Source organism: Pleurodeles waltl, chromosome 7 (genome assembly GCF_031143425.1).
Source record: "Pleurodeles waltl isolate 20211129_DDA chromosome 7, aPleWal1.hap1.20221129, whole genome shotgun sequence".
Classification (NCBI taxonomy): domain Eukaryota; kingdom Metazoa; phylum Chordata; class Amphibia; order Caudata; family Salamandridae; genus Pleurodeles; species Pleurodeles waltl.
The window spans coordinates 550,329,847-550,618,204 of record NC_090446.1 but is presented as its reverse complement, the minus strand read 5'-3'; the positions used below and the strand labels follow the sequence as shown (position 1 = coordinate 550,618,204).

General features: G+C 46.3%; 1 protein-coding gene across 1 annotated transcript; it reads right to left on the bottom strand.

The window, feature by feature from the left end:
- Nucleotides 1-46,912: 46,912 nt before the first annotated feature.
- Nucleotides 46,913-281,356, bottom strand: LOC138246924 (vomeronasal type-2 receptor 26-like). Its single transcript, XM_069201671.1, has 4 exons — nt 281,348-281,356; nt 278,631-278,858; nt 238,607-238,730; nt 46,913-47,832 (listed from the first exon to the last, which is right to left on the bottom strand). Exons 1-4 carry the CDS (start codon nt 281,354-281,356, stop codon nt 46,913-46,915), a joined length of 1,281 nt encoding a protein of 426 aa, XP_069057772.1.
- Nucleotides 281,357-288,358: the final 7,002 nt, after the last annotated feature.

The following is a 288,358-nucleotide window of genomic DNA, read 5'->3' as shown; positions in this document are numbered from 1 at the left end:
CACATTCCTTGGTGAGTAGAATAGGGAACCACCTGTCATATGGAGCCACCTGAACTTGGCCTTCAGGAGGCCGAATGTGCATTCGATCACCCTCACAGTCCGCCCATGGGCCTCATTGTAGCGTTCCTCTGCCGTTGTCCTGGGATTCCTCACTGGGGTCAATAGCCATGACAGGTTGGGGTAACCAGAGTCCCCTAATAGCCACACCCGGTGCCTCTTTAGTTGACCCATCACATAAGGGATGCTGCTATTCCGCAGGATGTAGGCGTCATGTACTGAGCCAGGGAACATAGCATTTACCTGCGAGATGTACTGGTTTGCCAAACATACCATCTGTACATCCATGGAATGATAACTCTTCCGGTTCCTGTACACCTGTTCACTCCTGTGGGGGGGGACCAAAGCCACATGGGTCCCATCAATGGCACCTATGATGTTAGGGATATGTCCCAGGGCATAGAAGTCAACTTTAACTGTAGCCAAATCCTCCACCTGAGGGAAAACGATGTAGCTCCTCACGTGTTTCAGCAGGGCAGACAACACTCTGAACAACACGTTGGAAAACATAGGCTGGGACATCCCTGATGCCATGGCCACTGTTGTTTGAAATGACCCACTTGCTTGGAAATGGAGTACTGACAGCACCTGCACTTGAGGGGGGATTCCTGTGGGATGGCAGATTGGTGATATCAGATCTGGCTCCAACTGGGTACACAGTTCCTGGATTGTGGCACGGTCAAACCTGTAGGTGATGATTAAATGTCGCTCCTCCATTGTCAACAGGTCCACCAGCGGTTGGTACACCGGAGGATTCCACCATCTCCTCACTTGTCCCAGTTGACAGTACCTAGGAAGGACAACAGCGACCACAGAGTCAAGCAACTCAGAGGTATGTACCCACAGCTACACAGAACACGGAACATAATCCAAAAAGTTGTCTGTAAGTGTGTTGGGTCCAGGCCTAGGTATGTGTGACGCAGTTGAAGCCATGTAGGCCCCTGAAATGGCAGCTGCCTGACCTCTAAAGTGGGACAATGGTATGTGAGGTAACTGCGCTGGCGTTGTACACCGTCGCGGTTGGCGGTCGAAGACCGCGGCGCAATGCTGCATTGGTTAACATTGGACCCTATGGGTCCCAGGAGCCAATGACGAAGTGCGCCGGCGGTGATGATACGCACCGCTGCGGACGTGACCGCTGCGGACGTGACCGCCATTTTCTATCTGTTCAATCACTCGATACCTGATCTTCGACAGGAGAGGACCTACAATGCAAGTGCTGCTGTGACCTCGATCTGGAAGAGACAATGGCACGTGCGTCTGGGGAAAGGGCCCCTGCCTTCACTGCACAGGAGTTGGAGAAGTTCGTGGACGGGGTCCTCCCTCAGTACACGCTACGCTACGGTCCTCCAGACCAACAGGTGAGTACATAGGGTGCAAGTTGTATGGGCTATGCCTGGGTGGAGAGGGCTGGATGTAAGAAGGAAGGGGGCAGAGTTCTGCGAGCATGAAGGAGTGTGAATGCATGCGCCATATGGCAAGGGCAGGGATGTGGGCCACTCACTACGACGGTGCAGTTGGTAATGACTTCTCTTCTTCCTCTGTACATGTCATGTAGGTCAGCGCCCACCAGAAGAAGGATATTTGGCGTGCCATCGCCAAGGACATCCGGACCCTGGGGGTCCACCAGAGACGGAGCACCCACTGCCGTAAAAGATGGGAGGACATTCGCCGCTGGAGCAAGAAGGCGGCGGAGGACCAGCTGGGGATGGCCTCCCAGCGTGGGAGGGGTGCCCGTCGCACCATGACCCCCCTGATGTTCCGGATTCTGGCGGTGGCCTACCCTGAGTTGGATGGGCGCATGAGGGCATCACAGCAGACACAAGGGGGTGAGTACACTCACATTCTCATGACTTTGCGTGCAGTGGAGGGGTCTGGGTGGGGGAGGAGGGCTGTGGGTTTCCCTAGGCCAGGGCGAGTTCCGTAGGCTAGGCCCCTCTGTAATGCAGGCCATGTGCCTCTCCACCCCACCTCTGTAGAGCACCAAGTACAGGTATACATGCCCCTGTGTCATCTATGTGGGCAGATGACACTCATAGCCATGTAGGCCATATCCCAGGAACTGCATCTGTAGAGGCCAATAGCACGGCGTAGTGCAGGTGGCTGCTGTGTCTGTATTGTCCGCCAACGGTTGCGGTAAGCCATGCACTCAACCTGTCTTTCTTCTGTTTCCCCACCCCTTTTTATGCTCTCCCTGTTCTTTTGTGCATCAGCATCATCAGGCGGAGGTACAGGGGCACCGGAGCACGAGGGAGCTGCGTCCCACATGGCCATGGAGGGCCACAGCACGGACTCGGAATACACCAGTGGGAAGGAGGGCGAGGGGAGCTTCACAGCGGTCAGCGGATCAGCAACCAGCGACACAGACTCGTCCTCCGATGGGAGCTCCCTTGTGGTGGCGGCACCATCTGTGCCCCCCACTTCTACGGGTACAGCCGCCACCCCCCCCTACCAGCACCGCCCTCCCAGCAGCCCCTCAGCCTTCGCCCCGTGACTGCTCATCCAGGAGGGTGGGCATCACCTTCGCCCCAGGCACCTCAGCCCCTGCCCCTGTCACCCCTGCTGCCCTCAGTGAGGAGGCCATTGACCTCCTCAGGTCACTCACTGTTGGGCAGTCTACCATTGTGAATGCCATCCAGGGTGTAGAGAGGGAGTTGCAACACACTAATGCATTCCTGGAGGGCATTCATTCTGGTCAGGCTGCCCATCATCGAACCCTGCAATCTCTGGCCTCAGCACTGATGGCAGCCATTGTCCCTGTGTCTAGCCTCCCCCCTCCAACTTCCTCCACCCAGGCCCAATCCCCTGTACCTTTGCCTATCCCAAGCACACCATCAGATCAGCCTGCCTACACACGTCAACACACAAGGGCAGCTCAGGCAAACATAGGCACAACCACATCCCACAGGCACTCACACAAGCATTACCCACATACAGACACGGCAACATCCCCTGCCTCCACTGTGTCCCCCTCCTCGTCGTCTCCGTCCTCCCTCCCAGTGTCGTCTACACTCTCACCTGCACTCACCACCCCCACTACCATATACTGTGTCTTCTCCCAGTGTGTCTGTGACGCCCCCTCCCAAAGTACACAAACGCGGGCACACACACACCCAACATCCATCCACCTCACGACAGCCTCCAGAACATGCACCTGCACCCAAAGCATCAAAAGTTACATCTCCTACAACCACCTCCTCTTCCTCCACTCCCAGACCCCCTCCAGCTACCCATCCCAGTGTTCGTCAGAAACGTTTCCTGAGCAACCTTGACCTCTGTCCCATCACCCCCCCTCCAATTCATAGGTCTCGTAGTAGCACCTCAGCCAAAAAGATTCCGGTACCAGTGGTGCCTGTTAGAGGTATGTGGAGTGCACCGGGCACCAGGGAAGCCAGTGTGACACGGAGCCAAAGCACTGCCAGTCCCCCCCCCTGTGAAGCACCAGAAGTTGGACAGTGGCCGACGGGAGAGGGGGAAGACACCTGCTGGCAAAGCCGCCCACAAGGGTCCCGGGGGGAGTGTCGAGTCAGCTGTGACTCCTCCCAAGGTGGTGAAGGGTCAGAAGAAGTCTCCAAAGTATGGGAAGAGCAGCACAGCGGAGAAGGCTGCCATCCTCCCCGATGCCCAAGACGCCACCGCCAGCCCCATTGTCACTGGTCAGGAGACCACCGCCGGAGTCTGTGCCCAGGAGGGCAGCACAATCGTCACTGGTCAGGAGACCATTGCCGGAGTCAGTGCCCAGGAGGGCAGCACAATCATCACTGGTCCGCAGACCACCGCCAGAGTCAGTGCCAAGGAGGGCAGCACAATCGTCACTGGTCAGGAGACCACTGCCAGAGTCAGTGGCCAGGAGGGCCCCGGCAGCCACAGCCCCGCTGGGCAATGAGGGACTGCCATGGCACACACCGCTGAACAGTGCAAGCACCGCTGAACAGGGCAAAGACCGCTGAAGAGGGCAAAGACCGCCATGGAAAGCACTGCTGAACAGGGCAAGCACTGCTGAACAGGGCAAAGACCGCCATGGAAAGCACCGCTGAACAGGGCAAGCACCGCTGAACAGAGCATAGACCGCCATGGACAGCACCGCTGAACAGGGCAAGCACCGCTGAACAGGGCAAAGACCGCTGAACAGGGTAAAGACTGCCATGGAAAGCACCGCTGAACAGGGCAAGCACCGCTGAACAGGGCAAAGACCGCTGAACAGGGCAAAGACCGCCATGGAAAGCACCGCTGAACAGGGCAAGCACTGCTGAACAGGGCATAGACTGCCATGGACAGCACCGCTGAACAGGGCAAGCACTGCCAACTCAAGCATCGTTTGCCCATGAGCGGGCTGGGCAGTGACAGAACTGGGACCGTCACGGGGAGCGTGATGCACTCTGGGCACCAGTCCCCCTCCAGAACCAGTGGAGACTGTTATCCACTTGAGAGACTGTTGCTTTGCAGTCCCCAGGATGGTACAGTGGGCAAACCACCCACTGAAAAGACTTGAGAGACTGTGGCTTTGCACTCCCCAGGATGGTACAGTGGGCAAACCACCCACTGCAAAGACTTGTGAGACTGTGGATTTGCACTCCCCAGGATGGTACAGTGGGCAAACCACCCACTCCAAAGACTTGTGAGACTGTGGCTTTGCACTCCCCGGATGGTACAGTGGGCAAACCACCCACTGCAAAGACTTGTGAGACTGTGGCTTTGCACTCCCCAGGATGGTACAGTGGGCAAACCACCCACTGAAAAGACTTGTGAGACTGTGGCTTTGCACTCCCCAGGATGGTACAGTGGGCAAACCACCCACTGCAAAGACTTGTGAGACTGTGGCTTTGCACTCCCCAGGATGGTACAGTGGGCCAACCACCCACTGCAAAGACTTGTGAGACTGTGGCTTTGCACTCCCCAGGATACATCAATGGGCATGGAGCCCCGTCGTGGATCTGGCGTGGTGCTGTCATCCAGCTGAGGTGCCCCTTTTCCTTTCCCCCTGAGAATTGTTGTATTTCTATCTGATGCCCCTGCACTGTTCTCTCCGTTTCAGGACAGGTATCGTGTGTGGGCCTCGCCCATGCATTTTGGGCCCAGTGGTCCACGGATATTGAAATGTGCATACCTGCACTACTAATTGTGATGTATATATTTGGAATGTGTATATATTTATGTATATATGAGCTTACTGTATTTTAATACATTACAATGGCTGTACTCATTTAGTTGGGGGGGGTTGGGGGTTGTTACTGTGATGTTTGGAAATGCATTATTGTGTGTGTTGTAGTGGGTGAGGGTCGGGTTGGTGGTGGGGGTGTTGTGTGTGTGTGTCCCTGACTTTTGCCTCCCCTCTCCCCTATGTCGTAGGTGCAGTACTCACCGTTGTCTTCGGCGGCGCCGTTGATGATGTTCGTAGAGGAGCAGGAAGACAAGAGCAGGGAGTATTTGGAGTTCCGGCTCCATGGTGCCCTCCTTCCTCGTGGAGTGTGTTAAGGTGAGCCTTTTACCATTGCAAAAGCTGTCTCCGCTGTGTTTTTATCCACGGTGTATCCGCCCCGGAAAAGCTGGCGGATTGGCCTGTTGTAATACTGTGGGCGCTACTTTGTCTTCCGCCTGTCTGTTGGTGGTGACCGCCGCTCTGCTTGTCTGTACTGCCGTGGAGGTCGGAGTGTTAAAGTGGCTGTCTATGTAGGCGGTTTCCACAACGGTCATAATTCCTTTTTTATCCGCCGGCCTGTTTGCGGTATTACCGCCGCTTTAACACCGTCTGCCAGGGTTGTAATGACCCCCATAATGTTGGTCTTTTCTAGGCCAATTCACAATGTCATGCAAGAGGATTTAAAAGAGTATTACTGCAGAACTACTTTTCTTACCCATTAAGGCTTTTGCGAATTAGCCCATCTGTGAAGAAATAATGGTATGAAGGAGTCAGGATTCTATCATGTGTTGTATTCCAATAGAATCTACTCTAAATAATATGAGAAACAGTGTTGCATAAATAAACTATCAAATTTAACTGGTGTTAGAAATGGGGTCTCTATCTGGCAATGGTTTGCGCCCAAGTAGGGACCCTCACTGTAGTCAGGGAGATACCCAGCTCAGATAACCCATGCTCACCCCCTCAGTAGCTTGGCATGAGTAGTCAGGCTTATCTCAGAAGCAATGTGTAAAGCATTTGCACATAACACACAGTAATACAGTGAAAACACTACAAAAGAACACCACACCAGTTTTAGAAAAATAGCCAAAATGTATCTAGGTAAAACAAGATCAAAGGGAGAAAAATCCAACATACAATTATAAAGAAATGAATTTCACAAGAATTAACTTAAAAATACAGTTCCTTGAAGTCAGGAGCTCAGTCTGGGGCAATCACAATGACGTAAACAACAAATCCAACACTTGAGGCTGGCTGCGGTGTCGCGGGCTAAATATGATGTTGGGAAGAGGCGCAAACAGTACTTTGGAAATGTTGGGCGTTGTGAGCCTCGCAATGAGATCTGGAGTGCGTCATTGCTGGCGATGCAGGCACCAGTTCCAGAGGTCTGTGCAGGGGTTGTCGGGCCCTTGGAGTCACACACGTTGCAGATCAAACTCCGGGCTGATGACGATGTCAGGAGCGTTGGCGTTGATGGCATCAGGGCTGGGGTGCAAAGCTGGGTGGTGCAATGTGCAGTGCCCAAAGGTCATGGTACAGTCAGCGGCTCGTGAAAGCATCCAGTGCTGTCGGGGAGACCAGGGCTGTCGTGTGAAGTGCTGCAGTGTGATGTGTGGTGTTTCCAATTCACGGTGCAGGCATCGGCGGCATTGTTGCTGAAGTGCTGTTGTCAGCAGGCCCAAGGCGGTGGTGCGGGCGGTGTCCACGGTTTATGATGCTGGAGTCAATGGCTCTGGTGTCAGTGGACCGGGACTGCAGTGTGGGATGGGACGGTGCAGTGTGTACCTCAAGAATGATGTTGTCAGGCCATGGTGCAGGTAGCAGCACCGGTGTCAGTGTGGAGCGTTGTCATCAGTGATACCAAGACTGCGGTGTGAGCAAGGCAATGTGGAGTGAGGCCCATGGGTCATGGTTCAAGCAGCTGCTCAGTGACGGCGTCAGGTGGCGCCATCGTTGAGACCAGGGTTTCTGTGCGAAGCGGGCACTGCTCTGTGCGGCGTCGTCAGGTCACGGTGTAGCCAGTTGTATCGTTGACGCTGTTGTGGTGGTTCTTCTTTGCAGCACAAAATACGCAGTTCCCAGTGCTGTAGGCAGATGAACCTGAAGTCTTCATATCCCTGAGACTTCCAAAAGGAGGCAAGCTCTAATTCAAATCCTTGGAGGAATTTCTCATGCAGTATACCCAGCAAAGTCCAGTAGTTGTCCTCTTTAAGGCAGAATCAGCAACTGCAGGCCAAACCAGCAAAGTACACACAGCAAAGGGGCAGTACTCCTCGTCCAGCTCTTCAGCCCTTCTCCTTGACAGAGGTTCCTCTTGATCCAGAAGTGTTCTAGAAGTCTGGGGTTTTTGGTCCACTATTTATACCAGTTCTGGCCTTTGAAGTAGGCAAACTTCAAAGGAAGGTCTCTGTTGTTCACAAGATCCTGCCTTGCCCAAGCCTGGCCCCAGTCACACTCCAGGGATGCTGAGTCTGCATTGTGTGAGGACATGAACAGCCCTTTTAGCTGCATGTGTCAACTCCTCCCTACGCACTGTAGCCCAGGAGACTCATTAGGGTATGTAGGCTTCACCCCAGCTCCCTTTGTGTCACTGTCTAGAGGGAACTCACAAACAGCCCAACTATCAGACTGATCCAGATGCGGAAACCACAGGCAGGCAGCGACACAGAATGGTTAAGCATGAAAATGCCCACTTTCTAAAAGTGCCATTTTCAAACAGACAATCTAAAAACCAACTCTACCAAAAGATGATTTTTTACATTGAGAGTTCAGAGACGCCATTCTCTATCTGCTGCCAATGGGAACCTGCACTTACAAGATAGGCAGTCCCCATGTTAAACTATGAGGGGGATAGGCCTTATAATAGTGAAAAATAAATTTGGCAGTATTTCGCTATCAGGACATGTAAAACACACTAGTACACGTCCTACCTTTTAAATTCACTGCACCCTGCCCATGGGCTACCTAGGGCCTACCCTAGGGGGGCCTTACATGTAGTAAAAGGTAAGATTTGGCCTGGCAAGTGATTACACTTACCAGGTTGAACTGGCAGTGCTAGACTGCACACACAGACACAGCAGTGGCAAGTCTGAAACATGTTTACACGGCTACTCATGCAGGTGGCACAATCAGTGCTGCAGGCCCACTAGTAGCATTTGATTTACAGGCCGTGGGCACACATAGTGCACTTTACTAGGGACTTATTAGTAAATCACATTTGTCAATCATGGATAAACCAATCACTAATACAATTTACAAAGGAAACATTTGCACTTTAGCACTGATCAGCAGTGGGAAAGTGCGCAGAGACAATAAGCCAGCAAAAACAGACTCCAGCATACCATAAAAACAGAAGGTCAGAAGTAAAAAAGAGTTGATAAATACACCAAAAGATGCCAGGTCTAACAACTGGTTGTATGTATTCTGTTTTACATATCACGCAGCATTTATGTTGATTTAAATTAGGGGTGTGACAAGTTTTTCTCTTGTGAAATGCCTGTAATTCTCACAGTTTGAATTGTTTTCTGGATTAATTAGATTCTCAGTTATTGTTTAACAAATACATATCAACTAGTGTTTCGTTGTAAGAGTTTTACTGCAATATTGGTCACATTGTTTTGGGAGAGTAGGGGAAGGATTTCTCTATGTCTTCGTTGTCAATGTCTTCAATACCTTCGATGTTTTCATTATCTTCACTATCTTCATCAATGTCCTCTTGATCAGGGTTGAAGAATGATGATGAGAAGATTGTGAGATTCAGGTAGGACATAAAGGCAAATTTATTCAGAATACTGAGATGACAACCATATAGGAGTATCTGAGTTTCAACATAGACCTGATTCACAGAGATGAAAACTTAGCATCAGTCCAGCCATGTTTTGTCATTTTGCACTGGGAGCCAACATCTAAGTTCATAGTGAATGCAGAGTTCGGCCACTTTTCTATGAGTGTGGTTCTATGATGCCCCATTTCAAGGATCAATATCTGGTTAAAAAAAAGGGGAAAGTGTATGCCTTGACTTCCACAGTAAAACTAATTTCTCAAACAAAGGAACCACATTTATTCAATCCGGTTTCCTTAAATTAATTCATATTTTATTTCTTTACAAAATCATCTACTATAATCTTTTGCTTCAATCACAAATTTCTTATGGTTTTTGATAAGTACTAGGTGCTCCTAAAAATAAAAACACAATGAAAGTTAATATTGTGATGCATAAAAGTGCCAATGTTATATACAATATATACAGAAATGTGGTTAAAAATAGAACGTGAGCTTCCAAAAGGCTCCTTCAATCCAGGAGTCCTGAAGTCACTGAGTTATTTAACATCAATCCACAATCAATTTTTTGTTGACATTTCGACCCTTTATACAGCTATAAATCAAAAGCGGGTCATCATCAGGACTGGAAATCTCTCTATTTTGGTAGCACCTAGAAACAAATAATATTTCTTTTATAATTTTTTGAGAACTTTTTCTCTAAAGAAACTTCATATTTAAGAAACATTTTCTTATATATTTGTTTATAGTAGAATATCACTCACCTATCAATTCAGATTTGTCTAATTTATTTCTTACATTTATTCCTTGATAGTGATTGCCAAAATTATTGATAGTCCTCCTAATAAGAAAATAAATAGGTTTTATGAATATTTTATTCCTTAATTTTATCAAGCTAACTATGCTGCAATATTCATCAGCAATAGTAGTGATTGAATAATATTGTTGAAAATTATTCTGTGTTTAAAGTTACTTACAGCGGTCAGTGACATCAATCACAATGCCTTACAAGTGCAATCTTGTTACAGAAGAAGCACCATATCTTTAGAGTATCCAGCATGTGTTAGAAACTCCCCGTCATCTCAGCACTCTGTTTATTTTAATTTGTAGCAACAGTAGTGACAGACCCTGAAAGAACACATAGGGTGAGGATCGTATAATCTATTCTTAAAAAATACATAGTCAACGAATCGTAGCAGCTTATTCTAAATTTACTTCTTAAATTCTCTTCTCTGCACCGGAAGACACCAAAGTGCAACCTTCCGTGTGCGGCCTCACCGGCCATTTAAATAGAAAGTGGCTTTTGTCATTTTACAGCTCGGCGAAGATGACACTGTGTCAATCCTATGCTTAAAGATTTTGCTGTACAAATGGCAAAAGACTATGGCCCTCATTCTGACCTTGGCGGGCGGCGGAGGCCGCCCGCCAAAGTCCCGCCGTCAGGTTACCGTTCCGCGGTCGAAAGACCGCGGCGGTAATTCTGACTTTCCCGCTGGGCTGGCGGGCGGTCGCCTTCAGACCGCCAGCCAGCCCAGCGGGAAAGAGGCTTCCACGATGAAGCCGGCTCGGAATCGAGCCGGCGGAGTGGAAGCTGTGCGACGGGTGCAGTTGCACCCGTCGCGTATTTCACTGTCTGCGCAGCAGACAGTGAAATACATGTAGGGGCCCTCTTACGGGGGCCCCTGCAATGCCCATGCCAGTGGCATGGGCACTGCAGGGGCCCCCAGGGGCCCCGCGACCCCCCCTACCGCCATCCGGATCTCGGCGGTCCGACCGCCGGGATCTGGATGGCGGTAGGGGGGGTCGGAATCCCCGCGGCGGTGCAGCAAGCTGCGCCGCCGCGGAGGATTCAATGGGGCCGCGGTACACTGGCGGGACCCCGCCAGTGGTGCCGGTCCGACCGCGTCTTTACCGCCGCGGTCGGAATCCCCATTGGAGCACCGCCGGCCTGTCGGCGGTGCTCCCGCGGTCCTCCGCCCTGGCGGTCAAAGACCGCCAGGGTCAGAATGACCACCTATGTCACTATCGAGCTTGGCGTGGATAACACTGTTCTCATCTTATGATTAAAAACTATGCTAGATAAGCAGACATTTGAGGTGAGCAAATCTAGATTGTTGCTGGTGTTGCAGTGTGCTTCTTACTAGAGCTGCTCTCCACCTAAATGTGGGAACTTCCCAGAGTTCTCCTTTGTTTTTTGCATATATATATAACCCAATCTAAAAATCTAAAACTATGTAAAACAGTAAAAGGGAGGGGAAGGAACTGGGAGGTTGTACAACACAATAAGTTTATTTCCTGGTTTTCCCCATTTTCTTCTTGATGTATCGCAACATCCTCCGGTTCTCAGCACTTTCCTTCTCCAATTTTTTAATTCTGGCTAAAATCTTGGCCATGTCCTGTCTCAAGTCTTGTTCAAACTGGCTAGCAACCACTGCAGCAGGTTGCTGAACTGGTGCCTGGGTCGTAATTGGTGCAGCTGAAGTGGAGGGCCTTGGTCCGGCTGTGGCGACCTTACTCCTGAAGCTATAGCTTCAATGTCCTTGTGTGGCTGCTGTGGAAGTCCACCATTGGCAAACACACGCCATTCCCCAGATGCCTTCTTACTGTGGAACTTCCTTCCCATTCGTGGTATCCTGTTTCAACCTCCATTATGTGCCGGTAGCGTTAAGCCCTCTTGTGGAACTCACGCCTCTGGTCTTGTGTCATATTGGCAGCTGAAATATGAGAAGGAAGCATCAGTATCAGCATAGGTGGAGGTTATCAAGACATATTATGTACACTGCAACTGCAGATTACACATACAGTCCACCACACATTCCTCAACATTGACTTACTCCTCATCTATGACTATTTCCTACCAGCCATCAACACTATCATGTATATGTCACTGGGATGACGGCAATCCATTGTGAACCAACAGGGCCCAGAGCTGATTGCACGAAATTGTCCATGATCAACATTTGTGTCATCAAACTTGTGAGGATCAAGTGCCCTAACAAATCTGGATTTCCTGTGTCCCTATACATAAGAGGGGTTGTGCATGCAATCCATCACCTCAACACCCCTGGTGAAATCCAAGGCGTGCCCAGTCATCATAGATGCAAGGTTGGGGCCATATGATAGTGAGTCTGGTAACTTCCCACTGTCTATTCTATGGTTTGGTATACCATCATTCATGTCTCCTGGTGTAAGACCTGGCTTGAGCAAACGTTACAAGGAGGCATGCCATTGCCCATGATGTGCCCACATGTACAACTGATGCAATGTTCCCAGAAAGTTTGGCCAAAGCCTGAGCTACACTTCAAAGTTGTAAACACATTACGGAACTGAAGCTCCCTACCCTATGCTACGTTGTGCTACATGTGTTAAACAACACACACATGGTGGCTGTATGGGTGCCCTTAGGCCCACAGCGAGTTTGGCACTGTACTGGGTGCTGAAATAGTATTCTAATATATTGCACATCATTTGCACATGCATGTCAGACATCATCAAAGGACCAGGTGCGCACACAGCATTACTCCATATGTATATGTGATGAGACCTTCATCACTCACAAATATCATGGTGGCAGGACCATGTTGTGAAAACTGCTGAGATCTGGTGAGAGAAGAATCATAGACTTTTCCCACAACCATCCGGAGCTGAGTTGCCTACTAATTGTGTACACTACTGCCTGTTGTACAGCACAATGTGGGCCTCTGGCAAAACCACAGCCTCATTATATCTGAAAGGTACTAAGGCACCTGTGGTGCATGTGTCTCCTACATGAGCTCCCAGAGACCTCTGCAGATATGACCCACATCTGTGCTGTGTTGTCAGTAAGTCCAAGCTATGTGTGGCCCACAGTTCTGACACTAGTGCTGTGACACAGTGTTTGTCAACAGGCATGCTATGTACATAGACAGCTGCCCTGAGCCCTATCATGGTAGACATCAATGAATAAGTGGCCAGCAATTACAATTCCTATTACACACAATCCTGTGCCAGCACACGTTGCCCCTTGAGCTACAAGCAAGCCATTCTCATTGTGCAACATTCCAACAGACATGATGTCAATATCCATTCTCCCATGATAACATATCATAGGTCTGGCAAAACCATATTTCATAGCATTCCACACTTCAGACACTTCAGACTGACTAACAGAAAACCCTGGATTAGCACACATGATGCACAAGATGACAGTTACTGGCTGCCTCGGGGTCTTCAAATCAGGCCACCTCACCTACAGTGTAGGGCGGAGGTCCACCTGCAAGACATTAATGGAAAACATTGCTTAGTGTAATTTGTACATGTCAGTTAATGGACAACATTGTTCACTGTCAACTTGTTAGGCTGAGTGAGCAAGTCATCCTAGTGGTAGATCAGAGCGACAGACAAACATCTATGATCAGTCAATCACACATAGTCTCAGATAATGTAGACGCATGCACCTACAAACCATCACTTTCCCTGACACTCCTGTGGTGCTTCTCACTGCACCATTTATATATGGCATTGTCATGCAGGTGTCTGTTAGCTCTACACCTCCATGACCAAATGGGACTGTTTGACACTGTATACTGCATCTGAGGGGCATGCGATGGTTGTTGCAATGGCTGTCCCATTGTAGCACCCATAGCATTTGAGCCTGCCGAAGTTGTTGTAAACATCTACCTCATTGTCACTGCAAACTGACAAACTACTGCACAGGGGCTGTGGGGGTATTCCAAAGTGTTGAGCAATGCTGTTATATATCCTTGTGTGAAGTAAGTAATATGTGTGTGCCATCACAAGGCACACACGTGATCAATAATGCTATCGGAGTTTACTCATGTAAAAATAGTTGTACCTACCTGCACATTGACTGAGTGAAATCATGGATGTATTGCCAGTAGTGCGTGGCCAGCCATTGTTGGCATGGTGTACCATTATTTGTTCCGGGAGTGATAAGAACATGGGCATAGACATGTGCCTCAACACAGACACACTTGCTCTGTGGTGCAAGGATGCATTTGTTGGTACAGGTTACTGAGTAATGTGCCAGTGATGAAGCAGATGTGTGAGGTGTGTGAGGCAATAGACATAGTATAGGGTGTATGTGATACACTATGGACAGGAAGAGGGAAGTGCTAGTAGTCTGGACCCAATGCATGGTCAAGCTCCCTTACATGGCCTTGGCCAATGACACAAAGGGGCCAATAGAACAACAGTGGTGCAGCACCAATTGCATCAATTCAGTCCTTGTGGCTCTCAGTCCACCCCTTCCCCCGCCATGTTTGCGCCTAATGAGAATTAAGGCACAGCATGATGCAGGTAGGGTCCAACTGCAACTATTTATTTGTAAGTGAATGAGGTACTCAGCAGGAGTTGCAACAGATCATCACCACTTCTGCTGAGTACATGGGGGCCCATCACAAACATTTATATGGCCCCATATCACATCTGCTCTCAGCAGCCATTCAGAGTGCATGAAAAATGGGATTTAGGTGTTTCTCATTTTTCCCAGTGGTTTACACATTTGCCTCCCAAACAGGTTTTGGGACCCCCTTCCATACATGATGCGTGGCGCAGGCCTCATTTGGTGCTGCTCAATACCGAGTTGCCCTTTGCATGCATCAAAACGCTTTTCAATAGTTGTGCAGGGAAAACGGTACATCTGCTCTGCATCGGCTTTATTATTGTATATTTGAATTGCAGGCTTAAGGTGGCGCTGGGGCTCTTCATACAGGTAGCATATGACATGTCCAGATCCATAACCATTAAATGCAGCACTCAACCGTATCTGCAACTGTCATGCACATGCAAAAAATGGACTTTGTATGGAAATGGGAGACTGTTCAACTGCTCCACCAATCTCTATGCCCAGATGATCCAGAAGATCTTGCTCCCTTGTAATGAGGTCTGCCCAGCAGTGCTTACATTGGTGGTCGTTCCTTCCTGTTCCAAAGACTCGTGTTAGGTGGTGGAGCACCTTGCCCCACTGCAGCCTTCTTACCTCTGTGGGGTAGCCTAGAATGACACGGCTACCCACTTCCAGCATCATAGGGAGGTAGTTCTGAACCAGCCATATAAAAACCCCCAGCTCATTGGCTGACATCCTCTCCATGCTCCCTTTCCCAGACATGCTGGACTGCAAATGCAGTTCCCCCCAAAAAAATGAAATTCAAAACAACTAACCCAACTACCCCAACAACTATGACAAACACCCCACAATACAGAGACAGAAACAGTACACTTACAATACAAAAGACAGGTTTAAAGACAAATAAAAGACAACACCTACAGGGCACAGCACAATAAACACTCAAAACCCTCCAAACACTCCAAAACTCATCCAGCACCAGCTCCATACACCCTCTCACGGTCACAGACAATAAGATTGTGAAGTGAAGGTGAACTCACTGTATCATGTATGCAGGCAGGATGTCCTGTTTCATCACTTCCTGGCTCTGTGCATCACATTTCCAGTCATGCGTCGGTTTTTTAACGCATGGTGGTCATGTGTCGATTTTTCCCCAATTTGTGTGAAATTGCCTGTGGACATGTGATAGATGTTCAGGGGCTAGGTGTCTTTTAGCTTAGGGGAATTGTATGGAACATGCGTATGCATGAAAAAGTTAGACGCATGATGGTCATGCGTCGATTTTTCACCATGGTGCGTTATAAGGTATGTGAACGTGTGATTGCCGCTCAGGGCCCAGGCCTCATTTTACTTATGTTGCAGTGTGGATTTTTGCATTTGCGTCATTTTTTAAGAGACATGACGGAACTGCGTAGATTTTTGCATTGTAGGCCTTGATTGCTCCCTGATTCACTTACCATGTCACATGTGCTGTGCTACAATGTTGTAAATGTGGTATGGCTACATGTGCGGAACTATCCAGTAATGCCATAACTGTGACATTAGTATATTGAATCCATAGGTTTGTGTATGAGTCTGTTGCATGCAATTACTTATTCCTTGTACATATGCACATGTGCAGCTACACTGTGTCCACATACATGTTGGCACATGTGTATTATGTGTGTACATATGTGTTTGAATACTAATTTGTGGGTGGACTGTATTGTTATGTCTGAGATACAAATGTACACATACTTGCAACACAATATATATGATGGCCTATGTCCAACACATGGTAAGGCATGTGTTAACAATGACAAATTATACTCAGAGTATGCAGTGGACTACGAGTGCATTGACATCACGTCACTCCATGCAATTTGCATGTGAATGTGGGTCCCCTCTGCCATGTGTTGTTGGACTTTACTTCATGGTGCGCTGCTACACGTGTGGCATTTGGTTCCCCATGCATCTTGGTTGCAGGAGATGTTATGTACACATACACATGTGTTAGTGAGTGTTGGTATATGCTGTGTGTGTGTAAAGACATGTGTGGTGTCATTTCTGTAACATATGACTCACAGTGGTGTGTTCATGGGATGTGAAACCTCACATTACTATCTTCCTGCATGCGTACATGTGCCACGCATGTTTCCGTATGTGGGAACACATGTGAAGGTCATTTCTTTCAGTCACTGATCTTGTGATTCCTATGCCCCTACTTTTGTGCTAGGTTGCCTTTTGTTTAGAATCCACAGACAGTAGCATGCCTGAGCCTTTATAGTGGTACATGTGTGCTGAGATATGTGTGCATGCCTCCAATTATGCCCTCACATTTGTTGGCATCATGTTTGTTATGACTGTCACATACAATGGCATACCACAGTGTAGCAGTGTTGCAGTATGGCATAGATGCCAGCCTACAACTGTAGTTTGTATGGCAACATAAACCCATTGTTGAATGTGAAGGGGCAAATCAATGGGGCTCCAGTTTACTCAGTCCCCTGTGTACATGCATCAGGCCCCTGACATTGTCATACATTAATGTAGCCACAGCAGTGGTGTGTGGGTTTATTGAGTGGGCACCTAGCCTCTTCATGATTGCTGCTCAGCAGAACTATACACTCTCCCCAGCAGAGAGACACACGCACAGTCGAGATCATACAGACCAGGATATCACATTTTCCTTTGCAGTACTTTATGTCAGCCTTCCCCTCTCATGTACAGTGCTCTGGGTGCTTGCACATGTAGGACATGTCTCATAATTTGATGTCCTTAGTTGTTTCCATTGGCAGCTTGTTCAGGGGTTTTGGGAATGTGCTAGGGTACAGATGGTATTTTCTGTCACTGCCTTTTGCCATGGTGGCATGTGATGGGCAAATACCAGGGAATGCTAGGGGCCAACATGAGTGATTTATTTACTGACCTGGCTACCCTCTCTGTACATATGTCAAATGTTGACATGTAGACATTGATTTGCTGTAAAGTCAGTATTGGTCTATGTGTGTACCTTCTCCATGTCTTCCTGCATGATTGGAAAGGTATGTATTGCCTCCAACATTGCTACCATTCCTTAGGCTGCTTGCACTTTGTACACATCTTCTACAGCAACATTGTCTGATCATACATGGACAGGGCGCAATATGTGACTTATATAGTTTGCAGATGTACACATCTCCTACTGCTGGCTACTTGATAGTTACCATTCCATTGACAGTATTTGCGAGATATTATGAGTGCCACGCACATATGACATTACACCTGCCACTGCACTTGTTCTGCTATGTGAGTGACAATGAGTGGTGTGTATTGCTATGTGCTGTGTGATATTGTTATACAGAGCATACTAGGTAAACCTTCTGACACATGTCAAGCACTGTTGATACTGGCAAATCCATCGTTACCTTGTCGCGCCGCACCACGCGGCGCGAGCCGAGCGTTCGGCACAAGCCGCGCGTTCGGCTCGGGCCGCGCTTCGCGTCTTTAAGACGCGGCGCGCCCCGAGCCTTTCCTGCACCCTACGAGGCCCCAGGGCTTACTTGGGGCCTCGCGCTGCTCTCTCCCTCCGTCTTGTTGGGGTCTCCTGACCCCTCTTACCTGTTTGGGCTCCTTTTCTTCTTTTTCTGTCTTCTTCCTTTTTTGGGTCTGTTTCTTACTCTGTCCTTTATGTCTTTTCCCCTTCCCAGGTTACCCTTGTCTTCCCAGCATTCCTCCTTCCCTATTCGCTATGGTTTCTGCTCCAGTCTATTCTATCTACTTTTCCCTATCCAAGATGGTGTCCTTTTTCTTCCTGTGGGTCACTTCCTGTTTTATGGTATTTAAGGGTGGTGTTTTCTTTTCCTCTTTGCGCTGCAACACTCTCTGTTTCAGTTAGTGTCCTCGCTCCTGATTTCCTAGCCTTTGGCTCTGGATTTCGCCATTTCTGTGTTATTACGTCAGTTCCTTTGATTCCTGTTCCTCTGTTCTTGTTCCAGGAATCCTCTGCGAATCTTCTTGGAGGTTTTTTCCTCTTCTTCTGAAGGGGTTTTTTCCCTCTGGCGCTACTTTCTCACAGTCACGGTCTGTCCTTGGCGTTTCCTTTGCCTACAGCACCGTGGCTACCAGAAAGAGTCGCCCCTTTTTGGGCCAAAGTCGAACTCTCAAGATCCACGCCTCAAGATCTGCAAACTCCAGGCGCAAGCAGCACGTGAGTCGTGACAGATTGCAGCGCCAAACCATCCCGACGTCTTCTAACACCATGGAAGACACTGTGGTAGCTGCTGCGGATCCGGATCAAGCTCTGCTAACTACAATTCAGCAACAAGCTCAAGAATTACAGCAACTACGCAGTGAGAATGCTGCGCTGCGACAGGCTTTGGCTTTCCGCAGTGGTGATGTCCCGACGCTCTCCGCCTCTACCCATCGTTTTTCGGGTGAACCAACCAAGCTGCGTGAGTTCCTTGATTCCTTAACAGTGTACTTCGCCTTCCGACCCACCCAATTCTCCCATGACAGAACAAAGGTGGGTTATCTCATCAGTGCCTTATCTGGTCCTGCCTTGGCCTGGGCAACCCCGATGGTATCATCTAACGATCCGGTATTGTCGGATTATTCCGCCTTTGTGAACCGCTTCAAGCTGATGTTTAGTCGTCCGGGATTGGAGGCTTCAGCGGAAGAGGCCTTATGCGATATTCATCAAGGTTCACAAGATGTCCTTCAATACATTACACGCTTTCGTCAACTAGCGGCAGAGACCACCTGGGTGGAACGTACTTTGGTGACTTTGTTTCGTAGAGGACTCAAAGAAGAAATCAAAGACGAACTAGTACATTCCACCAGAGTGGAAGATCTTCGTGGCCTGATGGATCAAGCCCTCTCCATCGAGTATCGCCTTCAGGAAAGGAGAGCAGAGAAGAGAAAGAGCAGAGGGTCTTTTCAACCAAGCACCTCACAAGTTTTTCCGCATCGTTCTGAGGAACCTCGCCCTCCTGTCAGAGACACCGAAGGAGAACCCATGCAGGTGGATACAACTCGAGGCCCTCTCTCCGCTAGCGAACGAGAAGATAGACGAAAGAAGGGTTTGTGTTTATACTGCGGTTCTGCCGGCCACATACTGCGTACCTGTCCAGTACGTCCATCAAGGCCATCGGGAAACGCCGCTTCCCGTCCTCTGTAAGAAGGGAGGGGACGGGATTAGCAGCTATACCTTCCATCAGTTCTTTCAATGACAATACCACATCCTTGTTCATTTTACCAGTAATGTTACAATTACCTGATGGCTGTCAAAAGGAGACTATGGCACTACTAGATTGTGGAGCTAGTGGTATTTATATGGATAAGAAGTGGGCCACCACTCAACAAGTTCCTAAACAACCTAAGGAGATTCCAGAACAAGTACACACGGTGGATGGATCTTTGATATCATCGGGTCCAGTAGATACAACTACCCTGATGCTGAATCTACAGATCAGTAACCATCAAGAACACATCTCCTTTGATCTTATAACTTCCCCCAACCATACCATCATTCTTGGAATCCCGTGGTTCATCAGACATAATCCATATGTGAACTGGGCTACCCGGACGGTTTCCTTGTCTTCACAGTTCTGTCACGAGCACTGTTTTGCTTCAGACAAGTATTGGTCGCCTAAGAGATCAATAATCACGGAGGGTACTACCGGTTCGACCATAAATACAGTCCAAGGAGTTCCTGAACACTATTTGGATTTTCAAGATGTCTTCCAAAAACCTTCCAAACCTGTGTTACCTCCACATCGAGATTACGATTGTGCTATTCCCTTGGAACCTGGCACTATCGTTCCTTTTGGCAGGATGTATTCCCTCACGGAAACTGAAAAGGAAGTACTAAAGGAGTATTTGGATGAAAATATTCAAAGTGGTCTTATTGTTCCATCGTCTTCTCCGGCCGGGGCTCCTCTCTTTTTCGTACCCAAGAAGACAAAGGATCTTCGCCCTTGCCTGGATTTTCGAGGCCTGAATAAAATAACTATTAAAGATCGTTATCCTTTGCCTCTCATAAGGGACATTTTAGAGGCAGTCAGAGGGGCCCAACGGTTTACCAAACTAGATCTACGGGGAGCCTATCACCTCTTACGCATTAAAGAAGGAGATGAGTGGAAAACGGCCTTTAGGACTCCATTTGGTCACTTTGAATACAGGGTAATGCCTTTCGGTCTTACTAATGCCCCGGCAATCTTTCAGAGATTTATGGACTCAGTATTCTCGGATCTCCTGAATCAGACAATTGTAATCTACCTCGATGATATTCTTATTTATTCCAGAAATCCCGAACTCCATTCTTCCCATGTAAAACAAGTCCTTCAACGACTCCGGGCACATCAACTATTTTGCAAACCCGAAAAGTGTGAGTTTAACAAGACGGAAGTCAAATATCTAGGATATCATTTAAGTACCACCGGAGTAGCTATGGATCAAGAAAAGGTACAAGCTATCCTAGATTGGCCTTCTCCATCTTCTATTAAAGAAACACAATGCTTTCTAGGATTGGCGAACTTCTATCGACAATTCATCGCAGACTTTGCAAAACAAACTAGCCATATAACTCACACTTTAAAGAAGGAAAATCTTATTAAAGGGTTTGTCTGGACTAAAGCTGCTGAAACAGCCTTTCAGGATTTAAAGAAGGCATTTACACAAGCTCCCACCTTAAGACATCCAGATACCAACAAACGATTTATTGTCGTCACCGATGCTTCTGAAAAAGCCATTGGTGCCGTCCTACTCCAACAACAAGAGGATGATGGTCTTGAACATCCTGTTTTCTATTTGTCTCATATACTCTCTATTGCAGAACAACATTACTCAGTATTGGAAAGAGAATTGTTGGCTCTGAAAACAGCTTGTATTGAATGGAGGCAGTTTCTGATGGGTTCCAAGGAACCTTTTGAAGTGAGAACAGACCATCGAAACTTACAATGTTTACGAAATTTCGTATGCCAAAATAGTCGTCAAGCTCGTTGGGCCTTCTTCTTCAGCCAGTATGATTTCTACATTACATATATTCCTGGCTCCCAAAACATTCTGGCTGATGCTCTGTCGCGTCGTTATCCAGATTGTACTCCTGTCCCAGCTCAACCCCTACTGGAACCTAGTAAGATCATTGGGGTAGCTCAGTCTTTTCTGGAGGAGGTACAACTGGAATACCCCAATCTATCTGATGATGAAATAGAGAACTTAAGGCCTCTTTTACATAAGAGACAAGGATACTATTATTACCACGATCTGTTATTCATCCCTACTAACAGAGTGAGAGAAAAGGCATTACAAATGTGTCATGATTCACCGGTTGCTGGTCATAGAGGCATCAAGGCCACACAAGAACTGTTATCACGATTTTTCTGGTGGCCTACTTGGAAGCAGGATATTGAAATATACGTTCAGGCTTGTCCCACATGCGCTCAAGTCAAGATTCCCCGAACCAGACCTACAGGATTACTCCAGCCCTTGCCGGTTCCGCCAACTCCATGGCACACCATCTCTACTGATTTCATGTGTTCGTTACCACTCTCAGCAGGAAACCGGGTAATCATGGTCACTGTGGACTCCTTTACTAAGATGGCTCACTTCACTGCCTTGAAAAAGCTACCTACATCCCAAGAATTAAGCCAGATATTCATCGAACATATCTTCCGTCTTCATGGACTTCCTCATACTCTTATATCTGATAGAGGACCTCAGTACATTTCCCGGTTTTGGAGGTATTTTTGTAAGACACTAAACATCGATAGAGCTCTGTCATCGGGCTTCCATCCTCAGACCAATGGACAGACCGAGCGTCTGAACCAAGGCTTAGAACAATACCTTCGTTGTTTTTGCAACTCAACTCAAAGCAACTGGAACACTTATCTCCCTATTGCTGAGTTCTCTTACAATAACTCAGTCCATAGTGCCTCCAAGACCACTCCTTTTTTCTGTTCTTATGGTTTTCATCCTACCTCTTTTCCTACTTCTTCTCTGTCTCCCACTCCCTTGCCCGCTATTACTCATTTTTCCAAACGTCTTCTACAAATCCATAGACTGATTCGTTCTAATCTCTTACACACCAAGAGATATATGAAGAAAGTAGCAGACAAGAAACGTATGGCCACTCCGGACTACCATCCACAGGATAAAGTTTGGCTTTCTTCTAAATTCTTACCCTCACGTCTTTCTCAGAACAAATTCACACCTCGCTATTACGGGCCTTTCCGTATTCTCCAGTTGCTTAATCCTGTCACTGTCCGTCTTCACTTGCCTCACACGTGGAAGATTCATCCAGTCTTCCATGTCTCCCAACTCAAACCTTATGTACCAGATCCGTATTCTCGTCAGTTTTCCTGTCCTCCTCCTGTCTTAGTGGATGATGTTCCTGAATATGAGGTTCAGGAGATTTGTGACTCTCGTCTTTTTCACACCCGTCTGCAGTATCTGATTCATTGGAAGGGTTATCCTCTCAGTGAATGTTCTTGGGAAGATGCATCTTCTGTTCATGCTCCTCTTCTGACTCAGCGCTTTCACCGTTTATTTCCCTTCAAACCAGGGCCTTCGGGAGGGGGACCTACTGTCGCGCCGCACCGCGCGGCGCGAGCCGAGCGTTCGGCACAAGCCGCGCGTTCGGCTCGGGCCGCGCTTCGCGTCTTTAAGACGCGGCGCGCCCCGAGCCTTTCCTGCACCCTACGAGGCCCCAGGGCTTACTTGGGGCCTCGCGCTGCTCTCTCCCTCCGTCTTGTTGGGGTCTCCTGACCCCTCTTACCTGTTTGGGCTCCTTTTCTTCTTTTTCTGTCTTCTTCCTTTTTTGGGTCTGTTTCTTACTCTGTCCTTTATGTCTTTTCCCCTTCCCAGGTTACCCTTGTCTTCCCAGCATTCCTCCTTCCCTATTCTCTATAGTTTCTGCTCCAGTCTATTCTATCTACTTTTCCCTATCCAAGATGGTGTCCTTTTTCTTCCTGTGGGTCACTTCCTGTTTTATGGTATTTAAGGGTGGTGTTTTCTTTTCCTCTTTGCGCTACAACACTCTCTGTTTCAGTTAGTGTCCTCGCTCCTGATTTCCTAGCCTTTGGCTCTGGATTTCGCCATTTCTGTGTTATTACGTCAGTTCCTTTGATTCCTGTTCCTCTGTTCTTGTTCCAGGAATCCTCTGCGAATCTTCTTGGAGGTTTTTTCCTCTTCTTCTGAAGGGGTTTTTTCCCTCTGGCGCTACTTTCTCACAGTCACGGTCTGTCCTTGGCGTTTCCTTTGCCTACAGCACCGTGGCTACCAGAAAGAGTCGCCCCTTTTTGGGCCAAAGTCGAACTCTCAAGATCCACGCCTCAAGATCTGCAAACTCCAGGCGCAAGCAGCACGTGAGTCGTGACATACCTAGGACATACTCTGTACATCAGTCTTCACATGTTTATCATAATTTGCTTTAGGCATGTGTCAAGACAGCAGATTTGTGTGACAAGTGTGCAGCTCATGTACATAGGGAGTGTAACACACTCTGCCAACATTCCACCCAGACTCATATTTGGTAGTTCATTGTTCCATAAAATTTTTAGATCCTGACAATGGGTCATGTGTTTGGTTAGTGATTCTGCACCCATAGCTGCTTAATTTGTCTGGCAGTCCATTGTGTGCCATATGTGAGGTAGAGTCCACCATGTGTCAGGGTTGTGCCCAATGACAGTGCCAGGACATAATCCCATGGATACACTGTGCAGGGTCAGCATCTGACATTGGTTATAATCCCCGGACAATTACTGAAGGTCGATGGTTACCTATGATTTCCCACCCATGTCACACATGTATCACGCAGGCAAAGCAGCAATCACCCTGAGTTGTGACAGTGTTTAGCTCCAACATTACTTAAAATCCATTTGTTGACAGCCCCTACTTTATGTGTGCCCCCTTGCATACATCATGGTGTTGTTGTGGTGAATGGGCTAGGAATTAGCACCTTCAAAACTTGACAGGACAATATGTAGTGGTGCATGGATCTAGGCCTTCAGGAGTCTCATGCCCGTGAACTGCGTGTCACTGATATCTGAAATGGAGGTAGTAAACTCTCTTACATCACAAACGATGTTGCTACCATACTTGTAACCTTTGTGTTACTTCTCTGCTCCCTGAGGTTTGAGTCACATTCCAATGGTAGAGGAGATTGAGTAGACAATGGAGAATCAGAAGCAAAGTATTTTATTTGTGCTATTTACACTGTGATGTTGGCAGTCCAGTGACTACGTATAGAGGTTCTCTAAAATGTGGAGAATCCTGCGAACTCCTGCAGCAGTGTTCTGTTGTTCCCCCTCCAAATTATCTGCTCCATCATTATCCTCCTCCTCATTGGGGACATCAACCTGATCATCCCAGGGGACATTTGTTCTGACACAGATGTTGTCGAGGGTTGCACATGCCAGTGTGATTTTGCATACGAGTGGTGGAGCATACATGAGGCTTCCTCCTGTCAGGGCAAGGTACTTGAACCTTGAGTTTAGGAGCCCAAATGTCCTCTCCACCACATTCCGTGTTCTTTTGTGACCTTCATTGTAGTCCCGCTCTTCCACCGTTGTGGGATTGGCAAATGGAGTCATAACCCATGGCTGTATGGCATACCCTTGATCCGCTGCAAAGGAGAGAGATGTATTGGTAAAGCTTGATAGTGGTTTGGAACATACCATGGCAGTTGTTAGTTTTAGTGGTGACTCAGACTTGCGTGTGGTACAGTGTATGTTCCTGTTCTTGTGAAATGATGTCATTGGACTGTGTTGATGAACATGACAATCTTGGGTAGTGGCTCAAGTACCTGGGAATTTTTGTAATGATCCCCAAATTATTCTTATAATTTAGATAAATGTGTTATTTAGTCCATATTTGAAGCAGTGGTATATTTTTAGATGGAACCTACCACCATCTTTCTCCACAATGGTGTCAGATGTTGATACACCATAGTTGCTTTACAATGCCAGACTGTGCTCTAAATGTTACCATGTGGCACTACGCATGCAGTGCAACACTTTGTGACGGCCATCAAGTGTATGAGAGCATTTATCACACATTAGTAGGATGATGTAAAGTGTTGTAGTAGTATCTCCTAGCTTCCAATACATGATTTCTCACAGACACTTTCTAAACATGCACAGTGCAGACTTTGGGAGGGGGTACAGCTATTTTTTTACATGGGTCCATTAGTACAGTGCATGTAAGGTCAGGTATGTCCTCTATACTTCTACAGAGTCCTACTATGGCATCCATGATTGTTACAGGTTTTTTTCACAAACTCTGCACTATAGTGGACCGTTTCTGGTATACAGTCAGACATGGTGATGTGATAGGGGCCAGTAGGGGCACATTTAAGGTGGCACTGGAGCAGGTGCTTCCCCAATTCTCATGATTCTGCCCCATGGTTCTTAATGGCAGGTAATTTTGTATTCATATGTGTGAGACACAATGCAGCAGACAAGTGTATGTGCACACTACAGGTTTGCAAGGTATGTGTAGATGATATGTAGTTGGTTGTGGCACCACTTGGGTGTCATTTGATTTAAGTTCTGCCAGAGGTTTGCACATCATGATGTACGTGGGACTGTGCCTATGGCTAACTTTCTTAAAATGGCAATGGCCTATGCCATTGGCATGTCTGGGCCATTCTTTGTTTGCTGTAATGTGTTTGTGATCTGTATTTAGTTGTCAACCTGTGGAAACTTGCAGTGGTTTGTGAGCAGCTTCTGTATGCAAAGGGGATTTGGCTCCACCTGTCGACACATAGTGTGCCAGTCAGGGTGTGGCTGTGTTATGTACATGTGGGTGTATGTGTTTGTGAAGTGCAATGAATGCGGTGTGGTGTGCCATGTTGCATATGTGTTGTTGCCTGTACATCTATGCACCCCTGCCCGTGTGTATTTAGTGTGGTGTTTGTCTTGTTTGTCCTAGATGGTTGGCGTGTTGTGTGTGTTATGACTGGTATGGTGGCTTACCTATGAGTAGACATTGCCATATTGGCCAACCTGGAACCACTCATTCGAGGGTGACATTGATTGTGACTGCATCCAACTTGGGCTCTATAGTACTCTGGAGGTCCTTTATGGCAGCCATGATTTTGCACAGTAGTGGGTCGTTTGGAGAAAGGCTCTCCAGTTTCTTTGCACCAGCAGCATCTTCTTCTGCAGCAGTGCCACGAGTCACCATGGCAATGTGTGTTAACCTACTGCTGGGGGGGTGGTGCCCTCCAGCACCACTTGGACCCCACTTAATCCCCACTTGTCAATGGGCGGTAGGATCAGCTCCGTTGGCCTTCTGGCGGCCCTCTCAATGTCGGCAGAGATTAGTGGTGCCTGTTGATGCATTATGTCCAAGACTTTCCCCCAGAGCCACCATGATAAGTGCAGAGTTCACTCAATGGGTGCTCCCCACCAGCATAGACCATCACATCAGGCCCAGGATGATTGTCGCCACATGGTAAGCCGCAGTTGCTTTAATGTGTCCCCGACAGGGCATCATCCTCCGTGATGCAGTTGTCCTTGCCCGGTCTTGCTCCACACCCCACCTCACTTACTTTTCATGTCAGCTATAAGGCATGGGGGAAAGAAACAAGCGTAGCCTCTTCTATTTAGGCACTGAGGGTCCAGAGGGGTCCCTCACAGAGGCAAGTACTTACCATCTGTTTCACACTGACCCCCTCCAAGTCTGTTGGTGGGCCTATGTGGGTCACTTCACTTCTAGGCACCTAACTGGATCGGTCTATTATCCGGTCCTGGGCAATCACCATGCTGGTATCAGAAAGCGACCTCGCTATGGTTCACTGTGTGGCATCTTGGAGGCCCATTTGCCAGTCATGCACAAGTCCACCCACACCTTTCCTTATTTGGTGTAATGTGGCTTGCGGTGGAAAGGGAGAGATGGACACCAAGGAGGGTGGCCAGGGGTCCCACAGGCTCATCACAGGGCTTTTGTGGTGCCATCTGCCATCTTTGTTAGCCCATTGCTACCCATGCACCACACTGCAAACAGGCTTGTTGGGGCCCCAGAAATTGCCAATAACTCCTCTGGCAGTTTGGCTAGGGCCACTGGATCCATTGTGGTCACCAGATGGCTCGGTACAGGCAGATTATAGGTCGGATGTAATGAATTGCTCATTTGGTTATCATGGAGCTGCCTCAGTGTGCGCCCAGCTTGGTTAGTGTAAAGCCACACCCCCCACCTGGTGATTTCTTAAGCAGAGTCCAGGGAATCTTCTTTGGTGCTGCCATCTTCTTCAATTTATCCATATGGATCTAGTAAAAAAAAAGGCAGTAGAAGAAGAAATGAAAGTGGTGCTAGCTCTTCTTTTTTTAACCTTTATATTTATGGAATATTATAAAAAACATTCAAGGCTTCCGTAGTCAAGTAGGAAGCTTCACTGTGATCGAACCAAGAAGTGAACCATAGCCTCAATATAAACTTGCGAGTCCTCTTCATGTACAGGAGAGGGTGTTTTATCTCATCTAATACATGGTCACATCCTCACTTTCCTGAAAACCACTTAAATCCTTGGTGCATCGTTCTTTCTTATGAAAGAGAGAGTATGTTTGCAAATATAAGAATGAAAATAGAATCTCTAGTGAAAAATAAACACATCACAAAAGTTGTTAGATTTTTTATTACAAAAAGATGTTAAAATCAGTTTAATACTAGTAAGTGTTTAAAAGAACACAGCAGTAACTTGGAATATGTAGAAACATGCAGAAGGATTATAACTTTTCAATGATTAATTGAGGAATGCAAAATATAAACGTTACCATAAATATATCCTTTCTGCTTGCCACTGTGAGCTAGGAAACTAGAGCAGAAAAAAAGAAAAGCAACATTTTGTTTTTGTTTAAACAGTCACTTTAAATGCGCTCAGGATAGAAGACCTGCCCTTCCCCTTCCTTGACAGCAGGCATTGTGACATCAGAACTCAACTGTAATACACATCACAAGTCACTGGTTATACAAGGAATAAAGTAATCCCTACCATATATCAGAAGGATTTGCAAGTCAAAAAGGAGATCCATAACCATACAGAAAAAAAAGGCTACGTTCCTTTATAAGGTTACGGGACTCTGAGGTGACTTGCAATATCCTTATCTTGTATGCCAGGGGTACTTTATCCCATATAATGCTTAGTCACATCATCACCTTTCCCACAAGCCACTTAAAACCTTGATGAGTAGTTCTTTCATATAGTAAAGAGAGAGCATGTTTGCAAACCTGAAGCATAATAATAGGACCTCTAGTGCAACATTAAACACATCAAAAACCTGATGGATATTTGTTGCATAGAGATATTTCAAACAGTTCCATACAAGTCAGTTTTGTCAGTGCCTCAGTAGTTTCGAAACCAATGAAGAATTATTCTAACTTTTCTATAATTATCTAAGGACTGCTCTAATAAACATTTTCTTTCTGCTTGCCACTGTAAGCTAGGAAAATACAGCTGAAGAAAGAAAAGCAGTGTTTCATTTTTGTTACTTTAAACAACTGTTCCGTGACCTGATCTTGCGCTCAGTAATTCACCTCGGGTGGGGGCTCTGGCAGCAGGTATTGTGACATCAGATCTTGACTGTAATAACTTATAACAGTTGATTTCTGGCATCTTTAGTTATAATAGATGACTGGGTGTGCCACAAGCCACTGATTATAAATAATCTCATTTATTATAAGAGCATAGTAACATATTCAGTAAACTGCCCCTTAATGTGTAACTTGAAACTACATAAGAGTGCAAGTCCCCTGAGATAGCGCTCTTGCTTTCTCAGTCCAGTGGGTGCTGCAGCTGTTGCTACCTGGTCCCTTGTGGCAGCTGCTTAATCACCTCTCCTGCCATGCTCTGCCACAGCCTCCAATTGCTCACTTGATGTATTGTTTGACACAAGTTTTATTTTCTATGATGTAACAATGGTTAACTCCCCAACCCATCAAGTGACTGCACCCTCTTATTGTCCCACGTTTGACTGGTGCAGTCCTTCTATACAGTCCATGTGTGGTATGCCTCCCTCTCCATAGTTTCACTATATCTCATGTGGTTTTTCCCCTGCAGCAATTTCAGTCTAAATGTTGCAGGAGCGACCCTGTGTCGAATCCTCACACCTCTGTCTGTCTAATGTCAATGAGAATCATTATTAGCAAATCTAGCAGCCAGCTGTCATGTATTGTCTTCTATCATACAAAGGAGTTTAAGTGAGAGGGTACCCTTAATTCTCCTCATAGTGGCTCTTCTGTCTTAGTTTCTCTGATTTTCTGCAGCCCTCCTCAGTTGCTCAAAGCAGTACTGATATATCACCAAGCTCCTGGTACAGTCAGCATTGAAGTCTCCCAAGACATCTTTCCGACTAGCTCGCATGTATGTTTACCCCCTGTCTCTTATATAAGTTTACCTTAATGTGAAGGTTCCCCAGGGGCCAAACTGCCACCCCCAATCTAAAGCCTAAAGAACTCTCACAAGCATCTCTTGTCTCTTTGTCTTGAGCCTGCACCAAGGTTCTCTACAAGTCTATTCCTCTACCTCAGTTGTGCAGAGAATTGGTGTAAATGCCTTGTCTTTATTTCAACCTCAGATATCACTGTGCCTGCCTGCTCCACTCCTGGGTCTTCGGTCAGGTCTGTGGAGATGCCTTTAGCTTACTTAATTGTGCACTACAAAGGTGGGAAAGTGGAAATGATGTCACATCTTCTATCTTGTTCTGAGTCTTTCAACCTCATCTAGCATTTGGCGGAGCGTGAGTCCTGCCAATCTCACTGCTCACTGACCTTATTTAAAGGCAGGTGAAGAGTATTGTTTACAGTGCTGGAGCCTTAACTGGCTTTCTAAATGGAAAGCCTTGGTATGGTTTACCCATGGTCACTGTGCCACTTTGTCATGCTAATAATCAATGGGCCTTGTTTAGGGCAGTCGATTGTCATTAGTATTTCCTGCCCAGGAAATATGGTGGTCCCAGGCAATGAAAATCATCAGTAGCACCCACAGGCAGGAAGAAAACTCTCTGTGCATCATAGACATTCATTCTTTTTCAAGAGAAAATCCTGTGTTGGTAGTCTAGTCTTGAAAAACAAAAAGGTTTGCTCACTGGGCTCAACAAACATGGTGCTTTTTCATCAATATTTTCATCCTTTAGTACAACTGCCAGTGCAATGGTTGCTCTTAAGGATTAGCGATTCTTATCAGGCAGGTAATCAGTTGCCTTGAAAGCTCTGATTTAAAGTTCTATATTGTTATTGAAGAGTTACTGTTCATATCTAAGTGCTTTCCACCAAAGAGGAGTTTGTAGTCGTTAGAAATTGCGTTGTTGGTTGACTTGGGTGTGAGGCCTGGTCAAGCAGCAACCACAATCCTAGTCATGGTAAGGCGTAAGCAAATCCTAAATTAACCTGTACTCAACCGTCTGATAGCTTGGGACAGAACATTCAGGTTTGTCTTATAGGCAATGTATAAAGAAGCTGCCGAACACAAACAGTAAAACAGTGAGAACACCATACAAAAGGATCCCACACCAGGTTAGCAATATAGAGCAACATTTAATAAATAAAGCAAGATCAAAATTACAAAAATCCAACCAGTACAACCAGAGTTATGAATGTTTAAAGAATAAACTGTAGAATAGCACATAAAAGTTGAAAGTATCAATCGTGGCTATCTGCTCACACTGGACAGGGTCAACATCAACAATTTAGGCAAACCACGATGGAGCGTGAGCCGGATACCGTCCCAGATTTGTCTTGCTGTGAATTTACCTTCTCCAGATATGTTAACCAGAGAGTACTTCAAGATCCAGGAGGAAGGTCCTGGAACACCAGGTGACTACCAACAAACGTGTAGACCCAGGCTATACCTTAGGCTCGCTAAACAGGAAACCATTCTCCCACTAGATCAGGTGATCACCAGAGGCGTTGCCAGTTCACTGGGCATTGGCCTGCTGCCATAGGCCCACAAAAGTAGGAAATTCATTCTGCTCCTTACAGAACTCCTCCCTGGTGTGACCCTCTTTCTGTTTCCCGTTGGCCAGCTCAGGTAGGTTTCCCAGGGGACAACATCCTCTTCTGTAGGACCCAGGGCATCCCCAGAACCTAGAGGGGGGGGGGGTGTGTTACCCCAGTCAGCCTCCTCCCAGACCTTGGTAGTTTCAGGAGTAGGTATTCCTCGTCCCCTGCCTTTCTTCTTTTTGGCAGGTGACTGGGCCATTCTTCTAGGCTCCAGGTTCTCCTCACTAACCTATTGGGCTGCCATGAACCTTGTGGTAAGACACACCCACTCAGACAACCCTGTCATCTCCAAGTGGGACATAAGCCCCACCTCCTTCCAGATGGTATGCTGTAGATGATTGTCATATTAAGGTATACATTGGAATGTTGCCTGAGTGATTGCCAATGACTGAGATTAATTCAAGCATTCCATCCATCACCTTATTGCTTTTGCATTTGATGTCCTAAGAGTGACGGGTATGCCCAGATGTGGGTCCTATGCTCACGTTGCCACTGCAATCAAGCTATATCTGGCTGAAGAACCCAAAATAAGGGTGAACATAGTCCTAGGTTGCTTAAATTCCAAGTCAGGTAGGACCTGGGATGGCACTTAGGGCTGGACTGTTCCCATTGGCATAGGGTCAAGATGGATTTGCATAACGCAGGTTCAAACTAAGGTGGCATTGTGGATGAAGAATTATAGATTGAGATGCGTCCCGAATGATTGCCAGTGGCTGATATTAATTCAAGCATTCTATCCATCAACTTGTTGTTGCAGTTGATGCCCTAAGAATGACAGGTATGTCCAGACATGGGTCCTGTGCTTGCTCTGCCACTGGAATAAAGCTAAACCTAGCTGAAGAGCCAATAATAAGGGCAAAACTTGTCTTAGGTTGTTTGTATTCTGGTTCAGGAAGGCCCTGGCTTGGCACTTTGGACTGGACTATTCCCATTGGAGCAGGGTCAGGATGGATTTACATATGGCTGGGTCCAAACTGAAATGACATGGTGGGCAAAATACGATGGATTGGGGTGCAGCTCTGAGCGATTGCCGGTAGCTGAGATTATTTCAAGTATTCCATCCATCACCTTGATGTTGTTGCAGTAGATGATAAAAGTGCGAAAGTGGGTCCCCGTGCTCACTGTGCCACTTGAATCAAGCTGTCAGGGTGAAACTGGTACTAAGTTGCTTGTATTCTGCCCTGGCTTGGCATTTTGGGCTGGACTGTTCTGATTGGAGCAGCGTCAAGACTGATTTGCATTTGGCTGCTCAAAAACTGAGGTGGCATGGTGGTTAAAAAATGAAGTATTGGAATGTGGCCTGAGCGATTACCAGTGGCATCAAGCATTCCATCCAACTTGATGTTGTTACAGTTGATGCCTTATGCCGAGCATGCCCAGACTTGGGTCCAGTGCTCACTGTGCAACTGAAATTAAGCCATACCTGGCTGAAGAGCCCATAAAAAGGGCAAAACTGGTCCTAGGTTGTTCACATTCGGTTCAAGGAGGTCCTGGCTCTGCAGTTTGGGCTGGGCTGTTCCCATCTGAGCAGGGTCAAGACTCAGTTGCATCTCGCTGGGTCCAAACGGAGGGGGCACAGTGGGCGAAAAACATGGGATTGAGATGCAGCCCTAGTGCTAATGGTTAGGATGAATTCAAGTATTCCATCCATCACCTTGTTGTTGCAGTTGAAGCCCTAGATCTTTGTCAAACAGACAAACGGCAGGCATGAATGGACTCACCCCTACCCTCAAGGAACCAGAGACCCTCCCCACTCAAAGGGAATCGGATCAACTGGTCAGTGACGCTCATGGTTGTCAGCTGCAACAAGTTGGTGGAATGCATTAAGGACTACTTGCTGTGAGGTCACCAGATGACATCTAATGGCAGCCATGCTGGCTCCAGTGTCTCTTAGAATCTCCACCCTCTGCCCATTGATGGTGACCCATTGCCTTTATTTCCTAGTGTTACTAGTCATGTGAGTTATTTGCACCATCTATCCATCAACCAGGGATACTAGGTTAGCCTTTATCCTTTCCCCTCCAGTAACTGGGACAATCTTCTGTGCAAGTGCTATACTAGCCAACCCAGTGACATCCCATTGGTGGGGGGCTATGCCCACTTGTGACACTTGATACCCCCCTTGAAGTGCCCTTCCCATTGGCACTCATAGCACATGGAGGGTGCCTTTCCTGAAGACGTATGGTCAGGGACCAGTCCTTCGTCTTCTCAAATGAGGGATGGGATTCCTGACCTGTGGAACTAGTTTTGGGTCCTTTGAGAACTCAGTTCTTACATTTGTCTCTTCCCTTTTCATCTGATGCCCACTCTTGTTGTGATCCCCCCAGATACCTTCTTATGGACCCTGGTGCTGAGCCAGTGGTATGCCTCCTTAGGAAGCTCCCTGGATTCAGTGAGTTGACTATCAGTCAGGTGTTGGAGCAGCTCTGGAAAACAATTACTAAACATGTGCTCTCTTGCAAACTGATAATACAGCCCTTTGTAATCATTCACTTCATAGCCCTTCACCCAACCATCCAGTGGCTTGCAAAAGGAATCTACTAAATCCAACCAAAACTGCTGGGGCAGCTTCTGGCTGTCCCTGAACGTCTGCCTGTACTTCTCATGGGTAAGGTCATATTTCCTGGCAAGGGCTTTCTTCATGGGGGAATACCTCAACTTGTTCACTTTCTCGAGGATCAGTAGGATGTCCCTTCATTCGCTAGGTATATGCCTCCTCAATCTTTCTCAGGGATCTTGAGCATCAATGAGGCTATTGCATAAGCCTCAAACCACCTGTCAATATAATCCTTCAAAATAAAGTCAGACATAAGACCCTTAGGAATATGAATCCTCCTGTCTCCTGAGGACACTGCAGGTTTGCTGCCACCATCACTGTTGGACTCTGCCTGTCTGGCTTCGATGTCTAGCTCCTGCAGGCTCCTCTCACAAGTCAAATGTTCCAAAGTAATTCTGTCCTCCATGGCTAATTTTCTCTCCTCCATGGCCAGTTCCCTTTCTTTCAATTTCAGCTAGGCCATCTGTAGTTTAAACTCTCTCCCCTCGCTCCTTTTCCCCAGCTCCTCTGTGAACAAGTGGTGAGGGCACACTACTCCCTGCATGGGAAGGAATCTACATTTCTGGGAGTAAGCCATCCCCTTCCTCAGCAGACTGCATTTCAAGAACTTCCTACAAGTTCTGCTCTGATCCCTCCACATCATCCTCCTCCTCCTGGTCATCTGTTGTAAATGGCAACTGGTAGGCCTCCACCCAAGCCCCCAAGGCCTCATGGAGCACCACCTTCTTGGTGCTCTGTTAAGCAGGCAGCACCCTCCGCCTGGTAAAACTCTGTGAGCTCAGCCAGAGTGTAGCTCTCCAGGTTGACAATCTCAAACTCTATCTTTAAAGGTGAGGTCACCGACATGATCATTCAGGCAGAGTAGGAATGCATTTAAAACAAAAAGGCCAATCAGGCAGAACTTAAAACTCAAACTGGCCTTAGATATGGGATGATAGTGTACATCAAATCACTAAATGGCACTGCACAAACACAAGTCCTATCCTTACCGCTGATCGCCAATGTTATAAATTGGGTTATTGGTTGACTGGGGTGTAAACACTGGTCAAGTAGCAACCATAATCCTAGTTGCGATTAGGCATAAGTACACCCCAAATTAACCTGTGCTCAATCTCCTGGAAGCTTGGCACAGAGCAATCAGGCTTAACTTAGAGGCAATGTGTAAAGTATTTGCGCAACACTTCAAACAGTACACCAGTGAAATCACCACAGAAACAGATCCCTGGTTAGAGATAAGAGCAAAATTTAATAAATAAAACTTGGCCAAAACAACAAAAATCCAATCAGTGGAACCGGAATATGATATTTTAATAGAATGAACTGTAAAATAATGCACAAAAACAGAAGGAGCAAACTGCAGCTATCTGGTCGTGCTGGACCGGGCCAAAATCTGAAGTTCAATATGTCCACGATGGAGCGGGTCAAATAGAGCCCCAGATTAGTCCATGGTGATATGGTCAAGTGGACAATTGATACGTTCCTTTTCAAATGGGTCTGTTCATTCCATTCTGTATTTCTTAACATTTTAGAACTCATGAAATTATTCGTAAGGCGCTTGACTCCATTCCATAAGACGCTTCAGCTTATTACACTGAGGTTACTTCAGCAATAAATTGTATTGAGTTTTTATGCACTTGCTCACACATATAGGGACATGTGGTGATATACTTTCATTTTGTCACTAATAGGACATTGCTTTGATCTGATTTTGTGTCAGCTGGTCCTAGCAGCATTGGCTTAGCAGTGGATGTATATTCACCATCTTTTATAATTTGCAACAGGATGAGCATCATTAAACCTCCAAATATGACCATGGATTATGAATATGTACCTTGTTAGCCTGTGATTTTTTTACCTTAACTGATTTCTATGCATTTTGCGTCTGAGAACGTATGAGAGTTGGCAGCACTTTTGGGTGTTTTAACTAGCACACAAGGGTGAGCACATTGCATTGTGCAATAAGGCTTGCGCTGCAGCATGTTTTTCAAGGAATGAAATCCCCAACACATAGATTTTCCTTTAGTTTTTGAACTCACAAGGGTCTACTATGCTGAGTACATTCACAATGGGACCTGTTCTTACCATCTTTAATAGTTTACCTGTAGTTGGAAGATGCTAATCATTACAGCATAACAATGTTACTACAGTTTTTAAATGTGACTAATGTTCATCCTTCGCTTCCTGTGTTGTGTTTCCTATGTTCTGTTTTTTTATTACCCTGAAGATGGGAAATTGGGGTCCCAAAATGCATAGAACTTTTTTCAATTTCTGAAGTTAATGGAACTCAAGAACTTTGTGTATCTACTTCCTTGTTTGTATATAGTAGCACATTGTGCATAACGCCAATATGTTTTGTTTGCCCACATGTCAAAATTTTTATGTTTTCATGCAAGGATTGTGTGACAAATAAATTAATTTAAGTTGATTAATGAATAAATTGTGTGAATTTGCACTATTGGCAGTGCACACTGGTTCCGATCCACTTGGGAGGTTCAGCTTTTGGTTAAGCAAGAAAATGGCAACTTTCTAAAAGAAGCTTTTTCAGAACTGCAATTTAAAATCCGACTTTACCATTAGCAGGGCCACTGGAATCATGTGACTGTGTGAAAATTTTTGCATAGTTATTGGCCTGCCATATTTGACGCCTAATACATCATCTGTTGCATAACCGGCAGATTTTATCAAAATAATTGTTTCTAGCTCAAATGGCTCAAAAGTTACTAAAACAACAATGACACATGTTGCTACACAATAAAATGTGCTTTGCAAACTAGACTTGTCACTTTTCTGTTGCTTATTGCTATGTTTGGCTTTTAAACTGGTAATAATAAGGTGCAACAAATGCTCATACAGTGTTAGCAAGTTAAAAAAATGATGAAATAATGAAGTAATTCTATTACAAAATGAGCCACATTACGCCGCATAATTTGCCTTTACTTGCTGCATAATCTATTCAGCCCTGTCACATAATTTGGCCCTCTGCTGCCACATAATTCCAGTGGCCCTGACCATAAGTTAGGGTTTTAAATTATGATTCAAGAGACACCAAACATGAATTGAAAATCTCTTCCCATTTGTAGATGGAAGAAAATGTAATAAGTAATGCCAATGTTATCCTATGGGAGAGATAGGAATTGCAGTAGTGAAAAATAAATTTTAGAGTTTTTCACTACCAGGCTGTACAAACATTTTAACTATATTGAACCCTTCCCTCTGGGCTATCCAGGGCCTACCCTATGGGTAACGCTTATGTATTAAAAAGGAAGGGTTGGGCCTGGCAAAAGGTTTATTTTGACAGGTCGAAATGGCATTTAAACTGTGCACACACACTCTGAAATGGCAGGCCTCAGACATGTTTAAAGTGCTACTTAAGTGGGTGGCACAACAAGTGCTGTAGGCCCAGTAGTAGCATTTAATTGACAAGCCCTGAGCACATGCAATGGCACTTTACTAGGGACTTACAAGTAAATAGATATGCAAATGGGTATAAGACAATATTACCATGTGTTAGGGAAAGAGCACACACAAATTAGCACTGGTTAGCGGTGGTAAAGTCGTCCTCTGTCTAGACTGCATTCTTATTTGGCTTATGTGTTCCAGGAGTGTTCTGAACCAGTATAGGTCTTATGGTGGTTAATCAACAAATAATTTTGTAAAAACAAAGGCATTGGTAGTGTGGCTTAATTCTACACCAAATTAGCAAAGGTGAGGATCTTCGTTATACAACCTTTTCTAACAATGTATAATATTACAAAACGACAAACTTCCACTGAATATTTAAATCAACCAGTTCACCATCAATAAACATAGGTAAGTAAGCCAGCCCTAATTTGAGTTTCATTTAAAAGATCCATTAAATTCTAAGATCATGCTTAAATGTGCCCAAAACCATGAAGTCTTGATTAGCTTGAGATAAGTATTGCTAGGTAGAGCACAGCAGAGTATTGATATCTCATTTGTAGACTCTCTCTCCTTGTTGCACCTCACTTAATTGATCTGAGCATCTGTGTTGATTTTACTTGCACGGTGCAATGCATTTTCCACCTTTGGAGACATTAATGCTTCTGTCCAGTCCTTTTAATTTGTCCTAAATGTTGCTTCTTCTCAGAAATCAACTGATTATTTGAGGAACTGGGTGGATCATGTGGCCAGGTGGTGATAGCTGCTATGGCATTTCTAGTTCCAGTGTTCCATTTGCACATACTTTATTCCAATTGTTTGAACATTGAAAGGCAAGTGCTTTAGGCTGGCCTTTTGTTTCCCACTGTTTCTTCTTTGCAATGAATGCATGACTCATTGTAACAGATTCTACCGAGGAAAACAACAACAACAATTTTTCTCTGCAAACAAATATACCATCAATGTCAAAATATTTGCAGTTTTCTTCTTAGTAAAGGGTCTAGCTACTATCATTAGGTAGTATACAAAATCCAATATTACTTTATACACTTCAGAGCTATTGAGATGTTCAGTTTTACACAGTTCAAGTTGATAATGACAATGTGCAGTAAAATCACTGACAGAATATACAAACAAAAATAGTGAGTGGACAGAATATTGTGTCAAAAATATCGAGCACCAAGAAGGTAAGTGCAATAGGTAAGTATAGCTTTACTATTCTTAACTCTACATCTACATACCTTAAAGATATATATATATATATATGTATATATAAGTGTGCAAGTAAAAACTATGAATGTTGTAAATCTCTCAAGTAGAGTGCTGTCGGCTGTAGAAGAGGACCTCTTGTCTCTTAGCCTGTCATTCTGCCCAACTGGCTGCTTTAATTATACTCAAACTAGGATTGACACATTTAAATTCATTAGAAAATTTAAATTAAAAAAGTGGTATCATACTAAGGTTAAAAGCGATGTGAGGCTAGATGTGAAGGACAATGGGAAAAGTGTGAGTAATTTATGTATTTCTGATATTGATCTGCTACATACAGCAACCGACCTATGTGAGGGGGTGGTTGCCCATGAGGATCCCATCTTAAATTTGATGGGATCAGGCATTGCCCTTGATAATACCTGCCCGAGCAATTTTAAGCCGAAATCCACCTTTTTACCTGCCATTCATTGTGAAGCACTTGATGTTTTAGAACGAACAATGACTAAACAATTGAAGAAATTGAGGTATGGTGCAATGAATGTAAAGAAGAGTAACTTATCAGGTGAACAGTGGCAAGCTCTCCGGGAATTGAAGGAAGATCATGCTATTGTCATTAGACAATCTGACAAGGGGGTCAATGTAGTTATTCAAGATACCATTAAATATGTGGCAGAGGGAATGAGACAGCTCAGTGACACTCAGTGCTATGAAGAAGTAAGTGGGGAGATGTTAAATTAATGAATGAAATATACTATGCCATGCTTATTGATTGGAGAGATCAAGGAATGATAGAATGGGATGAATTCCTGTTTCTTAAGTGCGATCATACAAACATTCCAATACTCTATCTCCTCCCCAAGATTCACAAGGAGTTAGTCAATCCACCAGGGAGACCTATAGTTTCGGCTATGGAGTCTCTCTTGGAGAATACATCAAAATATATTGATTATTTTTTACGCCCTTTTGTGGAGTCAATACCCTCGTATGTGAGGGATACTACACACTTCCTAAAGATCATTGATGACATCCACTGGGAAGATGATTTCCTATTGTTAACATTGGATGTGACCAGCCTCTATACCAGCATAGATCATGTCTTGGGGGTGAGAGCTATTAGACACTTTCTTCGAGCTAGGTCATTGTCTTTCTTTTTCCATTCAGAGATGTTGTGCACTATGATAGAATTCTGTCTTAAAAACAACCTGTTTATTTTTGACAACCATCTGTACAAGCAGTTACAAGGGACAGCTATGGGCACCTGTTTTGCCCCCAGCTATGCTAATTTGTTTATGGGCTGGTGGGAGGAGCAGGTGTCAGAAGAACTAACCCAATTTGAGTCTAATGTGGTCTTATGGTGTCGTTTTATTGATGATATCTTTGTAATTTGGAGAGGTGATGAGGAAGCAGCTATACAATTTGTGCGGGATTTGAACATTAATGAATACAATCTGAGATTTACTGAGCATCTGGACCCGAGGTGTATTGAATTCCTTGATGTAGAAATCGCTGTGAGAGACAATAAACTGGTATCCAAATTGTATAGGAAAGCAACAGCTGGTAATAACCTGCTATGTGCTCATAGTGCCCATCCGGGGACTCTGATACGCACCATTCCGTTTGGGGAGTTACTGAGAGCTCGGAGAAACTGTAGTGAGACAGCTGATTTTCAACAGGAATGTGAAGTCATGTGTGAGAGGTTTAGGAATAGAGGATATGGGGCTAAGGTTATTGACCAAGCCAGACGGAAAGTTGAATCTTTGAATAGAGCTGATGTCCTGTATGGGGCTAAAAGGGGTCGTGAAAAGGAGAATGACTCCATCAGATTTATTACAACCTACAATAATCAGTCATATAAAATACGCACTATTTTAAGTAAGAGTTGGCATATTTTACAGACTGACCCTCTTCTGACAAATTGGATCGAAGATAATCCTCAAATAACTTTTAGGAGGAGTAGATCGCTCAAGGATAATTTATGTCGTAATGACGTGACATTGGGAGGTCGCCCACAGAACACCAAAGTGGATGGTTTTGTTTGCTGTATGAAATGCAAAGCTTGTAAGACTAGCAATAGCTGCAAGACATTGACTGTTCCAGGAAGATCAGACACTTTTGTAATTAGGGGAAGTTACAATTGCAATACATATTATTGTGTGTATTGTCTGATATGCCCGTGCAATAAGTTGTATGTGGGCAGTACAATTCACAATGCGAAACAGAGAGTTCTGGAGCATAGACGAGCTATTAAAAACTATGATAAGAATTATCCAGTAGCTAGGCATTTCTATAACCAACACTTTGGCAATGAGAATCTGCTAAAGTTTGTAGTTATTGACCAAGTAAAGATCAGCAAAAGGGGTGGAGAACGAGAGAAGCTGCTGCGCATTTTAGAGTCTAGATATATAATAGACTTTGAGACACTGGAACCTATCGGGCTGAATTCAAGTGAAGAGTTGAGTATCCATCTAGGGTAGATATTTTGTATATATTCTTTAACATGAGGTGAAGGGGCAAGGCGGCCCTTTTTTTAGAATAACACTTTGAGTGATGGTGACATATATGAGAAAATTATTTTTTGTAAAAAACTTTTTTTTGGTAAAATTGGTTTAAGTGATTATTTATTGGGTTTTTTATTAATTACCACAGTAGAAGAATGTATACCTTTAATTATGTGGGTTGAAAAGGTCCAATACATGAGTTAGATCTGCTGTATAACATCTAGAGCAGCAAGATATTTTCTAAGGAAATCCTTTTGGAAGTATATATGCCCATTTGGGTGGTATGAGACTCAATGTTAATAATTCCAACATGGGTTCAAATATTCAATACATTCTAAATATTGAAGGTTTATAAGAAATACAGTGTTATCCTAATTTATGTATGCCCACTTGGGCGTTATAGGATCTAATGGTAGCAATTCCAATTTGGGTACTGATAGCTAATATATTTATAATATTTGAGACTATTTAAGGTTTATAAGAAATATATGGAAATTTAAAAATTTTAAATTTAAAATTTTGAAAATATTTATATTTTGTATACCTCAATGTTGGATTAACCAATTTTATAATATTGTATTTCTCTTTCAATTAGATTTTATGTGTTGGGTAATGACACCATGATGAATTGTACGATAGAATGTGAATTGATATTAGAACAAACTGGATTAACTTTGTGTAAGAATGGGGTACAAACTACTGTGCAAATTAGCTCTTTTGGACACTCTAAGATGGCCGCTGCGCTAAGTGTTTTATGGTTGTTGTATTTAAGAATTGTCTGTCATTTATGTTTGTGATTAATTTGTTTTTTTAAGGTGAGCACTTTAGCAGAAATCTATCCATGAGTAAGGCGGTTGCCGAAACGCGTTGGATGTCTATGCTGGAATAAATGAATTCAAGAAATATTTTCATTTTGGAGGTGTCCTGGTTCTCCTGATATTTTAAGGGAGTGTTGGAGGATATATATATATATATATATATATATATATATATATATATATATATATTATTTCTTCAACAGATGGACTGTTAGTCATCTGACGGCTGCACCGATCCCATCACGTATCTCCCAAATCTCGAAATCAATTAAATCCAGAACGCTCGTATTTAGTTCATGAGTTTATTTTCTTTTCTTGTGCAGGTAATCCAGAGTCCCAAGTAAGAATGTCTGTCAACGCGTTTCGGCAAAACGCCTTCTACTGGACAGTTTGGCTACTCAGCCAACGTCAATTTCATACAACTTTTTAGTCCTTCATTTGTTTCCATAACACTATAGTGTACTAAAAAAGCGGCGGCCATCTTGAAGTATGTAATAATAATTATTTAAATACAACACTTAATCAAAGGATAAACCTACATTAATACCAACTATCACAGATAAGATCAGAATTAAAATTAAAGAGTCCTAAGTAATAATTATTAAATGATAAATATAATAGGCAGAGAGACAATAGCTTCCAATAATACATAATGTTTGATCATATAAGAACAATACTTAAATAACAGGAAAAATGCCCGTATAAATATAAACGAAGGAACTATAATATCATATTTTTCAATTTTTAAATATTTACATTCTCATTCGTTATATGTATAAATAGTTATTAATACATAATTCATATCCTGTATTAAAATTATGTTTGATAGTAACTATGAGTATATTGTGATGCTATAGTGTACATCTAATGCCTATATAATCATCTGATTCCTCACTGTCCTTATCTGTATAATAGGTGATTCCATAGACACTCATGTGAATAGGTTGTATTAAAAACGAAGGCCTTAGCAAAAAGTGCAAAGTGCTGAAAATTTAAACTAATAATAAGTGCAAAAGAGCATGTAAAGTGCATTAAAGTGTTGCAAAAACTCCAATTGAAGCAACTAGTTCTATTAATCTCTTGGTCCATATTATAATCTATATATATTTCTATATCTCTATGGATGATATTTAATATTCTACATTCGCTAAGTTACAGGGAAATGAAATCAAACAGCCATCATCAATGGCACAGAGCAGATCGATATACGAACTTATTCCATCTAAATTTCATCAGACTGTAGTATGAACTCAAAATAAGGAAAGTTAATCAGTTATATCCACTTTACAAATTCCATCATGGCATGTTCATCTAAGTTAGTTATGATCTTCTCATCCATCTTCACCCAATGTAAGTAACATACTGCTAAAATAGCACTACTGTTTTTAAAGTTAGAAAACATAGGGAGTCTCTTTTTAAGGTATAACTAAAAGCAATAAGCGAAGTATTCTCATCTAAGATGAACGTGGAGCTCAGCATCAAGATTGTGCCCGAATGGGGACTCAGAGCCCAATAGTAAAATCATCTTGGATTCCATTTGTCTGAGCTCAAGCGTTCTATTGCCGCCTCTGGGATTGTTTTTAATATGTTTGATACCATAAAAAGCTAAAGTATCACATTCTCCTTTGTGTACTTCCCAAAAATGTTTGGCCAGAGGATAGGTTTTATCTTGATTTTTTATGGCTCTAAAGTGTTGTAGGAACCTAACTTTTAACTTATGAATGGTACTTCCAATATATTTTTTATGGCATCCACATTCAATGACATAAATCACAAATTCAGTGTCACATGTGATCCGATCTTTGATCTCACAGTGACGGCCATCAAAAGTTTGGTATTTATGTGTATTTTGAGCATACTTACAGGCCTTACAATGGCCACATTTCCAAAATCCCAAACTTTTTTGGCTCAACCAAGAAGTATTAGTTTTTACTGAAAAATAGCTTCTGGTTAGATAGTCTCCCAAAGAACGTGCTTTACGAAATGTTATGGACGGATGGGTCTCTATATGATCATTAATGATGGGATCGTTCTGTAAAACATGCCAATTTTTTTGGAGTATAGTTCTTAGTGAATCATGTTGTTGATTATACTGCAGGAATATTCTAGGTGCTGAATGTTGGAAATCATTGCTGGTCTCACTGTGTTATTAAAAAGTAACTCTTCTCTGCTTTTATTCCGTACTCTGTGTAATGCATCATTTAAGATTTTTGGAGGATAACCTCTACTTAAAAACCTGTCCACCATTGCCTTAGATTCCAAATCATATTGGTTCTCATCAGAACATATTCTGCGAGCCCGCAGTAGCTGGCTATATGGTATGCTCCATTTAAGTGCATGAGGATGCCCACTATTAGCATGTAATATAGAATTACAGGCCGTGGGCTTTCGATATATAGATGTCTTTAGATGATTGTTTTCTATTTTTAGTTGGACATCCAAAAATGAGATAGTATCTCTACTATAGATAGCATCTAGATAAATGTTAAATTGATTGTTATTCAAAACATTTATGTATTCCAACAACAGTTGTTCTGTGCCATCCCAGATAATAAACAAATCATCGATATATCGCACCCACAGTATCACTCTATCCATATAGATGTTATTACTTTCTGACCATGCCACCTCCTTCTCCCACCAGCCCATGTATAGATTGGCATAGGTGGGAGCAAAGGATGCCCCCATAGCTGTCCCTTGTTTTTGTAAAAAACTTTCATTATCAAAGAGGAACAGATTATGTGTCAGGCAAAATTGTAGCATTGATAAGAGCATATTAGTATGCTCCAAAAATTCAATGGATCGTGTTTGTAAGAAGTACCTACAGGCCTGTAATCCATATTGATGTTTAATGGATGTATATAGTGATGCTACATCCATGGTGACCAATAAGTAGTCTTTATGCCATGGGATGTCATGTATCTTGGCCAGAAAATCATTGGTGTCACGTAGATATGAAGATAGTTCTGTGACAAAGGTGCATAGAAACAGGTCCAGATATCGTGAAGTGTTCTCAAGTAATGATTGATTCATACTAACTATTGGTCTGCCTGGAGGATGGGTTTTGTTCTTATGAATTTTAGGTAGGAAGTAAATACATGGGATTTTAGGGTTGTCAGTTTTCAAATACATAAACTCATCATAATCCATCAATTGCTTTGTATACCATTCATTTAACATATCATGATATGTCCCTTGATATTGGGATAAGGGGCTGATCTTCAATTTCTCATAATGCTCTCTGTTCATCAATTGCCGATGTGCTTCCTTAGTGTAATCAATTGTATCCATGACAACAATGTTGCCACCCTTGTCTGAGGGCTTAATGATGATAGAAGAATTAGACCTCAGTGTGTTTAGATCCTGCCAATCTTGTTGCGTAAAGTTAGGTCTCATCTTTCTCGATGTCTTAAAAGAGCTCTTATTACGAAATTTGTCAATGTCGTTGATCATTAGCTCATGAAATATATCTATCAAATTGCCACTAGGTAGTGAGGGATTAAATCTACTCGACAGTTTTAGATTGCTTTTATTGTAAAGGTTAGTTGTAAATCCCATCTGATTAAGCATATCAGTGCTCTTGTTTGTATCATCATGTATAGAACATCTAGCTACATCGCTGTCATGATCCAGCTCATTGATAGCTATCAATTCTGAGCTATCAGCAATGTTAAATCCCGAGAGTCCAGCCCTCTGGTTGACGTTGTCTGTCATTCGGTTTATATCTTTATTTGAAAAACGCTTGATGAGACGTAGTTTACGAACAAATTTGTACAGTTCAATACGGGTGTTAACATAATCCCATTGTATATTAGGGCAAAAGCTTAATCCTAAATCAAATATACAAAGCTGATTGTCTGTCAAGGTACTATGGGAAATATTCACCACTGTACTCAAGTCATTCAATTTATTAGTTGATCCGGGATTAGGTTCTAATTTGATGGTTGGTTGCTTCTTCTTCTTGCCCCTCCTCGTCTTCCGCTTCCTCGGCCACGCCTGCGATTTTGCCCAGGAGGTGGCGTGATCATTTGCATAAGGCGCATTTCCCCCTGAAAATCCTGCTTGTTGCGCGGTATCTCGTCAGCAGAGGACTCTATTTCTGAACTGTCATCTGCAGATATCTGTTGTGCAGCACAATCAGCCCCACTCTTGGACATATCTTTGGTTCTTGCAATGTCATATTTTCGAGCAAATGTGTAGATTCTTCCATGCTCGTAATCCATCTTATCTCTGTTGAATTTATGTGCTTTACGTGATTTAATTTCCTCTTCCTTGTATTTAATCCGTTCTTCCATTTTTGTTAACTGATTAGAAATTTCTTGTTGGTTAGACATCTTTTCTAATTCTTTTGTAAGTTGTTCAATTTTAATAATTTGTTCCTCCATGCGTCTCTTGGCTTGAGTGATTAAGGTTCTCATAAGTTTGGTTGAGCAGTCTGCTGTTTGCATTCTCCATTCCTCCAATAGATCAGAGTCCATGTCTCCTAAGGTGGGTAAGATTAAAATACGTAGACCTCTAGGTACTCTACCACTTTCAATGTATTTAGTTAATGAGGTCATTTCCCACCATTTTTTAAGTTCAGAAATACGTGCTTTTTCTAGTTGCTGTATAATATTGGAGGTAGTTTGTATCTGAACCCCCATGGGTCCACTGCTGGTTTTCGAGTTGTCAAACAGCTCGGCTGCTGCTTGTTCCCACATTTTTCTCCGTTCAGCCATTTCACATAAGGTTTGACACTATCTCGTAGCTTGTTTCAAATGTCAGATATGTAACTCTTAACAAAGAGGGCAGAGAATAAGAATAACAGGTTATGGACCAAAATTCTATAAATCGGGACTCTGTGTAAATATAAACCTATTCACAGCTAAATACCGTGTAGCTTGTGGATTATTTCAGATTCTGAATATATATATATCACTATGGTACATACATGTAGAGTTATATAAAGTAAAACATTGGTTACCTATAGAAACATACCTTCACAATATTTTTGCTCTCAATATTCTTGACACAATATTTTGTCAACACAATACTTTTTCTCTTATATTTTGTCAAAACACCTGTGCAGTTTCATAGTCACAACCTAAGTACTAAACATTCCTCACTCACTAGAAAACAAACAGGTGCACACGAACAGTTGTTAGCATTTTATTTAACTTTTGTAGCTACCTTTGTTTTTGAAGTTAAATATTCCCGCGAGTTTCTCTCTGGCCTCCAAAATATTATGAACACTTTGGGGGCAAATATACAAAAGAGGAGACCCGCACTTGAGGACAAAATAGCAAAAATTTCAACAGCAACTAGATACTTTCCCTTTGTGCTCAGATATGCAGGAATAAATGTTAGCCAGACACTGACAAACACAAGCATGCTGAAAGTGATGAACTTAGTCTCGTTGAAGCTGTCAGGTAAGTTCCTGGCTAGGAAGGAAACAATGAAGCTCACGTTGGCCAAAAGTCCCATAAAGGCCAACATGCTGTAGAACCAGATGATGGAGCCCTCATTGCATCCAAGTACTATCTCTTTCATGGCAGGGCCTGTACTGTGTTCTGGGAACGAAGGGGATATTGCCAGCCAAGCAATCCCAATGGTCACTTGAATTGAAGTGCAGGTCAGAACCAGGTTGTAGGCTACCTTTGGACCTAAGAACTTCTTGAGATTGCTGTTGGGCTTTGTGGCTCTGAAGATAATGACAACTGTAATAGTTTTAGCAAGCACACATGAAACACACAGGGAGAAGATGACTCCAAAGATGATCTGTCTCAACATACAGGTAACTTCCATTGGCCGGCCAATGAAATTTAAGGCACAAAGAAAACAAAGCATAAGAGATACAAGCAGAAGGTAACTGATGCCACGATTGTTAGCTTTCACCACTGGAGTGTCCCGGTACCAAAAGAAAACCCCAAAGACACAGGAAGCATTTAGGAAGAAGAAAATAGACATTAAAACTAGGATTAATCCCAGAGGCTCCTCAAAGGACAGAAAGTCAATAGATTTTGCTATACATTTGTCTCTTAAGTCACTGGACCAGTGATCATCAGGGCACTTCATGCAGTCTGTAGAATCTAATAAGACAAAGAAACATTGAAACCTTAGATCTGTGATAGATAAAAAAATGAAAGACAGAACTGCATTATATATATATCACAATGACAGGCAAAAAGAAATAAAGAAATTCATGGGTTCAGAAAGCAGACTTTCTGTTATTGGCATAACGTGTGCTGTTCTATGTTGTGTAATCAAGTAGAATTACCTAAAAAATCTGCAAGATTACCAAGAATTACATGAGAACAGTAATTCTGCAATTAGAGCTATTTGTAGTGCAAAAATGCCCCTCACATACAAAATGGACGTAAGGATGTATTTAAACTTAACAAAAAGCACTAAATGCAGCAGAACATGAATAGGGAGCTCAAACTTGCTAAATCTGCTCTTGAGGTAGGATTTTCCTCCATCTTATATCTGGCATTGATTACTGTTTTCTTTCTTTCGTGCACCAGATGCAAGGATGCATTTTGCACTGAGAAAAAGCACTAAATGCAGCAGAAAAAGAATAACGAGTATGAATGACAGCTTGCACTCGCTATATGTTCTCTCACTGCAGGATTTTTCCCCTAAATGTACCCGTAATTACACAAGCAAGAGTAATCATGCTATTATCCTTAGTTCTGTCTCAAAGAGTAAAGCAGAATTACCAAATTTACTCTATTTACTCCAGTGTAATTGAAATTTGGCACAGGCCTAATTTCAATATGTGTTTTATCAGCATATTCACAGGCCCCAAACCTTAATACTGAGCATGACTATTATGATCCCAACTAGGATTTTGCATCAATGGACAACCAAATTATGCAGCAAGTTTATCAAAATAATGCAGCAATATTATGTAGCACATTCTCTGGTAGCATTATTTTTATCCACTTCAGCAAGAAGCAAATTTTGGGAATGCTGCAGATTATGTGGTATCCAGAAAGAATCCACAAACAGACAAGAAAAAGAACATAACACAATGGTATATCTCTCAACGCTTTGGTTCAATGAAAATCTCAGCTAAAATACACAAAAACTAAAATCACTTAAAGAAGTAGTGCTGCTAAGCCTGATTCAATCCTGATTTCTACCCAGTCTCTCTCTTTGGGAATTCTCGCCATAGCCTCCTTCTAAGTGCAAGACCTAAAGAGCCCAGAACATGACCGAATCAGGGCAATAACTCTAATTTGCCAGGAGTGATGAAAAACTAGGATAAAGGATGAATGAGTTAGACAACAGGCGCTCGCCCAAAACTCTGCCCTCATGAAGTGAAAGCTGTAGGAGGCTGAACTGGCTCGTAGTGTGTACCAAGGGGTACTTACACCTTGCACCAGGCCCAGTTATCCCTTATTAGTGTATAGGGTGTCTAGCAGCTTAGGCTGATAGATAATGGTAGCTTAGCAGAGCAGCTTAGGCTGAACTAGGAGACGAGTGAAGCTCCTACAGTACCACAAGTGTCATATGCACAATATCATAAGAAAACACAATACACAGATATACTAAAAATAAAGGTACTTTATTTTTATGACAATATGCCAAAAGTATCTCAGTGAGTACCCTCAGTATGAGGATAGCAAATATACACAAGATATATGTACACAATACCAAAATATGCAGTAATAGTATTAGAAAACAGTGCAAACAATGTATAGTTACAATAGGATGCAATGGGGACACATAGGGATAGGGGCAACACAAACCATATACCCCAAAAGTGGAATGCGAACCACGAATGGACCCCAAACCTATGTGACCTTGTAGAGGGTCGCTGGGACTGTAAGAAAACAGTTAGGGTTAGAAAAATAGCCCACCCCAAGACCCTGAAAAGTAAGTGCAAAGTGCACTAAAGTTCCCCAAAGGACATAGAAGTCGTGATAGGGGAATTCTGCAGGAAAGACACAAACCAGCAATGCAACAATGATGGATTTCCAGTTGAGGGTACCTGTAGAACAAGGGGACCAAGTCCAAAAGTCACAAGCAAGTCGGAGATGGGCAGATGCCCAGGAAATGCCAGCTCTGGGTGCAAAGAAGCTGCTACTGGACAGTATAAGCTGAGGTTTCTGCAGGAACGACAAGGGCTAGAGACTTCCCCTTTGGAGGATGGATCCCCCACGCAGTGGAGAGTCGTGCAGAAGTGTTTTCCTGAAGAAAGACTGCCAACAAGCCTTGCTAGCTGCAAGTCATGCGGTTAGCGTTTTTGGATGCTGCTGTGGCCCAGGAGGGACCAGGATGTCGCCAATTGCGTCTGGGGACAGAGGGGGCATCGAGAAAGACAAGGAGCCCTCTCAGAAGCAGGCAGCACCCGCAGAAGTGCTGGAACAAGCACTACAAAGAGGAGTGAAACAGTGCTCTCCCGAAGTCGCACAAAGGAGTCCCACGTCGCCGGAGGACAACTTAGAAAGTCGTGCAATGCAGGTTAAAGTGCCGTGGACCCAGGCTTGGCTGTGCACAAAGAATTTCCGCCGGAAGTGCACAGAGGCCGGAGTAGCTGGTTCCCAGCAATGCAGTCTGGCATGGGGAGGCAAGGACTTACCTCCACCAAACCTGGACTGAAGAGTCACTGGACTGTGGGAGTCACTTGGACAGAGTTGCTGGATTCAAGGGACCTCGCTCATCGTGCTGAGAGGAGACCCAGGGTACCGGTGATGCAGTTCTTTGGTGCCTGCGGTAGCAGGGGGAAGATTCCGTCGACCCACGGGAGATTTCTTCTGAGCTTCTAGTGCAGAGAGGAGGCAGACTACCCCCACAGCATGCACCACCAGGAAAACAGTCGAGAAGGCGGCAGGATCAGCGTTACAGAGTTGCAGTAGTCATCTTCGCTACTTTGTTGCAGTTTTGCAGGCTTCCAGCGCGGTCAGCAGTCGATTCCTTGGCAGAAGGTGAAGAGAGAGATGCAGAGGAACTCTGATGAGCTCTTGCATTCGTTATCTAAGGAAATCCCCAAAGCAGAGACCCTAAATAGCCAGAAAAGAGGGTTTGGCTACTTAGGAGAGAAGATAGGCTAGCAACACCTGAAGGAGCCTATCAGAAGGAGTCTCTGATGTCACCTGCTGGCCCTGGCCACTCAGAGCAGTCCAGTGTGCCAGCAGCACCTCTGTTTACAAGATGGCAGAGGTCTGGAGCACACTGGAGGAGCTCTGGACACCTCCCAGGGGAGGTGCAGGTCAGGGGAGTGGTCACTCCCCTTTCCTTTGTCCAGTTTCGCGCCAGAGCAGGGCTAAGGGGTCCCTGAACCGGTGTAGACTGGCTTAGGCAGAAATGGGCACCATCTGTGCCCATGAAAGCATTTCCAGAGGCTGGGGGCGGCTACTCCTCCCCTGCCTTCACACCATTTTCCAAAGGGAGAGGGTGTAACACCCTCTCTCTGAGGAAGTCCTTTGTTCTGCCATCCTGGGCCAAGCCTGGCTGGACCCCAGAAGGGCAGAAACCTGTCTGAGGGGTTGGCAGCAGCAGCAGCTGCAGTGAAACCCCGGGAAAGGCAGTTTGGCAGTACCAGGGTCTGAACTACAGGCCCGTGGGATCATGGGATTGTGCCAACTATGCCAGGATGGCATAGAGGGGGCAATTCCATGATCATATACATGTTACATGGCCATATTCGGAGTTACCATTGTGAAGCTACACATAGGTATTGAACTATGTGTAGTGCACGCGTGTAATGGTGTCCCCGCACTCACAAAGTCCGGGGAATTTGCCCTGAACAATGTGGGGGCACCTTGGCTAGTGCCAGGGTGCCCACACGCTAAGTAACTTTGCACCTAACCTTTACCAGGTAAAGGTTAGACATATAGGTGACTTATAAGTTACTTAAGTGCAGTGGTAAATGGCTGTGAAATAACATGGACGTTATTTCACTCAGGCTGCAGTGGCAGGCCTGTGTAAGAATTGTCAGAGCTCCCTATGGGTGGCAAAAGAAATGCTGCAGCCCATAGGGATCTCCTGGAACCCCAATACCCTGGGTACCTTAGTATCATATACTTGGGAATTATAAGGGTGTTCCAGTATGCCAATGTAAATTGGTAAAATTGGTCACTAGCCTGTTAGTGACAATTTGAAAGAAATGAGAGAGCATAACCACTGAGGTTCTGGATAGCAGAGCCTCAGTGAGACAGTTAGTCATAACACAGGTAACACATTCAGGGCACACTTATGAGCACTGGGGCCCTGGCTGGCAGGGTCCCAGTGACACATACAACTAAAACAACATATATACAGTGAAAAATGGGGGTAACATGCCAGGCAAGATGGTACTTTCCTACACAACCCCCCCCCCAAACGAAGGACAATAAGACTAGTCATTCCCGGATGGGTCTTCATTGTCTAAGTGGAAATATCTGGAGAGTCCATCTGCATTGGAGTGGCTACTCCCAGGTCTATGTTCCACTGTATAGTCCATTCCCTGTAGGGATATGGACCACCTCAACAATTTAGGATTTTCACCTTTCATTTGTTTTAGCCAAAGTAGAGGTTTGTGGTCTGTCTGAACAATGAAGTGAGTGCCAAACAGGTATGGCCTCAACTTCTTCAGTGCCCAGACCACAGCAAAGGCCTCCCTCTCTATGGCAGACCAACACTTTTCTCTAGGGGTCAACCTCCTACTAATAAAAGCAACAGGTTGATCCTGGCCCTCAGAATTAAGTTGTGATAGGACTGCCCCTACTCCTAATTCAGATGCATCAGTTTGGACATAGAATTTTTTAGAGTAACAAGGGCTTTTCAGGACAGGTGCAGAGCACATGGCCTGCTTCAGCTCCTCAAAAGCTTTCTGACAGTTTGCTGTCCATAATACCTTTTTAGGCATTTTCTTGGATGTGAGGTCATTAAGAGGGGCTGCAATGGAGCCATAGTTCTTAATGAACCTCCTGTAATACCCAGTGAGGCCTAGGAAGGCTCTCACCTGAGTCTGAGTAGTAGGGGGAACCCAATCTATAATAGTTTGGATTTTCCTCTGAAGTGGTGCAATCTGTTCCCCACCAACAAGGTGTCCCAGATAAACCACCTTTCCCTGCCCTATCTGGCACTTTGAAGCCTTGATAGTGAGGCCTGCCTTTTGCAGGGCCTCTAAAACTTTCCATAGGTGGACCAGGTGATCATCCCAGCTGGAGCTAAAGACAGCTATATCGTCCAAATATGCTGCACTAAAAGCTTCCAGCCCTTGCAGGACTGTGTTCACCAACCTCTGAAAAGTGGCAGGTGCATTTTTCAATCCAAAAGGCATTACTGTGAATTGGTAATGGCCTCCAATGGTTGAAAATGCAGTTTTTGCTTTTGCATCTTCTGATAATTTGATCTGCCGATACCCTGCAGTCAAGTCAAAAGTGCTTAGATACTTGGCAGATGCCAGTGTATCTACTGTATGAGCTCATCTGCCCTGGGTATAGGGTGAGCATCAGTTTTGGTTACCTGGTTGAGACCTCTGTAGTCTACACAAAACCGCATTTCCTTCTTTCCATCCTTGGAATGAGGTTTTGGTACAAGTACCACAGGAGAAGCCCATGGACTTTCAGAGTGCTCAACCACTCCCAGTTCTAACATTTTCTGCACCTCTTGCTTTATGCAGTCTCTGACATGGTCAGGCTGCCTATAGATTTTACTTTTGACAGGCAAGCTGTCTCCAGTATCTATAGTGTGCTCACACCAAGAAGTGGTACCTGGCACAGTAGAGAAGAGTTCAGAAAACTGACCCAGGAGATTTATGCAGTGGTCTTTCTGCTCAGCAGTAAGACAATGTGCCAAAACTACACCTTCCACCAGAGCATCTTGTTCTGTGGAAGAGAAGAGATCAGGGAGAGGGTCACTCTCTTCTTCCTGTCCCTCATCAGTTGCCATGAGCAGGGTGAGATCAGCCCTGTCATAGTAGGGTTTTAGGCGATTGACATGGAGCACCCTAAGGGGACTCCTGGCAGTGCCTAAGTCAACTAAGTAGGTGACTTCACCCTTTTTCTCAACAATTGTGTGGAGTCCACTCCATTTATCTTGGAGTGCTCTTGGGGCCACAGGCTCCAAGACCCACACTTTCTGCCCTGGTTGGTACTGAACCAAAACAGCCTTCTGGTCATGCCATTGCTTTTGGAGCTCTTGGCTGGCCTGAAGGTTTTTACTGGCCTTTTTCATGTACTCAGCCATCCTTGATCTGAGGCCAAGTACATAGTCCACTATGTCTTGCTTTGGAGCTTTTAAAGGTTGTTCCCAACCCTCCTTAACAAGTGTTAGGGGACCTCTCACAGGGTGTCCAAAAAGAAGTTCAAAGGGGCTGAAGCCCACTCCTTTCTGGGGAACCTCCCTGTAAGCAAAAAGGAGGCATGGTAAAAGGATATCCCATCTCCTGCGGAGTTTTTCAGGGAGTCCCATAATCATGCCTTTGAGAGTTTTGTTAAATCTCTCCACCAGTCCATTTGTTTGTGGATGATAGGGTGTAGTGAACTTGTATGTCACACCACACTCTTTCCACATGGCCTTTAAGTAAGCAGGCATGAAATTGCTTCCCCTGTTTGATACCACCTCTTTTGGGAAGCCCACCCTGGAAAATATTCCCAGGAGGGCCTTTGCCACTGCAGGTGCTGTAGTGGTCCTTAGAGAAATTGCTTCAGGATATCTGGTGGCATGGTCCACTACCACCAAGATAAACCTATTGCCTGAAGCAGTAGGAGGGTCAAGGGGGCCAACTATGTCAACCCCTACCCTTTCAAAGGGAACCCCAACCACAGGCAGTGGAATAAGGGGTGCCTTTGGGGTGCCACCTGTCTTGCCACTGGCTTGACAGGTTTCACAGGACTTACAAAATTCTTTTGTGTCCTCAGACATTCTAGGCCAATGAAACAGGGGAACAAGCCTGTCCCAAGTTTTCATTTGCCCCAAATGTCCAGCTAAGGGAATGTCGTGAGCAAGAGTTAGGAGGAACTTTCTGTACTCCTGAGGAATCACCAATCTCCTGGCAGCTCCAGGTTTTGGATCCCTTGCTTCAGTGTACAAGAGGTTGTCCTCCCAATAAACTCTGTGAGAGTCACTGACATCCCCATTTGCTTGTTTGACAGCTTGCTGTCTTAGACCCTCTAGTGTGGGACAGGACTGCTGTGCCACACTCAGCTCCTCTCTGGCAGGCCCCCCTTCACCCAAAAGCTCAGCAGTGTCTGCTTCCAGCTCCTCTGGTGTAGGTTCTGCACAGGGTGGAAATTCTTCTTCCTCAGAAGTAGAATCCACTGTAGAGGGAGAGATAGTAGGTAGTGCTTTACTTCTACTAGTCCTAGCTTTAGGGAGCACTTGGTCCATTGTTCCAGGATCCAAGTCACCCTGTCCTTTTTGCTTTTTGGCCTGAGCCCTTGTCAAAGCAAAAATATGCCCTGGAATGCCCAGCATTGCTGTATGAGCCTCCAACTCCACTTCTGCCCAAGCTGATGTCTCTAAATCATTCCCTAATAGACAGTCTACAGGTAAATCTGAGGCAAGTCAAACTTTCTTTGGGCCAGTAACCCCCCCCCCAGTTGAGATTCACAACAGCCATGGGGTGGCTAAGGGTGTTGTTATGAGCATCGGTTACTTGGTACTGGTGACCAAGTAGGTGTTGTTCAGGGTGGACCAGTTTCTCTATTACCATTGTAACACTGGCACCAGTGTCCCTGTAGGCCTGAACCTCAACACCATTTATTAGGGGTAGTTGCTTGTACTTATCCATGTTAAGGGGACAAGAAACTAAGGTGGCTAAATCAATAGCCCCCTCAGAGACTAACACAGCCTCTGTGGTCTCCCTAATCAGACCAACCCCAACTAAGTTACCAAAAGTGAGCCCAGCTACTCCGTTAGATTGGCTATTAGTAGGTTTGCTCCCACCACCACTGCTATTAGTAGGGACACTAGGTGTAGCAGTAGGTGTTGTAGTGGTAGGAGCCTTGGTGCTTTTCTTTGGACAACTGGGATCTGTTGTCCAATGGCCTTTTATTTTACATAAATAGCACCATGGTTTATTTTCTTTGTTTTGATTTGAAGAGGATTTGGACCCACAACCCCCACCAGAGTGTTTTTGTGGGCCTGATGAAGACTCATTTTTAGATTTGTCCCCACCCTTGTCAGAAGACTTACCATCCTTCTTCTTATTGCCATCTTTGTCACCCCCTGTATGAACTTTTCTGTTCACCCTTGTTCTGACCCATTTGTCTGCCTTCTTTCCCAATTCTTGGGGAGAGGTCAGATCAGAGTCCACCAAGTACTGGTGCAACAAATCAGACACACAATTATTAAGAATATGCTCTCTCAGGATCAAGTTATACAGGCTTTCATAATCAGTAACTTTACTGCCATGTAACCACCCCTCCAAGGCCTTCACTGAATGGTCAATGAAATCAACCCAGTCTTGTGAAGACTCCTTTTTGGTCTCTCTGAACTTCATCCTGTACTGTTCAGTGGTTAAGCCATAACCATCCAGGAGTGCATTCTTAAGAATTTTGAAATCATTGGCTTCACTTTCTTTTACAGTAAGGAGCCTATCCCTACATTTTCCACTAAATGATAGCCATAGGATAGCAGCCCACTGCCTTTGAGGGACATCCTGTACAACACAGGCCCTCTCAAGTGCAGCAAACCACTTGTTAATGTCATCCCCCTCCTTATAAGGGGGAACTATCTTGTGCAGATTCCTAGAATCATGCTCTTTTGCAGGATGACTATTGGGAATACTGCTGCTGCCACCATGGGTTTCTAACCCCAATTTCTGTCTCTCCTTCTCTACTTCTAAGGACTGTCTATCCAAATCCAGCTGTTGCTTCTTGAGCTTCAGTCTGGTTTGTTCCACTCTCAATCTATTGAGCTCCCTTTCTAATAATCTGTCATCAGGGTGGGTGGGTGGGACATTCTTTGAAACAGACGCATGGTGAGAATGGACAGAAGGAGACCCATCCCTTACTGAAGGCATCCTAACAGCTTGGTTAACAGAAATATAACTTCTACTGTGGTGAGAATGACTACTCTTGCTATGATGTGAGACAACACTATCAGTCTGGTGTGATTCTATATCAGTACCAACTATGCTAGGCTGTCTAGTAATAGGCAGGCTAGGAAGTTTCTTTCCTGACTCTTTTTCTAGGGGAGTCCCTGGATCAGATTGTGAACCATTAGCTACTTTTTCAACAGATGGGGCACCCTTGGCCTTATCTTGTTCTATAAGCATGTTAACCAATAGTTCTCTGGAGGGATTCTTCCCTACACATAAACCTCTTTCTATGCAGAGACTCCTTGCTCCTTTCCAGCTAAGGTGATCATAAGCAATTTTGGACAGATCAACAGTTTGGCCTGTACCAGAGATTTTTAGAAAGTGTTTAAGTGACAGAAAAAGTGAGAAAAAGTTTTTTAGAACTTTTTGAGAGGACAGAAAAAAACTTTTTAAACTTTTAAGAACTTTTTCGAAAGTTTAGAGGTACTTTTCAGCACTTAGAAAAGAGTGAAAAGAGGAAATGCAAAACTTTTTGGTTAGGTGTACATACACTGAACTTGTTTTGTATATTTTTCTCTTATGAAAAGTACAATGACAGAAGTGGTAAGTAGTTGCAAAGGACTTATCCCACCGCTGCACAACCAATGTAGGAGGCTGGACTGGCTCGTAGTGTGTACCAAGGGGTACTTATACCTTGCACCAGGCCCAGTTATCCCTTATTAGTGTATAGGGTGTCTAGCAGCTTAGGCTGATAGATAATGGTAGCTTAGCAGAGCAGCTTAGGCTGAACTAGGAGACGAGTGAAGCTCCTACAGTACCACAAGTGTCATATGCACAATATCATAAGAAAACACAATACACAGATATACTAAAAATAAAGGTACTTTATTTTTATGACAATATGCCAAAAGTATCTCAGTGAGTACCCTCAGTATGAGGATAGCAAATATACACAAGATATATGTACACAATACCAAAATATGCAGTAATAGTATTAGAAAACAGTGCAAACAATGTATAGTTACTATAGGATGCAATGGGGACACATAGGGATAGGGGCAACACAAACCATATACTCCAAAAGTGGAATGCGAACCACGAATGGACCCCAAACCAATGTGACCTTGTAGAGGGTCGCTGGGACTGTAAGAAAACAGTTAGGGTTAGAAAAATAGCCCACCCCAAGACCCTGAAAAGTGAGTGCAAAGTGCACTAAAGTTCCCCAAAGGACATAGAAGTCGTGATAGGGGAATTCTGCAGGAAAGACACAAACCAGCAATGCAATAACGATGGATTTCCAGTCGAGGGTACCTGTGGAATAAGGGGACCAAGTCCAAAAGTCACAAGCAAGTCGGAGATGGGCAGATGCCCAGGAAATGCCAGCTGTGGGTGCAAAGAAGCTGCTACTGGACAGTAGAAGCTGAGGTTTCTGCAGGAACGACAAGGGGTAGAGACTTCTCCTTTGGAGGATGGATCCCCCACGCTGTGGAAAGTTGTGCAGAAGTGTTTTCCTGAAGAAAGACTGCCAACAAGCCTTGCTAGCTGCAAGTCATGCGGTTAGTGTTTTTGGATGCTGCTGTGGCTCAGGAGGGACCAGGATGTCGCCAATTGCGTCTGGGGACAGAGGGGTCGTCAAGCAAGACAAGGAGCCCTCTCAGAAGCAGGCAGCACCCGCAGAAGTGCCAGAACAGGTACTACATAGAGGAGTGAAACTGTGCTCTCACGAAGTCGCACAAAGGAGTCCCATGTCGCCGGAGGACAACTTAGAAAGTCGTACAATGCAGGTTAGAGTGCCGTGGACCCAGGCTTGGCTGTGCACAAAGAATTTCCACCAGAAGTGCACAGAGGCCGGAGTAGCTGCAAAAGTCGCGGTTCCCAGCAATGCAGTCTGGCTTGGGGAGGCAAGGACTTACCTCCACCAAACTTGGACTGAAGAGTCACTGGACTGTGGGAGTCACTTGGAGAGAGTTGCTGGATTCAAAGGACCTCGCTCGTCGTGCTGAGAAGAGACCCAGGGTACCGGTGATGCAGTTCTTTGGTGCCTGCGGTAGCAGGGGGAAGATTCCATCGACCCACAGGAGATTTCTTCGGAGCTTCTAGTGCAGAGAGGAGGCAGACTACCCCCACAGCATGCACCACCAGGAAAACAGTTGAGAAGGCGGCAGGATCAGCGTTACAGAGTTGCAGTAGTCATCTTCGCTACTTTGTTGCAGTTTTGCAGGCTTCCAGCGTGGTCAGCAGTCGATTCCTTGGCAGAAGGTGAAGAGAGAGATGCAGAGGAACTCTGATGAGCTCTTGCATTCGTTATCTAAGGAAATCCCCAAAGCAGAGACCCTAAATAGCCAGAAAAGAGGGTTTGGCTACTTAGGAGAGAAGATAGGCTAGCAACACCTGAAGGAGCCTATCAGAAAGAGTCTCTGATGTCACCTGCTGGCCCCGGCCACTCAGAGCAGTCCAGTGTGCCAGCAGCACCTCTGTTTCCAAGATGGCAGAGGTCTGGAGCACACTGGAGGAGCTCTGGGCACCTCCCCTGGGGAGGTGCAGGTCAGGGGAGTGGTCACTCCCCTTTCCTTTGTCCAGTTTCGCGCCAGAGCAGGGCTAAGGGGTCCCTGAACCGGTGTAGACTGGCTTATGCAGAAATGGGCACCATCTGTGACCATGAAAGCATTTCCAGAGGCTGGGGGCGGCTACTCCCCCCCTGCCTTCACACCATTTTCCAAAGGGAGAGGGTGTAACACCCTCTCTCTGAGGAAGTCCTTTGTTCTGCCATCCTGGGCCAAGCCTGGCTGGACCCCAGGAGGGCAGAAACCTGTCTGAGGGGTTGGCAGCAGCAGCAGCTGCAGTGAAACCCCGGGAAAGGCAGTTTGGCAGTACCAGGGTCTGAGCTACAGACCCGTGGGATCATGGGATTGTGCCAACTATGCCAGGATGGCATAGAGGGGGCAATTCCATGATCATAGACATGTTACATGGCCATATTCGGAGTTACCATTGTGAAGCTACACATAGGTAGTGACCTCTGTGTAGTGCGCGCGTGTAATGGTGTCCCCGCACTCACAAAGTCCGGGGAATTTGCCCTGAACAATGTGGGGGCACCTTGGCTAGTGCCAGGGTGCCCACACTCTAAGTAACTTTGCACCTAACCTTTACCAGGTAAAGGTTAGACATATAGGTGACTTATAAGTTACTTAAGTGCAGTGGTAAATGGCTGTGAAATAACGTGGACGTTATTTCACTCAGACTGCAGTGGCAGGCCTGTGTAAGAATTGTCAGAGCTCCCTATGGGTGGCAAAAGAAATGCTGCAGCCCATAGGGATCTCCTGGAACCCCAATACCCTGGGTACCTTAGTACCATATACTAGGGAATTATAAGGGTGTTCCAGTATGCCAATTTAAATTGGTAAAATTGGTCACTAGCCTGTTAGTGACAATTTGAAAGAAATGAGAGAGCATAACCACTGAGGTTCTGGATAGCAGAGCCTCAGTGAGACAGTTAGTCATAACACAGGTAACACATTCAGGGCACACTTATGAGCACTGGGGCCCTGGCTGGTAGGGTCCCAGTGACACATACAACTAAAACAACATATATACAGTGAAAAATGGGGGTAACATGCCAGGCAAGATGGTACTTTCCTTCAAAAGCTTGTTGGAAAAGTTCAGCAATAAAGACCAATTCTAGAAGGGACGGAACTTGGAGCCTTATTATAAGTCCAATGGTCTCAAGACTGCCAGACTCGTGGTGGCGGTCGGACTGCCGCGGCTGTACAGCAGTCATGACAACTTCTATAATGTCCTTATAACTATACATAAAACATTGGCAGTAAACTTTTTGAAGAAAAAGCTGTGCTTGGCGAGGGTGCGAGTTAGAGTTACCTTGGGGTGTCAGTTATAGTTGCTTGAAAGAAATCCAACTATATCTTCTGAATTTCTATGGTTTTTTTATGAGTAAATTTAGAACCTAACTATAACGTCTGTTAGAAATTGGGTCTCTAGTTGACAGAGGTATGCACCCTGTCCAAGTAGGGGCCACAGTCCTAATCAGGGTAAGTCACAACACAACCCAAATTATCCTCTGCTCACCCTCTGGTAGCTTGGCACAGAGCAGGCAGGCTTAAGTAGAAGGCAATTTGTAAAGTATCTGTACAATAACTCATACAGTAACATAATGAAAACACCACAAACGACAGGGTTAGAAACATAGATAATAATTATCTGAATAAAATAAGCTCAAAACGACAAAAATCGAATATGCACAAGTTGAGATATCACCTTTTAAAAACTTAAAAGAGTCTTGCTCCTCAAGAGTCAGTGGCTGTATCTTTGTAAAACACAGTACCTGAGATGCGTCAAAAATAACAACGCACAGGGGCCGCATAGAAGGAGATGCATTGAAAAATAAGGCACTGCATCAGATCTTCTGGAGCAGCACAGACGATGCATTGTTTCTTTCCATGCAGCAAGGTGATGCTTCGAGTGCAGCCTTGGTTCCTCAATATGATGTGGGGATAGTTTGACACCCGGGGATGATGCGTTCAAAATCCTTGACATGCTGGTAGGAAGGAGCAGGCACTGCATCGATCCGATAGGAGATGCAATAAACTTTCAGCTGTGAGACAGGTGCTGAGTCGATTTCCAGTTGCGAGTTTACCGCTGCGTTGTTCCGGTTGGTGGTATGGCGATTTTCTAGCCTCAATGCAGGTGGTGCATTTATTTCTGTTGAGGATTTCCTGAAGGGGTGAAGTCTTTGTTGGCCCCGAATTCAGAAACAGGAGGCACACTTAATCCAAGCCCTTGGAGAGGACTTTAGCAGGAAGGCAGAGTCCTTCCAGCAGATTCAGGAGCACCAGGCAGTAGGGAAACAAGCAGAAAAGCAGTCCTTCAGCAAAGCAGTCCAGATGAGTCCTTTGGGCAGCCAGGCAGTCTCTCTGACATAGTCCAGGAGTAGGTTCAGAAGTGTCTCATTTAGTGGAGTCAGAGACCCAGTTTACATATCAAAAAATGCCTTTGAAGTGGGGGAACCTCAAAGAGTGGTTTTGAAGTGCACAAGTTCCTCTTTCAGCCCAGTCTGCCAGGATCCCTGTGGGAAATTGTCAGTCCTTGGTGTGAGAGCAGGCCACTGACCTTTGAAGAGAGAGCATCTCAACCCTTCCTGCCCAGGGAGACCCATTCAGTATGCATACAAATGCAGATGTGACTAATTGCCCTGATTTATGGTTGTCTGGGTGGAATACCCAAAGGAAGCTGTCAACCAGCACAGACCTGGGTGGATTAGAGACAGGCATGTAAGGCACTCATGGCATTAAGTGCAGAGAAATGCCCACTTTCTAAAAGTGACATTTCTAAAATAGTAAATCCAACTTCACCAATAAGCAAGATTTTCTATTACCATTCTGGCAATACTAAACATGACAGGGCTACTCATTCCAGATAAGAATCTACCACTTAAATGTATATTAAGGCAGTTCTAATGCTAGTCTATGAGAGGAGTAGGCATCACAATAGTCATCACAATAGTGAAAAATGAATTGGTAAGTTTTTCACTACCAGGACATGTAAAACACATAAGTACATTTCCTACCTTTTCCTTACATAGCACCCTGGCCTATGGGTCACCTAGGGCCTACCTTAGGGGTGACTTATATGTAGTAAAAGGGGAGTTTAAGGCTCAGAAAGTAGTTATAAATACCAAGTCGAAGTGGAAGTGAAACTGCACACAGAGGCCTTGCAATGGCAGGCCTGAGACATGGTTAAGGAGCTACTTATATGGGTGGCACAATCAGTGCTGCAGGCCCACTAATAGCATTTAACTTACAGGCCCTGGGCACAGATAGGGCACTTCACTAGAGACTTACAGGTATATATATGAATACAAAAAACAAACATGTATGTTTTGTGTTTAATGTGTTTATTTTATATAAGTATATTGGTATAGATAGCATTAAATATTAGTGGAATATATTTAATTTACTTATAGTAAATTTATATATGAAAATACTTAACATATAATTCTTTAACACTACTATAAACTCCTTATCAAAATGTAGATATTTTCCCTGTTTTTGTTCAATACTAGTGTCAATTATATTAGTTTCTGATATTTTTTAACTTACTATTCTAAGTATAGGAGCACAATATTGTTGTAAATGGTATTTTCCACAAAATTTTAGGAATTTGGCCAGTCATGTCAAACTCTGACACCACTTCATGAACGTCCATCTTATTTTATGCCACATCTGACTATCATTCACTGCCTGTTCTTGATTTGGTAAATTGGAGTCCAGTCCTCAGGGTAATAAGCAACAGTGCTTTACTAAGTGCACAAAGCAAAGAAAGAAAAGTAATTAATTCATAGAAAAATCATTATTTGAGAAATTGTTTTGTTGGCTGAGTGAGGTAAACCCTGATCAGGCAACAGGCACAATCCGTGCCAGGGTTCTCCCCCCTAAAGTCACAAAATTAACCTGTGCTTAGCCCTCGGGTGACTTGGAACAAAAACAGTTGGGCTTCACTTAGTAGCAATGTCTAAAGTGTTTCTGCAGCACACAAACAGTAACAAAGTGAAAATACAACTAAAGAAAATGCCTACACCAATTTAGAAAAATAGAGAAAAAGTTAATAAATTACCTGACATCAAAACAAAAAATCATCACCAGAAGAACTGGGTTTTGGGCTTTACAGGTTTAACTTGAAAGCTATCACCTAAAGGATCAAAGCGCTATCCATAGTCATCTAGTCATGTGAGACCGGGTCAAAGTAAAAAGATACAGCCACATGACTTATAAATGCTCATGAAGGCCTGAGGATTAAAAATGTTAGATTCTACTCCTAGTATAGACATGACACAATCAAATTGGCTCCACATGTCAAAGTGTAGGTGCTATTGGGGTAGGGGCTGCAGGAGAGTAAAGGGTTCAACAAGGTCACTTGTGTTTGCAAAATGATTCCAGTTAAAACATCTTCATGTGACATATGTATGTATAATTTAATGGCTTGCTGCTATTCGCGTGGTCCCAAATGCACCTTGGTTATTTGCAAAGAGCCCTGCAAACCATCCTTTTCGTTTAGATCTCTGCAAATGCATCACTTCCCTGATTAGGTCACTGGGCTGAGGTACTTCAGGAATACCAGGATTATATCTTTGTTCAATGTTTTCCTCATTACTGACAACGTGCCTTTTTAGCCTCCCTGAAAAAGCTCATTCTGGCTTGTTGGTGTGTGTCGTAGATGGGCTAGAAGTGAAGGTCAGGGAGGTGACAGTAAGAGAGATCATGAAACCTAATTTAAGGGAAAACCATACCAGACAGACAGAGGCCCATATTTATACTTTTGACGCAAACCAGTGCTGGCGTCAAAAATGGTACCGCCGGCTAACGCCATTTTTACGCGCCATGCGGGCACCATATTTAAGGATTGACGTTGCCGGTGCTGCGGGCTCGCCAGAGTAAAAAAAAATGACTCAAACCAGGCAGTGCCGGCGTAGGGGAATTGCGGGTTGTGCGTCAAAAAATGGTGGAAGTCAGATTTGAGTAAAAAATCATGGCTCAAACCGGACTTGCGCCATTTTTTGGTGCACAACCCCCATTGAAATGACTCCTGTCTTAGCAAAGACAGGAGTCTTGCCCCCTTGCCAAATGGCCCAATGGCCATGCCCAGGGGACAGAAGTCCCCTGGGCATGGCCATTGGGCAAAGTGGCATGTTGGGGGGCCCAAATGAGGACCCCCATGCCACTTTAAAAATAAAAATAATAATACATACCTGAACTTACCTGTACTTACCTGGGATGTGTCCCCCCATCCATGGGTGTGCGAGGGTGGCAGGAGTTGTCCCTGGTGGTAAGGAAGGGCACCTCTGGACTGCTTCCATGGTCAGAGATCATGGAAGTGAGCCCACAGGTACCTTAACGCCTGCCCTCACCCAGGTGTTAAAAAACGGCGCGCATCAGGCTGGGCACCGTTTTTTAAGGCCCACCTCCTCCTGTGCGTCAAAATGACGCAGGAGTATAAATAAGGAGCACAGGCCTCTAAGTCATTTTTTGGGCGGGAACGCCTACCTTGCATGTCATTAACGCAAGGCGATTTACCGCATCCAAAAAGTTACGCACACGGAGGAATTTTGACGTCCGCGGGGTCGGGGGTCCAAGTATAAAAATTGGGCAAGGTTTGCGCTGAATGTGCGTCCAAATTTTGGACGCACATTCGGCGCAAACAGAGTATAAATATGCCCCAGAGAGTGTGAAAGGAAACGGGGCTAGGACATGGAAAGAAACGAATTGCAATAAACACAGGAAAGTGAAACGAAAAAGAGGGATGGACACAATGGGGGATTAGGAAAAAATCTGAAATGAGGGAAAAAGCAATAAGAAGAGGAAGGAGGAGAAGTAAACTAATAGATTTAGAGCTACCTGAAAAGTAACAAGAGAAAGGAAATAATTTGTCTTTTCTATAATAAAAAGTTTTACAGAGCTTCAGTAACAGACAACACAGTACGTGTACAAGGACACTGTCATTGCTAAAATTTCTAAAACACACACAAACTCCAAAGTACTGTATTATTAACTTCACCCTGAACTTTGGATTGTAGGCCAGATACAAATGTAAACCCATCGTAGTGTGATAATAGTCATTGTTAAATGTTGTGATGGATGTAGGCACATGCTTTGAAATTCCTTCAGTAATGATTTTTTCAATCAAAGGCCCACATTTAAGAAAAGTGGTGCTGCATACAATGCAGCACCACTTTTCTTGCGCCCCTTAGCACTCCCCTACAGATACTATGTGTGTGCCGTATTTAACATACTGTGCACCACGGTGCAGGGTAGGTGCAATAGCGTCAAAGGTTTTGACGCTATTGATATACTGTGTGGGATTAGTGACAACATTTTGGGGTTAATCCTGCAGAGTTAATAGGGGTGTAAGGAAATGCATCCTTGGCATGGTTACCCCCTGACTTTTTGCCTTTGCTGATGCTATGTTTTGATTTGAAAGTGTGCTGAGGCCTGCTGACCAGGCCCCAGCACCAGTGTTCTTTCCCTAACCTGTACTTTTGTTTTACACAATTGGCACACCCTGGCATCCAGGTAAGTCCCTTGTAACTGGTACCCCTGGTACCAAGGGCCCTGATGCCAGGGAAGGTCTCTAAGGGCTGCAGCATATCTTATGCCACCCTGGGGACCCCTCACTCAGCACAGACACACTGCTTGCCAGCTTGTGTGTGCTGGTGAGGACAAAACGAGTAAGTCGACATGGCACTCCCCTCAGGGTGCCATGCCAACCTCACACTGCCTATGCAGTATAGATAAGTCACCCCTCTAGCAGGCCTTACAGCCCTAAGGCAGGGTGCACTATACCATAGGTGAGGGCACCAGTGCATGAGCACTGTGCCCCTACAGTGTCTAAGCAAAACCTTAGACATTGTAAGTGCAGGGTAGCCATAAGAGTATATGGTCTGGGAGTCTGTCAAACACGAACTCCACAGCACCATAATGGCTACACTGAAAACTGGGAAGTTTGGTATCAAACTTCTCAGCACAATAAATGCACACTGATGCCAGTGTACATTTTATTGTGAAATACACCCCAGAGGGCACCTTAGAGGTGCCCCCTGAAACCTTAACCAACTACCCGTGTAGGCTGACTGGTTTTAGCAGCCTGCCACACTCAAGACATGTTGCTGGCCCCATGGGGAGAGTGCCTTTGTTACTCTGAGGCCAGTAACAAAGCCTGCACTGGGTGGAGATGCTATCACCTCCCCCAGGCAGGAGCTGTAACACCTGGCGGTGAGCCTCAAAGGCTCACCCCCTTTGTTCCAGCACCACAGGGCACTCCAGCTAGTGGAGTTGCCCGCCCCCTCCGTTCACGGCCCCACTTTTGGCGGCAAGGCCGGAGGAAATAATGAGAATAACAAGGAGGAGTCACTGGCCAGTCAGGACAGCCCCTAAGGTGTCCTGAGCTGAAGTGACTCTAACTTTTAGAAATCCTCCATCTTGCAGATGGAGGATTCCCCAATAGGGATAGGAATGTGACCCCCTCCCCTTGGGAGGAGGCACAAAGAGGGTGTACCCACCCTCAGGGCTAGTAGCCATTGGCTACTAACCCCCCAGACCTAAACACGCCCTTAAATTTAGTATTTAAGGGCTTCCCTGAACCTAAGAATTTAGATTTCCTGCAACTTACAGAAGAAGAGGACTGCTGAGCTGAAAGACCCCTGCAGAAGAAGAAAGAAGACACCAACTGCTTTGGCCCCAGTCCTACCGGCCTGTCTCCTGCCTTCAGAAGAAAAACTGCTCCAGCGACGCTTTCCCCAGGACCAGCGACCTCTGAATCCTCAGAGGACTGCCCTGCTTCCAAGAGACCAAGAAACTCCCGAGAACAGCGACTCTGTTCAACAAAGACTGCAACTTTGTATCCAGAGGAGCAGATTTAAAGACCCCTGCAATCCCCGCAAGAAGCGTGAGACTTGCAACACTGCACCCGGCGACCCCGACTCGACTGGTGGAGAACCAACACCTCAGGGAGGACCCTCCGGCGACTCCGAGACCGTGAGTAACCAAAGGTGTCCCCCCTGAGCCCCCACAGCGACGCCTGCAGAGGGAATCCCGAGGCTCCCCCTGACCGCGACTGCCTGACTCTGAAATCCCGACGCCTGGAAAAGACCCTGCACCCGCAGCCCCAAGGACCTGAAGGATCGGAACTCCAGTGCAGGAGTGACCCCCAGGAGGCCCTCTCCCTTGCCCAGGTGGTGGCTACCCCGAGGAGCCCCCCCCCTTGCCTGACTGCACCGCTGAAGAGACCCCTTGGTCTCCCATTGACTCCCATTGGAAACCCGACGCTTGTTTGCACACTGCACCCGGCCGCCCTCGCGCTGCTGAGGGTGTACTTTTTGTGTGGACTTGTGTCCCCCCGTGCCCTACAAAACCCCCCTGGTCTGCCCTCCGAAGACGTGGGTACTTACCTGCTGGCAGACCGGAACCGGGGCACCCCCTTCTCTCCATTGAAGCCTATGCGTTTTGGGCACCACTTTGAACTCTGCACCTGACCGGCCCTGAGCTGCTGGTGTGGTGATTTTGGGGTTGCTCTGAACCCCCAACGGTGGGCTACCTTGGACCCCAATCTGAACCCCGTAGGTGGTTTACTTACCTGCAAAACCTAACATTACTTTACCTCCCCCAGGAACTGTGAAAATTGCACTGTGTCCACTTTTAAAACAGCTAAATGTGTTTTATGTAAAAAGTATATATGCTATTGTAATTATTCAAAGTTCCTAAAGTACTTACCTGCAATACCTTTCAAATGAGATATTACATGTAGAATTTGAACCTGTGGTTCTTAAAATAAACTAAGAAAAGATATTTTTCTATAACAAAAACCTATTGGCCTGGAATTGTTTCTGAGTGTGGGTTCCTCATTTATTGCCTGTGTGTATGTACAACAAATGCTTAACACTACTCCTTTGATAAGCCTACTGCTCGACCACACTACCACAAAATAGAGCATTAGTATTATCTCTTTTTGCCACTATCTTACCTCTAAGGGCAACCCTTGGACTCTGTGCATACTATTCCTTACTTTGAAATAGTGCATACAGAGCCAACTTCCTACAAGGGGCCTATTGAAAACAATGGTATACCCCCTTTTAACGCCTGCCCTTTGCAGAAATAGCCACATAAAATGGTGCAGTGAAATCTCTTAGATTTCATTGTGTCATTTTTTAGGTCCCCCTAATGGGGGAACGCCTCCCTTGCATACATTATGCCTGGTGCAGGCATAATGTGGTGCAAGGGGCTACAATGTGGGGCAATGCATGCATTGTGCCACTTTGTAAATATGGTATGGCAAATTTGGCCCAGTTTGGCCACATTAGCATCATAAATAATTATGCTAATGTGGCACAAGGAGGCACTGGGCCTTCTTAAATCTGGGCCAAAATGTTTTGGCTTTGGCCCTCTATGCAGGGTCACCCCCAAACTGTTTTTCTTCACCCCTCTTATTTTTGCTGAATTTACTTTTGTTGGCCTTAGGATTCTGTGCACTTTACCTCTTCCAACCAGTGCTAACATGCTTTTGCTCACTCCCTAACACATGTTAACATCTATTTAATTTATTTACATGTCCCTAGTAAATTGGTATACCAGGTAAAACATATACCCAAGGGCCTGCAAATTAAATGCTTCTGGTTTGCCTGCTGCGCTTTTTGTGCCACTTATTGTGCCACCCACTTAAGTAGCCCTTTAAAATGTCCCAGGTCTCCCTGAATGCAGTTTTAAATACCATTTCGACTTGGCAAAAAAAAAAAACTGTCAAGCCTTTAACTCTCCTTTTATGACATATAAGTCAACCCTATGTTAGGCCCTAAGTAGCACAAAGGGCAGGTTGCACCGTAATTAGAGGTTTGGACACGCACTCTTATGTTTTACATGTCCTAGTTGTAAAAACGTGTTAATTCATTTTCACTTCTGTGAGGCCTACCTCTCCCATAGGATAAAACTGGGTTGCCTTATTATGTTTAATATGTGCTAACATTTGATTGGGAATAGGTAAACATGTCACCCTCTTTAATGGTAATTTGGATTTTTAGAGATAAATTTGTAAGTATTTGGTGCCTGCAGCCTGACTAAGTGTACTAGAGAGTTGGACTTTGTTTATTCCTCCCAGACAACAAAGTTGATTAGGTGTTCCTTGATGGGCCATCACTAGCCAGATGGGGAGCAGAGCTGGGTCCAACCCAACTAGCAAATCAATAGACCTGCTTTCATACAAATTACTTGTCACCCATGCATTGTTAATGCAGCCAGTTTAGAACCAGGACAGGAGACACAGGAAACCTCAAGTGCTTCAAAGGGAATTCTCTGGGAACTTCTACTTCAAAGAAGGTTCCAGGAATAAAAATGGGGTCCCCAGACCACTCTTCAGTTCACTTTCTGGACCTGGAGAAGGACTCTCAGACAACTGCCTGCTATTGTGGCCTGCTGTGTACTTCAGAAGACAGCTTGCTGCACCTGGAAGGACTGTTGTGCTGCCTGGAGCTTGCCTTGAACCATAAGAGGAGCTGCTTGGACTCTGTCCCACTGCTTTAACACAGGACTACCATAGTGACTCAAGGAGCTAGTTTGCTAGCCTCCTGATCAGTAGCTCAGGGACAGATAAGGCTCTGAATCTACTGAACCCTTACCTGGACTCAGCCTAAGTAAGGTCCAACCCTACAAGCGGGTCGTCCTCAGCACAGGTCCATTGTAAGTGTTTCTAAATGTGCCCAGGTAGCCGAAATCCAAAATGTGGGATATAAACATTGTTTGACTAAAAACTGCTCTGAGAACCAAGAGGAAACCACAAGCTTTTCCATTTTAAATTCTTACATCTGGCCTACACCACCCCTAGGGACCTGGTGTGAATTTACCCCACACCCTCGTCCCGTGCCCTAAATGCCATGTCATGGATGCTGATTTTGCTCACCATGCATCGGTCACTACTGGGCCAAAGTATTCTCTCTACTCTCTGATATGATATGAGTTTGGATTGTGCCTGCCTTGCTATTGGCTCTTCCGGGGTATGATCATGACCTCCCCAAAGGCATCCGCAGGTCTACTGCCATTGTGCTCTTGCTCGCAAAATATGCTCTGGCACTTCACTGGGGCATCGGTACATGCCCTGTGGACACTGCTTTGATGAAACACATGATTAATATTGTGATAAGATTATCGATTATTATGCACAATTGCACCCCCAAGCATCCAGACCCAAATATATACAGCAGCCATTACAAGATTACCTAAATATCATGGAGGCAGATGACACGGAAAGAATTTGATTCCGAAAACAATGGGACATTAGATCCTAAATGGATTGCTAATGCAGCTGCTGCTGCCCACCTGGACTCTTACACTGTTGTGCTATGTTCGAGACTTTAAATGTTCGCTATTCGGACAGAAAGTTCATGTGTAAAAAGAAAAGATCTTCGACTTTGTAGCCATGGGTATTTTGTTGTTTCTATTTGTCGCAGTATAATGTTGATGAATGAAAACGAATTAACAAAGTTTTTAAAACAATCGGCTTATACCCAATTAGCATATTTAATGTACTTGCAAGTACGAGTGATATACCATATATACCCAGGGCCTGTAAATCAAATGCTACCAGTGGGCCACCCATTTAAGAAACACCTTAAAACATGTTCCAAGTCAGCAGCCTGAATGCAGTTTTAGACTGCCATGTCAACCTGGCCCTAAACTCCCCTTGCCAAGCCCTAAACTGCACTTTTAGTATGTATAAGTCACCCCTAAGGTAGGCCCTAGATAGCCCATAGGGCAGGTTGCTGTATATTTAAAAAGTTGTGCACGTACTTTTGAGTTTTTCATATCCTGGCAGTGAAAACCCCCCAAATTAATTTTTCACTACTCTGAGGACTTCCCCTCCAAGGAAATAGCTTTGGAGATTCCGTATTGCATTCTATAAGCTGTAATTGGAGTACTGTGCCCTCACACAAACAACCTATCACTTCTACATTGTTACTGCAGCTAGCTTGGAGCCAGGGCATGGGAGTCAGGGAATTCCACGTACTTCAAAGCCACAATCCAGAAGGAGGCAACCAGAGTGTAAGAAGGGGACCTCAGATACCAACTTGTTACACTTCTAGACCTATGGATACTCTGATACAGAGAAGGACTGCAGTGCTGCTGAAATTAATGTTACACTGATCTGTTGCAGCTTTGCTGAATTGCTGCCTTTCTGTCCTGCTGCCTTATTGCCTAGGGAAAAAGGACTGGACTTGCAACCTAATACCACTAGAGTGACCCCAAAGTCCTAGTTTTTTGGCCTCCTGATCTGAACCTCTGGGACACAGAAGCCTTCCTTCCTCTTGGAACCAGCCCTGAGACCTGCCTGAGTGAGTCCGAACCCTGCAAGTGATGCTCCACCATTCCTGGACCCTTGAAAGTGGTGCTGAAGGTGACCAGATAGCCAAAATCCAAAAGCAGGGACTTCAATCATTTCTGGCCAACAACTCCTCTGAGAACCAGGAGTAGACCGAGACCAACCTGCTCGCCTATCTTCCCGAAGTGCATCGCTAGTCAGATAGACTTTAGGGCTTGTCTTGTTATGTTCTTCTCCACAGCAGCAAATCCATTGCAGCAGTACGTTGCAAAAGGGCTATTTGTCCTCGTGGAGCTGTATTCAACTACAGCCCTCTGTCTCATCCCACTGGAGATGTAAATATAACTCATGCCCTGAGGTAACTATAACTTGCGCCTCCGCAATGCTCAGTTTTCTCCTTGATAATTTTACTGCAAATGTTACATTGAGATTATCAATGATGTTTTCAAAGATGTCATATGTGATGTAATATGTGGAGTAATTAGCAGTGCATGGCGAGGGTGCGAGTTATAGTTACCTAAGGGCATGCGTTATAGTTACTTGAGCTTACTATAACTATGACTGCTGAATTTCTATGGTTTTGTGAGAGTAAACTATAACATCCCTATAACATTCCTGTAACCTTTGGTTATTTAAGTGATTCCCTATGTTTTTTTATTCTATTTCCTAACTATAAAATATCTCTAACCCTTGTTTTTTTCAATGAATTTGTAAGGTTTTTTAAAAGTTAAATAATTTCAAATGTTAATTGTAGGAGGCTGACCTGGATTTTAGAGGGTACCTATTGTACTTACACCTTATACCAGGTCCAGTTATCCCTTACTAGTGAGTATCTAGGAGACATACAAAGCTCATGCAATATCACTGTAGTCACACAGTACTCACACACACAAAAAAATAAATACTCAGTGTTACAAAAATAAAGGTACTTTGTTTTGGTGACACAATTACCTAAAATACTATAGAGACTATACTCCCTTAGGAGGTAAGTAATACACAAATTATATACACTAGCTTGCAAAAATAGGCATAAAACAGTTAGAAAACAGTGCAATTAGTGAAAATCACAATAGTTAGAAATGGGCCTAGGGGGAGCACAAACCACATACTAAAAAAGTGGAACAGAAAGTCGGTCTCCCACCTTGGCAAGTGTGGTGTGTATAGGGGAGCTGTGAGTACTAGGAACACCCAAAGGTAATTACTAGAACCCACCCCAGTGACCAGGAAAGTAGGAGTAAAACACAGTAACTGTCCCACAACTCACAGAAATGAAAAGAAAGACTATGCAAGAACCAGAAGAGACTGCACGACACTAACAGTGGATTCCTGGACCTGAGGACCCGAGGACCTGTGGAAGAAGGGGACCAAGTCTAAGATGCAAAGAAGAGTCCAGGGAGAACAGGAGCACCTGCTAACCCGGATGAAGGTGCAAAAGAACCACTGGTGAGGAAGAACAGTCAGTACTGCACCGAAGAAGGAGTCGGGTTCCTGGGTGGTGCAAGTGATGTCCCACGCTGGATGGAGTATTGTAGTCTGGTATGCATCGCTGGAGCCCGTCAACAAGCATTGGCACACAAAAGGTCACTGTTAGTGGAAAATAGCACTTTCCGGGACCAGGTGGACTCTACCCAGGAGGGAGATTCGAAGGGGGTTCTCCGCACCTCAAGAGCCCACAGAAGACCAGGCAGCACACACAGAAGTCCCACATCACAGAGACAAGTAAGGTGCGAAAGGGGGCCCACGGAGCACTGTGACAAAGCCTCCCATGGTGCTGGAGAACCACTCAGAAAGCTGTGCATCACAGGATAGAGTGCTGGGGGCCAGAGCTACAAGATGCATGAAGAACTTTGTGGAAGGATGCCAACAAGCCTTGGAAGCTGCAAAACACAAACAGTGCACGGGGTACTGTCTTGCGTGGGGAGGCAAGCTCTTACCTCCATCAAAGTTGGACAGCTGGACGTGAGGACTTTCGGGACCACTTCAGTCCACCACCCTTGATGCAGGACCCAAGCAGCTCAGCAGGAGTAGGGATCCACACAGCCGGTGGTCATTGCAGTTGGTGCCTGCAGAAGCAGGGGAGTGACTCCTTAACCCCAAGGGAGATTCCTTTTGTTCTTCTGGTGCAGGTTGAAGACAGGCTGTCCTCAGAGGATGCACAACTGAGAAACAGTTGCAGTTGCTGACAGGAGCTGAAGATACAATGTTGCAGAGGGCATCTTGCTCTGGAGGAGCTCTGAGCACCACCCCTGGGGTGGTGATGGACAGGGGAGTGGTCACTCCCCTTCTCTTTGTCCAGTTTCGCACCAGAGCAGGGACTGTGGGTCCCTGAACCTGTGTAGACTGGTTTATGCAAGAAGGGCACCAAATGTGCCCTTCAAAGAATTTTCAGTGGCTTGGGGAGGCTACCTCTCCCAAGCCTGTAACACTTATTTCCAAAGGGAGAGGGTGTAACATCCCTCTCCCAAAGGAAATCCTTTGTTCTGCCATCCTGGGCTTGAGCTTTTCCAGCAACAGGAGGGCAGAAACCTGTCTGTGAGGTGGCAGCAGATGGGCTGCCTGGAAAACATCAGAAGGCTGTAATGGCAGTTCTAGGAGCCCCCGCAGTACATGGGATCATACAACCAATGCTTGCAAAAGCATTGGGATATGATTCTTACATGTCTGATACCAAACATGCCTATGTTCGCAGTTACCAATATGTAGCTGGACATAGGTCGTGACTTATGTCCAGTACACGCATAAAATATTGTCCCCGCACTCACGAAATCTGGGAAAATGGTCCTGGACGCCGTGGGAGCACCTCTGCTTCTGCAGGGGTGCTCTCACACACAGATACTTTGCACCCTGCTCTCAGGGCTGGAGGGCATGCTATAGGGGTGACTTATAAGTTACCTGGTGCAGTGCATATGGCAGTTCAAGGGTGCTTGCACCTTTTCACACAGGCTGCAATGGCATTCCTGCAGAAGCCGTTGTATGGGCTCCCTATGGGTGTCAAAATATATGCTGCAGCCCATAGGGATACCTTGGAACCCAGATGCCCTGGGTATCTAGGTACCATATACCTGTGACTTATAAGGGGGCACCAGTATGCAAATTGTGAGTGAAATAGTGTGTTAACAGTAACCAACAACCAATGTTAAGGGAGAGAGCATAACTACTGGGGTCCTGGTTAGCAGGATCCCAGTAGTCAAACATACTGACAAACAGGCCAAAAGTGGGGGTAACAAAGCTAAAAAGAGGATATTTCCTACAATAATCCAACCTCCGATCCATACAGCCTTTGGCCATGCCAAGCAGGGGTCTGCTGCAGGTCCTGGCCTGCGGCCAGGCCCTGAATTCAACACTCTATAACAACCCAACACGTGCCATGCACAGCCTTTGGCCGTGTGTAGCAGGGATTGTAAACAGGGCCTGGCCTATAGTCAACCTCCTATAAACACCCAACCCACGCCACGCACAGCCTTTGCCAGTGCGCAGCAGGGATTGTCCAAAGGACCTGGCCTGAGGTCAAACCCTGGAGCCTACCACCTATACCCACCCAACCCCACACCACTGATGAAGTGCTTCTTTGTTTGGTAGAGATGTGATCATATTCCAATTCATCAAGAACTCATCTCCAAAGTCTGCAGGAAAAGTGCTTGTGGGGCCCTTTTAATAAGCTCTTCATCCTCCTGGGAAAATAGCAAATGATGTTGCATACCACTAATGTATAATAGGCGGGCCGAATAGACAGGCTCCTAGGCCATTTTACATATTTTTAAAAGGGATAACACTGTCTCTGGTCTGAGCAGCAGGTGACAAAAGAGAACCCACTGGTCGCAGTCACTACCTAGGATATTGCGCTCGAAAAGAGCAAGGATGCAAACACCTCCATCAAGGATTACAAATTACTTTTCAAGGTGGAAATGCAGAGAAAAAAACACTTGCTTCACCTAGGCCATGTGCAAGAAGTTAGGATGTTTAGTACTCTACAGAAGTGAAGCTTCAACTTGGGCACCTGCTTTGTTTATATCTGTAAGTGCTTGAGGCTTAACTCCTCTGAAATTAGATGTGTGACAGAAAGAATCCTGCCCTGCAGATTTATCAAAGAAGAGGGCATTGTTTTTTTTTTACATGTCAGGGACCGCTGGGGGAGCCTAAAGGTCCCTACCATCCCAGCCGGCTCCCTGCCTCCTGCGGCAGCCGGCACTGCTCCCACATGCAGGGAGCTGCTGGAAATGCAGTTCCCACCATGCAGGAGCAATACTTTCATCTGTTTTCATGCCCACATGTCTGTGGGCAGGAAAACAGATGAAAACTCTGCTTCCAGCAAGCGGGAGCATTTGGCAGCTCCGCCTGCTGGAAGCAGACTTTTTGCTTTTGCTTGTCAGAACTGTTGCAGCTCCCACTAAGCAAAAACAAACAACAATGTCCCAAGGGTGGGTACCTCGGAAGATAGCAGGAGCCGGCCCTGGACGGGGCGGTCCCCAGGGCCATTAATGGCTCCAGGAGGGGGCTACATGGCCCCACTCCTTTCCTTTGCACAGGCCACCTCCAGGGAGGTGGTGGTCCCTGGGACTGTATATAGCCCGGGAGTGGGGACACGTTTTCCCTTCCTATTTTCAAATTAGTAATTGGACCCGAGGAGGTGGTGATCCCCGGGACTGGGGGTTTCCACAGACCCCTTCCTTAATGAGAATTTTAGCCCCATGGAGGTGGGGGTCCCTAAGGCTTCTGAAAGCCCCAGGAGGGGGTCAGTGCGCTCCCTCCTTTTTTGTAAAAAGATTCAGGGAGGAGGTGGTTACCGGGTCACGGGAGGGTTAAGAGCACCCCTCAAATACATACTTTTTTAATGCACCTCTAGCAGGGTGGAGGTCCCCTGGGCTTAACAAAGCCCTTGAAGGGGGGTTCCTGTGTACCCCCCTCCACTTTTTTATAAAATAAGCATGCCCCGTGACCAGGCCCACCCAAGGATTGCATTAAAAGCAAACACTGGAGCCCACACTTTTTTTTCATTTACTGTGACATTTTCAGAGATCTGTGAATTTCAACGTAGTTTTTTTTTTAAAAAGCATTTTTCCTGGGAAGGTGCCAAGGGGCCCCCATGATCAAAGTTAGTGGCAAGACCATGCAGGGCAGGAGGGATGGGTCTTGTGCATGAACTCTGAAAACAGAGGGTAGGGAGGAAGTGGATGAGGCAGCAAGCTAACTGTTCAGGGCAGGCGGGAAGGGCAGCAACAGATCATAACAATGGCCATCGTACAAAAAGGTCCAGTCCAAAATAACTTCCATAGGGAGACAAAAAGGATTTTTGTATGAAAAACCCTCACCCACCAGGTTTACCCCTTGGTGAAATGCTTCATCATTGTGTTTCCCTCCCGTTTTGCTAAAGAACGAGGCGTGCTGCGACCAACGGAATACGTGGGAGCACTGTTTGTTACAACAATGTGAATGCTAAAAGGGATAGGAGTGGTGGGGTCCTGGTGATTTAAAAATACCACCCTCTGGATGGTATCACTAATTTAATACGCCTCACAGGGGTGGTATGATTAAAAAGGGATGTTGGGAAGTTGGGTATACTATGTACCTTGCCTCCTAAATGGTCTACATGTTTCGGAGTCTACCCCAGACTCCTCATCACGACCAAGGTGAACTCCCTAATGCCACTCATTGTGCACCTACCACTAATGAAAGCACTATGACTACAAGCTCTGTGGTATGGTTAATATACAACTAAATTAAATTAAATAATACCCATAAGTATCGTTGTTCTGCTGGGCAAACTTGTGGAAGAAAGGAAGAAAAAAAGAGAGTAAAGGTAGCTAAATGCATCTCTCGGTGTGGTGCTATTTCCACCATCACACTTGCTTAAGGGCATTTACACACCACATAGAAAAACAAATACAAGACATACTACATATAAGAAAAACAGCAACACACAAAAACACATGAGGCACGTCTAATAAAACATACGTGTTGCATGTGTGACCTACTTTTAGTGTCTACGCTAATCACCTCTTAGATCCTCTGGGAGGGGGGTGTGCTTGTAGTCACACACTGAAAAAAAATATGTATGCGGCAAAGTCAGACTCACTGAGCGCATTGCCACCACTGCAGGTGGTCAGAGGCATTGTGCACCCTTACTTCATCAAAGCGACACTCCTGCTTGCTGCCTAATTCTCACCTCACCGGAGCCCGAAAGACAACAGGATCCCAGTTGGGATCCGGTATATATGAGAGAAAGCTGCTCATGCGTCCCAACTTGTGGGCACATCTAGCAGTCTAGCACTAGAACAATGACCTCCCAAAATGGTGGTCATCTGTGTCCACACGGAGGGCTGCGAGGGTCCCAAGTTATGGGTGTCCCTCGAAGTGCCTGAAAAAGGTTTTTTATTATTTAACACAGGAAATACTCAAGAAAGGGGGTGTTGGGGGAGGTTAAAGGGAGGGGGTGGATGGGGGTTTTAGAAAAGAAGGGGGGAGAGGGAAGAAAAAGGGGGAAAGAAAGGTAACCAATAGGTCACCAAATTCATTAAAAAAAGGAGAAGTAGAATAAATCTAGCTACCATGTGTCAGGGCAAAAGAAAGGAAAACAATTGTTGACGCCAAATGGTGACAAACAACTTAAAGGGATATATGTGAAGTTTATTAGTATATCATTGCTGACCTGCTGGATGTTTTGATGTCTTGCTCATGAAAGGGAAACAATCATTAGAGTGGCATTAGCTGTCCCCAGGGGATGTTTTCAGTCAGACCATATTGATGGGTGCATAATTTAAAAACCCAAAGTTGTTCCCTTTCGAGTAGGAAGGATTCAGTCCTAGTCACCCTGTGATGCTCAAGGGTGACCCATTGGTAATAGTCTACTGTGTGTGCGCTATTGATGTAGTGAGAGGACTTTTTTGTGGTGGCGCGGCCACAACTTAAATTAAAACGATGTTCACCAATGCAAATTTTTGATTTGCGGGTAGTCATTCCTATGTAATGTAGATTGCATGGCCATGTGATCATATAGACTACTCCTTGGGTATTGCACTTGGTGAATCCCTTGATTTCGTATGTGGTATTGTCATTGAAAATAACCCTCTTGGTTGTATTTGTCAAATGGCACACACTACAATTGCCACATGATTAGTGTCCTGTGGGTGGTGGTAGGAGGTTGGTAGTATCCAACCCTTTCCTGGGTGGGCGTGACCAGGTATGTACTAGTATGTCCTTGATACTTTTGCCATACCAATGGGAAAATATAGGTTTTGAAAGATCCAAAAGCCTACTATTCAAAATGGGCCAATGCTTGTTGATAATCTTGTTCACCAGATTGGAGGCTACATTGTATGTTATAATACAGATGGATCCTCTTTGTCTTTCTGGGGAGGGGTGTCCAAAAGAGCCTCCCTATTGTTATTGCGTGCTCGTTTCATAGCACGATTGATGATTCTGGGAGAGTATTTCCTAGCCTCCAATTTCAGTGCAAGGTTCTGAGCTTGCTGTTTGTAGTCGGATACCTTAGAACAATTTCTCCTAAGCCTGAGGAACTGGCCAAAGGGAAGATTTTCTCTCAAATGCGAGGGTGTGCACTGTCGAAAAGTAGCAAACAGTTCTTTTGCTGTCGGTTTCTCATGAGTGGTAATTTTAAGGGTGCCATTAGTTGCAATGATGTTAAGATCAAGAAAACCTAGTTGTTCCTTACTCTTCATTAAAGTGAATTTTAGGAACTGATCTTGCACATTGAGCCGTACCAAAAAAGGGGCCACCTGTGTTTTCTCCCCTTTCCAGATGACCAGAATATCATCAATGTATCTCTTTCATGGTGAAATGTTTTCTCTATATGGATTGGTGGTTTTCAGAATTATTTCCTTCTCTAGATGGTGAACGAAGAGAACTGTTGCAGCTCCCACTAAGCAAACCCAAACAACAATGTCCCAAGGGTGGATACCTCAGAAGATAGCAGGAGCCGGCCCTGGAGGGGGTGGTCCCCAGAGCCATCAATGGCTCCAGGGTGGGAGCTACATGGCCCTACTCCTTTCTTTTGCAAGGGCCACCTTCAAGGAGATGGTGGTCCCTGGGGCTGTATATGGCCCAGAAGTGGGGACCCGTTCCCTCTTCCTATTTTCAAATTTTTAATTGGACCCGAGGCGGTGGTGATCCCCAGGTCTGGGGGTTCACACAGACCCCTTCCTTAATGATAATTTTAGCCCCATGGAAGTGGGAGTCCCTAAGGCTTCTGAAAGCCCCAGGAGGGGGTCAGTGCACTCCCTCCTTTTTTCAGGGAGGTGGAGGTTACCGTGTCCTGGGAGGGGTCAGAGCAGCCCTCCTATATATTTTTTTACTGCAGCTCTAGAGAGGTTGTGGTCCTCTGGTCTTAACAAAGGTCCCTGTGTACCCCCCTACATGTTTTTATAAAATAGTTATGCCCCCGTGACCAGGCCCACCTAGGGATTGCATTAAAAACAAATGCGGGAGCACACACCTTTTTTTTTTTATTTACAGTGACATTTTCAGAGATCTGTGAATTTCGATGTAAATTTATTTTTTTTAAACATTTTGTCCTGGCAAGATGCCAAGGGGACCCCAGGATCAAGGTTATTGGCAGGACCATGCAGGGCAGGAGGAACAGGTCTCATGCACGAACTCTGACAACAGAGTGTAGGGAGGAGGTGGATGGGACAGCATGCTAACTGTTCAGGGTAGACGGGAAGGGCAGCAGCAAACCATAACAATGGCCACACAGGGCTGTAATGAGGGAGGGGAGCAGGGGCATGTCCTTGGACAATCAATGGCAAGTAGGAGGGGAGGCAGGAGCAGCAAGCTTGGGTGAGCGCATTACAATGCCAGACCAGGCCCTGCGTCCAACCCCTCCCTTCCATGCATTGCAAAAGGATCCTTAATATTAACAATCCCTAGAAATTCACTGAAAAAACAAAGGTTCCAGGGATGTTATAGTTAGGAAATAGAATTGAAAAAAACGTAGACATTCACTGAAAAGCCATTGGTTACATAGACGTAATAGTTTGGTTAGATTTTAAAAGCACAAAACCGTAGAAATTCAGCTGTTAGAGTTATTCAAATATCTATAACTTGTGTCCAAAGGTAACTATAAGTTGTGCGCTCTCCATGCACTGCTAATAACCACAGTTATTACATCACTCATGACATCTTCTTTGACATCACTGATAATATCACTGTAATATCTGCAGTAATATTATTGATGAGAAAACTGTGAATGGCGAGAGTGCAAGTTATTGTCACCTTAGGGCACAACACGTATGTATATATTATATATGTGTGTGTGTGTGTGTGTATATATTAATCTTCTGAGTCCAGAAGACTCTCTTCTGTGACAACATGAACAACCTCATTTTGTTCCTTTCTAAATCAAATGTTTTAAGATTTAATAGTTGTATTTAATCAAGATGGCTTCAGGTGTGCCACACATTTGTCATAATTAAGACTGTTAGCACCTTAGTTGTTCTTTACAACACTCTGGGAGGCTGCAGCAGAACACTATGAAATCAAGTGAAAGGCTGCTCCTGTTGGAAGTACATATTTTGCTGAAAATGTCCCAACATTCCTCTGCTAACAACAGATTGTCTATGAAGACTATTGCAGCCTGTTACACAGAGACTGCTTATAAGTCTGTGGGACAAATATTGTAACAAATAGAATTTAAAAACTCAGTGATAGTACAGCACCTCAACTGTGTATTTAGATATTAGACCCAACTCTACAAAAAAAGGGTTGGTGGACTTATAGGGAATCAGCTAACGTAGATATCTTTGACTCACACCTGCATATAGCCTAATAGAAATGTATAGATTTTTTGCATTCTTACATTTTACACATGTAGAACTGTTATTTATCCTGCAAACCCAAAGGAATTATTATGAATTTACATTGGTTTAAACTTTAGACACTGTCAGTATAGAAATCACAGTCTGCTTTGTGCCCTCGCTAACCTCCCCATAAGAAGGCTACTATTGTAAGACTAGGATTGGTTAACATTACTAAGTGTTTGACCGACTCTATCTCACGCAGTGTCACAAAGGCATATTACAATTGACCCTGGGACAGGAGAGTCAAGCAACCCTAGATTTCAAGCCTCCTACACACACTAGCCCAGGCCTAATCTGTGAAACCCCAAAGAAATTAACTTAACTCTGAATCAATCTTTCTCATCTTTTTTATATGAAGGAAACAGATCAAGACCCTAAATTTGATCACTAGTGTTAACAATCATAGTGAAAGTTGACATTGTGAAGATGAATAAAGGGCAAATATTGAAGATTTGACAATTACATTTGCTTCAACTATTATTGTATGAAACATGTATATTATTTGTTTTCAGGGAAAAGCAGCAAGATGTTAGACATTTTCCTCAATTACATTGGCTGCTCTTCTTGAGGAAAGCAGATCACAAGCCTTCAGTGGGAACAGCACTACTGCAAGTGAGGGTGATCAACAAGACCAACCTGGCCCCTCATGTTTGTGTTATCAGCATCTCATGCTTATCCCTCTCTCTCTCAGAACATAAGATCTACTGTATTCATCAGAGTCCTTCCCCCATTAGTTACTTCATTGCCCCCATAATCCCCCTGTGGTCTCACACTCCCATCAACTGTGGCCACCCTTGTCCTGTCATCTCTGACAACCCACCCATAACATATGCTCTGCAATCAAATCACTCTAAACCGTTTGCCATTCACTCAAGGCTACAGGGGGAATCAGAATGGGTTGGGGCAGGACCTGCTGTAAATAGAGAAGCTCAGGGTGCTGTCAACAAAGTTTACACTATGAGTATAGGCCTGATGACATGGCAGGAGGATCAGCTAGACAAGATTATTGAAGTTCTAAAGTCCTAGAACAATCTAATGAGGTCCCAGAATGATATACAGAGGGCAGCCCAAATTGATCTCCTTATGTGTCCACACTTTACATTCTAAGGGGGTGCAGGATGGCTTTAGAACATTGTCTGCAGCAGTGTCTTATTTAGCTGCCACTTTCTGTGATCAAGCACAATCTGCTGCTAGCTCGGACCCTGAAACAGTGGCTGTTCACCTGACAAGGTTGAGGACAGTATCCAGAAACCTATCCTCAAGAGATGTAAAATGGGATGTCCTAATGCGAGCATTTTTAAATCATTGTTCAACATACTCAAGTTAACTTTTTCCCAGAAATTTGTAAAATTTAGATTATATTTTTCATTATAAAATAATATAATAATTAATAAGAATACCGTGTGTAATGGCCTTCTTCTCATAAAATGGATTAAATGTGAGCTTGATGTATTATGAAAACATGAATACATCTTTTAATTTTTTACACAGTTGCCAATAATTTAGTAAACACAAATATTACACATTTCATCACAACATAAACATTTAATTGCTGTCCCCTTAGTAAGTAAAAGAAGACCCATTGGTGGTAATTTTGACATTGGTGGTAAAAACCGCCTACTGCTGCGGTGAAGGCAGCCAAAATAACCCCCACCGTGCCAACCATCTGTTCGCCATATTATGAGCACTGCTGGACTTTTGCCGGCAGTGTTCATGGTGGCGGACGGTGGTAAGGTGGCACTGCTACCACCAGCACCTCCACGCCAGTAGAATGCCGTCAGCCATGTTATGACAAGTATTACAGCCTGCCGGTGTTCTGCTGGCGAGGCACTGCTAGCTGTAGCAGTGCCCCTTCCCGTTCCCTGCCAGAAGACCTCCTCGCTCAAGGTAAGTTGGGCTTCCAACAGATAAGGGTGGTGGGAGGGTGGGGGGTGTTGTGTTTGTGTGTCTGCTTGTGTGCATTAATGTGTGAGTGAGTGTGTTGTGTTGTTTGCATGGTTTTATGCGTGTGAGTGAATGCGTGTAAGAATGTTAAAGTGAGTGCGTGTCTGCATGTCAGTGTTATTGTGTGGAAGAATGTGTGTGAGCATGTCTGGAAGTATGTGTGTATGAATGCGTGTATGACAGTGTGAGTGATTGGGTGTATGCGTGGTGTGTGTCTGCTGGTCTGTGCATGTATGGAGGAGTGTGTGTGATGATCGGAGGGGGTGGGTGTGTGTGTTTGGATCGGGGTGGGGGATGTATTTGAATGTCAGGGGATGGGGCAGTGTGTGTATGGTGTGGGGGGCTATAGATGGAGGGGGTAGGGGGTGTCAGGTGTGGGTTGGGGTGGGGGAGCCGCCTCTCGGTGACAGGGAAGGAATTCCTAACGCCATGAAAACCATAGTGGTAGGCAGGCTCATAATGCCCCTGGCGGTACTGTGCTGGCCGCCGGGCTAGAGAATTATGTCTCCGTCCCGGGGCCTAATACTGCCATGGCATTATGAGTGGAGAAGTGGTGGGTTGGCTGCAGCCAACCCGCCATTCTCATAGTGCAGCGGTATGTACCTCCAGCCTGCTGGCGGAACTAGTGCCACATTAACACTCATCACTGGGGTCATAATAACCACCATAGTGTTTTGTAGGTTGAATTTTAATATAAAATCAATCAAGGGAGATGGACACATTCACAATTGGTACAAACATATTTACACACAAACCAAGCAGAGAAGACACAACTTTAGAAAACACAGACTTATAATAAAAAAGGGTTTAAAAAAAAGTTATATGAGGTATAATAACGAGTATCATATGACTTTTACAATGTAATGTATCTAGCGACTCCACTTATTGTGAGATATAAAGTCTGCTTACATTTTGCTAACAACTGATCCTCTAAATACATTAGCAACACAAATGATAGTCTTCTGCCGCACATTGCACTTATCTCGTGTTTTATAAAAACTTTACACTCAGATGCAGTGAAAAGCAACAACACATTTCAACGGATTTGATTCAGTTGCAACATCAAATGAGAGTTCTAGACTTTCCCGCACACAAACAACATGTATCAGATACCTTGTTGAAATTCACGTACACTGGCATCACTGCATGATTGAGAGGGAGTGTCCCACTGTTTTTTAGCAGAAACATTCCAGTAATGTTAATGCAACTTGCACTACAGAGCTCTGTATAACCATGGTCTGTACAACATGACAAAGTATTCTACTATGACATGTTATTACCGCAGGAGACAATAAGATGACACAACCAAGTAAAGATTAAGTAGAAATATTAATACATTTGTGAATAACATTATATAGACAGCTAAACATCATCACATGAAAGACACAGATTTAGAGTTTGGTGCGTGTGTTACTCTGTCACAAATGTAACAGATTACCATTCTACCTTATTACAAGTGCATTATAACATAATGCACTTGTAATTAGGTAGGTGGAATATAAATTATGTTTGTGGATGAGGAGAGTGTCCATCAAACTTGAAATAATACCCTAAATCTCTTATAGCATGCACATTATGTAAAATGTCAGTAATGTACACATTTTATAAACATACACACTTTTAATATAATGAAAAGTAAATAAACTTGAGATGTAACCAGGGGAAGATCTAAAAGAAGATTTGTCCATAGGGAATATGTGTGAATTACATTTTTGCAACAGTCAATTGCCAGGCAAAGATGTTTTCAGTGATTTCACACCTGAGGTCAGTGCCTTTATCCTCATCAATGTCAACTTGCTGATGCGCAGTACCAACATAATCAATAGGCTTCCACTGGCAATCATCATTAGGAATGTATGGAATGTTTCTCTGCAGGGTAACGTAGTGAAGTATACTAAATAACAGAACCATCTTGTAGACCTTTCCTGGACAACAGAGGATGACCCCTCAGTCTTGTCCATGCCTGCTCTACAGGATCCCTCATTCACATACGAGCCTCAATGAAGCTGACTTTCCCTGGTATCGTTGGGTTTCTCAAGAGTGTTCATAGTCACATATGATTTGCCTAAGCTGAGACATAAATTCACAAAGGCGAAGTAAGTGAAATTATGTGTGAAAGGGAACAACGTTCCACACAAAAGTTGATATCTGCATAGTCTTTAATACTTACCAACAACAGCCCCTTACTTGGTGGAAGGTCTACATCTGTTGTGGTACACAGATGTTGTGTAGCACTAGTGAGTCATGAGTGGAAACTGGACACACGCTTGTGATGTAGAGATCTGCTGTGATAACAACTTGCACGTTGGTTAACTGGAAATGCTTACTATTTTAGTACACTTGCTCCCGGTCATGACGTGACACCAGTGCAATGTAATTTCCATCACTGGCACCAACCACATGTGCTACACCTTTTAAGCTATAGAATTTGGCTTCATATTGTTCAGCTTAGCATTATCTGTAGGAAACGTATGTAGTCATCTGTGGGTCTGCCTGACTGGGGACAGCTAAAAAAGGTGGTTGTGACAATCCATTGGAGCTGCTAACTATGTACTTCAAGGAACCAGAAACCCAGAAATGTCACACACCATAATTTTTACAAGAGGCAGAGTGGCAATCTGAATTATGATATCAAAAAGTTGAGATTGTAATCGCTGTGCTAAAGTCTCAGTACTGGTAAGGTTCATCCTATACTGCTTTATGATGTGCATTTTTTGTAAGGTTTGGATTTTTGGATAGAGTTTGTTCACATGTTCATTACTTTGTTTGTACATAGTACACAAATTAAAAAAATTGACACTTTGAAATACAAATACATATATACAATTGAAACAATTTTATTTATTTCGATTTTAGTTGGTTTTATCATTTGATTTTTTTTTAAAACATGTACTCTATATAATAACATTTGTGAAAACTCAGCCAAAAGAAAAAAACATATTTTTTACAAATGTTTGACTTTACAAAATACGCACTTTTAAGTATAAAAATATATGCAACATTTTTCGATGGTCACAACACTTTTTTTAATTTAGTTTTTCATTATTTTCTATTATTTCTGCACAAAAAAACATCAAAGTTGACATGGATTACAAGGCAGATAGTGTATGTCTATTGTTTGTAATGTGGACATTTGAGTTGTTATTGATGGAAGCAATGTCATGGATATTTACACTAGTAACACAGAATCGGTGCAGCATATTGTCAAGCCTATGTTGCAATGTTGCATTTTAACAGTAGACCAAACAGGATGGATGCCTGTTTAGTAAATTCAGTCTCTTCACAACTTTTCTTTCTTCAGTGGGCCTGCACTGGTTATTGGTGGAATCCATAGCTTACTGTCTAAGATTCAGTTGATGGAAATTCTGTCAAGATGACCTGCAAGTTATTCAAGGTCATTAGGTTACTGGCATCCAATATATCAACTGGCTATTCCCAAAAGTAAATTATCCTTGTGAATAATGTAGACATGTAATTTGCTCTTTACTCTTTTGAGTAACTTTACTACTTGTAGCTTTTCACTAAATCTGAGTTACTATTGCCAATTAAGAAACAGTGGAAAGTCTAGCACCACACGTGGCCACTACTGGTACTGCAGCAGCCTCCCATGGAAGATAATGGAGGTAGGGGTTTAAAATAAAACTCCAAATTAAATAATGCAAAATTAAATTAAAATAGTTAAAATATAAATAAATAGAATTTACTGTTAAAAAACCTACAAATATTTTTTTTGCCAATATGTTTGGGTTTATAAACTATTTAACACTGCTTTTATTAAAATACTTGAATGGAAAGTTACTCTTTATTAATTCTATTCATCACTTGTAATAATTAATAATACATAATATTTTCACTTTAGGTAAACATTTATTTTTTAATTTAAACTTCAGAAAAATATTTTTATTGAACTTACTATACTAAAAAAATAAACATTTAATTCAAAAATTAAGTTAATACTGCTCTACCATTTTTTTTATTTTGTTCTATATTAAATATATACAATTATTTTACATTAATATTTACAATAATTTGTGATGAAGTTTAATAATCCCTATATTTACATAGTGAGATCACCATCTCAAAAGCATAGTCTCCTCATGGTAAAACAAATGGAAAAGTAAAAAAGCTTATTTAACTTGAAAAAATGATAACAAAATGTTTATGCTAGATATTAATGCAAATTACTTTCATATTTGTTTTTAAATGTAGAACAATATAAATCTTGTTTTAGGTACTGTTTTGTTTGTAGTAACTTTTAAAAGTACATATTGTTAACAACAATGTAATTACTATTGTGGGTGGGGCATGTTCCCTCTAAACCACTCCCTAATACTCCCTAAACTCATTTTACTACGTCCTAAACTCCTCCCATTTAGTAGTATGTATGCTCCTTTTTCCAGTCACTCCCTAGGTGCTTCCCACATTTACTACTAAGTAGTACATTTAAATGGGTAAGGATACCTCCACAGAAAGATAGAAGAGGTAGATATTTGAGATTTAAACTAGAAGGTTTGTGAATAGCATTATGTGAACAGTGTTATTGCAATACTACTACATGTACTACAAAATGCACTTTGTGAATAGCCCCTAAGTATTGAAGACCTCCTCAAATGTTATTGCTAAGTTTCATCTTCTGGTATCCACCATGGCTGAAAGAGAAGGTGCCAGGGCCCAACATCACTGCTGATGAGTTACCTATCCTTACGAAGGGGCCCCTGGCCAAGTAAAGCCATGTATATGGGCCACCAGAGAATCAGGTGAGCTGAATAGATGAGTGTATATTTAGTTAGTTATTAAGAATAACTTGAATGACACTCACCCTAATGCATTAAAAGTCACATCGACAATAAGAAAAATTGTACATAATACTATGATGTAGGAATTTGTGATTTACACACAAGCTATTTCTAAATCTAATTTTTACTGTACCTTATCTGTCTAAAAGTTTAGCTTGATATCTATATTTAACATATTTTTACACCCACGATATGGATAAAAGTGCTTGGGGTATATATATATATATATATATGTGTAAATATATATATGTGTGTGTGTGTGTGTGGGTGGGTGTGTGGGTGTGTGTGTGTGGTTTCACAAGTTAGGCTTGGGCTAGTGTTTTTCGGAGGCTTGAATGAAATCTAGAGCACTTTAGCTCTCCTGTCCCAGGGTCAGATGTACTATGCCTTTGGGACACTGCATGAAATGGAGTCTGTCAAGCACCTGTATGTTTACTATTAGTAATGTTAACCAGTCATAGTATTACAATTGTAGCCTTCTTATGGCGGGGGTGGCGAGGGCACACAACATGCTATGATTTCCATATTGATGGTATAGTCAGAGTAAAACAAGGTAGATTCACAATGTTTCCTTTGGGTTTGTAGGACAACTAACTGTGCCACACGTGTAATGTGTAAAATGCAAAACATCTATGCTTTTCTGTTAGGCAACATGCAGGTGTGATTCAAAGAATCTAAGTTAGCTGATTCCTTATAAGTGTACCAACCCACTTTTGTAGAGTTGGGTCTAGCTAGCACAGTTGTGCATAATTTTTCATAGATATGGGCCTATGTACTTTGCACCCACTCACACAGTCAGGCAGGCAGTCGCACATCCAGTTGCACTCCTACAAAAGCACCTATGTAACCACTAGTCATATATATATATAGTTAGTGACCCACCTAGTCACATACCCATGACACCATTCACACACCCATTTACTCACCTATACATCCACATACATAGTCATTCACACACTGTGCAGGCACTGTCACACCCACTCACATACCTATACAGGTATTCATGGACCCAGTGCTCAGTCAGTTACACATGTACTTACTGGCACTACACCTAGTTATACACCCTGTCACCCACCTGTACAGCTACTCACAAACCTATTTTCAAAAGCATAGAGCTACACATACACCCAGTCAGACAACAACAGAGGCATTTACACATCCACTCACACACAGCACTTATGTATCCACCACTAACAGAGCCACTTGCACACACAGTTACACACCCAAACACACACTAACAAGTTACCAATCCATACAGCCATCTATATACCTATTTAGACACCCATCATGTCACTAACACACCAAATAACACACACAAAGCGAGTTACACATCCAGTGACACACCTATAGAGGCACTAATATATTCACTCAAATATCCATTCAACCACTTACACACCTAGTCAGCCACCCGCACAACCACTCATATGCCCATTCCTACACCCATTTGAGACACTGACACAGCCTCTAACACAATGACATAACCACTTATGTAGCTACTCACTTGCTTATAGTATGTGATGTAATAGTACGTAATGTAAAGATAAATGTGTTCTATATTTGCTTTTCAGATATTTACTTGAGGAATGGCGATGGATCAGTGAGGTGAAATTTTTTAGGAATTATGCTTGTTGACAGCATCCATAAACTGGCCAACAGAAGCCATTTTTAGAGCAAGTGGCATATGGTATTTTCTGCAGTGTGTGACCATATCTTCATGTTTTGATGAAACAATGGGGATGGTAACCATCTAGCCAACAAGTAAGGGTCCCATTGATGGTCCAGATAACGATAAAGATGCAACACCTTCCCTCTCCCTTACCATGTTGTGATAGGTACTTTTATGTATGGTTTTAAAGTGTTTCCAAATAGAGGATGTGCAAGGTGAGTATTTCTTCACCATACCTCTTAACAGTGTTTTGCTGCATATATTGCATTGGACAAATTTTAGGAAGAACTTTCTTTTTTCCTGCAGGGATCGAGAAATATTTTCAAACACAGGAGGAATTCAATGGAAGTGGTAAGTCTTCTTCTTCTTTGTCCTGCTCTTCCCCTTCTCTTGTACCTTCAACAGAAGACATCTCAACTTTGAAACTCTCTTCTTTTAAAGGAAAGCCACAAAAATGATGGAGCTGTGTTTTGAGTTTGTTCCCATAGAGAAGTGAAACCTAAAGAACAGATTTAGGGTATGGTTTGCAGTGTGAATGGGTGGAAACTAAGAGCCCGATTTAGATCTTGGCGGTAATGGTCCTGCTATTGGTTTTCCATCTGAAAACCTGTGCACCATCATGACGGTCCGTCTGCTCTATTTAGATGTTAGCTGGACCATAGGCCAGAGACCGTTGATGGACCACCATCACTGCCAAGATTCTCCAACCACGTCAACAGAGCCATAGGCAAAAACAGCTGGCGGCAGGACTCCAACCCCTTTTACTGCTGAGTCAATCATGATGTGCATTCCCACTGACACAACTGTGGAGGCTAAACCTCCACACCTGAGTTGGCAGGTTGGGAGGGATAAAAGTACGAAACTCATCTTTTTTCCACTTTTTCTATTTGCTGCCAACATGAATCCAATAGTACAAGTCCTGCCAATGCTGCTGCTCCTGGACCAAGACTGAAATCAACCCCGTCGCTGGAACAGAAGTAAGCCACTGAATTAACTGTCATCCTCGGAGTTGTCTCAGTACAGTAGCACTGGACTCTAGCATGTTTAAAGAAAGTTTGCAACCAACAGTACAATGATGTGTAAAGCATATGTCTGTGAAGTTGTACTTAAAAAAATGATGATGAACACACCCGGAGATATTAGAAGCACCAACCAATCCGGTACTAACTGCCTTTGTTGTAATGGACACCTATACCAAGTGTCACAACAATCCCAAATAGAAATGTCTCCATAGAGGTGTGTGTAGTAATGTCCCCTAAACTACCATATAATATTCATAAACAGTATACACAATGGCAATTCCTCATATACATGTACTGTAGCAATTACACTACAAAGTGCTACAACGGGGTGTATACAGAATGTACAACCAATCTTACCTCTAAACTGCAAACATGTCAGAGATCTATATAGGTCACATGTCCCCTTGGTGTGTGCAATTTAGGAGAAACAGTAGATGTAATTTAACCCTAAAGTGTCAGGCTCCCTGTGTAATGTATATGTAATGTCAAAATAAACACACATGCATTCTTCAGTCACAATAACACCACCCCACTGTGAGAAAACTGGGCTGGTTGCAGAGGCCCCCTAACTCTTTGCCTCCATTTTTCACTTTTTTGCTGGTGTTTTCCTGACTCTGATGGTGCCCTGGGTACTGCTAACCAGTCCCAGGGCTTGTGCTCTGTGTAAAATGAGTTGGGAAATTAGGCTTATTTAATTGGCTTTGTCAGCCTAAATATAAATCCCTAGTATGTGGTAGGGCATGTAGGTTTAGGGACCACAGCATAGGTGGTGTCCCATAGGTGCAATTCAGAGGTGCCCAGTGTCATTTTAAAGGAAGGCCTGCCTTGTTGGTTGCTTTTAAACTAAAGTTATATGCAAATTCAACTTCGGAATTTAAAGTACTTCCAAAGTCTTGAACAACCTTATTTTTACATATGCCACTCCTAAGGTGTGCCCTAAGTGCCCCTAGGGCTGGGTGCTATCTAACTATAAGCAGAGATCTTATAAAAATGTTTTATAAATCTTGGTGAGGAAAAATAGCCAAATTTGTTTTTCCCTCATTGTAGTGAATAGGCTCCATAGGCTAAAATGGGGAGACTTTATTTTAAATAATAAAGTCTCCAAAGGAGCTAGATATGTCATGTCAAGTTTGGTCTCAAACTGATTGTCATAATAAATGCAACAACATGCCATTGTTGAATTTAATAGAACTAGCTAAGGGAAAGAGTTTTAGATATCTACCTGAAAGTTGCCAACTTCAGCTCTGTAGTGCACTTCTCTGATTGGCCAGCCTCTGGCAGCCTGGCCAGGCTGCCTTGATGAGGTGTGAAGTGGCCTGGCTGAATACAAAGAATGTGCCTGAGGGCAGAGATCTGCCTCAGCAGATGGGGAAAACAGGATGGGGTAGAGCAATCAAACTGGTCTTCAAAGGAGGAAGGGACATTTGGAGCAGCTCAGGACCTCCCCCATTTCCTGCAGACCCAGACAACCAGGTGCTCCCTTGATTAGATTAGGAAAGAAAGGGCAGGGAAGGGGTGTTTTAGGGATTTTTAGCCACACCAGGGGGTGGACTCAGCCAGACCTAACCTGCAAAATTCAGTTTCAGCCATTTTGGATGTTTAAAGAATGCTGCTCCCTGGGATTGATTTTTGCCACATTTCCCAGGAAGTGGTCATACAAGAGGGTAGTGGCCTGCCTGTGATTGGACAGTTTCTCCCTCCTGCTTTTCACCCCAGGAGTAAGGATAAATTTTGCAGAGCTGCACCACACCTCAGATTCCTACAAGGAACAACGACAGAAGAACAAACACTGCTAGCTGGACCTCTGACCTGCACATTGTGCTCTGAAGGACTGCACCAGCTGCACACTTGAACTTCACCACCAAAAGGACTTTGCCTGGCTTCAACTGGTTCAGGAGGGACTACCTGCTTGCTAAAGGTGTATATTAGCTAACCAGAGTTCCCTGCATGAAATCCTGAGGACCAGACCAGCTGACCACTGTCCAGTGGTCATTTTAGAGTTTGATATAGGTGCATTCTGGGAATTGAAATCCTAACCCTCAAGGAGTAACTCTGAGCTTCTGGAACCTTGGGGTGAGCTGTGGACTCATTCAAAGACCTTCTGGAAGAAGATCCCGAAGTTTGGAAAAGATTGGAGAATTTTTGGTAAAAAGATCCATGAAGGGACCGACCCACTGTGGTGTCAAGCTGGCTTATCTCAACTGTGACCCAGCCTGACTTGCAAGTCTGTCCCGCTAAAAACCCCCAGACTCTCAGGTTTTCACCGGGCCCTTCTGCAAAGGTGACCCAACGACCTTGCATCAAAATTGGCTTGCTAGGGAGGGTCGACCCACATCGGAAGGAAAAAGCTCCAAAAATGTGACAAAGTCTGATGTGAAAAGTTGATGGAACTTACTGCATAGCGTAACCAAAGAGGGCTCCAAGGACGTCTGATCAAGATTCGGCCCGGATCATTTCCATCCTAAAAAATCGATTAAGTCCGAAGGTAGAATTCCATACTAAGCCCTCCTGCAACCCTATCTGAAGATGGCTCCAGGTAGGTCAGAATGGATTGGTGACTTCCTCCCGCTGAAGGAAATCTTCAAGAAAAAGAATAAGTACAAAGGGACATTTTTGACTGAGGACTCCGGCTTGCTCTAGCCGAGTAGGGCTCCATCGTGGTCAGCCTTAAACTTTGACTTTGCTCCAGTCGAGGTGCAACCAGATATCCAGAGTGGCGCTTTTACAATCTATGCGCTAAAAAACACTACTTCTTTAAAAATTCATATCTCTGGTTCCCCTTATCCGATTTAATAAGTTTTGGTGTCAACTTAAAGATAAAAATATTTCCTATTTTATAACTTGGTTTTGGATTTTGAAACTGTTTTCTGTGCTTTATTTCATTACTGTTTTGTGATACTTGAATGCTTTACACATTTTGTCTCCTACGTTAAGCCTTGTTGCTCATTGCCAAGCTACCAAAGGTTGTGCTGGGTTAATTTATTGAGACCTAACTGGACCTAGTGGGGGTAAGTGGCCTATTGCTAAGTGTAGGTACATATCTGCCCTTACCAATAATCCACTTGCCAACATTTTTGGTGCACAGTGGTGGGAACCAATACTTGTGTTTAATATCACATTATAGTTCTAAGTGAAATAAGTTACAAATTCCCTAAATTGACCAAGAGCAAAAGTATTTTTGATTTTTCAAATTCGGACAAATTTTTTTTAATGGCTTAATTTTTCATTTTTCTAAATTGTTATGATCAATTAGTGCCAACGTTTTTTTTCAGTGGCACAGAACTTAGGGGAGACCATGGAGCTTGATCTGGCTAGCCTACCCACACTCACTGCACCTGAGCTTAGGATGTTGTGCAGAAAGAGGGGATTGCCTGCTGATAACAACCTTAGAAAGTCTGTGATGATCAAGTCCCTTGAAGCCTGGGTAGCACAGTTGGAGGCAGAGAAAGCTTCAAAGGTAGGAAGAGAGGGGGAAGATGTCCTCTCCATCCTCCAGGAGGAGGAGGAGTATGATTGCCAAATTGTGATTTCAGCAGCTAGGGCCCCATTCAGAACTAGTGGGAGGGGAGGGTCTGTGGCATCAGACCAAGAAGAAGCAGAACTAGAACTCAGGGAGAGGGAACTTGAGGCACAGGTAGCCCTCATAGCTTTGAAGGCAGAGAAGTTCACCCTAGATAAGAAGAAATGGGCAAATATTGAACAAAGAGATGGTGACATGGACAGAGAAGTGGAAGTGTCCATGGGTGGGGGGTTCTGCCCCAGGCTACCGAAGTCGGTTGTTCCTGCTTATGTAGAGTGGGATGACATAGGCAAATGATTGGAGGTCTTTGAAAGGGCTCTCCAGATGAGAAGGGTTAAACCCCATTATTGGGGTTCAATATATTGGGATCTGGTCCCAATATCTGGGAGGGATAGAGTCCTGATCCTATGGGGAGAGGAAGCAGATTCCTATCCTGGTATTAAGAGGTGTTTAACCCAGAACTTTGGTCTAACCCCAGAGCAGTACAGAATGAAGTTCAGGGACACCCAGAAGGTCAAAACCCAGTCTTGGGATGACTTTGTAGACACCTCACCTAAGGCACAGGAGGGATGGTTACAAGGTAACAAAGTATAGAATTATGAGGGGTTATAAAATTTGGTCATGAGGGAGAACATCTTGACCAATTGTATCCAAGAGAGGTTACGCCAGCATTTAGCTGACTTTAAGATGACCATCCGCAGAGAGCTGGTGAAGGCAGATGATGAGCGGTTAAGAACCACAGTGGTTGTCAAGTCCCAGGCGGGAGACCCCAAGAAAGAGGGGTCAGGTCCCCAAAAATCTAAGGAGGGAGGTTGTAAGCCCACCACAGAGACTTCCTCTGGACCCCAGAACCCTAAGAAGGAGGGGAGTAAATCCCACTCTGACCGGCAGAAACAGGGAGACCCAGGGTAAAGAAGCTCTTGGACAATAAGGCCTGTCTTCACTGGCAGCACACAGGTCACTTCAGAGGAGATGCAGCCTGTCCAAAGAAGGTGGTTGGTACTGGACTATCCAGTGTAGCCATACAGGAGGACTCCTCACATGATGAGATCCTCATAGCATTGGGCTGGGAAACAGGACCAGATGGTAAACTGGTGAACCCTGAGGGTGGGCGTAGGCACTTTCACCCCATTCAGGTAAATGGGATCCTTACCACTGGCCTGAGAGATACCTGTGCCAGTCACACTATAGTTAGTGACAGGTTGGTGACCCAGATATGTATGTCCCAGGGAGACAAGGAGAGTCTGAATAGCCACAGGTGAGGTCACCACCAAACCTGCAGCCATAGTGCCCCTAGAGAGGGAAGGTATCCTTGACTGGTATAAGGTGGTGGTCAGTGCTGACCTCCCCTTAGATTGTATCTTGGGCAATGAGCGCTCCAGGGATGTCGGACCAAAATTCAGCCTGAGCCCAGACGAAGCCCAAAGGTAGAATTCTTCACCAAGGTCTCCTGTGACGCGTATCTGAAGACGGCTCGAGGGAGTTCAGAATAGATTGGTAACTTTGTCCCACTGAAGAAAATCTTCAAGAAAAAGGTTAAGTCGAAATGTAAACTTTGACCAAGGCCTCCCATTTGCTATAGCTGAGCAGGTCTTCATCGCACACATCGACGTGCGACCATATATCCCAAGTGGAGTTTTAGTTTCTATGTGCCGAAAAATCTAAATTCTTTAAAAATTCATATCTCTGGTTCCGCTTTTCTGATTTTATTAGTTTTGGATGTCAAATTAAAGACAAACGTATTTCCTATTTTCATAAATTGGTATGGGATTTTTAAGCTGTTTCCTGTGTTTTATTTTATTACTGTTCTGTGATACTTGAATGCTTTCTACACTTTGGCCCTCATTATGACCCTGGCAGTCCAATGACCGCCAGGATCATGGTGGAAATCAGGCTGCCGCCAATGCGGCAGTCTGACCTCCACATCACGACCGTGGCAGTAGCACTGCAGTCGGACCGCCAGCACAGCCATATTATGATTGAACGTCGGTCTGGACGAGCTGAAGGTCCTAATCCGCCAGGGCAGTGCTGCCCTGGGGATTACGACTCCCTTCTCCACCAGCGGTTTCATGGCAGTAGCACCGCTATGAAATAGCTGACGTAGATGGGGATTTTCAGACATGTGAACATTGCAACGGGTGCTCCTGCACCCTACGCACTACTGCATTACCGCCACATCAGTTATGAGCTGGAGACCATGCTGTAGGCCATTTCCCACTAGGCCAGTGGGCGAAAACTCTGTTTCCGGCTGCTGACCCAGTGGAAAACTTGTAATAAGCCTAGTGAAGGCTACTGCACTGGCGGTAACCTACCCATCAGGACTTCGGTAGACAGGCTTTTCCATCCGCCGCAGTCATAATAAGGCCCTTTGGCCCTCATTACAACATTGGCGGTAAAAGCCGATTACCGCCCTGCAGAAGACTGCCAACACACCGCCGCGGAATTCCGTCACAGCTATTATGACCCACATCTCGGAATCTGACAACCCACACAAGTCCGCCACACCAAAGGTCAGGGATAAACTGTCGAAAACAAATCCTCCACCGCCACGGCAACAGAAATATGCCCACACTATCACGACACACGAATCTACGCGCCGGTCTTTCAACCGCGGTATTCCATTGGCTGTACACATCGCCGCGGTAAAAATACACACACACTTACAAAACACAGCCACATTGGACAATTCGAAATACACACACCTGAGACACATACACACACAATTTCCACACACCCAATACAATATAAAACACACACCCACATCACCCACAAACCCCTACGATCACTATTACAGAGAGAAGGCCAGAGAGAGACATCACCATCCACAAACTAGCATCCACAGGCACACAACACCATCACCCACACAACTTCCACTCACAAAACACCACACACCACTACATATTACCACACTTATCACCACACACACCACCCCACACATCACCTACACCACCCCATGGCACGGCAAAGACACCCCAGGTTCTCGGAGGAGGAGCTCAGGGTCATGGTGGAGGAAATCGTCCGTGTAGAGCCACAGCTATTTGGAGCACAGGTGCAGCACACCTCAATTGCAAGGAAGATGGAGCTATGGCGACGAATAGTCGACAGGGTCAACGCAGTGTGACAACACCCAAGAAATCGGGAGGACATCAGGAAGAGGTGGAACGACTTACGGGGGAAGGTGCATTCCGTGGTCTCAAGACACCACCAGGTGGTTCAGCGGACTGGCGGCGGACCCCCACCTCCTCACCCACAACTAACAACATGGGAGGATCAGGTCTTGGCGATTCTGCTTTCCTGAGGGCCTCGCAGGAGTCGGTGGAGGAATGGACTCTGGTAAGTCAAACCTTTAACTACCATATCCCCCACCCTACCTGCATGCTATCAAATACCCCCACCCCTATCACTCCAACTCCTCACAAATGTACCAATATCACAAACCACCCATCCCAACACCAAGCCCTGCATGCAACACCAACGCATGGACACCCATCACTAAAGCATGCCCACTGCACATACCCATACACCCCCCTAAACCATCATCACACAAGCCCCCACACAGGAATGCCAGCACTGGGGTACACGCTCACCCACCCATTGCACACCATGGCACACACAGATGCAATAATCATGCCTTTCCACCCCTGAAGGACCACTACCCAACGTCACCAGACAGGAGGGTCCAGACATCTCCACTCCACCCACAGAAGAGGCCCACAGGGATGACAGCACCTCTGTCCACCTGGATCTAGATGACCAGCCCGGACCATCGTGGGCCTCGGGACAGTCGGTTCCCTTCACACAGGCACAGGCAACCACAGACCTCCCCCCCTCTGGAAACACCAGCACAGCACCCACCCAGCGGGCCCATACCTCCATCCCCAGGACACGTCAATCAGCTGTGTGTCCACCGCTACAGGGAACCCAGGATAACCCACCACCCCAACAACAACAGGGACCTGGGGGCAGTGGCAGTGGGCACACGGTCCAGGGCACGGAGGCCCAGGAACACAGGGGAACTTGAAGGGCTGCTGTGCGACAAGGGGCGGACAGGCCAAGGGAACCCACTCTCCACAAGGACCTCTCCTCCATCATGGGACCACCACTCCCAGAAGATGATAGCAACAGTACTGGCCAAGTTTCAGGAGACCCAGCGCATGCAGGAGGAACAGTATTTGGGGTTCAGGGAGGAACTCAGAACCATCAGCTCCGCCCTGGGCACCATCGTAGGGGTGCTGAAGGAAGTAGTGAACACCAGGAGGGACACTGTGACACTCCAAGGAGCCCCTGACACTAGCATGGATGATGAACTGCCCACCACCTCCGCCGGCGCTAGTGGACAGGACGCCCCGCCACAGGACCACAACACCAGCACCCCACCCCTGCAGAGGGAGAACCACTCCACAAACGGTCCCTGAGATCCAGGAACAAGACAGAGCACGATGCCAAGACCCCGCCAAGAAATGAGACCACCCTGATTGCCATCCCACTGTCCCACTTTGTCACCCTGTCCATATTGAAACTGCCCCAGCTCCACTTCCTATGCCCATATGGGCAATGCACCTGTGAGACTAATAGACTGGACTCTGCCATGGACATTCCTCCACCATCACCCCTCACCATTTAACTTCCCCCTCCAATATTTTGTAGTTAAATAAACACACTTAAAGCACCAAAAGATCAGGAGTCTGTCTGTGATTTCGAAATAGTGTATTTGCAATTACAGTGACAAAATGTTCAGTAAATGGTAATGTCAACATACCTATGTCACACAGCTCTAGTCCCTGAGGAATCTAAGCAGATGACACACGTTGGGACCCACACCTGTGAAACCGTAAGGGAAAGTGACAACTCAGTGACCATACACTGGGTGAAATCGACAGACAGGAGAGAGGTAGAAGTGTAAAAGTACATGTAGTAGGCAGGAATGTATTCTCGCCTGTGTTTCACTGGAAATATTGCTGGATGACTGAGTCCCTGTTCTGCATGTCTTCTTCCTCTGCTTCCTCCTCATCACTGTCCGCAGGCTCCACAGCTGCCACAGAACCTCCATCTGGACCATCCTCCTACAGAAAAGGCACCTGTCATCGCAAAGCCAAGTTATGAAGCATACAGCAGGCCACGATGATCTGGCACACCTTCTTTGGTGAGTAGAATAGGGATCCACCTGTCATATGGAGGCACCTGAACCTGGCCTTCAGGAGGCCGAAGGTCCGCTCAATCACCCTCCTAGTTCGCCCATGGGCATCATTGTAGCATTCCTCTGCCCTTGTCCTGGGATTCCTCACCGGGGTCAGTAGCCATGACAGGTGGGGGTAACCAGAGTCACCTAATAGCCACACACAGTGCCTCTGGAGTTGACCCATCACATAAGGGATGCTGCTATTCTGCAGGATGCAGGCGTCATGCACTGAGCCAGGGAACATGGCATTTACATGGAAGATGTACTGGTCTGCCAAACATACCATCTGTACATTCATTGAATGATAACTCTTCCGGTTCCTGTACACCTGTTCACTCCTGTGGGGGTGGACCAAAGCCACATGGGTCCCATCAATGGCACCTATGATGTTGGGGATATGTCCAAGGGCATAGATGTCACCTTTCACTGTAGGAAAATCCTCCACCTGAGAGAAAACGATGTAGCTGCGCATGTGTTTCAGCAGGACAGACAACACTCTGGACAATACGTTTGAAAACATAGGCTGGGACATTCCTGATGCCATGGCCACAGTTGTTTGAAAAGACCCACAAGCAAGGAAATGGAGCACTGACAGCACCTGCACTTGAGGGGGGATTTCTGTGGGATGGCGGATTGCTGACATTAGGTCAGGCTCCAACTGTGTACACAGTTCCTGGATTGTGGCACGGTCAAACCTGTAGGTGATTATCAAATTTCTTTCCTCCATTGTCGACAGGTCCACCAGCGGTCGGTACACCGGAGGATTCCGCCGTCTCCTCACATGTCCCAGCGGACGTTGCCTATAAAGGACAACAGCGAGCACAGAGTCAAACAACTCAGAGGTATGTACCCACAGTTTACACAGAACACCATTCAATCACAAAATGTGGCATGTATGAGTGTTGAGAGTAGGCCTACGTATGTGTGACGCAGTTGGTAATTAGGCCATGTGGGCCCCTGAAATGGCGGCTGTCTGACCTCTAAACTGGGACAATGGGATGTGAGGTAACTGCGCTGGCGTTGCACACCGTCGCGGTAGGCGGTCGAAGACCGTGGCGCAATGCTGCATTGGTTAACATTGGACCCTATAGGTCCCAGGAGCCAATGACGATGTACGCCGGCGGTGATGGTACGCACCGCCGCGGACGTGACCGCCATTTTCTATCTGTTGAATCACTCGATACCTGATCTTCGACAGGAGAGGACCTATACTGCAAGTGCTGCTGTGACCTCGGTCTGGAAGAGACAATGGCTCGTGCATCTGGGGAAAGGGCCCCTGCCTTCACATCGCAGGAGTTGGAGAAGCTCGTCGACGGCGTCCTCCCCAGTACACGCTACTCCACGGTCCTCCAGACAAACAGGTAAGTACACAGGGAGCATGTTGCATGGGCTATGATTGTGTGGAGAGGGCTGGTTGTAAGAAGGAAGGGGGCAGAGTTCTGAGTGAATGAAAGACGGTGGGTGCATGTGCCACATGGCAAGGGTAGGGATGGGGGCCACTCACTTTGATGGCGCAGTTGGTAATGACTTCTCTTCTTCCCCTGTACATTTCATGTAGGTCAGCGCCCACCAGAAGAAGGATATTTGGCGTGCCATCGCCAAGGACGTCCGGACCCTGGGGGTCCACCACAGACGGAGCACCCACTGCCGGAAAAGATGGAAGGACATTCGCCGCTGGAGCAAGAAGACGGCTGAGGTTCAGCTGGGGATGGCCTCCCAACGTGGGAGGGGTGCACGTCGAACCATGACCCCCCTGATGTTCCGGATCCTGGCGGTGGCCTACCCGGAGTTGGATGGGCGCTTGAGGGCATCACAGCAGACACACGGGGTGAGTACACTCTCATTCAGCTGGCTTTGTGTGCAGTGGAGGGGTCTGGGTGGGGGAGGAAGGCTGTGGGTTTCCCTAGGCCAGGGCGAGTTCCGTAGGCTAGGCCCCTTCGTAAGGCATGGCCCTGTGGCCCCCCACCCCACCTCTGTAGAGTGCCAACTACAGCTATTCATGCACCTGTGTCATCTATGTGTGCATATGTCATCCATAGCCTTGTAGGCCATTTCCCAGGAATTGCACAGTAGAGCCCCACAGCGCGACGTATTGCAGGGTGCTTCTGTGTCTGTCTGGTCCGCCAACGGTAGCGCTAAGCCATGCACTCAACATGTCTTTCTTCTGTTCCCCCCCCCCCTTTTTTGCGGTCTCCCGGTTCTTGTGTGCATTAGCATCATCAGGCGGATGAGCAGTGGCACCGGAGCACGAGGGAGCTGTATCCCACATGGCCATGGAGGGCCACACTACGGACTCTGAATACACCAGTGGGACGGAGGGCGAGGGGAGCACCACGGCGGTGACAGGAGCTGAAACCAGCGACACAGACTCATCCTCTGATGAAAGCTCCCTTGTGGTGGCGCCAACATCTGTGCCCCCCACTTCTACAGGTACAGCCGCTAACCCCTTACCAGCACCGCCCTCCCAGCAGCCCCTCAGCCTTCTCCCCATGCCCGCTCACCCAGGAGGGTGGGCATCATCTTTGCCCCAGGCACCTTAGCCCCTGCCCATGTCACCTCTGCTGCCCTCAGTGAGGAGGCCATTGACCTCCTCAGGTCCCTCACTGTTGGGCAGTCCACCATTTTCAATGCCATCCAGGGTGTAGAAAGGGAGTTACAACAAACCAATGCATTCCTGGAGGGCATTCATTCTAGTCAGGCTGCCCTTCACCGAACCTTTCAAACTCTGACCTCAGCACTGATAAGCACCACATATCCCACAGGCACTCACGCAAGCATCACACACATACAGACACAGCAACATCCACTGCCTCCACTGTGTCCCCATCCTCCTCGTCTCCCTCCCAGTCTCGTCTACACTCACACCTGCATTCACTACCTCTACAGCCACTACGTCCCGCACCAGCACACCCACCAGCACACCCCGCTCACGTGCAGTCACCACCCCCACTACCATTCACACGTCCCCTCTGTCCTCTCCCAGTGTGTCTGTGACGCCCCCTCCGAAGATACACAAACGCAGGCATACACCCACCCAACATACATCCACCTCACAACAGCCTCCAGCGCATGCACCTGCACCCAAACCCACAAAACTTACACCTCCTACAACCACCACCTCTTCCTCCACTCCCAAACCCCCTCCAGCTACCCGCCCCAGTGTCTCCAAACAACTTTTCCTGTCCACCCTTAACCTATTTCCCACCACCCCGTCTAACTCATAGGTCCCGAAGTAGCACCTCAGCCACAAAATCTCCGGGACCAGTGGTGCCTGTTGTCACAGCTATGTGGAGTGCACCGGCCACCAGGACAGCCAGTGTGGCACGTAGCCACAGCACAGCCAGTCCCCCCGTGAAGCACCAGAAGTTGGCCAGTGCCCGGCGGGAGAGGGGGAAGACTCCAGCCACCCAAGCCGCACCCAGGGGTCCCGGAGGGAGTGTGGACTCAGCTGTGACTCCTCCCAAGGTGGGGAAGGGCCAGAAGAAACCCGGCAAGCCTGGGAGGAGCAGCACGGCGGAGAAGACCACCATCATCCCCGCTGGCCAGGAGGGCCCCGCCAAGCAAGGACCGCCAAGTCAAGCACCGCTGAAGAGGGCAAGCAACGCTGAACAGGGCAAGGACCGCCAAGTCAAGCACCGCTGAACAGGGCAAGGACCGCCAAGTCAAGCACCGCTGAACAGGGCAAGCATTGCTGAACAAGGCAAGGACCGCTAAGTCAAGCACCGCTGAACAGGGCAAGGACCGACAACTCAAGCACCGCTGAACAGGGCAAGAACGCCAAGTCATGCACCGCTGAAAAGGGCAAGGACCGCCAAGTCAAGCACCGCTGAACAGGGCAAGCACCGCTGAACAGGGCAAGGACTGCCAAGTCAAGCACCGTTGAACAGGGCAAGCACCGCTGAACAGGGCAAGGACCGCTAAGTCAAGCACCGCTGAACAGGGCAAGGACCGCCAAGTCAAGCACCGCTGAACAGGGCAAGGACCGCCAAGTCAAGTACCGCTGAAGAGGGCAAGCACCGCTGAACAGGGCAAGGACCGCCAAGTCAAGCACCGCTGAACAGGGCAAGGACCGCCAAGTCAAGCACCGCTGAACAGGGCAAGCATTGCTGAACAAGGCAAGGACCGCCAAGTCAAGCAACGCTGAACAGGGCAAGGACCGACAACTCAAGCACCGCTGAACAGGGCAAGGACGCCAAGTCATGCACCGCTGAAAAGGGCAAGGACCGCCAAGTCAAGCACCGCTGAACAGGGCAAGCACCGCTGAACAGGGCAAGGACTGCCAAGTCAAGCACCGTTGAACAGGGCAAGCACCGCTGAACAGGGCAAGGACCGCTAAGTCAAGCACCGCTGAACAGGGCAAGGACCGCCAAGTCAAGCACCGCTGAACAGGGCAAGCACCGCTGAACAGGGCAAGGACCGCCAAGTCAAGCACCGCTGAACAGGGCAAGCACCGCTGAACAGGGCAAGCACTGCCTACTCAAGCACCGCTAGCCCATGAGCGGCAGGGGGACTGACGCAACAGGGACCGCCACGGGGTGAGTGATGCACTCTGGGCACCAGTCCCCCTCCAGAACCAGTGGAGTATCACATCCGCTACCTCTGTCCTTGGCAGGATGAAGCACTCTGGGCACAAAGCCCCCTCCAGAACCAGTGGAGTATCACATCCACTACCTCTGTCCTTGGCAGGATGAAGCACTCTGGGCACAAAGCCCCCTCCAGAACCAGTGGAGACTGTTATCCACTTTAGAGACTGTGGCTTTGCACTCCCCAGAATTGAACAGTGGGCAAACCACCCATTGGAGAGACTTGAGAGACTGTGGCTTTGCACTCCCCAGGATATGGCAGTGGGCAACCCACCCGCTGTAGAGACTTGAGAGACTGTGGCTTTCCACTCCCCAGGATATGGCAGCGGGCAACCCACCCGCTGGAGACACTTGAGAGACTGTGGCTTTGCACTCCCCAGGATATGGCAGTGGGCAACCCACCCGCTGTAGAAACATAAGACACTGTGGCTTTGTACTCCCCAGGATATGGCAGTGGGCAACCCACCCGCTGTAGAGACTTGAGAAACTGCGGCTTTGCACTCCCCAAGATATGGCAGTGGGCAACCCACCCACTGTATAGACTTGAGAGACTGTGGCTTTGCACTCCCCAGGATATGGCAGTGGGCAACCCACCCACCGTAGAGACTTGAGAGACTGTGGCTTTGCACTCCCCAGGATATGGCAGTGGGCAACCCACCCACTGTAGAGACTTGAGAGACTGTGGCTTTGCACTCCCCAGGATTAAACAGTGGGCAACCCACCCACTGAAGAGACATTGAGAGACTATGGCTTTGCACTCCCCAGGATTGAACAGTGGGCAAACCACCCACTGAAGAGACATTGAGAGACTGTGGCTTTGCACTCCCCAGGATATGGCAGTGGGCAACCCACCCACTGTAGAGACTTGAGAGACTGTGGCTTTGCACTCCCCAGGATTTGGCAGTGGGCAACACACCCACTGTAGAGACTTGAGAGACTGTGGCTTTGCACTCTCCAGGATATGGCAGTGGGCAACCCACCCACTGTAGAGACTTGAGAGACTGTGGCTTTGCACTCCCCAGGATATGGCAGTGGGCAAACCACCCATTGTAGAGACTTGAGAGACTGTGGCTTTGCACTCCCCAGGATTGAACAGTGGGCAAACCACCCACTGGAGAGACATTGAGAGACTGTGGCTTTGCACTCCCCAGGATTGAACAGTGGGCAAACCACCCACTGGAGAGACTTGAGAGACTGTGGCTTTGCACTCCCCAGCATATGGCAGTGGGCAACCCACCCACTGTAGAGACGTGAGAGACTGTGGCTTTTCACTCCCAGGATATGGCGTGGGCAACCCACCCACTGTAGAGACTTGAGAGACTGTGGCTTTGCACTCCCCGGGATATGGCAGTGGGCAAACCACCCACTGTAGAGACTTGAGAGACTGTGGCTTTGCACTCCCCATGATTGAAGAGTGGGCAAACCACCCACTGGAGAGACATTGAGAGGCTGTGGCTTTGCACTCCCCAGGATACATCAATGGGCATGGAGCCCCCTCGTGGATCTGGCATTGTGCACTCATCCGGCTGCGGTGCCCCCCTTCCCTTCCCCCTGAGGTGCCTGTTGTATTTCTATCTGATGCCCCTGCAGTGTTCTCTCTGTTTTGATCTGGTATGGTGTGTGGGCCTCTTCCATGCATTTTGGGCCCAGTGGTCCACGGACTATGAATGGTGCAATACCTGGACTACTAATCTTGGTTTATATTTTGTTAATAGTGTATATATGTATATATTTGCTTACTGAATTTTGATATATTACAATGGTTACACTCATTTCCTTTTATCTTTGCATTCTTCCGGGGGGCTTGGGGGGTGTAACTGTAATGTTTAGTTATGCATTGGTGTGTGTGTTGTAGTGGGTGGTGGTAGAGATGTTGCGTGTGTGTGTCCCTGTTTTTTGCCTCCCCCCTCCCCTGTGTCGTAGGTGCAGTACTCACTGTGGTCTTCGCCGCCGGCGGTGGTGCTCCTGGTACAGGAGCAGGAAGACTATCGCAGGAAGAATATGGTGTTCCGGTTCCATGGTGTCCTCCTTCCTCGTGGAATGTGTAGAGGTGAGCGTTTTTCCTTCGAAATTCCTGTTTCCGCTGTGTTTTTATCCGCGGTTGATCCACTCCGGAAAAGGTGGCGGATTGGCCTGTCATATTAGTGTGGGCGGTACATTGTCCTCCGCCTGTCTGTTGGCGGTGACCGCCGCGCTGTTTGTTTGTACCGCCGTGGCGGTCAGAGTGTTAAAGTGGCTGTCTTTGTTGGCGGTTTCCGCCACGGTCGTAATTCCTAAATGTTTACCGCCGGCCTGTTGGCGGTCTTACTGCCGCTTTAACACCGTCCGCCAGGGTTGTAATGACCCCCTTTGTCTCCTAAGTTAAGCCTTGGCCTTGTTGCTCATTGCCAAGCTACCAATGGATGAGCTGGGGTTAATTTATTGAGCCCTAACTGTACCTAATGTAGGTTAGTGGCCTATTGCTAAGTGTAGTTACTTACCTGCCCTTACCAATAATCCACTTTCCAACACACACATCACTTAGGTTTAAGTGTCCAGTATTAATGTGTGCATTTTAAAGAAAAAGGATTTGGGATGGGGAAGTGATAGGAGATGGGACATGAGTTTGGGGTGGTTGGGAGGCTGCAGTCACCAAGGAGGCTAGACCCTTGAATGACCACTTTAGACCAGACAGGGCACCATGAATCCCATCCAGGCAAGCTAGCATGTGGGTATTCTGATCAGCAAGCCCCTGGATGGCATTTAAACGTGTGGTCTGACCTACAGAAACATATCTCAAAAGATCAACAGCCTCCTGATTGGGCATAGCCTGGGAGACCAGGGCAGGTGGGGGAGGTGCCTGCAGCAAAGGTGATGCCACCCCTTTTAGGGGAGTGGTTATGGCCAAATGAGGTGCGAGCAAGAAGGAGGGTGGAGAATGGAACGTGGGTGGTGGGCAATGATGCACATGCAGTAGTCGCACTAAGGTCTGCCACCACAAGGGACTGGTCATATGTGGAGGCCTCTGAAAAAGATGAGTCACTAGTGGCCTCCGCGCCAGTTCCCTCACCTTCCGTGGCACTAGGTTCCTCATGTCAGTGGTGTCTGCACTGGGACCACAGTTTCCAGCTTCTTCCCAGCCAACATGGTTGCTGTCACCTTCACCTTGCATAGATGATGCCGTAAAGAAGATACAATAGTTTGAGGATGTCTGGGTAAATATATTTTAACATGAACTTTGCTCACAAACCATTTGCCAAATCTACCTATTAAACTAGATTCAAGGTACTCAGACCTGGCTTCCTAATCATCAGTACCTCATGCCTGTAGGGAAGACATCCATAAACCATTTGCTCACAGTCTAAAAATTCCCATTCTAGCTCCCATACCATGTATACCTTTTGTCTCTTATTCACTCTTATTTCTCTGCATGACAAATGGATGTGACAGCATTAGTAAATACATAGGCTTAGATACTTTCCTAAACCACTGCAGTGCAGAGCAAAAACTTTTTAACATATCCAGAAGATATTGATTCATCAGGATGGGATACTCCAACATTTCTGTGCTGGAAGCTTTCAACTGCAATTGTCATTTCAAGTATCACTTTCCTCACCATCATGGCTTTTCCATCTGGACATAACTAAGGACACTTACATGTCTTTTGGGGTAAGTATAACTGTCACCAATGCGTACACACTCCTGTCCATTTCAATCAATTTCCTCTGGCATGAAAAGTCATGTTGGTTAACGCAGCCTGGCTCACATGCACATTTGGGAAGGGCTGAGGCTTCATGACAATTTGCTACTGGCTCCATAAAATGACCTGATTTTTACTATTGAAACATATTTCAGATAAGGAATGATGTCATTGTACACATTTCCAGTCCTTTTGGTGCAGATGCTCATGATCATATTTTCATTGTATCAACTTATCAATTGTAAGTCTGAAACTGCACTGTATCAAAATCCTAATATGCCATTTCACCAGCAATAGGGCCTACATTGCCTACTCACATCTGTGATGGAGCATCACACTTGACCGAATCCTCAATTGAGGCATGCTTGGTACAAATGTCTCTCATAACATGGACAACATGCAGGTACCCATTGTTTCATATGTGAGTGTTTGACAATGTTCAGCATTCCGTCCATCATTTGTTGTTTTTGCTTTGTCGCCCTAAGTGGGAAGGGTATGCCCAGACGTGGGTCCCGTGCTTCCCATGCCACTGGATTCAAGCTAGCCTGGCTGATGAGGGGTGAAACCCCGAATCCGGTCCCAGGATGCTTGTTTCCGGTCCAGTGAGGACCTGGCTTGGCAGTTCGGTCTGGACTGTTCCCATGAGGAACAGGGTCAAGACTGATTTGCATATGGCTGAGTCCAAACTGGGGTGGCATGGTGAGCAAAAGAACGATGGATTAAACCCAGATCTATGACTGGGGGTGAGTGTTTGACAATGTTCAGCATTCCGTCCATCACTTGTTGTTTTTGCTTTGTCGCCCTAAGTGGGAAGGGTATGCCCAGACGTGGGTCCCGTGCTTCCCATGCCACTGGATTCAAGCTCGCCTGGCTGATGAGGGGTGAAACCCCGAAACCGGTCCCAGGATGCTTGTTTCCGGTCCAGTGAGGACCTGGCTTGGCAGTTCGGTCTGGACTGTTCCCATGAGGAACAGGGTCAAGACTGATTTGCATATGGCTGGGTCCAAAGTGGGGTGGCATGGTGAGCAAAAGAACGATGGATTAAACCCAGATCTATGACTGGGGGTGAGTGTTTGACAATGTTCAGCATTCCGTCCATCACTTGTTGTTTTTGCTTTGTCGCCCTAAGTGGGAAGGGTATGCCCAGACGTGGGTCCCGTGCTTCCCATGCCACTGGATTCAAGCTAGCCTGGCTGATGAGGGGTGAAACCCCGAAACCGGTCCCAGGATGCTTGGCTTGGCAGTTCGGTCTGGACTGTTCCCATGAGGAACAGGGTCAAGACTGATTTGCATATGGCTGGGTCCAAACTGGGGTGGCATGGTGAGCAAAAGAACGATGGATTAAACCCAGATCTATGACTGGGGGTGAGTGTTTGACAATGTTCAGCATTCCGTCCATCACTTGTTGTTTTTGCTTTGTCACCCTAAGTGGGAAGGGTATGCCCAGACGTGGGTCCCGTGCTTCCCATGCCACTGGATTCAAGCTAGCCTGGCTGATGAGGGGTGAAACCCCGAAACCGGTCCCAGGATGCTTGTTTCCGGTCCAGTGAGGACCTGGCTTGGCAGTTCGGTCTGGACTGTTCCCATGAGGAACAGGGTCAAGACTGATTTGCATATGGCTGGGTCCAAACTGGGGTGGCATGGTGAGCAAAAGAACGATGGATTAAACCCAGATCTATGACTGGGGGTGAGTGTTTGACAATGTTCAGCATTCCGTCCATCACTTGTTGTTTTTGCTTTGTCGCCCTAAGTGGGAAGGGTATGCCCAGACGTGGGTCCCGTGCTTCCCATGCCACTGGATTCAAGCTAGCCTGGCTGATGAGGGGTGAAACCCCGAAACCGGTCCCAGGATGCTTGTTTCCGGTCCAGTGAGAACCTGGCTTGGCAGTTCGGTCTGGACTGTTCCCAGTGGCATGGTGAGCAAAAGAACGATGGATTAAACCCAGATCTATGACTGGGGGTGAGTGTTTGACAATGTTCAGCATTCCGTCCATCACTTGTTGTTTTTGCTTTGTCGCCCTAAGTGGGAAGGGTATGCCCAGACGTGGGTCCCGTGCTTCCCATGCCACTGGATTCAAGCTAGCCTGGCTGATGAGGGGTGAAACCCCGAAACCGGTCCCAGGATGCTTGTTTCCGGTCCAGTGAGGACCTGGCTTGGCAGTTCGGTCTGGACTGTTCCCATGAGGAACAGGGTCAAGACTGATTTGCATATGGCTGGGTCCAAACTGGGGTGGCATGGTGAGCAAAAGAACAATGGATTAAACCCAGATCTATGACTGGGGGTGAGTGTTTGACAATGTTCAGCATTCCGTCCATCACTTGTTGTTTTTACCCATTGTTTCATATGCTGCCATGTGTCTGCTCCTAACAGTATGTGGGTTGAGATGAGGAATCTAGTGAAAAACTTAAGCACAGAAACGCATTCTAAACACAGCATCAGAGACCATCTGAAAAACGTAAACCCATATTTATACTTTTTGACGCAAAACTGCACAAATGCAGTTTTGCATGAAAAAGTATAGCTCCGGCTTGTGTCATTATGGAAACCCTCCAGGCAGTGCAAAGGGTGGGCTAACATCTGGGAAATTGACACTAGCCGGGTGGGGGTGGCGGTATGGGGGAAGAAGGATTGCACCAAAAAAAAATGACACTAGGCTGGTTAGAGGCAAAATAAATACCTATAACCACCCTAGCATCTATTCCTGACACAAAACCATCCATACCACATGACTCCTGTGTTATAAAAGACAGGATTCATGCCCACCACCCCAGTGGCCAGCAGAGGGGACAAAGGCCCTCTGGGCAAGGCCATTGCACCCAGTGCCATGTAGCGGGCCCATTTCAGGGCCTTCAATGGCACTTTACATTTTTTTCAAAATACTTACATCTACATACCTATAGTTACCTGGGATGGGGTCCCCCATCCTCTGGTGTCCCTCTGGTGGGGGTGTTCCTGGGGCTTGGAGTGGGCACCTGTGGCTCTATCCAAGGTGTCTGACCATGGAAATGGGTCCACAGGTCCCTTAAAGCCTACCCTGACTCAGGTGTTAAATAATGGCACTAGGCAGTCTTAGCGTCATATTTTAGGGCCACATCCACCTGTGCACCATTTTTGCATGGGAGGGTAAATGAGGAGCTTTGGGCTTTGAGTCATTTTTTGGATGAGCACACCTACCTTGCATCTCAATGACTCAAGGTGGTTTCACGCATCCAAAAAATGACTTTAACTCCAATACGGGTCTAGCATTAAAAAATAAATATGGAGTTAAGTTTGCACTGAATTAGCGTACAAACAAGTACGCTAATTCAGCACAAACAAAGTATAAATATGGGCCTTACACCTCGGAAATACTGGATTGGATGTGTGTCAACTGTAATGTTGACGCCAAATAACATTACTGTAAATTAAAAAGGTTAAACAGCAAGATTAGCAACATACAATAACTCACCCCCTTGATGCTGCTGTTGGGCCCTCAAATGCCCATCAAGCACCGCAAGGATGTGGGCCATTAGGAAGGTCAGGCTGCAGTGCATGCGCTTCCCTCATTGGGAGGTCTGGTCGAACTGGACTTTCCCTGACTTCCTGGTCCAGCGTCGGAGGTTCTCCTACCTGTTCCTGCAATACAGGCTGCACTGCTTAAAGACCCTCGGGGTCCGCACTTTATTTGAGGTGGCCTTCCACAAATCACGCTTCTGATGAGCATTGAGCTGTATGGATGAGAACAAGTGACAACAAAAGAGGATTTGTGTGCATTTGGCTGTCTGTGGTGCAGTCACAGAATTTAGTTGCAGCTCTCACAAGCATTTCCAGAATAGACAGTATGGGTTACCTACAAAATTTCAAAGTTCCTAAGTAACACTAATTTGCAGTTATCTGTGGAGTAGCCTCAACATTTTGTTTTCCTCACGATACAATACAGGACACAAACAGCATCTAAACTAGGGACACAGACCTTGTCATGTAGTGAGACCTACTCCAGGTTAGTCCAACTCATTGTGAGCTACTAAAATCTAAACAACCCATACATTATTTGCACATAACTACATGCACAGCTGTATTTTCTTCATGGCTAGCCTTCTAAGAGTCAGATACTATGGCTTGCACCACTTACAGTGAGTAAGGGCAGCATGGGATGGCTGCCATGTGTCAGTGAGAGCGTGGTTTTGGGGGATGTATGAACAAGTGTGTGTAGTAATGGGACATACTTTTATGGTATTATTTAGGATGACAGCACAGGAAATACCTTTCCCCAAATGTGGCACCATGACATGTTCTAAACAAAAAGATACTCCAGTTCTCAAATATGGCCTGAATATTCACTTGACAGAACAGCATCAAACAACTCCATAACTTTGAAGATTTTACTTGGGATTTAGATTCCTACTGTTTCACCCTGGGCTGTATGGTTCCATGTATACTAGTGGTACAGTGTCTACTAGCCACTGGAAGTAAGGGGACTGCATTTTGCCTCATTAAACCTGGAATTGTGATCAACCTGCACCGAAAACTCAGCTAATTCTTACAGGAGAATTTTCACATCAATGCACAGACATTTCTAACATCCTCAAACAACAACCTGTACCCAGTTAAATCATTCGGTTCACTACCCTCTAATCAAAACACTTAGGTCATGAACAAAAAAGGGACCAAATAACCTGCAGACAAAGAGGGAACAAGTTATTGCGGCAAACATTCCCCACTCAAACATATTCCTGTTCCTCCGGGGTCCCATACAGCTGGCCGTACAGGGAGAGGACATACCTGATGAGAATCTCCAGCTCCTCAGGGGAGGATGCTGGGGCCACGTCTCTTTCTTTGCCTGGCATTCTGGCAAACAGAGGTCGGTAACAGCAGCAAAAAATTAAGAGATCCAATTGGCTGTAGTGTTAGGAGGCAAGTGAGCTTTTTTTCAATACGCCACATACAAGTACACGGCAGATGCAATCCGTGATGGAGACGGACACAGCCACTCGTTTTCATGCATAGCTGTCTCTCACATTGGCCTATGGCAGGGTCCGTTGTGGACTGTTACACCTAGCGCACTGTTAACTTACGCCGACGGCGACTGGGTAGCCTATGGCAAGGTCAGGCAGCCACCATTTTAGGATGTGAAGTTGTATATTTTTCAATTGGAGGCTACTAACTATACAGATTTCAGATACGAACAACACTGTTTTTGACAAGATACTGTACATTAAAAAGTGAACTGTGACTGTGTTTGTCATCGATAGTGCAGGGGCGAAAGTAATACCTCCGTTGATGGTATTTTGAAAAATAAAAATGTAATTATGTACACGGAATATATTTTAAATGTATTATTAGCACATAATAAAAAAAGACATGGAAAAAAGTGATTTTTGAAGTAGAAAATAATTTGAGAACATTGTATGTACATATGTGACTCAATGAGATTCCTAATGTTACCAAGGCATAAGATATTTGTTGATTATCAACGTACGGTGTGACCATTTAAGCTCATATTTTCTTTTCCATACATGCAGACATTTGAACACAGGCATAAATAGGAGACTGCAGCCTCTGGTCTTCACGTCATTTCCAGACCTAGCCACCATGGAGGAATGGGACATTATCAGGAACTTCAGGTTGAATAGGTTGAATAGACAAACTATCCTGGATTGTGTCAACTGCTGGATCCTGATCTCCTGCCCCTCATTATGAATACAACAGCAAAAACAACAATAGAGAAACTCATGCCAATACTTTATTTTGTGGCCACTGGCTCTTTTCAATATACCGTGGTAGTATCTGGAGGCATGCTCCCAACCGACTTTCAGTGGTGTGCTACAAGAAGCCCTTTCTTCAAGGCTGAGACACATCAACAGCTACATCCAGTTCCCATGACAGCAGGATTTGGCCACACTAAAGGGAGCATTTTATGCTTTGGGTGGTCTACTACATGTGGGTGGAGCAATAGATGGCATGCATATTACCTTGGTGCCAACACATGCAAGTGAACAGATCTACCCAATCAGAAGAACTTAAATTCCTTTAATGTGCAATTGACTGCTTACTGGATTTATACATCTCAAGAGTGTGTGCCTGCTTTCCTTGGTCAACACATGATTCCTTTGTATTACGGAACAGCACCATAACCCTGCAAATGTCACAACTTGAACCTGAGAGGGCCTGGATTGTTCGTAAGTACAATACGACGTAAGGATCATTTGTTTGTATCCTAGATTAGGAAGGTGCAATGGCTTGATATGATACTAATCTATTGATATATTGCTTCCATGTAGGAGACTCAGCTTATCCTAACAGATCTTGGCTGTTAGCACTGCTGGGGAATCCAACAATGTCAGGGGAAGTTCACTTCAATGAGGCCCATGGAAGAACATGGAGGCCTGTGGAGGAGGGTTTTGGGCTCCTCAAGGCCCAAAACCCAGGTTTAGGTGCCTGGACAAGACTGGTAGAGCCTTCCTCTACTCACCCGATAACCCAAATCATGGTTCCCTTCTGCATGTTGCACAACAATGCCCGGCGACGGAACATCCAATCATTGCAGAGGATGGAGACAGGGTGAGGGTGTTGAAATGCCCAATGAAGATGACAGTGGTGAAGAAGAAGGACTTGACCTATGTCAAGATGTAATTGACCACTTCTTCACCTGAGTGGATGTGTACCTTTACATATTGTAATCTTTAATGTCAGATAAACTTGTGACATAGTGAATACATCAGTCTGTAATGGTAATTTGGTAGGAATGGTCAGTTCAGGAAAGTCCAAGGCAAAGATGTTTGTGGCTCAGAGCTTCCCTACATTGACTACTGTGGTCATTGACATATGTTACCTTTACTTGTGCTAAATATATGTGTACTCCCAACTTATCATTTGAGTCAAATTGCATATGTGAAATCATTAATTTTCCCATTTATTCTGTTACAGTGCCCTTTACCATGTCATCTTCATCTGGACATTTCTAAGTTTCGACATTTACATTGCGATGTTGTTTTTGGAAAGTAAAAAGTGAACATGTGTTAATCCTGGGACAGATACCCACCTGGGATGGCCAGATCTTGTACAGAAAGAACCTGCACTGTGTTTAGATGGACATTCTTCAGATTGTATCAGACCAGTTTTCTGTGATATGTTGCCATCAAGGTGTTATGTGCTACTCAACTTGTTCAAACCACATGTGTATGTCAAGCCATAGCATACTGCTCTTTCTTCACATCAGCTAAGTCTTCAATTCGTGTTGAGGGTAGGTAGCTGTTGATGTGTCTCCTCATAGCTGATATAACTTTTTTAGCACACCACTGAATGGTGGTTGTGACATTGCACCATATACTCCCACAGTGCCCTGTAATGGTCATGTAGCCTCACATTGTATTACTGCCATGATGTATACTATTGGTGTTATTGATGTTTGATTCCTATTGTGAGGGTATGATGGCTGGCTGCAACTGAGGTCATGCATCAATTATAGTTTGCCTATTTAACTTGATCCCATGTGATATTGCCTTTCTTCCATGGTATCAAGGTCGTGGAGTGTCCACCTCTAAATGGCACAGACTATTGGGGTTATGCATGATATGTGAAACTAAGCTCTGATTTAATCTAATATGTGTTACCTACATATGTATGACACCAACACATTGGGATTTTGATTTGTTTTCGTTGAATGAAATGGGTAACACATTCCCTCTTTGTCATATCTAATTTTGCTTTGCAACTAATTGTTCAATAGATTTGACTAAATCATGGTAGAAAACAGGCAAGAACAATGAAATGCCACAATAAATAAAACAATAGTCTTGTAGTTTGCTTCCTTATCGTTTATTTACACAGCACAAAGGAACTGAAAAGAGTTTCATACAGTAAAACAATGTTCGAAAAAGCCTATCATGTTGAATGAAAATATAGTATTAGAGGCAAAAAAGTTTGGAGTCCAAATGTACAAAATGCAATTGTCCTCACAAAAGGTAAATGTGTCTCAGAAATAGTCCACAGAGTGAATGCTAGAAACACACTAGAGGAAATTAGGATCTATGCCTCTTGGTGGTTGTGGAGGTCTTGCCATCCTTTCCTGGTGTTCTGGATGACCATCCCCTCCAGGGAGGAGGGAGGGCACAGTTGCAGGAACTGGGGTGGGAGGAGCAGGCTCCTCATGTGGCAGGGCGTCCTGGTTTGTGGCTGACAGTGGTTTACTTGGTTCAGATGTATAAGGGACAGATGGTATGGAAAAAGCCCTGCACACGTGGTAATAAATATAAAAAAGCACCCCAGTGAGGGAGCTCCTGTTCTCATTATGGTATGAATTTCCAACAGGAGCTCCCTCTGTACCTCCTTGATCTCCCAAACCTCAGTTACAACTTGGCCCATAATGTCTTTGGTCTTTTAACTTTTTTGTATTTTTATCCTTCTTATCATGTTGGGTGGGGTGTAATTGAATGGCACTGGGTATATTATGATGGATGTCGGACATTATAGATGAATTTAATAGAGGAGGGAAGCCAGTTAGATATATGAGAGAGAATATATTGATGGAGGATATGAGGAGTACTGGGGTGAACACATATATACATCCAAGAAATGTAATACCTCCCTGAATAATTGTTTAAGAGTTTATGGGATGCGTATCTATTAAATTTTTGCATATATGGACTGTACACATTTACATGTCTTTGATCTGGACAATTGACCAGTAGGGAGTGAGAATATATATTAAGATCTACATAGTAGGTATAATCGTTAATGATCCCAATGTCGTTTGTCCAGTATTTTTATTGATGTATGAATTAAGAATTGTGAATTGAAGTTGATTGAATTACGTATTTTTATATTTCTATGTTTGAAATTATTTTTGCAAATTAAAAATGTTTTTGCAGATGAATGATATGAACGAACAGGGTGGAGCAAGATCCAGAGCCCCACTATTCCTAGCTAAATTTATGATAGAGTGGCAGTCATCGCTGAGTAGTTATAGGTAGGACCTAGTTTCTATAGAAAAAGTTGTTTATTGCTAAACTACATCTTTGGCATCGCTTGACGAATCTTCACAAAATATTCCCCAAAAATTTGACAGTCACATGATCCGTCAAGCAGGGTTGAGATAAAGGGGGGTGAAATGTATGTGTTTTCAATGTTATTTCTCATAGGAGAAATTGAACAGCGATAGTGCAAAAAACACTGGACGGAATTACACAAAATTTGGCAGAAAAGTATCTCTTGGTCCAGAAAGAGCCCTTTTTTGTTATTTGGTGTAAATCCATTCAGTAGTTTTTGAGAAATGTAAGGAAACCCCAATTTGTATATCTGGGGACGTGAAGGATTCGCGACCCCACCCAATGTCGTGCTGAGATCTGATTGGCTGCCAACACTTCAACAAGGAAGAGTTGGCAGCCATCTTGGCTGAAGCCAAGTCCCAGAAAAAAAGAATGAAAAATTCAAAAGGGGTCTGGGTATGAACACCCGGCCCCTCTTAACTCTGTTCCCAAAGGGACTCCCCATCGTTAAAACGCCCTTCTAAAACATTTTACTGCAAATTTGCAATGGGTTTGTGAATCAGTGGTAAAAAAAAAAAAAAAAAAAATAAGAAACAAGCCTGGTCTCTAGTGCTCATTTTTCAATAAAAAGGCTTTTAAATATATGGGAAGGGCCCGAAGGCATCTCCCACAGCCCCGGGAACCACCACCTCCCAGGGCTATAATTTATTATGAGCGGGGGCTGTGTGGCCCCTCATGCCCCTCGACCACCATCTCCTGGGGCAAAAAAGCATTTATTATGTGGGTGAGGCCACGGACAACCACCTCCCTGGGGGAATAATGAAACATGAGCAGAGGCCACACTGCCCCCCAGCACACTGGGAACTACCACAACCCGGTTTGTGCGCATATGTCTGCTTTCAGCTTCCTCCAGTGCAAGCAAGGGAGATGCTGGCCAGAATTGGGGGACTAGCAGCAGAGCCACTGGGAGTCATAAGGTGGAGTCAGAGAAACAGAGGGACCCAGTTGCAAAGGGTGATGGGGCTGGCCAGGAAGCCACCAGCACATCGGATTCGGAGGCCTCTGACTAGTTTCACCCTCCTGTGACTGTAGCTGAAAGACAACAGGCCACAACATCTGTTCCTGTGGCTGTCGTCACCACAATCACCAACACCACCCTCACTGATGTCCACCTGGTTCGAAACAAGAATCCAGTTCATAAATAGGCTGGGGTCTCTTTTTCCAGAAACATCTCTCCCCGCTCCCAACCCCATTACACTACTGGACTCGTAGAAATCCCTGCCACTACTGGAAAGCCAATTTCTCCCAATTTCTCTGTCTAACCCAATGCCACCACTTCGCTTCACCAGTCCACCTGTCCCCAAAACACCCCATGCCCCCAAACACTCCCATACCCCAAACCCTCACCATTCCCATCCTCAGCCCTCCCCAGAACTCTGTGGTAATGCCCACGTTCATCTGCTCCTGGAGATTCCATGAGGAGGATGCCACTCTGATGTGGAGACAAGAGAAAGGCATGGAAACTGTTACAGTTATAGAGCACTATTTTTATTACCCATTTCCAGACTTTACTTTGAGTGATTAAAATCTTCATTTAGTTTTAAATTCCTAGGAAAGAAGGTTTTTCTGTCACTTTTTATTTTTGATTTACATGAATGTAAAATTCAACCTTTGAGTTTATTGTTTATGTGTAGATATATTTTGTTTTATTAAATGTTATAATATTTGACATGCGTTATTGCATATTTCAATATGCTCTTTAGGTTAACCATTTACTTCCATTTTCCTGTCTTTTTAATTTTTTTGTGTAGTGCAATATGAGATGTATTTCATTCTCTTTCCCACATATGTCAAAGGAAAAGGGAGTGTTGGTGCAAGTGCTCAGTGGCACTAAGGGCCTCATTTACATGAAACTGACACATCGGCCCAATAAGTCTGATTTATTGTGCTGCCCAATGAATCCATAACGACATCATGGCTGCATTGTATTTAATCTACAGAGCTCGATGGTGCATATATTCACAGATGCGTCACAAATTCTGATGCATCTGTGGTGCAAAATTGACACATTGCTGGACTAGTGTCAAAAAAATTACACTACTCCGGCAATGCGAAGAAGGCTTTCATAGAGAAAAGCTCTGTGTCAGTTTAAGGCCTGCTCTGAGCAGGTGTTAATATTTTGACACAGTGAAGTCACAGAATCACGCCGAGAAGTGTTGCAAATTTCACTGCATCAGCTCTACGTGGCTTTTTCCCTGGGAATTCCTACCTTGCATACATTATACCTGGCGCAGGTATAATGTGATGCAAGGGTTGACAATCTGACGCATTGGGGTCAATGCATCAGTTTGTACATCTAGAGCAGTGTAAAGCACTACTTAGCACCACTGCTACTTCAAAACAAATGAAGCAACTGAGGCAAAAAGGCCTTGTAAATGAGGCCCTCAGAGTGGTAATGTATGCAAGACTTCATTTAACTTCATCATTTCCGAACAGTTACAATTTCCTTTGTATTACATCATTTTTCAAGATCACAACAACAATTGTTTATAAATAACATTGAAAGAAGAACTTGTTGAAAATATTACTCAGTTGAATCAGAATAAGTGAAGCATTACCTTCACCTAAGGGCTAAATAAAGAATGTATAATGTTTCAGAATCGTTCTACCTCAACATTGTCATGACACACATACTGTATATATAGCAAACCTACAAATCACAACAATACGCTGTGCCATGAGTCACTTTACCCTTGGGCACTGAATGATAATATTCCACTGTGGCAATTAAAGCCAGACAAACAACATTGAATCCTGACTAAATTTGAACATGAAAAAATGAAGAAGTCAGAAAAAGTCATAAAAAGAAGCTATGCCAGGTAAACAATTGACAAGGCAAGCCACTTCTGAATCAACGCAATTGAAGAAATTGACTACTAGTGGAGAAGTCAAGAACAAAAACAACAGAACTTTGATGATATCCAAGTGTTCACGACAAGGAAAAAAGATACAGAACGTCATACAGAATCAGTGGAAAATCATTGAAACAAATGAGTTCCTCACCCTTATTTAAGGAGGACCACTCATGATGTCATACACCAGAAGCAGGAATTTAAACGAGCTATGTAATAGGAAAAAAATCAAAGAGGGAAGAAAGCATTAACAAGGGCACGTGGCCATGTTTTAACTTCTGTTCTTGCAATAACATCATTAAATGGAATGAAATTTACCACCCAATTATTAAGAAAACATATTGCTAAAACACACATCCACGTGTGATACTTCATTTGCCATCTACTACACCAAGGGGCATATTTAAGCCACCAGAGCATCACTTTTCATGACACTTCAGTGGCACTATGCACTGCTTCGTATTAACAAGATGGCCAATTTTTGTGGCTTAATGCCACCTTGTATATACGGCCCCTTCACACACAGCACTTTGCGTGGAAGAGGCGTGCCATGGGTGTTGCTTTGGGTGTGCCACAGCAACACCCATTGCATTTTGACGCTGCCTCAGATTTACGAGTTTCCGTAAACCTGAGGCAGTGCCAAAATCTAATGCCACCCCAGTGATGGCGCTAGCATGGCACCATGAGGAGAAATGCTTTCATTCCGACTTGTTTTTTGCTGTTTCTATGTGTGCTGCATCGCCATTAAAGATTGTTTTTGTGCCTGCACAAAAACAATGTCCTCCTCAATGCAGCCATCCTTGCACTATGGCGCAAGGGTTGCTGCGTTGGCACACTGCAGCAAATTTAGCACCAGCACAGGGGTTCAGCATATTCTAGTAAATACGGCGCATCCCTGCATTTTGAAAATAACGGTATGTGAAGCTGCCAAATTTGGTGCAGCGTCACACTCCATCATTTTCTCTTAAATCTGGCCCTAAATATCCATTCAGCCTTGGATTTGTTTGTAACTCTGAAATGAAAATCAAGATTCGGATTGGAGAATATAAGAACATTATAAAGAAAAACAACAGGAAATCTGAAGCAACCCAATATTTCAATGAACAAAAACATACTGCCTCACAAAGTAGGTTTCAGGGATTAAAACAAGTGCAATAGAAAATCCAGCTTCGGCAACAGAACTAAGAAACTATTACAAAATACTGAATATGGCAGTATTAGCAAATCAATAACTGGGTGTTCAATTCACACACCAGCAAACAGAAGATGACACCCCGGGTATTATTACATAAATACAACACTAAACATGGGGATGATTTTATTAAACAGCTCACAATCACAGGGACTACTAGGAAGGAAGGACTATGATGCAAATTTCTACCCACTTTCACATGAAAACATAAAGAAAGGACTTTGAAAGGGGGAGAGAGACGCCATCCAGGGGGATGCTAAGCCCCTGCAACGCGAAGGAGACCGGGGCGGGGTCAGGCTCATCTTGTGCGCTCAAAGTGCTGCCTGACTTCCCGCACCGCGGGACGCGACCCGGCGAAGCCCGGGCCAACGGCGGGCCCGTCCTTTGCCCGTCATCATCTGGAAAGGGCTGGGTTGGGCCACCCCCCTGAAGTTTGTTCTCCGGGAAGACGAGAGTGGGATCTGGTGTGCGATGGAAGGAGTTTGCACAGTCCATTTACATGGCAGGAGTTCTGGTTGGTGCATTCGTCTTTGGAGGCCTTGCTGACAGGTATTTGATGCATGGGCCTAACTTTTAGCCTACAAGAACTTGATAAAAATTGTAATTTTGCTGGACGCGTTGGAAGTGACTCTGCTGCCTGGGGTGGGACTCCATCCCCCAGTCTTCCCTGACTCTTGTGCTTTTAAAAGCGCTTGTTAATCCGGCCTTTCTTCACCCGCCATCATCCAAAGAGGCTGTGCTGGGCACGCAATTTTAAGTTTGAAGTAAGTTTACTGGGGGTCCTTTTAGGTTATATTGCTATTTTATTTATTATTTGACATTACAATGGGGAAACGCAAAGCTGTGGACATTCCTGCTTTGTTAAATGGCATAAAAAAACTGTCAAGTAACCACATGAGCTCTTCAATACACACAAGGAATAATCCTCTAGATGACATTGACATTTTGATCGAGGAGGTGGAGGCTATTTTGAAAAGTAATTCCAACCCATCATTGTCTACTAAAAATAGCACATTTGAGATAAAAGTTCCGGAAATACTTAAAAAGAAGTCGCAATCACTTAAACCCCGAACTGACACCCCTACCACCCAGGCAATAACATCAGCCCAGGGCAACCGTCCACACACCTGTGTACCCAGGCCACAGACTGGTGGAACACAAGTACAGAGGCCACAGTCACCCCCTACCAACAGGCAGGAAGACGATGGTCCCAGTACAAGTGGTACCGCCAGACCTGTGCAGGGGGTCATAGGCACAGGGGCTAGGCCCAGTGGGAGGGCATCAGTGGTCCAGGGGGGAAGCCACAGGATGGATGCTGTAACCCATGACGTGATTTCGGAGGTCCTGGGAACACAACACCATACCCAGGACAGATTGGCCCAGATAGTATCCACCCTGGGGCAGAGTCAGAGGATGCAGCAAGCACACCACCAAGAGGCCTTGGAGCAGTGGAAACTGCACAATGCCACAATGGCCAGCATTGCAGGTGCACTGCTGCAGCTTGTCCAAACACAGCCTGAGGCTCACACAGAACAGGAAGCCCCCACTACAGCTCAGGATACAGACCAGACAACAAGAGCATCAGCAGCAACTTCACATGTACCACCCTCTGAGGACACACAGGGGACATCCATCTCAACACCTACAGGCCAACAATTGTGCCCAAACGGACCCTCAGGCCAAGATATGCCACAGGAACACCTGCCAAGAACAAGGCCCCCTCTAAGAAGTGACCCTGCCAAAAACTGTCCTCCAAGTGTCCTACTTAATCAACCACCAAACAGTGCTATAAATACTACAAACTCATGTAAGCATGGATTGACCTACCACTACTGTCAACAATGCTGCAACCATGTTGCCATATTGGACAACCACCATTAGCCCACTCCCATCACTGTAATCTTCACGATTTAATCCCTGCACCAAATAAAACACCTTTTCAACTGTTACAATGTCCCCTGTCATTAAGTTTGAACAAAGTGAAGTATGGATGCAAGTGGTTGATAATGCCTTTATTGGTATCTGAGTAGCATGATAAGCACCACACGCCTTACATGTTGTTGTGCCTACATATGTGTTGAAATGTTAGACTAAATTGTAATATGTCCTATGCAGACCTGGTCACAGTGGCAATTAGTATTGACCCAACACCCCCTTAGATGACAAGGCACACTGACAGTATGATGCACAGACACCAATCTCATCCAATTGTCCCTCATAGTTACTGGAAGTAGAGTTGTATCAGTTGGGTCCTGGAATTTACATCTCCCCCTTCCTCATCATCACCATCACTCTCAACCCCTCTCTGAGGAAGCTGGTCTGGATATACAGCACCCTCGTCCTCCAAGAGGGGGATAGCATTTCTCACAGCCATGTTGTACAGCATGCAGCAGGCCACCACTATTCTACACACCTTTTCAGGCCCATAGGCCAGGGAACCACCAGAGATATGTAGACAATGGAATCTAGCCTTCAGGAGACCTATTGTGTGCTCTATCAACCTCCTAGTACATCCATGGGCCTCATTGTAATTCCTCTCTGCATCTGTTCCAGGACTCCTCACTAGTGTCAGGAGCCAACGCAAGTTGGGATAGCCACAATCACCTAGAAAAAGGTGCAAAACAGAACTTTCATTGACAAGCCTCAAAGGCAGACAGCCTGGCTGTCTGCTAGGTGGCAATAAGTGATAGAAACCCCCTACTTATGATCCACCCTCTGTCCTCTTGTAGTTGTTCCATCTTATGTGGCACAGTACTGTTCCTCAGCACAAATGGATCATGTACTGAACCAGGAAACATGGCATGTGTGATGTACTGGTCTGCAGTACACACCAATTGAATGTTCATGGAATTAAAGTTCTTCCTGTTTCTGTACACCTGTTCACTGACTTTTGGGGGGATGATAGCTATGTGAGTGCCATTGATGACACCTATCACATGGGGTATGTTGGCAAAGGCATAGAAGTCCACCTTGATGGCAGGGAGGTCAGCACTTTGGGGAAACCTCACATAGGACTGCAGGTGTTGCACATATGCGTTCAGGAATCTTGACAGAATAATGCAAACATTGAAATGAGCCCGTGGCCAGGAAATGGAGTGCAGAGAGCACCTATACTTCAGTAGGGATGGCATGCTGTTTACAATTTGCCGGTGTCAGTAATGCACAAAGTTCAAGAATAGTTCCACAAGTGAGTCTGTAATTGATAATGATGCGACGATCCACTAGGGTCCGCAAATCAACAAGTGGTCTGTACACCGATGGGGCCCTTCCTCGCCACAAGGGTCTGCACCTAGGAGGAGTTGAAAACATGTGTGAGGAACACACATACATCTGCACACATTGTTATTCACTCAGCACTGCTGTCATGATTGTCGTCAACATTAATGCATAGTGTGTGTGACATAACAGAAACATGACCACAATGATAGATCAGGGCTGGTCAGGTGAGGTAATGTTAATTGTCACATGCCTAAGGGTGTTTGGGGAACAATAGGGCATGCATTGTGCAGATGAGAGTTTTACAAATGCGTAGTTTTGACCAAAATGTCTGCCCCCTGTAATCCAGAACTGTCGTTGGGAAGTGACCTCATACCGCTAGCGGTTGACGTAACATCGTAAGGCAGTGTTTACCGCCGTGCGCAAATCCATTGGTTAACATGGATGTCAATGGGGAATCCTAGCGTATCATGATCACCGCCGGCGGTGACGGTGCACACCGCCGCGGTGCGTACATGAACTATGTCACCCCAACTTCACTTGACTCCCTGATCTCATGCAAGCAGGTACTCCACTGAGTGTACTGCTGTGTCCTGCCTCCGGTCATGGAAGTGGCACGTGTTGCAGGGGAAAGGGCCCCGGCCTTCACCCAAGAGGAATTGGAGAGGCTCGTGGACGTGGTCCTGCCCCTGTATGCCAAGCTCTACGGACGGCCAGAGGTACAGGTGAGTGGATGTGTGTAGTGGTTGGTGTTGGCTGCATACATGTGTGCGCCTCTGACACTAGATGGTCCAGGGTTCCTGACATGCTGGGTGTGTGTGTGCTGTTAGTCGGTTTGAACTGTCCGTCCCATAGTGGACATATAGCCAGCTGTATATGATTGGCCAGTGTCTGACCTCTGTGTTACATTTCTGTATGTCCCTTATAGGTAAGTGCCCACCAGAAGAGGGGACTTTGGCATGCCATCGCCAAAGAGGTGCGGACCCTCAGGGTCTACACCCGGTGGAGCACCCACTTCAGGAAGAGGTGGGAGGACCTGCAGCACTGGGCACGAAAGATCTACGAGGCCCAGCTGGGGAAGTCCTCCCAACGGGGAAGGGGTGCGCATCAGTCACTGACCCCCCCTTATGCAACGCATCCTGGTGGTGGTGTACCCGGACCTGGATGGACGCGTGAAGGCTGCACAGCAGTCACAAGGGGGTGAGTACACATACCATATTTTTGACCCTTGATGGATGTGTGTGTGTGCATTCGGATTTATGCTGCCTAGTTGCAGGGGCTATGACTGATGTCCATCTACATTATGGCCCCTTGGGGAGTAGGGGTGTTTTGGGCAGGTCTACTATACGTCAGGTCCTTAAGTTATGTGGTGAATGGCTGTAGAGCAGGGTTCTGGCCACTAGTCAGGGGCATAGCCATGGGTATAGCGGTAGGTGCTGCCTGTTGGAGGGATTTCTGGGCACGTGTATGTGTGAACCTCTATTGTACCTCCAATCAGCTATTTACAAAATCTCTCCTGTTTTGTCCCCCCATCCCTGTTCTCTTGTGTTGTCTGGGTATATCAGCATCAACTGGCGAGGGAGTTGAGGCACCGGCGAGTGGGGATGCAGCGGATTATCGGAGGCAGAGTCGTCCGACGCCAAGAGGACCAGTGGGTTGGAGGGCGTGGGGAGTACCACGGGGGAGGCAACTACCACTGGAGGTAGTGACTCCGATACCTTCTCCGATGGGAGCTCCCTGGCAGTGGCAGGCCCTAGTGGGCCAAACCCTACTGTGCCATCTTCCGCCACCCCCATACAATCACCGCCCACCCAGTTGCTCCCCACCGAGTTGCCCCAGGCACCTCTTCCCCTGCCCCAGTCAGCCCTGCTGCTCTCACGGAGGAGGCTATTGACCTCCTGAGAACCATCTCTGTAGGGCAGACAACCATCGTCAATGCCATCCAGGGACTAGCATCACAGATGCAGCAGACCAATGCCTATCTGGATGGCATTCACGGTGCCGTGTCTGGCCTACAGAGATGGTTTCAGGCCCTGGCCTCCTCTTGGACAGCAGCCAGTGTCCCTGGTCATTCCGTCCCCCCTCCAACCTCCTCTACCACTTCCAACCCCCCACTCCCTTCACACGTCCAAAGCACACATTCTGACATGCAGACACACACCTCAACACACAAGAAGCACACTTTAAAAAACAAGCACCACACCTCCCACCAAAAGCATACACACAGCCAACATACACATTCACACACAACAACATCCACTTCCCCCAGTGTTTCCACCTCTTCCGCCTCCCTGTCTGTCCCCAGGACATGCACACCCCCAGGCACTGGGCCTTTATACACTGTTGCTGACTCTATTCCTGCAGTCACCACAATAGCACACATCCATTCATGCACCCCATACACCACACCTGCACTCACCACAACTACTTTAGTTGACACATGCAGCACACTCACCAGACTTACAGACAACCAGACAACATCCATTCACACTGGCAGCTTGTCTTGTCCTACTGTGTCCACCCCCTCCTCCCAAGACACTCAAACACATCAAAACACCTACCAATCACATATCCACCACACCTCAGAATACTGTCCAGTCACCTGCACCCACATCACGCACACCTACACCACTTACGGCCACTCCCTCTACCTCCACTCCCATGCCTTCCTCCAGGTCCACCCCAATTGCACCTCAGAAACTTTTCCTCTCCTGTGTTGACCTACTCCAACCCACTGGCCCACCCCGTCTCGTCCCTAAACATGCTCACCTCCTTGCCCTATCCACTCCTTCCACGTCACAGCCCACCCTGTCTGCCCTTCACATTCCCGTACTCCTTCCCCTGAGAGGAAGACGCCCCCTGCTGAACCTGTTCCATCTGCCACCACCTGGTCCAAGCACACTCCCCCACCTTCCAAGGCCAAACCCCAGCCCCCTCCACCTTCTGAACGAAAATCTAAGCCCCCACCCCCGTCGTAACTCCCCACCCCCACTACCCCATGCCCCTGTTCCCTGTGGTGCCTGGATACCCCATTGTTGCCCTTATGAGGTGGAGTACCGTAGCACTTGTGGGAGACAGGTTGAGGCCATTGTGGCCCATCGGATTTGTCTTCAGAAGGACTGGCCATTGGCCTTATATGCACTTTGGTTGCTCAGTGAGCATAATAAAGGTTCATTGTTTGTGGGTGTGGGGCACATGTATGTACTTTGGGCAGGTTAGATTTGCCTTGTGTCGGGTAAGTACCTCTTGCTGTGGGGTGTATGGCTTGCGCTGCTGTGAAGGGTTGTGGGAGTGTTGCAGGGTGGGTGGAGTGGGTGGGTATGTAACTGTGCTGTTTCTTCCCTTGTTTAGTAGGTTACGGCACTTACCGTCATCGTCTTCGTCGGCGGTCTCGATTGTGGAGGTATATGGCAAGGAGTAGGGCTGGCATGATCTGCAGCTCTCTATCCATGTCTGCTTTGGAGTGTTGTGTGAGCCTCTGGTGAGTGTTTCCTTATATTTGGTTTGTTTCCACCTGGCTTTGCATGGCAGTGGTTCCCGACCCGGAACTGATGGCGGTCTAGTGGTTCAGTAGTTGATGGGCGGGTAGGGCCTTTCCGTCGGCCTGTGGGTTGGCTCTGCCGTCGTTGTCGGCACTCCTCTGTTGGTGGTGAGTCGTTTTCAGGATCCCTGTGTTTCAGTTGGTTCTTTATTTGGCGGTACGAACCACACATCTGTTGGCAGTTGTTACCACCACCGCTGGCGGTGCGGTGTTTACCGCCATGTTCATAATGAGGGCCTATATGTCAAAATGCACAGGCATGCTAACCTTAGAGGCTAACATAAAATTTCACTTCCGTACGAATCTTCTGAACTTTAGGAAGCTTAGCTAGACCTTCGGGAATCCTCACATTTCAACTTCAAGGCCTTAAAGTTATGAACATTTTGGTTGCCTTGTTAGCTTAATTTCTCCGGGGTTTATATGTGTATTGTGTGCAACAGATGAAACTTATGTGACAAATGCACATGAAAAGAATTTATATTTTCCAGTGTATTCAATATGCTTTGTGTTTGCTATAGGTTCATTGTAATGAGTACTCAGCTTTTATCAACAGATTCGATACACCTGTTGTCTTTATTTTTATAATGGCTTGGATCTTTCATTTTGATCTACTTACTTCAAACTTTATATATATATATATTTATATATATATATATATATGAATCACCAAAAGTATTCACTGCACTCCATGAAGTTCAATAGTGCATATTTATTCCATTTAGGTGGTTGTTATTTTGGAATAAATATGCACTATTGAACTTCATGGAGTGCAGTGAATACTTTTGGTGATTCGTATTTTTCGAGATTGGTCATCTCCGTCACTGGCACCGGCAGTAGAGTGCACCACACAGCAACTTTTAGACCATCTTTGTTACAAAAAAATAATATATATATATATATATATATATATATATATATATGACAAGTTCTGTAATAATCTCATTAGAAATATAAATTAAACATTAGCAGTGAAATTACTGAAGAAAATCTGTGTGGCGGAGGCGCGAGTTATAGTTACCTAAAGGACTCAAATTATAGTTACTTGAAATAACTGAATTTCTATTGCTTTGTGCAAGTAAAATATGAAACAAAGCTATAACGTCCCTGTAATCTTTGTTTTCTGATTTAATTTCTAGGTTTAAAAAAAAATATATTTCCTAACTATAACGTCCCAGTGATCTATGTTTTTCTGTGAATATTTACAGTTTGTTAACATAAAGTAATTTTAATTACTCTACGTTAATCCAACCACCAATGAGCACAACCTTGGGCCTAGCCATGAAGCCAACCCCCTAAAACCACCCAATATAGGATGGAAGAGGGAGAGAAAGAGAGCGAGAGAGAGAGTTAAAGAAAGTGAGAGTTTGACATGTGACTCTTTGACATGCAATGTCAAAAGATACCTAAGACAGTGAACTCAATTTCTCTCCCTCTCTCTTCCATCACATTGTGGGATGGAAGAAAGAGGGAGAGAAAGTGACAGGACCGCAGAGGGTGGGGGGGATGCCTGAAGGACCCCACGGTCCTAGCCAGCTCCCCACGTTTTGAGGGAGCTGGCATTGCTGCCGCTAGCAATGAGCTGCTAAAATAGCAAATCCCTGCCTGCTTGCGGGAGCAATGTTTTCATCTATTTCCCTGCATGCATATTTGCTAGCAGGGAAATGGATGAAAGCTCTGCTTAAACAGCTCCTGCTTGCAGAAAGCAGAGTTATGTTTACTTTTGCTCTGTGGGAGCTAACTGACAAAAGCAAACAGCTACCTCCCAAGGGTGGGCATCTTAGGAGGTAGCAGGAGCCAGCCCTGAGGAGAGGCGGTCTCCAGGGCTCTCCATGGCTCCACAAGATGGGGCCGCGCAGCCCGCTCCATTGTTCCATTTCACCTTAGGGAGGTGGTGAATCCCAGGGCATGGGGGCCATGATAGATCCCCTTCATTGATTTATTTCAGCCCTGAGGAGGTGGCGGTCCCCAGGGCTGTGGGGGGGTGCATGTGAACTCCCCTTAAATTGATTGAATTGCCCCATGCAGGTGGCAGACCCCTTGGCTGCGGGGAGGGCACGTGGGACCCGCACATTTATTTTATGTTTAGTCCCAGAGAGGTTGAGTTCCCTGTGGCTGCATTATTATTTTAGCAATATTTTGCCCGAGGAAGGTGGCATCGCTTGAGCAGGGGCAGGCCCAGTGGGCCCACCCACATACATATTACTGAGTTGTCCAGGGAGGTGGTGGTCCCCAGGGACCCGGGCAGCTGCCTAGGACCCCACATTACTTCATATACTTTGGCCCTGGAGAAGTGGCAGTCCCCTGGGTGCGGGGATGCTTCGCTGGTACCCGAACATAGTTAATCACCAGTGACCCGGGGAGGCGGTGGTCCCTGGGGCTTTGATAAGCCCCAGCATGGGGGCCCCATGTGCCTCCTTCCTATTTAATGGTGATGCCCCCAAGACCTGGCTCACCCAGTGCAAAAAAATAAGCAAGAGCGGGAGACCAAGCTTGTCTTTTTTTTTAAATCACAGTGAAATTAGTGGATTTGCCATGATTTTTGCCAAGATTAAAAATAATACTTTTTAGCCATGGGGGATGGTGGGTTGCTAGGGGATCCCTGCACCAAGGCTAGAGGGGTAGGGTAACAGTACCTTTTAACTTTTTTTTGTTTTTATTAGACTCAGCTGAAACTGCGTCTCAGAATTGCTGCCAAAACATCCTGGTTGAAGTGTTCACAGCCAATCAGATCTCTGCACGAGATCAGGAGTATTCACGAAGCCTTTGCTCACCTATACATATATAAATTTTGATTTCGTTTAATTTCTTGAAAACTGCTGAACAAATTTACACCAATTCACAAAAAGGGTTCTTTCTGGACAAAGAGGTACTTTCCTACCAAAGTTGGTGTAAATCCATCCAGCAGCTGGGCTGTAGTCATGTTCAAAATCCCTATGAAAATGAACATGGGTGTTAGACCTGACAGCCTTAGGGTAGTCACCCCTAACTTTTTGCCTGCCTCCCTCCACTTTTGAGATACTGTTTTTGCTGGTTTTTAGACTTTGCACACTTTACTACTGCTAACCAGTGCTAAAGTGCATATGCTCTCTCCCTTTAAACATGGTAACATTGGACCACACCCAATTGGGCTCTTTAATTTACTTATAAGTCCCTAGTCGAGTGCACTATATGTGCCGAGGGCCTGTAGATTAAAAGCTACTAGTGGCCCTGCAGCACTGATTGAGCCACCCACTTAAGTAGCCTCTTAACCTTGTCTCAGTCCTGCCGTTGCAAGGCCTGTGTGGGCAGTTTCACTGCCAATTCGACTTGGCATTTAAAAGTACTTGCCAAGCCTAAAACTCCCCTTTTTCAACATATAAGTCACCCCTAAGGTATGCCCTAGGTGACCCCTAGGGCAGGGCACTGTGTAGGTAAAATGCAGGACATGTACCTGTGTAGTTTACATGTCATGGTAGTGTAAAACTCCTAAATTTGTTTTTACACTACTGTGAGGCCTGCTCCCTTCATAAGCTAACACTGGGGCTGGCCTCATTCATTGTTTGAGTGGTAGCTGCTGATCTGAAAGGAGTAGGAAGGTCATATTTAGTATGGCCAGAATAGTAATACAAAATCCTGCTGACTGGTGAAGTTGGATTTAATATTACTATTTTAGAAATGCCACTTTTAGAAAGTGAGCATTTCTCTGCACTTACATATTTCTGTGTTTTACCATCCACGTCTGCCTGGGTTTAGTTGACGCTCCTTGTGCATTCACTCAGACACACCCGAAACACAGGATACTCAGCCTCTTGTGCATACATCTGCATTTTGAATGGGTCTTCCTGGGCGGGGAGGGTGGAAAGCCTGCTCTCACACAAAGGACTGCCACATCCCCTACTGGGACCCTGGCAGACAAGATTGAACTGAAAGGGGACAGGTGCACTTCTAAGGCTCTCTTTGAAGTCTCCCCCACTTCAAAGGCACATTTGGGTATAAAAACAGGGCATCTGCCTTACTACCTCGGACACTTCCTGGAGAAGACACCTGAACCAGAACCTGCACCCTAACAAGTAAGTATAACCATAACTGCTGAATTCTTAGGGTTTTGTGTGGGTAAAATGTCAACCTAACTATAAAATCCCCTTGAAAACTTTACAGATTCCGATCATTTGAAGCAATCCAGCACAAGTACATAGATTAGTACCTAGTGCACACAGTCTTCCATGTTGAGTATAAACTATCATGCAGACACAATTTTTTCAAGGCTGCTTACAAAAATGAGTATCTACTACGTAGAATCTTTCTCCATTTTATGCAGAACCAAAACATTGTGTGGAGAATAATGAATACAGGTCAACTGCTGCTTGCAAACAGAGTTACTCCTAAATGCAAACATTTATAACATGTTGAATTTCTCTACACAGCTATGATACATTAGAAACACATGTGTTTTGTGAACACATAAACCCACTAGCAGGACCCCAGCTGTTCAAAATTAGGCAGAAAATTATTATGGTAGATATCTGCCACTATGCAAATGATAAAACAAACTAACGCACTCATTGGATGATGTCACCACTGATGTCAGCTTGATGTCATCAGTTATATAATTTGAAATGTCATCAGTGATGTCATAAAATACATCATAGAACTACTCAATTTCTCTGGTTTTGTGTTAGTAAATTCAGAACCTAACTATATAACATCCCTGTAACCTTTGTTTTTTTAAGTGAACTTTTCTATTTTCTAAACATAAGTCCCTATAACCTTTCATTTTGTGGGTCTGTGAGAGAGTGTATGAGTCTCTGAGTGGGTCTCTGAGTGGGTGTGTGAGTCTGAGTGGCTCTGTGAGTGCATGCTTGAGTGGCTGAGTGGGTCTGTGAGTGGGTGTGTGACTGTCTGAGTGGATCTGTGAGTGGGTGCATGAGTATCTCAGGGGGCATGTGAATGGGTGTGTAGTGTCTCAGTGGGTCTGTGAATGGGTTTGTGAGTGCCTGACTGGGTGCGTGAGTGGATGTTTGAGTCTCTGTGTGGGTCTGTGACTGGGGATGTCAGTGTCCCAGTATGTCTGTGAGTAGGTGAGTGTCCATGTGGGTCTGTGAGTCAGTGCATGAGTGTCTGACTGGCTTTGTGAGTGGGTGTATCAGTGGTTCTATGAATGGATGCATGACTAGCTGAGTGGGTCTATCAGTGGGTGCATGAGTGCCTGAGTGGGTCTGTGAGTGGGTGTGTAAGTTTCAGAGTGGGTCTGTGAGTGGGTGCGTGAGTCTGAGTGGCTCTCTCAGTGCATGAGTGAGTGTCTGAGTGGGTCTGTGAGTGGGTGCCTAACTGTATGAGTGGGTCTGTGGGTGTGTGCATGAGTGTCTGAGTGGGTCTGTGAGTGGGTGCATAAGTGGCTGGGCATGGTGGCGAATTCACAAATATCCACGTTGTGGAATTAAAATCACACATAGCCTGTCACAATATCACTTTCCCATTTCATTAATGCGGTATGTGTACCTCCATTCTAACCCCTAATCCCACCTTCCCCTTTTTCCAACTCATTTTAGCCCCACAGACAATTCTCTGTTTCAGAAAAAGGTGGCAGCAACTTTTAGGTTAGGTTTGTGCCAGCCAATGAGAGCATTCCTGTGACTTGAAGGTTTGCGAATACATTGCAAGTATATCCACAAATTGTTCATTCTTCCAGATATCTAAATTTTGTTTTCTTTTAATATCTCAGAAACTTCTGAACAGATTTACACCAAACACCAAAAAGGTTAATGGATTTTTGGGAAATCCACACTGCGCTTGGTGCACAGAGTAAGTCCAAAAACTCCGCTAGCCCCGCCAGCGGAGCAGAGCTCACCCAGTGCGTATTGCAGCCCATGGTTGCACAGTATTTCAACCAGGAAGTGTTGGCAGTCGTTTTGGGACTTAGACTCTGCAGAATCCCACAATAAAAGTAAAATAAAGAGAAAGGGGCAGCATAGGAACAGACTGATCCTCTAGGCCCAGTGGTGAGGTCCCCCAGGGACCCAGCCAGGGCCAAAACACATATTTTAAAAACATTTTGCTACAATAATCATGGATGATCCGTGGATCCCGGCAAATTATTATTATTTTTTTTTTTTTAAAGAGTGGTCTTCCGTGCTTGTTCAAACATCAGACCAGGGGGAGTCACGCCCTGGGGTAAAACTTAATATTTATTTTGGGGAGGGGGGAGCCCACGGCCCCTCTCCCAATGGCTGATATCGGCCACAGGAACTGTCACCGCTCTGGGACGGTGAGGCACAATTGGCCCAGGAAGGGGGGGTCACGCAGCCCCTTCCCCATTCATTAGTTGGCAACACCCAGGAGATGGGGTTCCCAAGGCCAATATCAGACCCAAGATGGGGGGGTCATGCAACCCCCTCCCATTTTAGTAATGGGCTGGGCCCAAGGAGACGGGGTGACCGGAGCTGAGATCAGCCATGAAAGGGCTGTGCAGCCCCCTCCCCTTTTAGTAATTGGGTGGTCCAGGGTATGGGACCTCTGGTGCCATAACTGATCCAGGGAGGGGGGATGCACGCCTCCCTTCTAAGGTAGCCTAAATGTAGGGGGTGGACCACAGGGCCTGGTCTTAGGCCAATCTGCATGCTTCGAAAGATCTACAAATGGATACCCACCGAAATACTAGAAGAACAGTCAACCAAGCCCTCGTAAGAGGCAAACTGGACTACGGCAATGCCCTCTACGCAGGAACTGCGGCCAAACTCCAGAAGAGGCTGTAACGCATCTAGTACACCTCTGCACGCCTCATCCTGGACATCCCCTGCCACTGCCACATCACAGACCACCTGAAAAACCTGCACTGGCTCCCAGTCAACAAGAGAATCACCTTCAAACTCCTCACCCACGCTCACAAAGCATTGCACAACACTGGACCAGAATACCTCAACAGACGACTCTCCTTCTGCACCCCAACCCGTCATCTCCACTCCGCCGATCTCGCCCTCGCAACCGTCCCACGCGTCCGCAGAACTACAACCGGTGGTAGATCATTCTCACACTTCGCCACCAAAATGTTGAACACTCTTCCCACCCACCTGCGCCAAACTAAAGACCTCCTTACCTTCAGGAAACTTCTCAAGAAATGGCTGTTCGAGCAGTAGCAGCACCATCCCACCATCCCCCCCCCCCTTCCCCCCACTCCTCAGCGCCTTGAGACTCTCACGGGTAGTTACAAATTCCTTATTGATTGATTGAGTCCCCCCATTCAGCTCGGGTTGAATGCCATGCAAGGCGCGGGGGCTGGTGTCTGCAGGGGATTGGCTACAAGGCCTGGCCACAGGCCCTTTGGCTGACCCACCTCTATGCACAGCTGAAGACAGTGCTTGGAGTGGTATTGGGTGCCTACTGGGTTGGCCGCAAGGCCAAAGGCTTGGCAGGAGAATTTAAAAATCTCCTGCCTAGCAGGAGCAAACACCAAATCTACTCTCAGTGGTCAGGAGCTCCAGAAATGCTCCTGTCCTGCTGGCAGTGGACCAGAGAACTGTTTCCTTGCTTGTGATGCAGGCAGCGAAATATATCTAAATATTGCTCCCACCTATGAGAAGCAACATTATTAGCTGCTCCGTTCTGGCTGAAGCAATGCCGGCTCCTATTGGATGCGGGGAGCTGGCTGGGGCTCCAGGGGCCTTGGGGCATTTTCCATGGCCACCCAGGGGAGCATGGTGGGTGCCCTAGGTGGCACCCACCTTTTATCATGTAGTATTTCTGGGTAATGGGGATTCCGGGTCCAAGGTCTGCCAAGGGGAGGGGGACTGCATGCCCCCCCTTGATAATTGATAATGGTGCCAGACCCTGGGGGTTGGTGTCCCTGGGGCTGAAACTGGCCAATTGACTTGAGGAGAGGGAGTGCATGCCCCCTCCCCCTACAAGTAACGGGGGCCCTCGGGTCCCCAGGACCACAATTGGCCCAGGAAGGGGGATTGTGTGCCCCCTTCCCCCTAATATTAACACTGAGCTCAGTGGATGGGATTGGCCATGTCAGGAATCCCCAAGGTGCCTCCTGCATTATCTGTCAGCGTCCCCGGGGATTAGGGTTAAATCATATCTCTGTTCTTGGTTAAACCTTAATGTTTCTAAGTACACATGGGGCCTGATTCCGAGGCCGGCGGGCGGCGGTCGCTGCCCGCCTGGCGGGAACCGCCATATGGCCGCTCCGCGGTCGAAAGACCGCGGAGGCCATTCAGGCTTTCCCGCTGGGATGGCGGGCGACCGCCAGGAGGCCGCCTGCCAGCCCAGCGGGAAACCCCTCCCCACGAGGAAGCCGGCTCCGAATGGAGCCGGCGGAGTGGGTATGGGCGACGGGTGCAGTTTGCACCCGTCGCGTAGTTCAGTGTCTGCATTGCAGACACTGAAATACACAGTGGGGCCCTCTTACAGGGGCCCCGCGGCACCCCCTACCGCCATCCTGTTCCTGGCGGGTCTCAGATGGCGGTAGGGGGTGTCAGAATCCCCATGGAGGATTCTCCCGAGCAGCGGAAAGTCGGCGGGAGACCGCCGACTTTCCGTTTCTGACCGCGGCTGAACCGCCGCGGTCAGAATGCTCGACGGAGCACCGCCAGCCTGTTGGCGGTGCTCCCGTGGTCGGTGACCCTGGCGGTCACCGACCGCCAGGGTCAGAATGACCCCCCATAATGTGCTGTGTTACACAATTGGTTTTATCAATGCTTGTTTTACCAATGCTTGTTTGTTAATGTGAGCAGGTGTAGACATGTGCTTCTAATTGGGTGTGGTGACTCATCCACACGTGGAAACTCAACTGCTTTCCTGATTGGCTATAAATAGCAGAGTGAAGTATGCCTCCCTGCTTGGCTTTGTTTTGCTTCCTGATCTCAGCATCTGACTTGGCAGTTCAGCCCCTGCTGTCATCCTCATATTCAGGACCTTTGAGGCAATTATTTTCTTCGTTCCTGTACCAGCTGACACCAGGCATTCCTCCAGCACTCTGGAAAATACTGCAGCTAAGTAACTTATATCCTCCAGGGAGTTTGTTCTTTGAGCGCTGCGCTTTCCGAGAACAGCTGGTGTATTTCAGACCTCATATTTTGGCAAAGTGCTTATCTTGAAGAGACAAATGCATTTCTGAACATTCTACATTATTATTGTAGTTACTTGCCTAAATGTGCTTCAGGAAATCTGCTTAGCTCAAGTACTACAAAAAGTGACAGTGCAATTCTAAAAGTGCATTTACGAGACTTTGCTTTCTCTAATAGCATAACTCTTGGATTTAAATTGTGTCATTCATGCATGTGTTTCAGGTTTGAGGAATTTTCTTTTTGAAGGGTTTTTCACACACACAGTGAAACCAAACCAAACTGTGCCACCCTAACTGTATGAACCCAAAGTGGACATTTGTATTTCTTGGATTGTTTTTGTTCCGTTTAGTTTAACCCTATGCATGCAGGAAAGTTATATGTGATTTAATTAATGCCCTTGTTTGTCTTTCTTGTGCATGATAAGTGCAACCACAGTTCTAATTGTAGTGCGCAACAGTGAATCTCTGAGAAGCCAGCCCTAGTGTTGCAGTACTTATTGTTATGGTACTCAATTTGTTTTTTTGGTTGTGCAGTGTTAGTAATTGTGCCAACAGTCATAATTTTCTAAGAACAGTGCTGGAGCATTTCAGTTTTCTTCTACCGCTCCTGTGCCCACATCAGAACAAGAGATTCAGTTTCAAGGAAGTTGAGTGCACTAACTCTACTATCACTCTGTCAACAACGACCTGCCCCCCGAAGATACAGGGTGCCTTGCTGGACCGCCAAGACGTGGCAGTGTTTTGTCTCTTTCTCTTCCACTCCCACTTCCCTTTTGGGACACCTGCTGGGGTTTCTGTGTCCACCAGGAAGTGCTGAGAGATGTCCCAGGAGATCAGGCGCAAACCATCCCCGCGCAGACATCCTGCTTTTCAGGTGAGTGGCCCCGTCCCGACAGGCCAAGAGAGAGGGCCCATATGTGCCCTTCCCCGTATTATAAATGGCAGGCCTGGGGTCTTGGGGACAATGAGGCTGAAATCAGCTTGGATCGGGGTACCCTCCTCCTATTAATAATACTGGGACCCTGGGTATTGGGTCCATGGGCCAAAATTTACCCAGGAAGGGGGGCTACACGGCCCTCTTCATTTTATTTTTAAAAACAGCCCTGAGAACAGGTACCCAGGGCTTTACAAGGCATGGGGCCACACAGACCTCTTCCCTAATATTTTAATTGTGGCCCTGGTAGATAGGGTTCTGGGGCCTAATAAGGCTTGAGGAGGGGGGCTAGATGGTCCCATTTCCTATTAATTTAGGAAAAATGGTCCTGGGGGATGGGGTACCCAGGCCCAAAGAAGGCTTGGGGAGAGAGCATTTTGGCCTCTTTTTATTAAACAAATGGCCCTGGGGGATGGGGTCTCCAGGGCCAAACAAAACTCGGGGCTACATGGTCACCCTCCCCTTTACAGAAAAGGGCCCTGGGAATGGGGTACCGGGGTCTGATGAGGCTTAGGGAGGGCAGTGTTTGCCCTTCTCTCTTTATAAAAACAAAGATTTGTCCTGGAAGATGGGGTTCTGAGGGTGTAAATAGGCTCAGGGAGGGGTCTCACACAGCCCCACTGTCATTCACAATAACAATGGCCCTGGGGGAGGGGGTCTCAGACCCTGTGGCCAGCCACACCCTGTGCACATTAACATCATACAGTTACACAAATGTCTATTGCTTCCACAAACACAGACCCATCTACACACACATAGTAACAGGAAGTCTTACAGTTCTATAGATGAAGTTACACACACACACCACACACTAATTTACAGACATGGTGAGACTACTGTGTAGATGAATGCGCTCATCCACACTAAAACACCTAGTCACCCAGACAGACCGTGACTCAACCACACACAGATACATACACAATTACAGGTTGACATATAGATGCTTACTCATATATGCATATACTTGTGCACACAGACCCTCACACAATATACTGACATTTTATGGAAACCACAAACTTATAATACAGTGTGAGACACATTGATACACTCAGATAGGCTTACATATTCATTGATCATGAGATAGTTTATCAAAGACTACAAAACCTATTGTCTTGCATACACAGACACTATTGTACACAATCCTAAAGACACAGCTTAGAAACAATTAATATTATATTTTGTTTACAGCTTAATTTGTTCCGCCGATTCACCATGAGTCTTTATTTAACAAGAATGTTTTTTAGCACTGTCTCTTGGATTCACAGTGGATCTGCAGATCTAAGTAATACATTTAGAAAAATGTTTGAGATATTAAAATGAAGTTAATTGTTAAATGGGTGGATCTGAAAGGAGTCTGAACCGCTGAAAACGTTTTATTGACATGTTTCCTAGATTTTTCAATTTTTGGCAAAATTCAGATGACAGCTGCTATTTCTGCCTTTGACATATATTGGAATATAGAAAGGCAGTGTGAGCATATAGAGATATTGATTGTGCCAACGTGTCATTCATTTGGATTTCATGTCCAACTTCTGTGATTATACCTAGATAGTTACCACCATTGTGTATTATCAAGAGGCTTGTGTGCTCACATTCCAAAATGCTCTCAAGAACCAGCAGCAACTGATGCCACTTCGAATCCCTATGGCCAATCCAAGTGATGTCCATTTGTGGAAATCAAAGATTCTTGTCAATGCCATTATTCTTTGCATATTCTCATGCCCAAAACACAAAGCTGCATCCCACAATCCACCCTCTCGCCATGATGCTTCTATGGAGGAACAGGATACACAAGAAATCAGTAGCAGAATGAGAAATTGTAATATTGAGCATGGGAAAAAATGAACAACAATAGGGAAAAAAGGAAAAAAACAACAAAGGCTGTGGTTGACTGGAGATTTCCTGTACCACTTTAACTGAAGTAGTGAATAACTTAAATATATACTGATTACTCCGATTGGCATACATAAAATATTTTCCATTCTACATACTCTGATATGTGTATATTTGTATACATATATGGGGATGTCCAATGAAATTGCTTTTCCCAGAGACAGAGCAGCTACAGTTTATTAACTTTTCGCCTGGACTTTGTTTTTAAGATTTTTTAGATTGGTTGTCATAAAACTGGGCTTGTGGAAAGGTACATGGGGGTACGGTAGAATAAACACTGTAGACATTAAAAAGACATATATTATATATATATATATATATATATATACACCTTTACTTTTGTACTGTATAATGTGAACAGTTCTCTGTGGATCCACGTGTAATTTTACACGGGTTGCACTGAGCATGGTGGTGCAACCCCAAATCCAGCATACCATATACAGAAAGGTTAAATTAGGTTAACCTAACAGTAAGTCTTCCCAGTAAAAATGTTCAAAAGGTTTATTTCTGATTGGGTGATGTTTTGTAGGTAAAAATGCTTAGGGGAATATTTATGAAGTAGTTATGTCACTTTTGCACCAAACAACGGGGTGCAAATGTGACGCAACTACTAAATTTGATTTATAATGCCACGCAATGCCACCTTAAGTGGCCCTGAGTGGCTTCATAAATCCAGACTAACGTAACCCAGTGCAGATCACTGCATTATGTTACTCTGCCCCAGCGAGGTATTCCATGGGTGGTATGTGGGAGTTCCCACGCAACATCCATGGATTTTGATGCATCCCCAGATTTACCATAAGCAGTAGACCTGGGAATGCACCAAAATTGCTATGCCTCTCCAGATGAGGTGCAACAAGGAGAAATATGTATAATTCTCCTTGTTTTTTCCTCTTTCTATGTGTGAAAGTTGAAAAAGCCTCATGGGGATTGTTTTTCTGTGATGTGCTGTGTCTGATCCACATAACAGGCGTGATGAGCCAGTTCTGTCCCTCCTTTCTGTAGATTATGCTGGGTTTGAGGTTGCGCCACAGTGCTCAGTGTGACCCTCTGTGTAAAATTGTGGGGGATCTGTGGATCTGCAGAGAACTGTTCACATTCCACAGTACAAAAGTAAACGTTTCACATTTTGCTGCCATTTTTAACTGATACTGGTGTTTTCTGCCTCTGATTGTGCCCTGGGCACTGCTAAACAGTCCCAGGGCCAGTGCTCTGTTTAAAATGATATATGCAAATTAGGCATGGTTATAATTGGCTATGACAACCTACCAACAAGTTGCTAGTATATGGTAGGGCATGTTTACGTTTAGGGAGCCCAGTCTAGTCAGGGCACCCATGGGTGCACTGCTGTGGTTTCTGGTGTCATTGTAAAAGCAGGCCTGCCTTACAGGCTCCTTTCACGTTAAAGTTATCCCCAATTTCGACTTTGGACTTAAAAGTACTTCCAAAGTCCTAAACTACCTTTTTCTTACATAAAAGTCATCTCAAAGGTCTGCCCTGTGTGCCCCAAGGTTTGGGTGCAGTGTAAATATAAGCAGGGACTTTATAAAATATTTTTTATAAGCCCTGGTGAGGAGAAAACAGCCAAATTAGTTTTTCCTCATTGTAGTACACTAGCTCCATAGGCTAACATTGGGAGGCTTTATTTAAAATTAATATAGTCTTGTTTCCATTGGAAAATAACAAAATCTGTCAAGTTTGGTATCTAATTAAAAGTTACAATAAATCCAACAACTTGCCAAGTCTAAATTTATTATAACTAGTACAGAGAAAGAGTTTTAGAACTCTTTCAGAAAATTACCAAAATCAGCCCTGTAGTGCCCTTTCCTGATTGGTCAGTCTCTGGCAGCCTGAGTCAGGCTGCCTTAATGAGGTGTGAAGTGGCCTGGGCTGAAACAAAGGAAACATCTGGTGGGAGGAGAACTGCTGCAGCAGATGGCAGAACAGGATGGGTAGAGTGGTCATGGTTTTCAAAGGAGGGAAAGTCAGCTGGGACAAACTTGATCTCCATCATTTCTTGTTCCCCAAGCCAGATGGGAGCCCCAATAATTAGATTAGAAGAAGGGCTGGAAGGGGTGTCAGGGAAACCTAACTACACCAGTAAGTGGGCTCAGTCAGATGTAACCTCCAAGGAGAGTTTTCCTCTATGTTGGATTTTTAAAGAATGTTGCTTTCTGGGATTGATTTATCCACACTTCACAGGAAGTGGTCATCCTGCAGGGTGGCACCGCACATCCCATGGGTCAGGGGCACCACCCCTGCTTGTCAACCCAGGGGCATGGATAAATATGGCAGAGCTACCCAGCAATTCAGATACCTTCCGGAAGAAGATTCTGGACAAGAACTGACCTGCTGAACCCCTGGTCTGCACATGATGGACTGAGACAGCTGCACGCTCTGGACTTCACCAAGAAAAGGACTTTGCCTTGCTTCTACAACTCCAGGAGTAGGCTCTATGTAAGCTACAGGTACAAAGGAGTTGAACAGAGTCCCCCGCATCAAGTCTAGCAAGAAGAGCCCAGCTGACCAGCATCCGTTAATTATTTAAGGATTCTGATGAGGTGCGCTCTGGGAACTGTAGTTCCAACTTCAAAAGAGCAATTCTGAGCTTTTGGAACCATGGATCAAGTTTGTGGACACTTCAAGGAACCACAAATGACTTCTGGAAGAAGATCTAGAAGTTTAGAGAAGTTTGGAGCAACTTAAAAAAAAAGCTTCATAAGTGGACCAATCCGATGTCATGAGTCAAGCTGACTATCTTCAACTGTGACCCAGCCAAAATTTCAGGTTTGTTTCATTGAGAGCTCCGGAGCTCCAGTCTTCCAGGATTTTACCGGGGGCTCGCAGAAAGCCATTTCAATGACGTTGCATCAAAATTGGCTTGCTGGAGACAACAGCACGAAGTAGAGTAAGAAAAGCTGTGTGACGGTAAAACTTTGACTGAGGCCTCCCACTCAGTGTATCTTTTGACTTTGACGAGGTCAAGTGTGACCAGATGTCTCCAGTTGACACATTTGGTTTTTAGGCACTAGAAATATTTTTTTTTAACTTACATTTTAGAAATTCATTCTGTAGCACACATAGAAGAAGGAAAATGCCCCAGGGGATTGTTTTTCTGTGATGCGCTTGTTCTGATCCCCGCAACGGTGGTGATGCTCCTGTTCTGTCCCTCGCAACAGCTGCAATGTGTGTATTCTTACTGGAACAGCATGTTATACCCACTTCCAAGGGCCCATAACTGGACTGGCACCATTTAGAACAGAAGGAAGCACTGTTGTCAGAGTCCAGGTGCTGTAGGGGATGAGTTGGAAGACGTTTGTGTCTCTGAAACCTCAATAGAATAGGAGGCAAGTTACCAAGCACTTGGAGTCACTTTGGTTCTGGGTTGAAGAGATTCAGGTCCCGTCATTCTTATTACCAGGAAAAGGAGCAGCAGACAGCAGGTCAGCAGAGCAGGAGTCCAGAAGAATCCAGCTAAGTCACAGTCCTTTCATCAGCAAAGAAGTCCTCCTTCCTAGCAGAGTATCCACAGGTCCAGAGGTGTTCTGAGCTGGTGGTGTCTGAGGTTCAGTACTTATGTCCAGTTGCGCCTTTAAACTCAGGGATACTTATAAAATACAACAAGATAATCCTAATGTTATTCTGTGGGTGAGATAGGTTCTGCATTAGTGAAAAACTAATTTAAAAGTTTTCCACTACTAGGACATGTAAAACTTTAAAAAAGCCTTCTACTTTTTAAAACACTGGGCTGTCCAGGGCCTACATTATGGGTGACTAATATTAAAAAGAAAAGTTTAGGCATGGCAAGAGGGCTAACCTGCCAGGCTGACTTGGCAGTTTAAAAGTGCATACACAGGCCCTGCAATGGCAGGCCTGTGTCATGTTTTAAGGGCTACTGAAATTGGTGGCACAATTAGTGCTGCTAGTACTGTTTAATTTGCAGGCCCTGGGCATAGGTTGTGCACTTAACTAGGGACCTATGAGTAAATTAAATATGCCATTTGTGGTTAGGCCAATTCTACTATGTTTTAAGCAGAGAGCATATGCACTTTAGCACTGGTTAGCAGTGGTAAAGGGCCCAGAGCCCTAAAGCCAACAAAAATGAATTCAGCAAAAAGGTAAGGTGGAAGGCAAACTGTTTTGGGATCACCCTGCAGAAAGGGCCAGGTCCAACAATAGACGTCAAGCCATATTTCACTTTATCTGCAATAAAATAATTCCTCCTCTGGGTGAGGTGATTGACTACTTAAGGAGGAAAGAATACCGAGCCGGGGGAGGAGAGGGGCACACATTCACAGGTTGTTGTGGGTTAAAGGTTCACCAAAAGTTGGAGAGGATACTGATGACTCAGTACTATCATTCATTGAGAGGTATATAACATGTGAAATTCCTAGTGAGAATGTTAACAAAACTCTTAGACTTCAAGTTGTGAGATTTTAGTCTCACAGATGCAGAAAATATGAGTGCTGAAAATACAGGAGAAAAGGTAAACACTATACTAAATGTCACTTTGATTTGCTATGACCTTTTATTGCTAAAGCAAAAGTAAACAGTTTTATGTCTGTAGTCAGACATGCAGTCACAGGCAAATCCCCTATAAACACATATAATATAAAGGGAAGTGAGGCTTCAGTACTTATAAATTACTACAACCCTGTCATTTTATCGATTTGGAATGCAAATATGGATATTCCGTTTATGACAGACAATTGCATTGCTCTTGGACACTATGGGGGTCATTACAACCCTGACAGTTGGTGATAAAGTGGTGGTAATACCGCCAACAGGCTGGCAGTAAATACCGCCAAATTATGACCATGGCAGAAAGAGCTCAGACAGACAGCCACTTTCACACATCGACCGCCAGGGTGGAATCAACAGGCACCATGGCGGTAACCGCCTACAGCCAGGCAGAAGACAATGTTATTGTATTATGACAGGCCAATCCGTTTCCGGGGCGGTACCAATGACATCAAAAGCCTGGTGGAAACACTGTACAGAAGGGAAAGGACTCACCTGTGGAGACTCAGGGAACAACCACACCACCATGGAGCCCGAGCTGCATGTCTTACCCATGATCTTCTACATGCTGTTCCACTACGAACACCAACAATGGCGAAGACGACCACAGTGAGTGCAGCCACCTAGCAGGAGGAAAAAAGAGAGTGACACACACACGCAACACAAACACCCCCCCAAAACCATACACACAAGCAGATGCAGCAACATAACATATTTACCCCGTACCCCTCAGGAATAATGCAAAGACAACTACAATAGAGTAAAACAAGTGTAAAATAGTAGCAATACGTGCATCCAAATAAAAAATGATATGCATATTTACAAATGTAGGGACACTTCCCAGTTCTCAATGTTCGAGGTCCACAGGGCCACATTACGAAGTCCAAGGCCCCACTTTACTCCTGCAAAAACACGGAGAGAACACTGCAGGGGCATCAGGTCGAAAATAGGCTGGCACCTCAGGGGGACGGGGAACGGGGGTTACCTCGGCAAGAAGATGGTACAACACCACTGGTCCTGGAGTGGGCAACATGCCCTCTGCTTGGTCCTGGGGAGTGCAAGGCCACAGTCTCTCAAGTGGGTGTCTTGCCCACATGCTCTGGAGGGGGCATCGTGCCCTGTGAGCTTCATCCTGGGGAGGATGGAGTGAGTGGATGTCATCTCCACTGGTTCTGGAGGGGGCATCGTGCCCTGTGATGCAGATCTTGGGGAATGCCCGGTCATAGTCTCCCAGGTGGTTGTCACACCCACTGTATTTGCAGGGGGCAGGTTTCACAACAGCCAACGCAGGTCTACAGAATGTCCACCGATGGTGACGGCTGTTCAGTGGTGGCAGTGCTGCTGCTGCTGCTGGTGGTGGTGGGGGAGGCTCCAGTCCATCCCCTGCAGCCTTGGATGGCTGCCCACTGGTGACGGTGGTGCTGCTGCTGGTGGTGGTGCGAAGCTCCAGCCCATCCCCTGCAGCCTCAGATGGCTGCACCACCATGGTTGGTGGTGGGGTCTCCGACTGGGTCCCAGCACCAGGTCCTTTGTCCTTACTGCCTGCTGGTGCAGGCCCCTTGCCCTTCCTGCCAGCATCTGTGGATGGCTCCTTGCCCTTCCTTCCTGCAGCACTTGGGGATGGCTCCTTGCCCTTCCTTCCTGCAGCACTTGGGGCTGGATCCTTGCCCTTGCATCCTGCAGGACTTGGGGCAGGCACCCTTTCTATCTGCCTGGCTGGTGGTCGGGATCCTTACCCACCTGGAGTTGCTGGGGACAGTACTGTGCCCGTGGACTGGGTGGCTGAGGTGTTTGCCTGGGTTATGACCACCCTGGCCTGATGTGAAGGACAGGGGGGAGGGGGAGAGGTTAATGGTGGAGAGGAAAAGCTTCTTCTGGACACTGGGGCAGGAAGAGGGAGATGGTTTGGGAGTGGAGGAAGAGGGAGTGGTTGTAGGAGTTGTCAGTCTGCTGTGTTTGGGTGCAGGTGCATGGGCTGGATGCTGTTGTGAGGTGGATGCCTGTTGGGTGTCTGAGTGCTTGCTTTTGTGTACTTTGGGAGGAGGGGGCACAGACACAGTGGGAGAGGACACAGGGGACGTGTGCATGGATGTGGGGTGGTGACTGCCAGTGAGGTGTGTGTTCTGATAGGTGTGATGGTGATGGTGGTAGTGGATGAGGATGTAGTGCATGCAGGTGTGAGTGTAGATGCAACTGGGAGGGAGGTGGACGAGGAGGAGGAGTGGGCCACAGTGGAGGCAGTGGATGTTGGTATGTCTGCATCTAGATGGTGTTTGTGTGAGTGCCTGTGGGATGAAGTGTGGTGCTTGTGTTTGCCATGTCCACTCTGGTGTGTTGTCCTGTGTGCATGCCCATCTGATTATGTGCTTGGGATAAGTTGGGGTTCAGTGGAATGGGACTGGGTAGAGGAAGCTGGAGAGGGGACGGTGGAAACAGGGACAATTGCTGCCGTCAGAGAGGAGGTCAGAGCCTGGATTGCTCTCTGTTGGGCCGCCAAGTCAGTGTGAATGCCCTCCAGAAATGCATTGGACTGTTGCATTTGGGCTGCCAGCTCCTGGATGGCATTCACAATGGTTGATTGCCCAACAGTGAGGGATCTCAGGAGGTCAATAGACTCCTCACTGAGGGCAGCAAGGCTAACTGGGGCAGGGCCTGAGGTGCATGGGGAGAAGGAGATGCCCACCCTCCTGGGTGAGCGGGCATGGTAAACTCGCAGAGGGACTGCTGGGAGGGCGGTGCTGGTATGGGGGTGGCTGCTGTACCGGTTGTTGGGGTGGACACAGAGGTTTCTCACACTGCCAGGGAGCTTCCATCGGAGGAGGAGTCGCTGTCTGTAGTGTCCCCTCCTGTCTCTATTGTGGTGCTCCCCTCGCCCTCCGTCCCACTAGTGCCTTCACCATCAGTGGATTCGGCCTCCAGGCCCATGTGGGATGCCACTCCCTTCGTGGCCAGTGCCTCTGCTCCTCTGCCAGATGATGCTAATGCATACAAGGACAGGGAGACAAAACAAGAAGGGGGGGAGAGACAGAGGATACACCTGGGCAATGCCAGCAACAAGACTACCGTTGGCATTCACAACACACAGGGATCAGCCCTATGCACTAGGCCATGCACTACCAGTTACAAAGCTAGTCACCAGCCCATGGGGTACAATGCCTAACGCCATTAGCTGGACACCTGAAACTAACAGGACCCTGCCCAGTAGTAGATGCCCACTAACACTATTGGGGTTGGAGTGCTTCAGAGCCTGACCAACAAGGGACCCACCCTGCCATTTCAACCTGGCCTACGGGCACCCATAGCCCACATCCCCCACCAAGGTACAACCTTAACGCGCGCAAAGTCATGCTTCAGAATCTGTACTCACCCCCTTGTGGCTGCTGTGATGCCTTCAAGCGCTAATCCAACTCCTGATAGGCCACCGCCAGGATGTGGAACATCAGGAGGGACAGGGTACAATGGGCACCCTTTCCTCATTGGGAGGCCAGCCCCAGCTGGACCTCTGCCGTCTTCCTTGCTCAGCGGCACAGGTCCTCCAACCATTTGCGGCAGTGGGTGCTCCGCCTGTCAGAGACCCCCAGGGTCCGCACCTCCTTGACGATGGCACGCCAAATACCCTTTTTCTGATGGGTGCTGATCTGCAGGAAAAAAACTGCAGAAAAGGGATTAGTCATACCGTCCGGACTGTCCTACTCATGGCCCACCATATCCCTCCCATCCCCTTTATGCACAGACACTGACCACCATGCATGCAGCACTCTGCCCAGGACTCCTCAGCACCCCTTACACGAGGCTTACACACACAGCACTCCATACATTCATGACCCACGCATCATGCTCACAGTGTACTCACCTGTTTGCCTGGAGGACCATAGAGTAAAGTGTACTGGGGCAGGACCACATCCACCAGTCTCTCCAACTTCTCCGAAGAGAAGGCAGGGCCCTTTCCCCAGACACTCGAGTCATTGTTGCTTCCAGACACAGGTCACAGTAGCACTTGTAGTGTAGGTCTTCTCCTGTTGAAGGTCAGGTAGCAAGTGAGTGAACAGATAGAAAATGGCAGTCACATCTGCGGCAGTGCATACCGTCACCACCGGCGTAAATCGCCATTGGCTCCTGGAACCATTAGGGCCCAATGATAACCAATGTGAAGTTGCGCGGTGGTCATTGACCGCCGACCGTAATGGCGCACAACACCAGCGGACTTACCTCATTTCCACTTGTCTCTCCTCAGAGGTCAGGCAGCCGCCATTTCAAGGGGGGCACAGGCCATGGCACCTAACTGCGTCACAGCAGACATTGGCACATCAACTGACTCTCAAATTCACATACTGTTTCTGTTAAGGAAGAAATGCATTTTTATTTTCACATATGTGTGAATATGACCCTCTGCTCATCCTTTTCCACCCTAGAGTTCATCCGGTGAGGATGAATAGGAGATGGAGATATCCCCCTGTGTATAGACCCCTGGTGGACCTGGCGACAATGGAGGACAGACACACTATCCTGACCTACAGACTTGAATCCAAGAACTGTGTGCCTAATTGGAGCCAGACCTGATTTCAGCTATCCACCAGCCCACAGGTATGCCCCTTCTTGTGCAGGTCATGTCAGTGCTCTATTTCCTGGCAAGTGGTTCTTTTAAAGCAACAGTGGCCATGGCATCAGGGATGTCTCAGCCAATGTTCTCCAACGTGTTGACCACAGTGTTGCCTGCCCTGCTGAAACACATGGGCAGCTACATCGTATTCCCCCAGGTGGAGGATTTGGCCACAGTGAAGGCTGACTTTTATGCCCTGGACATATCCCCAACATCATTGGTGCCATTGAGGGCACACATACAGCATTTGCCGCCCCCCACCCCCTGGAGAAATGAACAAGTGTTCAGGAATAGAAAAAGCTTTCACTGTCTGAATGTGTAGATGGTGTTTGGCGGACCAGTAAATTTCCCATGTGAATGCCAAGTATCCTGGCTCTGTGCGCGATGCCTTTATCTTGAGGAATAGCTGCATTCCATATGTGATGTCTCAACTCCAGAGGCACCGGGTGTGGCTAATAGGTGAGCCCATGGTCCCAACCCAGTTGATAAAGGTATATGGGTGTGGGGTTGTCCCTAAGGGTGAGTGTCTGTCTAACAGGTATCCCTCGATATGTGCAGGTGACTCTGGTTACCCCAACCTCTCATGGCTACTGACCCCAGTGAGGAATGCAGGACAAGGGCAGAGGAACGTTACAATGAGGCACATGGGTGAACAAGGAGGATAATTGAAAGAACCTTTGGCCTCCTGAAGGCAGATTCCAGTGCCTCCATCTGACAGGTGGATCCCTATACTACTCACCCAAGAAAGTGTGCCAGATCATTGTTGCATGTTGCATGTTGCAGAGCCTGGCCTTGAGACACCAGGTGCCTTTTCTGCAGGAAGATGAGCCTAGAGATGGTCTTGTGGCAGTGTTGGAGCCTGTGGACAGTGAGGAAGAGGAGGCAGAGGAAGAAGATGTGGACAACAGAAGTTCACTCATTCAACAGTACTTCCAGTGAGACACAGTATCTTCACTTTCCATTGCAGTTTTGTGTTGGACACTGTACATGACAGCCTGATTTTCCAAATTCTACGGCCACTTACTGTACCCTTTGGAATCTCTATTTTCAGATATCTGTGCCCCACTCTGGCTCCTGGTGTGTTTACTGCTGCCCACTACAGGTCATACCTATGTATACATCACTGTACAGTTGAATAGCAATGTTTACAACTTGTTAAATTAATACATATTTCAATCAATTGACAGACTACATACTTGTATTTGTTCCAAGGGTATTTATTTATGTGCTAATAAGTGGAGGGGTATTGCAATGGGCTGGGTTGCTGATGGAGCAAAGTCCAGGGTAGAGTCCAGTCTATTTGTATCACAGGTGCATTGTCCAAAGGGGTATAGGAAGTAGAGCAATGGCAGTTCAAGGTGGATAGGGTGACAGAGTGGGACAGAAGGGTGACAATCAGGAGAGTCCTATTTCCTGGCGGGGGTCTTGGCAATGTTCTCTGGCTTCTTCCTGGATCGCAGGGACCGTTTGCTTGGTGGTTCTCCTTCTGGAGGGGGTGGGGTGCTGGTGGCCTGCTGGTCCTGTGGCGGGCCTCCTGTCCACTAGCACCGGCGGAGGTCGAGGGCTGTTCTTCAGTTTGGCTAGTGTCAGGGGCCCGTTGGTGTGCCATTGCCTCCCTCATGGTGTTGGCTATGTCAGACAGCACCCCTGCAATGGTGACCAGGGTGGTGTGGATGTCTTTGAGGTCCTCCCTGATCCCCAGGTACTGTCCCTCCTGCAGCCGCTGGGTCTCCTGCAACTTGTACATTATCTGGCCCATGGTCTCCTGGGAATGGTAGTATGCTCCCAGGATACCTGCAAATGCCTCGTGAGAGTGGGTTCCCTGGGCCTGTTCTCCCCCTGTCGCACAGCAGTCCTCCCAGCTTCCCTAGTGTCCTGTGCCTCTGTCCCCTGAACCGTGTGCCCACTGCCACTGACCCAAGGTCTCTGATAGTCTTGGGTTTGTGGGGTTGCCTGGGGTCCCTGTAGTGGTGGACACACTGCTGATTGACGTGTCCTGGGGACAGAGGTATGAGCCCGCTGGGTGGGTGCTGTTCTGGTGTTTCCTGAGGGGGGAGGCTCTGTGGAGGGTTGAAACTGTGGCAGGGTAACCGACTGTCCAGAGGTCCCTGATGGGCCAGGTTGGTCATTGTGATCCAGGCGTGTAGAGCTGCTGTCATCACTGTGGGCCTCTTCTGTGGGGGGACTGGATGTTGATGGCACCACTTCTCTGGTGACGTTGAGTGGGGGTCCTGTGGGGATGTAAATGTAGTGTTATTGTATCTGTGTGTGCCATCTTGTGCATGTAAATGTTTCCCTCTATGGTTGTTATTAGCAAGGCACGTTTGGGTTGTGTGAGATGTTATTGGTTTGGCTACGTGATTGTCATTAGTGTGGATGCTGTGGTGATGGGTGTCTGTGCAGGTCTGTGATGGGTGTCCATTCATTGTTGTTGCATGCAGGGCTTGGTAATGGGATGGGTGGGTTGTGATAGTGGGGTATATGTGAGGTAGTGGAGTGATGGGGTGAGGGTAGGGGTAGGAGTTTGTGATGGCATGCAGGTAGGGTGGGGGATAAAGATTTGACTTACCAGAGTCCAGTCCTCCTGCTACTCTTGCGAGGCCCTCAGGATGCATGATCGCAAAGACTTGCTCCTCCCATGTTGTTAGTTGTGGGAGAGGAGATGTGGGTCCACCACCAGTCCTCTGTACGGCTACCTGGTGTCTTTCTACCACGGAACGCACCTTCCCATCAGGTCATTCCACCTCTTCCTGATGTCATCCCTTGTTCTGGGGTTCTGTCCCATGGCATTGACCCTGTCCACGACTCTTTGCTATAGCTCCATCTTCCTTGCAATGGACGTCTGCTGCACCTGTGATCCGAATAGCTGTGGCTCTACCCAGATGATTTCCTCCACCATGACCCTTAGCTCCTCCTCTGAAAACCTGGGTTGTCCTTGTGGTGCCATGGGTGTAGTGTGAGTGGTATGTGTGAGGGTGTGTGGGGTGATGTGTTGGGGTGTGTGCTGTGAGGTGCGTGGATGGTGTATGGGTGATGGTGTTATGTGGCTCTGATTCAGTGGGTGCTCCTGGGTTGTCTGTCTTTCAGTTGGCAATATATTTTTTTGTCCTAAAGGGTTGTGGGTAATGTGGGTGTGTGTTTTATATTGGATTGGGTATTTGGGTGTGGTGTGTGTATGTGTGTCAGTTGTGTATAGTTTGAATTGTCCAATTTGGTGTCGTTTTGAATGTGTGTGTGTATTTTGAACGCAGCAGTGTGGACCGCCAATGGTTTACTGCGGCTGAATAAGCACTGCGGTGATTCGTGGGTCCTGATGCTGTGGGTGTATTTCTGTTGGCATAACAGTGTGGGTTTTGGTACCGCCAATTTATCACTGACCTTTGGGCTGGCGGACTTGTGTGGGTGTCTGTATAGTGGCAGATTTCTCTGTGTGGGTCATAATACCCGTAACGGTATACTGTGCGGTCACGGTATCTTGGCGGCCGTCAGCACAGCGGTCGGTGGCATTTACCGCCAGGGTTGTAATGAGGGCCTAAGTCTAGACATTACATTTATAAATATAGGGCAATAACCATCCAAGGAAGGAATGTGTTATGTTGCATTGTCATGAGTTAGAAAAATTACTGGACTATACCTTGTAGATTTCGACGAGAGCAAAATAAGAGTAGATGGCTCATATTTCATGGAGTATAATCTTTTGAGAAGTGTATTTGCTCCTCATATGGGTCAAAAATCAGTTCTTGAAAAACAATCCATTACGTAAACTGTGTAAACTTAGTAATGAGAGAGATGAGCCAAAATTGAACAGTTTAATAAAAGAAAGTTACAAAAGGTAATAGATAGTGTACCAGAAATTATTGGATATCAAAACAAAAGGTTGATTGCCAGTCCACAATAAGTATGTGTCATTTTGTAGTTATATGTAGTGGTAACATTCAATTTACTTTCGAAATTCAAAAGGATGCTCAAGAATTTCTAATGGTGAAGTTAGAAATTCTATGACATGAGGATTTACTAATTAATTAAACATTTGGAATAAGCTATGAATGGCAAAATAAATGTCAACATTGCCAGAATTCCACAAGTACTCACATACAGGAAGAGTCATTTGTCTATGTACATACGCCAGATTGCAAAATAGTTAGTTTTGAAAAGTTATTCAAAAAAGCTGTCTAAAACAAGGAAAGTCCAAAGTGTGAAGCAAAAGTCTTATCATTGTCTAAATTATTGCATTAGATATGCAATTGAGAAGCTAATTTCTCCATTTCCTTAAAACAAATTACTGGATATTCAAAAACACAGTTGTCATGTGGACTACCAAGGAAACAACCACTTTAGGTTTGTGTTCCTCAATAGATGTATTTTTCTCTTGTGGATTTATACTTAGTAACATACAAGTTCTAATAACTGGAGTGTGAAATGATGTTTGGCTGGTAGTGGTGTGTAAATTTAGGTCAAATGTATAAGAGTTTTGCATCATGTTTGCACCTCGCAAAGTCGTACATTTGTGATGCAAGGCTCTAAGTCAGATTTATAAAGTCAAGCAAGGCCACTTTGTCTGGCTTTGAGTGGCCTCATAAAACTGGAATGGTGCAATGCAGTACAAGTCACTGCATTGCCCTGCTCTGCTCTGGGTAGGAATTCATTGGTGTTGGGTTGGTTGTTCCCACAAAAAACCCATGGACTTTGACGCATTTCCAGATTTATAGGACCAAGTAAACCTGGGTATGCACCAAAACCTCATGCCACCCTAGGGAAGACACAACAAGGAGAAATTGCTCTATTTCTATTCCATTTTTCCTCTTTCTATGTGTACCGCATTTTGCAGCACACATAGAAAGAAACAAAAGTCTTCCAGGATTGTGTTTGTGCAGGAAGGAGTCTCTTTCTGTGCCAAAACTGCATTGGAGCTAGGCTGCAAAAATGGCCCCAGCTCAGTGGGAAAGGACAAGAATATGCTGTATTGCTTAAATATAGCGCATCCCGCCCATTAACTTTGACACTGGGGCAGCGCAGCAAGGTGATTTGCTGCGCTGCCCTGCGCAATACATTCGTAAATATGCCTTTTAGGTGTTTATACATATTAGTCTACTATGGAGAGACTTCATGGTTTCTTTTTTATATTAAATAAGATTTTTTTCCCTATTGTTCAATGATGACAAACATTTGTATTAAAATGTTACCAGTGCTGTGCATAATTTGATTCTTTTATTTAGAAGAAGAATGCAATTAGTGTTGAAGCACTGTCTGAGAAGTTAAAACTAATTGTTTATGTATGTATGTTATCCAATATACTTTCCTATGTATTGCAATCTGTCACTATTTTAAGTGGTATATATGCAAACTGTGGGCCATAATTATGAATATATAACACATCTTATCATAGTTAGTCACCTTCATTTAATCTACTGTGTAAAAGGCTGAGGGCACAAAAGTGCTGTATTTATGATTTTCAAACCCATTCCTGCTCTGTGCCTCCATGAGCACATACTCTGCTGCATAATGGCAACACAGGTACCCTTTCAACAGAGTGGGAAAAAACAAGGAGCAATATATATATATATATATATATATATATATTTATATATATATATATAGTGGAGGTCGCCACTAGCTAGTTATAGTTAGGACCTAGTTTCTAAAGAAAAAGTGTTTTCTGACTTGCCTATTTCTTTGGATCCTGCTGATGAATCTTCATGAATTTTTCCAAAAATATTTGACTCTCACTTCAGCTGCTGAGGTGATCCGACAAACGGGGGATGACAAAAAGGGGGAGGTCCCAAAACACGTTTTTCCAATGCATTTTTCCACAGAGATTTTAAACATGACTGCAGCCTGAACCACTGGATGGAATTACACCAAGTTTTGCAGAAAGGTAGCTCTTGGTCCAGAAAGCAACCTTTTCGTAATTTGGTGTAATTCCATTCAGTGGTTTGGGCAATATTATAGAAAATTAAATTTGTATATATAGGGACGTGAAGACTCCGCAAACCCTCCCGATCTTGTGCTAAGATCTGATTGGCTGCCAGTACTTCAACCAGGAAGTGTTAGCAGGCATCTTGTGACTCTGTTTCAGCCAAGTCCCACAAAAATAAAAAATCGAAAAAAGAGCAGGGGGCAGCCTATGGACACCATAACCCCTTAGCTCTGGCATTGAGGCCCAGAGGGACCCCAAAAGGGGAAAAATTTTTTTTTTTTAAATATTTGTCAAAAATCACAGCAATGTCATAAATCTGGCACAAAAAAAAGCACAGACTCCTGTGCTTATTTTGAATGGAGCTCTCAGGTGGACTAGGTCCCGCATGCATTTTTTTTTAAAAAGAGGGGCCGCACGGGCCCTCCCTCCTAAGGCTCACTGAGCCCGAAGACCATCACCTCCCCAAGTTTTTGTTTTTAATAATGGAAGGGACAGTACGAATCCCACTCCTAGGCTTCTAAGAAGCCCTGTGAACCACCACCTCCCTGAGGCTTTGTTTTAAATGATGGAGGGAGGCCACATGAACATCCCCATGGTCTTCGAAGAAGCCCCTGGGGACCACCACCTCCCTGGGGCAAACAAAAAAATTGGCGGGGCTGCACGGACTCCCACCCCGACCCTGAGGACCACCACCTCCCCAGAGCCTAAATATTAAATAATACTGAGATGGTGGCCAACCACCTCCCCGGGGTCAACCTGTGCTCAGAGGTGAGGGGCTGTGTGCTCCCATCATGGAGCCAATTATGACCCTGTTGACCGCCATCCCACAGGGCCTGCTCCTGCTATGTCCCAGGTTACCCACCCCTGGGGCATAGTTGTTTTCTCTGACTTGGCAGGAGTTTTGACAGCTCCTGTGAAGTCAGAGCAAACACGAACTTCGTTTCCAAGAAGCGAGAGCTGTTAAAACAGCTCTTGCTTGCTGGGAGCAGAGTTTTCATCTGCTTCCCTCGGGCAGGAAAACAGACAAAACTATTGCTCTCACACACAGGGAGCTGTATGTTTAGCAGCTCACTGTGTGTGAGAGTAATGCTGGCTCCTGCTGGAGGCGGGCAGGTGGCAGAGACTTTGGAGGCATTCATGCTTCCCCTCCAATCCCCACTGCTGCTGACTGGGATCCCTGGAGGGCACCCAGGAGACATGGCTGGGCCCCAAGGGATGGGGTGTCTAGGGCCATAATTGACCAGGAAGGGAGGCCACATGGCCCTTCTCCTCCATTGGTTTATGGCCAGGTCCAAGGGGATGTGGTTTCCATGGCTGAAATTGGCCTGGGGAGGGGGTGTTGCGGCTCCCTTTCTCTATTAACTGAGTTTACTTGACAATTCTATATTGAAAAATGATCTGAAATCCTTTGTGGAGGTGAATGCATCATTGATCTATTGTAGCACAATCTGTATGTGACTGTGACAAGTGGTTTCTTTCTTGTCCTCTCCTGATGAGAGCAGAGTCCACAATTCTCACTTTAAATTGCCACCAGTATGCAAATGTCAATATCACCTGGAAGCTCTGCCCAATTGACCCCACCTATCCACCTTATTAGTATGCAAAGGACTTCATGCATTTTGCCAGGATAATGGACAGCTTACCAAAGGGCCCCCCATTGCGTTTCTTGACATATGTGGACATCTCCACCAAACAAAGAAGCACTTTCCTCATATGGATAGAAAAAAGAACCCTGGTTTGGTGGAGATTTACATCTTTGTAGTCTCATTGGCCTCTCCATAGAAGGATTCATAAGAAAGACGCACCAGGAACAATCATGTTGCCAAAATGCACACAGTTCACTGGTAACAGTTCCTTGTGTTCTATTACAGAGCTGTAGTTTAGAATACATACTGGACATTTATCCAAGAAGACAGAAAGAACTCCACTTGGGTAGATATTTTGTGCAATGCTGTGGGCTCTTGTTAGCTAAAAGGGCAGGTAAGTTCATCTGTTACTGAGTCACTAACACAGCTACTGACACACCCACACAGACACTCCCACTCCCACTCGCAGATGCACTTGACAGTCACCCAGACACTCATGCACCCACTCAGACCCACTCAGAGACTCATGTACTCACTCAAAGACCCACTCAGACACTCATGCGCCCACTCACAGACCCACTTAGACACTCATGCACCCACTCACAGACCCACTCAGACTCTCACACACCCACTCACGGACCCCTCAGAAACTCAGACACTCATGCACCCAATCACAGAGCCACTAAGAGACTCATGTACTCATTCACAGACCCACTCAGACACTCACTCACAGACCCACTCAATCATGTACCAACTTATAGACCCACTCAGTCATGCATCTACTAACAGACTTACTCAGAAAGTCATGTATTCACTCACAAATTCACTCAGAGACTCATGCACATACTCACAGACCCACTCAGAGATGTATGAATGGAGGGTGGGTGGCTATGGGTTTGGCACCAGGGCCTGGCTGCAGGCCAAGACCCGCAGCCAACTCCGCAGCACACAACCAAAGGCTGTGCGTGGCGCAGGGTTGTGTAGTTATAGCGGGTTGGCCGCAAACAGTGGTTGGATGAACATCTAGTAATTAAAATTACTAAACATTAAATAAACCATAGAAATTCACTGAAAACCCCAAATGTTAAAGGGGTGTTATAGTTGGGAAAATGAATAAAAAAAAAAAAAAGAGAAATTCACTTTAAAAAGCAAGGGTTACAGGGACGTTTTAGTTAGGATCTGATTTTTCTCACACAAAACCACAGAAATTCAGCAGTTAAAGTTATGGTTAGCTCAAGCAAATATAACTTGTGCCTTAAGGTAACTATAACTCATGCCCTCAACATGCACTGCTTATTAAGTCACATATTACATCAGTCATGACATCTTTAATACCCTCACTGATAATATCAATGTAACATTTGCAGTAAAATTATTGAGAAGAAAACTGTGCACGACAGGACTCAAGTTATATTACAAAAGAAGTGTGTGGAACATATGGTACGGAAGTGATCAAATATCACCTGCACACAGAGTCACTCGTCCATACACATCTATGATGCTTTAGGAGCACATGTGTTTTGTAAACACTTTCACCCATTACCTGAACACAGGCTGTACACATTTAGTTAGAGTAGTAATATGGTACTTGCCAGCAAGCCTATAATACAAACTAAGGGCCAAATGTAGGAACACTTTTTCCCATAGACACATAATGGGTAAAAACCTTTGCTATATCTAGCCCTAAGTCACTGATTGGATGATGTCATCCATTATTCCTCAATTATGTTATCTGAGATGTCATCAGTGATGTCATCAGAGATGTCACTGACTATGTCATGAGTAACATAATGTATGAGGGCATTAGCAGTGCATTGCGGAGGCAACTATAACTGCTGAATTTCTATGGTTTTGAGTGTGTAAAATCTGAGCCCAACCATAATGTCCCTGTAACCTTTGTTTTTTTCAGTGAATTTCTACCTTTTTTTAATTTTATTTCCTAATTAATAAAGTCCCTGTAACCTTTGATTTTTACAGTGAAATTCCAGGGTTTTGAACCGGTATTTGTAACTATTACACCCATATAATGTTTGCTTGCTTCAGTGATTCTGTAAGGTTTTTTAAATCATATTTCCTAACTCTTTTACATGTCTGCAACTGAATTCGTACATTTTGTTTTAGAAAAAATGATATATTAATAAAACACACCAAACTAGAACATTAGTTTGACCTTAAATGATGTGATGGGGGGGTGTATGAGTGAGTGTGTGAGTGACTGCGTGGGTGTGGGAGTAGTTTTCTGGATCTGTGAGTGGATGTATTAGCGACTGTATGGATGCGTGAGAGGGTGTGTGAGTGATTGTATGTGTTTGTAAGTGTGTGTGTGTGTTTGTGAATGGGAGTGTGAGTGGGTGTATGAGTGGTTTTGTAGGTGTGTGAGTGGCTGTGTGAGTAGTTGTATGGGTATATGAATGAGTATGTGAGTAGCTGTGTGGGTCTGTGAATGAGTTGTGAGACGCTGCATGGGTTGGTGAGTGGGTGTGTGACTAGCTGTATGGGCAGGTGAGTTAGTTTGTGAGTGGGTGTGTGTGTCTGTGACTGGGTGTGTGAGTCTGTGACTAAGTGTGTGAGTGATTATGTGGGTGTGTGAATGCCTCTATGGGCTGCATGGGTTGGCAAGAGGGTGTGTGAGTAGTTTTGTTGGTGTGTTATTGGATGTGTGAGTGACTGTATGGGTCTGTAAGTGGGCGTGTGAGTGGCTGTATGGCTCTGAGTGGGTGTATGAGTGGCTGTATGGGTCTGGTGTGTGAGTGGGAGCCTTACTTAAATTATGGGGTATGCAGCCCCCCTCCCCAATCTGATTTTGGCCCTGGGAACCCCATCTCCCAGGGCTTGGCCTTATTCTAAAACCAAGTATAGAAACAAATTATGGAAACATGCCTCAATAATTGCATATAAACAAATGACTGGAACAGTGCTTGGGACATGCTTGCAAACATTGTGAAGACATACAAAGGAACACAGTAGAAAGCTTGTCTTAGTTCATGTATAATAAGTATGCATAGAAAAATGAATAGAACCGTATGAAATCCTTCCCATGTACATGTATACAAACATGCAGTGCAATGACAAATGTGTGTGTGGAAACATATCAGAATGCATTGACAGAACATAGATGAGAACACAGCCAAGTACAGGAATTGGTGGGGACATGGGCGTAGCAAAAGAATGGTAGAGCAAGTGTAGTGACATAGAGGTCCACAGGTGTGAAGGGTCCACTGCACCCCAATCACAACAGATTTGTTAATTATCCAAACCAGAGAATGGAACTGTTTTGGTTATTTAAACGTGTTTTCATGACATTCTTGCTACGTCTCTGCGTGTGGAAACATGATGATATACCAGTGGCAACATATGTTTGGAAACCTGCTTAGCTGCACAAACAGGAACAAGTATGAGGTAACATGCCCTAGAAGCATACATGGCTACAACTAAAGGTAAATGTTTAGGGACATACGCAGCAAACTGAGTCTAAGCCCTCTGTACTCAAACACAAGGGGTGCTGCCTGTCCTCACCTTGATGAAGCAGAAAATGAAGGTTTTGATTTATTAACGCATAAACGTGGTGTGAAATAATCATGTGTGACTTTAACCGAACTAATAAAGATTGTACGGGACAAAATGTGCCCTTAGAGTAGTTTGCCAACATTTATACGCGTGCTTTATATAACGTGGTGTATTAGAATTGCACTAATCCGACATAATCATAAACGTGTGCTTCGATTTGCTTGTTTGAACTACGTTAGCTTAGCATTACTTTAGAGGAGGCTTTGGCCTAGTGGCCTGGTCTCACGGTTTAGATGTTCGTATTTTTCCAATGTGCTATTAAACGTGTATTTCTGCTTGAAGCTGTACTTTTCCACAGAAACTGTTCACATGCTTATCTTAAAGTTTCGTGCCAGCCTGGCATATTTTCTCTTTAATTCAAGGTCGACTTGCAGGTGCGGACAATGAGGCTCTGAAAGTGAGCTAATTGGTAGACAATGTTGCGATTTGCGTACCCATCTCCAAGGATAATGTATGCTTAAGTAAAAGCTTGAGAACTGTCGTTTTTGATTGGACAATTTGAAGCTAACCTATGAACCCTCCAATGGAGACCCTACTGGATTCGAACTGTTGTCTATAAAAAACCAGGTGCACAAGAGGAAAGCTCTCTCCATTTTTGGACATCCCGCCATTTTGCAGACTTCGTAGCTATTATGGCCCACTTTGCTGCGACGCCATTTTGAGAGACTTTGACGCTTTCTCTAATCGAGAGAAAGGGACTTTAATGATTTTTTTTCCCTAGAGACTTTAACTTTGATTTGTCCCTTTGCATGAAGTAGTAGTCTTAACTTGCCGCCGTGAGGCGATTGCCCCTTTCACCCCTGCCCCTTTGTCCCGTCCCATGCTGATCGAGAAACGGTACCCGTGAGACGAAGACTTCCTTGTATGCTGATCGTAATTGGTAAATATGAAAGGAAATTGTAAAATTGCATTGTGTTCCTTTTAGGTAACCAACTGCTGATTTTTAATAAGATCCCTAGATAGGAGTTTTTCTAAATTTATGTTGCTAAATTGTTTTTACATGAAGTCCCACATGCCGATGCTAATTTGAGGTTAGATGAGGATTCCATATGTTGCACGATGCAATTTGAGATCTTGTTATGCTGACTAAATGTACGCAATTAGCTCATTACAGATTATCGTATTAGTGTTTTGCATTGCCATTATCGAATGCCTTGTGATTCAAATGCTACATAGATTACACTTGTTTCGACGCTATGGACAGCTATTAATGTTCATTTATGTTTATCATTTGGTGTTGAGACACATCTATATCGTGCTAGCTTTGTTAATATAGGGAAATAAATTCACTAACTTTGCAATAAACTGGTGTGGTTATTCCTGACTGAAAGGTCAGGGTTCGCCGAAATGTATTCTGGATTAATCATTAAGTGTTATGTTGATCAAGGTATTGCTTATGTACGTTATTGATTATTGATCGGATGCGACGGATCGATTAAGAGTACAGAGAGTTCCCACTTAGTCAAAAGATTCATCGGCCTAAAGAGCGTCCGAACACAGGTAAATTGTTACTACGGTTCGCTCTATCAGTAGATGGTAGCAGAGGACGGTTACGTCTTTTGGGACCCTGTACTATTAAAGTACATGGTGTTGAATTAACGGTTACGCATTTTGAGACCCCATTCGAGAAGTTGGATTAGATTTTTCTTGGATAAAACTGATTGACAGAATGATGATGGGCTAGGTCCACCGCGACTTTCCCGGGATCTCGGAGCTTGCGAATGGAGAGAACGGAGGTGTGGAAACAGCGTTGGCGGTACTAGTGATGGTATGAGTGAAGTTAGAGTTTTGCGCTTGCACAGCTTATTGCCGCAGGGTGTGTGAAAAGGTTGCGAGGATTTTTTTTTCTTTTAAAGGATAGCGGAGGTGCGACTCCGAGTGTAGAAGTAGAGAAGTCGTCGAACTTCATAGAAATAGCGGAGGTGCGGCTCCGGGTGTGAGAGTAGGGAAGTCGTCGAACTTCATGTGCGTGTGGCGCTTTGTGCATAAAAAGGTCCACGTGGTTGTTGTTGTTGAGACGGGCCCTGCGAGGTCAAGAGACTCCGGAGTATGTTGATCCATGTTGTGGTCTGGGCGGTTTAGTAGGTTGATCGGGCGTGGTCAACGAGTCGGTACGTGTGTTAGGGAGTGAAAGAAACTTCGACTTCGGGCTTTGACAAGATTCTAAGTGCACTAGAACAGATCATTGTCAAGTTGAGAGTAGGTCTGCGGGTCAGATTTGCTTGCGAACGTGGGGACCGAGAAAGACGGAATAGCGGCCGAGGCTAGTGAAAGGTCCCTAAGGTCCTGAAGCGATTGTGTTACCCTTCCTGTAGTAAACCGACAGATCTGTTTTAGTTTTTTGGTAGCTCGCGATACATGCAAGAAGTTGTTACGGGAGGAGCTGAGTGAAGGAAGACTAGCCGCGAGGCTTTGTCAGCCGCAGTGTGTGTGAGTGTGACGTCACTAGGAGCCGCGCTGGGATAGGTTGGTTGGAGAGAAGGGTCACGCACGGATTGGACGCAGTCCGTGGGGCTCGATTGGAAGGGGAAAGGCAAGCGAAGAGTATTCCGGGAATTAAAGGCACCTATTGATTACAAATTTTGTGGAATAAAAGTGACCTATTGATTATAAACTTTGTGAATTAAAAGACGAGAAAATGAAATTCCTTAAAGCATTTAGGAGCGCGATGAAGGGGGAGTCTTACATCAAAGCGAGCGTAGGAGAGGAGACGCCGCCCGAGGGCACACCAGCTTACATTGTAATGGAGGAAAAGGGGGTAGCTCCGTGTCTTTGGCTAAAGCAATGGCACAAACTGACAGAGAAACATGGGAGCGTAGCGTTCCCGATACATGGGACATTCAATATAAGGATCCTAGAGAATTTGAGATTCACGATGTATGACATGAAGGTGCCTCCAAGGCCAGCACAGTTTGAGGCTCTAGCAATCTGGGAATTAATGGCTAGACAGCAACAGAAGAATAAGTTTGAAACAAGGATGAGGAAGGTAGAAAAGACACTAGCGGATGCTAGGTGGGATAATGCGCAGAAGGTGTGGAGGTCAGATATATTGCAGGGAATAAAATTGTTTCCCGCAATTACTAAGGAGGAAGAGGAGACAGGTAAGAAAGCTACCTGTAAGACAGACAGGAAGTGTTCCAAGGACAGAGAGGATGAGGAAAAATTGAGAAGAGAAGAGGAGTTAGAGGATGAGGAGTTAATAATGCAATTGCTGAACGACCGTCCACCACCTTATGCGGAAAATGGACAAGGTCCAAGTACCAGTTCTGCCCCTCCGGCATCGGTACAGAACGGTGAAACCCAGAGTTCAGGAGCGCCATCGGGATCTAAGGACCCGAGTTTACTGCTCACCCCGCAGATACCGAAGGTTAGGAGAATATATCCAGATGTGCCCATAATGAAACCAGCAGAAAATTACCAACCGCAGATGCCAGGGTACTACAGCAGTGACAATAGTGGAGGAATGGTTCTAGAACAAACAGTAAGGGGAGTACAGAATGGTCACAATCCAACAATGACACAGGCTGAATCAACTCAGTTTATGATGCCCCAAAAGCAGATGCAGGGAGGAAACGCTCATGCTCAGATAACGGGGAGTCAGATGGGCATGCCGGCAATGATGACCCATAGTATGGGAATGAACATGCCTCAGAACATGGGAAATGGACAGAACCCAGACGCGATATCACTACCCATTACTGTAGGTCCACCGGTACCTCTATATAGCCAGCCTAACTTAGGCATGAACAGACAGGGATCAATGCTGCAGAATGGGACAGAAAGGAGGTGCATAGAGAACACTTCAGGGATAACTCCTATAGCGGCTCAGCCAAATGGATCTGGACCCTTGATGGAGTTTAGTCCCATATGTGCTCAGTCTACACTGGTGAGGTCGAGTCCCCCACTGATAATACCTTTAACATCGAATACTGAAAAGTTGCCGCAACCATCAATGGCAGTTGATGTGAATGCTACACTGATGGGGGTAAATGCGCAACAGCTGACACAGTGGTTCAACAGCTTGAATTCCACACAAAGTTCAGACAGTGGGAAAGGAGAAGAGTACCTGAATAGGATGAGGCTGAACATGGAAGCTCAAGAATTGGTGGAGGGGAATATGGGTGTGAATAGGTTGGAGTCCTACACGGAAGAGGAGCTGAGGTATCTATGTCCAAAGATCACGAAAGAAGTGAACAAGGTACATAAAAGTTTGCAGGAAGTAGCGGACAGAAACGGGATTGACATAGGCAAGACGAAACACTTGAGCAGGAGCTATAGGTTAGATTTTGGGACCACAGATTTTGAACACATGAGGTCAGCAGGCATGAAGGCACACCTTAGAGAATTGTTGCAGAGTGCCCAAGTGTGGAGGTGCTTAGACAAGTGGGAAAGCAGGTGGGTAAAGAGGAAGGATAAGAGGAGGGACAGTGCTACAGAGCACAACGAGAAGAGACCACAAAGCAGCGAGACAGTAACCATGTTACCAATGAGGGAGACAGCAGGTGGAAAATTAATACATGTGCCATGGCACAGAAGCGACATTCAGTCATTTACGGATGATTTTCCCAAACTGAGAGAGAAGCCGATTGAATGGTATCAACAAACTGATAGGTTTGTGAAGCTTGCAAAATGTCTCTGGGAAGACCTGAACACTCTCTTTGAGATCGTGGTTCCGGCAGATTTGTGGGAGGATTGTAAAAGAGCTGTAGGTTGGCCGACAAGTGAACCAGAGAGAGATAGGGAGACGGGTGCACCATCACCTATGGTGATGAGTTTGTACTATAAGGTGATTGAGCATTTGAAGACGAAGGTTGCCGCGAAAAATGTGGATTGGCAGAAGATTGATCGAACTGCCCAAGAGGCTAAAGAATCGATTCATAGTTACTATGAGAGGTTGTTGAAGGCGTTCAAGAATTACAGTGGCACGGAAACAATCGAGGCAAAAGATATGCTTCATTTTGTGTTCAGATTTGTGGAAGGGTTGAGACCAGAGATAAGTCAGATGATAAAGTCACATTTGATTTGCTGGCAGTCGAAACCGATTGATGAGGTCTTGAATTATGCGAAATACTGTAGCGACGAGATTGAGGTGAAACAGAAAAGGTTGAAAGAGAAGGTGATGATGATGCAACTTAAAGCAGCTCAGACAGGTCTGCAAGGTTTGCAAGGGATGCAAGGGTTCCAACAGCAGGTACCGCAACCGCAGCCGCAGTTGCAGGGAAACATGGCATTTCAGCCACAGGCGAGAGGCAGAGGAGGTTTTGTGAATAATGGTCCGGATTTAAACACTGTTGTGACGGGTGTGCAGGCAATGAAGAAAGTGATGCCGTGTCACGTGTGCGGAATTGTAGGTCATTGGAAACGCGAGTGCCCGATGGTGGTGCAGGAAGGTGCAGGTGCAGGTGCAGGTGTTGGTCAGCAAAACAATGATGTCAATGCATTTCAGACAATGAGAGGACCGAAAATGAGAAGTCCAAACCCAAATTTTCAGACCATAAATCAATTGCAGGGATTACAACCTATGCAGCCGCAGCAGATGCAGATGCCTCGTATGCAGATGACGCAAATGCAGCCGATGCAACAGCAGTTACCCATGGTACCTAATCAGCAAATACCTTTGGCACCAATGAGTCAGCAGCAAGTGATGGTTCCTCCACAGGTCTCGGGTCAGGTAATGAGTACAAATGGCACCGTACAACAGTTCCCATTACACAGTGAGAGTGGAATAAACAATGTATGGGAGAGTGAGAGCTCAGAAGAGGAAGGAGATTGTGTGCTTGCAGCATCCTTAGAGGTTGATCAAAAGGGTCCGTACGTAGAGGGAAGGGTAATGGGTCATCGTGTTTCATTCTTGGTGGACACGGGAGCCACACGTTCAACTGTTAAGAGTAGTGAAGTACCAAATTTGCCACTCTCAGGGAGGACAGTTCAAGTGGTGGGAGTAGCAAACAGGCACCTGACAAACCCAATAACAGATCCGGTACCAGTCAGCATCGGTAACTATCAAGGGGTGCATCAGTTTGTGATATGTGACTCAAGCCCAATAGCACTGTTAGGGAGAGACCTATTGTGCAAATTGGGATGTTCGATCATGTGTTCGAACAAAGGAATAACGATACAGACGAGCAGTGATGGGGAGGAAGAGGATAGTGTAGAGGGGGATGAAATGGAAACGGTCGATGAAGAGTATCCTCTGATTTGCCTTTTCCCGATGATAACTGAAGAAGATATTCCAGTAGAATTACGGGAAACTGTCGGAAAAGAAGTGTGGGACATGACAGGGAAAGAGGTGGGATTGATGAAAGGAGTGGAACCAGTGAAAGTGACTGTAAATCCCAATGCGATCTTTCCCCAGACCCCACAATACCACATGCCACAAGATACCCTCATGAAAGTTGCCCAACTCATTGACGAATTTGTGAAACAGGGGGTACTGAAAGAAGTGTTAAGCAGTCCCTGTAATTCACCAATAATGGGACTAATAAAGCCAAGTGGAAAGGTCCGACTTGTGCAAGACTTGAGGAAAATAAATGACATCATAGTCAAATGCTGCCCTGTTGTACCGAATCCAGCTGTGATAATGTTTCAGATCCCTTGCGATGCCGAATGGTTCTCGGTCATCGATTTGTCACAAGCATTCTTTTCTGTGCCTCTTCATGAGGACAGCCAATTTCTCTTTTGTTTCAAATTCCTAGACAGAGTATACAGTTGGTGTCGAATTCCTCAAGGGTTTTCTGAGTCACCGTCAATATTCAATCAGATCCTAAAGAAAGACTTGGAAGAGTTAGAGTTGCCATTCGAGTCAACCCTAGTACAGTACATTGATGACTTACTGGTTGCATCAAAGACAGAAAGTGGCTGCACAGCCGATACCATTGCCCTGTTGAACCATTTGGGAAGAAACGGACACAAGGTGTCTCCTTCCAAATTGCAGTTCTGTCAGAAGAAAGTGAAATACTTGGGTCACCAGATAGAGAAAGGGTCACGGAGAATAATGAAGGAAAGGATTACAAGTGTACTTCAGATGAGTCCGCCCAAGACGAGAAAGGAGGTGAGGAAGTTTTTGGGAATGGTGGGCTACTGTCGCCAGTGGATTCCCAACTTCTCGACTCTAGCAAAGCCTTTACTGAAACTGACCCAGAAGGATGCTTTGGATCAAATTGAGCTGAAAGGAGATGAGATGGATGCTTTTGTCGAATTGAAAGAGTGCATGTGCAGGGCTCCAGCTTTAGGTATGCCTGATTACACAAAGCCTTTCACACTGTTTTGCCATGAACGTGATGCATGTTCTTTGTCTGTCTTGACTCAAGCCCATGGTGGCGTAAACAGACCAGTAGCGTATTTTTCAGCTACTTTGGATCCGGTCGCAGCAGCACTCCCAGGGTGTTTGCGCGCCGTAGCAGCAGTTGGTATCAGCCTCACTCAGAGTGAAGGAATAGTGATGGGACACCCAGTAACAGTCATGGTCCCTCACTCAGTTGAGATACTTTTGACCCGCTCCCGAACGCAACACATGACTGGAGCAAGACTCACAAGGTATGAAACGATTATTCTGGGCTCACCGAATGTGCAGCTGAAAAGGTGCACTACGTTGAATCCAGCAACCTTGCTTCCTGGAGAAAATGTCGAAATTGAGAACGCTGAAGACGTCGAGCATGACTGCCTTCAGGTGACTGAATTTTGCACAAAACCCCGACCGGACATTAAAGATACTAAGCTTGATGAAAATGACCAAATTCTTTTTGTGGATGGTTCATGTCTAAGAGATGGGATGGGGATTTTGAAAGCAGGATATGCTGTATGTACTGTAACAGGGGTCTTGGAAGCGGGATGGCTTCAAGGAGTCTATTCTGCACAAGTAGCAGAACTTGTAGCCCTTACCAGAGCATGTCAACTGTCTGCATTGATGAAAGTCACCATTTACACGGATAGTCAGTACGGGTTTGGGATTGTGCACGACTTTGGACAACTATGGTCACAGAGAGGTTTCCTGACTTCTTCAGGATCCCCAGTGAAGAACGGGGAGAGGATAAGGGAATTGTTACACGCCATTCAAGTGCCAGCTGAAGTTGCAGTGGTAAAGTGCAGTGCTCACACGAAAGGACAGGACTATGTTTCTCTGGGAAATGCATATGCGGATCAAGTCGCAAGATTTTGTGCCTTGAACTGTATATTACTCAGAGATGAATGGAATTCGATAAGTGAGCCAGAACTCGAACCAGCTGAAGCATTTGCCTTGAAGGTCGTAGATACAATAGAGGAACTAAAAGCACTACAGAATAATGTCAGGGAGGATGAAAGAGATTCCTGGATTAAATCACAATGTATAAAGAGACAAGACGAGTTATGGGTTTCACATGAGGGAAAATTTGTTTTGCCAAATAGTCTCTTATCGCAGCTTGCGCGGTTCTATCATGGGCAAGCTCACCTAGGGAGAGATGCCATGATAAGATTGTTCAAAACTGATTGGTTTAACCCCAGATTTCATCAAGCTGCAGAAGCAGTTTGCCATCGATGTGTCACTTGCCAGCAGATGAACCCAGGAAAGGGAACAGTTGTGAACGCGAGCCACATTGGTAGGGCAAGCGGTCCTTTTAGTCGCATGCAGATGGACTTCATTGAGATGCCTGTGCATGGAGGTCTGAAATATGTGTTGGTGATCGTGTGCATTTTTAGTCACTGGATTGAGGCATACCCCACACGTAGAAATGACAGCCTTACAGTTGCAAAGCTATTATTGAGAGAGTTGATACCACGTTTTGGATTCCCGATCTCTTTAGAATCAGATAGGGGAAGTCACTTCAATAACGAGGTGATAAAGTTACTTTGCGAAGCGCTGAACATTGAACAGAAACTGCATTGTAGCTATCGCCCTGAAGCATCAGGACTGGTGGAGCAGATGAATGGTACACTGAAATCAAGAATGGCGAAAATATGTGCATCGACAAATTTGAAATGGCCTGACGCATTGCCCTTAGTGCTAATGTCAATGAGAAACACTCCTGATAGAAAGACTGGATTGTCTCCGCACGAAATTCTCATGGGCAGGGCTATGAGACTTCCTGCAGTTCCCGCAAATGCGCTTTTGAATATTACAGATGATATGGTGTTAGACTACTGCAAAGGTCTGGCTGACGTGGTTCGCTCTTTCTCTCACCAGGTGGAAGCAACCACCTTGCCACCGATCCAAGGTCCAGGACACGCACTGAAAGCTGGTGACTGGGTCGTGGTGAAGAAGCACGTGAGGAACTCGTGCCTGGAACCCCGTTGGAAAGGCCCTTTCCAAGTGATCCTGACGACAACTACCGCTGTGAAGTGTGCGGGGGTTCCCAACTGGATTCACGCCAGTCACACAAAGAAGGTGTTGTGTCCCACAGATGAGGAAGTTGAAGCGCTGAAACTGCCAGTGCCTGATAAAACAGTGCCGAGTGCTGAGACAGAACAAAACCGAACTGAAAGCGGACAGGCAGAAGCAGGAGAGAGAGAGATATTATTAGAGAACGAAGAGTCCGACTCACTTGGAGAAGACCAAGGAGAAAGTTCAGACAGCGACGAAGAAGCTACAGGTGACAAAGAACCTGAAGCAGCTGAGGGTAGCAAAAAGCCTGAAGCAGCTGAAGGTGACAAAGAACCTGAAGCAGCTGAAAGTGATACAGAGCCTGGCGAAAGTAACGGTGACGAAGGGCTCGAAAAAGTTGAAAAAGCAGGAGAGCCTGATCAGAGGAGGGCTTTCCCAGAAACAGACGATACAGAAAAAGAAAAGGAGAACGTGATCGATTCCCCTGAAGGAGGGGACAAGGCAGAGCAGAACGAAAAAGTTCAAACCTCTACAGAAAAGGTCGCAGGTCCATCAAATCGACACGGTGCAAAGAGGAGACTAAGTATATCACCAGTAAAACAAAGGTCCGGAGAAGGTTTGAACGACGGAGAAAGGCCAAAAGTAAAAGAGAAAAGAAAAGAAGTGTCTGTCGTGGTACCAACCTCGAGTGAAGAAAAAGACTTGACAAAAGAGGAAAGTACCAGCGAGGCAGAATCGAAAAGAGAAGCAAAATTGAAAAGGAAAAGGATACCGAACAGAAGGTATTCCGGTCCTGAATGGGCATATGCAGTCAATCACGATTGGACTGACGAGTTTGTATCTCTAAGCATCGAGAACGAAGAAGAGGAAGAGATACCAATAGAAAAGAAAAGTTTTATGGACAGTGTTGATTGAAAGGGTGATAAATGATATTGCTTGCTACAATCTAACGTGAGACAAACAACCAGTTGAGACATTGCTAAACTGGATGAGACATTTGCTAAACCGACAAAGACTGAGTTATCGCCGAATCGAGACAAATGCTGCTAACCGATAAGTGACTGGCCTCTTGAAGAAGACGGTGTGAACATTGCGCTCGCTCAGCTTTGTAACTAAATTGCTAAATAAGTTTCAATTATAAGTGCTTCTAACTCTCTGATTCTATACAGATCATGACGCAAAACAATAGAAAGAAATATTGTAAATATGTGTGTATAGGCTTGGTAGTTACATGTGTACTAATAATAATGGCAATTGTGCTTGGAATGCATGGAAAGGGTGAGAATGAGAATATTGAGGCTTCTACTATTGCTCCTGTTACTGTCACTGAACTAAACGCATTGAAAAGGCTAGCACTGGATGAGAGACTCTTGCATGAAAAGAAAGAGCTTTCGTATAATGTTTTCTATCGCTTACTAACAGAATATGTTGAGACAATGGATGCGAAAGATTGTTATGTGTGTACCCAGATACCGACATCAGTGAAGGAAGGGGTGACATATCACCACATGCCTCTTACATACGGGATTACATGTAGTATAGTAATGTCTAGATTTTATGGTCAAACTAACATACAGTATTTTTACTCAAATTATGATGTTACCTTTGCTTATGTTCCTATAATAGCGCAGCTAAGCCAGACTGCAAAGGATTGGGATGCAAAAATTATGAGGGAATTTTTCGAGCCAATGCAACCTTTTGAAACGGCTCACGCTCATAGGGAAAATCTTACCTGTTCGCTCTCTGCAGTAGAAATAAGCTTTTTAGATCGCACAGATGATAGAAGGGCTCAAATGAAGGCGAAATTAGAAAAGGAGTTACATAAGAGGACTTCAGTAGATAATTATGATTTTGCTGCAATAAAGACACAAGGGAAAATTGCTTTAGATGCTTGGCATGTAGGGAAGTTTTGTATATATCGAGGTGAATCTTATTATGACAACATTTTTGTAGGAGCGAGTGAGGGTAAACATACGTTTATCTTTAAGGCCAAATGGACATTCATGATGGACGGACTTGACCCTGTCATTCCAGGTGTATATTACATTTGTGGGTATAATGCCTATTATCGTCTTCCAAAGGGATGGTGGGGAAGATGTTATTTGGGTATAGTGTTCCAAAAGTTTTATCAACTGGATGACCTATCGATGATTCAAAAGACATCTGGATCCCATCGTATCCAGAAAAGAGAGACCGCAGCTGCTGTGGTAGGTGATATATTTGGAGCCATGATTCCTTCATTGGGAGTTGTGCTGAATTCCATCAAAATAAGAAAGTTGTCTACTATAGTGGATAACATGTTGACAAAGTTTTCAGGTGCTATAATACTGATAGATGCTGAACTTGCAGCGGAAAGAGCTATGACTCTTCAAAATAGGCTTGCTTTAGACATTCTTTTAGCAAAGGATGGAGGGGTTTGCAAAATGCTTGGTGCAAGACACTGTTGTACCTATATACCTGACAATAGTGTGAAAATTAAAACTATGCTTGCTAATCTAACAAAAGAAAGTGCAGATTTGAAGGAACTGAAAGAACCAGGAGTGTGGGAGAAGGTTGGAAAAGGACTTGCTTCAGTGGGACATTGGATTGGGGGAATTTGGAATGGAATATTATTAAAAATAATAGAGGGAATTTTAATAGTAATAATTTGTATATTTGGAATTTGGGGAATAAAAAGGGGAATAATAATGATTATGGAAAGAATTAAAAGAAGAAAGGAGGAGAAAATTATGAAAAGAATGGCAGAAGAATACAAAGCACAAACTAGGGGAACTAAAAGGAAAAGGGAACTGACAGAATTTTAATGGAATAAAATTTGTGGGCATAATTTGTGTGATGACAAGTAGTCATCAGAGGAGGGATTGATGAAGCAGAAAATTAAGGTTTTGATTTATTAACGCATAAACGTGGTGTGAAATAATCATGTGTGACTTTAACCAAACTAATAAAGATTGTACGGGACAAAATGTGCCCTTAGAGTAGTTTGCCAACATTTATACGCGTGCTTTATATAACGTGGTGTATTAGAATTGCACTAATCCGACATAATCATAAACATGTGCTTCGATTTGCTTGTTTGAACTACGTTAGCTTAGCATTACTTTAGAGGAGGCTTTGGCCTAGTGGCCTGGTCTCACGGTTTAGATGTTTGTATTTTTCCAATGTGCTATTAAACGTGTATTTCTGCTTGAAGCTGTACTTTTCCACAGAAACTGTTCACATGCTTATCTTAAAGTTTCGTGCCAGCCTGGCATATTTTCTCTTTAATTCAAGGTCGACTTGCAGGTGCGGACAATGGAGGCTCTGAAAGTGAGCTAATTGGTAGACAATGTTGCGATTTGCGTACCCATCTCCAAGGATAATGTATGCTTAAGTAAAAGCTTGAGAACTGTCGTTTTTGATTGGACAATTTGAAGCTAACCTATGAACCCTCCAATGGAGACCCTACTGGATTCGAACTGTTGTCTATAAAAAACCAGGTGCACGAGAGGAAAGCTCTCTCCATTTTTGGACATCCCGCCATTTTGCAGACTACGTAGCTATTATGGCCCACTTTGCTGCGACGCCATTTTGAGAGACTTTGACGCTTTCTCTAATCGAGAGAAAGGGACTTTAATGATTTTTTTGCCCTAGAGACTTTAACTTTGATTTGTCCCTTTGCATGAAGTAGTAGTCTTAACTTGCCGCCGTGAGGCGATTGCCCCTTTCACCCCTGCCCCTTTGTCCCGTCCCATGCTGATCGAGAAACGGTACCCGTGAGACGAAGACTTCCTTGTATGCTGATCGTAATTGGTAAATATGAAAGGAAATTGTAAAATTGCATTGTGTTCCTTTTAGGTAACCAACTGCTGATTTTTGATAAGATCCCTAGATAGGAGTTTTTCTAAATTTATGTTGCTAAATTGTTTTTACATGAAGTCCCACATGCCGATGCTAATTTGAGGTTAGATGAGGATTCCATATGTTGCACGATGCAATTTGAGATCTTGTTATGCTGACTAAATGTACGCAATTAGCTCATTACAGATTATCGTATTAGTGTTTTGCATTGCCATTATCGAATGCCTTGTGATTCAAATGCTACATAGATTACACTTGTTTCGACGCTATGGACAGCTATTAATGTTCATTTATGTTTATCATTTGGTGTTGAGACACATCTATATCGTGCTAGCTTTGTTAATATAGGGAAATAAATTCACTAACTTTGCAATAAACTGGTGTGGTTATTCCTGACTGAAAGGTCAGGGTTCGCCGAAATGTATTCTGGATTAATCATTAAGTGTTATGTTGGTCAAGGTATTGCTTATGTACGTTATTGATTATTGATCGGATGCGACGGAACGATTAAGAGTACAGAGAGTTCCCACTTAGTCAAAAGATTCATCGGCCTAAAGAGCGTCCGAACACAGGTAAATTGTTACTACGGTTCGCTCTATCAACCTCTCCCTGCGCTCGCCCTCACAGTTTGACCTCTCTGTCAAGGGCACAAGCGGCTGACTTGTAGGAGGTGCGCCTAATGCCTTTTTACTGCAAGGTCGGACCCCAGCTTTACTCGTGCGTTCCTAGGCCCATTCTAGGTATGGACAACACACGCAAACTCTTAGTAGGACACCTTGAACAGGAATGTACAAAAGAAATGTGCAGTGTAGGTGGGTGGTGACATCACACATCTACAAATCAAACGTCACATAGGAAGAGCGCACTCGCATCCACCTCCGCACAGATATGCCCTTACTTGGCACTCGCCACCCTAGACCACAAACTGCATTACTGCAGTGGAATGACCCTGCCTACTGCCCTTGAACTTGCTTAAGAGATTCAGTAAAGTCAACCGAAACCCCACAACGCTTTAAAGTTGACACATTCGCCTTACACAGAAATAGTAATACAAATTTTCACAGCTGACAGCACACATTCACGACCTTAATCAGCCACTGAAGGCCTTGCGCCTGTTTGGACAGTGCTGCACTACCGAGAGCGCTGCAGTGCTGCACTAGAGGCATTGTTGCCGCTGTACAAAGAACCATAGCATGAGCTCGAGCGGGTTGCATCAATAGAATATTCAGTGAGGAACGCGAAAGAAAGGGTGCGTGAGAGATAATGAGAAGTGAGAGAGAACCAGGGACAGAACACGTATGAGACAGAGAGAGAACCAGAGAGAATGAAGAGAGAGGAGCAGGTGGAGGTACAAGCTGCTATTGCACTTTTTAGTCAATGAAGCACGTAATGCAAAATCGATTGTGTCTTGGACCTAAAAGGAGCGTATTACAAAATGAAAATGAAAACGCACAGGTTGCCATTTAACTGAAATTCTAGACCGGTACTCGGTGACTGGGGGCATCGATTCGACAGACCTACTGGGTTCCGTTGTTGTGTTTTGCTTCTAAATGAAACCAAGGGCCATATTTATACTCCGTTTGCGCCGGATTTGCGTCGTTTGTTTTTAATGCAAATTCGACGCAAAACGAACTCCATATTTATACTCTGGGGTTAGACGCGTCTAGCGCCAAAGTCCATGGAGTTTGCGTCATTTTTTTGCGTGGACACCTACTTTGCGTTAATGATATGCAAGGTAGGCGTTCCCGTCTAAAAAAATTGACTCCGCGGCATGTGCGCCGTATTTACACTCCCGGGCAAAAATCACGCCCGGGAGTGGGCGGGTCAAAAAAAATGACGTCCAGCCGCTTTTGCGTCGTTTTTTTTGCGCCTGGTCAGGGCAGGCGTTAAGGGACCTGTGGGCTCGGAAGGAGTCCAGAGGTGCCCTCCCATGCCCCCAGGAACCCCCCCTGTCACCCTTGCCCACCCCAGGAGGACGCCTAAGGATGGAGGGACCCATCCCAGGGAACATAAGGTAAGTTCAGGTAAGTAATTATTATAATTTTTTTTGTGGCATAGGGGGGCCTGATTTGTGCCCCCCTACATGCCACTATGCCCAATGACCATGCCCAGGGGACAGAAGCCCCCTGGGCATGGCCATTGGGCAAGGGGGCATGACTCCTGTCTTTGCTAAGACAGGAGTCATTTCAATGGGGGTTGGGAGTCAAAATAAATGGCGCAAATCGGGTTGAGGCGAAAATTTTGCCTCAGCCTGACTTGCCCCATTTTTTGGCGCCCAAGCTCCATATTCCCCTACGCCGGCGCTGCCTGGTGTACGTCATTTTTTTTGACGCACACCAGGCAGCTCCGCCGGCTAACGCCGGCTAACGTCATTGAATAAATACGGCGCCCGCATGGCGCTTCAGAATGGCGTTAGCCGGCGTTAGATTTTTTGACGCACAACTGCGTTGGCGCAGTTGTGCGTCGAAAAGTATAAATATGGCCCCAAATTCCTACAGCAGAACGCACGTGCGCACAGCTCTTCACGAAATTTCTGAATGCCTCTATAGTGTATGTTTGGTTTGACTTCTAATGTATGTTAGGAGTGAAATTGTGTGATTTTGTTGTACTGTCCTAAATCATTCAACGCCCAAGTGCACTAAGGGCCATATTTATACTTTTCGACACACAACTGCGCCAACGCAGTTGTGCGTCAAAAAATCTAATGCCGGCTAACGCCATTCTGAAGCGCCATGCGGGCGCCGTATTTATTCAATGACGTTAGCCGGCGTTAGCCGGCGGAGCTGCCTGGTGTGCGTCAAAAAAAATGACGTACACGAGGCAGCGCCGGCGTAGGGGAATATGGAGCTTGGACGCCAAAAAATGGGGCAAGTCAGGCTGAGGCAAAATTTTCGCCTCAACCCGATTTGCGCCATTTTTTTTTACTCCCAACCACCATTGAAAGGACTCCTGTCTTAGCAAAGACAGGAATCATGCCCCCTTGCCCAATGGCCATGCCCAGGGGACTTCTGTCCCCTGGGCATGGTCATTGGGCATAGTGGCATGTAGGGGGGCACAAATCAGGCCCCCCTATGCCACAACAAAAAAAAAAAAATTACTTACCTGAACTTACCTTATGTTCCCTGGGATGGGTCCCTCCATCCTTAGGCGTCCTCCTGGGGTGGGCAAGGGTGACAGGGGGGGTCCCTGGGGGCATGGGAGGGCACCTCTGGGCTCCTTCCGAGCCCACAGGTCCCTTAACGCCTGCCCTGACCAGGCGCTAAAAAACAACGCAAAAGCGGCTGGACGTAATTTTTTTTGACCCGCCCACTCCCGGGCGTGATTTTTGCCCGGGAGTGTAAATACGGCGCACATGCCTCGGAGTCAATTTTTTAGACGGGAACGCCTACCTTGCATATCATTAACGCAAAGTAGGTGTCCACGCTAAAAAATTACGCAAACTCCATGGACTTTGGCGCTAGACGCGTCTAACGCCAGAGTATAAATATGGAGTTCGTTTTGCGTCGAATTTGCGTTAAAAAAAACGACGCAAATCCGGCGCAAACGGAGTATAAATATGGCCCTAAGTGCCCTTACACGCACACTAGAAATGAATGATAAATAAGACACCTGTGACCCACACCTTCTGAGCCCCCGCCCACCTCCCCCAGTGTATGTAGGCATGCCCAAAAAGTCCTTAAAGTTGTACGCTAATGTCATAGGGCCCTCCATACAGTAAAAACAACCTCTTACCCCAAAATTTAGCAGTTTAAGAACAAATCACCCATGCTCTCCCGGTGATGGTCACGTCCTGACACGCCACCTGCCCCATCTTCAGCAGGTGCTGCGTGTGATCATCACCGGTCGCTCTTTTCTTGTGCATTGGCTCTTGCTGTCTTTGCGCTATGCATCTAGTAGCACACCTGACTGAGATGCCCACAACGTGTTTATATACGTAGATGTACTATCAGCATGGCACGTGGGTGACCTACAAAAAAACTAGGGCTTCGAGACTGCTGGCTCTACTCAAAAGTTAAAGTTCTTCCATCACTCACTCGCCGGTGTTCTGCAGCGAATGGCGCCCCTTCTGCTGGCAGGTCAGTTTCTCCTTCTCCAGGGGGCTGGCTAGCAGGCACGTTTGTGTCATCTATGCCACTCACTAGGTGCAGGATAACCAACAGCCACAGCGCCATGGCGCTAGAGTGCAGAGTACTTGGACACGCATGTAGTGGAGGCTGGACTGAAGGAGGGGAAGTGAGTACTTTCTGCTCACTCAGGAGTGCCCCAGGGAGAGACTGACTAACGGGCGGGCGAAACAGCCTGATACAGGGATGAGCTCTGGTGTCAGCCCATGTGGGGCTGCCCCTAAAATGGAGTCATGTAAGCAGGAAAATGCTACACACACCAAACGGAGAGACCAGAGCCACACCCCTCCCCATTCACAGCATAGCCACCCAAAACTCAAATTAGGTTCACTGCTGAAACCATCACACGCCACATGCTGGTCGCGCACTAAACACAACCAACACGTCGCACCCTATCCACACACGTAAACAGCACACATCCTCATACAGGTACTACACATAATAAACTTATACTTTATAAATACTGACCTCCCACACCGAACTCAGACATTTTTGTCACATTTACCAGTAGGCACACTCTTAAAACTCACTCACCAGCTGTTCCACTCTGGCCAATTACCCACCGCGCACATGTCACAGCGAAGACATTGTAGATAAGGGAGAAAATGTAAGTGCATTCAGCACCTTATTCTGCAAGAAAGCACTGCTTAGTGCGGATATTTATTTAAGATAGTTTTAGGGTGCGTCTAAGTCATTCAGAGCAAGTTACACATTTGTGTTTTGTTTTTGAGACATATCTCATATACCTGCCGATGTCAGTGAAATTTCTGTTAAATGCCTAAATGCGTGTTTGAGTGGGTTTCGGGAGGGGGTGGCAAATAAAGGTGGCAGCGAAGGTTCCACCAGTGCTTGAAATGGAAAAATAGAAGTGCAGGTACTCTGTATCAGAGTACCTGCTTGTTTCTGAGAAGTGCTTGTCCCGCTTAAATAGTGCTTTAACATTTCCAGTCTTCTAAAAAACAGAATGTCAAGGTTTACATATACCTAATCCAATGCTTCTTGGTCTATCGACCCCACATGAGCCAGTCCAGCCAGGATGAGTGAGCGCTTTGCCTGCATGTTAAAGACTCATAAAACTGTTCAGCGGACCAATCTACTAGTTATGTCATTTCAATGTTTTCCATGTTTGGTGTTGACCTTTGGGAGCCATACTGGAATATTAAAGAGACAATAACCACATCTGCATGCAAACAGTATAATCTAATGGGATGTGCAGGATGTATGCCTGTGCAGAGCACACATATGCATGTGTACAGCAGTGCCTGCTAGCAGGTATTACAAAAAGCAAAAAGAACAGATGATAAACGGAATGCTGAACAATGCAAACATTCATTCCCAATCACAAAGATCTGGGTTTAATCCATCATTCTTCTGCCCACCACACCACCCCAGTTTGGACCCAGCCATATGCAAATCAGTCTTGACCCTTTTCCCCCTGGGAAGAGTCCAGTCCAACCTGCCAAGCCCGGCCCTCCCTAGACTGAAAACAAGCATCCTGGGACCAGTTTCAGTGTATCACCCTCCATCAGCCAGGCTAGCTTGAATCCAGTGGCACAGTGAGCACGGGCCCCAAGTCTGGGCATACCCTTCCCACTAAATGCAACCAACGTAAAAAGAACAGATGATGGACAGAATGCTGAACAATGCAAACATTCACCCCCAGACTCAAATACCTGGGTTTAACCCATTGTTTTTTTGCCCAGCAAGCCACCCGAGTTTGGACCCAGTCATATGCAAATCAGTCTTGACCCTGTTCCCCATGGGAACAATCCAGCCTGAACTTCCAAGCCAGGTCCTCCCTGGATTGGAAACAAGCATCCTGGGACCGGTTTCAGGATATTACCCTTCATCAGCCAGACTAACTAGAATCCAGTGGTGCATTGAGCGCAGGATCCATGTCTGGGCATACTCTTCCCAGTTAGGGAAACAAAAGCGAAAAGAACGGATGATGGATGGAATGCTGAACAATGGAGACATTCACCCCCAGTCACAAATATCTGAGTTTAATCCATCATTTTTGCCCACAATGCCGCCCTATTTTGGACACAGCCATTTGCAAATCAGATGGCTGCCAACACTTCCCGTTGTATAGCCAATTAGATCTCACCATGAAATATGTCGTCTCCATGGTGGATGCGTGTCCCTAGATGTGTATAGCCATCGCCGAGTGGATGAACGACAGCCGCCTGAAGCTCAACTCCGACAAGACGGAAGTCCTCATCCTCGGGCGCACCCCTTCGGCCTGGAACGACTCCTGGTGGCCCACCGACTTCGGTCCCCCACCCACCCCAGCCAGCCATGCAAGAAACCTCGGCTTCATCCTGGACTCCGCCCTCACCATGTCCAAACAGGTCAGCGCCGTCTCCTCTTCCTGCTTCAACACCCTTCGAATGCTCCACAGAATTTTCAAGTGGATCCCAACAGGAACCAGAAAGACGGTGACCCAAGCCCTCGTCAGTAGCAGACTTGACTACTGCAATGCACTCTACACAGGCATCCCAACAAAAGACATCAAACGACTCCAGCGTATCCAAAATGCATCCGCCCGCCTGATCCTCGACATACCCCGCCGATGTCACATCTCCCCTCACCTGAAGGACCTCCACTGGCTCCCCGTGGACAAGAGGATCACCTTTAAACCCCTCACCCACGCTGACAAGGCTCTACACAACACCGGACCTACCTACCTCAACTCCAGACTCAACTTTTACGCCCCCACTCGTCAACTCCGCTCTGCCAATCTCGCCCTCGCCATCGTCCCCAGGATCCAGCGCAAGACCTCCGGCGGCAGATCCTTCTCCTTCCTCGCCGCCAAGACCTGGACCTCTCTCCCCACCTCACTACGCCAGACCCAGGACCTCTTCACCTTCAGGAGACTCCTCAAGACCTGGCTTTTCGACCGCTAACAGCTCACCCACCCCCCCCCCCAGCGCCTCGAAACCCTGACGGGTACATAGTGCGCTTTATAAATGTAATGATTGATTGATTGATTGATTATATTCCTTTTTTCTAATATCTCTGAAAATACTGACTGGATTTACACCAAATTACAGAAAGTCAAAAAAGTCAGCTTTCTGGTTGAAGATCTAGCTTTCTTCCAAATTTGGTGTAATTTGGTGCAGCCTTTTGGGCTGCAGTCGTGTCTAAAATACCCATGGGAAATTGCATTTTTGGGACCACCACCTTTTTCTTTGCCCCAGATTGACGAACCACCCTGAAACGTTCAAGACAGCAGCTGAAGTGAGTGGTGTAGTGGTTTTGAACATTTTGTGAACATTCACCAAACAGTGCCAAAGTAATTGGCAAAACTATGTACTGGCGACCACCACTAACTATCTATCTATCTATCTATCTATCTATCTATCTATCTATCTATCTATCTATCTATCTATCTATCTATCTATCTATCTATCTATCTATCTATCTATCTATCTATCTATGTTACCTATGGGCAGTCACCAGTAGGTATATTTAGGACCATTTTTTCCATAGACACAGTGTTTTCTTCTTTGTAATAACTTTGGCACCATTTGACGAATCTTCAAAACGTACACTTTGGTCAGTTCAGCTGCTGTCTTGAAAATTTCAGGGTGATCTGTCAGGTGGGGGCCTGAGAAAAAGGGGGAATCCCAAAACACTTTCTCCCCATTCTGTATCAATGGGATTTTTCAAATGTTTGAACACGACTACAGCCCAAACTCCTAAATGGATCTTCACCAAATTTGGCAGAAAGCCAGCTCTTAGTTCAGAAAACATGTTTATTGTGAGTGTGTGTAAATCCCTTCAGTAGTTTCCGAGATATTAGAGTTTAGAAAATATAGATATCTAGAGACGCGGTTCCTCCACTGATCCAACTGCCTCTGTACTGATATCTGATTGGCTGCCCGAACCTTAACAAGGTGGTTTTGGCAGACATCTTGAGACTCAGCTGAAGTTGAGTCCCAGACCGAAATGTAAAAAAAAAAAAAAAGGGGCCAGGGTAGAGACACCATGACCCCTTAGATCTGGTGCTGTGGTCCTAGAGGGATCCTATCATGGCTAAAAGTCATTTTTTTTATATATGTCCTAAAAATCTGCTGATCTGGATCTGTGGATTTTCCTGCTGTTTAAAAAAAAAAAGGGTGTTTTTCTGTCCTTTTCTTTTAAGAAGCCGGGGCATTGGAGGTTTTAAAATGGAGGTTGGTACACAGGGCCCCCCTCTTTGGGCTTTAATTAGCCACGGGGAGAGGCCAGGTTCTGCAGCCTACTGCCACTTGGCCATGCACATCAGTGGTTGGATTAACCAAAGGTCACAGGGACATTATCGTTATGGTCACATTTTAAATGTACCAAACCACAGAAATTCACCTGTTATAGAGTTATCTCAAGTAACTATAATTCATGCCCTAAGTAAGCTATAACTCGCACCCCCGCTATGCACAAATGTTTAATCACAAATGTTACTATAAATATTACATTGATATTATCAATGCTGTTATCAAAGATGTCATGAGTGCCATCATTTGTGGGGTAATTAGCAGTGCATGGCAAGGGTGCGAGGTATACGTAGTTAACTTAGGGCATGAGTTATAGTTACTTGAGATAACTATAACAGGTGAATTTCTATGGTTTGGTACGTGTAAAATGTGAACCTAACTATACAGTAATGTCCCTGTGACATTTGTTTTTTAAGTGAATTTCAGTAAATTTATATGTTTTTTAACATAAAGTAATTATCATTACTATGCGTTAACCCAACACTGCCGGGCGCGGGTCCTGTAGCTAAGCCATGCAGCCAACCCCCATAACAACCCAACCCCACGCTTTGCATGGTCTTTGGCTGTGCACAGCAGGGTTTGGCTGCAGGGTCTGGCCTGCAGTCAGGCACTGTAGTCAATCCCAATAACCACCCAACCCTGCGCTGTGCATGGCCTTCAGCCATGCACCGTGGGGGCTGGTTGCAGGGCCGGCAGCCAAACCCTATAACCACCTAAACAAGTACTAAGAATGGCCTTTGACCATGTGTGGCAGGGCCTGGTCTGTGGTCAGATGCTGCAGCTAACCCCTCTAACCACCAAACCCCATGCTGCACACGGCCTTTGGCCATGCATGCCAGCAGTTGGCCATGGCTTGTCTATCTGGGTATGAGAATAGGTATGACAGGGTGTATCTGAGTGTGAGAGTGGCTGTGAGAGTGTCTGGGTGTGAGAGTGGATGCGTTGGAGTTGAGTGGGTCTATGAGTGGGTGTGTGACGGTTTCAGTGGGTCTGTGAGTGGGTGTGGAAGAGTCTGAGTAGGTCTGTGAGTGGGTTTGTATGTGTTGGAGTGGGTCTGTGAATGGGTGCACAAGGGTCTGAGTGTGTCTTTGAGTTGGTGCATCAGTGTGAGGGGGTCTTTAGTGGGTGCATAAGGGTCTGAGTGGGTGTGTGAGAGGGAGAAAGAGATTGAAAGAGAGATGGGAGCAAGATAGAGAGTTTTTAGGCTTTGATTAATTATATACTTAGAATCACATATTTCTTGGTAATTTGAAAAGAAAAATGTATTTGTCAATTAAAACGAGTGGGATCACCTTTCAGTATGAACCTTAATGGTTTGAATTATAAAATAAATTAAAGAAGGAAAACGACTATGGGCACACCTGGAAAAGAACACTCAAGTTTCAATGTTACGGTCTGTGACCTTAACCTTAACCTTTAGACACAGGTGACTCCTTACTTTGATGCTTCCAGACATTCCTCTGACAGTCAACCTATGCATGTAGTTAGAAAGAAACGTGAATGTTCCATCACTAGGAAGGTTTAACTGTCACAACACTAGTAAATACATGTTGGACCTGGCCCTTGTGGCAGGTTCATCCCCTGGCTTTTTGCCTATTTCCTCCTATTTTTTCAGATTTCTCGCTGTTGGCTCTAGGACTCTGAGCACTTTATCATTGCTCATCAGTGCTAAAGTGCAGGTGCTCTCCCATCTAAAGTTGGTATGATTGGCTTACACCTAATTGGCCTATTTGATTTACCTAGAAGTCCCTTGTACAGTGGTATCTCTATACCCAGGGCCTGTAAATTAAATGCTATTAGTGGGCCTGCAGCACTGCCTGCGCCATCCACTGAGGTAGCCTTTCAAACCTGTCTCAGGCCTGCTAGCGCAGGGCCTGTATGCACAGTTTTCTGCCACAGGGACCAGGCATCTAAATTTACTTGCCAGGCCCAGAACTTCCCTTTTACTACACGTAAGTCACCATTAAGGTAGGCCCCTGCTACCCCTATGGGCAGGGTGCCATGTATGTAGAAAGCAGGACATGTTCCAGGTTGCGTGGCCTGTCCTGGTAGTGAAAAAGAGCCTAACTTGGGGCCATATTTATACTTTTTGACGCAAAACTGCGCTAACGCAGTTTTGCGCCAAAAAAATTAGCGCCGGCTAACGCCATTCTGAAGCGCCATGCGGGCGCCGTATTTATTGAATGGCGTTAGTCGGCGTTAGCCGACAGGCGCTGCCAGGTGTGCGTGAAAAAAAACGACGTACACCAGGCAGCGCCGGCGTAGGGAAAAATGGCGTTTGGGCGTCCCAAAATGGGGCAAGTCAGGCTGAGGCAAAAAAAATCGTCTTAACCCGATTTGCACCATTTTGTTTGGGAGCCCAGACGCCATTAACATGACTCCTGTCTTAGCAAAGACAGGAGTCATGCCCCCTTGCCCAATGGCCATGCCCAGGTGACTTATGTCCCCTGGGCATGGTCACTGGGCATAGTGGCATGTAGGGGGGCACAAATCAGGCCCCCCTATGCCACAAAAGAAATTTAAAAAAATACTTACCACAACTTACCTTTTCTTCCCTGGGATGGGTCCCTCCATCCTTGGGTGTCCTCCTGGGGTGGGCTAGGGTGGCAGGGGGTGTCCCTGGGGGCAGGGGAGGGCACCTCTGGGCTCATTCTGAGCCCACAGGTCCCTTAACGCCTGCCCTGACCCAGGCGTTAAAAAGAGGCGCAAATGTGGGGTTTTTTGCCCCGCCCACTCCCGGGCGTCATTTTTGCCCGGGAGTATAAATACCACGCACATGCCTGGGAGTCATTTTTTAAGACGGGAACGCCTACCTTGCATCTCATTAACGCAAGGAAGGTGTTCACGCCAAAAATGACGCTAACTCCATGAACTTTGGCGCTAGAAGCGTCTAACGCCAAAGTATAAATATGGAGTTAGTTTTGCGTCGAATTTGCGGCAAAAAAAACGACGCAAATTCGGCGCAAACGGAGTATAAATATGCCCCTTGGTGTCTCCGGGCTGTGAGTGCTGCCTTCTCATAGGATTGCATTAGAAATGCCTGCCCTATGTGTAAGGGGTATTGTCTGATTTATGAGGGGTAGCGTAGGCATTTTTGGTATGGTTGTAATGGTGATGAAAAATGCTGCTTAGTGGTTTAGGTGTATTTGTTTATTACTATTACAGAAATGCCACTTCTAGAAAGTGTGCATTTCTCTGTGCTTATGACTCTGGTGTTTTGCAGCTTGACTCCAATCCACGTCTGGGCAGAGTGACAGTTGGGCTTTGTGCATAATTTTCAGACAGCCTGTACACAGGGAGGGTGGGGGTGTCACAGAGGTGCAGCTGCATACTGAATAGTCTTCCTGGTCTGAGAGAAGGGTGAGGCAGGACACACCTACATTTGTAAAGGCTGTGCCCTGGCCTCACACAATAGGGTTGTTTACCCCCAACTTATGTTTGGAGCCTGTGCTGGAGGAGAGAGGGGGCACTCCCAGAACCACTTGTGACTGGTTGGAACATCCTCTCCCCTACCATTGTAAAACACTATGAGGACTAAGTATAAGAACAGGGGAGTTTTCCCCGCAATTTGGAGACTCTTAGAGACATTTTGGAACTGGACACAGAAGGCTGGAAGGACTCACCGGGAACCACCATAGGACTGCTGCTGCTGTGCTGACCTGTGATCTGCTTGGTCACTATAAGGAACTGCCACTTGCTTGCATCCTCTTTGTTCTGGCCTGTTGCTGGGCCCCTTCACCTGTGGGCCTTTTTCTTAAACTCTGTCCCCCAGGGGCATGGTGCTGTGACCCCTGACCCACACAGCTGTGTGAAGCACGAGGAGTGCTTCAGTACCTAAAAGAACTAGCGCTTTGGAAAGCTCTTCACATTTTATAGAATTAGCACTTGGGGAAAAGCACCACACCTTTAATTGCCACAGTGCTTGGGAGCACTTATTGTGCTGTGGAAAAATCACTGCCACGATCTGGGCTGTGATAGGTGCAGCGCCAGAGTCACGCTGCTCTATGTGCCCCCAGGGCACGAGAAGAACTGCCAAGAAGAAGACTGGAGCGAGCGCACTCCTATTGTGCCCCCTGGGTAAAGCCCACTCCGAGGAGCGCCCCCGGGGCACAGGCAGGCACCTACTCTGGTGCCTGCCCTCGCTGATGGCCGGGCTGGCTGCCGCATGTGGGAGAAGGCGTCGGGCGGGGAATGAGGCCTCATCTGAGGCTTCCTCGCCCCACTGGGCCCCTGTTCTTTGTTTGAAAGGGCAAGGGGGGAGAAGAAAGCCTCCCCCTGCCCCACTGTAGCCCGAAGTTATGCCTGAGGACCGTGGGTGGGGCGGAAGCCTCACCGGAGGCCCCCGCTCCGCCTGTTCCATTTTTGTGGCCCCTTGTGGACCAGTGCCATTATGTTGACCCCCCTCCTCATTGGAGGGCCAGTGAAGGCCCGGGTGGGGTCCCACAGAGATCCTGGGCCCCAGGAGGGGCCCATTATTAAAGCAGAGGGGGTGCTTGGTGACCCCCTCCTTCTTGAATTATTGGCAGACTTTGCCCCCCCTTGAGAGGGCTGGTTGAGGCCCAGGGGGCCCCCTTGATCGCGAGCCCCAGTAGGGGCCCGTCAATAATCCAGATGGGGTGCATCCCACCCCCCTCTACCCCAGAAATATCAGGAGGCCCCCATTTGGCGCATAGGAGTGCCGGGGGCCCCATTTTCATTCTCTTGGCACTGGAGGTGCCTTCATCTTAAACCAGGTACTGCTAAAAGACCATATATACAACATAAGTTATTTTTAAAGACTTTATTGATTTATATGTAACCTACCTGTTTGATGATGTTTTCATATGTGTATGCAAATGTTCTTTTTATGGGCATAACATGCTAATATGTTTTTCTGACTTGCCATATGTTTGATAAAGTTCCTAATATGGGCGTTTGTGATATTCTTATGACAAGTGCTTTGGTGTAATAACGTGTTTTCTGACTACTGCTTATGTTGCAGAACACTAAGTAACCTGTGTGTCATATGTGACTACTGCTAGATTTGCAGAGTAACTAATGTGTAACGTTCTGACAACTGCTAAGTTAGCAGGATATTACTGATATATGATGTTTGGTCTAATAATGGAATTGTGTACAATACAGTATATTTTCATATAATTTGGTGTTGTGTTTACTTTGTGGTGGGGGTAGTGTGTCACGTGTTGTGTGTGTTGTGCAAACGCTTTACACATTGACTCTAGGTTAGGCCTGACTACTCGTGCCAAGCTACCAAGGGGGTGAGTAGGGGTTATCTTGGATGTGTAACTCCCTTGCCCTGACTAGAGTGGGTGGGTTCTGCCTGGCTTAGGTGCATACCCTAGCCAACCAGAAACCTAATTTCTAACAATAAACAAACACACTGCTAAAACAATACTTGGATTTCAACCTCAGTTTACTGAGTGATAGCACAACACCTTGACCATTAGGCCGCAAGTGAGCATGTTCTGCTCTCCATTCATACGTAACTACAACATTTGTATCAAACATCTTGCTAGTTTGACACTTTGAAGTCATTGCATGGAAAGACCATTGCAATTACAATCTCCTTCTTCCATCCCATTATGAGATTGAAGAATGAGAGAGAGAGTGACAGGACCACAGAGGAGCCTCAAGGGTCCAGGGATCTTTCTCATAAGCTTCTTGTAGATGAAAAGCAATTTGTCCATGTCTTTGAGCAAGAAGACGAATGTTCTCACTGATATACAGTTTCACTTTCATGGTCTTAAATTTTCCTAATCTATGACTTACTATTTTGTGATGAGCATTCATGCTGCAATTCACAGATATCAGTCCCATGTTAGCAGCAGTATTGAAACTGAGCAATCAGGCACTTCATGTCGTACCTTGAAGTATGTAAATGGGTGCTTGTACCTTTTTCTTTTTGTTTTTCATCGTTGCTACGTAGGAACACTGACTCTTTAAGGGCTTTGATGCTGCCCATATATACATTTTAGTCTTCGACAGTGTGAGAAAGGACAACAGAGATGGTTTATTGTGTTTCTCCTCTGGCATAAAGTTTATCGAAGCACCACTGTCAATAATAAAAGGTATGGAGCAGCCATTTTCCTTTAATGTAATTTTCGGACAATATTTGAATGACACTAGTGGGTTTACTCGTCAACTTTTCTTTGACACCTAGTCTTCTTTGCATGCGGCCTGTCAGACATGCGCACGTTTTTCTGAGTTAAACATTGATATCACACATCCCTCTTCCTCACTGTCACTTGACAATGAAATAGATAAACTCCTGGACGAAGATTTAGATGATTAATTACTTTGTTTAGGGCCAATTTGCCTCAGTTGTTGGCGCTTCACCTTCTGGGCATGAATAAAACGTCACTTCTGGAATGTTCAAGCATCCATTTTGTTTTCTCAGCATGACGCACTGCACAGTGCAGAGCCATTTTTCTTGTACCCCTTAGTGCCCTCTTAACGCCACCATGTGCACGCAGTATTTAAAATACGGCACACCATGCAGTAGCTAGGGGACTAGCATCAGAATTTTCAATGCTAGTCTGGTGATTTGCAGGATTAGCGTAAAAAATTCTAACGCTAATCCTTTAAAGCACCCAGAGGCCCATTATAACAGGTGGAGAAGCCTCCTTTTAAAAGTGATGACAAAAATGGTGCAAGGAAATCTTTTAGATTTTCTTGCACCACTTTTCTGGCCCCCCTAACAAGAGAATGCCCTCTTAGCATTACATTATGCATGGTGCAAGTATAATGTAGCACAAAGGGTTTCAAAGTAGCGCAATGCATGCATTTCGCCACTTTGTAAATTTGGCGTGGCGTTTTTGGCCTTCCAAAGCCACATTAGCATAAAAATAATGATGCTAATGTGGCGTTGGAATGGTGCTTAGGGCTCTTAAATATGCCCCTTAGATTTTCCTTTGCATTGAAAACCATTACAAAATGGTTCTCTTTCCTGCAGCTCTTGCCGACTTGTGCAATGGCAGGACATTTACCTTCATGTGGAAACGAAAATCTGCATCTGAAGCACAGGTTTTTTTTCTTTGGAATATCACTTTGTGCGTTTCCAGCTTGTGTTTCTGCTTACTTTTCATGTTCAAGACTGACTTACTCTGTCCTCCATGTCAGAAACTTCTGCACGTTCCTCAGCTCTCGCAGCCATGAGTACTTTCTCCAGACTAAGAGCCTTATTATGAGTTTGGCGGTCATGCACCGACATTGTGGCTGTGGCCGTCTGACTGCCATCGACTTGGCGGTTGAACCACTGTTTTACTAGCCATGCAGGCCTATAGAGCAACTGTGGTCCTACTGGGCACCGCCAAGCAGCACAGACCACTGTGGTGACGAGGCCGCACAAACAGTTGACACAGTCTGAGGTTGCACACCGTCAATGTGACAGTGGCGGTCCAACCACCACATCTCAGCAGGCAGAAACAGTGAGCATAAAGGGAGCAATTCACCTACAGCCAGTGTTACATGGCCTGTGCTGCCATGGAGCCCATTACACATGTCCTGCTGTTGTTGCTGGTCATCGAAGATGTACCAAATCCACACCACAATGGAAGCAACCAACTGTAAGTACACACACCTATCTATGTCATTACGCTCACTAACAGATTGTTGTGCCGCCATACACATGATATGGGGATCACAACACAGGCATCAAGTACACTTGTCATTGTGTCCACAGTCTGAGTCATTCACAAAGAAAGACACATTCACAGCCAGTAAATGCTCCCTTTGAGCAGGTCACTCACACTGCACTGCAACATAACACAACAACTCATGTCTGTACATCTTAGGCACAGGGACAGTGAAGTGTATACAACATTGTGTCACACAACACTAACAACACAGAAACATCACAACTAGCAATACAACTGACACACTCATATTGCACACATGCCATGGACTGTTGTCAGATTCAACACACATAAGTATGGATTTATCGTGGAACACAAACAGCACTCTCATTAAAGAGTGTTGTTTGTGATAATGAACCTACACATCACACATATTGCAAAACAATAGAAGGACAATGGGATGTACAATAGTCACAGAGACAATTATCCACACTCCCTCTGCAAACAATACCTGCACAATAGGGATGGGGGCATCAGGAGCACTCAGGGTATAATGCTGCCCTGGGACACATAACACTTTGCACATGCCCCTAAAACAATATTTGCAGAGGAGTTGGCCCTAAATGTATCTCAGGTACAAACAATACTAGAGCCAAGTGAAATGCCTATCTGCAGAATGAGAAAATGGACACATGCACAGTCAAATGCAAACAAAGGTACCACAACTGAACAACCCCCATGTCTGCACAAAGAAAACTCAAGCTGCCACACAAGATAAAAATACAATCCATGTCATTGGACAAGCCTAACACCATACATGTTGACATTGGACTACACAAGATGAAATGCTTACCATACCAAACAGAATATAATACAATTACACTATAAAGCCTTAAAACCCCCCATCCATACGTTAACATATACCCTTGTCCTGGGTGACACCAGCACTGGCCACAAACTCATGTTTTCATAACAACTGCAAATGGATCAGAAAACAGGCTGACACACACACAACTGTAGGCAGACAACACAAATTACTCTGGAACAACATAAAGGTAGAAAAGTATTTGCAGGACAAATGTGTACCCAAAAAAACAACTATTTGGGTTCATTTTAAACAAAATTATTTTGAGAAAAGGCCATTGGCCAATCCATCTTAAAGTCATTGCACAGTACTGTGCCCACACTTGACTCCTATTACTACCAGTGGACCTCCACAGGAAGGGGCATCAAGTGGACAAACAGAGACCTCTGTGATCATCCTTGGGGGGGGCAGTGGGTTAGATTTGGAATGAATGGGTTTGGGTTTGGGTTTGGGTTTGGAAGAGGTGGGCTCTTTCTTAGGAGGGGTGAGCTTCTTCATGGGGTGAGAGGTATAGGTGCTTGCAGGGGGGCAGGTGTGACAGTGGAGGACTTGGATGTGGAAGGGATGGGTTGGGATGTGTGTAAGGGACTTGGGTTTGGGGGAGGTTGAAGGAACATGGGGACAATCATTGGAAGGGAATGGGGATTCGGCGGTTGAGGGAGTGGTCATCTGGTGTGTGGGTGTAGACATCTTGGGTGTGTGCATGTGTGAGGTATGCTTTAATTTGAGTGGTGTCTGTTGCATGTGTGAGTGTTGGCATTTGCATGTCTTGCGGTTGGGAGATGAATGTGCTAGATGATGGAGTGGTTGATGTGTGTGTCTGATGGGTTGGCGTCTTTAGGTACGCTGGTAGTGATGGAAGTTTATGAGTCTGTTGAGGTGGTGTCTGCAAGTATGATGGATGTAGTGGATCTCTGTGTGTCTGGAGGGGTGATGTCTGCAATTATGGTGGGTGTGGTGGATGTGTCACTGACTGTTGTGGTGGTGCCTATGGGTATGCTTGATGTGGTGTGTGGGTCAGTTGGGGTGTTTGCTGAAGTGGTGGCTGATGTGTGTGTGGGCGTATGTTGAGTGCCTGGGTGCCAGTGTGTCTTGTGGTGCTTGTGTTATATGAGTGCTGCTTGTGTGTGGTGAGATGGGTGCATGCAGATGTGTCTGTGTGCTTGAGTTAGGTAAGGGAATGAGGGATTTGTATTGGAAAGAGATAGGTGGATGGGTGGAATGTGGGGTGTGACTCACGACCATCAGTGAGGAGGCCAGAGCCTGAAAAGATCTTTGTAGGCCAGACATGGCATTATGAATGCCTTCCAGGAAAGCATTGGTCTGCTGACGCTAACCCCTGGATGGCATTCACAATGGCAGTCTGATGCACACATATGTTCATATGTTCCTCAGGAGGTCAATAGCCCTCTCACTCAGGGCAGCAGGGGTATCAGGGGCTGGGGCTTATTTACTGTGGCAAAGGAGAGGCCCACCCTCTTGGGTGAGCAAGCACAGCCAACTGGGTGAGGAGCAACAGGGAGGGTGGCGATAGAACTTGGGGTGGCGGACAAAGATGGTACAAGAGTACATCCCAGAAGGTCTGCCACTATTAGGAACTGGACACTGGAGGTAGAACCCAATCATTGGGATGTAGATTTGGTCTCTTCTGTGGCACTCCCCTTACCCTCTTGGCCACTATGTCACTCTAAGTCGGTGGTGTCTTGACCGGAGCTACCATGGCCAGATGCTTCCCCAATTGGCTGTGCCCTGTCTCCTTCACTAGTCTACGGCTGAATCTGAAAATACAAGGAGAAGAAAGGTCACCACATGTTCCTGATCACACTTGAACAACAGCCACGGTTAGCAAATATTACAATGATGTCAAGTGGGACCCAGCAACAAACACCACCAAAGTGGCCTCTACATGTACCAAACCATGCATGTCATCTGAACTGTCACCAGTTTCCCACAGAAAAACCAGGATCTCAGACAACTACAATTGCATGGCTGAAGTTGTGCAGGCACAGTAACCCCTGAACAAGCAGGAGACCACATCACCTTTAATGATTTACCTCACTGAGCATGCCTGTTGTCATACAATAGTAGGCCAGTGCCAACATCATTCTCACAGATCCTAGACAAGGTCATGGAGACATTTATTTGTCACATATACAATAACACAAAAATGTGAAATAATGCTCTCAGAACATGCCATGTTCCTGACAACAGTACAATAGCCTGGAGAAGGTAACATGGAATTACTCATGTCACACTGGAAACTTATCAGCAATGCACACTCCACCAAGTGAAATTTGTCCCAATGGAGTAATGGAGGTAGTACCAATGTTGCTCTGATATGCCACACATTTAGCATGGAAATGTACATTGTAGACATCATGTATTTGTATTTGTATTTGTAGGTGTATTTGTAAAGTGCGTTCCGCCCGTAGCATCGAAGCGCTAAGTGGAAAGAAATGCAAGAGAGGCCAAATGAAGATGGGGGAGGAGCTGCAGCTTTCAAGGACGCCGAGCTATGGGGGACTGCGGCCAAATCGATACTAGTGGACCTAAGACGGCAACTGGGCACATACCATCTCAGGGTCTTGCAAAGATATTTGGATCCTTTGGAATGGAGAGCCTTATGTGTGAGGCAGAGAGCTTTAAAAAAGATATGCTTCTCCACAGGTATTTTATGTGGCTGCCTCAGGCTTCAGAAGCTGATCTCGGAAGATCCAACACAAGGCGCCTGCGGTCGATGTATAAGTTGCAGCTTGTGGAGAGAGCCTTTGCTGATATTCAGCATCAACACATTGCAATAGTCCAGTTTGAATATGACTAGAGCACGGAACACTGAGGTTCTGAGATCCTTTTGTAATTAGGGAAGAATTTTCTTAAGAGTTTTAATAACCCAATAGCAGGTTTTAATAGTCTGATTAACCTGTAGGTAAAAAGACAATGCATTGTCAAATAAAATCCCTACGTTTCTAGCTGTCGGTATAGGAGTAGGCAGGTCTCGCAACAAACAAATGGTACACTGTTCTAAACCAGAGAAGAAGGGAGACCTAGCTCTCAGGAGCAAGAGCCCTCACACATCCGAATGGATGTCATGCTTCATCATCGGGGTGCTCCTCGTCAGATAGGCACTGCAATGTCTGACGTGCTCCCCAAAAGGGGGCTCTTTGCCGGAGTTCTTTTAGGTGACTGCCGTAGTAAATTCTACAGTGGACAATGCCCATCAGCAGAAACTGACAGGAGAAAGAAAAACTAAAATTGACTCTGCACCTACAACAACAAAAACAAATTTATTCGGCTAGTGTAAGGTATAGGCCAAGGTTAAAAACAAAATGGAAGTGAAAAATGAGAAATCATGCTCAATCACTTTCAAAACATGGTAACTGAGAGATACAAAGAAATCAAAGAACCTCTAAACTAGGGTCAACATGTTTTGCATCTAGTGGTCCCGCCGGATTCATCAACGCTTCATCAGGACCAAATACTACTTCTCCAAAATTAATAATACATTATCCTAGTTAATGCACTTACTGTAGGAACAGTCACTTACTTAAGATAACTGTATGTCTGGTCTAATGTCAAAAAAGTTGGTCGCCCTTTAAAACAAGAGTTAATACATAGCTGTCAAAAGTACACAAGTACAAGCATTGGTGATTACCCAATTTGTGGTAACTCGTGTGAATAGGTGCTCTGTGGTAAAAAGAACTTGTTAGGAAGGCTTACCATCCCCAGTTGTGAAATGTGGCTCCTTGGGAAAGCACACACCAAGGACAGGTGCTGTTACTATCTGGAACAGTAATCATATATCATGTAATGCATAGAAGTGATTACCCAAACCAGTCTGCAAAGCATAAAAAGATCTATATGCACAATATGTCACAATTAAAGAGTATCTTGTCAAAAAATGCAGGTAATCTCATATTGACAGCATAACAATCAACTCTACTGCATTCAGTGGGTCACCAAAACTAATAATAAAGGTACACAGTAAGGGAGCTAGGAGGTACCACATGATGATGTTAAACAAGTTGCGAGTCAAAAAATATTAATGTCCAAGGGGCACAGTTCATCCATTTAGTATAAAAAGCCTCCCAAAAGCAGCCCCTTGATAAACGTAGTAAAGAGAGGCAGAGAAGGCTGTTACTTGTGTCCTCAAGGACAAGTTGTGTTGCATGGCTACATGGAAAATAGCGCTATAAGTCCTTTGATTGTACGTGATAAAGCGAGGTGGAATTAGGTGCTACTCGCATCCACAAAATAAACTCACTAAATAGCCGCGTGGAACATAATGCGGCTAAGCTGAAACAAAAACGAGGTACTTACAAATATAGCAGCAGGGTCCACGTTGCAGGACCTACCCTCCGGCAGTGCTCCCAAATCTTAAAGTCGAGTGCTGTCGGAGATCTTTTAAGCGCGCCAGGAATACGGAAGAACAAAAGTGTCTTCCGGCTCACGCGCAAGGAGCCAACAACACAGGAGGCGGAGAGGGGAGTCCCCTCCGTAAAAGTAAGTAAAAATAGAAAGTGGACTATACGATGTGACCAGAAACACAGAGGAAGATATTTTTCTCGTACTGTGGTGTAAGATTGATGTAAATCCTGCTGATCCAATGATAAATCTAGCCACCATACATCAATCAGGGCCTGAGTAATTCAATTAAAGTCCTTAAAGATTAAAATACACAACACATTCCCAAAAATCACTAAACGTGAGAGGAGTAATGCCCACTGAAGTACTGCCTTCATTAGATGATACCGTAAAAATAGGAAGTCATTATATAAGAAAAACTATATTGTTCCATGATAGAGGATTAAAAAATGTGTTACAAAGACAGATTTAGCCAAGGTATCTCGTTGTTCAAGCCATGTAGATTGGTCTCCAATCTGAAGACCCAACGTTGTTCAATCTTAAATAAAAAACGTTGGGATATCAAATTGGATTTTAGGTGCATCCAAGACTACCTACCATAAATCATAAGGATTATGGGCAGTTTCCACAAAGTGTGCACAAAGTTTGGTGGTGAGACGTGCACACCTAATGTTGCTCCGATGTTCATTAATGCGTATTCTGACTGGTCTGGTGGTCAATTCCGAGTATTGCCATTTGTATGTTTAGTAAGACGCCATCGTCCAATCGGGTCTAAGTCTAGAGGTCAAACGTTACACTGGCCACATGGGTAATGTACCTCCACTGGGGGAAGATTCCACAGAGTCGTTTGTGGAGGATTATCACAGGTGAACCGTGTTCGGGTGTGGACCACCTTGTTTTTAATGTTGGCAGTACGTTTAAATGCAAACAATGGTTTGGGTATGTAGGTGTCACCGCTCACCAGAATAGGCCATCTTTTCTTAATCAATTTTTTAATGTCATTTGATAACGGGGTGTACGTAGACACACAAGTCAGTCGGGTCTGAGGAGCCCTATTGATCGCAGTCAAAAGAGCCTCACAATGGTTATTTCTAGCCCTTTTGCGGGCTTGATTAACAATCTTCGCAGGATAATGGCATTCAAAAAGTTTGTCCTGGAGGTCACTTGCTTGTGTCTCAAAAACCCGAGGTGAACTACAGTTACGTCTTATATGCAGAAATTGGCCAAAAGGCAAGTTATCATGCAAACTTTTAGGATGGTGACTGTCGTAAAGAAGTAAACTATTACGATCTGTTGGTTAATGGTAAGTGCAAGTGGATAGTTTACCGTTGTTAATACTAATCACGAGGTCTAGGAAAGGTAACTGCGTAGATGACACTGTAGAAGTAAATTTCAAATACGGGTCTAGAGTGTTGATCCATTCGGTGAAGGGTGCAACCTCAATTAGGGGTCCCTGCCACACAATCAAAATATCATCAATATATCGCCGCCAGAGCCCGATGTTACTTTGAAAAGGGTTAGTAGCTGACAATATGAACTGTTTTTCAAAATCGTACATGTAAAGGCGGGCTAAGCTCGGTGTGACTGTGCTTCCCATTGAAGTGCCACGGACCTGATGGAAGAACTGGTCCTCGAACTGAAGAAAAAAATTCAGTCATGGCTAGTGTTACACAGTGCATGATGAAAGGAATAGGGGTAGATAATGGGGTGCAACTCTCAAGAAGAGCTGCTTCCACCACTCATAGAGTAGCTTCCTGGGGTATGTTGGTGTATAAAGCCTCCACATCAAGGGTAATCAACCCATGAACAACCCCAGTACTGTTAATAGACTCTATCAAGTTCAAGACATCTTTTGTATCTTGTAAGTATATAGGGGATCCCCTCACTAGTGGCTGAAGAAAATGATCGCAGAATTTTTATAGGGGTTCTCAAACCGAGCCAATCCCCAATACTATTGGTCGTCCAGGTGGAGGCAGTACACCCTTATGGATCTTGGGTAAGCAGTAAAGGTATGGGGCTCGTGGATGAATGGTATCAAGAAATTCTGCTTCTTTGTGGGAAATGTAGGTGTTATCACAGGCTTCCTCAATCATACTCCTAATCTGGGTTTGGAGTCCCAGTGTGGGATCTCTCATTATCTCAGCATAATAAGTAGAGTCACTTAGAAGGCGTAAGCATTCACATCTATAGTCGTCAGTATTCATGATAACTATAGCCCCTCTCTTATCAGCCTGTTTTATCACTATACTCGAGTCAGTAGCCAAAGTCTGTAAAGCAATCTTCTCTTTGGTAGAATTTTAATGTAAGGATGTTTGGGTCGCAGTTTATTTAAATCAGACAATACTGCCTTCTCAAAGGCAAGGTCTTCACACAGTGTAGAAGTGGGGGGAGGAACAAAGGAGGATGGTCTTTTCAGACCAGTGTCCTCAGGTAAATCCTCAACCGGTTTATAATTAAAAAAGAAAATGAACATGATCTTATGAAAAAATTGGGAGAGCTCACAATTGAGAAGGAAGAAATCCTCATTCGGGTTGGTACAAAGCCAAGGCCTTTATTGAGAACGTTAGTTTCATCCTCTGTAAGATGTCTACTGGATAGATTAACCACTAGGTTCTCTGCGGTGGAGTTTTGCCCTGGCTTCTGGTTACCATCTGTGGTTCCTCCCCGACCATTGTACATGTATGCCCCTTCCTCTACTTCTGCCTCCTAAAAAAGGCACATATGGCATCATAGGGTGAGGTTGGTAGAATGGATGTGGAGGCTGCCAAGTCATCGGATAATTGACAGGATAGGGGGGATAGTTGAGGCAGGGTTGGGGTGGATTCTCGTCTGTACTCCAACCATCTGAAGAGGAACTGCTGTTATAGTTACGCACGTCTTGAAAAATGAAGTCGACTCATCAGATGAACGAGTCAGTTCACTTGCTACGTGATGCCACAACAATGGCCTGGAAATGCATTTTGTGGCTAAAAACACTAGTCCTACCTGTTAGGTCCTTCATTATTACTGCAGTGGTACATGCCAAATGACATTAAATGACGATTGAAGGTATGTGTCAGCCAACAATCAACGGTGAGACACTCCTGTCTGTGACACTAAATGGAGTGTTCTCCCATTGTATATGTCCCTTTCCACACACAGGTTGAAAAGAACATATATGTGAGGGAATACATGAATCATCTCATGAACACAGGTAGACCATGCATGAAACAGCAGCGTACACATTTTGTCATAAGAAAAAGGGACACATACTAACATGTAGGCACAAGGAATGTTAGCAACAGTGATGGTACACAAATCATTTCACTGGACATGCCCCACTTACCAAGGGAAAGTATTGATCTGTGGCTGACCCAAAGAACAATGGGGCATATTTCCAAGAAAGTGGTGCATCAGCTGTGATGCGCCAGTTTTCTTGTATCCCCCACCTGCACCTAACAACACCATGGTTGTGCCGTATTTATGATATGGTGCACCATAACAGTCATTAACACAATAGCATCAACATTTTTGATGCTATTGTAGAGCTTTGATGCACTAGCATCAAAAAGTTTGACTCTAGGAAGGCCCATTGAACAAATTAGGTGAGTCATTTTTAACGCCTGCTCTAAGAAGGAGTTAAAAATGATGGAAAAAATGGCGCAGTGAAATGTTGTAAATTTCACTGCACCATTTTTTCAGGCCTCCCTGAGCCGGAAGGCCACCCTTGTATACATTTTGCCTGGTGAAGGCATAATATGGTGGAAGGGGTTACAAAGTGATGCAATGCATGCATTGCACCATTTTGTAAATCTGGTGTGGGAGAAATGCCTCCTTAACTCTACCTTAGCGTAAAAAGAAATTACACTAGGGCTATGCAAGGAGGTGCAAGGGGCTTGTAAATGTGCCCCAATGTATGCTCTGCCACATATATGATTGCCATCTTCACATTATAGACAGTAGTAAGGCACAAACTGCAGTTACATGCTGTAGACAAGTAACCTCTGGGTGGCAGATACCAATATACTCATTTGACCAGACACATGGCTGAGGACAGTAACCCATCACTTCCTTTCTTTTGGCCTGTAATACTGAGGAGTGGGGGTCTGTTGTATAGAATGTACACCCACTACAACAACACACAGTACTTGATTGATCAATGTACACAGCCATATGTTGCCCCTGAAAAGCAAACTGTTTGTGGATTGTACACAGTTGTGTCCTAGGTCTGTGGGTCAATAGGCAAAGCACATCAGTATGCACCACATGACATAGCTACACAGTCACTCATCTACTGTGTCGCACATGGCACATCCCTAATCATCAGGGGGGGTGTCAGAACTTGGCACATTAACATGGCAATGTGACATGCACAAATATGCCCTATACTCACCCCCTTGTGGCTGCCATCTCTCTTAAACAACCATCAAGGCCTGGATAGGCCACCACCAGAATGTAGGCTGTTACAGGGCTCATGGTCTGATGAGCACCCTGCAAAAACTGTGAGGACAGCCCTAGCTAGACGTTAGCGATCTTCCGTGCCCAGCGTCTCAGGTCCTCCCACCTCTTGCGACAGTGGGCACTCCACGGCTGTGGACCCTCACGGCACGCATCTTCTGGACAATGACTCTCCATATCTCCTTTTCCCGATGGGCATTTACCTGCATGGTTTCAAGTGACAAATCAAGAGATTTCAATCACAAGTTTTGGAATAAATGGTTGAGAAACATGCATGTCAGAAACACCAAGCTATAAATTTTCAATTAGGTAACACACCACAAGTGAAAAGCACACAAGCCAATAAGTACAGGGATATGGCTACAGACACATATCCATCTGCAGACTAACCCACTACCCTGCTCAGGGCCTACAATGACTAAGCAGGCCTACTGAAATCAGGTAGCCCACGGTCCAGCAACATGTACTGTGATGTGAGCCACAATGAACCACTACACACATATGCAGCTCCTGAAGGGTAAACTCCTTAGGCCTAAATGGACCAACACATTCACACTCTGCAAGATTGGCACACTGCATACAGTCCCTACAGGCAACTGTCAGAGCCCAGACTTCACCCTTACACCTGAGTGACAATGAAGGGGCTGGCATGGTGGGTTCAGAAAGTGTCTTCCTTGTGCATGTGTGGACATGTGACCTACCAAATGCAGATTCATGCCAATTCAGGGAGTGGGTTCTGTGGTATGTACCTATACCACAGAACACTCCTTCGGACATATGTGTCTATCCTACAGAGATGGCATCCAACATACAAAGGTATGCCCTGTACAATTTCTACTATGTGACCAGGATACAAACTTACATACGATCCCCTCCTAGGAATCAACACACTGTGCACTGTGGGACTGTCATTAGTGCAATAAGCCTATACAGGACAAATATGACTTATGTGAATGTGACAACAAAGCTGTGGGAGCAAGGGATGTGTCAAGAGTGAAAGTCACACATTGATAATGATGCATAATGCACATTTGGACTACATCTGGGATGTACCCCAGTACCCATTCCTAATGCAGTCAATGGACTTAGGCATTCATGGTAGGTTTTGCCACTAGAGCATCATATTATCCACATGCTGGTATACAGGAGTGGGCACAGTGCCACAGCTGTATAGCCACAGAGACTCTACCCCAACCTTGACTATGTCCCTTACTGAGAGATACATTTGACAACCCCTGGTATCTGCAGGCTGAGCATACAAAACAAAATTTTCATCACTTCCACACATCACTTCCATGCATGACAGTACATCATGTGGCCATCAGCAATCTGACATGTGGTGTGGGTGGCAACCTGAAGGGCAGATATGGATTCTAGACTACAGTTTGGCAAGTCCAGATACAGATTAAAAGATCTGTGGTACTATACACATTGCTTGCAAGATCCTCAAATGACTCATACAAGATGCATACACAGCTCACTCTGTTATACATAAACATGTTGTCCCACATCTACAACAATCATGAAGAAAGAGTTGTCAGTAAATATCCCTTACCTAGAAATGTGCATCCAATGCAAGGAGAATCTAGGATCCCAAACACCTCACACAACACAATTTGTCTGAACTTAACATATTACTGGCCACCAATACCTGCACAATGTAATTCCCATTGATGCCACACAGACTGCAACAACAGGCAGAGAAGAAGACTAACTAGCATACAGGGGCACACTGTAAACTGTGAGGAGGAAAAGGATGGTGTAGAACAGAATCAATTGTGCCTATGAGATTCTTACCTGCTCCTCTGATGAGCCATAGAGCTATTCATACAGGGGTAGGACCTCATCAACAAGCCTCTCCAGCTCCTCTGAAGAGAAGGCAGGTGATCTATCACCTGCAGGATGTGGTATGAGTGCTCCCAGAGGTGGCACACAGCAGCTCAGGTAGTGGAGGTGTTGCTATCAGCAGTGTCAGAAGTCAAAATCAAGTCAAGTCAAGTGAATGAATGTGCACAACATGCTGGTCATGTCCGCCACATACACTGTTCTCACCGCCAGCAGACACAGCCATTGGGCTGTGATTGCCACAAGCAATAACATTAGTCTATGGCTGTGTCTAGCATAGTTGGAACTGCCTACCACACTGACGACTTCTGCAGGCGGTCGCAAGCAGTTCTTAATGTCCAGTGAAGTAGGTCAGTCATCCACCATTTTGACAGCCTGAAATGCTATATGTGGCTTTGTAAACTGTGTCACATATCCAATATATGTATCATCACAAACATCCTTATTCTGTCTTGTCATGTAGGTCCTTCTACACAACCGCCAGTGTAGAGTGTTGCAAGGCACAGATGGCATTTGACAGTGGTTCACAGTTCACCACTGCATACAGTCTTTTTGGCAGTCACATTTTGAGGGGCAATTGTGTAGCATACCTTTGAGTTTTGTCCAAATCCATGTTGTGGGCACATGTATTGACAACTATGGGGGCCACATTGACCATTGTGTACTTGCCAGCTGTGATGTGTCCGGTGTGTTATGTCTATCCAGTCAGAAATGTTTTGTCACCTGATTTTGTTTGGCATGCATCATGTATGCTTCTGTCAACACACTGACTCATGTTCCAAGTCATGTCTTGTCACACCTAGGTACCCTGGGAGAGGGAGGATGCAACAACTTCCTGTCTACCATCCACTGCCAGACCTTCAGACCATAGAGCAATGGAATATTATTATGATATACCATCTGGAGAGGCAAACAATAAAGGACTTATGCTGTCAGTTGGAGCCAGATCTGATGTCAGCTATCAGTTATCCAACCTGCATACCACTCATTGTACAAATCATGTCAGAATTGAGTCTGGTGTTGAAGATTTCCTCTCAGCGTTATTGAAATCATTGACAGCTAAATCAGGTTATCCGTTGTGAGGATTTAGGCAATGTGAAGGCAGACTTTCATGGTTTTGCTTGCCTCCCACATGTGGTGGGGACCATTGATTGCACACATGTTGGCTTGGTGCCACCACAGGCCACTGAAAAAATCTATTGCAACAGAAATAACTTCCTTTCCATCAACGTGCAAGGTGTCTGCTTGGCGGATCTGTACATCTCACATGTCTGTGCCCATTATCTAGGATCAGTCCATGATTCCTTCATAATACAAAACAGCACCATACTCCAACTGATGTCACAACTGCACCCAGAGAGGGCCTGGCTATTTGGTAAGTCACATATGTCCTGATTGTGTGTGTGTGTGCAATTTCAGGTGCTATAATCATGAAGTGATTGACTCAGTGTTGTACTTATGTCACATTCCTTGACAGGAGACTCCATATATCCAAACCGTTCTTGATTGCTGATGCCGCTGAGGAACCCAAATACACTTGGGGAAGTCTGCTTCAATAAGACCCATGGAAGAACACGGCCGCTTTTGGACTCCTGGAGGCCAGATCTCGCATTCTGGACCAGACTGGTGGAGCCCTCTTCTACTTACCAGAGAAAGTGTGTCTGATCACTGTGGCATGCTTTATGATTCACAATGTCGCACTGCAGAGGAATATCCCATACAACCCAGAGGAAGGGAAGCCTGCAGTGCCACAGGTAAGACTCCTGAAATGCCAAGTAAGGATGACAGTGGGGAAGAGGAAGGAGCTGACTTGTGGGAAGATCTCATCAACAGCTACACTTCATGAGTATAAGTATGCCATGTGATGTAATGACTGTGACTGTACAATTAACTGTAACTGTGAGAATGTGTGGAGTTGAGTGTTTTGGAAACAGCTAGTAAGCTGATACTCTGCAATATTCAGCCAAAGGCTGCTTAAATAGCTTTTGACACATTACCACCTCGATGATGTTGCTTAGATTGTGTCAGTTTCATTGCAATGTACTTTTTTTTCCAGGTGCTTGCTATGGGCCTTATGTAATAGATATGGTTTCAAGCCTATAGTCCTTGTTTTGTTCTTTGTACAGGTGCCTTTACCATGGCATCATCCTGTATACATTTCAGAGTTGTGACATTTGGCAGGTATCTGACGCTGTTTTGACATACAAAGTGGGCATGGATTGTTCCAGGTAATGTAGGTCGCAGAATTTGGATGTATGAGACCTGTACCAAGAACGTTTTCACTGTGTTTGGGTGGTGGTACAGAAGTGCACATTGCACTTGTTTTGTGACTTGTGGTGGGCTTGATGCATTATGTGGGTCATTATGTGGTCTGAAAATATGTAGTCCTGGTTTTTGATCAAATCATTTTTCCTTTACATTGGCTTAACACTCTTTTTGCATGACCTCTATTTAGCTGTAAATGTGTATCATCATTGCAGGCCACAGTGCCTGTGCCACAACACTGACTTATGTTTGTGTCATACCACCAGATGCATGCAAATGAGATTATGATGTCCCTGTGATCAGGGCAGCTGTACTTTCATCTGTCTGTATCTTGGGTTATGTGATGTTGGATTACTTTGGTTTTGTGTATGACAAGGCTTGAGCTGTTGACATCAACCACTTTAATGTTTGCCTATTCTACAGGCAATGTCTGACAAATCCCTTCCTTTTGTGGTGTGGGGATCTGTACCTTCACATATGTTTGTTTACTCAGTGTGAGTCACTCATTCTTGTTTCCAAAAGACCAGACATATTGACAGCCTGTGAGCTCAACACTGTAATAACATTTTTGGTTTGGCCAGACACTTGTACTAATGTGTTAGGGTGTAATGGTTGTAAACCTGAGCCGGACACTGTGTACCTGTAATATACCCCTGCTTGCACAAGTCACCCGTATCTTCATAATATGGTTCACATGGTCTTACATCTCTGTATAGAATGTGAAAATTAAGCAAGCTGACAATGAGTTTGTTATGGGTGAATTCATTACAATGCTAATACAGGAAATATATTATGGATAGAAAAAAGCAAAAATGTAAAGGGAAGGGGTCAGCCATGGTGAATAAAGTTATTGGAGTACATACCACACCACTGGGAGTCCAAAGTCCAGAGTACTCATCCCATTGGAACTGGTAGGTGGTTGAGGATTAGTGCACGTAGTGAATGTGTGGCACACAAAGGAGGTCCTTTAGGAAAAGGTCACTTTCTGGCAGTGGTGGGTGGCTTGACATCTGCTCCTCCTAGGTTCTTTGCTGGATGTACAAGCTTGAGTGGGGGGAGGACCTGCTGCTACAGATGCAGGGGTTTCTGGAACTGGTTCTTCCTCTGGCAGGGCCTCCCTTCCAGTGGCTGGCACCAATGATGATGTGCCTGGTGTTAATGAGCCAAAGGAAGAGGGAGACTGTTGTTGCAAAACCCTGCTCAGGGTGGTGTGAATGTCCCTCAACACTACTGTTAGGGGGGCAATGTTGGCACTGTGGGCCTCCATCTGTTCCATACCATAGTTTGGTAACTCACAAAAGAAATGTACTCACCTGGGTTGATAACATGTATAGTGCAGGGAATGATATGACTGCTAAGGCCAGGAGACTATATTACTGTTACTCCAACCACTAGCCCAGTGTTCTCTTGTCCAAATACCATAGTTTGGTAACTTACAAATTAAGTGTACTCACCTGGGAAGATAACATTTGTATAGTGTGTGTAGTACAGGGAGTGACATCACAATAGTATATAGCAGGTTAAGTAATTCACTGAATATATGATAATACATAAAACACAATCTTTAGTGCTGTGGTTCTTATCAAGTTACAATGATACTATTGGCCTTGTGCAGGCAAGCATTTAGATGGCATAGACTTAAAGATATAATTTATTGCAATCATAATAGTGAATGGTGTGTGAAGATGTAACCTATCACAAGAAGGTGTGGGCATATACGGGATCTGCTGCACCTGTCTTTTCTATCACTCAGCCCCATGCAAAATCATTAACAGGTACAACGCAAAGGAGGGTCATGGTAATATACTGGTAGCAACTGCAGCCAAACTAAATTTAATGATGTGAGAAAAAAACAGCTAAAACGCATGATGTATAGCACTTTCTCCATTAAACAATGGAGTTTTGTAATTTTAACTGTGAAAATTTGAAAATAAAGTTGTAAAAATGTATTATTAAAGTGGAGTCAATAATTTCTACCAAGAAATCCCTTGTAGATTTGATATCTCTCATGGTAAAGTTCATAACCACATGTGATTGAATGGTTTTACTAAGGCTGAATTGACCTTGGGCAAAGAAAGATGATTTATAAGGGAATTTAAGTTTTTGCAATTGGAAAAATGTCCTTTAGTTTGTTTCCAGCTCCAGCCAAGCAGTAATTGAATTGGGTGTTTTCGGCTGAGAGAATCTATGGTCAGGCTAATGCTCTTGTCAATTGCTGTGGTAAATATACTCTAAATCAAATTTTTTGGAGTTGTGAGGGAAATGGACACAATATCTATATGTCTCATGATAGGTTACATTACTTAGGTGGTCATTACAACCTCGGCGGTCATTTTTCAAGTGGCGGTTTGCCGCTCGGCGTCTTATGACTGGGGTGGTGTTCTGTTGGCGGTGTTGTGTAGGCGGAGCAGCCCCCATGGCTCCCGTCCCCTCCACTCCCGGAGGATTGACGGAACAGGTAAGTCGATCGTCCATTAGGGGAGGGGGTGGGGGGGTGTTGTGTGGGTGCATGGGGGGGTGCATGTGTGTATGTAGAGGCGGTGTGTGAGTGCGTGTATGCTTGCGGGGGTGTTGCGTTTTGTGGGAATGTGTGCGTGTATGTCTGTATGAATGTCTGTATGGATGTGTGCGTGTATGTTTGTATAGTTGTGCTTGTCTGACTGAGTGTGTGGATGTAGGCATGTATGTCGGTGTGTGTGCGTGTGTGTGTTGGTGGTGCGTGTGTGTGCTGTGATGTTGGGTGTCGGGGTGGGGACAGGGGCCCTGCCACCTTTGGGGGGTGGCAGGGGTGGTGGGGGGTGTAGGGGAGGGAGTCGGGGTGGGGGTGGGGGTATGGGGGAGACCCTTATCAGTGCCAGGGAAGGAATTCCCTGGCACTGATAGTGCTTACCACCATGGATTTCACAGGAAATCCACGGCGGTAAGCCGGGTCAAAATACCAGCGGCGGTATTGTGACAGCCGCTGGGCTGGAGACCTGGGTCTCCAGCCCGGCAGTCGTCTCTGCCCTGGCGGGCAGAACGGAGAAGCGGCGGATGATCATGGCGGTAACCGCCATGGTCATAATACAAAAAAAAAAGACCGCCAGCCTGTTGGCGGTCTTACCGCCACTTCTCCGCCTTCTGCCAGGGTCATAATGAACCCCTTAGTGCCTGTACTGGACTTTAAATATCTTGATCTGTTTGAGTGAGAATGACAGATTTTCAGATCTGTACAGGTATTTCAGTATGCTGTCCGCATGCAGATAGAGTAATCACTGTTCTTGGAAATGTTAGACAATACATTTAAGACAATTCTTAATACCTTTACATCTAAAAGTGGGCAATTGTTTACTAAAATGGGAACAACTGTCTTGGAAATTTTAGACAAAACATTTTAAACATCTTTTTCTGCCTTTACATCACAGGAGTAGAAAACATTGACTAAAAGTGATACATGAATTTGTCTCAACAGTAAGATTGAACATTTGTGAATCTCAGTACTCATACTCCACCTGTATACATTGTAGCTGAAGCCATTTTAGTAAACAATAACACTGCCAGAACATTTTATTGAATAGTGTGATAGAATTGGAAATGAAAACATTATACTTGCTACCCAATTTAACTAATGCAGCCATTGGTCCCATTCATGAGTTAAACGCAGTTGGAAGTGAAGAATTGTAAAGCATAGTTGGTATACATTCTCTTTAATACTCTTGGAGGAATGTTTACCACTCAGACTTCTATAGCAATTGTCAGAATCCTGTGTAGAGGACCACAGGCAAGCAGGAGCTACAGGGCCCAACCTAGGGGGTTGAGGCCATTTACTCCTGATGTCCCGGGGCCCAACCTACTATGGATTTTCAGCAAGTGGGTGAGTGGGAGGTGGATATGCGCTGGTGGGCACAGGCACACAGCTCAAAACGCTTGTAGTAGCAGCAATAATTTATTTCCCAGCCGAATATTCACTTATATAAAAAAAGAAGTATTCTATTTTACCACTAGCAACACAAATGGAAATACAACAATCACAAACAACCAAACAGTAGCCCTGAGATCGCAGCTCTAGTATTTTGTAGGCAGTTCCCTCCGTCCCACTCCCTCCTCACTCTAGAGATAATCGTTATTCCCCAACCACTATAGGCTACATTTAGGGTAAGCCACACTAGTGGTCTGAGTCTCAAGAGTCCACTCAGACTCTATCGTAAAGTCAAAAGATTTATAGTGCGCCAAAGCTACCTAGCAAGCAAGTTTCCCCAGGGTAGACTGACCCAAAATCAATCTTACCCACACCTGAAGGATTGGAGGGACCAGATTTTTTAAGTGTGGCCCCCTCCACAGGCACTATAGTGGAGGTGGCTGTTTCACATGGGTTCACTGCACATGGCCCAGGTGGGCTGCGCTCATCAGTCCTCACACGAAGTCAGACAGCCGCAGTGACCAGAGGTTCTTTGTGGATCCTCCTGGCAGAGTAAGTCTGTGGTCTGTCCAGGGGAAGTAGTCCAAAGGTCCCAATGTGGATGCTCTGTCCCAGAGTAGGTGCACAGGGGTCCATTCAGCAGCCTCATTCTCCTGGTGATGATTCCTATCAAGTCACACTTCCTCCTGTCCATGGTGATCCCCCTCTAGCATATGAGGCCACTGTATTCATTACTGTACAGGGCTCCGACCCGGTCGACACAGCAGGTTCCAGCACTGCGGCCCCTCCTGGGTTCCAGAGCCATGGCTCAGTACTGCACAAGGGCTATAGCTTACTCTGCATGACAATCTGTCCACAGCAGCCTCTCCTAGCATACAGGGTCACCGGTCGCTCACAGCTTACAGATCTTCTCCTCCTCACACAGCCCAACTTCCTGCTTGACAGTTGACAATAGCAGTCTTTCACAGCAGGAGCGACTCCAGCACTGACAGTCTCACAATGTAGACCATTGTATTTACATGGAGTTCAAACCTGTATGTCAGCCACAGTGATATATGTATCAAAGGATTAGACCAGGGCCTCAGCACTAAGGGCCATATTTATACTTTTTGACGCACAACTGCGTCAACGCAGTTGTGCGTCAAAACTTTTAACGCCGGCTAACGCCATTCCAAAGCACCATGCGGGCACCTTATTTATGGAATGACGTTAGCTGGCGGAGCTGACTGGTGTGTGTCAAAAAAAATGATCAACACCAGGCAGCGCCGGCGTAGGGGAAAATGGAGCTTGGGCGTCAAAAAATGGGGCAAGTCGGTCTGAGGCAAAAATCTGCCTCAACCCGATTTGCGCCATTTTTTTTTTACTCCCACCCTCCATTGACATGACTCCTGTCTTAGCAAAGACAGGAGTCATGCCCCCTTGCCCAATGGCCATGCCCAGGGGACTTATGTCCCCTGGGCATGGTCATTGGGCATAGTGGCATGTAGGGGGGCACAAATCAGGCCCCCCTATGCCACAAAAAAAAATATATATATATATACTTACCTGAACTTACCTTAAGTTCCCTTAGATGGGTCCCTCCATCCTTGGGCGTCCTCCTGGGGTGGGCAAGGGTGGCAGGGGGTGTCCCTGGGGGCTCCTTCCGAGCCCAGAGGTCCCTTAACGCCTGCCCTGACCAGGCGTTAAAAAATGACGCAAAAGCGGCTGGACGTCATTTTTTTTGACCCGCCCACTCCCGTGCGTCATTTTTGCACGGGAGTTTAAATAAGGCGCACATGCCTTGGAGTCATTTTTTAGACGGGAATGCCTACCTTGCATATCATTAACGCAAGTTAGGTGTCCACGCAAAAAAATGACGCAAACTCCAAGATATTTGGCGCTAGACAGGTCTAACGCCAAAGTATAAATATGGAGTTAGCTTTGCGTAAAAAAAAACAACGCAATTCCGGCGCAAACAGAGTATAAATATGCCCCTAAATCTGTAAGATTCTCTTATCAACCCCATCTCCTTCCTGAGATGTGCCCAGGGACCTTATTGTGACATCTATAAATCAAAGAGCACCATTTGAAGTGTATGGGGGAAGCCTGACGCTCCCTCCTACATCATGTCCTGCCCAGCCTACAGGAATGAAGCAATACATAAATCCGTTTGGGGAGGATTCTTCTGCTTTCTCTCGTTATGTTTCATTATGCAGACCTGGGTTTCCCAAAATGGAACCCAGAGTCCTTCATGTATTGTACCATTCACAGACCCACATGCACCTGGAGGTTGCATTTAACATAAATGTACTACACAGCACTGTATCCTTTATGTACTGTGTAGGAAAGTCCTTTTTTTTGCCTGATCACCCCCACTCTTTCTGGATAGGTACTGGTGGTTACTGACTCTTGGCTGTGCCCTGGGTACTGCTTACCAGTCCCAGGGCCAGTGCTCTGTGTAAAATGGATATGCAAATTAGGCTAATTATAATTGGCTAAGTTAACCTACCTATAAGTCCCTAGTATATGGTAGGGCATGTAGGTTTAGGGACCACAGCATAGGTGGTGCACACCTAGGTGCATTGCTGAGGTGCCCAGTGTCATTTTTAAAGCAAGCCTGCCTTGCTGGCTGCTTTTAAATTAAAGTTATATGCAAATTCGACTTTGGAATTAAAGGTACTTCCAAAGTCTTAAACTACCTTATTTTTACATATAAGTCACCCCTAAGGTGTGCCCTATGTGCCCCTAGGGCTGGGTGCCATGTAACTATAAGCAGGGACTTTATAAAAATAGATTTATAAGCCCTGGTGAGGTAAAAACAGCCAAATTCGTTTTTCCCTCATTGAAGTAAATGGCCTTCATAGGCTAGAATGGGCAGACTTTATTTTAAATTTTAAAGTCTCCTTAAATGTTACATACCAAGAATTTGGTATCAAATTGATTGTTATAATAAATCCCACAACTTCCAGTTGTTGGATTTAATATAACCAGTTCAGGTAAAAAGTTTAGACTTTACCTAAAAAGTTGCCAATTTCAGCTCTGCATTGTTTTTGCTGCTGTGCTCTGATTGGCCAGCCTGCAGCAGCTTCTGCCAGGCTACTTTAATGAGGTGTGAAGTGGCCTGGCTTCACACAAAGGAATGTGCTTGGGGGAGAGAATCTCCCCTCAGCAGATGGTGAGGCAGGAAGGGGGAGGGCTGCAAAACTGGTCTTCAAAGGCAGAGAAGGACATCTGGAGCACCCAGCAACACCCCCACATCCTGCAACCCCAGACAGCTAGGTGCCCCCTTGATTAGGTTAGGAGAGGGCAGGAGAGGGGTGTGTTTATGATTTTTAGCCACACCAGTGGGTGGGCTCAGCCAGATCTCTCCTCCAAAAATCAGATTCATCCATTTTGGATTTTTCGAGACTGTTGCCTTCTGGGATGGATTTTTGCCACACTTCCCAGGAAGTGGTCATCACAGGGGGACGACCCTGTCCCTGATTGGAGAACCAGGGCCCCCCTGCTTTTCACCCAGGAGCAAGGATAAAACTGGCAGACCTGCACCCACGCCTCAGATCCCCTCCAGAATTCAACAAGAAAGGAACTAAAGAAGAAGAAGGACTGCCCTGCTGGACCCCTGGCCTGCACCTGGACCCTGCACTCAGAAGGACTGCACCAGCTGCACACTTGGGCTTCACCACAAGAAGGACTTTGCCTGGTTTCCACTGGTTCAAGGAGGGACTCCCTGTTTGCTACAGGTGAAAAATTGCTATCCAGAGTCCCCTGCACCAACTCCTGAAAAAGTGACCAGCTGACCACTGTCCAGTGGCCAAAAAGGAGTTTGCGCCAGGTGCATTCTGGGAGTTGAAGTCCGCACTTCCCAAGGACCATCACAGAACTTCTGGACCCTTGGGGTGAGCTGTGGACCCCAAAAGAACCTTAAAAGAACATCTGGGTGAAGCCCCAGAAGTTTGGAAAAGATTTGAGAATTTTTGGAAAAAAGCTCCAGAGAGGGACCGACCCGCCGCGGAAATTCTAGCCGGCTTGCCTCAACCGCGACCCGGCCTGACTTCGTGGTTCGTCCCGGTAAAGAAAAACATCCAAAAAAGAGACTAAGTCCGAACGTAAAAAGTTGACCGGGACCTCCCAGCTATCGTATCCGAGAAGGGCTCCATGGACGTCGGATCAAGATCCAGGTTTACCCCGGTCGAAGGATTTTCATCTCGAAAAAACGACTAAGTCCGAAGGTAAAAGTCTCCACCGAGGAAACCCACATCGCGTATTCGGACAAGGGCTCCAGGAGGTCGGATTCAACTGGCAGGTTCGTCCCGGTGAAGAAAAACTTCAAAATAAAGACTAAGGCCCTCATTCTGACCCTGGCGGTCGGTGATAAAGCGGCGGCCAACCCGCCAACAGGCCGGCGGTCCAAAATATGCAATTCTGACCCTGGCGGGAACCGCCAACACAGCCCGCCGCATTAACACTCCGCCCGCCACGGCGGAACAAACAAACAGCGCGGCGGTCCCCGCCAACAGCCAGGCGGCAGACAATGCACCGCCCACCCTATCACGACCCACCAATCCGCCACCTTTTCCGGGGCGGGAGCACCGCCGATAAAAACACGGCGGAAACAGACTACGAACGGGAAAACGCTCACCTCCACATACTCCACGCGAGATTCCGGCAGTATGGAACCCGAGTTGCAGGTCATCCCCGCACTCCTATACCTGCTCCTGTACCAGGAGCACGCCCGGCGGCGCGGAAGACATCGGTGAGTACTGCACCTACGACACAGGGTAGGGAAAAGATTACCGGCACACACCCACCCACCCACACCCACTACAACACACACATCAATGCATTCCCACAGATCACTGTCACAACCCACAAACTCCCCCATTCCGAAATAATGCAAAGACCAAAAGAAGAGATCTCAAACGGGCAGATATATTGAAAAATGGACAGCAGTAATCCAAATAAATAAATAAACTATGTACAAAATATATACAGCTACTAAATGTAGTCCAACCACTGTCCGTGGACCACAGGGGTCCTGAGCAAAGGGGCAAGGCCCAGTCCCACGACAAGAACTCCACGGAGAGAACACTGCAGGGGCATCAGAAAGAAAACAGGACAGGCACCTCAGGGGGAAGGGAAGGGGGGGCACCTCAGCCACTTGAGTACACGACGCCAGATCCACGAGGGGACTCCATGACCATTGGCCATCCTGGGGAGAGCAAAGCCACAGTCCAAACAGTCCATACAGTGGGTGGCCTGCCCACTGGGCCATCCTGGGGAGAGCAAAGCCACAGTCCAAACAGTCCATACAGTGGGTGGCCTGCCCACTGGGCCATCCTGGGGAGAGCAAAGCCACAGTCCAAACAGTCCATAACAGACTCCACTGCCACTGGAGGAGGCATGTTGGCCAGAGGACATCCTGCAGGCCTGCCCGAGACAGATCCTGCCCTGCCACGTCTGCCAAAGGGCCAGCGGTTCCTGCCTGGAAGGGCCCAGTTCAGCGGTTCTTGCCTTGAAGGGCCCAGTTCAGCGGTTCTTGAGACGGCGGTCCCCAGCGGAGCGGTGCTGGAGACGGCGGGGCCCAGTTCAGCGGTTCTTGCCTTGAAGGGCCCAGTTCAGCTGTTCTTGCCTTGAAGGGCCCAGTTCAGCGGTTCTTGCCTTGAAGGGCCCAGTTCAGCGGTTCTTGAGACGGCGGTCCCCAGCGGAGCGGTGCTGGAGACGGCGGGGCCCAGTTCAGCGGTTCTTGCCTTGAAGGGCCCAGTTCAGCGGTTCTTGCCTTGAAGGGCCCAGTTCAGCGGTTCTTGCCTTGAAGGGCCCAGTTCAGCGGTTCTTGAGACGGCGGTCCCCAGCGGAGCGGTGCTGGAGACGGCGGGGCCCAGTTCAGCGGTTCTTGCCTTGAAGGGCCCAGTTCAGCGGTTCTTGAGACGGCGGTCCCCAGCGGAGCGGTGCTGGAGACGGCGGCCATTCTATGGCCAACTGCTCATTGCCTGGTGGTGCCCTCCTGGGCAGCGGGGATGGTGCTCCTTCAATGCCCACCTGGGCTGTGGGTGGTGGGGCCCTCCTGGCCAGCTGGGCTGGGTCCTCCCTGGGCAGCGGCTATGGGGGTGGTGGGCTCTCCCGGGGCAGCTGTGCCGGTTCCTCCCGGGGCAGCGGCTATGGGGGTTGCGGGCTCCTCCTGGGCAGCTGTGACGGGTCCTCCATGGGCAGCAGGCCTGCTGCCTGACTTCTCCGCCTTGCTGCCCTTGCCCTCCTTAGTCGGGAGTCTGTGGCCCTTTCCTCCCTTTGGAGCTGTGGCTGTTGACAGTGGCTGGCTAGTGTCCTGGGGGGATATCGAATCCGGGCTCCGGCGGCGGCCCTTCCGCCTTCTGCTCCTCTTCCCAGGGGGTGGGCTGGCTGTCCCCTTGCTGCTGGGCGAAGATCCAGACCTGCTGGCTGGTGGGCTCCAATACCCCTGCACCCTTGTCAAGGGGGCTGCAGGGCTGGTGGTGGCTGAGGTGCTCTTTTTACCCCGACGAGAAGGAGGGGGGGGGGGGCTCAGGGTCAGGAAAGAAGGTAGCAGTAGAGAGATAGATTTTCTTGGGACAATGGAGAGTGGTAGGTACAGTGGGTATGGGAGTGGAGGGAGAGGATGTGGTTGTAGGCGAGACAAGTTTGCTGTCTTTGGGTGCAGGTGCAGGAGCGGGAGGCTGTCGTGAGGTGGATGGCTGTTGGGTGGGTGGGTGGCTGCGTTTGTGTGGTGTGGAAGAGGGGGTGACAGACACAGTGGGAGAGGACACAGGGGACGTGTAAATGGCAGTGGGGGTGGTGACTGCACGTGTGCGGACTGGACTGGAGGGTATGCTGGTGATGGAAACACTGGCTGATGGTGAGGTGAATGAAGGTGTGAGTGTAGACGTCACAGGGAGGGAGGAGGGAGACGAGGAGGTGGGGGTCACAGAGGTAGTAGTGACTGTTGGCATGTCTGCATCGGAATGTTGCTTGTGTGAATGTCTGCGTGATCTGTGGTGCTTATGTTTGGATGAGCTGCTCTTGGGTGTTGAGGTGTGTGCAGGCTGGTCTGATGGTGTGGGTGGGACAGGCAGAGGAACAGGAGACTGGGAGGAGGGAGTTAGTAGAGGGAGGCAGGAGACAGGGACAATGGCTGCCGTCAGTGCTGAGGCCAGAGCCTGGAACGATCGCTGATGGGCAGCCTGACCCGAATGAATGCCCTCCAGGTACGCATTGCTGCGATGAACCTCCCTCTCCACCCCCTGGATGGCATTCAAAAGGGTAGTCTGCCCAACAATGAGCGTTCGGAGGAGGTCAATGACCTCCTCACTGAGGGCAGCGGGGGTAACAGGGGCAGGGCCTGAGGTGCCTGGGGCGAAGGAGATGCCCGGCTTCCTGGCAGAGCGGGCACGGGGCGAACGCTGAGGGGCTGCTGGGAGGGCGGAGATGGTGCGCTGGGTGGCGGCTGTACCTGTAATGGCGGGGGGCACGGATGGTGCCACCCCCGCAAGGGAGCTCCCTTCCGAGGACGTGTCCGTGTCGCTGCAGGGTCCAGTCGTCCCCGTTGTGGAGCTCCCCTCGCCCTCCGTCTCACTGGTCCAGTCAGACTCTGTGGCATGGCCCTCCTGGGCCATGTGAGATGCAGCTCCCTCCTGCCCCGATGCCACTTCTCCTCCACCTGATGATGCTGATGCACACAAGCACAGAAAGAGAAACAAAAAAGGGGGGGGGGGAGAGAGAAATAAAGAGATTTTGAGTACATGGATCACCGGTACAGTTAGCGGACATGACAGAAACAGATGCCCCCTGCACTAAGTTGCGCACTTGGGGTCCGCTACGCATTCCGTGGAACATGCCCTACACGCCTAGAGTTGACAACTGCACCCATGGATGACACGGCCCAGGGATGGCTGTACTGACACACTACTGAGGGTGGTGGCTGGGGACACAGGGGCTTACGGGGGTGCCCAGCCTACAGATATCGCCCTGCCCTAGGGGGACCCACAGCCCTCCTCCCCCACCCAGACACCTCCACTGCGCGACAACAGAGTAGATAATGCTTGTACTCACCCCCTTGTGTCTGCTGTGCTGCCCTCACGCGCCCATCCAAATCAGGGTAGGCCACCGCCAGGATCCGGAACATCAGGGGGGTCAGTTGACGGCAGGCACCCCGCCTACGTTGGGAGGCCATCCCCAGCAGAGACTCGGCGGTCTTCTTGGTCCCGCGGCGGATGTCCTCCCACCTCTTGCGGCAGTGGGTGCCCTGTCGATGGTGGACCCCCAGGGTCCGGACTTCCTTGGCGATGGCACGCCAAATCCCGATCTTCTCATGGGCGCGGACCTATGTGACACATACAGGGAGGGAGAAATACCACGTTCAAGTTTGTCTGCATTTTCGTTGCCAGTGGCCCAACGCCCCCCATCCCCGCCAGGCCCCCCGCCAGGCCCCCCGCCAGGCCCAACATGCCCCCCATCCCCGCCAGGCCCCCCGCCAGGCCCCCCGCCTGGCCCAACATGCCCCCCATCCCCGCCAGGCCCCCCGCCAGGCCCAACATGCCCCCCATCCCCGCCAGGCCCCCCGCCAGGCCCCCCGCCAGGCCCCCCGCCAGCCCCAACATGCCCCCCATCCCCGCCAGGCCCCCCGCCAGGCCCCCAAGCCAGCCAGTGGCCCCAAATCCATATTGAATTAAACTCACTTGTTGGTCTGGAGGACCGTAGAGTAGCGCATACTGGGGGAGGACCCCATCCACCAGTTTCTCCAACTCTTCTCCAGTGAAGGCAGGGGCCCTTTCCCCAGGCGCAGCAGCCATTGTCCCTTCCAGACCGAGGTCACAGCAACACTTGCAGTATAGGTCCTCTCCTGTGAAAGTTCAAGTCGCGAGTGAATAAGTACATAGAAAATGGCGGTCGCGCCCGCAGCGGTGCGTACCGCGGCGGTGCGTACCGCCACCGCCGGCGCCCTTCGCCATTGGCTCCTGAAACCCATAGGCTTCAATGTTAACCAATGCGGCTTCGCGCCGCGGTCTTTGACCGCCGACCGCCGCGGTGTGCCACGCCAGCGCATTGACCTCACATCCCATTGTCACACTTCACAGGTCAGGCAGCCGCCATTTCGAGGGTCCACATGGCTCAATTTCAACTGCGTCACACAGGCCTAGGCCTTGCATAGCCACTCAGACACGCCATTCACTGCATAGAGAATCGTTTACTGTGCAAGCTGTGAGTACGTACCTGTGGGTTGCTTGACTCTGTGCTCCATGTTGTCCTTCCTAGGCACCGTCCGCTGGGGTTGGCGAGGAGACGGATGAATCCTCGCGTGTACCTACCGCTGGTGGACCTGTCGACAATGGAAGAACGCCACATTATCCTGACCTACCGGCTTGACCGTGCCACTATACATGAACTGTGTGCCCAGCTGGAGCCCGACCTGATGTCCCCCATCCGCCAACCCACAGGGATTCCCCCTCTGGTGCAGGTCCTGTCAGTACTCCATTTATTGGCAAGTGGGTCATTTCAGACAACAGTGGGAATTGCTTCTGGGATGTCTCTGTTTTCGAAGGTGTTATCCAGAGTGTTGTCTGCCCTGATGAAATACGTGAGGAGCTACATCATTTTCCCTGAGGTGGGCGAATTGGCTACAGTGAAGGGTGATTTCTATGCCCTTGGACATATTCCCAACGTCATTGGTGCCATTGATGGGACCCATGTGGCTTTGGTTCCACCAAGAGACAGGGAGCAGGTGTACAGGAACAGAAAAAGTTACCATTCCATGAACATCCAGGTGGTGTGTTTGGCTGACCAGTACATCTCGCATGTAAATGCCAAATTCCCAGGGTCAGTGCATGACGCCTACATCCTGAGGAATAGCAGCATCCCTTACGTGATGGAACAGCTAGAGAGACACCGTGTATGGCTATTGGGGGACTCTGGGTACCCCAACCTGTCGTGGCTACTGACCCCAGTAAGGAATCCCCGGACCAGGGCAGAGGAACGGTACAATGAGGCCCATGGGCGTACTAGGAGGGTGATCGAACGCACCTTTGGCCTCCTAAAGGCCAGGTTTCGGTGCCTGCATATGGCAGGGGGATCCCTAATGTACTCACCTAAGAAGGTGTGTCACATCATCGTGGCCTGCTGCATGCTTCACAACCTGGCTTTGCGCCGCCAGGTGCCTTTCCTGCAGGAGGATGGTCGAGACGGTGGTGTTGTGGCAGCTGTGGAACCTGTGGAGAGTGACGAGGAGGAAGACGACGGGGCTGAAACAGACAACAGGGACAGAATCATTGAACAGTACTTCCAATAGGACACAGGTAACAATTCAAACATAATTTAGTAAATGTGAACTACTCTCCTGCATCTCTGCTGCCTGTCTATTTGCCCCAGTGTATGATGACTGAGTTGTGGCTTTTCCCTCCCTATTTCAGATCTGGGGTCCCCACTACGAGTCCTGTGCTTCGTTTCCTCATGGACTACAGCTTTGTGGCAGCTGTTTGTTGACTTCACTATGTACAAGGACATATTTGCAATGTCATGTCAATTACAATATTTTGAAATCACAGCCAGACTCCAGATAGTTTTGTGCAAAATAGGTGTTTATTTCAGTGCTCAAAATGGGATGGGTGGTTTCAAGTGGGTGGGGGCTATGGTGAAGGAATGTCCATGGCAGAGTCCAGAGTAACAGTCACACAGGTGCATTGTCCAGAGGCCTGTGGAGAGATGGAGCATGGGCAGTTCAAGGATGGACAGGGTGACAATGTGGGACAGTGGGCTGACATCAAGAGGTATCCTTTGCTGGCGGGGGTCTTGACATCCTACTCTGTCTTCTTGCGAGATCTCAGGGCCCTCTCGCGGGGTGGTTCTTCTCCTGCAGGAGGTGGGGGTCTGGTGGGCTGCTGTTGTGCGGGGGCCTCCTGTCCACTAGCGCCGGCGGAGGTGGTTGGCTGTTCTTGGTCCAGGCTAGTGGCAGGGGCCCTTTGTTGTTGTTGAGTGTCCGTCCTGGTGTTGATGAGGTCCTGCAGCAGCCCTACCATGGTAACCAGGGTGGAGGTGAGGGCTCTGATGTCCTCCCTGTACCCCCGATAGTGTTCCTCCTGCAGTACCTGGATCTCCTGGAACCGGGCCAGTACCGTCGCCATCGTCTCCTGGGAGCGGTTGTATGCTCCCATGATGGTGGTGAGGGCCTCGTGGAGAGTGGGTTCCCTGGGCCCGTCCCCCCCCTGTCGCACAGCTGCCCTCCGAGTTGCCCTGTTTCCCTGGGCCTCTGCCCCCTGGCCGGTGTGCCCACTACCACTGCCCCCAGGTCCCTGTTGTTGTTGGGGTGGTGGGTTATCCTGGGTGCCCTGTAGTGGTAGACACACCGCAGATTGACGCGCCCTGGAGACAGAGGCATGGGCCCGCTGGGTGGGAGCTGTGCTGGTGTTCCCAGAGGGGTTTGGGTCTGTAGTGGCCTGTGCCTGTGTGAGGGGAACCGTCTGTCCAGAGGTCCCCGATGGTCCGGGCTGGTCATCAGTGTCCAGGTCGACAGAGCTGCTGTCATCGCTGACGGCCTCTTGGGTGGGGGGTGTGGAGAATTCTGGGCCCTCCGTGGCGGTGTGTTGACGGTCGGGTCCTGCAGGGGTATAGAGGTATGGTTATAGTTTCAATGTGTGGCATATGGGTGTATCTGTGGGTTCCCGTGTCCCCAAGTGCTGGCATTCGTGTGTGGGGGCTTTGGTGAGGGTGGCTTGTGGGGGGGATGTGTATATGCATTGGGCATGCTTTGGTGATGGGTGTCCATGCTTAGTGGACGCATGCAGGCCTAGGTTTTGGGATGTGTGGGTTGTGATGGTGAGACATTGGCAGGGAATAGGTGTGCTGGGGGTGGGGGTGAGGATGGTGGTGGGGGTGAGGATGGTGGTGGGGGTGAGGGTGGGGGTGAGGATGGTGGTGGGGGTGAGGGTGGGGTTCGAGGATGGGGGTGAGGGTTGGGGTATGATTTGGCATGCAGGTGGGGGGGAAGCAGTATTGAAGCTTCAACTTACCAGTATCCATTCCTCCGCCGACTCCTGCGAGGCCGTCAGGATGCAGGATGTTCAAGACTTCCTCCTCCCATGTTGTAAATTGTGGGGGTTGAGGTGGGGGTCCTCCGCCAGTCTTCTGCACAGCGATGTTGTGCCTGGATACCATGGAACGCACCTTCCCCCGTAGGTCATTCCATCGCTTCCTGATGTCTTCCCGATTTCTGGGGTGCTGTCCCACAGCGTTGACCCTGTCGACAATCCTCTGCCATAGCTCCGTCCTCCGGGCAATGCTGGTGTATTGGACCTGTGTGCCGAAGAGCTGGGGCTCTAACCGAACGATTTCCTCCACCATGACCCTGAGTTCTTCGTCTGAGAAGCGGGGGTGTCTTTGGGGTGCCATGGAGTGGTGTGTATGATGTGTGGGGTGGAGTATGTGTAGTTAAGTGTGTTGAGTGTGGTGGTGTGTGTTGTTTTGTGTGTGGATATTGTGTGGGTGATGGTGTAGTGTGCCTCTGTGTGATGGTATTCTGTGATCGCTGATGTGTCTCTCAGTGCTTCTTTCTGAATTTTTGGTCGTAGGGGTTTGTGGGTGATGTGGGTGTGTGTTTTATATTGTATTGTGTGTGTGGGAGTGGTGTGTGTATGTGTATCAGGTGTGTGGAATTCAAATTGGCCAATGTGGCTGAGTTTTGTTTGTTTGTGTGTATTCTGACCGCGGCGGTGTGTACCGCCAATGGAAAACCGCGTTTGAAAGACCGCTGCGTGGATTCGTGGGTCGTAATGGCATGGGCGTATTTCTGTTGGCGTGACGGTGGAGGTTTGGTCACCTCCACTTTTCCGCCGACCGCTGGTCTGGCGGTCTGTTGTGGCTGTCGGATTTTCGGAGGTTTGGCTGCTGCGGGTCAGAATGACCGTGGCGGGTTACCGCGGCGGAATTATGGAGGATTTCTGACCGGCGGTAGGCGCCTTTTACCGCCGAGGTCAGAATGACCCCCTAAGTCAGAAGGTAACTTTTTAACCGAGGCCTCCCGAGACTTGTAGCCGAGCAGGGCTCCATCGCGGTCGGCCTGAAACTTTGACTTTGTCCCGGTCCTGGTGCAACCAGATGACCCGATTGGCGCTTTTTGTTTCTAAGCGCTAGAAAAATAATAATACTTTAAAAATTCATATCTCCGGTTCCCCTGAACCGATTTTAATCGTTTTTGTGTCATTTTAAAGATAAAAATATAAACTATTTTTATAAATTGGTTTTGGATTTTTAAGCTGTTTCCTGTGTTTTATTTAATTACTGTTTTGTGATATTTGAATGCTTTACACTTTGTCTCCTAAGTTAAGCCTTGACGCTCGTTGCCAAGCTACCAAGGGTTGAGCTGGGATTAATTTACTGAGACCTAACTGTACCTAGGTGGAGGTTAGTGGCTTGTTGCTAGGTGTAGGTACCTACCTGCCCTACCAATAACCCATTTTCCAACATAATTGGAAGCAGCGACGGGATCCTGTACTTGTGTTCAATATTACATTACAGTTTTAGATAAAACAAATTAAAAATCCTTTAAATTGTCCTGGTGCAAAAATTGTTTTTAATTTTTAATTTTAATTTTTTTTTAATTAATTTGGATTAATTTCAATTATTGAATTTTTGTAATTTTTCTAAATTCTTGTTACCAATTTTTGCAAAAAGTTTTTGTTGACACAAAACTAGGGAACCATGGAGCTTGATCTGGCTAGCCTACCCACACTGACAGTAGTCCAGCTTAGGTGGTTGTGTATTGAAAGAGGGTTGCCTGCAACCACTAAACTCAGGAAGGAAATCCTGATTAAATCCCTGACAGCATGGGCTGAGGCCCAAGAGGTAGAGACAGAGGAAGCTCCAGAGGAGGAAGAAAAAGGGGAAGATGCTAGCTCTAACCTTTCAGGGGAGGGAAGGCATCAGACCCCAAGTGAGGAACAGGAGGAACGGTCCTCAGTGGATACAGTCACTAGGGCCAGACCCAAAGCTAGTGGTAGGAAGGGGGTCCTTTCAGGAGGAGAGAACCCATCCATCAGGGAAAGAGAGCTGGAAGCCCAGCTAGCCTACATAGCTTTGGAAGCAGATAAGCTTGCCCTAGAAAAGAAAAAGTGGGCAAGCAAAGAAAAAAAAGATGGAGGCAGCGAGAAAGAAACTGAGGTGTCCCTGGGTGGGGGTTTTGCCCCCAGATTACCCAAAGGGGTGGTTCCTGCTTATGTAGAGGGGGATGACATAGATAAGTGGCTGGGGGCCTTTGAGAGGGCCCTCCAGATGAGGAAAGTCAAGCCTCAGTACTGGGGTTCACTCCTTTGGGAGTTAGTTCCCAACTCTGGGAGGGATAGGCTCCTAACCATGAGTGGGGAGGATGCAGACTCATACCCCAGTATGAAGAGTTGCTTGACTAAAAAGTTTGGTCTAACCCCAGAGCAGTATAGGCTTAAGTTTAGGGACACCCAAAAGACAAGCACCCAGTCCTGGGTGGACTTTGTGGACATTTCAGTAAAAGCACTGGAGGGCTGGATACAGGGCAACAGGGTAAGTACCTTTGAGGGGCTGTACAATTTGATTATGAGGGAGCACCTTCTAACTAATTGTGTCCAAGAGAGGCTCCGCCAGTATCTAGTAGACTCTAGGTTGACCAACCCCAGAGAGCTGGGGGAGGCAGCAGATGACTGGTTAAGAACTAGGGTTAACCAGAAACCCCCAGGGGGTGATCAGAAAAAGGGAGGACATGGTTCTTCTCAGGGGAAGAACCAGGGGAAAGATGACAAAAAACCCAAAGAGTCCTCACAAGAGTCCCCAAAAACTTCTCAGGGAGGGGGAGCCCCGAGCCAATTCACTTTTAAAGGGAAAGGGTATCAGGGAAAGAATTATGATCCTGCTAAAGCAGGAAAGTTTCAGGAGCTTGCTAAGGCCGGCAAGTGTTTTGACTGTCATCGGCCAGGACATAAAAGAGGAGATGCTATCTGCACCAAGAAGCCCCCCACTGGTGGGCAATCCCAGGGGATTGCTAGTGTAGGGTTGGGGGTGGAAGTTGGCCCAGGGGTGGAATCAGGGTACACTGAGGTCACCTTAGTTTCCGTGGGTGGGGTGGACATTGCAACTATGGCCACCTTACCTCCCATCATGGAGAGGTATAGGCAGAGGCCTAAAGTCAATGGGACTGAAGTGGAAGCTCTGAGAGATACAGGAGCCAGTGTGACAATGGTCGCAGAAAAGCTGGTTTCTCCAGAGCAGGTCTTACCTGGTGTCTTCCACCAGGTGACTTATGCAGATACCAGAACCAAACTCCATCCCATGGCTATGGTGAGTCTGGAATGGGGAGGTGTGACTGGCCCTAAAAAAGTAGCTGTAGCTCCTGCCCTCCCAGTAGAGTGTCTACTGGGGAATGATCTTGAAGCATCTGAGTGGTCAGAAGTGGAAAGAAGGGTCCATGCACAGATGCTGGACCTCCCTGAATGGGTGTGTGCTGTGACCAGGTCACAGGCGGCACAACAGGGGAATGCTGGACACTTGGACCCTGGAACAATGGGCCAAGCCTCCAAGAAAAAGAGAAAAGGCACTGGGTCTGGCTTGCCAGCCCCAACAAGTACAGAGGGTCAGGAAGAATCCAACCCTGAGGGGGAGGATCTGAACTCTGAGGGAGGGACACCTTCCCTGCAAACTCTGCCTGACTTGGCAGAACTGCAAGGGGCAGGTGGGCCCACCAGAGAAGATTTGTGCCAGGGACAAAGAGAGTGTCCCACTCTTGAGGGCCTGAGGCAGACTGCTGCCAGGCAAGAACAAGGGGATACCAGTGGTACCCACAAGGTTTACTGGGAGGATGGAGTTCTCTACACTGGGGCAAGGGCCCTTAAAGAAGGGGCTACTAGGAGAGTAGTGGTCCCCCAAAAGTATAGAGAATTCCTCCTTACCTTAAGCCATGATATCCCCTTAGCTGGTCATTTGGGACAGACCAAGACCTGGAGCAGGCTGGTCAACCATTTTTATTGGCCCGAAATGTCAGAAAAAGTCAGGGAGTTTTGCAGCTCCTGTGTCACCTGTCAAGCCAGTGGCAAGACAGGGGGCAAGCCAAAGGCTCCCTTGATTCCACTGCCAGTGGTTGGGACTCCCTTTGAGAGGGTGGGGATTGACATTGTTGGTCCCCTAGACCCACCAACTGCTTCAGGTAACAGGTACATTGTGGTGGTAGTGGACCATGCCACCAGGTACCCTGAGGCAATACCCCTCCGGACAGTCACTGCTCCCACAGTGGCTAGGGCCCTACTTGGTGTGTTCACCAGAGTGGGATTCCCAAAGGAGGTGGTCTCAGATAGGGGCACAAACTTTATGTCAGCCTATCTGAAAGCCATGTGGGAGGAGTGTGGTGTTACTTATAAGTTCAGCACACCCTACCATCCACAGACCAATGGTCTGGTGGAAAGATTCAATAAGACCCTGAAGGGCATGATCATGGGTTTGTCTGACAAACCCAGGAGGAGATGGGATGTCCTCCTCCCATGCCTGCTGTTTGCCTACAGGGAGGTGCCACAGAAGGGGGTTGGATTCAGCCCCTTTGAGTTACTGTTTGGGCACCCTGTAAGAGGCCCATTGTGCTTGGTGAGAGAGTCTTGGGAAAAGCCTCTCAAGGAATCCAAGGAGAATGTGCTGGATTATGTACTAGGCCTGCGGTCTCGCATGGCTGAGTATATGAAGAAGGCAAGCAGAAACCTGGAGGCCAGTCAGGAGCTCATGAAGCTCTGGCATGATCAAAAGGCTACCATGCCTGAGTATCACCCAGGACAGCTGGTGTGGGTTTTGGAGCCCCTGGCTCCTAGAGCACTACAGGCCAAATGGACTGGGCCCTATCCAATCCTAGAGAAAAAAGGTGAGGTCACCTACTTGGTGGACCTTGGCACCCCCAGGAATCCTCACAGGATCCTACATGTAAACAGGATGAAACCCCACCAGGACAGGGCAGACATGACCATGCTGATGGTCACTGATGAAGGGAAGGAGGAGGAGGGTGAACCTCTGCCAGACCTCCTGTCCTCAAAGGAAAAAGATGGGTCAGTGGAGGGAGTGGTACTCTCTCCCAAATTGACAGATCAGCAACAACAAGACTGTAAGCAAGTCTTGGGACAGTTTGCTAGTCTGTTCTCCCTGACCCCTGGACTCACCAATTGGTGTGTCCATGATGTTGACACTGGTGACAGCTTGCCTGTCAAGAACAAGCTGTACAGGCTGTCTGACCAGGTCAAGGCCAACATCAAAGCTGAAGTGGCTAAGATGTTGGACCTGAAGGTAATTGAGCCCTCTGATAGTCCTTGGTCCAGTCCAGTGGTACTGGTGCCCAAAGCTAATCCCCAAGGTGGGAAGAAAGAATTAAGATTCTGTGTGGACTACAGAGGTCTAAATGCAGTCACTAGGACTGATGCTCACCCCATACCTAGAGCTGATGAGCTCATTGACAGGTTGGGGGCTGCCAAATTCCTGAGCACATTTGATCTGACCTCAGGATATTGGCAGATTGCCTTAAGTCCAAGAGCTAAGGAGAGGTCAGCATTTTCCACACCAGAGGGCCACTTTCAGTTCAAGGTGATGCCCTTCGGGATGAAAAATGCTCCTGCCACCTTCCAACGGTTGGTGAATAGAGTCCTATCTGGGTTGGAATCTTTTAGTGCAGCTTATCTGGATGATATAGCTGTATTTAGTTCCACCTGGAGGGACCACCTGGTCCACCTGAAGGAAGTGCTTCAGGCCCTGCTTCAAGCAGGCCTGACTATCAAGGCAAGCAAGTGCCAGATAGGGCAAAGTTCTGTTGTGTACCTGGGCCACCTTGTTGGTGGAGGCCATGTACAACCTCTCCAGCCCAAGATCCAGACTATCCTGGATTGGGAGGCTCCAAAAACCCAGACTCAGGTCAGGGCCTTTCTTGGCCTGACTGGGTATTACAGGAGGTTTGTTCAGAATTTTGGGACCATAGTGGCCCCTCTGACTGAGCTTACCTCCAAGAAACAACCCAAGAACGTCATTTGGACCCCAGAGTGTCAGAAAGCTTTTGACACCCTAAAACAGGCTATGTGTTCAGCACCAGTGTTACTGGCCCCTGACTATAGCAAGGAGTTTGTTGTGCAAACAGATGCTTCAGAGGAAGGGATTGGGGCAGTGTTAGCACAAGTTAATGAAGAGGGCCATGATCACCCAGTTGCCTTCATCAGCAGGCGACTACTCCCCAGAGAGAAAAAATGGAGTGCCATTGAGAGGGAGGCCTTTGCTGTGGTTTGGTCCCTGAAGAAGTTGAGGCCTTACTTGTTTGGCACTCACTTCCGTGTACAAACTGACCACAGACCTCTCAGATGGTTGATGCAGATGAGGGGGGAGAACCCAAAACTGTTAAGGTGGTCCATTTCCCTACAGGGGATGGACTTCACAGTGGAGCACAGACCTGGGACTGCTCATGCCAATGCAGATGGCCTTTCCAGGTTTTTCCACTTAGCTGATGAGGACTACCAGGGTGTAGGTTAGTACCCATCACCTTTCATCTGGGGGGGGGGCAGTGTAGGAAAGTCATTTTTTTTGCCTGATCACCCCCACTCTTTCTGGATAGGTACTGGTGGTTACTGACTCTTGGCTGTGCCCTGGGTACTGCTTACCAGTCCCAGGGCCAGTGCTCTGTGTAAAATGGATATGCAAATTAGGCTAATTATAATTGGCTAAGTTAACCTACCTATAAGTCCCTAGTATATGGTAGGGCATGTAGGTTTAGGGACCACAGCATAGGTGGTGCACACCTAGGTGCATTGCTGAGGTGCCCAGTGTCATTTTAAAAGCAAGCCTGCCTTGCTGGCTGCTTTTAAATTAAAGTTATATGCAAATTCGACTTTGGAATTAAAGGTACTTCCAAAGTCTTAAACTACCTTATTTTTACATATAAGTCACCCCTAAGGTGTGCCCTATGTGCCCCTAGGGCTGGGTGCCATGTAACTATAAGCAGGGACTTTATAAAAATAGATTTATAAGCCCTGGTGAGGTAAAAACAGCCAAATTCGTTTTTCCCTCATTGAAGTAAATGGCCTTCATAGGCTAGAATGGGCAGACTTTATTTTAAATTTTAAAGTCTCCTTAAATGTTACATACCAAGAATTTGGTATCAAATTGATTGTTATAATAAATCCCACAACTTCCGGTTGTTGGATTTAATATAACCAGTTCAGGTAAAAAGTTTAGACTTTACCTAAAAAGTTGCCAATTTCAGCTCGGCATTGTTTTTGCTGCTGTGCTCTGATTGGCCAGCCTGCAGCAGCTTCTGCCAGGCTACTTTAATGAGGTGTGAAGTGGCCTGGCTTCACACAAAGGAATGTGCTTGGGGGAGAGAATCTCCCCTCAGCAGATGGTGAGGCAGGAAGGGGGAGGGCTGCAAAACTGGTCTTCAAAGGCAGAGAAGGACATCTGGAGCACCCAGCAACACCCCCACATCCTGCAACCCCAGACAGCTAGGTGCCCCCTTGATTAGATTAGGAGAGGGCAGGAGAGGGGTGTGTTTATGATTTTTAGCCACACCAGTGGGTGGGCTCAGCCAGATCTCTCCTCCAAAAATCAGATTCATCCATTTTGGATTTTTAGAGACTGTTGCCTTCTGGGATGGATTTTTGCCACACTTCCCAGGAAGTGGTCATCACAGGGGGACGACCCTGTCCCTGATTGGAGAACCAGGGCCCCCCTGCTTTTCACCCAGGAGCAAGGATAAAACTGGCAGACCTGCACCCACGCCTCAGATCCCCTCCAGAATTCAACAAGAAAGGAACTAAAGAAGAAGAAGGACTGCCCTGCTGGACCCCTGGCCTGCACCTGGACCCTGCACTCAGAAGGACTGCACCAGCTGCACACTTGGGCTTCACCACAAGAAGGACTTTGCCTGGCTTCCACTGGTTCAAGGAGGGACTCCCTGTTTGCTACAGGTGAAAAATTGCTATCCAGAGTCCCCTGCACCAACTCCTGAAAAAGTGACCAGCTGACCACTGTCCAGTGGCCAAAAAGGAGTTTGCGCCAGGTGCATTCTGGGAGTTGAAGTCCGCACTTCCCAAGGACCATCACAGAACTTCTGGACCCTTGGGGTGAGCTGTGGACACCAAAAGAACCTTAAAAGAACATCTGGGTGAAGCCCCAGAAGTTTGGAAAAGATTTGAGAATTTTTGGAAAAAAGCTCCAGAGAGGGACCGACCCGCCGCGGAAATTCTAGCCGGCTTGCCTCAACCGCGACCCGGCCTGACTTCTTGGTTCGTCCCGGTAAAGAAAAACATCCAAAAAAGAGACTAAGTCCGAACGTAAAAAGTTGACCGGGACCTCCCAGCCATCGTATCCGAGAAGGGCTCCATGGACGTCGGATCAAGATCCAGGTTTACCCCGGTCGAAGGATTTTCATCTCGAAAAAACGACTAAGTCCGAAGGTAAAAGTCTCCACCGAGGAAACCCACATCGCGTATCCGGACAAGGGCTCCAGGAGGTCGGATTCAACTGGCAGGTTCGTCCCGGTGAAGAAAAACTTCAAAATAAAGACTAAGTCAGAAGGTAACTTTTTAACCGAGGCCTCCCGCGACCTGTAGCTGAGCAGGGCTCCATCGCGGTCGGCCTGAAACTTTGACTTTGTCCCGGTCCTGGTGCAACCAGATGACCCGATTGGCGCTTTTTGTTTCTAAGCGCTAGAAAAATAATAATACTTTAAAAATTCATATCTCCGGTTCCCCTGAACCGATTTTAATCGTTTTTGTGTAATTTTAAAGATAAAAATATAAACTATTTTTATAAATTGGTTTTGGATTTTTAAGCTGTTTCCTGTGTTTTATTTAATTACTGTTTTGTGATATTTGAATGCTTTACACTTTGTCTCCTAAGTTAAGCCTTGACGCTCGTTGCCAAGCTACCAAGGGTTGAGCTGGGATTAATTTACTGAGACCTAACTGTACCTAGGTGGAGGTTAGTGGCTTGTTGCTAGGTGTAGGTACCTACCTGCCCTACCAATAACCCATTTTCCAACATACTGTACCATTCACAAGCACACACACATCCAGCACATGGATTTATCATGCATGCACTGCATGGCACAGCACTATACCCTTCATGTATTGTATCACTAAGGCTAAGAAGCATGCAGCACAGGGTTTTAATGTGCACGCACTGCACTGCACAGCACTACATCCATCATGTACTCTACCTTTCACAGGCGTAAATACATCCAGCACATGCATTTTACCTGCACACACTACACAGAAGTGCATTTTCCTTGTATTCTACCCCACCCAGGCACTCATATACCCAGCACACATACACCACCCATGTGCTGCATAGCTGTCACACCAACCCAATGTAGCCAAAAGGTGAGTTAAGCACACAGTAGCAGAATATTAAATGAGTGAGCCTGTAGGCCTCACTCTAATGACACAGGTTAAAAAGGACCTGTTCACTCCTACTGATCATTACATAGAATGCTGCCACTGTTGTCCTCATTCTCCTTAGCTCCTGGTAAAAGCAATAGCGTTTCACAACTATGAGGGTAGCACTTTAGGTGCCCTTCTTGATCCAACTAGTTTGCAATTCATAGGATAGGCCTATGTCATGGCGCACATGCATGATTCATGTTTTCCTATGACAACTTTAGGGATCCAGAAATCAGTACAGTTGTGGCATTCAGGATAGGGGTACATGTCTTTTGCCATGTAAATAACTTTTTTACCCCAACAGGATCACAAAGGCAATCAATACATTTAGACGACATTAAGGGATGATTTATAGCTTGGCAGATTGAGTACTCCATTGCATACATAATGGGTTACCTTGTCTCCCCATATGACGGTCCACCCATACTATTTAGGGTTGGGCGGAAACGTCAGTTTTCTGTGTAAGAAGACCATGTTGGCTTGGTTCGGTACATGGAAAGCTTCCTTCGATGGCCAGATGGAGTAGGGTCCTATGGACGAAAGGTTTTACACTGCCTGCCCTTTTTGAGTGGGGTAAAGTGATGTCCTTTTTTCTGTCCATGAACTCCAGGTAAGACCTAGTGGTGAGTAATAGAAACAAAATAATCACTCCCTCACCCAGCCAACCAAACCTTCTGTAAATTGAAAGGAACCACCATGATAACAGTCGTTCCTGTCAAGATACAGAGGTGGCCGCTGGTAATCCGTCAACCTCTAGATCTAGCTCTAAATTATATTTCAAAAACTAGATCTGTGGTTCCCTAAGAAACTGACCTTACACAAACTGATTCAAGTTATTAGCACTGACAAAGATTTATCTACCACAGTGGAAGAAACACATGTGAGCTTTCATCTGGGCATATTGCATGAGATAATCGTCATCATTAACAATTTATTTACAAATTATGATTACTTCCTGTTAAGTTGCAATAAATCATGATTGACCTGAAAGTTTTATCAGTTGAGCAGTTGTTATCTGAAAACTGAATGGGAAGCATTTGTTAGTCTCAAACAGGAGGGAAACTCAGAGAAATCATGAATGCAATTATTTTCAATGTTTTTTCTAAAAGTCTTCATGTAGCTCTGGTGCAACCGGAATGATGAGGATTTGTTGCCATAGTTAGTGTATTAGTTTACCCTAAAAAGGTAAAAATGAACAGGGCGTCATTGGGTATTTGGAACAGTAGTTTCAGAAAACCCCAAAATCATCTAAAGATTTTACAAGGTTGATCAATGATGAAAGCTCATGATGTGCCCTAAAAGGAGGTTAAAACAATGATGACTCAATGTACTATAAATGTATGCAGATCATCAAATATGTGATATTATGGTACTGCAATCAAACCTTAGCCTTTCGTCAATAAAGGAAATATGTAGGGGAATAAAAAAGAATGCTCAGACAGCCTTGCATATAATATATCAGAGAAGAAGAACGTAAAGTTAAGATTCAGTTTTTTGATATCACTAACATTCTTTTTAAACTGAAGTGTGCAATGTTGGTTCACTCCGCTGCAAGACCCATGGGGAGGGAAATGCATCATTAACAACTGATTTAACAGTAGTTAGCAAAGTGAGTCTTGATAGAGAAGGAAAGAGCTTAATATGCATCTGCCATATCCAAAGAATAGGTTCTAAAAGATTGATTGTATGGATTACATGGAAAAGAGGTAATTAATAACCTTCCAACATTTTATTTTTATGCCAGAGTGTTTTTTTAGCTAATAATAATTGCATACATACAGAAAGGCCACTGTCAAATGGAGCTCATGTGGATCTCAGGCTCTCCTCAAACTGGACGGCCCTAGAACCTTTAAAGACCTTTGTATTTTGCTTTAAATATAGTGAGAAGCTTCAAAATGGCGCACAAAATGTGCCAAAATCACACATCTATCCCCTAAGTTCCTTCAAATGAAATAGGTGTGGGTAGAAACACAAACATCCTGTAAGATTGCTCAAAAGTGTGTGTGGGACTCCAGTTTTCAGGATTTCTAGCTGGCTTAAGGACGTTAGATAATGGCAATCTTAGAGAAGCCCAGTAGCTCAAGGATTAAATGATTAGCTGACCTCCATGACAGTATTTCAGAGTTTTGATCAAAGGTTACAGAGTTGGTGGCCATAAGAATACCTACCTCCATTCACCACACAGAACTTTTGTGAATTGGTGTGCTGGCATACCTAATGAGTAAAGACATTGATATTATTTCTAGAGCTCTAAGGTTTCTGGGGTTGGACATGTGACTACAGTGATAAAGTTGAAATAAGGAGTACCCTGCTCACCTCCTTTCTAATAATATTAATGTAGCTGACATTCCTCAGGCTGCCAGGTTCTGGTCAGTTTATTCAGGTGACCTTTTAGAAGTGCAACATAATCTTACATTAGTGATTATTTTCACTGGATCTAACTATGTGCAAAAATGATTTTTTGTTTTTGATCCAGTTGAAAGTCCAGCGGTGTCCTCAATGCAAGTATGAAACACAGTAGAAGAATGGCAAATTCAGTCATGTCATTCATTTCCAGGTTGTTCTCGACGCTCATTTATTGGAGAAAGACTAAAGACCATTTACAAATAACACCTGCTAATAAGATCAGAAATGACAACACATCTTTTGTTTTGGGGGACTATCAAAGTTCTATGTTGACTTGATCACAAACGGAAAAGGAAGGGACAGTTAGTAATGGTTCAATTGAGTCATGATACTCCTGATTCTAATGTAATTACTGGGGGGAAGGAAAAATACTCCAGATGGTGACAGACGTGCACCCCTACCCGCCCTGAGTGCCCCACTGCATTGATATCTGAGATCCTGATTTTTGGAGATGGGCGAACACAGATAACGCATGTGCACCATGATGGACACCTGTTTCATGGTAATGGGCTTATTTGACCCAAATGAGTTCAGTAATCACTACCCTCATAGTGGCAGAGGGCTATTGCCCTTACCTAAAGCTAAATAGTTGGTATTGTTAACTGGCCTATTCACCTGTGTTATTGGGGGACTGGTGACTACCTGCCCACTCTTGAAAAGTTATGCTGCTATCTACTTAACTCACCATTAGTCTGCATGGATTGTGTGTAGGCCTGGACAGTGCATTATACTTGTGTGTGCAGGGTGGGATGTTTGTGTGCCTGTGCATGGTACATAACACAGAGGCCTATGGCTTTCATTCTGGAAGCCCCAGGCCCGGGCAGGCTTGTGGAGGTGAGAACGGCAACCCCCAGACAAGAAATGTGGTTTGCTGACATTCCTGAGGGCTGGGGGGAGAACATACATATGGAAGGAAGGGGGCACAGCATTATATGTGCACTTCAAAGGTCTCTTTGAGTCCAAGAAGAGTTAATGGTCAGTGGGCCTGGGTCATTGTCAAGGAGATTGAGGGTCTCATAAGGTTAGCACTGTAGGACCATGGAATCATGAAAGAGGAAAGCTTCGGCCTTTGAACGTTTATGATGCATATGTCAGAGGAAGTTGGCAGCCAGATGAGCCCCACAATTACTCCCTTGGTTTGTGTTGTGGTTCATTCAGAATTGGAGTCTCTCTTGCTGTGACAGTCTGTCCCTTTGAATAAGGAGAGGACAGAGGAGAGAGCACTGCAGAGGAGTTTGCAACCACAACCTGATTTTCAAAGAACCAGACACTAAATCACATCTCTGTCTGGATTTAGACTATAAAGGTGGGAGCATGAGTCCCACGCTTTGTTCAACAGCACTGTTTATCAGGAGAAAGGAGACTACCAAGACTTCGAGCTGCTGTAAGACCAAGTGCCCTGTGTGGGTGAGGAGAGAGCCTGAAGGGAGGCAAGGCCAAGAAGGGCCCTTGTGAGTGGATCCTGGTGAGCAGAGTCTGATGAGCCCAGTCCAGTCAGGTATTGCAAGAGAGCCATTCACCCTCTTGTAGGAGCTGGCAACTCTGTCAGGGCTGCTGTGAAGTTGCATGTCATTGCCCAGTCCAAATGACATGGTTGGGGCAGTTGCCCATGTCTGAGAGCCCTGTATGACAGAAAGGGTCGACGGACACTGTTGGGCATCACTGGGGCTGTCACCCATGTAGATTACCCCTGTATAACGGGAGGGGCCACTAAGGCAACTAGGGACATTGTCTGACACAACTGACCTTGTTACGGATATTGTTTGTGCCCATGACACATTAATGACAGGAGGGGGACACTGGGATTGTCATGGCTGTCGCCCATGTTCAAGGAGTCTCAGTGACCAGCTGAGGGCCTCAGGATCAAAGTCAGTATCTGCCCTGCAAAACCATCTCCCTTATCACCTTAATGGGATGAACTCCAAAGGAGATGTCTTTGCACCAGGAAGTCATCGCTGGCTGCGACCACTTCAGCGCATTGCCCCATTGACTACAAGAGGAAGCAGTGCAGTTTGTTCATCATGGAGCACGGAAGAGGGGCCCAGCTCCCGAACACTCCTTTGGGCCACAGTTGGGTAAGATTGGAGCAGGGCCGCAGTCCCTTTTAAGACTTGAACAAGGTTGGCAGTTAATGCTACAGAAAGCTGAACTTGATGTGCAATGGTATTGAGTGCAGCATCTGTGGGTCACCTCCTTAGAACCATCGGAGACACAATTGCTAGCGAGGAGGAGGAGTAATACGACCCATTGGGGAGAACACTGCTGAGAGCGTTGCTAGGGCACTAGCCTTTAGAGACTTGTAATGTGGAATATTTAGTATGCCGTGTTTTGCAAGTATAATAAATAATGCTGTCCTGTTAAAGGCAGGGTTTGGAATGAATCATCAACTCATTGGGGTCACTCTGAGTGGTTTTCAGTTCTGTGCCTTCAGATTACTTGTACCTACCTCCCCTCAATAGCTTTGAACTGCTTGACCCGTGCCCTTCGACCCATGAAACCACTGAGAGTCAAGGGCCAAAGGGTTAGTATTTGGCCCAGTTACTCTGGGCCCACAATAAGTCAGTCCCTGGGACAGAAGGAATAAAAGCCCACAACTGACACGACTGGGCCCAGTAAGCTCTGTTTGTGCCATGCCCCTCTTGAAAGGGGTTCTGACAATCACTGCTTATCAAATAATCTGATAATAAGCCTCTTTTGTTGGTCCATCAAAAACAAGAACACTTGCCTGGTCAAGAAAACCAAGGAAGTTAATGGTTGAGTTTAGATCAGTAAAAATAATCTTTCTTGCCTTTTTTAAGTCATGGAAGATAGATAACAAGAGCTTTACTAAAAAGGCCACTTTAATGCTGATCTCACTTATGCTGGTCATTCATTTTGGGCACATCTTCTGTTTGAGTCTGAGCCTTCTTGTGTGTTGTTCTCTAAAACTGCTTGGCTTCCCAGTATTAAGTAGTCGTATTATGCACCAAGCAGTGTATAAGAGCTTAGAGTCTGAATGTATATTTGAGAAATGCTATAATGTCTGAATTAATAAAAGCCACACACTTTAAGGTTTGCACTTTAAATATCCTGATACGCCTAGCAACCTGGCATGTGATTGACCATCTCAAAAATAAAATACTTTGTTTCCATAAATCTTAAATTGTTAATCTTCACTACAAATGACTCCTGAGTTTTCCAGTGCAGGAATATTGTCATCAGGCACTACTGGAGTCTACTATGCCAATTGTGAACACAGTCTCAACAGAGCTCAGAAAAAAAAAAAAAACTTCTGGAAATATATGAATGAATATATTCAGCATGAATTGTAGATTCAAAGGCAAACCATGTACATATGACTAACGAGACCATTGCTTCTGACAAAAAGGAGACTTCAATGATTTTTCCTACTTCTGTGAGCGTTCTTTCCTCCCTTGTAATGAGAAGCCTTATGCTTGGCATAGTTACCAAAAATTCAAGAAATCAAGGACCACATTTATCAAGTTTTCATGCAGTGTAGTACAACAACCCACCTTGCTGCAGTGCACAAATGGGAAAAGGCAGGAATGTGCAGTATTTAACATTATACGGCACATACCTATCCTTTCCTTGTGCTGGCCCCCTTTTGGTTGCCTAGCACCAATGCACACAACCTTACCCTGTGTTGCAAGGATGCCCGCATTGAAGACAGGATTGTTTTTTGTGTAGGACTGGGCATTTTCCTGCACAAAAACAATAGTCTGAGGCATTTTCCTCTTTCTACGTGTTAGAAATGGGGTCACTACTGGGCAGTGCTTTGTAGCCTGTCCAAGAAGGGACCCTCACTCTAGTCAGAAGGGAGTCACATAGCTAAGATAACCCCTACTCACCCCCTTGGTAGCTTGGCATGAGCAGTCTGGCTTAACTCAGAGGCAATATGTAAAGTATTTCTACACACACACACACACAGTAACACAGTGAAAACACTAGTTCAGAAAAATAGCCAATATTTATCTGAGTAAAACACGACCAAAATGACAAAAATCCAACATCACACAAGTAAAGATGCACACTTTATAAGATTAAATCTTACTAAAACGCTTTGAAGCACAATACCTCCAACTGGGGCTATCACAGCATCTCAGCAGAATAGATCCCAACATTTCAATGCCACTCACAAGGGAGTGCGGGCCGGTCATGGAGTCGCACGAACCCCAGGTTAAGTACCTTGGAAAATGATGAGGAAACAAAGATGTTGCACGGAGTTGGGGAAGTGAGGCATTTATGGAGCTGGTGCAGCACTGATTTCTTACTGCTTCCGGGGGTGGGGGTGAAGTGGTGGTTCCTTACTTCTAGGCAGGGTATGTGAGGCGTCAGTTCCTTACAGTTGCAGGGGAGGTGATGCTGCGTTGGTGGCGAGGCATTGGTTCCTTAAGACAAGACAGGGGTCGATGAGTCCAACAGGTCAAGATGCAAGGCGTTGACTTTGCAGTGTTGCGATCACACCCTGTGACCAGAGGTGCTGTGGCACAGTCAGGTGTCATTGATGTTGGTGATACCGCACTCAGGACTCACGCTGTGATGGGACTTCTGAGGCACTGCAGCAGTGCAGGTTCTGAAGTCGCTCTGGAGTCGATGTGCTTGGTTTCTTCTTGGTCGCATCAGAACTCACTCACAAGGGCCCAGGAACTGGATTTGTCACCATTTGGCAACACAGGACTTTTAGCAAGAGAGCCGAAGTGCTGATGAAGTCTTTGATGTCCCTGAGACTTCTTAACAGGAGACAAGCTCAGTCCAAGCCCTTGGAGAACCTTTGGAAGCAGAATGTAGAAAGCAAAGTCTAGTCCTTTCACTCCTAGGACAGAAGCAGCAAGCAGCAGGCCAGCACAACAAAGCAACAGGCAGAGTGGCCATCCCTCCTCAGGCATCCATCTGTTATTCCTGTCAGAATTTCCAGAAGGATTCTAAATTTGTGGGGTCAGACATCCAGTACTTATATCCATCTCTGCCTTTGAAGTAGGCACACTTCAAAGAGAAGCTGTTTAATGCACAAGACCCTGTTTTTCCTGCACTGGCCCGAGACACACTCCAGGGGGTTGGAGACTGCTTTGTGTAGGGACAGGCACAACCCTATTCAGGTGCAAGTGTTAGCTCCTCCCAACCCTCTAGAGCAAGAAAACCCATCAGGATATGCAGGGCACAATTCAGCTCCCTGTGCATCACTGTCTAGAGAGAATACACAAACAGACCAACTGTCATCCTGACCCTCACATATATTCCACAGCCAGGCAGAAGCACAGAATAGTTAAGCAAGAAAACACCAACTTTCTAAAAGTGGCATTTTCAAACTTACAATTCAAAAACCAACTCCACCAAAAGATGTATTTTTAAATTCTGAGTTCAGATACCTCAAACTCAATATCTCTATCTGATCCCAATGGGAAATTATATATAAAAGATACGTCAAAGCAATCCTCATGTTACCCAATGGGAGATAGAATCATTACAATAGTGAAGACCAAATTTAGCAATATTTCACTGTCAGGACATGTAAATACACCAGTATATGTCCTACGTTTTAAATACGCTGCACCCTGCTCATGGGCCAGCCTTGGGCCTACCTTGGGGGTGACTTATATATAGTAAAAGGGAAGGTTTGGGCCAGGTCGAAATGGCAGTTTAAAACTGCCCACACAGACACTGCAGTGGCAGGTCCATGGCAGGGCTACTCGTGTGGGTAGCACAATCAGTGCTGCTGGCCCAATAGTAGTATTTGATTTACCAGCTCTGGGCACACATGGTGCACTACACTAGGGAGTTACTAGCCAATCGTGGATAAACCAATCGTCACAAAAATGAGACAGAGAGCATATACACTTTAGCACTGGTTAGCAGTGGTAAAGTGCATAGATTCCTAAAGCCAACAGAAATAGGACAGAGAAATCAGGAGGAGGAAGACAAAAAATGTGGGGGTACTACTGCAAAAAGGGTCATGGACCGCCAGGGCTGGGGACCGCGGATGCACCGCCAACAGGCTGGCGGTGCATCCAGGCCAATTCTGACCGCGGCGGTAAAGCCACGGTCAGAAAAGGGAAACCGGCGGTTTCCCGACGGTTTTCCCCTGGACTGAGGAATCCTCCGCACCGCCATGGGGATTCCGACCCCCTTACCGCCAGCCTGGTTCTGGCGGCTTTGACCGCCAGAACCTGGTTGGCGGTAACGGGTGTCGTGGGGCCCCTGGGGGCCCCTGCAGTGCCCATGCCAATGGCATGGGCACTGCAGGGGCCCCCTAACAGGGCCCCGCCAAGATTTTCAGTGTCTGCATAGCAGACACTGAAAATCACGACGGGTGCAACTGCACCCGTCGCACCCTTTCCACTCCGATGGCTCCATTCGGAGCCGGCATCCTCGTGGAAGGGGGTTTCCCGCTGGGCTGGCGGGCGGCCTTCTGGCGTTCGCCCGCCAGCCCAGCGGGAAACTCAGAATTACTGCGGCGGTCTTTTGACCGCGCAGCGGTATTCTAACGGCGGTACTTTGACGGGCGGCCTCCGCCGCCCGCCAAGGTCAGAATGAGGCCCTAAATGTGCTGCAGAATGTGTGGACCACCTCCCTCGGACAGAGTAACTCAACACAGTGATCTGCGCTGTGTTATGTTACTCTAGATTTATCAAGCCACTCAGGGCCATGCAAGGAGGCTTTGTGAGGCTTAATAAATCATACTTTAGTGCTGCTTGGCCTTGCTTGGCACAAGAGCAACACAACACACTGATGAACATGCCCCTTAATAACTTTAAGAAGAGTACTGTTTAGCACGATGTTGCCAATCTAGATCTATCTTTGGACACTGGGCAGGGCAGAAGAAACATTTGAACCACCAGACTATGCATACCACAAGGTCAAAATATTTCTTACAAGAGATAAGAAATAAATGCACTAATGTCAATCCAAATTGCTTCTTTTCCACTGTGCATCTCAGTACCTGCATCTCAGTACACTGTTCTGATATCATGTGCCATGATCAAACAGTAACAATCAGAAGTAAAACCAATACATCTGGTCTTCACATTCTTGTGTAATTGCCTTTTTTAAATTTCTCATTACAAATTGTTGGTATATTTTTTTATTTAAAACCATACACTGATGTGGCTATTTACCACCGTTGTTTGTTAGATACTTGTTTCAGTTGTGCCTGCATTTTACTAAGATAAGAATAAGCTGCCACAATACAAAAACCTCAGGGCCTCACTTACAAAGATTTGGTGTAGGGCAGCACTGCAAATCTTTTTGCGGCACTGCCCTATGCCAAATCGAAAGGGCAGGGATGCTCTGTATTTAAGAGATCTAGTGCATTCCTGTCCTTTTAGATGGCAGAGAATTTGCCGCCTAGCTCCAACGTAGGAACACTTGCAGCATGGTGCAAGGGTGTCTGCGTTGTTGGGAGGATTGTTTTTGTGTATGAAAGGGCACCTTCCTGCACAAAAACAACCAACTGAGGCGTTGTCCTCATTCTGCGTGGTGCAGAATGCAGCACACATGGAAAGAGGAAAAACTCGGAGAAATGAAAACATTTCTCCTTATTGTATCTGCTCTGGAGAGGCTTATGGTTTTGGCGCTGCCCCAGGTTTATGTGACTTCGTAAATCTGGGGCAGTGTCAAAATCCATGGGTGTTGCATGGGAACACCAACTTCAACACCCATGGAATACCTCCTTGATGCAGAATAAGGCAACGCAGTGGTTTGCACTGCCCTACCTTACTCCATATCTCTGAGGCCATGCAAAGCCATGCAGGGTGGCTTTGTGTTACCTCATAGATATGATTGAGAGGCCTGCACCACTAGAGTGTCTAAAAGAGTGACGCTCAGGCAGCGCAGGCCTTTTGTGAATAACTCCCTCAAATTACAGGCAGCTACAGCATTGCATGGTCATTTAAACTCTTTATAATTGCAACTATAAAAAGGAGATGAAAATAAATGGCCATCTAAGTGGCCACTCAACCTCCAGGCAAAATAATCTGCAATTATTTCAAGGTAATATATAAAAATAAATTAAACTACACATTGAATATGTTTCGTCACTAAAGAGAAAGGAACAGTTTTTACGCAAATATGACAATGTGCAAAGGCCTTATGCAGTCTCTCAATGTGAATGCAATAGCTATAGAGTGATAACCCATACAGTATGCTGTAGCTGACAGAAGCTAAACATGAATGATAATTTAATTCACAATTGTCTTACTTTGCTTTGTTTGTGCTTTGTATAGATTTTTAGAAAAACAATATTCTGGTGAGAGCGCTAAAGCTGTCTTAAAGGCCAGGCCTAAAAATATTGACTTTGAACTTCCAGCATGTACTTATTCAATATAATTATACTTCTTTAAATACCTTAAAGTAAAGATCATAATGTGACCCACCTGTTTGGTTGGTAATGCTCCCTTCTGAACATAGGATACATGCAAAGCAACATCTAGGCTTCCCTTCTATAGCTGCTTTTCTATAACCTGCATGACATGGCTCACTGCAAATGGAGAGGGGTACCTGAAGATTAATGAAATGGGAAAGTGTGAAGGTAAGAATATACAAACAAATCTGTCAAATGTGTTATATCTGTAATGCCATAAATTTGGTAGTAGTTAAACTAGGAATAACTGATGGAGGAAGCATTTTCATACATCTATATATTCCTAACCTGAATGGGTTTCAGCAGAATATCCACAGATTTGCAGATCTGTGCCGACTCTACCTATAATTGCTCCTGCTTGCCAGCTCACTTATTTAAACAATTAGAAGCCCAACCCTCAGAGGTGACAAAATCAGTGATAAGAATACTGGGAAAGTGTGCCTCTTTATGGGCATCAGGGTTATAAACTCCTTGATGTATTGCTGTTTTTAGGGTCGAGAGCGCAAACCACTCTGTCCCTGTTGTAATCTCTCTATGGGCTTGTAACCACGCCCTTCAGTTTGGTTGGTTTGTGAGCTTGCCTTTTAAAATTTGCTTGATTTCATTAGTAAAAGGAATGCATACATCATGCCTTTTCCGGTGTTTAGCCCTCCTACAGTGCACCGGCCAACTACTGAAAACATACAAGGCTCCATGGTATCTGTATGGATTCTGGACTCCTTTTTCACTTTATTTCGTAGGCAGTGCATTCTCACTGGGCAGTAGTCAAGTGCTTTGCATGATATCGACCCTGTCAGATGGATAATTGCACTTTTGCTGGTTACATGGATAATTGCACTTTTGCTGATAAAATAGATAATTGCACTTTTGCTGATACGTTTCACTGCCAGCGAACTTCTGTTTCCTTTTGTGTGCCTGCTTCGCCCTCATGGCAGCCTTCGGCTCGCTTATGTGAAACTATTTTACTTTTCATTTTCAGTTTCTATGGCAAGAAAAGTCAGGTTAGGAGTTTACAATGCTAATAGCTCTAACTCGAGCAAATGTGAGACCCATTTGCACTGCAAATGCTTGTTATTACATTAATAGTAAACAATATTCTATTATTCAGTTAAACAGTGGTGAATTTTTTTTAAGCACAATGCACTGGAACATGACGTTTACTGGCATCTCAGGTAAATAAAATAAAATGCTCTTAAATATATGTTCTGTGTGTGTGTGTGCAGGGGTAAGAGGAGGTTTGTGAGAGTGTGCCTATGTGTGAGCGTTTGCACTTGTTTGTATATGTGAGTGTGTGTGTGTGTGTGTGGGAAAGTGAGTGAGCAAGACTGATTGCCAGGTAATGAGTGTAAATAGCAGTGGCGGCTCAAAAGGATAAGGGGCAGGACGGTGTAGTGCGTTGCAGGGGGGTGGGGAAAAACACAACAAAATAAATAATATGATTTTAAAAACTCACCTTTTTGCGCCACTGCGCCTTGCCGCTCCCGCCCGCTTCTCCACTGAGCTGCAGGCACAGGCTCCCAGCCTGCCCTGCGTCCAATCCTAATGCTGCTTTCATGCTGCTAACAGCATGAAAGTAGCATAAGGATTGGACGGAGTGCCCAGCCAGAGCGCTCTGTAACAGAGGGGAAGACTTTGCCGGTTGTCTCCAACCCAGTGTGCACGTGTGTTTGGCCAGCCCAAGAAGGCCGGCCAAACATTCATGCACACTGAGTGGGAGTGCGGAGCACTCCCCCTCGTCCCAATCTCTGCTTTACGACCCGCCCCTTTTACTATAAAACGATAATAAACATAGTTTATTATCGTTTTATAGTAAAAGTTTTGTAGCTGTGGCTGCTGGTAGGGGGAGATGGTAAATAGTGAGAATCAGTGAAACTGAGTTCCGGTAAGTGAGTCTGAGTGAGTTGAAGAAAGTGAGAATGAGTGGATGAGATAAAGAATGTATGCAATTGAGTAAGAGTACATGAGAATGACGAGAAAGAGTGAGTGTTCCTTGTACTTTCAGGCAGTAATAAAAATGTCAAGAAACCTCTTGTGATTAATGTTCCTGCTCAGGAAAGATATGGGAGTTCTATCTAGTGGCAGTTTGTTTTGACGCCATAAAGTAGGGCATAGGGTTAATATGTCTGCTGCAACAAGCAGCTCTTTATTTTTTGAGGATAGCTGAGTGGATTACTGCTTTACAGAGTTCCTTTTGTTACAACAGTCAATAGGCTGCTGCCCTGATACAGAATAGTCATTGTTACGAGATGTTATCAAAGAGCTGCACGCAAACTGCATAAAATAGGTTAGGACATTATGGGTCATATGTACGAACACTGTTTCCCATAGACACAGATTGGGTAAAAACCTTTGCTATATCTGGCCCTATGTTTTTTCCGTTGTTTCATTATCTATTCCTAATATTTCTAAAAGGGATTTGTTTGGGTAGATGGCCAATCGTATTAGTAAAGTCAGCCTTTAATAGCGCTATGAGACAGGGGCTATGCAGAGATGAGGGACACTTTTGCACAGTGGTAGTGAGGGAATAATGGAATCTGAGGAGGAGGTCCTGCACCAAAAATCGCTGTTGCACCAGGCGTCCCAGCGCTAAAGCTGGCGCTGTTACACTGTAACAATCCAATGCTATAATGAAGAAGACGAAACGAAATACAAGATTGAAAGTAAAAACATAGAAAACAAGAAACAATACATTTTAATTGATAAGACAATTTCAAATCGCTAAATCCATGTCATTAAGGGGCAAATGCATTCCTCGATAATTACTGTACTGTTATTACTTGCTGTTTCTCAATGGCGTGCTTTCATCAACATCTTGGGGGTAGCAGGGTGCCCTAATAGCCTCACTGGAAGTGATGTCATGAAGCCAACCCAATATTCTTCCAGTGGAGCCTGCTCTATTTTCTCCAGATTAAAAGCTTTCAGCCGTGCCCATTGGACCACCAGCTACTCGCAGTCCTCACCCTAACTGCACCCTTCTCTACTATCAAGGCCATAGGTCTGTGGTGACCTGAGAGAACCTCTGCCGTGATGCGTGTGCACGACATCAATTCACTTTCAATTGGCATTCTTGGACCTGCAAGAACAATTTCTTGGTCCTGCAATGCATGTGGGGTACGTACCCCAATATAATTATCCTTGCAACCGGTAGCCTGTGACCAATTTCAGTGGGTTTCTACATATGTAAAAACTGACAAAAAGTTTATATGTTCGTATGGCATAGTACTTAGTCGTTACTGTATTATGCTCTTGAGTCAAGCACACAGGTTGTATGTGTTTTCAACAAAAAAACTAATCTGAAGAAAATAGTTGTAGCATTTTTTCGTTAAACAATCATTCATTTTCTTTTAGAATGCTTTTCACAAGGTCGGTAAAACTAACCTACAGAAAGCTATACTGAAGTAATAATTGTTCCTCCATTTTTTCCCTCGCTTTAAAGGGGGTTTCCCCATTATCCCTTGGTCCGTGTTTTCTTTCTCATATTTCAATACTTCTCCCACTGTTGTATACCGTCTTACTTTTCCCTTCTTACCTTCTTTGCACTGTCAGTGGAAGCTGGTGATCCTTGAAAGTGGTGAGACTTACCACTTGTCAAGAATTCCAGTGAGTGAGAAAAGTGAGCCTCACATCTTCTAGGAGGTTTGAGCAGGTGAGAAGGGGGTTGCTTTTTTGCCCTGAGTAAAGATTACATAAAATGCAGTCAAATAATAAAATTAAGATACAAATTTCACATAAGTTTGGTAAAAATCCAAGGGGACACCTACGAAACATTCATTTATTTTCATAGTATGACAAAAAGATTCTTAAGGAGAAGAAAGGAATTCTACAGATTGACCATTCATAAGATCTCTTCCCTCCATTCCAACTGTACTTGTAGGAGCCAGACCTAGTAAAATATCTGGATTCAGCCACCGAGCGGATAAGGTGCAGGACAGTATGGATTGTGAGGATTGTTGCTGTAGTTGCCACTGAATTTGAGATCAGGATTTTCCCAACGGCAGGGCCCAGCAGTGCCCGGGAGAATGCCTATTTTCCGGATAATCTGCCCCCATGTAAAGTTTTACGATGAGTAAAGGATCATGCAGGAGTGTGAGAAGCTTGAAATGAATGAATCATTTTATATTCTTATCCAGCTTTATGAATCAGCTCATTGAGTTCAGGACCAAAGCATTTAGTTAATTAACAATGTCCCAATAGGTACTGCTACCTATTAATTCAAAAGGAAAATAAATTAGAATAAACAAGAAAGAGGCACCAGATTATAAATTATTGTTGTTATATTGCCATTCCATAAACAAATGGGAAAAGACTGCATCAGCAACATTTGCAAATTGTGCAATGATTTTACAGTGGACACTTCGTGGTCGCGCAAAAGTGAACGTAAACGCCGCATGCGAAATACGTGAGGGAAGTTCAAACAGATACCAAATGAAACGGATAATAATTTTGAATATTAGACATGAAGTGTTAATAAACAACTTCACAAAATCATGTCCTAAATTATTAGTGGTACAATCTGCTGAGTTAATGTCCATGGCGTTTTGACCCTGGTTATTTCAAGAGAACACAAAAATGGTTGATTGCTGTCAAGAAAGCACAGGTTACAAAATTATGATTTTTCAACAGCTGGGCCTAATCAAACAAAGATGTCATAGAGTAAAAAGCCTTAAGGACAATACCCGTGGGTTTACAAGAATACACAATGTCAGAGGCCTCGTGCCAGAACCCAACCATGGAACAGAATCCAAGCCAGGTGGGACAGGTAACAAAGACAGATGAACGTGAACCGGTCACAATCTTAACAACATGGTCAGTGGTAGGCTCACCTATTAGTATAACTGTGAACCTGATTCACGTTGAGTCATACAAGACCAATGTAAAACACCTGTGTCTGAATACAAACAAAACGTGTGCCAACTGGGCACACTGCAAAGCACAAAGCCTGGAATAAAAAACAAGCATTTGCAATGCAACGGGTCTCACGTTTGCTCATGTTAGAGCTGATAGCGTTGTAAACTCCTAACCCGACTTTTCACCTATCGGCAAAAATGCATTTATGTAGTTAACCCGAAAAAGTGCAATTAACTGTGTAAAGCGCTCGACTTCTGCCAAGCGAAATTGCGCTAGGAAAATAGAGAAAAAGTAGCCCACGAGCCGGACAGAAAACAGCGAGCCTCGCATGTTTTCTGTACTTGGTCGATGCGCTCGAGGAGGGCTAGCCACCGGAAAAGGCATGACGTATGCATGCCTTCGACTAATGAAAGCAAGCAGATTTTAATAGGCAAGCCCACGAACCAATGAAAAACACTGACGTGACGTCGACAGGGCTCCGAGCCCTTTTCTAATACCTAAAGCGTCTCGCTGTATATGCACGCGCAAGCGCATGCGACGCAGGCTCGACCCTAAAAAACGTACAAGTTAAGCATATGACAGAGCAGTGCTTAATTTGTGCGGAGCACCGGCACTTATTTCTGGGGGCAGGCGCTTAGTTTTCTGTTTCAACCATTTACTGCCAGCAAAAGACACGTGGGAAAGACGGAGGAAGAGAAAAACGAATTCAGAAAGGGGAAAAGCAGGAAGCTGACAGAGTGAGCTGATGGGGCAGGGAGGGGCTTTAAATGGACTGAAGAGGCCTGAGGTGGCTTCAGGATTACGCTGCCTCAGGTTTATGTGCTCTCACTTTTAATTGCATCAGCCACGTGTTTAACCCCTTCTGTGCCGCGGACGTAGTGGTTACGTCCCGCGGCACAGTGCTGCTGTGCCGAGGACGTAACCACTACGTCCTCGGCACACAGCCCAGAGGGAGCGCTCTCGCTCCCTCTGTGTGCTTCCCCCCACCCCCCCAAAGTCAGGGATGGAAGGGGAAGCCCTTCCCCTTCCACCCCCGACCCCCCCACCCCCCCATAATGACGTCAGCGCGCGATCGCGCGCTGACTTCATTATGGGGATTTCGCCGCACAGGAAGCCATTTGCTTCCTGTGCGGCGACGAGGAAAGAGGTGAGTTCCTCTTCCCGGTGGGTGGGGGGTTTGGGCTAAAGAGGCACCGGGGGAAAGGAAAGGCTTTTCCTTTCCCCCGGTGTCTCTTTGAGCATTCCTGCTGCCCGATCGCATTGCGATCGGGCAGCAGGAATGCCCACTAGACACCAGGGATTTTTTTTTTTTGTTGTTTGCTCGTGTTTCTTGCTGGCGGGGAGCGGCCCCTTGGGCAAGGGTCGCTCCCCTTGTGGGGGCAATTAGTTACGGCCATTTCTGCCCCCCTTGGGGGCAGATTGGCCTACTTTTTAGGCGGATCTGCCCCCAAGGGGGGCAGAAACCACTGGATCACCAGGGAATTATATTTTCTGTGCAGGTATGTTGGGAGGGGGTGCACCCTTGGGCAAGGGGCGCCCCCCCCAAGGGGGCAGAGAACTGTTGGCCATTTCTGCCCCCCTTGGGGGCAGATCGGCCTATTTTTTTTAGGTCCATCTGCCCCCAAGGGGGGCAGAAGCCACTTAGGCACCAGGGATTGTGTGTGTAGTGGATGGGGGTGCGCCCCCTTGGGCAAGGGTCGCTCCCCTTTGGGGGGCATGTCTTTTAGGGCCATTTCTGCCCCCCTTGAGGGCAGATCAGCCTATTATTTTTAGGTTGATCTGCCCCAAGGGGGGCAGAAACCACTAGAACGCCAGGGATGTTTTTTATGTGTTTATTTTTGTGGGGGGGCGTCCCCATGGGCACGGGGCGCCCCCCCAAGGGGGGCATTGACCTGTTGGCCATTTCTGCCCCCCCTGGGGGCAGATGGGCCTATTTTTCTAGACCCACCTGCCCCCAAGGGGGGCAGAAGCCACGTAGACACCAGGGATAGTGTGTGTGTGTGTGTGTGTTAGTGGATGGGGGGGGGCTTGGGCAAGGGTCGCCCCCCACTTTGGGGGCACATGTACCCAGGCCATTTCTGCACCCCTTGGAGACAGATCAGCCTATTATTTTTAGGCTGATCTGCCCCCAAGGGGGGCAGAAACCACTAGAACGCCAGGGATTTTTTTTTATGTGTTTATTTTTGTGGGGGGGTGTCCCCTTGGGCACGGGGCGCCCCCCCAAGGGGGGCATTGACCTGTTGGCCATTTCTGCCCCCCCTGGGGGCAGATGGGCCTATTTTTCTAGACCCACCTGCCCCCAAGGGGGGCAGAAGCCACGTAGACACCAGGGATAGTGTGTGTGTGTGTGTGTGTTAGTGGATGGGGGGGGGGCTTGGGCAAGGGTCGCCCCCCACTTTGGGGGCACATGTACCCAGGCCATTTCTGCACCCCTTGGAGACAGATCAGCCTATTATTTTTAGGCTGATCTGCCCCCAAGGGGGGCAGAAACCACTAGAACGCCAGGGTTTTTTTTTATGTGTTTATTTTTGTGGGGGGGCGTCCCCTTGGGCACGGGGCGCCCCCCCAAGGGGGGCATTGACCTGTTGGCCATTTCTGCCCCCCCTGGGGGCAGATGGGCCTATTTTTCTAGACCCACCTGCCCCCAAGGGGGGCAGAAGCCACGTAGACACCAGGGATAGTGTGTGTGTGTGTGTGTTAGTGGATGGGGGGGGCTTGGGCAAGGGTCGCCCCCCACTTTGGGGGCACATGTACCCAGGCCATTTCTGCACCCCTTGGAGACAGATCAGCCTATTATTTTTAGGCTGATCTGCCCCCAAGGGGGGCAGAAACCACTAGAACGCCAGGGATTTTTTTTTATGTGTTTATTTTTGTGGGGGGGCGTCCGCTCGGGCACGGGGCGCCCCCCCCAAGGGGGGCATTGACCTGTTGGCCATTTCTGCCCCCCCTGGGGGCAGATGGGCCTATTTTTCTAGACCCACCTGCCCCCAAGGGGGGCAGAAGCCACGTAGACACCAGGGATAGTGTGTGTGTGTGTGTGTGTTAGTGGATGGGGGGGGGGCTTGGGCAAGGGTCGCCCCCCACTTTGGGGGCACATGTACCCAGGCCATTTCTGCACCCCTTGGAGACAGATCAGCCTATTATTTTTAGGCTGATCTGCCCCCAAGGGGGGCAGAAACCAATAGAACGCCAGGGTTTTTTTTTATGTGTTTATTTTTGTGGGGGGGCGTCCCCTTGGGCACGGGGCGCCCCCCCAAGGGGGGCATTGACCTGTTGGCCATTTCTGCCCCCCCTGGGGGCAGATGGGCCTATTTTTCTAGACCCACCTGCCCCCAAGGGGGGCAGAAGCCACGTAGACACCAGGGATAGTGTGTGTGTGTGTGTGTGTTAGTGGATGGGGGGGGGCTTGGGCAAGGGTCGCCCCCCACTTTGGGGGCACATGTACCCAGGCCATTTCTGCACCCCTTGGAGACAGATCAGCCTATTATTTTTAGGCTGATCTGCCCCCAAGGGGGGCAGAAACCACTAGAACGCCAGGGATTTTTTTTAATGTGTTTATTTTTGTGGGGGGGCGTCCCCTCGGGCACGGGGCGCCCCCCCAAGGGGGGCATTGACCTGTTGGCCATTTCTGCCCCCCCTGGGGGCAGATGGGCCTATTTTTCTAGACCCACCTGCCCCCAATGGGGGCAGAAGCCACGTAGACACCAGGGATAGTGTGTGTGTGTGTTAGTGGATGGGGGGGGGTTTGGGCAAGGGTCGCCCCCCACTTTGGGGGCACATGTACCCAGGCCATTTCTGCACCCCTTGGAGACAGATCAGCCTATTATTTTTAGGCTGATCTGCCCCCAAGGGGGGCAGAAACCACTAGAACGCCAGGGATTTTTTTTTATGTGTTTATTTTTGTGGGGGGGCGTCCCCTCGGGCACGGGGCGCCCCCCCAAGGGGGGCATTGACCTGTTGGCCATTTCTGCCCCCCCTGGGGGCAGATGGGCCTATTTTTCTAGACCCACCTGCCCCCAAGGGGGGCAGAAGCCACGTAGACACCAGGGATAGTGTGTGTGTTAGTGGATGGGGGGGGGCTTGGGCAAGGGTCGCCCCCCACTTTGGGGGCACATGTACCCAGGCCATTTCTGCACCCCTTGGAGACAGATCAGCCTATTATTTTTAGGCTGATCTGCCCCCAAGGGGGGCAGAAACCACTAGAACGCCAGGGATTTTTTTTTATGTGTTTATTTTTGTGGGGGGGCGTCCCCTTGGTCACGGGGCGCCCCCCCAAGGGGGGCATTGACCTGTTGGCCATTTCTACACCCCCTGGGGGCAGATGGGCCTATTTTCTTAGGCCCACCTGCCCCCAAGGGGGCAGAAGCCACTTAGGCACCAGGGATAGTGTTGTGTGTGTTTTTTTTGTTTTTTTTTGTTTGAGGGCTGTCCCCTTTGGCAAGGGTCGCTCTCCATGGGGACACAGTACTAAAGGTATTTTCTGGCTTCCTTGGGGCAGACAGGCCTATTTTTTTAGTAGGCCCATCTGCCCCTATGACAGAATCCACTTAGGCACCAATTTCTAAAATGTTTGATGGTGGGGTGTTTGTCAACTGAAGAAGTCTTTGCATTTGTGATAAAAAAAAATTTCCTCCTTTTTGTTCTAGTTCAAAGCTTTTGCTTTATTTGCTGTGGCTCCTTGCGGTTTTGGCGGTGGTTGACCTGCAGTTTGCACAGTTGCATGTTTTAGGTAAGTAAAAACAATTTACTCCAAAGGAGTATTGTTGACATGCATGAATGACATGTTTGTAGGGGGTGTACTAAATGCAGGATTGTGTGTGAAATTGTCCTTAGGTTTGTGCACAATGATATTTGTTGTGTCTTATTTCTAATTTGCCTTTCTTTCTTTCTTTTTAGTGGGATATCATTGGTGATTGCTGTGTAGTTGCTGGTGAATCAAGCTTTTTCAGGCAAGTGAGCGGTATAGTTTTTGAGTTTGTAACTCTTACTAACAAAGCTACACTTTGTTACTTGTCTTACACAGTGCTGGTTGTTGGTGGTGAATTTGTCCAGTTAATTTTAGCAGGAGAGATCATGGCTAGCCGCAGGATGACCGCTCAGCAGGTGGTTGGTATGCTTTTTGAGTCACAGTCTGATCATGACTATGAGACGGACTCTGCATCTGAGGCAGAGGAGGAAGTCAGAGATTCTGGCAGTGATGTTTCTGTTGGAGGGGAATCTTCTGATGATGAAGCCACACTCAGTGCAGATGAAGGTTCTGTTTTAGAGGAGGACATTGATGTGCCAATAGTGCAGCAACCTGGGGCTGAAAGGTTTCCCGTTAGAAGACCTGATGTCTGGGTTGCCCCAAACATGGAGCAGCCAGAGTTGCCTGCCTTTACTGGTCTCCCGGGGTGTAACGCCAATACAGAGAACTTTATGCCTATCAATTTCTTTGAGTTATTCATGGATGATGTGTTTTTGGAAGAGATTGTTGAGCAGACTAATTTGTATGCGGAGCAGCATTTGAGGGACAACGCTGCTAGACTTAGGCCACACTCTAGAGCTGCCCAGTGGATTCCCACAAATTTGGAGGAGCTAAAAAAGTTTTTGGGTTTGACTTTTTTGATGGGGTTGATAAGGAAGCCGTCACTGGCTTCTTATTGGTCTACTAGTCCCTTGATGGCAACAGCTATATTTCCAGCTACCATGAGTCGTAATCGGTATTTGCTTCTTCTTAGGATGCTGCATTTTGTTGACAATGCATTAGCCTTGCCACGAGATCACCCAGATTCTGACCGTCTTTTTAAGATTAGGCCTGTCCTTGATCATTTTGTAGATCGGTTTTCGGAGGTCTATGTTCCAGGCAAAGAGATAAGTGTGGACGAGTCTTTGGTCCTCTTCAAGGGTCGTTTGGTTTTTAGGCAGTACATTCCTAGCAAATGGGCACGATATTGAATTAAATTGTATATGCTGTCTGAAAGTAGGACAGGATATGTGTATAGTTTCCGTGTGTACACTGGTAGGGATTCCAATATTGACCCCCCTGGTTGTCCTCCCACTTTTGGAGTTACTGAGAAAATAGTGTGGGATCTTGGTAGACGACTGTTCAACAAAGGTCACCATTTGTATGTAGATAACTTCTACACTGGTGTGCAGTTGTTCAAGGAATTGTTTAGAGTGGACACAGTTGCTTGTGGCACAATCCGTTCTAACCGGAAAGGCTATCCAAGGGAGCTTGTCTGTAAAAAACTTGAGAGGGGACAGTGCTGTGCCTTGCGGAACGAGGAGCTGCTAGCTTTGAAATTTTCAGACAAGAGGGATGTCTACATGCTAAGTACCATCCATGATGAGAGTACTTCCCCTGTGACTGTTTGGGGCCAGGTTGCTGAAGTGCGCAAACCTGTGTGCATTTTAGATTATAATAAGCACATGGGAGGTGTAGATAGAGTTGACCAGAGGTTGGAACCTTATACTGCTATTCGTAAGTCTTATGTTTGGTATAAGAAGTTAGCACTTCACCTCTTCCACTTAGCAACCTTCAATGCTTTTATTGTGTTTAGGGATAGGTCTCCAGACTCAAAGATGACATTTGTGAAATTTCAGGAGTCAGTGATAGAGAGCCTTATTGTGGTGGAACAGGCCAGAGTTCCTAGAGAAGCAGTGGTGGAGGATGTGGCTAGATTGAAAGATCGCCACTTTGCTGAGCACATTCCTCCCACACCCAAAAAAGACTTTCCAGCTAAGAAATGTAGAGTGTGTTTTCGAAGAGGTATCCGGAGGGAGTCTCGAATGTACTGCCCAGATTGTCCTTCAAAGCCTGGGCTGTGTGTCGGTGCTTGTTTTAAGAATTACCACACCCAGAAGAATTTCTGGGAACAACCATGAGTGTAAACTCATGTCTGTTTTGTATTTTCATGTGTTTAGTTTCATGGTTAGCATTTCTGTCATGTTGTTAGTTAGAGCTTTTGTGTTTGTTGTTTTGTAATTCTTTCTACTTAGTTAGGGGTTCCTCTGTTAAAAAAAAATAAAATATGATGCCATTGTGTGTGGAGTGGGGCTTGGCTGAGACTGTACATATTGACTTGATGTTGGCTACTGCAACACACTGCAAGCCAAACACCAGTCCACACACTCCCATCAGCTGGTGTGATTGTTGTATCAGGCATGTGGGCGTATGTAAGTGATGGGCCCTTGAGTGGCGCTGTCTGTCGATGTGAGTGTTGTAATGTGCTGGGCCCGTGGCTGGCGGTGTGAATGGCCTTGTGTGTGTCATGTATGAAAGTTGTGTGAATGGACTGTAAAGCGGTTGGTGCCTTGTCGCGGCTTTACAGCTCACGAGCTGTGAGTCATTGGTTCAGTTTTTTGCCTTTCAGTTACTAACAGTGCTTTTCATTTTTGTGAAAGCTCTTGTTAGTAAAATTTGATCCACTGAACCATCACTCACCCTCGTGCCAAATCCAACCAGTATGTGTGGTAAAAATGACCAAACCTGCTCCGCTGTAATCAGGCGTCGCAGCACACCTATGACACGCTAGGTGCCTCAGGTGGGACCCCGATGATGAAGCATGCCACCAACTTGGTTGGTGGGTGAGGGGTCTTTTTCACATAACCTAAGTGTGTTTCTTTTCAAAATTTTAGTGTTTGGCACATCACGGACGTATGTGGGCACATCAAAACGATATATTACAAAACTACCTGTGTTTGGGGGGGGGAGAGGGCACCTATGTTTTTGGTCCTGTGTGCGGCCTTCATCTAGGGAAACCTACCAAACCCAGACATTTTTTAAAACTAGACACCCCAAGGAGTCTAGGGAGGAGTGGCTTGCGTGGATCCCCCAACATTTTCTTACCCAGACTCCTCTGTAAACCTCAAAATGTGCTTAAAAAAAGCATATTTTCCTGACTTTTCTTCGTACGATCACCACTCCAGCACAAAATTCCTACTCCCCAGTGTTCCCCTCAGTCTCCCAAATAAAATGACACCTCACGTATGTGGGTCCCCAAAGCAGAGTCAGTCTAAAGATGTATAAAAGAATATGTCCTTATAAACTCGCAGTACTATCCCCTGTATCTCTACAAGTTTTGGGCCTTATTCTGTTGGAGGCACCTGGCCCACCCACACAACTGAGGTATCATTTTTATCGGGAGACTTGGGGGAACGCTGGGTGGAAGGAAATTTGTGGCTCCACTCAGATTCCAGAACTTTCTGTCACCGAAATGTGTGAAAAATGCGTTTTTTTAGCCAATATTTGAGGTTTGGAAAGGATTCTGGGTAACAGAACCTGGTCAGAGCCCCTCAAGTCACCCCATCTTGGATTCCCCTAGGTCTCTAGTTTTCAGAAATGCACAGGTTTGGTAGGTTTCCCTAGGTGCTGGCTGAGCTACAGGCCAAAAACTACAGGTAGGCACTGTTTTCAATGAAAAAATGTGATGTGTCCACGTTGCGCTTTGGGGCGTTTCCTGTCGCGGGCGCTAGGCCTACCCACACAAGTGAGGTATCATTTTTATCGGGAGACGTGGGGGAACGCTGGGTGGAATCAAATTTGTGGCTCCTCTCAGATTCCAGAACTTTCTGCCACAGAAATGTGAGGAACATGTGTTTTTTTAGCCAATTTTTGAGCTTTGCAAAGGATTCTGGGTAACAGAACCTGGTCCGAGCCCCGCCAGTCACCCCTCCTTGGATTCCCCTAGGTCTCTAGTTTTCAGAAATGCACAGGTTTGGTAGGTTTCCCTAGGTGGCGGCTGAGCTACAGGCCAAAATCTACAGGTAGGCACTTCGCTAAAAACAGGTCTGTTTTCTTCCAAAATTTTGGTGGTGTCCACGTTGCGCTTTGGGGCGTTTCCTGTCGCGGGCGCTAGGCCTACCCACGCAAGTGAGGTATCATTTTTATCGGGAGACTTGGGGGAACGCTGGGTGGAAGGAAATTTGTGGCTCCTCCCAGATTCCAGAACTTTCTGCCACAGAAATGTGAGGAACATGTGTTTTTTTAGCCAATTTTTGAGATTTGCAAAGGATTCTGGGTAACAGAACCTGGTCCGAGCCCCACCAGTCACCCCTCCTTGGATTCCCCTAGGTCTCTAGTTTTCAGAAATGCACAGGTTTGGTAGGTTTCCCTAGGTGGCGGCTGAGCTACAGGCCAAAATCTACAGGTAGGCACTTTGCTAAAAACAGGTCTGTTTTCTGTGATGTGTCCACGTTGCGCTTTGGGGCGTTTCCTGTCGCGGGCGCTAGGCCTACCCACACAAGTGAGGTATCATTTTTATCGGGAGACGTGGGGGAACGCTGGGTGGAAGGAAATTTGTGGCTCCTCTCAGATTCCAGAACTTTCTGCCACAGAAATGTGAGGAACATGTGTTTTTTTAGCCAATTTTTGAGCTTTGCAAAGGATTCTGGGTAACAGAACCTGGTCCGAGCCCCGCCAGTCACCCCTCCTTGGATTCCCCTAGGTCTCTAGTTTTCAGAAATGCACAGGTTTGGTAGGTTTCCCTAGGTGGCGGCTGAGCTACAGGCCAAAATCTACAGGTAGGCACTTCGCTAAAAACAGGTCTGTTTTCTTCCAAAATTTTGGTGGTGTCCACGTTGCGCTTTGGGGCATTTCCTGTCGCGGGCGCTAGGCCTACCCACGCAAGTGAGGTATCATTTTTATCGGGAGACTTGGGGGAACGCTGGGTGGAAGGAAATTTGTGGCTCCTCCCAGATTCCAGAACTTTCTGCCACAGAAATGTGAGGAACATGTGTTTTTTTAGCCAATTTTTGAGCTTTGCAAAGGATTCTGGGTAACAGAACCTGGTCCGAGCCCTGCCAGTCACCCCTCCTTGGATTCCCCTAGGTCTCTAGTTTTCAGAAATGCACAGGTTTGGTAGGTTTCCCTAGGTGGCGGCTGAGCTACAGGCCAAAATCTACAGGTAGGCACTTTGCTAAAAACAGGTCTGTTTTCTGTGATGTGTCCACGTTGCGCTTTGGGGCGTTTCCTGTCGCGGGCGCTAGGCCTACCCACACAAGTGAGGTATCATTTTTATCGGGAGACGTGGGGGAACGCTGGGTGGAATCAAATTTGTGGCTCCTCTCAGATTCCAGAACTTTCTGCCACAGAAATGTGAGGAACATGTGTTTTTTTAGCCAATTTTTGAGCTTTGCAAAGGATTCTGGGTAACAGAACCTGGTCCGAGCCCCGCCAGTCACCCCTCCTTGGATTCCCCTAGGTCTCTAGTTTTCAGAAATGCACAGGTTTGGTAGGTTTCCCTAGGTGGCGGCTGAGCTACAGGCCAAAATCTACAGGTAGGCACTTCGCTAAAAACAGGTCTGTTTTCTTCCAAAATTTTGGTGGTGTCCACGTTGCGCTTTGGGGCGTTTCCTGTCGCGGGCGCTAGGCCTACCCACGCAAGTGAGGTATCATTTTTATCGGGAGACTTGGGGGAACGCTGGGTGGAAGGAAATTTGTGGCTCCTCCCAGATTCCAGAACTTTCTGCCACAGAAATGTGAGGAACATGTGTTTTTTTAGCCAATTTTTGAGCTTTGCAAAGGATTCTGGGTAACAGAACCTGGTCCGAGCCCCGCCAGTCACCCCTCCTTGGATTCCCCTAGGTCTCTAGTTTTCAGAAATGCACAGGTTTGGTAGGTTTCCCTAGGTGGCGGCTGAGCTACAGGCCAAAATCTACAGGTAGGCACTTTGCTAAAAACAGGTCTGTTTTCTGTGATGTGTCCACGTTGCGCTTTGGGGCGTTTCCTGTCGCGGGCGCTAGGCCTACCCACACAAGTGAGGTATCATTTTTATCGGGAGACGTGGGGGAACGCTGGGTGGAAGGAAATTTGTGGCTCCTCTCAGATTCCAGAACTTTCTGCCACAGAAATGTGAGGAACATGTGTTTTTTTAGCCACTTTTTGAGCTTTGCAAAGGATTCTGGGTAACAGAACCTGGTCCGAGCCCCGCCAGTCACCCCTCCTTGGATTCCCCTAGGTCTCTAGTTTTCAGAAATGCACAGGTTTGGTAGGTTTCCCTAGGTGGCGGCTGAGCTACAGGCCAAAATCTACAGGTAGGCACTTCGCTAAAAACAGGTCTGTTTTCTTCCAAAATTTTGGTGGTGTCCACGTTGCGCTTTGGGGCGTTTCCTGTCGCGGGCGCTAGGCCTACCCACGCAAGTGAGGTATCATTTTTATCGGGAGACTTGGGGGAACGCTGGGTGGAAGGAAATTTGTGGCTCCTCCCAGATTCCAGAACTTTCTGCCACAGAAATGTGAGGAACATGTGTTTTTTTAGCCAATTTTTGAGCTTTGCAAAGGATTCTGGGTAACAGAACCTGGTCCGAGCCCCGCCAGTCACCCCTCCTTGGATTCCCCTAGGTCTCTAGTTTTCAGAAATGCACAGGTTTGGTAGGTTTCCCTAGGTGGCGGCTGAGCTAGAGGCCAAAATCTACAGGTAGGCACTTTGCTAAAAACAGGTCTGTTTTCTGTGATGTGTCCACGTTGCGCTTTGGGGCGTTTCCTGTCGCGGGCGCTAGGCCTACCCACACAAGTGAGGTATCATTTTTATCGGGAGACGTGGGGGAACGCTGGGTGGAAGGAAATTTGTGGCTCCTCTCAGATTCCAGAACTTTCTGCCACAGAAATGTGAGGAACATGTGTTTTTTTAGCCAATTTTTGAGCTTTGCAAAGGATTCTGGGTAACAGAACCTGGTCCGAGCCCCGCCAGTCACCCCTCCTTGGATTCCCCTAGGTCTCTAGTTTTCAGAAATGCACAGGTTTGGTAGGTTTCCCTAGGTGGCGGCTGAGCTACAGGCCAAAATCTACAGGTAGGCACTTCGCTAAAAACAGGTCTGTTTTCTTCCAAAATTTTGGTGGTGTCCACGTTGCGCTTTGGGGCGTTTCCTGTCGCGGGCGCTAGGCCTACCCACGCAAGTGAGGTATCATTTTTATCGGGAGACTTGGGGGAACGCTGGGTGGAAGGAAATTTGTGGCTCCTCCCAGATTCCAGAACTTTCTGCCACAGAAATGTGAGGAACATGTGTTTTTTTAGCCAATCTTTGAGCTTTGCAAAGGATTCTGGGTAACAGAACCTGGTCCGAGCCCCACCAGTCACCCCTCCTTGGATTCCCCTAGGTCTCTAGTTTTCAGAAATGCACAGGTTTGGTAGGTTTCCCTAGGTGGCGGCTGAACTACAGGCCAAAATCTACAGGTAGGCACTTTGCTAAAAACAGGTCTGTTTTCTGTGATGTGTCCACGTTGCGCTTTGGGGCGTTTCCTGTCGCGGGCGCTAGGCCTACCCACACAAGTGAGGTATCATTTTTATCGGGAGACGTGGGGGAACGCTGGGTGGAAGGAAATTTGTGGCTCCTCTCAGATTCCAGAACTTTCTGCCACAGAAATGTGAGGAACATGTGTTTTTTTAGCCAATTTTTGAGCTTTGCAAAGGATTCTGGGTAACAGAACCTGGTCCGAGCCCCGCCAGTCACCCCTCCTTGGATTCCCCTAGGTCTCTAGTTTTCAGAAATGCACAGGTTTGGTAGGTTTCCCTAGGTGGCGGCTGAGCTACAGGCCAAAATCTACAGGTAGGCACTTCGCTAAAAACAGGTCTGTTTTCTTCCAAAATTTTGGTGGTGTCCACGTTGCGCTTTGGGGCGTTTCCTGTCGCGGGCGCTAGGCCTACCCACGCAAGTGAGGTATCATTTTTATCGGGAGACTTGGGGGAACGCTGGGTGGAAGGAAATTTGTGGCTCCTCCCAGATTCCAGAACTTTCTGCCACAGAAATGTGAGGAACATGTGTTTTTTTAGCCAATTTTTGAGCTTTGCAAGGGATTCTGGGTAACAGAACCTGGTCCGAGCCCCGCCAGTCACCCCTCCTTGGATTCCCCTAGGTCTCTAGTTTTCAGAAATGCACAGGTTTGGTAGGTTTCCCTAGGTGGCGGCTGAGCTACAGGCCAAAATCTACAGGTAGGCACTTTGCTAAAAACAGGTCTGTTTTCTGTGATGTGTCCACGTTGCGCTTTGGGGCGTTTCCTGTCGCGGGCGCTAGGCCTACCCACACAAGTGAGGTATCATTTTTATCGGGAGACGTGGGGGAACGCTGGGTGGAATCAAATTTGTGGCTCCTCTCAGATTCCAGAACTTTCTGCCACAGAAATGTGAGGAACATGTGTTTTTTTAGCCAATTTTTGAGCTTTGCAAAGGATTCTGGGTAACAGAACCTGGTCCGAGCCCCGCCAGTCACCCCTCCTTGGATTCCCCTAGGTCTCTAGTTTTCAGAAATGCACAGGTTTGGTAGGTTTCCCTAGGTGGCGGCTGAGCTACAGGCCAAAATCTACAGGTAGGCACTTTGCTAAAAACAGGTCTGTTTTCTGTGATGTGTCCACGTTGCGCTTTGGGGCGTTTCCTGTCGCGGGCGCTAGGCCTACCCACACAAGTGAGGTATCATTTTTATCGGGAGACGTGGGGGAACGCTGGGTGGAAGGAAATTTGTGGCTCCTCTCAGATTCCAGAACTTTCTGCCACAGAAATGTGAGGAACATGTGTTTTTTTAGCCAATTTTTGAGCTTTGCAAAGGATTCTGGGTAACAGAACCTGGTCCGAGCCCCGCCAGTCACCCCTCCTTGGATTCCCCTAGGTCTCTAGTTTTCAGAAATGCACAGGTTTGGTAGGTTTCCCTAGGTGGCGGCTGAGCTACAGGCCAAAATCTACAGGTAGGCACTTCGCTAAAAACAGGTCTGTTTTCTTCCAAAATTTTGGTGGTGTCCACGTTGCGCTTTGGGACGTTTCCTGTCGCGGGCGCTAGACCTACCCACGCAAGTGAGGTATCATTTTTATCGGGAGACTTGGGGGAACGCTGGGTGGAAGGAAATTTGTGGCTCCTCCCAGATTCCAGAACTTTCTGCCACAGAAATGTGAGGAACATGTGTTTTTTTAGCCAATTTTTGAGCTTTGCAAAGGATTCTGGGTAACAGAACCTGGTCCGAGCCCCGCCAGTCACCCCTCCTTGGATTCCCCTAGGTCTCTAGTTTTCAGAAATGCACAGGTTTGGTAGGTTTCCCTAGGTGGCGGCTGAGCTACAGGCCAAAATCTACAGGTAGGCACTTTGCTAAAAACAGGTCTGTTTTCTGTGATGTGTCCACGTTGCGCTTTGGGGCGTTTCCTGTCGCGGGCGCTAGGCCTACCCACACAAGTGAGGTATCATTTTTATCGGGAGACGTGGGGGAACGCTGGGTGGAAGGAAATTTGTGGCTCCTCTCAGATTCCAGAACTTTCTGCCACAGAAATGTGAGGAACATGTGTTTTTTTAGCCAATTTTTGAGCTTTGCAAAGGATTCTGGGTAACAGAACCTGGTCCGAGCCCCGCCAGTCACCCCTCCTTGGATTCCCCTAGGTCTCTAGTTTTCAGAAATGCACAGGTTTGGTAGGTTTCCCTAGGTGGCGGCTGAGCTACAGGCCAAAATCTACAGGTAGGCACTTCGCTAAAAACAGGTCTGTTTTCTTCCAAAATTTTGGTGGTGTCCACGTTGCGCTTTGGGGCGTTTCCTGTCGCGGGCGCTAGGCCTACCCACGCAAGTGAGGTATCATTTTTATCGGGAGACTTGGGGGAACGCTGGGTGGAAGGAAATTTGTGGCTCCTCCCAGATTCCAGAACTTTCTGCCACAGAAATGTGAGGAACATGTGTTTTTTTAGCCAATTTTTGAGCTTTGCAAAGGATTCTGGGTAACAGAACCTGGTCCGAGCCCCGCCAGTCACCCCTACTTGGATTCCCCTAGGTCTCTAGTTTTCAGAAATGCACAGGTTTGGTAGGTTTTCCTAGGTGGCGGCTGAGCTAGAGGCCAAAATCTACAGGTAGGCACTTTGCTAAAAACAGGTCTGTTTTCTGTGATGTGTCCACGTTGCGCTTTGGGGCGTTTCCTGTCGCGGGCGCTAGGCCTACCCACACAAGTGAGGTATCATTTTTATCGGGAGACGTGGGGGAACGCTGGGTGGAAGGAAATTTGTGGCTCCTCTCAGATTCCAGAACTTTCTGCCACAGAAATGTGAGGAACATGTGTTTTTTTAGCCAATTTTTGAGCTTTGCAAAGGATTCTGGGTAACAGAACCTGGTCCGAGCCCCGCCAGTCACCCCTCCTTGGATTCCCCTAGGTCTCTAGTTTTCAGAAATGCACAGGTTTGGTAGGTTTCCCTAGGTGGCGGCTGAGCTACAGGCCAAAATCTACAGGTAGGCACTTCGCTAAAAACAGGTCTGTTTTCTTCCAAAATTTTGGTGGTGTCCACGTTGCGCTTTGGGGCGTTTCCTGTCGCGGGCGCTAGGCCTACCCACGCAAGTGAGGTATCATTTTTATCGGGAGACTTGGGGGAACGCTGGGTGGAAGGAAATTTGTGGCTCCTCCCAGATTCCAGAACTTTCTGCCACAGAAATGTGAGGAACATGTGTTTTTTTAGCCAATTTTTGAGCTTTGCAAAGGATTCTGGGTAACAGAACCTGGTCCGAGCCCCGCCAGTCACCCCTCCTTGGATTCCCCTAGGTCTCTAGTTTTCAGAAATGCACAGGTTTGGTAGGTTTCCCTAGGTGGCGGCTGAGCTAGAGGCCAAAATCTACAGGTAGGCACTTTGCTAAAAACAGGTCTGTTTTCTGTGATGTGTCCACGTTGCGCTTTGGGGCGTTTCCTGTCGCGGGCGCTAGGCCTACCCACACAAGTGAGGTATCATTTTTATCGGGAGACGTGGGGGAACGCTGGGTGGAAGGAAATTTGTGGCTCCTCTCAGATTCCAGAACTTTCTGCCACAGAAATGTGAGGAACATGTGTTTTTTTAGCCAATTTTTGAGCTTTGCTAAGGATTCTGGGTAACAGAACCTGGTCCGAGCCCCGCCAGTCACCCCTCCTTGGATTCCCCTAGGTCTCTAGTTTTCAGAAATGTACAGGTTTGGTAGGTTTCCCTAGGTGCCGGCTGAGCTAGAGGCCAAAATCTGCAGGTAGTCACTTCGCAAAAAACACCTCTGTTTTCTTCCAAAATTTTGGTGGTGTCCACGTTGCGCTTTGGGGCGTTTCCTGTCGCGGGCGCTAGGCCTACCCACGCAAGTGAGGTATCATTTTTATCGGGAGACTTGGGGGAACGCTGGGTGGAAGGAAATTTGTGGCACCTCTCAGATTCCAGAACTTTCTGTCACTCAAATGTGAGGAAAATGCGTTTTTTTAGCCAAAATATGAGGTTTGCAAAGGATTCTGGGTAACAGAACCTGGTCCGAGCCCCGCCAGTCACCCCTCCTTGGATTCCCCTAGGTCTCTAGTTTTCAGAAATGCACAGGTTTGGTAGGTTTCCCTAGGTGGCGGCTGAGCTAGAGGCCAAAATCTACAGGTAGGCACTTTGCTAAAAACAGGTCTGTTTTCTGTGATGTGTCCACGTTGCGCTTTGGGGCGTTTCCTGTCGCGGGCGCTAGGCCTACCCACACAAGTGAGGTATCATTTTTATCGGGAGACGTGGGGGAACGCTGGGTGGAAGGAAATTTGTGGCTCCTCTCAGATTCCAGAACTTTCTGCCACAGAAATGTGAGGAACATGTGTTTTTTTAGCCATTTTTTGAGCTTTGCAAAGGATTCTGGGTAACAGAACCTGGTCCGAGCCACACAAATCACCCCATCTTGGATTCCCCTAGGTCTCTAGTTTTCAGAAATGCACAGGTTTGGTAGGTTTCCCTAGGTGGCGGCTGAGCTAGAGGCCAAAATCTACAGGTAGGCACTTTGCTAAAAACAGGTCTGTTTTCTGTGATGTGTCCACGTTGCGCTTTGGGGCGTTTCCTGTCGCGGGCGCTAGGCCTACCCACACATGTGAGGTATCATTTTTATCAGGAGACGTGGGGGAACGCTGGGTGGAAGGACATTTGTGGCTCCTCTCAGATTCCAGCACTTTCTGCCACAGAAATGTGAGGAACATGTGTTTTTTTAGCCAATTTTTGAGCTTTGCAAAGGATTCTGGGTAACAGAACCTGGTCCGAGCCACACAAATCACCCCATCTTGGATTCCCCTAGGTCTCTAGTTTTCAGAAATGCACAGGTTTGGTAGGTTTCCCTAGGTGGCGGCTGAGCTAGAGGCCAAAATCTACAGGTAGGCACTTTGCTAAAAACAGGTCTGTTTTCTGTGATGTGTCCACGTTGCGCTTTGGTGCGTTTCCTGTCGCGGGCGCTAGGCCTACCCACACAAGTGAGGTATCATTTTTATCGGGAGACTTGGGGGAACATAGAATAGCAAAACAAGTGTTATTGCCCCTTGTCTTTCTCTACATTTTTCCCTTCCAAATGTAAGACAGTGTGTAAAAAAGACGTCTATTTGAGAAATGCCCGGTAATTCACATGCTAGTATGGGCAGCCCGGAATTCAGAGATGTGCAAATAACCACTGCTTCTCAACACCTTATCTTGTGCCCATTTTGGAAATACAAAGGTTTTCTTGATAGCTATTTTTTACTCTTTATATTTCAGCAAATGAATTGCTGTATACCCGGCATAGAATGAAAACCCACTGCAGGGTGCAGGTCATTTATTGGCTCTGGGTACCTAGAGTTCTTGATGAACCTACAAGCCCTATATATCCCCGCAACCAGAAGAGTCCAGCAGACGTAACGGTATATTGCTTTCGAAAATCTGACATTGCAGGAAAAAGTTACAGATTAAAACTTAGAGAAAAATTGATGTTTTTTTCACCTCAATTTCAATATTTTTCTTTTTCAGTTGCTATTTTCTGTAGGAAACCCTTGTAGGATCTACACAAATTACCCCTTGCTGAATTCAGAATTTTGTCTACTTTTCAGAAATGTTGCGGTTTATGGGATCCAGCGTTGGTTTCATGCCCATTTCTGTCACTGACTGGAAGGAGGCTGAAAGCACAAAAAATCGTAAAAATGGGGTATGTCCCAGTAAAATGCCAAAATTGGGTTGAAAAATTGGGTTTTCTGATTCAAGTCTGCCTGTTCCTGAAAGCTGGGAAGCTGGTGATTTTATCACCGCAAACCCTTTGTTGATGCCCTTTTCAGGGAAAAAACCACAAGCCTTCTTCTGCAGCCCATTTTTCCAATTTTTTTTAAAAAAATGAAATTTTCACTGTTTTTTGGCTAATTTCTTGGCCTCCTTCTGGGGAACCCACAAAGTCTGGGTACCTCTAGAATCCCTAGGATGTTGGAAAAAAAGGACGCAAATTTGGCATGGGTAGCTTATGTGAACAAAAAGTTATGAGGGCCTAAGCGCGAACTGCTCCAAATAGCCAAAAAAAGGCTCGGCACAGGAGGGGGAAAAGGCCTGGCAGCGAAGGGGTTAACAAGGAGGGCTTTGAGCACTGGCCCGTTTTTATTTACAAATTAAACACTGTGACAGAGTATGAGGATATTAAGAGAAAAAGTAAAGCAAAACGTATTAACTCACCGAATGGCTCCTGCTATGTCCGAAAGCAGTGCTTAATTTGAAATAAAAACGTGCTGGTGCCCCAAGCTCCCCTCTGAAACTCACGGCTGCTGTAATTAAATTGGCGAACACTGAATACTGAGACACCGTAATACTAAAGCCATATCGAGCCTCTTCAATCCATTAACAACCACTCCCTGCAAAAACCTCGACCACCCCTTTCCCCCCAAGCTCACTCTTGCAGCTTCCTACTTGTGGCTCACTCTTGCAGCTTCCTGCTTGTCCCTTTGTGACGCTTTTTCATTTTTCTCTTCCTCCGTCTTTCCCATAAGTGTTTTTGCTCGCAGTAAATGCTTGAGACAAAATAAATGCCGCCTCTCAAAAATAAGTACCGGTGCCCCTCACCGGAAACCACAATCACAAATTAAGCACTGTCCGAAAGGTCATTGGAAGCACGGAATAATCACGTGAGCTCCGGGTTCCGAAAAAATGCTGTGATACAACACAAAGATCCATCTGCTCATGATGGCTAAGGGTCTGTGTACATCAGAGTGTTCGAGGAACAAAACATTTACACTTAACGGGGAAGCAGCAATTCCTCCAAGCTTGTCGCCTGTATAGATTGAAAAGCATGGAACGCCATGGCACTGCATCTCTTAGTTTATACGGAAGCTGTGCGTGGCAATGTAAAAGACCCCTGGAACGCTGACTACAGTTATTGCGAGCGGTACCCCGGAGGCTCTTGAAAGAGGATATGTTCAAATGTTAAGAAAAATAGTGAAACCTGCTGTGAATACTACTAGATCTGTGTAGAAACAAATAAAGGAAACTGAGGAAACCCTTAGTTGGACATTATATTCAAAGTTAAGGATACCAGGGAGCGCTATCCTTAAGGAGAGATATAAAGTGTCAGATAAAACCATTCACCAGGAGCTCATCAAGATATTCTTATTTTTCTTTTTTTCGATTAAGGCACATACGAGACTGCATGGTGAGACTGTCCCTAATTGCACGTCTATTCTGCAGTGAAAACTCTGGTCTGGCGGCAAGACTCTAAGGGGGTTATTACAACTTTGGAGGAGGTGTTAATCCGTCCTAAAAGTGATGGTAAAGTGACGGATATACCACCAGCCGTATTACGAGTTCCATAGGATATAATGGGCTCGTAATACGGCTGGTGGTATATCCGTCACTTTACCGTCACTTTTGGGAAGGATTAACACCTCCTCCAAAGTTGTAATAACCCCCTAAGTATTGTTTTGCAGAAATCACCATGGATATCACTCTACTGCAGTGTTTTTCAAACTTTTTAATGCCGCGGCCCCCTAAGTGGGAAAAAATAAATCATTGGGCCCCCCCTCAGAATTTTTCATAATTATTCTGTTAAGTTGGCAATGTTTAAATAAGTCTAGACTTACTTAAATATTGTAGTTAAGTTCTGTTAGCTTTTAAAACAAGGCAAGAACATTTTTCTACTTCAAAACAAAGCACCAATATCTGCACAATTCTTTCTTTGGCCAGAGACTGGTGCCCCCGCTGGGATCACTTGAGGCCCTCCTAGGGAGGCCTGCCCCCAAGTTTGAAGACCCCTGCTCTATTGGGAATGGAAGACAACCCTCCACAAATGAACAAAACAAAGGGATAACCGAACACAAATGTTCCCTATAACAATTTTGGTATAACAGGAGTGTGGCCTGGCAAGATGACCGCCTGGTAGCTCTTCCCACCATCCTGATCACAATCCGTTCTTAATCACTGCATATTTGCCCCTTAAGACAGGCATCCAGCGATTCTGCCCTGCAAAAAAGCCCACCACCTATAGATCACTGTGAAAATCTGCCTGATGTGGTGATCGCTGGGTGACAGTCCCCTGCTGAGTCTGGGCCTGCTATATGACCATGGCGGGCTCTGTTGCTCTGAGAGAAAATGGACTCATGGGGTGGGCTTGACCATCCCATGGAGACAGAGACCTGCAGCCGCTGACAATTGTGGACTCTGGCCCCTGCACTGGATTGCCGGCACGACCAATATCAGCCTGTGGGAGTGGCTTTGCTGGTGGCCTTCGCCGGAGACCTTAAAGAGTTGGGGCAGTGGCTGCACAGACTGTCGGGACCTTGTCTAACTCCTCTTACACTGATTTGGGGATGAGCCTTGGGGATCATTGAGGCCATCCCTCCAGCTGTTTGGTCCATGTGCCTGAGGGCCAAGACAGTGTGCTGGGCCTGAACAAAGGTGCAGGGCTGCAGATGGCCCTCTGTTGTTTGCTCCTGCACCATGCTTTTGGCCCCCACCCCATGTGGACTTAAGGTGACAGCGTGGCTACAGCATGTACAGGCTGTGCACACTCGTGCTGGTGAGTGCTTGGGCCCCTTTGGGATTGCACATTGGAACTTTGGTATGTGCCTGGGGCCCCCACCCCCATAACTTACATCCAGTCATTGGGTTTGTTGGGTGGAGAGCATGCAATACTGTGATCCCTGAACCTGTTGGAAGTGGATTCAGGCCCCCACCGCACACTTTTAGTGGCTGCTGATTTTTCTTTTTTAATTGAGAGGGCTCTCATTTTATAACTGCCCAACTGTGTTCCCTGGGGACCATATCGGGCTGCTGTATTGAGGAGCCTCCAGCACACAGAGACAGCAGCTTGGTGCCCTGCTGCGGGAGCTGGGTCTGTGCCTGCATGGTGGTTAGAGCCGATATTGTTTGAATGTGCGGCAGCAATACTGTGGGCATTTCTTTCTTCGAGGGGTACCTGACTAACATTGTGTTGTTCCCTCACAGGGACCATACCTGTTGATTCCTGTTTCCTGTGGCCTGAGTTGGCATCATGGTGTAAGGTAAGCCCCAAAGCTGGTCCAGGCCAATAAAAATGATAACTATGCTCTCCCTGTTCCGAAAGGTGTGCAGCGGGTGAGCAGCCCAAGCAGCCCCCACCTGGGGATCTCCTACCACCTATGATGGTGGTCCTGCTGGTGGAGATTCAGGGGACTACAGAGCCCCTAAGGGCAAAAGTCATCACAGTGGCCCTGGAGGTGTGCCTGCTTCATGCAAAATACAGGAAAATCTGAGAGACAGGTCACCGAGATCCAGCAGGAGTCCACGGTCCAAAAAACGGTTTCTGGGCTACAGACAGTAATGGCTCGCCTGGATGATCGACTGAAAGATAGAGGGTAGTTAGGAAGAACAACTTCTGACTTGTGGGCTTTCCGGAAAGGGCAGAGGAACAGTCTGCAGAGTTTTTCCTGGAGGACTGGAGAACATCGACACTACAGCCATGGTGCCTTTCCAAGTTTTTCACTATTGAGCGCACACATCGTGCATTGGCCCTAGTACCGAAGCCTGGGGCTCCACCACATGAGATAATTGCCCGACCGTTTAGTTAATGCGACAGGGATGCAATCTTGCAGCGTGTGCGTGCCAGCGGGGCCCACCAGTATGAAAACAAAAATAATATGATTTTCCCAGATTACACCAGAAAGGTACAAGCCCTCCGCAAAGACTATGGGCCTCATCACGACCCGGGCGGGCATGCAACACCAGGGCCATGGTGGCAGTGTCACCACTGGCAGTGAATACCACCAAATTAGGAGTTTGGCAGCCACCCCTCTCGCCACATTACCGTGTTCGGCGGGGCTGGAGGTGAGCACCTCCAGCACGGCAAAAGGCATGATACCACTAGTGGTATCACGAGGTGGGAGACCGTCAGCATTTTTCTGACGGTCACACCAACAGGAAAAGCTGGCGATCTTGCACCCTGGCAACAGGAATAAGCATTCCTGTAACCAGGATACACTGACACACACATCCACATACACGCACATATGCACTTGCATACTCCCACACACAAACAACCCCCCTCACCCACGCACTCGCTTCATACACCCCCATTCACACTAACATACATACCCAAACACTGCACTCATGCATGCATTCACTCCTCCCTCCCCCAGAGCATGCATACATTCACACACCCCTCCTCCCTTCCCTCCTGCGCATATATACATTCACCCCCCCTCCCCAGCGCATACATACATTCACACCCCTCTCCCCCTGCACCGCATACATACATTCACTCCCCCTCCCCCTGCACTGCATACATACATTCACTTCCTGCGACCCCTTGCACCACATACAAACACTCACCCACTCTCCCCATTCAGTCACACACACACTCTCCAATCCCTTTACACGGACACTCACTCCGTCCACTTACATACACGTGCACATGCATACATGCACTCACCCCTTCCAGCTCAATTGCACTCATGCACTCAATCGCTCACACCCGCACACACACACTCTCCCCTCCCCATCCACAAACACTGACTCTCCCTATCGTCAAACACTCTCACACCCCTCACCCCATCCACACTCTCACACACCCACACATGCACCCACAAATACCCCCTCCACTCGCATTCACAACATTCACACACGTACTCACACACACAGACATGCACACACACACACAACCTCCCCTGTCGGATGATCCACTTACCTCTTCTGTCGTGGAGGTCATCCTGGAGGAGATGGGTCCTGGCACTTCCACCGCCAACAGTGCCTCACCATCTGGACACCGCCACACCGTATTACTGGTTGCAATTCAGAGTGCGGTCTCTTTTTGGTGTGGCGGTACCGGGGGAAGTACCTCCTCTGCACTGCCGACTGCCAGCACAACTAGTATCGGAAGTCCACCCGATTTCAGGTGGAATTCGGAGATCAGTCGTATTAGGGCAATCTTAAAACCACCAGCCTTGGCGGTATTTCGGCACCAGCGGCTTCGACGGTCTTTGGAAAAGACAGCCGAAGTTGTGATGAGGCCCTTTATGCCAACACAAATAGTTGTGATCCATGTCCTTCAGGTGAAAGTTTGTGACCTGGAATGTGCGGGGGAATAGGGCAGCCTGACATGAGATGGAAGGTGTATACCTATCTGCAGTGCTTTGTAGTGGCAGTCACCTCGTACCTCTTACTCCAGCTATGACAGGGGGATGCTTATTTAGGTGGCTCCTAGGGTCCCCTTTGTGGCTAAGGGGGTTGTGTTGGATCCCCACAGAAAGTATGTGATCCTATTAGGTACGCTGGATGCTAGCGATATCTGCTTGATAAATGTATATGCATCAAACATTAATAATGGGTCCTTTTTTGGCTCAATAATGAATGCAGCTACGAAACACATGGGCTCTGAGGTCCTTATGGCTGATGATATGAATTGCGTTTTGAATGGGCAAATAGATCGTTTACCCCCAAAAGCAGATACTAAGGCCCTCATTTCGAGGCTGGCGGTCATCAGACTGACAGCCTTGCTGTGGCAGTCTTATTGCTGTGGACCCGGCGGTAAAGACTTCCACATTACAAGTTGTGGGGTTTGGCAGAAGTCAAACTGCCACAACGCCGCCTGACCTGCTGGTGTAGTCGCACTGACAAAGCCGGCAGTGAGCTCCTCCAGCCCAGTGGCAGGCCTCTGCCTGCCGGCCGGATTACTATGCTGCAGACCTCCAGGCTTTCCGTGGTGATCACCCCGCCACATAAACCGTGGTAGTAACACACCTGGCAACAGGAATCCCCATTCCTGTTGCTAGCACATGCTCCCCCACATGTCGACACACATGCACACATGCACCCACACATGTCCACACTCTTACAAACATGCACCCCAATCTCACTCACACACTCGCTACATACACCCCATTCACTCAGAGACACACACTGAAACGCGCATTCATGCACTTACATGCACTCAGGCACACCCATGCAAATGCATACATGCACACAAACACCCCCATTAACACACAAACACACACCCAAACATTCACATTCAGTCACATACATGCACGCATTCACCACCCCCTCCACTGACACGCACGCATTCACCACCCCCTCCAAATACACGCACCCATTTACCACCCCCTCCAAATACATGCAGTCATACTACACCCCCTCCACATACTCGCACTCATACTACAACCCCCTCCCACATCCGCATACATGCAGTCATACTACACCCCCTCCCCCCTACATACTCGCACTCATACTACACCCCCTCCCCATCTGCATACTCACACTCACGAACTCACACACGCAGACACCCCCTCACCTCCTGCATTCAAACTACCACACACGCACTCACACATGCAGACACCCCCCCTGTCGGACGATCACTTACCTTTTCCATTGAGGAGGTCATCTGGGAGGGGATGGGTCTTGGCGGTTTTGCACCGCCAGCACCACTACACCAGCAAGACTCCGCCAAGCCTATTACGGCTCGTAATACGGCGGGCAGAGTCTTGCTGATGTGGCCGTGCTGGTGATACAACCGCCTCTTCTACTCTGTAGGCCAGGCTGATGGAGTCAGACTTCCGCCCATAAATGGGCAGAAGTCCACACACAACTCCAAATATGGCGCTCAGCATACCACCAGCACTATCGGTGTGCTGGCTGCAGCGACTTTGGCGGCCTCTGAAAAATACTGCTGAAGTCTTAATGAGGGCCTAATTCAGCAATGCTGAGTTCCCTGAGGGAGGTCATGGTGGGTTTGGGATTACTTTATGTGTGGAGAGTGAGAAATCAAAATTTTAAGGGGTATTCTTGGTTTGTGCCTGCCACAGATACATACAGTTGTTTGGATTATTGTCTCTTGTTGGGTGCATTGCTCCACTGTGTAGAGGCGCCTCTCTCCTGGCACGTTATATATCTGTTAGACCTGGCAGCATTAGGGTGGTCACCCACATTTTTTTTGCCTGCCTCCCTCAACTTTTTGACACTGTTTTTGTTGGTTTTAGGACTTTGCACATTTGCACACTTTACCACTGCTGCCAACCAGTGCTATAATGCATATGCTTTCTCCCTTCAAACATGGATACATTAGTTCTCACCCAATTGGCATATTATGATCTTGTAAGTCCCTAGTAAAGTGCACTACAGGTGCCCAGGGCCTTTAGATTGAATACTGCTATTGGGTCTGAAGCACTGGTTGTACTCCCCACATAAGTAGTCCCTTAACCATGTCTCAGGCCTGCCATTTCAGAGCCTGTGTGTGCAGTTTCACTGCCACTTCGACTTGGCATTTAAAAGTATTTGCCACACCTTAAACTCCCCTTTTGCTACATATAAGTCACCCCTAAGGTAGGCCCTAGGTAACCCAAAGGGCAGAGTGCTGTGTAGGTAAAAGGCAGGGAATATACTTGTGAGTTTTGTATGTCCTAGTAGTTGAAAATTCCTAAATAAATTTCCCACTGGTGTGAGGCCTGCTCCTTTCATAGGCTAACATCAGGGCTACCCTCCAAAATTGTTTGAGTGGTAGATTGTGATCAGAAAGGAATAGACAGGTCATATTTAGTATGGCCAGAATGGTAATAAAAAACCCTGCTGACTCTTGAGGTTGAATTTTATATTACTATTTTAGAAATGCTACTTTTAGAAAGTGAGCATTTCTCTGCACTTAAAATCTGTCTGTGCCTTACAGCCTGTCTCCAGTCCACTTATGGGCTGGTTGAAAGCTCCCTTGTGCATTTCACCGAGGCAACCACGAACACAGGATGCTCAGTCACACCTGCACACATCTGCATACTGAATGGGTCTTCCTGGGCTGGAAGGGTGGTGGCCCTGACACTAACATTTCAAAGGCCAGTGGCCTGCGCTCACATATTGGACTGTGAACCCCCTGCTGGGACATTGGCAGACAGGGTTGTACTGAAAGGGGACCTTGTGCACTTCAAAACCAATCTTTGAAGTCCCCCCCCACTTCAAAGGCATTACATTATAAACTGGGTCCCTGACCTTACAAACTTAGACACTTCTTGGGACAGACACTCTGTACCAGAACCTGCAACCTGCCAAGAGAAGCTGCCTGGCAGCCCAAAGGACTCACCTGGACTGCTTTGCTATAAAGGACTGCTGCCTTGCTGTTTCCCTGCTGCCTTGCTGGCCTCTAGCTCTGCTGAGAAGTGCTGTTCAAGGGCTCGGATTGAGCTTGCCTCCTGTTTCCTGAAGTCTCAGGGCCAAAAAATACTTCATCTCTGCAAAGAAACTCCTTGTGTGGCGAAAATTGATGCACAACCTGCCGGAATCGATGCACAGCCTGCTCAGCAGTGAGAAAATAACTGCATCGCCGAACCGGAATGACGCAGCCCAGCTCCTCGAGTGATCGACGCAGCACCATAGTTGCAACTGGGACTTTGATGCGTATCCCACTGGATCGAAACAACACTGAGCCGGAACAACGCTGCCAGGCTTCCTGTTGGAGGAATCGACGTAGGGTCTGCCATGTGACAGAAAGTCCAACGCATCCCTGACTGGATTGACGCGGCACCTGTGACTTCGTCCTACATGCCCAGGATTTCCACGCATCATCCCTGGGTGTCAAAAGACACCGCACCACAAAAAGGATTCAAGCCTGTGCACCGGAATTCAACGCAAAGCCTTTTGCTGCATGGAAAAGAATCAAAGCATCATCTGTGTGCACCTGGAAATCTGACGCCCACCTACCCTTTTCCACGCATCTCCTCCTCTGCGGTCCTCGTGAGTGTAATTTTGAGGCAAACCAGATACTTTGTTCTTGCAAGAGACAATTGCTGCTTTTAAGAACTAAAGGCTCTTCTTATCATTACAAAAGTGATATTTCAACTTGGAGTTATCAAATCTTGATCATTTTGACCTTAATGGAATCAGATAAATATCCTATATTTTTCTAAACCTGTGTGGTGTTCTCACTGTGTTATTGCATGATTTATTGCACAAATAAATTACACATTGCCTTCTATGTTAAGCCTGACTGCTCAATGCCAATCTACCAGAGGGTGGACACAGGATAATTTGGATTGTGTGTGACTTACCCTGACTAGTATTGTGGGGTTGTACTTGGACAAGAGTGTACACCTCTGCCAACTAGAGACCGCATTTCTAACAATATCTGATCATTTCCTCTTGTTGGTCACCGTTAAAATGTCAAAAGAGGCGCCAAAGGTGCCCTGGTGGAGGATGCGGGTGGAGGCCTTCAATGACCCGGTCTTAATTGAAATAGTGAAGGAGTTAGTGGACCACTACTTTACAGATAACTGGGGCAGTGTTTCTTTGCTTGGCCTTGAGTGGGATGCTACGAAGGAGGTACTACATGGGGAAAGTTTGAAAATAACATTTGGAGTGTGGATGTAGCTTTCCCGGTCGTCGGATATCCTGCATGGGAGACTCGGGACCCTTGAGGCCAGCCTAGTGGAACAGCCCCAGGACATATCAGAATGGACAGATTGTAGGCGAGAGCTCCTGGAAACATGGAACTGCTTAGATAAATTTGCCTACACCAACTATTGGCAGCGCCTTCATATGGAAGGTGACAAGGTGAGTAGGCTCCTTGCCACTCTTCTGCGTAATGAAACACGCATTCCACCCTTAATGAGGATCCATAATTAAGATGGGTGAGATGATATGTACACAACAAAGTATTCTTTAAGTTTTTGATTTTCATTTGTGGGCCTTATTTGAATCCCCACTGCTCTGCTTGTCCTTGGACAGAGGCTTTTTTTGGGGGGTCTGAAGATGTCATCCCTCAGCAGGTCAGGAGAGACACAAAATAGATGACCCCCTGGCAAAGGAGGCGATAGTAGTCACCATTGGACATTGAAGACGGCAAAGGCTCCTGGTGGTGATGGTCTGGGAGTGGAGTTCTATCAACATGGGCCGGGTATGTTTTCTGAGAAAATCCTTGAAGTTTATAATGAAGCCTATTACAGGGGGATACTTCCGGCCATCATGAGGGAAGCCCTCATAGCTGTGATACCTAATTCGGACACGGACCTTGAGAAGGTCACCTCATACCATCCTCTTTCCTTAATGAACGTGGACGCAAAGGTCTTTAGCAAGGTTCTTGCGATGCATCTCTTGCCACAAATGCCTCAGTTAATTCACAAAGACTAATTTGGTTTTATTCCAAAAAGGAACACCCTCTGCAACCCTCTGCAACTTACGGTGCCTCTCGCTGGTCTGGCATGTCTTGGGTTCTGAGGTGGACCCTTATGCACTGTTCCTCCTTGACATTGAACACGCGTTTGATTCCCTCTCTTGGGATTACTTGTGGGCAGCATTGTGGAGGTTGGGCATTGGAGATTCCTTCCTGAAATGGATCCAGATACTGTATGAAAAACCAACAGCCAGGGTGAGGGTCGGAGGAATGGTATCAAACCAGTTCTCTTTACACCATGGGACCAGGAAGGGCTCTCCGCAATCCCCTCTATTGGTCGAGATATCAGTAAAGCTGATGGCGTGCAGGATGAAGGATTCCCTGCGGGGCTGGGCCATGCAGATCACGGGGGCCACGCATGTGATTTCCCTATATGCTGATGAAGCTCTATTCTATTTATGACAGCCTGTGTATTCGGTCCCCATTATGCTAGCACTACTCGCTGAGTATAGCGAAATGTCCAGGTTGCTGGTTAACCGCAGCAAATCTAAATTGGTCAATGTGGGATTTCATTGTATTACTGGGTGGCAATTTTGAAACTCGACCACCATGGTTGGACTCTCTATTCAGGCTTCCACTAGTTGACAGCTCATTCTGTGGGAAACAGGTTTGTAATGATTTTTCAGATGTGTTTATGGATCAATTAGAATTGTTATCTGGCTATCAACATCACATAAATGCAAGACATCTGGTACAAATTATTTGTCCTAGTCCACATCTAATGTATGAACCCCTTAGATTGCTAGATTGTTGCAAGAAAGGATAACTGAACCCATTGACTGTTCAGAATGGGTAGCTCTCGTTATTATACCATCCAAATCTGGCAGTACTGACAACAAACTTTGAGTTGATCTTCGGGATTTGAATAAACAAATATGGGTGGAAAGACATCTTTTAATGAGATTACGGTGTATGCTAATTCTTATTGAGGATGCTTCTTGCTTTAGCATCATTAACCTAACCTTCAGCATATCACCAAGAAGAGTTACATGCCAATTTGCATTTGTTGACGTCATTTATAACTCCACTTGGAACAAACATGCATATTAGAATGCTACTTAGGCTTGCTTCAGAGGCTGACATTTTCAACAGATCAGGAAGCACATCTTATGATGAAAGTCCAATGTCCTTTAATATCAGGATGACATCCATGTCTATGTACCTTAGAAGAAGCTCAAAATCTATTTCTATGGTCAGCATTACAAACATTGAATGCTGGTCACACAATATAAAGACAAAAGTTGTGTGAGTGTAGGGTCATTGGAATATTTAGGCCACACATAATTCTGTGATGGAATTAAGAAGACTCAGATGCACCTGGTGGGAGCACTGATGAAAACTCCCAAACTGTCTGATAAGGAAGAACTTAGGTTCTTTCTAAGATTTCCTGAGTTCTACTTAAGGTTCACAAAAAATGTACTCCAACAATTTGAACTGATTTGGACACTCCTTAGTAAAAGAGTACATTGTAATTAGTCACAGGAAAGTCAAAATGGCTTTGTGAGTGTAAAAAATGGCACCCACAAAAATCCGGGTCGCAATGTGGTTAACTTACAAAATGGCCAGAGATAGACGGCTGACAGGGTGGTTACATATTCTTATGACAAGGGTCTAGAGCAGACCAATTCTGTCCCATAATACAACAGAGTGGTCAGTAAAAGAAAAGAGAAAAAAACTGCTTTTTTCTACTAATGCCAATGTGCCTATATGTCATTGAGACTTATGAAAGGTAAAATGTAAATTCTGAGACTTTCTATATGTAATTTTTCTCCTTCACAGTCTGTGTGTTCCTCCTCTCCCTTCCCTTCCAGCACTGTGCTATATTTTCTAAGGAGGGAGTTGTGTTATGTAATTTTCAATGTTTGATCCCTTCTTTTAAAAGGTGCCTTCCTACCCTTTATGTTCAGTCCTATCCTTCCTCTCTTTGATGGTCCTTCCTTGAAGTATCGATATAAAGCAGTTGCCAGAGATGCATTTAAGAAATATGACAATGACTGGAATAAAGTGTTAAATCCAAGTTGACATGTGGGAAGAGCTATTACTTTTAAAAGATACCATTGACTGTTAGTTTTGACAGTCTCAGTTGGTTAAAGTTGGATTTGTGTTGGCTTGATATGAATAACGTCTCATTTACCCCTCATTCTTACCACCCATCAAATTGCAGTGCTCATGAAAATTTAATCAGCAACCCTTAACTAACAGGTCCCAACAGAATTTTAATGGACAGCCTGTCTTCATCCTCACTCTCTCCAGTGTCTGGGCCTCCACCCTTTGTCTTCAGGAATGACACAATGCACTTGTACTGTGTGAAAAAATTGTATCCACTTTTTTATCTTGTGCTATGCTAAACCAGGAGCCATCCAAACTAGATCCCACTTGTCCCAGCAAACATACGTTGCCCACAGTGCCACAATTAAGTATAAACCACAAATACACTATGTCTACACACTGTGTATGAACACAAGGAATGTCTGTGCAAGGGACGCAGTGTCATTTTGAAGTGGAACTTTTACTGGCGTGTGAACAATAGGTTACACTCCCTCCTAGAACAGGGAAAAGGTCTGCTGGGAGTTATTTATCATTACAAAATTGTACTCTGCAACATTAAAAATGTTTATCAAACCAGGGCAATAGTGAAGCAGGGGACAGATTTGGCACGCCCCTTCAGTTGACAATCAGGTTCTGGACCTTGAGTTTATCATGGACAAATTTAGATCTCTGCACATGCATTAGATTAACATGGTAGCTGGGCCAACAAAAACTCAGGATACCAATTTCACAAATCGTTGATTCACTCATGGTATGGGTACTCTTCCTAATACCATGCAGTGGGCATTACCATCACAACAGTGGGCCATAGACGTAGCTAATGCTCCCAATAGATCTATCAACAGAGTTTTTGTTAATCTTTTGGGGATGGTATACGATGTGTAGATAGATGATCCTAGTGTGTCAAAAGTTCCATGCAATCTTTGAAAGAAGAATAGATGTATCTTTTCCAAAGCAGAGAGGTTTAATACTTTATAAGAAATCCTCCTCTCACATGTTTTTCTCTGTTACCTGGTTCTATCTTCGTTGTATCAGGATGCCTATGATAGCTTTTAATTTGTTCACAAATAGGGGTCGCAGATTGATGAGGACAACAATGTCTGATATACATTTATGATTTGCATTTGTTGTTCTGCAGATGTATGGTACATATTTTATTCAGTTAGAGGGGGTATGTTTAATCCATATCCAAGTTAACATGGTTTTGATTGTTGTTTAGTCTTTCTCAGAAAGGCTGTTGTATGCTGTTTTTGAGCCTATATATTAAATGGATGAGATGCCGCGGCCTGTATTAGCACATCATAAATATGTCAGAAGATAGGTAAAGCTGCATGTAAAGAAATCTATGGACATGACTTATTAAGAAATGGTCAACTGTGTTATACTTTTAGTACAGTAGGGGCATATTTATCATTGTGTTGTGTTGCCCTTGCATCACGCAAGGTAATGCAAAGGCAAACCCACACTAAACCACTTTCACAAAAGGGACAAGAAAAATTGTAGAAAAACCCAACCCTATTTAAATGGGCTGCTACTAGATCATAAACATAGCATAGTTATTTTAAATCCCCCCTCACCCACTATTTGTGGCATGCTTCACCATTGGGCATCTGTTGACACATTCCCACGTGTACCCATGTCGAAATGGAGCAGTAAGGGCAGGGAACACAAAACAATGCACAACAAACCAAAAACATACGGGGATCTAGACACACAGATATACATTAAAACTATCTCATGGATGTCCACTCCTCTTGTTTATTAAGAGACCCCATTGATAGGGTTAAAAATATATATCTGGTGATTATTTTTAGGCCACATTTACCCGTTCACCCCCGCCCCTGTTCTCCAGTCAACATGTTTCGACCGTTTCCATTTCCCAGAAGGGTCAGTCGGCCTTCATCAGGACCTTTCGATCTAATAAAGTATAAAACTTCATAGGTTTGCAAGCGACTTACTAGCTGCAGTTTAGACACACACACTAATTAGTATCGCTAAAGTAGGTGACCTGGGGAAGCAAAGTGAAGTAGTTAATTTGAGAATTATAATTTATTATGTGCGAGGTTCGCGAGTGGTTTATTTCCCTGCTACATATGTAGAGTTTAAAGAGTATACGAAAGATGGCTCCCCGATGTGGATGAAATACGATTTGGGAATATACATCCAAGATGGCCGACAAATAGGGACATCATGTGAAGGATGAGGGAATCAAGTTGTACGACACGAATCACGTAAATGGAATTACATGATCTGGAACAGGAGGATTATCAGCTGAAGCTAGGGCTCTGCTTGGCATCCTACATGGAGCCGGAGATGGCATGAGAGGAGGCACTGGTCCCTTGACGAGGTGAGGAGTAAATGGGTTGGGCGTTCCAATGGAAGAGAGGAAAGGGGGATGATTAACAGCTCCACCGAAATTAACAAAATGCACGCATTTGACCGTGCGATGACTATAGAACCCCTGATAAAAGGGGTTAGAACATGTGATTACAGACTGTGAAGGAACGCTATTTTAACATTTTCTGCTACACTGAGCGCTCCGTATCTGAACATACTATCAGTTTTACCTAGTGTTTGACTACAGGGAGGTGCTCCCATTCGGTTCCAGTTTAAGAGCGATTCAATGAAATCTCCGTAAGTGCGAGATATGATGATGAGATTTACGGCTTGGGTGGAATCACTGCCGAATGCTGGGATGTCTCACAACAATATAATTTTTAACGTGTGCAGGAGACAAGAGTGAGTCACGGGGGAGCCAATGTATGCATGGGCCTTTAAATATGTATGACTGATGGGAGAAAGAGGATACGAAGAAGGGTCAAGTGTGCCCGTATGTGCATATTGATAGAGGTCCTGATTAATGACAGGTAGGGGATAAAAAGGAACAGTGGATCGAAAGGTTCTGATGAAGGCCGACTGACCCTTTTGGGCAATGGAAATGGCCAAAACATGTTGACTGGAGAACAGAGGCTGGGGTGAATGGGTAATTGTGCCCTAAATATCACCACCAGTTATCTATTTTTAACTCTATCCATGGGGTCCTTAATAAACAAGAAGAGTGGACACCCATGAGATAGTTTTAATGTATATTTGTGTGTCTAGATCCCCGTTTGTTTTTGGTTTGTTGTGTATTGTTTTGTGTTCCCAGCCCCTACTGCTCCATTCCGACATGGGTAAATGTTGGAATGTGTTAGCAGATGCCCAATGATAAAGCATGCCACAAATAGTGGGTGAGGGCAGTTTTTAAACAACTATGCTGTGTTTATGATCTAGTAGCAGCCCATTTAAGTAGGGTTTGGGTTTTCAACTATTTCTCTTATCCATTGTGTGAAAGTGTTTGAGACTTTGGGAGGTGGGACAAGATATTTTCTTTTCACCCCTTAACAGGTGTGTTGATACCACACTAAAGTCAGATTTACCTAGCAAAACAAGGCCACCTTGTGTGACCCTGCAGTGCTTGGTAAATCTTGAGTAACACAAGGCAGCACAAGTTGCTGTCTAGCATTACTCTGTGTTAAAAAGGCATTCTAGGGGTGGAATGTGGGTGTTCCTACGCATCCACCCATGGATGTTGGCTCAATCCCAGATTTAACATGAGTGGGAGACCTAGGAAGGCATCGCATTTTACACCTTCCCAGGGGAGGCATAACAAGGAGAACAATCTTTATTTCTCCTAGTTTTTTCCTCTCTCTATATTCTATGCATTGTGCAGCACAAATACAAAGAGGAAAAAGCCACAGAGGATTGTTTTAGTGCAGGAAGTTGTCCCTTTTTGCACAAAAACAATCTGCCTGCAATGCAGGCAACCTTGCACCATAATGTAAGGGTGCCTGCATTAGCGCTAGGCAGCCAAAAGCGCACCAGCTCAAGAAAAAGACAGAAATGCACCATATAATGTTAAACTTGGTGCATTATTGCCCTCTTTCTTTCATGCAGCACAGATCAGCAAGGTGTCTTGCTGCGTTACATTCAGTGAACGTTTGATAAACCTGGGCCATACTGTTCTAACAATATATTTTCATACATTCAACTTCTGATTTATACTGTACAATGTACTCTATTACCATATGTGTTTATAAACTGCTTATTGCCACAGTACTGTAAAATGAATGTAGAGCAGCGGTTCTCAACCTGGGGCATGCAGACCGTGGGGGGGGGGGGGGGGGATGGGGGTCCTCCATTGTCTAGAAAATGAAATATCAGCAGAATAATAAAGTATAAATACTTTAAAAAGTAAAATGTAAAGTTATCACTTTTTAAATGTGAAGAAATATAAAATTGAGGTCTAATTAAAAAAAAAAAATAGACTTAGAAGGCTGACTTAGAGTGTGGTAGATTACACTGCTACAAATGAGAGGGATATCCTATCTTCCAAATTTGTGTCAGGTGCATTATACCCCATGACACTTGTAATTAAGCAGACGGGGTATCCATCATGTTTGTGATGAAGGTCCCTTCATCCTTTGCTTGAATCGTGAGAGCTTTGAAAGTACAGCAAACCAAATCTAATATGTGCGATCAACAGAAGCACTGTTGCTCTGACAAAAAGAAAGCATGCATGTGGAGCAAATAAATAAATAAATATGCTACTGTCTGGTATATTTTATAAAGAGAACACGTTTTTGAAACGCTCCAAACTTCCCAATAAAATGAAACTTTGGGTTTTTCAATTTTTTTGGTTTGTGACTTTTAATAAAACACTTCAGCTGTATTTTTCTGCATTGCTTACACCACGATCATCTGCTAACACTAGTTCATCATCAGGAGCCCGCAGAATTAAAAAAGGTTAACAATTGCTGATGTTGAGTAAAAACAGTATTTCTGGAAGCTCTTGTTCAGTTACCTCACGAGACCCTCCAGGCCATACAATGACACTGCTGTTGATGATGAGCTTCTGGCCCATTGGCGCATTAGCCTCATATGTGCCCAGTTTCAAAAACCTGCTTGTGTCCTTCGAGGTTATCTGCCAGTTCATAAAATCGAGCATTCCTGGAGCATCTCCAAATTTATCAAAAAATATCTCTTTGCCGACTGGGTTCCTCGCCCGAACGTTCTTCAAGTAGTAGAGAAACTGGAAAGAGAAAGAGTTTTTTTTACCTAAATTTAAGTAAAAAACAGAGGTTCTTCTGATGTACTTTATTTACTTAAAAATAGCAGCAATGCAATCATCATTAAAAACTGTACTTCTCTAGAAAACTTGCGTGTCAGCATTACATGATACTTGTTGGTTCGGGAATAGTGGATATAAATAAGTATCACGGGGTCATTACAACTTTGGCGGGCGGCTACTGCCGCCCACCAAGCTGTAACCGCCGGGCGGCCGCCAATGCGGCCACACTCCCGTGGTGCCCATTTGGACATCCCCGCTGGGCCGGCGGGCGGAAACCAAGTTTCCGCCCGCCAGCCCAGCGGGGATGAGGGCCGCTACATGGGAGCCGGCTCCAAATGGAGCCGGCGGTGTTGCGGCCGTGCGACGGGTGCAGTTGCACCTGTCGCGCTTTTCACTGTCTGCATGGCAGACAGTGAAAAGCCGCATGGGGCCCTGTCAGGGGGCCCCACGACTCCCCGTACCGCCATCCTTTTCCTGGCGGTTCATACCGCCAGAAAAAGGCTGGCGGTCGGGGACTCGTAATCCCCTGTGCAGCGCTGCAAGCAGCGCTGCCCAGGCGGATTATCACCGCCGGGCTAAAGTGGCAGTATACCGCCGGCCCCGGCGGTGCGACCGCGGCGCTTCCGTCACAGTCGTAATAGGGCAGGAAGCACCGCCAGCCTGTTGGCGGTGCTTCTGTCATTTTAGCCCTGGCGGTCTCGGAATGCCAGGGTCAAAATGACCCCCCACGTCTCATAGTATACTCACAATGTCTCTGTAACCAATAATAATCACAAACTTAATGAGGCAATTAAGAGTCCAAACAACTTTGTTGGTATTCCAAGTAGGACAACGCCCATCCCTCAGGGCTAGTGAGACAAGGAGGAAGAGTAAGATGGTTATTTTTCAGTTTTTCTGTTTGGAACCGCAAGGCTTTCCTTTGAAGTCCAAAGGAGAAAATATATATGACCATTTGCTCCAATTAGGGCAGGCTATTTGATATACTTAAATCAACGGCCCCAAGTCCTTGCAGACGTGTGTGTAAGGTGTCTGCCCACACAGCCAGCGAGGGCACCTCCGGAGAAAATCTAGCTGTCCATCTAAACAGAAATAGAGCAGGAAGGCCATCAGTTTGGTGGATAAGGTACTCCACCACGTTCATGCAGAGAACCGTGTCCACAGAACCGTGTCCACCCAACCCTAAATATCCCCTTAATGGGCTTGGAACTTGTAGCAATGTGTAGCTGTCACCACTTCTATCACTGTGGGCTGTTTAGGTGGTTGTCTGTTAGTAAAATATTGTCAAAAATATCATCTGATATGAATTAGCTTTTGAAAATATTGCCCTACCGTGAGTAGAGTTTCTAATATGAAGTTCAGTGTGGTGATATTTCTGTAACAGTACTTAGGACACAGCATTTATATGAGATGATATATGAACAGCAATATTCCAGTATCATACCATTTAGGACTGTAAGGGGCATGTTTATGAGCCCCTAGAGCCACATTGTGCCACATTTGAGGCATTTAGTGGCGTTAAGGTGGAATTTTCCACGCGCCAAATTTACAAAGAGCTGCAATGCTTGCATTGCGACACGTTGTAAACCCTTGCACCACATTATGGGGGTCATTCCTACCCTGGCGGTCCGAGACCGCCAGGGTAGGGGACCGCGGATGCACCGCCAACAGGCTGGCGGTGCATCCAGGCCCATTCTGACCGCGGCGGTAAAGCCACGGTCAGAAAAGGGAAACCGGCGTTTTCCCGCCGGTTTTCCCCTGGCCTGCTGAATCCCCCATGGCGGCGCTGCAGGCAGCACAGCCATGGGGATTCTGACCCCCTTCCCGCCAGCCTGGTTCTGGCGGTTTCGACCGCCAGAACCAGGCTGGCGGGAACGGGTGTCGTGGGGCCCCTGGGGGCCCCTGCAATGCCCATGCCAATGGCATGGGCACTGCAGGGGCCCCCTAACAGGGCCCCACATTGATTTCCAGTGTCTGCATAGCAGACACTGGAAATCGCGACGGGTGCAACTGCACCCGTCGCACAAAAGCAACTCCGCCGGCTCCATTCGGAGCCGGCTTCATCGTTGCTGTGGGTTTCCCGCTGGGCGGGCGGGCAGCCTTTTGGCGGTCGCCCGCCCGCCCAGCGGGAAAGCCAGAATGACCGCCGCGGTCTTTTGACCGCGGTACGGTCTTCTGGCGGTTCCCGCTTGGCGGGCGGCGACCGCCGCCCGCCAAACTAGGAATCACCACCTATGTGTACACCAGGTATAATGTATGCAAGGGGGCGTTTCACCGTAATTGGGGGGGCAGAAAAAAATAGCACAAGGAAATCTATGAGATTTCCTTGCGCCATTTTTTTCAGCACTTTTAACACCTGCTCAGAGCAGGCGTTAAAAGGGTGCTTCCATTATTTAGAATGGGCCCCTATGTACATCAACAGTGTCACATAGAATGACATTTTCCCCCCTAACCTGCGCCATGGTGCGCCGTATTTTAAATACAGCGCACACATGATGGTGGTAGGGGTGCACTAAGGGACGCAGGGAAAGTGGTGCTGCACTTGATGCAGCACCACTGTCCATAAATCTGCCCTCAAATGTCTCTAATTGCTCTATTTATCCCAAACTCATTGTGTCCGTCTGGGTCCCATGGGTACTGGCTACTCATGGTTTATAATGACATTTCTTGAACCGTTACCATGATTCTAAATACCAGCTCATTCCACTAGATTTCTGTCTCATCCTTTCATACTCTCTCGCCATCCCTTTACTCATATTTACATTTCTCTCTGCTTCCTGTTTGCCATCTCGGGCCGAATTACAAAAAGGGTGCAATGTCCCTTGCTTCTCTGTGGTGCACCTTTAATAGAGATTGCAGGTGCAAGGAGGGACAGTGCAGCCTATTACAGATAATACACTGCCCCTAGGTCAGCTGCACATTAGTGTAAAGCAGATGACAATTTGAAGAAACAGCTACATCTTTCACAGCACTGGTGGCACTCAGCAGGCTTTTTAAAGGGGAAGAGATTTCTCAGTAGGCAAGTGCTATGAGTGACTGCATCTTATTGCAGGGGAATGTCTAGGGATCATTGAGACCCCTTTCAGCCATGCTGATGTCACCGGGACAAGCTCACTGTGTGCGACCTCTTACTGGTGTGCAGCAAGCGCACCTCCTAGTGGCCTCTTTTTCTCTGCACCCGTGTCCACAATTTAGAATTGGCACAAAGCAAAGTCTTTTACGATCATGTCTGTGCAACATGTGTGCCGCTAACTGCATAATAGAAGGGGCTGTACAAGTGTCTGTGGCCGTTTCTTTACTAACAAATTCGCCTAAAAGCAAAAAAATTAGGGTGTTGGAGTGTAGTTAATATAATAAAAAAATCAACATGAAATGTTTGCAAATTAATGTATAATGATGTCGCATAGAAAATGTATTAATGTGCTTTTAACATACATGCTTGAAATGTGCCCACGGGAAGTGGCCATCAATGTATACGATGATAAATGAAGTTGACTAATAATGAATTATTGATGTACTAATGTGTGGTTTTGTATTAGCATTAAGAGTTATATGTTAAGACTTTGCTAAAATTAATTACTAGGCCTTAGTTAGCATGAGTCGGGGCCTAGCTGCCGGTCTCATATTAAATGTGTTTTTCTAACGTGCCATGTGCTGACTTGCTGAAGGACATGTAGCCGCACTTTTCCAGAAGATAGAAGATGTGTAACCATAGTAAATTCTTTCTCATGAGACTCGACTTGCTCAAGGAGACATTCTTGCTGAATGCAACAGTATAAACTTGCAACAGGTACAAGGTCACCTGAACTGGTAAAGACAATGGGACTACTGACTGAGCCCGCAAGAATAAAAGTTTGTACCTGACATTCTACCCATTGGGGACGTCAATTACAGGAGCCAATAAACTACGTGAGAACTGCCTAAAGGGAAAATCCTAGTGAGGTGACAAGTCAATTATTAGTTGGAGATAATGATGCACCAAAAGTTACCCAATTGGAAATTAAGAGACTGTACAGCAAGAGTAATATAACCCCATGTCACAAGGAGAAATCAGCCATTACGTGCCATTCTTTGCTAGTACCTAGCCACTTTGTCACTCTGTCTTAATGACTTTGCTGTTTGACTCTTCAAACCATCCTTACCCTTGCCTTGCCCGTTTTGTACTTTTCCTCCTTATGAGGGAAGTGTTCTTTATTACCTGTCTTGCTGAATTTTGCTTCATTTCCTGGCTGATGGTGAATCAACTGATGTCCTGAGAACGAAGACTGACTCTGTATGGTGACCCGTAACAGAGGGTAACTATATGATAATGAAATTGTAATTGTCTGTTTGCCTTTTCTTTCCAGCTACCAACTGCTTCTTTTGATAGAGACCATAGTCAGATGTTTCTAAATTTGTGTTGCTACATTGTTTTGCATGAAGCCCAATATGCTATTGCTAATTTGAGGATAGTTAAGGGGTTCACTAAGACGGAAGCAAATAGACAAAGGACTGAATCGATGTTTTGTTGAATAATGCGCTAATGATACTCTGCTAAGATTAGTCCATGTTGACGTCGTGCTTTGTTCTAATGCTTATGATCTTTGCTTTGATGAAATCTTATTTGAGTTGCCATATTGTGACTTTTGTTGATGTGTTTACTGGTATTGAGACTAATAAACTTGCTAGTAGAGTGTAATCAATAGGGAATAAATATCATAAATCTTACTAAATTTTGTGTGGTTATTCATGACTGAAAGGTCATGGGTGTTTCGTTTTTCATTCATGTTACTAACCAATTTGATTGATTTGCTATTGTGAATATTGATGAGGTTATTGATCTATTGACTGACATGCTGATTAGATATCTCGTCTTAAAGTGCCTCCAATCAGGGTCAAAAGATTAATTGGCCTAAAACGAGTCCCAGATTAAGTAAATTACCTAAAACGGGACGCGTTATCAGTTCTGGTAGCAGAGGACGGTTTACGCCCTTTGGGGCCGTAGGACGAGGGACCATTGTTTTAGAAGTGTTTTCGAAATAATGCAAATTGGAGAGATGATGTGCCCCTAAGTCCCAAATGACTTTCCCAGAATCTCGGAGCTTGCTGAAGTGAGTTGGGTATGTTCTTGGCGTTCTAGTGATAGGTATGTGTGACGTAGAATTTGCGCTTGCTCAGCTTATGCATATCGCAGGTGAATTGTGAAGGTTTGTGAGAATTTAGGCCAGGTAATGTTTAGTAGGAGTGGGCGTATTCTGCAGTATGAGAGTAGGGAAGTCGGCGAACTTCATGTGAGTGTGGCGCTTTGTGCCCACGTGGTTGTTGGTGATGTACGGACCCGTCGTGGTCTAAGACTACGGAGTATATTGATAAGTATATGAGACACTTGGTTTATGTTGTAATTTGCGTGGTTTAATAGGTCAATCGGGCGTGGTTGATGAGTCAAGTTTGAGTCAAAGTGTGTGAGTGAAACCTTCATGGAGATTTGGTAAGTTCTAAAGTGCACTAGGACGAATTATTGACAAGTCGAGAGTGAAATTTGAGGGTCAAATTTTGCTTGCGAGTGCGGGATCTGAAAAAGAGAGAGTAACGGCCGAGGCTTCAAGTGAAATCTCTGTAAAGTTCTGAAGCAATTGTGCAACCCTTCCTGTAGTAAACCTGCGAATTTGAGTTTTGTTGTTGAAGTGCTCGCAATGTATTGCATTAGTTTGAGTGGATAGAGAGTGAGGAAGACAAGCCGCAGGACTTTGTCAGCCACAGTGTGTGTGAGTGTGACGTCATTGGAGACGCGCTGGGATAGGTCGGTTAGTGAGAAGGGTTGCGCACGGGTTGGCAGCCGTCCGTGAGAGGCAATTGGTTGAGAAGGCAGGTGAAAAGTGTTCTCTGAACTAAAGTCACTTCCTGATTAGATTCTAAACAACATAAAGGACGCAAAAATGAAGTTTTTCAAGGCTTTAAAGAGTGCTTTGAGGGGAGATGTGTACATTACAGCGAGTGTGGGGGAGCCTACACCGCCAGAGGATACTCCGCCGTATGCCGTAATGGAGGAGAAGGGAGTCGCGCCATGTCTTTGGCTAAAGCAATGGTGCAAATTAACAGAAAAAGATGGGTGTTTGCCATTGCCAGAGAATGGAACCTTTAACATAGGGGTTCTAGAGAATTTGCGGAAAGCGTTAAATGAGCAAAAGCCGCCTCCGAGACCAGCTCAGTTTGAGGCGTTAACGATTTGTGAATTATTGGCCATACGACAGAGGCAACAGAAATTCAAGAGGAGAATGAGGAAAGCGGAAAAGACTCTAGTGGAGGCTAGATGGGACAGCGAGACCAGGATGTGGAGAAAGGAAATAATCGACGGAGTTAGGATGTTTCCGGCAATAACTCAGGAGGCCGAAACACAGTGAAGGAAGGCCACTTGTAAAACAGACAAGGGCTCTGGTAAGCAACAGGAGACTCAGAAGTCTTGGGTAGATGCAGATGATTCAGATGATGATGAGTTTCTCAATCAGTTGTTACATGATCAACCGCCATCACATGCCATAAATGACAATGGACCGAGTACTAGTGCCGACACAGAATCAGGGGACCACGAATACGGCACAGGCAAATAATGTTATCACATCAGCTCCGATACAGAATGGTGCTAGTGTATCCACTGCACCCGAGATGCAAATACAATTGCAGCCACCACCAGTTCAGCTCTACCCTGATGTCCCAGTATTAGAGACGACTATGAATTTGATGGTGCCGCCTGATCCAGCATACACGAGATCAAAGTTAGTGCAGATTGAGCCAACTCCACAGCTACCGGTGGTTCCGAATTACACTTCGGTCACAGGACCGCAGTCAGTAATGAATCAAGCTATGGGAGTAAATGCTCCACCGGGATTCGGAAACGGACAGTCACCAGCTGCCATATCTTTGCCAATTACCACTGGTCCGCCAGTACCGCTGTATGCGCAGGCGAAACCTAGTGTGTGTGACCAAGGAGTAATGACTCAAGAGGTGATAAGAGGAGGGTTCACAGGAAGCTCTCAAGGGATGACACCGGGAGAACAGACAGCGGAGAGGTCTAGATTCTTGTTGGACTTCAGCCCGTTTGGGGTTCCGTTAGAAACAATGAGACAAGCAACTTGGGTCTACTGACTCCACAGGTACTGGGTGAAAATACGTCCCAAACGCCGATGGTGCAGGCTGGAAATACCTCGTTGCACGGTTTAACTGCGCAACAGTTGAGTGAATGGTTAGTCAAGCTTAACACTCCACAGACTACTCCTGCGACAGCAGAGCGGTCAGAGAGAGAGGAATACCTCAATTTTGTCAGGTTGGTTGTGGAAGCAGCTGAGCTAGTAGAAGGAAGCAGGGGAGTGAACAGGTTAGAATCATACACTGAAGCAGAATTAAGATATCTGTACCCGAAAATAATCAAAGCAGTAAGTGAGGTGCACCAGAGGTTGGCAAACCTAGCAGACAAATATGGCTTAGACTTAGACAATACTAAGCATCGGAAGAGGAGTTATAGGTTAGACTTCGAACCTAAAGATTTTGATCATATGAGGTCTACTGGGATGAAGGCACGCCTTAAAGAGATACTACAGAGTGCGCAGGTTTGGGGAGCTTCAGAGAAGTGGGAAGGTGGATGGGCGAAGAAGAGAGATAAGAGGAAAAGTGACTGCCTGGAGCAGCAGCAGGCGAAAGCTGTGCCAGACACGGGAACAATAAAGATGTTACCGATGAGAGAAACAGCTGGAGGGGTTCTAGTTCATGTACCGTGGTCTAGAGGTGACATTTTTTCATTCACAAATAATTATCCCAGGTTGAGGGAGTAGCCAATAGAATGGTACCAGCAGACGGACAGGTTTGTGAAGCTTGCGAAATGTCTTTGGGAAAACCTGAATACACTGTTTGAGATTATAGTTCCAACCGATTTGTGGCTTCAGTGCAAGAGGAGTGTGGATTGGCCGACAGCGGAACCGCCAAGGGACAGGGCTACAGGAGCACCGTCTCCTGAGGTGATGAAGTACTACTATAAGGGGATTGAGTTCTTGAAGCAGAAGGTGTCGCCGAAAGTTACTGATTGGCAGAAAATGTATCGAACGGCACAAGAAGGCAAAGAGTCACTACATGCTTACTATGAGAGATTGTTAAAGGCATTCAAACACTCCAGTGGCACAGAGGTCATAGTACCGAAAGACATGAATCTCCTTGTGTTTAGGTTCGTTGAAGGACTGAGGCCAGAGATTAGCCAGATGATAAAGAATCATTTGATCTGTTGTCAAGCGAAGCCGATTGATGAGGTGTTGCAGTATGCAAAATACTATAGTGATGAGATTGAGTTGATGCAGAGAAAGCTGAAAGAGAAGGTGATGGTGATGCAAATTAAGGCAGCCCAAGTAGGAATGCAGGGAAACTGAATACAGCCGATGGTGCAGCTGCCGCAAGGAAATGGAATGTTTCAAACACAAGCAAGAGGCCGAGGTCGAGGATGTTTTGTGACCCCTGGTCCAGAGTTGAATACTGTTGTTGTTCAAAATGATGTGCAAGGGATGAAAAAGATGTCACGATGCCATGCGTGCAGGGGCGTGGGACACTGGAAGCGGGAATGTCGGGAGATGGTGCAGGATGGTGTTGTTCAACAAAGCAATGATATTGGTGCATTTCAAAATGTGAGGGGTCCAAGAATGAGGGGACGAAATCCGAATTTTCAGAATAACATGGTTCAGATGCAAGGCCTCCAGCCCATGCAACAAATGCAAATGCCATGTGCACAACCAGTGCAGGTACAGCAAGTACAATAGCAGATTCCCATGGTACTGAGACAGCAAATGCAGTTGCCTTTGGGACAGCAACAGGTGATACTTCCTCAACAGGTCACAGGTCAAACGATGAGTCAAAATAATGCAGTACAACAGTTCCCATTGCGTGGTGAGAATGGAATAAATGATGAATGGTCGAATGACTGTTCAGATAGTGAGGAGTGCAGGCTTGCAGCATCCCTAAAAGTAGATCAGAGGGGACCTTATGTGCAAGGAAAGGTGATGGGTCACAAGGTTTCATTCCTGGTTGACACAGGAGCTACACGCTCTACAGTCAGAAGTGCAGAGGTTCTGAAATTGCCGCTTTCAGGGCGTACTATAAAGGTAGTAGGAGTAGCAAATCAGCTCCTGACTAATCCGATTATAGATCCGGTCCAGGACGAGATTGGTACCTTCCAGGGATTGCACAGGTTTGTAGTCTGTGATTCGAGTCCCGTGTCCCTACTGGGAAGAGTCTTGCTGTGTAAGACGAGGTGTTCAATCACCTGTTCCAATGAAGGAATTGAGGTGCAGACCAACAGTGATTATGAAGGGGATGATGGTCAGATCTCAGAGCCAGAGACGGAGACCACAGATGAGGAGTACCATTTGATAAGCTTTTTCCCGATGTTCACAGTGACCGATTTGCCAACCGAATTGCAGGGGACAGTCACTGAGAAAGTGTGGGATTTG

What these genes read in the sequence shown, in the direction of transcription:
- LOC138246924 (XM_069201671.1), bottom strand. An exon ending in GGCCTGGAGGGTCTCGTGAG is followed by an intron (nt 238,731 to 278,630) that starts GTAACTGAACAA and finishes ATTAATCTTCAG; the next exon opens with GTACCCCTCTCCATTTGCAG. An exon ending in GAGCATTACCAACCAAACAG is followed by an intron (nt 47,833 to 238,606) that starts GTGGGTCACATT and finishes TTGTCTTATTAG; the next exon opens with ATTCTACAGACTGCATGAAG.